At 55.4% G+C, this 234892-nt stretch overlaps 9 protein-coding genes and 1 long non-coding RNA gene across 37 annotated transcripts in view; 4 read left to right on the forward strand and 6 right to left on the reverse strand.

Moving 5' to 3' along the window:
* The window catches only part of ATP1A3 (ATPase Na+/K+ transporting subunit alpha 3), a 20636-nt gene extending 16092 nt beyond the window's left edge, over positions 1-4544 (reverse strand). The window contains exons 1-3 of one of the 2 annotated variants that reach the window (XM_059381672.1): positions 4427-4544; positions 249-338; positions 53-112 (exon numbers count right to left, since the gene is read on the reverse strand). In XM_059381672.1, coding sequence (XP_059237655.1) covers positions 53-112; positions 249-338; positions 4427-4432 — 156 coding nt within the window. In that variant the 5' untranslated portion in view covers positions 4433-4544. Of the gene's footprint in view, positions 1-52; positions 113-248; positions 378-4426 lie in introns of both variants that reach the window. The other variant, XM_059381671.1, reaches the window with a different exon arrangement.
* Positions 4545-8678: 4134 nt separating this feature from the next.
* Positions 8679-61412, reverse strand: GRIK5 (glutamate ionotropic receptor kainate type subunit 5). 3 transcript variants are annotated; one of them, XM_059382552.1, is made up of 20 exons: positions 60373-61412; positions 56829-56957; positions 56363-56527; positions 53995-54092; positions 53708-53873; positions 52436-52614; positions 51050-51103; positions 50788-50949; positions 49127-49279; positions 48639-48743; positions 48424-48531; positions 41605-41808; positions 27567-27683; positions 27244-27353; positions 26727-26900; positions 16213-16378; positions 15214-15439; positions 13292-13420; positions 13077-13198; positions 8679-9691 (listed from the first exon to the last, which is right to left on the reverse strand). In XM_059382552.1, the coding sequence occupies exons 2-20, from the start codon at positions 56905-56907 to the stop codon at positions 9263-9265; spliced, it is 2946 nt and encodes a 981-aa protein (XP_059238535.1). In that variant the 5' UTR covers positions 56908-56957; positions 60373-61412; the 3' UTR covers positions 8679-9262. The 3 variants fall into 3 exon arrangements, with proteins under 3 accessions (XP_059238535.1, XP_059238536.1, XP_059238537.1); XM_059382553.1 differs by having other exon boundaries at positions 27567-27680; positions 60373-61411; XM_059382554.1 differs by lacking the exon at positions 51050-51103.
* A 3504-nt stretch (positions 61413-64916) lies between these two features.
* Positions 64917-70627, forward strand: ZNF574 (zinc finger protein 574). Of its 2 annotated transcripts, none has more exons than XM_059382556.1 (2): positions 64917-65112; positions 67660-70627. In XM_059382556.1, exon 2 carries the CDS (start codon positions 67680-67682, stop codon positions 70368-70370), a length of 2691 nt encoding a protein of 896 aa, XP_059238539.1. In that variant the 5' UTR covers positions 64917-65112; positions 67660-67679; the 3' UTR covers positions 70371-70627. The 2 variants fall into 2 exon arrangements, with proteins under 2 accessions (XP_059238539.1, XP_059238538.1); XM_059382555.1 differs by lacking the exon at positions 64917-65112 and adding an exon at positions 65146-65272.
* A 7732-nt stretch (positions 70628-78359) lies between these two features.
* On the reverse strand, positions 78360-153753 carry POU2F2 (POU class 2 homeobox 2). Of its 16 annotated transcripts, XM_059383723.1 has the most exons (17): positions 153531-153753; positions 136962-137022; positions 104169-104234; positions 104032-104066; positions 103833-103889; positions 100832-101014; positions 100311-100595; positions 85836-85941; positions 85651-85742; positions 83854-84015; positions 83440-83581; positions 83203-83351; positions 82947-83123; positions 81619-81685; positions 80257-80458; positions 80045-80118; positions 78360-79791 (listed from the first exon to the last, which is right to left on the reverse strand). In XM_059383723.1, exons 3-17 carry the CDS (start codon positions 104224-104226, stop codon positions 79460-79462), a joined length of 2121 nt encoding a protein of 706 aa, XP_059239706.1. In that variant the 5' UTR covers positions 104227-104234; positions 136962-137022; positions 153531-153753; the 3' UTR covers positions 78360-79459. The 16 variants fall into 16 exon arrangements, with proteins under 16 accessions (XP_059239706.1, XP_059239709.1, XP_059239708.1 ...); XM_059383726.1 differs by lacking the exons at positions 136962-137022; positions 153531-153753 and adding an exon at positions 111633-111707 and having other exon boundaries at positions 100832-100948; XM_059383725.1 differs by lacking the exons at positions 136962-137022; positions 153531-153753 and adding an exon at positions 111633-111707 and having other exon boundaries at positions 83854-83967.
* Positions 153754-171380: 17627 nt separating this feature from the next.
* DEDD2 (death effector domain containing 2) lies at positions 171381-187471 on the reverse strand. 2 transcript variants are annotated; one of them, XM_059383872.1, is made up of 5 exons: positions 187318-187471; positions 186369-186734; positions 184409-184531; positions 180833-180973; positions 171381-172588 (listed from the first exon to the last, which is right to left on the reverse strand). In XM_059383872.1, the coding sequence occupies exons 2-5, from the start codon at positions 186694-186696 to the stop codon at positions 172197-172199; spliced, it is 984 nt and encodes a 327-aa protein (XP_059239855.1). In that variant the 5' UTR covers positions 186697-186734; positions 187318-187471; the 3' UTR covers positions 171381-172196. The 2 variants fall into 2 exon arrangements, with proteins under 2 accessions (XP_059239855.1, XP_059239854.1); XM_059383871.1 differs by having other exon boundaries at positions 187352-187470.
* A 1719-nt stretch (positions 187472-189190) lies between these two features.
* Positions 189191-194014, forward strand: ZNF526 (zinc finger protein 526). 3 transcript variants are annotated; one of them, XM_059381822.1, is made up of 3 exons: positions 189191-189278; positions 191124-191223; positions 191315-194014. In XM_059381822.1, the coding sequence occupies exon 3, from the start codon at positions 191332-191334 to the stop codon at positions 193387-193389; it is 2058 nt and encodes a 685-aa protein (XP_059237805.1). In that variant the 5' UTR covers positions 189191-189278; positions 191124-191223; positions 191315-191331; the 3' UTR covers positions 193390-194014. The 3 variants fall into 3 exon arrangements, with proteins under 3 accessions (XP_059237805.1, XP_059237807.1, XP_059237806.1); XM_059381824.1 differs by having other exon boundaries at positions 189203-189233; XM_059381823.1 differs by lacking the exon at positions 189191-189278 and adding an exon at positions 189380-189537.
* Positions 194015-196389: 2375 nt separating this feature from the next.
* On the reverse strand, positions 196390-205843 carry GSK3A (glycogen synthase kinase 3 alpha). Of its 2 annotated transcripts, XM_059381283.1 has the most exons (11): positions 205514-205840; positions 203438-203625; positions 201969-202052; positions 201703-201813; positions 200037-200167; positions 199835-199941; positions 198764-198861; positions 198590-198685; positions 198034-198220; positions 197640-197732; positions 196390-197081 (listed from the first exon to the last, which is right to left on the reverse strand). In XM_059381283.1, the coding sequence occupies exons 1-11, from the start codon at positions 205794-205796 to the stop codon at positions 197008-197010; spliced, it is 1452 nt and encodes a 483-aa protein (XP_059237266.1). In that variant the 5' UTR covers positions 205797-205840; the 3' UTR covers positions 196390-197007. The 2 variants fall into 2 exon arrangements, with proteins under 2 accessions (XP_059237266.1, XP_059237267.1); XM_059381284.1 differs by lacking the exon at positions 198590-198685 and having other exon boundaries at positions 205514-205843.
* An 89-nt stretch (positions 205844-205932) lies between these two features.
* On the forward strand, positions 205933-207687 carry LOC132004780 (uncharacterized). Its single transcript, XR_009400639.1, has 2 exons — positions 205933-207250; positions 207485-207687. It is a non-coding gene; the product is annotated as an uncharacterized LOC132004780 (long non-coding RNA).
* A 2270-nt stretch (positions 207688-209957) lies between these two features.
* Positions 209958-217469, reverse strand: ERF (ETS2 repressor factor). The gene is made up of 4 exons (XM_059381521.1): positions 217321-217469; positions 212683-212917; positions 212182-212297; positions 209958-212061 (listed from the first exon to the last, which is right to left on the reverse strand). The coding sequence occupies exons 1-4, from the start codon at positions 217340-217342 to the stop codon at positions 210761-210763; spliced, it is 1674 nt and encodes a 557-aa protein (XP_059237504.1). The 5' UTR covers positions 217343-217469; the 3' UTR covers positions 209958-210760.
* Positions 217470-226665: 9196 nt separating this feature from the next.
* The window catches only part of CIC (capicua transcriptional repressor), a 27335-nt gene continuing 19108 nt past the window's right edge, over positions 226666-234892 (forward strand). For 3 of the 5 annotated variants that reach the window (XM_059382839.1, XM_059382842.1, XM_059382841.1), the window contains exons 1-2: positions 227413-227535; positions 229942-232755. In XM_059382839.1, the coding sequence (XP_059238822.1) occupies positions 229953-232755 (2803 nt within the window). In that variant the 5' untranslated portion in view covers positions 227413-227535; positions 229942-229952. Of the gene's footprint in view, positions 226750-227410; positions 227536-229941; positions 232756-234892 lie in introns of those variants that run through there. The other 2 variants (XM_059382840.1, XM_059382843.1) reach the window with 2 other exon arrangements.

The following is a 234892-nucleotide window of genomic DNA, read 5'->3' on the forward strand; positions in this document are numbered from 1 at the left end:
CCAGGCCCCAGCCCCCCTCCCAGATGTCCTCCTCCTTCAGGCCCAGCCGCACCTGCACACAGTCTGTGTTGTATTTCCGGCAGACCTCTTCCACTGACATCTTGTGCTCTGTCTGAGGAACAAGAGTTGGGGGGAGGCAGTGAGAGCCAAGGCCTTTGGGGGCCTGGGGCAGGACCTGAGAGCATGAGGCCCATCCCCAGCCATATCTTGGCTCTGGGAGGCTTGCGGGTACAAAGCGTGGGGCTTACCATAGCCACCTCCTTCTTGAGGTCATCCAGGTCCCTGCGCTCTTTGGTGCCCTTGCTCTTCTTGGGCGAGACCTTGTCATCTTTCTTGTCCTGCGAGGTGGCGACACGATAGCTGTCAGAGCCACCAGACTGCGGGCGAGAAGGGGTTACAAGGGGGACACCTGCCCTCCCTGCGGGCCCACCTTCACCCTGGCCTGCTTCTGTGTGCCTTGGGCAGGGCTGGCTCTGGGGGTCACAGTCTGTCAGGCTCGTCTGCACCCCCCGTCTCTACCCCGTGTCTCTGGGTGGTTGTCTCTCAGAATGTGTAGGTCTCGCCTCTGGTGCCATGTTATCTCTGGGTCTCTGTCCCCGGGGTCTCTGTTGGGTCTGTCTGCGCTTCTGTCTCTCTGTTTCTGTGCCGATCTCTGTGGCTCTCTCTCCTTCAGTCACTTGGTGTCTCTTTATCTCTGTGTCTCGTTCTTCCCCTCCCTGGGCCTGTCCCAGATCCTAGAGTGTCCTCCCCTTGCTATGTCTGTCTTTCTCTGTCTCTGGATCTGTCTCTCCAGGTCTCTGTTCCCTTCTCTTACTGTTCTATTTTGTCTCTCTGTCTCCTACCTCTGTATCTTTCCATCTCTGTCTCTCTGTGGCTATTTCTCTCCCTGCTCTGTCTCCATCTCTTTATGTCATCTGTCTGTCTATCTGAGCCTCTCAGCATGGGTCTCTGTATAATTCTGTCCGTCTGTCTGATCTCCAGCTCTGTATGTCTCTCTGTCTCATACAATGTCTGTCTGCATCTCCCGAACGATCTCTCCCCATGACTGGCTGAGTCTCTCTCCGGATTCTCTCTGGGTTCGTGTCTCTCTCCAAGTTGCCATGTTGTGGGATCTCAGATCCTGAGGATCCCCTCGGTGTCTTTCCCTGTCCTTCTCTCCGCCTCTCTCTGCCACGAGTCTCTGTCTTTAACTTTCGAGCTATGTCTTCCCTGGAATGCTTGGTGTGTCTGTCCCTCTCCACCTCTCTGTTTCAATCACCTTGTCCATCTCTGGCTGTCTCACTCTGCGACCTTCCTGTCCATCCGTCTGTCTGTCTCTCTCGGGTCTATCTCGGCATCTCTGTCCTTCTAGCTCCAGGTCTCCCTGCCTCTGTCACTCTCCCTGTCTTCCAGTCTTCTCTACCCAACACTTTTCCTGGGCCCCGTCCTCAACCCCATGGGTGTCTCAGTCTCTGTCTCTCGGAGGACCCAGCTAATCCTGGGAGGCCCCACAGGCCCGGTGGGGATGGAGGAGAGGGTACCGCAGCAGTTGGTCACAGCTGGGACAAGAGCCTGGGAGCCAGCCTCCTATGTGCATGGTGACACAGCCAGACCTGGGGACCCTGACTGACGAGCTGTGGGCCTCTGCCTTGGGGGTTGGCGGCAGCCATGGACAGCTTTGAACAAGGGATGGGCAAGGTCAGGTCTCTGGAGGACAGACTAGGAGCTGGCTGGGATTTGGGGTACAGAAGCCCCAGGCCTGGCTTGCCCTGGATGCAGTATGAGGGGTGGGAGGGAGGTGCCAGTCTGGGGGGCTTGGGCAGCTGGGGAAGACAGTGTCCCTGGAGGCTGGCAGGAGGGGTGGGGTGAGGCCAGGTGCTGGGAGAGGGCTGCTGACAGATCCTGTGGGCCCAGAGCCAAGCTGGGATCCCGGGCTCAGGCAGCTCAGGGCTAATCCCCTCATGACCTTGTAGAGGCCTGAGCTGCCTGCGGTCTGCCCCCAGACCCCGAGGCTGAGCCTGGGGGTTACCACAGCCTGGAGGCCCAGCAGTCTCTATGAAGGTGTCAGAGGGTGGGGGGTTGGCTTGGCCCCGGACCAGCCCTGCGGCAGCACTGCGTCTGACTCCAAAGCACGGAGGCCTGGGGGACAGGCACGACACGTCTCCACTGCCTGGGCCAGGAGGGCCCTTACCTCCCCACAGGGGTGGCCCCCCGGATGGAGAGATGTGGAGATAGAAGGTCATGGGGTCAAGGTAGAGAAATGAGGGACAAAGCAGGAGAGAGAGAGATGGGGGCCTGGCAGGAGTTGGGAAGGAAACCAGCAGCCCCCGCCCCCCAGGAACCTTAGGGAAGGTTGGGAGCTGATGCTTGGAGGGAGGAGGAGCTGGGATCCTTGGACTCCTGGTCTGAAAAAGGAGGGGGCTAGGGGCCTGGACTAGTGGGTCTGAGGGAGGAGGGACTGGGGGCCTGACTCTTGGGTATGAGGGAGGAGGGGGTTGGGGGTCTGGACTCCTAGGTCTGAGGGAGGAGGGGCTGGTGGCCTGGATTTCTGAGTCTGAGGGAGGAGGGGCTGGGGGCCTGGACCCCTGGGTCTGAGGGAGGAGGGGACCGGGACACCCCAGTCCCTGGCAGGCAAGCCTTGGCTCCTGCTTGCCCTTGCTATGACCAGACTCCCTTGGGGGCGGGCTTCCATCTGTTGGAGGGGGAGCCGAGGCTTTCCCAGTCAAGGCGGGAGGCCCAGATGGACGCACTGTGGGGCGGGAGCACCTCTGAGGGTGGGGGACACGCCTGTCTCGCTGCAGCCAGTCTCTGCGTCTCCTCACCATTTTCGACTATCCGCCTCCCCCTGACATCCGCCAGCTCGCGCAGCTTCTGCACCTTGGCCAGCCTCTCCCTCCCCCTCTGAGAGTGTCTGGGGCCTTCTCTGAGCATCTCTCTCTCTCCACCTCCCCTTTTGCTCTCTGCCTCCTCCTCCCACCCTTCAGGCTGACTTTGGTGGTTTCTGGATAGGAAATGTCTGTCCTTGGGTCTCCTAATCTCAGACTCCGCTTCTCTCTTTGTTTCTGTATGTCTCTCCATGTCTTTGTCTCACCCACGTCTCTGCATATCTCTCTGACCGTGTGTCTTTGTCTCTGCATCAATGTCCCTTTCTCTCTTTCTCTTTCAGAACATCTCTGTCTGGCCCTGCCGATTTCCTTTGCTCTTTCCATAGGGTTCTGTCTCTCTGTCTGCCACCCATGTCTAAAAGGCCTCTCTTCTCCTGTCCCCTCTTCTTTTCCTTATGCTCCCCTTCCTTCCCTGCAGGGTACGGTCTCAGTCTCCTCCAATGTGCCCACACCTCCCTCCATTCCACTTACCTGGAAGCCATCACTAACTTTCATCTCCCCCCACTTCTCTCTCCGGGTCCTCTCCCACCCATTTCTTCTCCCCATCCCCCCTCACCCACCCCAAGCCAAAGATCTGCAGCCCCATCCCCCATCTCCATCCCTGGGCCTATCAGTGTTCATCCGCCATCTTTCTCCCCATCCCTCATATTCCCTCTCCATTAGCCTTTCCCATCCGGACTCTGTCTTCCTCCTGCCCAGCCCCCCACCTCCTTCTCCCACTCTCCCCCTATGGCCCCGCCCCAGACACGCAGGGAGGAATCCAGAGCTGCAGAGGGGATCAGGTGGTCAGCCAGGGAAGGAGGCGGCATCTGCTGGAGAGACTCACAGACAGACAAGGACACACGGACACAGAGGCAAGGGCATAGCCAGACATGCATGATACACTCCCTCCACCCCCTACCCCCCACATGTGCACACATGCGCCCTCAGCCAGGCACGAAATCCCCCCGCCCCCGCCCCCCCCCCTCCCCCCGCCCCCCCCCCCCCCCATCAGCTTCCTCAGATTAGGGGCTGGACACACACACATCCCCAGGCCACCTGCCGCACTGCGGAGCCCCCCCATCCAGGCCTGGAAGGAGAAAGAGAGGTCATTTGGTGTTCACTCCATAGCCCAGACCTGTCCCCACCCGGCCGGGGAAGCAGAGGGGTTTCAACACCCCCAAACACAAACACCAGCTCTCAGACACACCCAGACACAACCTGGGCCACACGATCGCTGGCAGACGGTGCTGGCAGGACCGGACAGAGCCAGGAGCTCACGCGCGCACACATGCACACGCACACATACGGTGGAGCGTGCAACCGCACCAGGTCAGGCAGGGCTGGTCGGTGCCCCACGAACCCCGCACACAAAGACACGCCAACATACGCCACAGACCCCGCGGCCCCAGGCGGCCCCGCGCACACGCTCAACCAGCGGCACAACCAAACCGACGGGCCGGGACCCGCGGACCTGTCCCCGGAGCGCAGGGGTCCCGGAGCCCCCGCCCCCCCGCAGATACCCAATGTCACTGGACCCACATGTCGCACACACGCACGGCCCGGCCGGCCCCAGCACCTACCCCCATCTTGGCGGCTCCGGGGGAGAGGGGTGGGCGGGCAGGACGGGAGCCGGGGTAGAGGCCTCAGGGCGGGCTCAGGCGCGGGCTCGGGCGGGGGGGGGGGGGCTCTGCAGCGCCCGCGCCTCGGTCGGCGGGTCCGTCCAGCCGGCAGCCCTCCCGCACAGAGTCTGCGGCTGCTGCCGCCTCCTCCTCCTCATATGCCCGCGCCCGCGGGGGGGGCCGGCGCCGGCCAATCAGGGGCGCCGCCGCCCTGACGGATGGTCCGCGGCCCCGCCCCCGGTACTGCAGCTGTCCTCCCCGCCCCCCAGCCTCCGCAAAGTGTTGGCACCTCCCAGAAGGGGGAGCGCCGCAGAAAGGGGGATCCCGGAGACCCCGCAATGAAGAACGTGGAGACCCCCGCAATGGGGCGCTGAGGAAGATAGGGCCCCGAAAATTCCCTCACTGTGGGGGTGTTGCCACAGCGAGAGAAGGGTGCGCTGGGGGAGGTGGACACCGGTTTGGGGGGAACTCCTTTAAACCACCACAGTAAGGCCAGGGACACAGTGGACTGGAAGGGGGGCTGGAGACCTTGTGGAGGTGTTGTTCAGGAGGGGGAGCTGCAGGGCGCCTACGAGGCAAGGAAGACCCTACAGTGAGGAGGGTTGCTCCAGAAGGGAAATGAGCTTTGAGGCCCTCTCAGTAGTGTGCCCCCCCACACACACAATGGCAGAATTCTGCAGGGAGAACCATCGCAGCCAGAAGACCCCATCAAGCCTCACACTCACGCCCAAGCATCACCCAGATAGCCCAGATGGGGAGGACACACACGTTCAGCACCAACACCGGCACAGTTTCACCATCACATTCCAAAACACACCAGCGCAGATGCTCACACACATACCACAACACCCCATCACACAACCCCAGAGATTCACCAACATGTGGAAATAAAATGCACCCCCCTCACATCACAGTGGAATTACAACCATGGTCATAAATGGCCGTGTAGACTGACTCACACCCTGCGAACACTACTTCACAGACGTGCACATCACACACTCCACCACCACACCTGGCCTCGAATCATTTCACACAGAGACCCACAACCATGTAGCCCATCAACCACAGACCCACACGTACCCACACTCGGTACCATCACCCGCTTATAGGCCTCGCACCCCCCCATGCACCCCAGGAGCCTTTGTGGTCCCTGCTGCAGTCACACAACAGCACACACATAACCACCCACACTCCTCTCCAGGGGGCAGAAGTCCACAGGGCACAATTGCCAAAGTGTCGCTGATTGTGAATGACAGACGAAAAGGTGCACACAGACTCACACACAGGACAGTAATTCCCAGAGACAGATCTCATGACACCGTCCCCACTTCCCACACTGCACAGACACCTTTGCTGCACTTACAAACACTCCCCCCAGTGCCCCCACCCACACGCCACACATGTCCCAGCTCAGCGTGCGTATGCACACACACACCCAGGCCTGCCACATACACACAACACCCCATCAGCCACTCGTCATAGCCCCAGCAGTCACAGCCTCTCACCCCCACTCTTTGCTCTCTGAGGAACACCTCAGACTTGCCCTGGGGATTATAGAAGGGGCAGAGAGCAAGTGAAAGTCTGTCCCTGTAGCTTCCTCAGAATGTGGGTATTCTCCCCACCTGTGGGAGTGGAGGCATGGGGGACACAGGCAAGGGGCACAGAGTAGGCCTGATGTGTGTGTGGGGGGGTGAAGGTTAAGGGTCTGATCAGGGAAATATGTGAAAGGCTAAAAACCAGAATGAGGCACAAAAAAAGATAAAGAGAAACAGAGAGACAGATTTGAGGCTGAAGAGAGACAGACACGGACAAGGAGACAGGGCCTGGGAGTAAAGGGGGACAGGAAGTCAGCTTCCCTGGCTTTCCCCAGCACCCAGAGCCTCGGCCCAATCCTGTACTCTGACCCATCCCCATCCCTCCCTGCTGTCCCTTGTTGCCATGGTAATAGGGAGGCTGAATATGCAGCAAAGAAGGCTGGGCCTGCAGACCTGGCCCGTCTCCATGGAGACTGGGGAAGGGGGGGAGCCATATCTTCTAGCCCAGGTGATTGGCCCCCAGGTCCCCTCTGCAATTCTGCCCCCTTCCTGGGAGTGTGTGTGGTGGGGGGAGGATCTGTCAACATATTGTCTCTCCCTACCCCCCACTTACACCTTGTCTGTTTCTGGCAGGGATGGGCCTGGACCACAGGCAAGGGAGTTGGGGGGACAGAGATGCCTAAAGATGTTTGGATCCCAGGAGATTCTAGGTTCTCTCTCTCCCTGTTCTCCAGTTCGGCTGAGGGAGACCTCGGTCCCACCATGCGACACCCCAGATACAGGCTTGTGTCCGCCTTTATGCACTCCCACCTCAGACACAAGCCTGGTGAGACTGATGACTGTGCACCGTGCTCCCAGCGCGAGGCTCTGCGGAAGTTGGGGTGGGGAGGAGGGAAGACTTAGGAAGGTCACAGGGATGGACAGGGACAGGGGAGCTTGGTGAGGGAGACATAAGGAGAGACTTAAGAGGAGAAATGGACACCGTTCAGAACCAGGTAGAAGCAGATACAGATGGACAAAGGCAGGGAGACTGGCAAAGACAGATTAAAAAAACAAACGGAGGGAAATAAGAGCAATAGAATTACTCCGTGAAGGTGACAGAGAGCCACAGGGACATGGAGAGCCAGGAAGAGACACATTTGGCAAACTGGGGAGACTCAGAGATAAAGACCAGTGAGATACATGGAGCAGAAACAGGGAGGGGTGGGGAGACTCGGAAATGGGGAGAGACCTCATAGATCAGCTGCATGGTATGGGGACAGAAAGCTAGAGAGACCAAAAACGTCTGCAATCATATTCTAGTCACCTCAACAGACTGAGCGTCTATCCCAAGGGCAGAGACATTGATTAAAGTCTGACCAATAGATGTGGGGCCAAAGAGTCCCTGAGACAAGCTCGCCCCCACACCTGTCCCCAAGGGGCACACACAGCAAGGGCCGGAGACGCAGAAGGGGCTGAGTGGAGACTGGGGGTGCTATGTACCAGATGAGGAGGTCTCCTGGATGTGGCCTGCCTAAGCCCCGCAAGGGAGACGGCAGTGTGCACCAGTCCCCACCATGCCGGTGCTGAACGGACAGTTCCCTATTCCGGCAGCCTGCCCGAGAGGAGGGCTCAGCCTCTCCACTCCCAGCCCAGTCTCACTCCCTCTGGCTTTGCTCACCGCTCCGGCCCCCTCCCCTCTCCATCTAGTCTTCGGCTTCCCATCGCTAGCCAGCTTCTGCCTCACCTCAAGCTCTGCTTCTCTCAGCACCAGTTCCCTGGGGTCTAACTTCCTTGCTTCATCTATCTCCCTGCCTGTCTCAGTCTCTTGTCCCCTTCTCCATTCTATCTCACCTAATCACGGTGTCTCCCTCTGCCTCTCCCCCTCCCTCTTGGCCCCCTCCTAGTCTCTCCCCATCTCTCTCTCCCCCACCCCTGCCCCATCTCTTCCTCGCTCTCCACCTCTCCACCTCTCCCCCTTCTACTCGGCCTCGTTATGGCTCTTGCTGTGTGACCTTCACTCGTCCTCTCTCAGCTGCAGTTTCCAGTGGAAACCTCCAGCAGAGCACGGGGGTGGGGGGGTAGAGGGGGAAGGAAGGAGGGAAGGCGGGGACAGAAAGCAGACCCACCCCCTCCCTGCCCCTCTCCCTGCGCAACCAGCCCTTCAGCCACCCCCCACCCCTATCACTGGGATTTCTCACTTCCTCTCTTGGGGGTTGGGAAGGCACACTTTCAGCAGAAACACGGGGTCACAGCCATAGACAGTTGAAGACGGCCTCACGGGCGTACATACACACACATGTTCACAATTTAAAAGTCACCAGATCACCCTGGCCCCAGCACACACTTGTCACCGTGTGGTCACACCAGGCACCGCCACACTAAGCAGTTCTCTAACCCTCCCCACCCCCCAACCCCATCTGGTTTCTTTCTGTGTCTCTGTTCCCTGGTGTCTCCGCCTCTCCAGATCCCTGCATCTTTTTCCATCTGTCTCAGGGTCTCTGTCACAGCCTCCTTCTGTCCTGAGAGAAGGTCAGTGGAGAGGGGCCAGCTGCCAGGACCTAGGCTGACCTGCTGCCTGAGGGCAGGGCCCAAGGGTGAAGAGAGTCCAGGAGTGACCATCCAGTGTGTAGTTCTCAGCAGACTCCCTGGAGAGCCCAAGCCTTTAATGACCTCACATCCCCAGGAAATGAGACCCAGGTATCCCCAGTTTTGGGGTTTTGTTCTTTTTTTTATTCCAACAGGGACCGGGTGTGTGGCAGGGGGAGGGATGGGGGCCCAACTGACCTCCTCCCTGGGGGGTGTCTCATAGAAATTCCGAGGTTTCTCCCCAAAAAAAAGAGAGAAAGAGAAGAGTTGAGGGGCGCCAGGGGACACCCATCTGCCCAGAAGCCCTCCCTTCCTCCAGAAGTAGGGAGGGCTGTGTCAAGTCTTGGGGAGCCTGAGCAGTCCCAGGATGGGGCTCTCCTCGCGGACTGCTTTCCGCTTCTGGAATGGCCCCGCAGTCCCCGGCCCCTGAAGTCCTCGGTTTCTGCGCTCCTGTCCGCAGTCGGGGGCGGAATGCAGGGTCCGCGGCACCCTCCGGCGAGTCCACTAGGGGGCGCAGGCAGGCTCCGGAGGCGGGCCTTGGACTTCACCGCGAGCCGAAGGCAAAATCGCGGCGTACGGAGTACCGGGGGCACAAGTCCCGTCCCTTGTCCACTGGGGAAACGGGGGCGGCCCGGGCCTAGGGCGGGCCCCGTCCCTGCAATCAGTCCGGCCGCCAGCCCGGCTCCGCCCGTGGTCACTCGTGCTCAGCCAGCTCTCGGGGGCCGGTGGGGCCTGGCCGCGGCCGGGGCGGGCTGGTGGCTTCGGCGGGGGCACCTAGGCCACGCGGGGGCGCGCCGGCCCCAGACGCCCGCAGCGCCTGGATGCGCCGACACTCCTGGCAGACGCGCACATGGGTGCAGGGCGTGGGGGCTAGGGGCCGGGCCCCGCCAGGCGGCCCCGGGTCGTCCAGGAGGCGCTGGGGGCCGCCGTGCGCGCCGCCCCCATCCCCGCCCGCGCCGGCCGAGTAGAGCTTGCCGTTGCTGAGGCGCATCTCGCGGACCGCTCGCAGCGACAGCAGGGCCCGGCTCGGGCCGCTCGGGCGCCGGCGCCGGCGGGAACGCGAAGTCTTGCGGCAAGACACCGCGTGCCGCAGCTCCTGCAGCATCTCCTGGCACACCGACACCTGTGGGCGGCGCAGGGCGGGGCGCGTGGGTCACCGTCCGACCGCCACTCCTGGTCCGACCGCCACTCCTGGACCGGCCTCCTCGTCTTCTCTCCCCCCCCCCCCCCCCCAGCTCCATTCCTCTTCACCGTTCCCCTCACCTCTCCCTCTCCGCCTCTCCACCCTGTCTCTCCGCTTCCCTAGCCCCTTCTATTCTCAGGGAGTCCGCCCTCGCCTCCTATCTCGGCTCCTCTCTTTCCCTTTCTTATCACTGCTGAGTCTCTGACCACCTCCTGCTTGTTTTCCATCTTCTGCCTCTCATTCATGCTACCATTACTGCAAGACATTTACTGAGCCCCAGCTGTATGCAGAGAAAAGAAAAAACAAAACAAAACAGATGGAAGTCCCTGCCCTCCTGGAAGGTGATTTCCAGCATGCAGAGACCAAAAAACCCAACCAAACAAAAGACCCAAAACCAAAAAAATAAAACAAAACAACCCCCCCCCAACAACAACAAAGCTGTAAATCGAGGTAGCAGGTTAGGTGGTGATGAGTGCTTTGGGGAACAATAAGAGAGGGAAGAGAGGTGGGAGGTCATGCCATATCTGGAGTAGGGACGTTCAGGAACACTCATGGCAAAGAGGAGCTTCAGTGAGACTGAAAGGCAGTGTGGAGTGAGCCCTGGAGCCTGGGAGGAGGGCAAGCAGGTACCTCAGCAAGGACAGAGGTGCTGGGAGGTGGAGGAGAACCACCAGGGTGGCTGGACTGGGGACGCAGGGGGACAGAGGGAGAAGAGGAGGTCAGAAGAGCAATGGGGCCCCTGGGCTGCTGTGAGGGTTTGGCTTTTTCCCAGTGAGGTGGGAGGCACTGGGGAGCTTTGAGGACTGTGGTACTTTCACTATGTTGAGAACAGACTAGGAAGGCCAAGGGCAAGCCAAGGGGCAGTGGCCAAGGAGGTGAGAAGGGGCTGGATTCTGGGTATATTTTTGAGGGTGGAGCCAACAGAACTGGCTGAGATCAAGAGGAGGCTGAAGGGTAATCACACTGCGGCCTGAGCAGGCGGAATGTCGGCGGTGTCTGGTGCGTGGGCAGGAGCCCTGCACTGGCCACGTGACGCTCTGTGGGCTCTCTGTCAGACATCCACAGGGAGATGTGGAGTATGGGGCCGAGTGCACAAAGCCTGGGTCCAGGGATAGGCCCCCCCCCGGGGGGGGCACATGGGGGGTTTAAGGCAGGTAGCTTCTAGAGTCCTGTCCCCCAGTGTTCCCACCCTCCGGAATCCCCTCTGCCTTTGGATTAGGGTTGCTGTGTGACCAGCAGACTACAGCTGGTCAGCTGACTAGTCAGCTGACATTTTGGCCTCTGCTGGGTTCGCCCTTGGATCACTCGCTCTGGGGGAAGTCTGCTGCCACGGTGTGAGGACACCCCAGCAGCCCTACAGAGAGGTCCCCGTGGGAGGGACTGAGGCCTCCTGCCCCTGCCAGGGGAGTGTGTGTTCCTCCTGTTCGTTGCTCTGTCTCAGAATGTTCTGACATCTTAAAAACCTTGCTGGCCAGGGAGACTGGCTAGACAATTCTTAGGGCAAAGGGCTGGGAGCCCACCTTTTATATGCAAACCAAGCAATCCCAATACCTCTGCAGCCCCCACCCCAGCCCCCCACCCACTTAACCTAATTCTCATACCCAGCTGCCCTAAATCACCCAGGACCAGGTACACACCACTAGAGACCACCCCTCTAGCCCAGAGCCTACTGACATTATCAACATCAGCCAGTTCTAAGCTGCTTTCCCTGCCGGCCTTGCCTTTTGTGCAGAAACCCCAGTGAAGCCTGTGGCCCAGGCTGTCCCCCAGCTCCAGCCCCTGACCAAACCAGCTCCAGCCCCTGACCTACCCCTGTGGCCCAGTGGGGTATGGCATGACCCCTCCTGGGAAATATAAGTAAATAAGAATCTTCTTTCAATGGCATTGGCCTCTCTGTGTCATCACTTAGTCACCTCCCTAAATCAAAATCCTGCAAGTGCATCGGGAGACAGTAGGCCACCTTGGAAGTGCACCCTCTGGCTCCAGGCAAGCCTTTGGCCAACAGCATGACCATGACCTCACTAGAGACCCTGGCAGCTAGAATCACTCAGCCAACCTGCTCCCAGACTTCTGACCCATAGAAACTGTAAACTGATGTTAAGCGTGCTTCTCAAAGCTGCTATGTCTTAGTGTGAGCTATGGTAATAAGTAACTAATACATGTCATCAGCGCAGCGGTGGCCTCACAAACCATTTTGCTGGGTGGGATCACCAAGGGGCAGGAGAAAGCCAGAGAAGAGTCCAGGAAGGAGCCCTAGGGGCCCTGACAAAGGACTGGTCACAGAAGAAGGAGAAAAGTGAGGCATGAGCCCAGAGGAGAGGGTTTTAGGACTGCGATCAGCTATGCTGAAGCCTATCACTACTTCACGTATGGTGAGGCCTGAAACTCCGGCAGTGGATCCCAGTCGTGGGATGACGAGTGGTGATGAGTGGCTTCAGTGCGGAGGTGGGGACAACAGCTGGATGGGAGCATGTTCAAGAGAGAATGCAGGAGGGGGACTGAAGTAGCAGACAGATGCACTCTTTCAAGGTTGTAAGGTTAGGAGGTTAGGGGAGAAGTGGGGTGGTGTCTGGGAGGGGAAGTGGGGTCAAGAGAAATTTCTGGAACATGGGAGAGAAGACAGCATGTTTGTATGCAGGTAGCCTTGATCCAACAGAAAGGAGGAAACTGACGATGGGGGGAGGGTGCAGAGAACCACAGAGGAATGTCCTTGGCGAGAGAGGAGATGGGGGCCCAGGGGAGGGCGACTTAGTGGGAGTATGCACATTGCCTGGGAGTAACTAACCAGGTCGTGGGGAAAGCAGGCAGGTGACCAGATGTGAAGTCTGCATGCTTTCCTTGGGCTCCTTCCGCATTTCTCAGAGAAATGGAAGCGAGGTCAGCCCAGGTGAGGAGGGGGAGGGGCTGGGAGGGGAGGTGGAAGGCCACAGGAGCATGCAGGGCCAGGGGCAGGGGCAGGAGATGGAGTGTCACTGGGCAGCAGCTGAAACCAGCCTGCCATCTTCTGGCCCCACCCACCTCTCCTTTCTCCTGGCTTCACGCCCTGCCCCTCTCCACACCCTTCTCCCTCCTTCCCCCCTCATCCTCAGCTCTGTCCCTGCAGCTTTCCCGTCTCTGGCCTTCCTCCACCTGGCTCCCCTCTCCCTTCTGTCTGCCCCCACCTCTTTTGAACCCCCTCTGCCCCAGGGGTCTCTCAGGTCATGTCCCCCACCCCCCTCCCAGTCCCTTACTGCCTCTGACATTCCTCCAGGAAGGCCACAATCTCCACGCCCCTCCACCCCGGGCACACCCCCCCGCCCCCGACCCTCTTTGCCAATCCCCTCACCTCTTCAGACTCTGCTGACCTCCTTGTGGACCATATGAATTCCATGACCGCCACGAAGACAGCAATGATGAGACCACAGATGAGCACAACAAAAATGCCACCAATGTTCTCCATGCCCAGACCTGGGGGTGGAGGGGGAAAGCCACGGAGTCGGGGCTGTGCGGGAACGGGGGCCACAGGGCTTGGGGAATGGCACGGTATGTGGGGCCGCTGACCTTTAGCTCGATGATCCTCCTCCTTGGGGCACCGGCCCCCCTCCCACCACTTGCGCTTCAGGATCTCCAGCCGGTTGTTCTCCTGAAGCTGCAGGATGGCCAAGGTGATCTCATCCCGGAATGGGGAGCCTGGACCAGACACACAAGGGGGTGACTGGCCATTGGGGCCCTGAAATGCTGCCTACCCAAATCCCTATCATGCCCTTAGCATGGCCCTTCCTCCTGCCTCCACCACACCCCCGGGTCCTCTGTCCACCTTTGAGTCTGACCACTGCTTGCCTTGACCTCCCCTGCAACCACCCTGGGCCATGCCCCCAATACACCGCATGTCACATTTGTGACGGTCCCCTCCCTGCAGCTCTCCTCACCTCCCACCCAGGCTCTTCCTAACACAGCAGCCAGAGGGACAACTTTGGAAACTGAGTCCTAGAACTTGCCTTTCTGGTGCTCAAAATTCTCCAGTGGTCCCGATGCAGAGAGAACCCGGTCCTCCCCTCAGCCTAGAGATCCTGCGTTTACTCACCCTGCCCCCGCCCCCATCCTCTGGGCTTGCAACTCTGGCCACACCAGCCTCCAGGCTGTTCCTTGAGTCCTTCAGACACAATCCCACCTTAGCACTTCTGCCTGGAATGTTCCTTCCTTCACGTCACCCAGGGCTCTACTCACATGGTACCTCAAGAGATCTCTGGTCAACTTCCAAGCACATCCCTCCCCATCAGTTGTGACCACCCGATATGGCTTTATAAAGCCAGGTGTTTACTATCTGCCTGCTGTCTGCGCACCCCCAGCAGGAGGTGGGGGGCTCGGCAGCTCCCTGGTCTGGGATCCCAGCATGCAGCGCATGCCCAGCACACAGCAGGGCATCCAACAGTCCGCTCGTGAATGATTCTCTGCTGCATGGCTTCAGCCCCAGACCCCTTCTCTCCTCCCTACCCTCAGAGCCTCGCCTTAAGCCACTTTTAGGTCCCAAACACCTGACACATTTCCTACCCTGGACTCATTTCTTCATTTGCTACGGCAATTCTCAAGCCCCTGCCAGGGGCCAGGAACAAGGGCCGTGGGTGAGTGGAGGGATTACTATTTATCAGGCACCCTCTACAAGCCGGATCCTCGGTTTAGAGGCATTAATTTGAAGCCCTCCTGATCCTGGTTATTATCAGGTGTTATCACCCCTTCTTCTGGATGGGGCACGTGACATTCTTGCCCAAGGTCACGCACAGAGTCAGGGAGGGAGGTGGGATTTGAATCCAGGTCAGTGTGACTCCAGAGCCTGCCCCCCAAAGCACTGGGCTAGCCTGCTTCCCTGGCCCAGCACTTCAAGAAGCACAGAGCAGCTAAGATTTGAGGTCATTGGTTATACAGCAATAGAGAACTAATGGCAGTCAGTGGCAGAGAGATGGATTTAAAAGCCAAGATGTCAAAGTTTGCTGACAAAATTGGTGGGTTTCCAGCACTGGGCCCTGGAAAAGCAGGTTCAGGTTTCTCTGGCAGATCCACCCATCCCTCCCTCAGACACCCCCACTTCCTCCCCCACCTTCCCTCCCTCCCTCCCTCCTCCATCCATCGTCTGTATTCTCAGTACCCCGTGAGCCAGGCTGTCGGTTCCAGGCAGAGAACATGGCCCATAAAACCAGGTCTTCACCCTCAAGGAGTCCTCAGGCCACAAGGGAAGGTGGCAGGTGTCACGGCCCATAAGCACTGGGGCTGCACCCAGTCTCACTGGGCTCTCCCAGAGGCCATGCAAGGCTGGAACTGACTATTGCTAGACCCGTGTTTGCAGCCCAAGTGTGGAGGTTCGGGATGGTGGCACAGCCAGGAGGCCATGCAAGACATGCACGATGCACCCAGACCGCTGCAGGGAGGGCATGGCCCCGGACGCCCCCCGCCCCGCCCCCCGCTCGTCCGGCCCTCCGGCTCCCTACCCAGCGGCATGCCGATGCCGTAGCCCTTGGTGTCGAGGAGGCCCCCGATCTGGGTGAGGTTGCAGTTGAGCCGCCGGTGGTACTCGTTCATGGTGGACTCGAGCAGGAAGGCGTAGCGGGAGTTGAGGACACGGGCAATGCCTTCCTCTGTGCTCTTGACGAACACACTGGGCTGCTTGGACTGCATGTAGTTCCACATGCGCTGGTACGTCTGGTACCGTGAGTTCTGGCCAGAGGGGGCACAAGGGGATGTCAGGGGTGGGTCTGTCCCCTCAGCCCTGCCCCATGCCCTCTAGGAGGCTTCTCTCAACCAGAGAGTGAGCGAGGAGACCAGAGGGAGCAGAAAGAGCCAAAGGGAGAGCAGAGTGATGAGACCGTTCAAGGCCAGGTCCAAGTTATCCACACACCCACCAGCCCAGTGAGGACCTGAGGACCTAAGGCTTGGGAAGAAGGGGCCACAGTCTGTTCTCCAGCCTGTCTTCTCTCTTCCACTCCTGGGTCTGGCTTGGCCTGACACCCAGCCCTGTCTTCTCAGCATTCCCAGGCCTTACATGCAGAAGCTCAATTCCAAATTTACCCACGGCCCAGCCTGAGTCGGGAAGACCTGTGTCCCTGCCAAATAGGACAGTTTACTTCCTTCAGGCCCTGCAGGAACCTTCTGGGAAATGTCTCACCCTGCCCCAGTTACAGCCCCAAAGCTTCACAAGCCTGGGGTGGGGGGCATGCAGAGGCCAGGCTGGGGATGCCCACCCCTGCCACGACTCCCGACACCTGTCCTCCTTCTTTGATCTGAGGTCCAGACACTGCTCTACCTTTGTGCCCCACAGGCTCTCCCCAGGGCTCAGCAATTTCCCAGACCTACTTCTCTGGTCTCGCAGCTGCTCCCCAGCCTCCCAAACTGTAGCGAACGTACGTCTGACCCAGGAGGCCCTGCCCAGCCCCACCCCGGGTGGCTATGCGTGGCAGGGGCAGCAAGCCCGGGTGTCTCAAAGGCCCTACCTGAAAGAAGGTCATGGTGGACCCAGCATGGATCGTGCCGTACTCAATGTTGGTCTGATCGGCCAGGTCATCGGCTGACTCCACCGGCACCTCCATGCGCTGCACGGTGAGGAAGGCGGCCAGGTTGGCCGTGTAGGAGGAGATGATGATCAAGGTGAAAGCCCACCTGAGGGGTAGAGTGAGCCAGTCTGGAGCCGTGCCTGCCACCCTCCCACTGTGGCCATGTGCCCTGTCAGCAGAGCCCCTCAGTGACCTTGGCATCTAGAAGGCTCCGCAACTGCTGACTCGTGGGAAGGCTGGGAGAACAGATGCTGGGGCCTGACTCTCTGGGTTTAATGTTGCTTCCAGAGAGTTCCATTTCCAGAAATAAGAGAATAAGGTACCCAGAAAAAACCCTTCCACTGTGAGTAACTAGAAAACTGGACAGACTATAGAGAACTATTTAAAGACCTAGGACAATAGGCATCACAAGACTGTAATCCCTGAGGAAAAAAAAGAAAACAATGAAGTGAGACGTATCATCGCCCAGGCTGTCTGGCTGAATTTGATTTACAGGCTGCGGTGCCAGGAAGGGAAACCCAGTCTGGCAATCTCACTGAGTTGCAGACTGGAGATCAGAGAGACCAACATGGCTAGAATTTGTGGGACAGAGAATCCAAGAAGAGGGAGATGCACAGGGAGAGAAGGTTCCAGAAATCTGCTCAGAGTCCCCTTGAATCTTTGGCTGATTACCAATCTGTGTACACTTAGGGTAAAACTCCAAGAACCAGAGAAATGCTTTCAAAGACAACAATCAGGCACGCCCGGGTGGCTCAGTCGGTTAAGTGTCTGCCTTCAGTTCAGGTCATGATCTCCAAGTCTTGGGATGGAGACCCACGTAGGGCTCCCTGCTCAGTGGTGAGCCTGCTTCTCCCTCTTCCACTCACCCTGCTTGTGCTCTCACTCTCTTTCTCTCTCTGCCAAATAAATTCTTTAAAAAAAAAAAAAAGAAAGAAAAAAGACAGACAACAATTCCCAGGGTTCACACAGGGCTGGGAATCCTTTGAGCTCTCTCTAGTCAGAGTAATGAGATCTCACTGAATACATGAGACATTCAGCAAAGACCCCAAAGGACAACACATTACAAACAGAGTTAAGTCAGCCCGAGAATATAAAGGCCATGCCAGAACTGCCCTCAAAGAACTGAAAAATAGGCCTGGAAAGGATCAAAATTATCCACAAGGAACTTAACTGCCTGCCAGAGAAAGTTGGAGACTCTCTAAAGTAATATATTCAACAATGTAAACAATGTAAAATTCACAATGTCTGTCATTCAGTAAAAAAATTATCAGATATTGGGGCGCCTGGGTGGCTCAGTGGGTTAAGCCGCTGCCTTCGGCTCAGGTCATGATCTCAGGGTCCTGGGATCAAGTCCCGCATCGGGCTCTCTGCTCAGCAGGGAGCCTGCTTCCTCCTCTCTCTCTGCCTGCCTCTCTGCCTGCTTGTCATCTCTCTCTGTCAAATAAATAAATAAAATCTTTAAAAAAAAAAAAAATTATCAGATATGTAAATGTGCAGGGAAGGGTGCCCCTGGGTGGTGCAGTGGGTTAAGCATCTGACTCTCGGTTTCACTTCAGGTCTGAGCTCAGGGTTGTCAGATCAAGGCTCACATCGGGCTCTGGGCTCACCTTGGAGTCTACTAAAGTGTCTCTCTCCCTCTCCCTTTGGCCCTCCTCCCTCGCTCTCAAATAAATAAATAAATCTTTAAAAAAAGGAAACAAACAAAGGTGCAGGAAACAGTGAGAGACAAGTCACTCAATTGAAACAGAACCAGAACTGGCAGAATGATGGAATTAGCAGATGAGGGTATTAAAAAGCTATTATGGGTATATTCAGAATTCTCAAGGATATAAAGAAAAACTGGAATGTAACTAGAGAGAAATATTTAGAAAAGGAGCAAATGGAATGTCCAGGGATTAAATATATGACATCTGAGTGGGAAATGTTACTGGAAGGGATTACACAGATCAGACACTGCACAGAAAAGAACAGAGAATTAGAAGACAGCAATAGAATCTATTCAAATTGAAGTCAGAGAGGGGGAAAAGTGACTGACAATGAGCACGAAGCTTGAGTGGCCTGTTGAATAGTACCAAGTGGTCTTTACCTATGTGATTGGAATCCCATAAGGAGAGAAAAGGAAGAGGATAAGAGGAAAAAGTATTTGAAGAAGTACTGGTCGAAGCTTTTTCAAATCTGATAAAAATTATAAACTGGCAGACACAAGAAACTCAATGAAACCAAAGTAGGATAAACACACATACACATAAAACCCATCGAATCACGTTACAATCAATCACTGAAAACCAGTGATAAGGAGAATATACATTTTTTCTTTTTTAGAGAGAGAATATGTGCCAGGGGCTGGGGTGGGCTGAGGGAGAGAGAGAATATTAAGCAGGCTCTATGCTCAGCGCGGAGACTGACGCAGGGCAGTCTTACAACCCTGAGATCCTGACCTAAGTCAAAATCAAGAGTCAGATGCTTAACCAACTGAGCCACTCAGGATTCCCTAAAGAATATCTTAAAAGCAGCCAGAACTCTCTTTCTCTCTCTAACACAGAAATCTTTAAAAAAAAAAAAAAAAAAAAAAGTATATAGTGGGCGCCTGGGTGGCTCAGTCTTGTGAGCATCTGATTTGATTGTGGCTCACGTTGTGATCTCAGGGTCATGAGATCGAGCCCGTCAGGCTTCCTCAGTGCAGACTCTACTTAGTATTCTCTTCTTCTGCCCCTCCCTCCTGTGCTCTCTTGTTCTCTCTCTCAAATAAATAAATCTTTAAAAAAAAAAAAGGTTTTAGGGGTGCCTGGGTGTCTCAATGGTTTAAAGCCTCTGCCTTTGGCTCAGGTCATGACCCCAGGATCCTGGGATTGAACCCCGTATCGGGCTCTCTGCTTAGTGGGGAGCCTGCTTCCTCCTCTCTCTCTGCCTGCCTCTCTGCCTACTTGCGATCTCTGTCTGTCAAATAAATAAATAAATAATCTTTTAAAAAAATAAAATGTTTTAAAAAGGTTTTAGTTATTTATTTAACACAGAGAGAGACAGCGAGAGAGGGAATTAAAGCAGGGGAAGTGGGAGAGAGAGAAGCAGGCTTCCCACTGAGCCGGGAGCCTGATGCGGGGCTCCATCCCAGGGCCCTGAGATCATGACCTGAGCTAAAGGCAGACGGTTAATGACTGAGCCACCCAGGTGCCCCTCAAATAAAGAAATCTTTAAGAAAAGAAGTGGGGTGCCTGAGTGGCTGTCAGTTAAGCATCTACCTTCGGCTCAGGTCATAACCCAAGTTTCTGGGATCGAGCTCCGCATCAGACTCTCTGCTCAGAAGGGACTCTGCTTCTCCCTCTCCCTCTGCCTGCCTCTCTGCCTACTTGTGCCTCTATCTGTCAAATAAATAAATAAAATCTTATAAAGAAAATATATATATATTTTTAAAAAGCAGCCAGAAGGGATGAAAGCATACATGAAGAATCAAAAATTAGAGTGACAACACACTTCTTATCAGAATCAGGAGACCATGCAACAATGTGCTGAAAGGGAAAAACAACCTGTCAATCTTATATTCTGTATCAGTCAAAAAGATCCTTCAAAGAAGGAAACACACTAGCTAATTTTTCATACAAACAAAAACTGGGAGAATTAATATATTTTTAAAGATTTTATTTATTTATTTGACAGAGAGAGATGGAGAGTGGGAACATAAGCAGGGGGAGTAGGAGAGGAGAGGCAGGCTCTCAGCTGAACAGGGAACTGATGTGGGGCTCGATCCCAGGATCCTGGGATCACGACCTGAACCGAAGGCAGAGGTTATAGCCTCACACTGGATGTAGAAATTACTTAAAAATAAAATCTCTTTCGGGTTCCTGGGTGACTCAGTCGGTTAAGTGTCTGCCTTTGGCTCAGGTGACGATCCCAGGGTCCTAGGATCAAATCCTGCATTGGGCTCCCTGTTCTGTGGTGAGCCTGTTTCTCCCTCTCCTACCCAGCAACCCCCAACTCATGCTCTGTCTCTCTCAAATAAATAAATAAAATGTTTCCAAAAATAAAAATAAAAAACATTTACTGTTTAAACACACACACACACCTCATATGTTGTAAGGTTCATAAGATAAACAGAAGTAATACAAATGGGAATGCTGCCGTAAGGATCTCCATCTTATGTGAAGTAGGGGAATGTTACTTGAAATTATTTTGTAATCAATTAAAAAGGCATATTGTAAACCCAAAGCAAGCAACTACTGAGGAAAAAATTTGTAAAAATATGCTTCATACGGCTGCCTGGGTGGTTCAGTTGTTAAGCAGCTGCCTTTGGCTCAGGTCACAATCCCAGGGTCCTGGAATCGAACCCCGTATTGGGCTCCCTGCTCAGCGGGGAGCTTGCTTCTCCCTCTCCCACTCCCCCTGCTTGTGTTCCCTCTCTCACTGTCTCTCTCTCTGTCAAACAAATAAAATCTTAAAAAAAAAAAAAAGTATGCTTAATAAAGTCAATAGTGGACATGAAACAGAATCCTAAAAATCTCAAATCCAAAGGAAGACAGGAAAAGAGGGAAAAGGGAGCCCAAAGAGATGGGACATATTAAAAACAAGTAGCAAGGTGACAGATTTAAGCCCAGCTGTAACAGCAATTGCATTTAACATAAGTGATCTCAACCAGGGGTTGGCAAAGGATGGCCCACGGGCCAAATCTGTCTTGCTCTTTTTGCACAACCCCCAGGCTAAGAATGGCTTTCACATTTTTAAATGTCTCAAAAGAGAATGAAAGAAGAGGCATACACTTCATGACATATGACATAGAAAAGTCAAATTTCGGTGTCAGTGTCCATAAAGTTTTATTGGAACACAGCCACACTCATTCACCAGTGTGTCCTCTCTGGCCCCTCTCACAGTACAGGGCAGAGCAGAATAGCTGTGACAGAGACCGGATGGCCAGCATAGCCTAAAATGTTTGCTATCTGGCCCAATATTGAAAAAGTTTGCCAACCCCTGCTCCAAGGCCTATCTATGCTGCCTATAAGAAACCCACTTTGGGGGCGCCTGGGTGATTCAGTGGGTTAAAGCCTCTGCCTTTGGCTCGGGTCATGATCCCAGGGTCCTGGGATGGAGCCGTGCATCGGGCTCTCTGCTCAGCAGGGAGCCTGCTTCCCTTCCTCTCTCTCTGCCTGCCTGTGATCTGTCTGTCAAATGAATAAATAAAATCTTTAAAAAAAAAAAAAGAAAGAAAGAAACCCCCTTAGCTTTTTCTTTTTCTTTCTTTTTTTTTTTTTTTAAAGATTTATTTATTTGACAGACAGAGATCACAGTAGGCAGAGAGGCAGGCAGAGAGAGAAAAGAGGGAGCAGTTTCCCTGATGAGCAGAGATCCCGACGTGGGGCTCGATCCCATGATCGTGAGATCATGACCTGAGCCAAAGGCAGAGGCTTAACCCACTGAGCCACCCAGGCACCCCAAGAAGCCCACTTTAAAGATAATGGTCCAGGTAGGTCAGAAGCAGAGGGGTAAGAAAAGATATGCTATACCGACAGTAAGCATGAGAAGGCTAGGGTGGTTAGGAGACCTTGGTGGCTCCGTTGGTTAAGTGTCTGGCTTCCACTGGGCTCATGATCTCAGGGTCCTGGGATCAAGTCCCGAGTCGGGCTCTGCATTCAGTGTGGGCTCTGCTTGAGATTCTCTCTCTGCCCCTATCCTGACTCACATTCTTCCCCTCTCCTCTCTCCAGTACATAAATACATCTTAAAAAGGAAAGAAAGAAAGCTGGAGTAGCTATATTAATATCAAATAAAGGTAACTTCAGAGCAGACATGTTACCAGGAATAAAGAGAGGCATTATATAATGACGAAGGGATCAATTCATCAAGACAACATAAAAACTCTAAACATTTATGCCCCTAATTACAGAGCTTCAAAATTCATGAAGCAAAAACTTCATGTTAGAACTGAAAAGATTCCTGCACAATTACAGGTGGCTATTTCAACGCCCCTCTCTCAATAACTGACAGAGCGAGTAGACAGAAGATCGGTGGGGAGAGAGAAGCCTAAAGTAACACTAGCAGCCTCCAGGCCCTAATTGCTGTTTATAGCCCATGGCAACCACCCACGTCACAGACAGCGGTTACCAGGACAGACCCTACGCTGAGCTACAGAACAAGTCTCCATGTATTTCAAAGGAAGAAAATCCTACAGAGAACGTTCTGACCACAGTGGAACTAAACAAGAAATCAATAATACAAAGATCTCTGGAAAATCCCCAAATCCTGGCTCTCTCACTGGCTCGTCATGTGACCTTGGACTCCTCTGCCGAGCAAGGACAAGAGCAGGCTGCCCCTAACAGGGCTGTTGTCAGAGGATGGGCCGCTTGGGGCACGGCAGGGAGCCGTGGGAGGGGAGAAGAGGCACCTGCTGACCTCACCACGGAGCCCACTTGTCCTACCCTGAACCTGTCTGTTCTCCTGCCTGGCAGGTGAGAATGGCCAGGCTGCCTGAGACGGTACAGATCTGTGGGGCAGGAAGACAGGGGCGAAGCTGGGAGGGCCTCCCAGACCAGCCCCTCCCCCAGCATTTACTCATGAAGACGGCAGCTACCCTTCGCTGAGCTCACAAGCACGGTGCCGAGTTAGGCCCTGGGACGGCGGTGGAGTGGAGGACAGAGGGATGTCGAACACAGCCCCCCAGTGAACCCGACTCACAAAGACGCAGGGTCTGACACAGCTCTCTGGAAACCAAGTCTCTTCAAAGCTACCCCAAGTGCTGATCTCACTGAGTCAAGACAAAACTACTCAGTGCCGGGTCCATAGCAGGGACCACCTTGACCCCAAGGGTACAAGGTGGCTGACTGGTGGTGGTGACTGTGGGGGTGGGGTGAGGACACTCACAGGGACAGAGCAAGGGGACACAGATGGGGGCCACCCTGGTAGCTCCTGGTGTTGGTGGGTGGGGGCAGGTGTCTGGCGATGCAGCCCAGTCTAAATAACAGGGAAAATCCAGTCCATCACTCCCTGAGCCTATCTCCTTGGCACATACAAGCCAACCATGGTTTTGCATGGTTCTAACAGAAACCAAAGTTTCTAGAAATGCATCTGTTGTTCAGACTGAGGAACAACTGGATGTTGTGTTTGAAACTTTGCCAAGAACCCTTCACCGTTCGGAACTCGGGTCTCTGGCAGCGGCCAGCTCACGGTTTCTGCAGCACCAAACCAAGACTCTTGGAGAAGCTGGACTGGGAAATCACCATGCTCAGGGTGGTTTGTATTAGTACAAACATACTCACTGACCAACTACTTTAAAGTGTCAAGTCTCAGGTGTTGATACAACTCTATTAAACGGTCTCACTTCTCCTCATTCCTAAGGTACCCGTTGGAAGTCGGTGTTGCCGCCTGACTCCTGCTTTCTCCCTGGAGAGGCCCCGCCGGAACACTGATGCACTGCTGTCGTGCTATCCTACCACAGATCACGTCCCTCTCTCTTCCTTGTATTGCAGTCAGGACGAGTTATGGATTTGTTTTATATCATGTGTAGGGGCACCTGGGTGGCTCAGTGGGTAAAGCCTCTGCCTTTGGCTCAGGTCATGATCTCAGGGTCCTGGGATCAAGCCCCACATTGGGCTCTCTGCTCAGCAGGGCGCCTGCTTCCCCCTCTCTCTGCCTGCCTCTCTGCATACTTGTGATCTCTGTCTGTCAAATAAATAAAATCTTTAAAAAAAAAAAACAAACCGTGTAGACAGGTGCGTAAGTACATATATTACCCTCGAATTTCATCAGGGTGGGAAAGCAGATGTTAGAAAATATTTGTCATAAAATGAAGGCACTGGGTCTGCAGGTGCTGCCACATCACCAGTGTGGAGGGAGGAGCTCGCATGAGTGAGGGCAAAGGGCAGTAGCCCCCTGGTGCAATGAAACAAAGGGTCCATAAGGCCACAAGAGCCTGGAGGTGAGGAGTTTCTAGAAGGCGGGTAGCTAATCGCGTATACTGGACGCATCCATAAAAGGGTCCTGTGTGGCCCTGGTGGAACCGGGGGTAAGGAGCCAGGCTGTGGACCAAATCTGAGGTTGCTGGGAGGGCTCGGAGGACAGGACGCCCTGAGGAGAAGTTGAGGACAATGATCAAAGTGTGGTGGCCTAGGAACCTACCTGAGGTGGACGGACCAGAGGGCAGGCAGGGCTCACAGAGCAGAAAAGAGGGAGGTGCAAGGACCATGTCGCAAGAATGGGGGGCGGGGGGGCGCCCAGGGAGGGTGGGGCTGCGGCCGGTCAGGCAGAACCTCAGAGGCACTGACTTGGAGCTTGGAAAGGGGCCATCCCGAATGAAGCGGCCGGCTGTAGGAGGTTGTGGCCCCAACGGACCCCGAAGATGGAGGGCCCGGGAGGCGGGTTAGCGGCCCACTGGCCGCCAAGTCCCCTAGGCATTGGACTGCCGCATCATGGTGCTGGGGTCCCAGTCAGAGATTAAGAAACATCTGTTGAGACATCCGCTGACCCAGTGACTGAGCGTATGTGTGGAAGGACTGGGAGTGAAGACGGGAGTGAGCTCCGGGTCCAGGTCTCCATTACTTGTTAATGGTGATGGTACAGGCAGAGAACACCTGGCTGGGGAAGGGGCCCCTGAACGAGGGGCAGAAGGAACGTCCTGCAGAGAGGAGGTCACCGGTCGGCCACTGACCCCAGGCCTCGGCCAGATTTGTCCCAGCTGCCGTGCGCCTCCTCTAGCCTGTCTACAATGCTCATCCCTCTCTCCTGGGCAAGGATGCCTCTGTTTTCACCTTTAGGACTCAGCCGAGATGGGACCTCCTCAAGGAGGCTTCCCTGAGCACCCACATACCCTACTGTTGTTGCATGTGCCCTTTGCTTTAACAGCAAGGTCTGTGTGCATCTGACACATCGTTATACTTGACGACCTCAGTAAGCTGCAGCCATGGTAGGTGGTTGGCAGAAGGAGGACCCCCACCCCCAGAGATGTGTCCATCCAAAGCCCTGCAACTTGTGAGTATGTCCCGCCAAAGGGCCTTTGCAGATATGATGAAGTTAGGGAATTTGAGATGGGGCGATTATCCCGGATTATTCGGGTGGGCCCAGTGGTATCTCAGGCCTCCTTATGTATGCAAGGAGGAGGTGAGAGCCAGAGAAAGTGGCTACAAACCGAGGAATGCAGGTGGCTTCTGGATGCTAGAAGAGTCAGGCAAACAGAACCTCCCCTAGAGCCTCCAGGAGGAGCGAGGGCTGCCCACACCTGGACTCGAGCCTAGTGAGATTTCTGCTTTCTGACCTCCAGACCCATAAGAAAATACATTTATATGGCTTTACGCCACTAAACCTGTCTTACTTGTTGCAGCAGCAATAGGAAACTAGCACAGGGTCCATGACGCTTGGAAGGATGCCAGTCCCAAGTTGTTAAAAAAAAAATGTCATCGAGACTCCAAAGGTGCAAAGCCAGTGGGCCAAGCGACCTGCCAATGGCTTGCTCTATGGCAGTAAGTCCTAGTGGGGTAGGAGGTTGAACAGCCTGGCACTCACTCAACGTTAGCCTTGAGTGAGCTTTGAATGAGATGCTGTCTCAGGGCTTTGTTTAGTCCTGGGGTCAAACAGGACGTTCCTGGGTTTATTTGTTTAACTCCTTCTTCTCTGCTCCTCTGCCTCTGAGGCCGGATTCCTCACCTGAGTGCTTGGCACCAGGAGGGCCTCTTGAAGCATCTGCTGCCTGGCTGTCAAGGCATGAATTCTTGGGGATGGGGAGGAGATGAGGAAGAAATGTTCAGCAAGAAGGGGCCTGGGGAGCAGGGCAAGGCGTGGGTGGCGCTGGAGCGAGTGGCCCTGGGGAGTGCCTGGTCTCAGGGCTCAGATGCATGAACCCGGGAGAATGCCGCCTCATCTAGCACGACCACAGCCCCTGAATTTTCAACAAGAGGGAGAAATCTGGATTCCTGAGTGAATCTGCCCCATTTTTAAATGCTAATTCAAATATTTAAAAAGTGGTGGGCCACACTGACATGAGTTGACCATGTCTGCTCTCCAACATGTGGCTTCTTGGAGCTCATCACAGGGATAAAGTAAGCTCTGTTCACATTACTGGAGTCCCCAAGGGACTTTGAGGGCACAGGCACCCCTGGATAGTGAAGGCTGCCCCAGGTCTCCGTGACCACCAGGGCACGGGGGTGAGCCAGCAACAGTTGGGCCAGCGACAGCCAGGCTTATGTGGTTCCAATTATAATCCTCATGTCGGAAGAAGCACTTCTGTGTAGCATCCCAGCTGAGTCCTTACAACCTGACATGTGGGCATTTCTATCCCCATTTTTCAGATGAGGACACTGAGGCGTGGAGAGGGGATGTGACCTCACATCCCAAGGTCACACAGCTAGCGGGGGCAGAGCTGGGACTCAGCTCTCCCCACCCCATTCCCTGTCACACAGCTGGTGGAGGGGTACCGGAATCCACCCAGGCCTCAGAAGGGACCCTCCCCACCCAGGGCAGGACAGACAGAAGGCTGCTCACCAGACTCCACTGACACAGCGTGTGGACAGCGCCCGAGGCATGATCTCCGAGCCCTGCTGCATGAAGCCCCCCACGGGGAACCAGAGGCTGTTGCCCAGTGTGTACTGGTTCTCCAGGATGTGAGGACGCGCCCGCAGGCACGGGTGGGGGTTATACCACTCGTAGGGACTCAGCCTGTGGAGAGACATGGGAGTGAGGGATGGATGGAGCCAAGGTAGAAAGGAAATACACACAGAGAAGTAGAAAGAAACACAGAGGCACACAGACACACAGAAGAGGCAGCAAGAGATGCACAGAGAGATGCAGAGAGAAACAGAGAAGAAAGAGAGAGAATGGGAAGGGGATAGGCCCAGAGAGAGAACAGCAGAACAAAATCAGAGCCACAAGGTGGGACAGGGCACGCAGACAGAGAGGGAGAAAGGAGGGGCCAGGAGTCTGAGGCCCGGCACGGAATATCCGGGTCAGTCACAGACACCCCAGCCCAGGGCTCTTCCTAGGTAGTAGGCGGTGGACTCACCGGGCGGCCAGGAACAGGACGCAGCTGACCGCCAGGTAGGCAAGAAGCATGAAGAGCCACACAGCAGGGGAGAAGGGGTCCAGGAAGGAGAAATAGCCAGGCTTGCGGCCCTGCAGGGAGAGGGCATGAGGCCCAGAGCTTCCCCGACCCGCGTGCGTCCCCTGTCCCAGCCCTGCCAGGTGTCCATGAGCCCAAGTGGCCCCTCAGGGTCCAGCCCTCAGCCTCTGCTTCCCTTGGGGGCACAGGCGTCGGCCCCACCGCCAGCCCCCTGCCCCATTGCCAGCCCCCTGTCCCACAGCCTCCACCTGTCCGGGGAGCCGTACCATGTGCACTCGGTAGAGGATGCTGATCCCCAGGGTCATGAAGGGTTTGGAGAAGTCGATGACCTTCTCCCGCTCCGCTGTGATGGTGAATGCAGCCACAGCCAGGTCCGCCTTCTGCTGGAGGGGAAGCAAGGCGGGGGCAGAGGGGTGGGCCAGGGAGACAGACAGGCAGTTAGGGAGATATGCACAGAGAGAGTTCCCGAGAGGCCAGCAAAGAGAAAGGAGAGGGACCGAAGGGGCCAGGAGCACGCACTCGCTCCAGAACGGCATCTGGGGCCCAGAATTGGACCCCTGTTATCTCACGTCTCTGGGACAGGCTCTTGCGGCCCCTTCCCTGCCCAGCCGCTCCTCTTCATCCTGTCAAGTTCACTGTGAAGGCCCTGCCTTAAAAAACCACCATAGAGGGGCGCCTGGGTGGCTCCGTGGGTTAAGCCGCTGCCTTCGGCTCGGGTCATTATCTCAGGATCCTGGGATCGAGCCCCGCGTCGGGCTCTCTGCTCAGCAGGGAGCCTGCTTCCTTCTCTCTCTCTCTGCCTGCTTCTCTGCCTGCTTGTGATCTCTGTCTGTCAAATAAATAAATAAAATCTTTAAAAAAAAAAAAAAAAAAAAACCACCATAGACCCTCTTAGCTCCCACATCCCCATCACCAGGTCCTGGGGAGAATGTGACATGGGCACTGAGATCCCAGGACACTGACCCACTCAGGTTTCTCTTCAGGCCTTGGTTTCCTCTTCTGTCTCTACGGCTCATGACATGGAACATTCACTACGCGCTGACTTTGCGCCAGGGTCCATGCTAGGTAACACTTTCTTTTTTTTTTTTTTTTTTTTGACAGAGAGAAATCACAAGTAGATGGAGAGGCAGGCAGAGAGAGGGGGGGAAGCAGGCTCCCTGCTGAGCAGAGAGCCCGATGCGGGACTCGATCCCAGGACCCTGAGATCATGACCTGAGCTGAAGGCAGCGGCTTAACCCACTGAGCCACCCAGGCGCCCCTAGGTAACACTTTCTATGGATTACCTTGAGTCCTCCTTCCAACATCTCCGGGAAGGCCACTATTAGCCCCGTTTTACAGATGGAGAAACTGAATCTCAGAGAGGCAAAGACACTGGTCAGCAAAGGCAGCAGCTGGGGGCCCTTAACACAGAGATGGGACCTCGACTCTCCCGCCATCGGCTAGCACAGGTGACCTACATGTGTGCATCAAGGCACCCCCAAGACCGGACCGGCGCCCAGCTCAACCAACAGAATGACCTCAGGGGGAGCTGCAAATGGTCTCAAGGCGGAGAGGAGTGCCTGGGGTCCAGGTCTGAGGTGGCAAGGGTGGGGAGCCGGAGGGGTGGAACAGAGAGAATGGCTCACATTAGTGTCTGGTGGACATACCCAGAATCCCTTATCCTGAAGGATCATTTCACTCTAGCTCAAGGGGACTTAGCCGGCCTTTAGCTGTGGGCTGGACAGAAGACTGGGAAAAAGCCAGCACTTCGCACACCCTTCCCACTGCACTCGGCACACGTGAGCAGCGTCGGGTCGCGCATATGCCACGACTGATGTGTGCACACCACGCCACATCCACACACACGGGCTGAGATATAGGCTGGCCCAGTGATATACTAGCAGCATGGGCAGAGGCAGAGTTGTGCCCTCGACACAGCGTAGGGAGCAGTGGAGACACACAGGGGAGGGGTGTTCCCTCAAGGCACACATGGCCCTCAATGTGTACATACATGACAAAGCGGGCAGGGCACTAGAAAGGGCCCGGTGTGGGAATGAGGAGCCCCGGCTCTGCCCTGGGTTCTCTAGGTGACCTCGGGCAGGGACTTCCATGTCTCTGGGCCTCAGTTTGCTCATCTGCAAAATGGGGACCGGGTTGGGTGAGATGTCTCACACAGCACTTCCCCGGCGTTGGGACCCGGCTCCCAGGACACCCCTTCCAGGCATATAGACTATCCCCCACACCTCCACTGGACCCCAGAATTGACTCCAAATTCAAGCAGAGACCCATAGGGCTGAAATAAGAATAGAGGGCCCAGCTCACCAGCCCAGGGGGGACACACACTCACAGAAGCGGCTGACACACAGAGCATACGAGGTAACATGGGTGTGGACGCAAGTGGGGCCCAGGTCAAACAGCTACCATGGGGTGAGGGACATGGCTCCAGTCCCAGGGCAGAATGCAGAGGTGGCAAACTGTGTCAGGGGCCCAAAACACAGCTGGATCAGGGTGGGGGAGGCACACCCTTTGGAATTCCTGGAGAGTGAGAATAAGGAGCTTCTTGCCTCTTACACACTCACCACTCTTATGACTAATATGTGAACTGCCAGGAATGATGTCAGCTAATACATGACTTTGTATTGATGCACTATGACTTTGATGCACCCACAGGAGGTGCACCCCGGGAAGGCCCTTCCTAGGGGCCCGAGTCTCCCCTTCAGAAAACAGGAGGCAGCAGCTTTGCAGATGGGGGTCAGGAGGGGGCTGTTTGTCCCTAGGTCAGGCTCCAGGGGCCCTCTTCCTCCCCAAAGCGCTCCCAGTACCCTTCTTCTCCATCTCTTGCTCTGCTCCCTGGCCTCCTCACCCACTCTGGGCAGCTCGTCTCAGGCCAATATCTAGGCCAAACCCACTTCTTCCCTTTCCCAAATTCTCTACCTCTCCTCCAGCAGCAAGAGCAGAGACTCTACTGCTAAAATGCACCTCAGATCTGTCCACTCCTGTCCATCCCCCCACCCCGTCCAGGCCCTGACCATCAGAGTTGCTCTCCTCACAACCACACCAGCTACCTCACCAGCCCCCCAACCATCACTCAGAACCCCATAGTCCAAATGGAAGGTCCCCTGCTTGAAAGCCCTGGGTGGCTTTGCACTACCACCTGCAACAAATCCCTTTCATGGCCAAGAGGCCCTGGTGATCTGAGACCCACCACCTGCTGGCCTCGCCTCATGCCTTTCCCCTCACCCACTCGGCTCCAGCCACAGTGGCTGCCTTTTGTTCTTTGATACAGAAGGCTCATTCCTTACCTCAGGGCCTTTGCATGTGCTCCTCCAGAGCTCTGCCTCACCATTCAAGATATAGCTCACATTTCCCTCCTTCAGCCCTCTCCACAGCAGCCTCCAGACCCCACTTACAGGGTCCTCTCTCTCATATGACCCATTACCCCATTTTATATCCTGCTTTGCACTACTGGAGATGACCCTGCCAGTTTGCTTATTCATGGACTAGCTTTCCTACTAAACTACCAGTTCCTTGTCCATCTGGTTAGAGGTGCACCCCAGAACCTACACAGGGGTTCCCAACAAACACTGCTGGATTTTGACCAAGCCTGGCCTCTCTGAGCAGCTCCCAGGGCTGCCACCATTCCCCACCATACTCCTGAGCCTCTCACCCCGTCTCACTCAGCTGCTTTCCACCCTCCACCTCAGTGAACACTGCCTTTGCATGGAGCCCCCCACTCTGCACAGAACTGGATCCCACCCACCCCGACAGGGTCCCCTGAACCCTCCCTCCTCTGTGGCACCTTCTCTAGACCTTCCCAGGCTCAATGCCCTTGGATCTACCACAGCCTTTAGCTCAGTTTGGAAAACATCTGTTTGCATCTCTGCCTCCACAGTGGAACCCGCAGAAGCAGGGCAGGCTGGAGGCACCGTGTCTGCCCCAGGGAATGAGGAACGTGCCCCCCTCCTCCAGGGGCCTCCAGAGTGACCCAGACAGACAACGCTCTCCTTCCCCATGCTTCATGGAAACGCCTGGGCCCAGAGGCTCACCCTCACACAGCACGCACCCTGTGGCCACTGTTTCAGGGCTCCCTCCACCCAGAGTAGCTCACGTTGTCCCCAGAGCAGCCCTGTCAGGGAACCATTCTTCCCATTTCGCACGTGAAGAAACGGAAGCAGAGTGGAGATAAGCTCCTGGCTTATAGCTGACCCTGTGGTTCAGAACTGGTCCCCCTCTCAGGGTTTCACCAGTCCACTGTCCCTACCCAGGCCAGCGGCAACGGCATTGGAGGACAGGGTCCAGGTCCCAGGTGCTTTGCATGTGACTAGAGGGAACAATGGGTCCTTGAAATTCTCATCAACATACAGCCAGGAAACTCAGCCCCCACCCTGTCCCCGGGCTCATCGCAGGCAGAAGCCCCCACCCTGTCCCCGGGCTCATCGGGCTCATCGCAGGCAGAAACCCCCCCTCCCCCCAATATCGTCCTTGACATCTCTCCACCCCTCACCGCTTCTATCCGCGCGCTCTCCTGATTCTTCCCCCAAACACTTCTGGAATCCATCGCTTCCTCCAACTTCACAGCCCTGCTCCTGCCCCTATCACCATGTCTCAGGACTGGAAAGCTCAGCCAGCCACCCAAGGGGCCCCAGAAACTACAGCCTGGGTCACAGCAGCCCTGCTTAAAGCTGGCAACAACGCCCACTCTCCTTCCGCTGTCCCCGTACTCCTCTCCCAGCCCCTTGAGGCCCATGCCGCCCAGCGTCCACCGCCTGCCACATCACGAACGTGTCTGCTCCCCCAATGTGATGGTGTTAGGAGGCCGGCCTTGGGAGGTGAGAAGGAGGTCATGAGGACATAAGCTCATGAACGGATTTAGTGCGCTTGTCCCATTCCATCCAGAAAGCAGAACCATCCTCCACCACATTCAGCACAGCAAGACGGCTGTCTGTGAACCAGGAAGAGGCCCCTCACCAGACACCAAATCTGCCGGCACCTTGATCTTGGACGTCCTCCGTCTCCAGAACAGTGAGAAATAGATTTCTGTGGTTCAGCAGGCCCCCCACCCAGTCTGCGGCATTCTGTTACAGAAGCACGAACAGGCTAAAACACCCACCACCTTGCCCTGCATCCCCTCCTACTTAACAAATACTTGGGAATACCGACCCCCGACCAAGCACGGTTCTAGCTTTGGATCCAGCAGTGAAGATGAACATGAAATGGTGGGTGGCAACAAGCGCTATGAAGAAAAATAAAGCAGGGCAAAGGACTCGAGATTGCTGGAAGACGCTAGTTTGGACACACTCCCTGCTGCAGGGAGGTCTGGGGGACAAACGTGAAGGAAGGGAAGGCGGCTGGGTTCTACTCCCAGGACAACACAGGACACCACATCGCAAGGTGTGAGCAGGGGGTGAGATGATCTGGCCACCATGAGAACACACCACAGGGGCAAGAGTGAAAGCAGGGGTCTTGGGGACCAAATGAAGTCCATGGAAGTACTTGGGAGGGGGGGCAGCTGGGTAATGGTGAAAAGAAGTGGTCAGATTTGGACTTTGTTCCGAAGAGGACAAACACATCCTTAAACCCTGCAAACTCTGGTAAGGTCCTCTTAGAGCCTTTGGAACTCTCCTTCCACCTCCCCCTCCACACCCTAAATTTCCTAATGGAGTCCCCTATTTCTTACAGAAGATTTCCCTCCACAAGGGGACGCTGACATCTAATCTCTGGAATGAAATCAGGAAAAATCCAAATGCTGAGCCATCTGTAGAAAAGATGGGGTGGAGGGGCACCTGGGTGGCTCAGTGGGTTAAAGCCTCTGCTTTGGGCACAGGTCATGTTTCCAGGGTCCTGGGATCGAGCCCTGCATCGGGCTCTCTGCTCCGTGGGAGCCGGCTTCCTCCTCTCTCTGCCTGCCTCTGCCTACTTGTGATCTCTGTCAAATAAATAAATAAAATCTTTAAAAAAACAAACAAACAGAAACGAGGGGGCGGGGAGGCTGTCTCAATCCCGAAAAGTCAGCCAACGTGCTCGCGAGTCTCCCCTGGCCCCAAACTCTACCCCAGCTTTGTGCAAACCCTGGTTCTGCTTTGCCACGAGCTCCCTGTCAGATTCTGCCAGTAGGGGGTGCCAGCGGGTCGCTGCAAGGCGGCAGGAAGGTGAAGGCTTGCCCTGCTGCAGCCTTTGTCCTGGGGCAGCAGATGAATCCAGTTTGTGGCTTCCCTGCACTTGCAGAACCGGCCTCACCGAGTCCGAGTCCCACCCCCACCCCACCCAGGGAAACCCGTGCCCCCCAGCTTCCAGAAGCCAGTTTCCAGTGGTTTCTGCTCCTCTCTCTGCTCCTTTAGAACTAGGGAAGCCCCCAGTTCAGTTCCTGCCTTGCCACCTCCGTGAGAGCTGGGAGTGAGAGTGTGGAAACTACGACCCTCGGGCCAAGTCCAGTGCCCGATTTTGTGAATAAAGTTTTATTGGAACACACTCTTGGCTTCTTGTTTAGGTATCGCCTACGACTGTTCTCCATCCAACAACAAAGTTGCAGCGTGGTGACAGTATGGCCCAAAGGTCGAAAATAACATCAGGCCCTTTCCAGAAAAAGTTCGCTGATCCCTGCGTTGGAGTTCAACTTTTACCCTCTTCGTTACCATGGTAATGGTAACAGCTCTTCATTCAAACATACTGCATGCCTTGTCTCCCGACAGGACCCTGACTCACACAGAGAGGACAACAGCCAGGCTGCAGGAGCGCTCAGGCCACAGCGGCCCTCACTGCTCAGTCTCCGGGAGGACCCGGCAATGAGCATTTTCTCAGGAAAACAGTGAGCCTCAGAAGACCGCACCATCTGCTCTCAAACCCCAGAGGTCTGTGCCGTGAGTCACCCCCCGGGTGCCTCTGTCTCTGTTTGCCACCTGCACTCTGTGTATCCCAGGATCTGCTGGGTCATCGGGCCCAGGAGGCAGATCGGCTGTGATCTGTCACAGCGCCTTGGTGTGCTCCGGGCCTCCCTCAGAGTGAAAAGCCATGTGGGGAGTTTGGTAAGTGGCCTGAAGCAGGCACACAACTTACTTCCAAATCCCTGAGCCCCACCACACGTCTCCGGTACCACACACGCAGCGGCCCCTCCTCAGACGCCTGAGTTTCAGCTCCGTGAGGCCTCTTGTCTGGGTTTCTGAGTTTTCACCTTTCCAGCTCTTTCCCCGTCCCAAGGCCTCAGGAAGGTGGCTGTTTCCTGCACCCCTTACTCCAGGGTCCCTTCCTTTGCTTTCTGCGCTTTCAGTCCTGTATTTAACCACTCGACCTCTAGGTAACAGTTCTTTGTATCAAATGCGCTCTGTCCAAGTAGCTGATGTGATTCCGTTCTGGTAGCTGGTGTTGTTTTCATGTCCACTTGGACCCTGACCGGCGGAAAGTGGGCGGCTTTATTGCCAAACCCCTTAAATGTGACTTCCTGCTCACAAGATCCGATCAGTGACACTGTCCAGATCAAGCCCTCCACAGCCTAGAGGACGACGGAAGGCGAGGAAATGGAAGTCACCCCGAGGCAAGACGGAAGGCTTCTGGTAGACCTCAGAAAGCAGGCTGGAGAGAACCACGTCTGCCAGGTCAACAGCTCATGCCAGCTGCCAAGGTTGTGTTGACGTGCTCCAGGAGAGACACTTCATTTGGGCCAGCAACTGCAGTTGGAGTCACCGCCTGGACTCCGTTGACAATAATCCCCAGTCATCGGCCAAAATCCATCTGCCTTCTGCACGGGCCGAACCGGCCAGCTGACTAGGGATGAAGTCATTACCTCTGCTTCCTTCAAGCCGTGCATGACAGCACCGATCTCTGTGATTCCCCCAAAGGATGTAGAACTGCTTTGGGGTTCCTATCCTGAGAAAGAGGGGCAATTCTAGGAGCTTCCGCTTGGTTCTTTGACCATAAGGGCCCTGATTTGTGGGCCATGAAGGTCTCTTCCAAGTATACAAGTGGGACATGGGAAAACTCAGGGTGGGTCTGTGGACCTGTCAGGGCCATTCCAAGCTGAACTCGGACTCAGACTCTGTCCATCACCTGACCAGGCCCACTGTGGTCCACTAGGCAGAACAGAAAAAATCAAAGTGCTCTGCCATCTGTAAAAATGACTGGGGGGCGGGGGACAGGTATCTCAATTTCTAAAAGCTAACCAAGGGGTGCCTGGGTGGCTCAGTGGGTTAAGCCTCTGCCTTTGGCTTGGGTCATGGTGTCAGGGTCCTGGGATGGAGCCCCACATCAGGCTCTCTGCTCAGCAGGGAGCCTGCTTCCTCCTCTCTCTCTGCCTGCCTCTCTGCCTACTTGTGATCTCTCTCTCTGTCAAATAAACAAATAAAATTTTTAAAAATTTAAAAAAATAAATAAAAGCCAACCAAAAACCTTCTGTGTGAGAAGGAGCCTGCACAGGACCCACTGCAAGTTTTCTGGAAAGTTGTTTGAGGCCGTATAACAAAAGTCATAGAGGGTCCTCCTCCTTGACCTCGTTACTCTATCTGCAGAATCGGTCCAATCAGCTACAGCGCAGGCAAAGCTTTAGTGCACAAAGATGTCTGCTTATGGTTGTTTATAACGGCACAAACAAATAAAAAATGCCTGGAAACAACAAAGTACAAAACCATGCGTCCGTGAATAACAGTCTGACTGCTCGGGGATGAGTATCCGCAGCCAGGTAACAGTTCTATTTAGGTGGGAACGATAAGCTCTTATTTTTGGCCTTTGGGCAGAGGTGTTTTTTTGTTTGTTTGTTTGTTTGTTTGTTTAAAGATTGATAATACCTCTTGTTGGCAAGAGTGTGGGAAATGTGACATTCTCGTGCACTTTTGGTGGGAATATAAATTGGCGGAACCTTTCTGAGCGTCCATGTGGCAGTCTCTCTCTGCTTAAAAAACATTCACGTTCTCTGACCCGGGGCTTTTGCGGTTAGGAGTTTCTCCTTCGGGAACATGCCCGCCAATCCACAGGCCCAGGGCACGGTGACCGTGTCTACACTGGCAAACACAGGAAACCACCCAGATAGGGGATGTGTTAAATAATTCATCCTCGGGGCACCTGGGTGGCTCAGTGGGTTAAAGCCTCTGCCTTCCGCTCAGGTCATGATCCCAGGGTCCCCCTCTCTGCCCGCCTCTCTGCCTACTTGTGATCTCTGTATGTCAAATAAATAAAAAAATATTTAAAAAATAATAATAATTCATCCTCAGCTGCACGATGAAATCCATATTTCTCCTCTGGAGTTTTGGATCATCACCTCAAGCAATCCCTGCCCAGAGACAACCCCTCTTTCCCCAAGCCCCCCAAAGTGCACCTCCCACGTCCTCCCCAGGGCGGGAGCTGGCCTTGCCACCCACCCAGCTGCTCAGGCCACACACCGCAGTCACCCCTGATTCCTATCTCCCTCTTGAGCACCTCTGACACAGCCACCGCCAGAGTATCAGCCCCTGTCTTCTGTCTCCTGGACCTTCCGACAGACTTCTAAACGGAGAATCCTGTTTCTGCTTTTGCCTCACTACGGTGATTTCTCAAGAGAGCAGCCAGAGTAATCACTTTTAAATGAATTAAAAATTAATCAAGGTCATACTTCCATACCGTGGAACATTATTCAGCCCTAGAAAAGGTGGTAACTGATCCACGCTTCCACATGGACATGTGATGCCAAGTGAAAGCAGCCACACGTAGACAGCCACATAGCAGGTGATGCCATTTATAAGAAATACCTAGAATAAGTAAATCCATGGAGATGGAGAGACTGGTGGTGGCAGATAGGAGTCTGGTGGTTGCCAGGGGCCGGGGTATAGGGGAATGGGAGCTGACTACTGCACGGGTATGGGGATTTCTCTGGGGCTCACGAAAATGTTTTTAGCATGAGGTAGAGGTGACCATGAATAGGCTGCCTGACCCTGAGATATACACTTTAAAATGATTCGTTTTATGTTATATGAACTTGACCTCAATTAAAAAAGAGAGAAAGCCAATTAGCTCATGGCACATTCCCTGCCTAAACCCTCCCACTGGCTTCACACACAGTGAAAACAACATCCCAGGGGCGCCTGGGTGGCTCAGTGGGTTAAAGCCTCTGCCTTCAGCTCAGGTCATGATCTCAGGGTCCTGGGAACGAGCCCCGCATCGGGCTCTCTGCTCAGCAGAGCGCCTGCTTCCTCCTCTCTCTCTGCCTGCCTCTTTGCCTACTTGTGATCTCTGTCAAATAAATAAATAAAGTCGTAACAAAAAAGAAAATAAAAGAAAAGAATATCCCAGCTCTTTACCCCGCAAGGTCCCCTGTGAAACAGGCTCCACTCTAGGACCTCGTACTCTCCCTCACCTACCCCTCGCCCCAAAGCTCTGTGATGGAGGTAATATCATCTCCACTTCAAGAGGGGACCCCCAGTCCAGAGAGGGGACCTGGTCTGTGGGGACCACATGGTAATGCAGGCAGCTGAAGCCAGCCCTGCCTGATCCCGAATGAGCTAGTGACTATCAGACCATGGCACAGGCCGCTTAGACTCTCCCTCGGGATCCGGCACTGATGGCCCCGGCTGCCGAGCGTGCTGGTGGCTCAGGGCCCTCAGCTCTCAGCTCGGTGGGCAGAAGAGCCTCCCTAAGGACGCCCCCCACCAATCACAGGTTGGGGGGCGTATAAAGTCCTGCCCCCCCCCCCAACCTCAGCCCCAGAGATGCCTGGGGGATAGCTGAGGCTCAATCAGAGCTACATAGCAACACTGCTCCTTCCTCTGCCCGGCCCACTTCTTCCTGCCCTCCCAGGGCTGGTTTCCAAGGAGGCCTCCTGCCTGCTAATCTGCACTCAGAGTCTGCTTCCCCAGAACACCCCAAGACAGCTGCTTTGTCCTTGAGGGCAGGGCCGGAGGGCACAGATTTTTATCCTGGGGGCGGGGAGGTGAGGGGTGGAGGGGAGGCACTCTGGCGACAGCCCATGAATGACAGGTCAGACTTGCAATGTAGAGGATCCTACTGGAGGACCCAGCATAATGGAGAAAGTCGTGAGGCCAAGAGGCCAGTGAGGAGGCTGGGAGAGGGGCGGGAGCCTGAAGTCACACAGACAGGACAGAGAGCAGGCCAATTCCTGCAGCGGCCACTGGGTGGACTAAATGGATGATGATTAGAGACTGGCCTGGGAACTGGTGGGGTGACTGGGGAGACTCTGGCGCCCTGGGCTGGCTTCCATCTGGAGTCACTCGTCAGCTCTGGACCAGCCTGATGGGGCCGGCCCTGGCTCTGCTGGTCGCTAGCAGTGTGGCCTGGACATGATGCCTTGGTGTCTCACTCACCATTAGAGAAAACTGGGCTAAAACCAGGCCCTCTTTGTGGGGCGGCGTTCACATGGTTCAAAACGCTTGGGCACGGCCCTGGCATGGGGTGAACGCATCCTCCTGTCTACCCCAGGCTCCCTGAGTCCCTGCTGGGGGTCTGGGAAAGGCCCTGGGTCAGACCCCCTGGCTGCAGACCCATGGTGAGGGGGGCAAGTCCCTCTGCCTCTGAGCCCCAGGGCAGCAGTGGGAGGTCCTTTAAGTAACACTTGAAAAGCCTCTGGCATGGGGGGTGGTGATGACAAAGGCAGCTGCTGCTGCAGCCACCCAGGAGGTCACAGCCAGGACCTGCAGAAAGCTCCGTGTCCATGGCCATCCCTCGGCAGGCAGCAGCTGAGCCTCTGCAGGGCCAAGCCCCACCCATCCTTCGCGCTCCCAGATCACTCCTCCTCCAGTGTTCTCTCCCTAAATGTCATCGCCATCAGCCAGCTGCCCGAGCAACGGAGAGGCTCTGTCCTTTCTCTAGAGTTCCCCACCCCAGGCCGTCACCAAGACCTGGCACTCTCAGCCTCCCCCGTCTCCATCCTTGTCATCCCCCTACCTCCCTGCAGGTCACCCCCACCCCCACCCCCACCCCGAGTGATTGTTTCCTCACAAGCCAGCTTGAGACCTTTGGCGGCTAGCCATGAGCCCCCTGCTGACAGCCAGGCTCATTTAGAGCAAGGCCAGGCCTGGCTATTGTATCTCCCAGGGAGTAGCACAGCGCCTAGTATACAGTAGGCCCTCAGTGAATGCTAGCATGCTAGCCGGCTGGAGAACACACAGAACCACGAATGTATGCGGGTGCTGGCCGAGCCAGTCAAAATAACATTAATAAGAACGTGAGTGGAGTACATGCTTGCAGCTCCCACAACCCGCCAGGCACCTGTTCTAAGCCCTGGGAAGAACTCGTTTCACGCTCAAGACCGTGGTGTGTACTAGTTACCATTATCTCTCCAATTTTACTGTTGAAGAAACATCGAAGAGAGGTTAAGGAACACGCCGAAGGTCACACAGCTAGTAGGCAGCAGAGCCAAGATACCAACAGGGCTCAGGATCACAAGGACAAGCCCGCGCATCCGGAAAGCTCAGGGCCTCTGTGCTGTTCTAGCCCCAGACACCACCCTCAGACACCACTTGGAATCTTCCAAATCTCCCGCCCCTACTGCAGGGCAGGCCTGAGGCGCTTCCCCAAGGTCATGCAGCTGCAAAGAGGACTATTACCTACTTATTTGTTGATGAAGAAACTACAGGGACTCGGGCTGGGGGCTACTCTCCTGCCGCCTGCCTATTTCTGGGGACCCTGAAGAACGCTCTGAGCCCACATGGCTGAGGACCAGGATGTAGAAATGGAAGTCGGGGGGTGGGGGTGCTGGGCCGCCAGCTCTGCATGCTGTCTGCCTTCTTGGATTCTGGCTGCGGGCCCTTCGAGAACCCACCCGGGACAAAAGCTTCCAAACAGGCCAGCAGCGGCAAGGCAGTGCCTCGGGCCTGCTCGGGGGGGTGGGGTGGGAGAGGGCCTAGCCACCAGGACCCCAGGGACACCCTCCCAGCCCTGCCCCCACCACAGCTATTCTGCTTTGTCCCGGCTTCTGAGGGTGCCTTCAACTGGGGGGGGGGGGGGTGGTTCTGCAGTCAAAATAGCTCTTGAAAATCAGTGCCCTAAGGAATAAATGCCCTTGTCACGTAAAGTGGCCTTCTCAAGTCTACCCCAGTGACATTTAAGGACTTGGATGCACTGAATTCTGGGTTGGAAGAGACATGAGGGTGAAGATCCCTCTTGCCCTCAGCCAAGTCCAATGTCCAGGCTTCCCTGACTGTTCATGGCCATCCGTCCCTACTCTGCACACCTTCCCTGGCTGGCTGGGGCCGGCATGTCTCCCCGGCACAGCCCTGGCTCCAGGCCCTCACCCACATGGTTTCTCCTGCCTGGAATAAAAAGAGGGATTACACATTGAGATCTCCTGCCTCTGACAAGCAGCATGGGTGGTGCTGTCCTCATTCCCTGAAACCCTCAGGACAGACCTGAGAGGCATCATTATCCCCATCCCAGGGAGGGAAAAAGACAAGTGAAGGAAAGAGAAACAACTCACCTGAGCATTCAAACCCAGACTGGTCTGATTCCAAAATACGTTTTCCACACCACCCTCACCTCCCACCTCCCACACCCCTGCCTCTCTCCCTCCTCCCCTTCATCCAAATCCCACCCACACTCAGGGCCCTTCCAGGGCACCCCACTCTGTCTCACCCTGACTCCCCTTCTATAAATGCCATTTCCTCTGCTCTGAACACATTCCCCTGCTCCCATACCCCATTCACTTTGCTGACTCCTTCATACCCTTTGGGAATCTGTTTGGGGTGTCCTCTCCTGGGAAGTCCTCCCTGGACCAGCTGGGTCAGGAGCCGCCTCTGGGTCCCCCCTCGCAGTCTCCCCCATCACAGCCCTGAGGGTTATCTCGTGGTCATTTGCTCTCCGGCTTCCTAAAGACACCCTAACCTTTCGAGAGCACGGTCCGGATCCCCTGTGCTCACCACTCTATCCTAGGCCCAGCATGGTGCAAGGCACACAGACAGTGCTCAATAAACACTTTCTGAGTGAGTGGACTTGTGAGTACAACAGGCAGCCTCGATGCATCTGCAACAGGCCAGGTCCAAGTGGCGGGCACCAGCCATAGGGCGCCGTCCCTATCTTCCCCATCCAGGCCTCCCTCCGGCAAGAAGCCTCTTTCCACCTCTACAGTCTCTGTCTGATTCTAACTCCGTGTCTTTTTCGTTCACCCAGACAATGCCTGAGCACCAGTGGAGCCAAGGGATGCTAGGGGAGCATGTGGCAAAGCAGGACCCAGGAGATGAGGCCTCTCCACCCTCTGCCTGGCCATGCTGGCCCCGTGGCATTCACCAGGCAGAGGAACACAGAGTACCTGCTGTCCTAGGCCCGGCTGGTGGATTCGCCACTGGCTGCTTGCCGGCCGGCCTCCCCACACCCACCCAGGCCACAGCCCCTTGCCCAGACCTGGCCCAGCCGTACCCGGTTGATGAGCTCGCCAACCATGCCTGTCCAGGAGCCGTTGGGCTCAGGCGCCCCGTACAGCCCATCCTCCACCAGCCGCAGGCGGTAACGGAAGCGCAGGAGCTCAGCTAGCTCACGCAGCATGTCCACACAGAAGCCCTCGAAACGCTCATTCCCAGACAGGGCCTGGAAGTTCGGCCGGCGCATGACGTATGGGTTCTCCTGAGAAGCAGCAGAGAAGAGAGGTCAGAGACTGAGCAGCTAGGGACTGCTTAAAGAGCCTGGAGCCCTGGCCGGGGCCGCCATATCAGGAATCTGCCTCCGAGAGGGACAGAGTCAGGGCACCTGTTCCTGGCCTGAAGATGCTCAAAGCGGGGTTAGGCCTGGAAGCTGCCGGCTGTTGTCTCGGGACGCCGCCCCCTCCCTGCAGATCACAGGGAGCGGTGTTCAGCTCTGCCGGCCAACTTGATGCTCAAATGCTTACCAGGGAGGCGAGTAACCTAAGAGTGAATCACACTGGAAGGAGATTATGCCAAACTGGAAGAGGGGCTTTCAAATTTCTGACCATGATCATAGTAAGAGATACATTTTACTTTGCAACGCAAGTCCTACGCACGCATATGTGTATTTAAATAGACTTTGTTCCTCAAAAGAGCCCTTACCCTTAGGGACCAAAAGGCAGCAGACCCTGATTATTTTCCCTTCTGCTCCACTTCACTTTTCTTTTTTTTTCTTTTTTAAGATATCAATATACCCAACACGGGGCTTGAACTCACAACCCCGGGATCAAGAGTCACATATTCTACTGACCGAGCCAGCCAGGTGCCCCTCTTGTCCACACGATCAGTACCGACCCCCTGAACTAACTTGATGAACTAGCAAGGGATCACAGGGTCTGCCCCACCAGGATCAAGAGCCAGCCGACATCACTGTGAGGGAAGCAGGCCCGAGATGCCAGATGGCCTGACGTCAAGAATTCTGGAATCCTCGGCTGTTTTGCAAAATGTCCTGATTATAAAGGTTAACAGCAATTCACATTCTAATACCGATTCTGGCAATGCTTTGCAAGCTAACCAAACACCTCAGACTTTGCACAGGTTTGCTACCCTGAAGCTTATTTCTGAGGGGTTCCAGTAAACTTTACTGACCACCCCCCCATGCACCAAATGAGCATAAAAGTAGAGAAAATGTGCCAAAGGCTAGTAAGATGAGGCATTAAGAAGATGATGTCGACCAAAGGGAATCTTAATCTTTTTTTTTTTTTTTTAAAGATTTTATTTATTTATTTGACAGAGAGAAATCACAAGTAGACAGAGAGGCAGGCAGAGAGAGAGAGAGGGAAGCAGGCTCCCCGCTGAGCAGAGAGCCCGATGTGGGACTCGATCCCAGGACCCTGAGATCATGACCTGAGCCGAAGGCAGCGGCTTAACCCACTGAGCCACCCAGGCGCCCAGGGAATCTTAATCTTGACACAGTTATGTCTGAAAGGGTATGTGTATAGTGTCTCTCTGGACAGAGGAACAAAGGAAGTTAGGGCTTTGGACACAGCGGGGAGGGCTCTGGCAAGAATATCCAGGATGGTGGCCGCATACCGAGTACCAGCTAAGTGCCAGTCCCCCACCCCCAGCCTCGAACAGATCCCTTTAACTCCTGGCAGTGACCTTACACCAGAGGCATTATCAGACTCAATTTACACATGTGGAAAACTGAGGCTCACGGAGGTCAAGCGAGGGGATTTGTTCCCCAGCTACCGGCACAATGAGGCCGAATCTCAGTATAGACTCTGGGTTCTCGGACCACTCCAAGCCCCACAGCTGAGGGGTAGTGGGATGGAGGGAAGTCAGCGCTGCTCTCTTTCCACCACGCCGCCTTTCCAAGACCCAAACTGTGGAACGGGGAATAGGAATGTGAGATGCTGCTAATAATAGCATCAGTAGCTAGAATTTCTTGTAGGCTTGCTGTGTGACAGCTACTCCGTCAGCGTGGGAGGTCGGTATTAATACCCCCGTTTCAGAGATGAGGACACCAAGGTCCCGAGAAGTGGAGCTGTAAGTGGCTGAAATGGACAAGCCAGGCTGACTCCAAAACTCAGCTCTGAGGCCTCTGAGGCCCTGTGCTAGACGGAAGCCAAGTGGACAGAATCCGAGGGGGACGTGGGAGAAGCCAGGTAGACCCGGGACGTGGTCCCAGTGTCAAAGCTAGAGAATCAGAAATCAAGACTTCTCTAGGCAGGCACCAGCACTGGAGCTGGAAGGCTTCCTCCGTCCCCCAAGCTCTCTGGACATATGGAGCAGGGAACTGAAGCTCAGGGAGGCCCAGCGTCTCAACTGAGGCCACAGAGCAGAAGCAGGGCAGTGGGGAGGGGAGATGGGACAAAGCTGGGCCTCCAAACCCAGTTGCTTTGCACTGTGAAGTCCTCGGTCCTTCCGCCAAGGCCCAGCTGATCTCCAGACCCAAGGCTGAGACACCTGTGTTGTGGGTTTGGGATCAAGGCCTCAGCATTGGGGTCTGAACTTATAAAGGCAGAAATAGGGACTGGGGCCTATGAACAGAACTTGAGATTAGAGACCACTGATGTGGGACTCAACACAGAGCCCCAGACCACCAGAACCAAGGGTCTGACGGAGCCTCTCACGCAGGGTTTTCTGACTCCTTCAGTTTTCTGCAGAAGCGCCGCAGACAGACAGTGGGCTGGTGCTAAGTCTGATTCTGAGAATCCATCCCACAAATGGCTGTGCATCTGTACACAAAATGTACGCCCAACGGCAGCATGGCAGCACTGCTCCCAGTGGGAACAAAGACTGAAACTGCCTAATTTGGGACAGGTTAAAAAGATTATTGATGTCATCGAAGACTCCTAGGCAACTCCTAAAATAACAAGTTCTATCGGATATATTAAGAGGAAAAGGAAAAAAAACCTAGCTACAGATTGTATGTGCGTTGACGTTTCTGGAAGGATGTGGTCTCCGAGGAAAAAAAGGGGGTGCGTGGAGCGGAAGGAGCCTAGCTTTCCACTCCTCACCCCATGTGCTCTTTGAAATCTGTTTTATGTAGGTTTGTATTAACTTCAGTGCCTCCTCCAATGTGATAAATTCTTTTAATTAAAAATTTTAATATTAATCATGAAAATATTTTTAAAATTTGAAGCAGGATATTTAAGTGTGTATAGAAATGTGGATGGTCAGGAAGAGTCAGAGCAATCCTGAAGAAGAAATTGGAGGACTGAGCCTCTGGGGTATTACTACTCAATTTAAAGCTACGGTATTTGAGACAATGTGGTGTTAGTGCAAGGACAGACAAACCGACAACAGAACAGAGCTTGGCGGGGGTTGGGGGAGCGCCTGGCTGGCTCAGTCGGAAGAGTCTGTGACTCTTGATCTCAGGGTCATAAATTCAAGTCCCACACTGGGCATAGAGATTATTAAAAATAAAATCTCAAACAAAACAAAAACCATGACATAAATGTGTCCTGTCCCCCTACCTCACATGGTACATCAGGAAGATGGTAGATCTCACTGTAAAAGGTAAAACGATTAAATTTTTCAAAAACAAATAGAAGTCTGTCTTTGCGACCTTGGGGTAGGCAAAGGATTCTTAAATTCTAAAAGCATTAATCAAAAAGGAAAAAAATCACAGATAAAATGGACTTTAGTAAAATTAGAAATCTTTTCATTGAAAGACTGAGGGTTCAGAAGCAAGGCACAAGGTATTTGCAGGACAAACATCCAGTGAGAAGTTAAATCCAGAATATATAAATAACTCATAAATCGGTAAAAAGATCCCATGTCCCAATTTTTGTTTAATTAAAAAAAAAAGTCTCAAACAGGGGATTTCCAAAAGAAGAGTATCAAATGGCCAATAATGTAGAAAAGGTGGTTGACGTCCTTGTTAGGGAAATACAAATGAGGACCACAATGTGGTTGGTCTGGGCGTCATCCGGGTACCAAGCTTGGGGGGGCCAGGAGGACCGGACGGCAGGAGCAGAGGGCCTGGCCGGGCACTGAGACGCCGGCCACAGTGGGTTCTGGTTTATCCGGGATGCGAGCTCGGGAAGGTATGCCTTTAGTGCTGGGAGGCCAGGTGGCTTTTCTACCTCATGTGATCCTCCCACAGCCCTTCGAGGTAGGATCAGGAGACCCATATTACAGGTGAAGGTTTAGGCCAGCTGAAGTGGCAGAGGGCAAAGTCAAAAGGAGAGCGACGTCCAACCAGCCACAGGTTCACCCAAGAGGAGGATGAGACATCCCAGCATGGGGAAAACAATCACAGGGACCACGGAGCGTTCTGAGAAACCTTTACAGGCAGGAGCAAGGCTGGAGGTTGAGGGAAGGCCCCACACAGCCTTACCTCCATGGGCCTTCTTGGACCTTAGCTTCCTTGTGGGGCCTCTGTCAATCTTGTGCCCAGCCACCCTTTCGGCTCCAGACCAGTGAGCTCTACCGCAGAGACAGCCTCACCCTTCCTCCATCTCGGGCCTCTCCCTGCATCCTCACTCCCAGCCTCTCTGCCAGCCTCAACACCCACATGAGCTTCCCCTCCCTCCTCCTACAACCCCAGCAAGCTCAGGCCTCACTTCCCGACCTGGAGCACCTCTCCGGAGCTCTTCTCACATCTAGAGAGGACCCTGCCCCTTCCAGCTCAACGCCCTCCAAGGGCTCAGGGAAAGGATAAGTATACCCTCCAGAGACCCCCTCCAACAGCCCCACAGCCGCCGGGCCACCCCCGTCACAGCACTTACCACTCTCTGTGCTTGCTAGGTGCCAGGCACTGTTCTAGGCCCCAGGGATAGAGCGGGGGGAAAAAGGCAGAGTCTGACCGGCTCTTGTCCCAGGCACCCAGTTAGTCTTACGCCAGAATCCCCCCATGTCCAACGCAGGCCCAGCCCAGTTTTCTGATGTCAGAAAACATCAGCGAACGAATGGGTATGTCCAGCTGTGCAGACAAAGCCACTGCTTCCACATCTGGTCTGACAAACATCTCCTAAGCCCCTGTTCTCAAAGCTCATGCTTCTCGGCATGTCCAGTCCTTCCTTCTCCATGCACCCAACTCCTACACAGCTTCTAAAAACCTGTCTAATGCTACCTCCTTTGCGAAGGCCTCTTCGAACTCTTCTAAAGCTGAGTCAGTCCCTCCTTTCTAGGTGGGGAGGGGTTCCCTCATTACCTGTGTTGGAATGGTTGTGTCCAGGTCGATCTCCTGCATCAGAATGGCATCCCCTCTCCCAGTGCCACTCAAGAATAAGGAAACCACAGAGTGTCTGACTATTCACGTACATCCAGCATTTATGTTAGGCCTGGTGCACAGCGGCTTCAGTAAATTTAGTGGAATGAATGAGTCCATCCATCCATCCATCCATCCATCCAAAGAGCAATGAATCTCAGGAAGAGAACCACACTGGCTTATGGGCTTTAGGGCAAAGGGGAGACAGGTATGAGGAGGGGATGAAGCCTCCAGGATCATGGCTCAACTCCCCTGACATCCTGTCCCTGACCTCTGTCCCTGCTTCCCACCAAGGACCTCAGCTCTCTTGGCCCCTGGAAGCTTCTGGGTCTGGCCATACTGCCACAGGCGCAGAGGCGTGACTTCTCCCAGCCAGCCCAGCCCGGCCCGCTGGGGAGGCTGTTATGAGGCGTCTGGCTTCCCGTCTGCAGGCCATCTGGGCCTCCCCAGCAGGCTCACTGGCCCTTCTCCAGAGGGACACGAGGTCCTCATTAGACTGGGAGTTCCCTGGGGACGGAGAGAACAGCTCCGCGCCACATGGCTTGAGGGGGCCGCTGGGATCCTGTGGCACCTGTGGCAACCCTCTTGAACTCAGCCCTGGCAGCTGGGAGCAGCTTACACACTCGCTGAGGGCCTTGCACAGACAGCGGAGGCCAGCATGCCAGGCACTTGGCTGCTCTACAGGGCACGGCTGCCTGGCACCCCAGCCTCCAGGCCCAGCAGCTCTGGGCTGCCTCCTGCTCACTGGGGCCTGTGTGTCACCCCTTGTCCTGACCTCCTGGTGGCCTGCTGTGTCTGGTGTGAGGTAGCAGTGTGCAGGGGGAGAGGCCACAGTCTCTGAGCACATCCCCTGATTCCAACCAGGATTCGCCTTGTGACCTGTTTCCTCACCTTCAAAATGAGGAAAGTAAGACAAGACTCTTGGAATGGCTGACAGGTCTGTAAAGCAGCGCCTGGCACAGGGGATGGTGCAGGGTGGGGCGCTCCATGCACACTCGCTGACCTACAAAGGCCCCTTGGTCTCTGGTCTGCTGACCACAGGAACAGCATGCACAGGGGTTCCTGGACCATGTCCCTAGTTGGTGCTCAAGTTCAAGTACAAAGGACTGCAGGTGCAGAGCACCACGGCTTCAGCTCAGGCTCTGGAGCCTCAGGGACATGACCCCTGCCCTGGTTCTGCCATGTCCTCGCTGTGGGACCGCTGGCAAGACACCTTGCCTCTTAGAGCCCTGCTTTCCACAACTTTAAGACGGACATGAAGTTGTTACATGTCAACTCCCTCACGCGGCCAGTGTGGCAAAATGACCATGCCAGCAATGGTGATTTTCGGGGGCCTACTCTGAGCCGGACACGGGGGGTGGCACCCAGCCGCACATTGTGTGGCCCCATGGACTCCCCATGACACCCACCATGTGACAGCCAGCTGCCAAAGCCTGTGCCCTCCCCTCTTGCAGGGGCCACAAAGCTGGGGACACCCTGGCCACAGTCAGGAGTTGCTGGGTGCATGGGTCACACTCCCTGCTGGTCCGCGTGCCGCCTGAGCCAAGGCATCCCCCTCACTGGGACTGGGTTGGGGCGTCACTCAGGAAAGGGCCGTCCCTGCCGAGGGCCACTCACCAGAATGGTTGTGACCACCAGCGTCTTGTTGGCCAGCGTCTGCGACAGGTTGATGTCCAGGGTGGTGGCGTTCATGGCCAGGGTCCGGTTAGAGTACCATACCCCAATCTGGGGCAGAGAAGCTGCCGTGAGCATGAGGCCGGCCTGAAGATGCCTCAGCCCCCTGGGCTGCCCCCACCCCACTGGGACTCCGGAGGTCCCCCTGGCCTGCTCACCTCGCGGTGGCCCTGCCGGGACTTCTCAAGGATGCGCAGGGTATAGTTGGTCCTCTGCCCTTTGCTGTTGAACTCGACCCGCCCAGTCAGCCCGTCATACTCTACCTAGCAGGGCGGGAGGCGGGCAGAGGGGGGTGGCAGGGGCCCGGAAGTACAAGCGGGAGAGGCCCAGAGGGGAGGAGATGGAGAAGGAAGAGACAGACAAGAGAGGGAGATGGACCAGGGAAGACCACAGTTAAAAGAGAAAGACGACTCCCAGCAAAAGAAAGAAGGTGGGACAAAGAAGCCGGGAGAGGGCGGCGCAGACGGGCAGAGGAAGGCCAGGAGGAGAGACCACAGAAAGGAGGAGGAAGAGGCCCAGAGAAAGCAGGCGGTGGGTGGGGTTGGTAGCAGGGGAGAGGGCAGAGGGGCCACAGGGTGGACACAGTGAGCGTCCCAGCCTGAGGCGGGCGGCCCTGCTCCCTCGGCCCTCCCCGCTCCCGGCTCACCATGCGCAGGTAGTTCATGAGGCTGGTCCCGTGGGGCCAAATGTTAGCCGACGTACAGGCCAGCGGCTTCACGCCTATCTCCTGGCTGCGGTTCAGCTCCCGGACGGCGCTCACCACCACATGCACGGCGTCAAACATCAGGGCTGCCGACAGCTGGAGGGAGGGCGGAGGGGGGGGCAGGATGGCAGAGAGGCAGCTCAGCCGGGCACCCCACAGCCTCAGACAAGGCCCGTCCCTCCAGGAATGTGGAACCAGGCAGGCAGGCAGTGAGGACGGGTCTCGGGGCGGTGGCGGGGGTGCCTTTCCCAGGGAATCAGATGGCTATGGGGAAAAAGTGCATGCTGCCCGCGTGTCTGGGGGAGTCATGCAGCCTCTCTCCCCGAGTCATGCAGCCACGCGTCTGTTTGGGGGAAGGGGAAGTCAAAGAGGGTTGGCCTAGATGGCCAGCCGGGTCACCTCCACAGGGAGATGTCCGCGGGCCTGAGGGCACGTCCTGCCATTTGTGTCCACATGGCTGATGCGGACACGGGAAGAGGGCCACAGCCTGATGCTCACACACGCAGGTAGGACACACACGCCTGTCTGTCCACACACAGCATGGCTGTGGCATCTAGGAGGCAGGCATGGGAGGGAGTCTGGGCCTGTGCAGCGGAAAGCTCTGAGCTGGGGGCCTGACTCTCCTATGTCCACCTCAGTCTCCTTCCCTGTAGAATGGGGATGATTGTCCTCTGCCTCCACCACGTTCTAGCATGGGGATCAAACAGGATAACGTGCACACGGGCTCAATACCGCCCGGCACCCAGTGAGTGATACCCACCAGACACCGCGCTGTGGCTGACGACCCGTGGTGTGTGCGTGTGTGTGTGCAAGAGAGTGCGTCTCTGCCGGGTCGGTGGGAGGGTCTGAACGGCTGTGTTGTGGAGACAGGTGTACACAAATGCACCTCTGCCCAGGTAGGTCCCTGATGTCCGATGGCCTGGCTCCGTGTGTGTATGTATATGTGTGTGTATGCAGGAACAGCGTCTCGGGGCCTTGGCGGGTAACTACGTGTCTGGGAACAAACACACATAGGTATGCGTCTTTGGTATGCTTGTATTTATTCAACATGTGTTATTGGATGCCTACCCTAAACCAGACTGATTTTGGTGCTGGGAATACAATGGTGAACAAAGAAGAAACCCCTGTCATCCTGGGACAATCTATTTACTTGCATCTATGCCTAAGCAAAATATAGAACAACCCCTGTGGTGATTAGATATGCAAGGACAGGAGCTAGGGAGAAAAATTCAGTAGGGAAGGGAGCTAAAACACTGGGCAGTTTTTTTTTTTTTTTTTCAGATTGGGGACCAAGGAAGGTCTTATAACTGAGGGAACGTTGGAGTGCTGACTTGGCAATGAGGGAAAGTCGCTAGTTCTCTGGGGAAGTACAAAGTAGCAGGAGGACCGAGTGCAAAGGCCCTGGGGTGGGTATGTGCTGGGGCCACACAGGCACCTGGAAGAGGCCAGTGTGGCTGGGAAGCATGAGAGATGGCATGGGAGGGCTCATAGCATGTACTCAGAAAGCGAGTGGGGGTGCCAGAGGGTTCTGAGCACCATCTGCTCGAGGTCTGAAGGGACCCACATAGATGTTTGTGTGCCTGGGGGGGAAGGCGAGTGCTCACCGCAGGACCCGGGTAGGTGCTGGCTTCACAGTTCTCCCTCCAGGACATGTTGAGGCTGCGCACAAACTCCGGGTAGAAGGGATGTGAGGTGTTGAACATGGAGAAGCCCAGGATGTTGGAGGTGTCCTCCACAATCCCGTCCAGGTGCAGGATGGGGAAGTCCTGGGACCCAGAGGAAGGCGTGAGGACTGGGGCCGGGCCTTGGGCAGGCCAGACACCACGGGAGGGGCGGGGGACCAGAGGAGCTCAATGGGGTACGCACCATGGTGGTGAGGATGTACTTGTAAAACGCTGAGGTCATTCCCAGCTCTGAGGCCTGGAGAACACAGGGCGGTGCGGACGCAGTGGGAGAAATGAAGAGCCATGGGCCGAGCAGAGGAGACGCCGAGAGAGGGAGAGAGATATAGAGACAGGCATAGCGAAGACACCCGTGGGAGACGCAGTAAGAGACACCCCGAGACAGAGACAGGGAGAAGAAGACGTGTGGGGGCAGAGGGAGATCTCGGTCCCTACTGTCGCACTGTGTGGACTGGTGCCCCAGGTGAGATGGAGGTCTCCGCAGAGGAGAAAAGGGCACCCTCGGATGCCCACACCTCTCTTTAGGGCACTTATAAGACTGCCTTCTGGAGACAGGCAGGCACAGGGATGCCTTAGAAACGGGGCAGGCTGGGAGGGTACCCTGAACCTTAGCCTTCTCCCCGCACTGCCCCAAAGTCGAGTGTGGGCTGCTCCCATGTGGGGCTCAGCCTGCTCACGGGCCAGGTAAGTCACCCCCCTTCTTCACAGTCCTCAAGAAGAACAAAATGAGAAGGCCTCTCCCTACCAGGGGTGTGGGAACCCTGTCCCTGCTATGGTCATTAGAACAGTAAACGGCATCAGCCTGCATTGCCGGAGTGGCAGGTACTGTCCTCCTGAGGGCTGGGGACGTGCAGGCTCGAGAGCAAAGTGACCACTGGTCACTCGGCTATGGGACCCCAGCCCAGGCCTGCCTGCCTCCCTCCGAAGCCTGAAATCCTTTCTCTAAGCCTTCCTGCCTCGAAGGCCCTATGGATTCTGTCCACACATCTTCCTGTGTGCTATGATCAGCAGTAACATATGGTTTTAATTAAAAAAAAAAAAAAAACTAGAGAAAAATAAATAATCCAGATTGGATTAGGAGAATGAATTAAGAGCAAGGAAGCAATGGGTGATGAATGAACATAGGTCACCACTGGCGGGCATGAGGCGGGCCTCTGGGGGCAGGTCCCAGCACTATACCCCGCCTGGGTACCCCTGAGCCAGCCCATTTCCTCCCCCCGCCCCAGAACCCCAGCTCCTTTGGCTACAAAATGATTATCACACCCACCCAGTAGGGTGGGTGGGAGCCAAATTCAAGGGCCCCTACGTGGCAGGACAAGCACTTAGTGAAGATCACAGGGAGCTTCCACAGCAGCCATCCACTGAGGCAGCCAGTGTGCAGAGAGGGGAGGTGACTCTCCAGGGCCCAAAGAGGGGTGCAACCAGGAAGCAGCAAGCTAATCATTTGTGTTTAGGAAGTGGGTCTCCACGCCCCATGGGATCACTGAGGCATGTGGGCATGGGGTGACTTGCTCTGTGATGCCACGTTTCTACCCCAACTCTGCAGGGAATCAGGGATGGGGGGACCCACCTTACGGAGGATGAGGTGGGAGATGGACGCGTTGGCATCAATGATGATGGTGGACACCTTGTCGTCGCGGATCTCCTTGAGCAGCGGTGTGGGGTCCCGGCTATCGTCCAGCATCCTCACCGACAGCGTCTCCTTGGAGATGAGGAAGCCACGCACCAGCTCCTCCAACCGCAACAGGCCTGGGGAAGCCAGAGGGCCCGGGTCAGAGTCCACGGCAAGTGCCCGGTGTAGGGGAGCCTGAAAGGGGACGAGGGCTTCACTGCCCAGAGCATGGTGGCTCTCTTGGGGGTACTGGGCCCCGGGACCCCGAGCTCAACCTCCAGGCGACGGTCTCCTGCCTCCTTTCTGCCTTCTGGGATGTGTGACAGGGATTTCACAGTTCGCTTGTGCAAGCCACATTCCACTCCTGTCATGCAAGCCACCACCAGCCTGCCTGGGGCTCAGACCTGAACCCTGATGGCAACCCAGCCTCCCTGCTTCCGCTATCTCCCACCCACACCCAACATGCCAGGCTCCACCTGCAGAACAAGGCAGAGCCCACCATGCAGGGGTGGAGGAAGGGGGCACCTGAACCACAGCCTTCTCTCAGCCCTTCCAACAGCCACACCTGCCCCCAAGGCTATCCCTGAAAGGGCAGCCACAAGCGAGTGAAGCCAAGGTGTGCCTCCTCCTGTGCAAACTACCCCGCCCCATGTGGGAACCTTCCAGACTGACACAAGGCCCCGCGTGATCGTGGCTCCTGTACGTGCTGCTTCATGGCTCCCACACACGGGCATGGGCTCACTGGGAGGTTTTTCGAGCCTCTCACAGGGGCCACACGCCCCTGGGCCCTTGGCCTCTGCCCGGCCACACACCCTACCTCTCCCTGACCCCCAACACCTCCCCAACCTTCATGTCCCACTCAGAGGCCCCTTTTTCCGTGACCCGGGCTCTGAGCCTTCTGGACCCAGGTGGGATTCCCTTCTCTGTGCTCCAACAGCACCCCACAGGACCACTGATGGTGCTCGGCTGCCATGGTCCCCTGCTGGCCCTGGAGTGATCTCAGGGACCACACCCAGTGTGCACCCACCAGGGCCTAGCAGGGGTCTTGCACGTGGGTGCCCATCAGTAGCTGAGGACCAGATGATCTCTTTAGGGTGATGGTGGGGCGTCTGGGTCGCTGAAGGGGAAGGATGGTAGGGGACTAGGGGAGCTTGTGCTGTGTGGGAAACCAGTGCTCTTGGGCAGGGGAACTGGGGGGAATAAAAAACAAAACATCCAGCTCTCCCTCACACTCGGCCTTGGCGCAGATGAGGCTGGCCGAGGGGTAGTTGAAGGACTTGAGGATGCGGGAGACCGCCAGGCTGACGTCCTCGTTACTGGGGTACAGGCTGACAGATGCGAAGCGCAGGTACTGTAGGCGGGGCGTCTCCTCAGGACCCACTTTGATGTGGGGGATCTGGACAAAGAAGGAGCCTTTGCTTCTGCCCTGTTGCCCCCTGCCTGTCCTGTTGCCCCCTGCCCCCGTCCAGCCTCGCCTCCCAGGGACCCACCCCTGCCCTGCCCCACGTTCGGCTTACCTCCTTCTCCCCACAGATATGGCTCACGGTGGAGGCAGATGCAGGGCTGGAGGAGGGCCCCAGGACAGACACGACTCCCTTGGGAAGGATCTGACACACTGCAAGGGGTGGGGAGAGACAGATGGCGATCAGGGGCCCTCCTCTCCGTCCTCACCTGGCCCAGAAGCACCTCTGATGCTTGGAGCAGCCCGATCCCCCTTGGCCACCCCAGACCCCGAGGCCCAATCCCTGACCCCACCCACTGCATTGAACAAATAGAGAGATGGGGAGAAATGACAAGAGCAGTGGGTCAGACCAAGAGAGAAACAACGGAAGGACAAAGAGAAAAGAGCAGGGGCCTCCTGGCAGCAAAGCTGGTGCCTGCTTCCCCAGCCTCTCTCTCACTCCCCCTTTCTAACCATGCTGCAACCTGGGGTATGTCCCACAGCCCCTCTACCCCAAACCCACAGCCAAGGCCCCTTCTCTGCCCCACATCCCAAACATGGTTCTTCTCTTGCATTCACTCACTTCTCTTTCTTCTGATTTCTTTCCCCTTAAATACATACACTTCTCAACACTAGGAAGTAGGAGTTGTTCCTTTTGTCTGCCTGGTGCCCCTTCCCATGGCAGAACCCTAATTTTCCTCAGGGAACCGTAGGTTTCCCAGGATTGGCCGGCACCCAGTCCAGTACCAGAACCATGCTGTCCTGGCCACAGTGATCAGTGCAGAGATAGGGACAGGCTCAAACCAGGCCATCAAGAGCCTTCCCCAGGTTTCTGCTACAATTATGACTAAGTGTGCTATCCTGGTAAGATAGAAGCTTTGAGCTATTTGGCCGGGATATTAGTGAAAGTGTTCCTGAAAATGAAACCAACTTAGAAGAAATTAGGGCCCACAAAGACACAGAGATTCCTGGGACATCATTAAAGTTCCTGGATCAAGCCATGCCTGAAACAACCCTGGGACATCATTGGAGTACCTGGATCTAATCATGCCTGAAACAATCCTGGGATATCATTTCAGTACCTAGATCAAGCCATGCCTGAAATTAGTCCCTAGGCCTTCTAGTGTCATGAGCTGATAAGTTCCCTTTTTCCCTTAAAGCAGCTCGAGTGGGGCTTCTGCCACATCCAACTAAAAGCCTCATAACTAAATCCCTTACCTTCTTCCAAACTTGATTCTTCTGTGCCTTCCATATTGGTAAGGCCACATATGCACAAAGCAAATACTTGGAACAATCCTTGCCTTCAATCCTTCTCTCAATAGGCAAATTAGTCAACAAATCTTGTCTCTTTTTTGTCCTCATATTTTCTTACATCTGTTTCCTTCTCTTTGACCCCCTCCTCCCCTGCCCTACTTTAGGGCTCTCATCTCACACATGCAACAGTCTCCTCACTAATCATCCAAATCTAGCCTCCAGATTCACCTTCCAGAAGCCCAGGTCCCTAGCCTAAACTCATCAATGGCTCTCATCTGCCTAGAGGTGAGGATGGCGCCTTTCAGCCTGTCACTGTAGGCCTCCTTGAACTGACCTGCCCAACAGCCCAACCTCACCTCCTATTGCTCCATTACACTTCAGCCCAAGAGTCTCTCACGATCCCTCCAAACATGTCCTAAGCCCAGGTAGTCGGGACGGGGCAACCCCACACCCTATTCCTTGGCTCCATATACCCACCTCCTCGGCTCCAGCTTCAGAGTATAGGCATATGCCTGGAACACCATCTGCTTCCTTACTCTCCATCCCAGCTTCTCCCAGTTTGTGTTCTGTGCCACACCAGTCGGGAAAAGTACAAGAAACACTGTACCCCATTCTTCCTCTCACTGATTTGAAACATGCATGAATATAACAAAGGCTCTGATAAGGCCTGTAAGAAATCAGCCACTCGAAAACACACTGAAGACAGCATCTCCTGAGGGTATACCAAGCCAGCATGTCTGTTCAAGAGATACCTATTAACATTCACTTGATCTGTTAGGATCCAGCAAATACTTATGCACCCCTACTATGTGGCTACAGGGCATACTTTGAGCAATCCCACTCCTTCTATATCCTGCTCAACTTTCAGAGCTCAGACCTTTTGCTGTCCCTGCCCCTGAGGTCCCCTGGCCTCGGTGGCCATGCCCATCCTTACTCAGCTCTAGGGCCTTTGTCCCTGGCCAGCTTATCTTTCAAATGAGGTCTTCAGCTCCTATAGGGTAGGGGTGGGGCTGGCGCTCTCCCCACCCCCTCATGCCCCGAAGCACCATCTCTGGGAAGGGGAAGGCAGAGCAGACAAGGAAGGAAGGAGCAGGTGGAGCTAGAAAGCAAGCAAGCAAGCAAGCTGAGAAACAGACTGAGGGCTACCAGCCTGCCCTGCCTCACCCCACGCCCCCTGTGGCCCTGCTCACTGGTGTCCGTGGTCTCGTACTGGCTGTCCCGCTGAAGCTCAAAGATGTCTACTTCCACCCGGGCCTTGGCTGGGACCTCGATGATCCCGTTGATCTGCTCCCGGGCCAGAGCCAGGGCCAGACGCTCACCGCGGCCACACACTGTCTGGTCGTCCAGGATTGCAGCTGAGGGGACACAGGGGTTGGGGACCAGACTCCTGGGTCCTGAGAAAGGAGAGGGTGGGGTCCTACACCCCTGGGCTCTGAGGTGGGGGTGGGGATGCAGACATAGGGGTCTAGGCTCCTGGATCTAGGGTTGGACAGAGCTGAGGTTCTGGACTGCTAGGTCCAGGAGGAAGAAGCTGGGGACTGCTGTTCCTTGTTGCTGAGGGAAGCTGAGACCTAAAGCCCAGATTCCTGGGTTCTGAGGGACTGGCCTGCTAGGGAGGGTCTCTGCGGGGGCGGGGCAGGGGCTGTAGGGCCTCACCCATGCGCAGTGATGAGAGCACCTGGCAGCTGGGGCTGGCGAAGGCAACAATCAGCAGCAGCAGCAGCTCAGCCGGCATCTTCCTCCCCTCCTCATGGGGACGCAGCTGCCGCGGCCCCCACTTGCCACCTGCAGGGAGCCCCCGCCCATGGGGAGACTGCTGACATGGGGGGCCTCAGAGCCCTTTGGAAGACTTCGAGACGGGGCGGTGACCACAGACCCCGGGACATTGTGGGTGAGCTCTGAAGGGCCCTGCCCTTGTCAGAAGCTGACAATACAGAGGGCATTGCTATGAAGGAAATTCAGGCTCTGAGAGCACTATCAGTGAAGAGCTCCCAGCGCTGAGTGGGACAGGCACTGCAGGACATTCACAGCTACCAAAATGGGAGGGATCTCAGGTAAGAGCAAATTCCAAGGACCAACCCCACTGCAAAAGAAAACCAGGAATTGCCACCCCCCCCCCCCACCCAGTTCCGCCCCTGTCTCTGGGCAGGCAGCTGTTACTAAGCAACAGAAACTGGCTGGAGAGGATGCTGTGGTTGCTAGGCAACCCCATCCCAGGCCTCACTTGCCACTTTCCTGACGTCCCTGGCTCCCACAATCCCACGGGGAGAGAGGCCTGGACATCCGGGGTCTGGAGGGGAGAGTATCCGGGAGTTAAGGAAACTTGGAAAGAGAGGGAATGATGGCGAAAAATGGAGACACACACAGAGGCACACAGATGGAGGCAGATGGATGGACCCAAGGCAGCCAAGGGCTAAAAAAAAAAAAAGTAGAGAGAGAAGGGAGAAACAGAGAGACAAAAATAGGAAAAGAGGCTGAGGCAGAGAAAATACAGAGACTCAGAAAAGGGGAAAGAGAAAAACAGGCAGAAATACAAGAACAAGAAGATCAGAAGACAGGAAAAGGGGGGATAGAGATGGAGAAGAGAGCGGAGTTTCTGGGAGGTAAGGACAGGCCTAGGGAAGAGGCAGGAAGGCAGGGAGCCATGGGGGTGGAGAAAGGGCAGAATGGGGAGAGGAACACAGGACAGGCAGCAGAGAGGGAAATCAAGGCAGCAGAGAGACACAGAATAGAACAGGAAGACAGAATGGAGAGAGAACACAACCCCACTTGAGATGCCACCAGAAGCAGCTGGAAGGGAAGAGTGAGGAAGACAGGTAGGAAGCTGTCTGATAAAGCAGGTGATGCGCTGCAACCCCCAAGCCAGCTCTGGGGAGTTGAGGAGGAGGGGGAGACACTGCATCTCTGCTCCCCATAACAGCTCCAACCCCATGCAGTTGGAGTCCCTAGGGAAGCCCCAGGCTTCTGAGGAGCACCTGCCCACCCCCACCCCCACCCAGGGAAGGGATGAGTTGGGCTAGATGCACAGCTTCTCCTGGCCAAGAGCCATACCCTGATGGAAGGAATATTGGGTATCCAGGGTAGAGGGTTACTGTGAGGCCCAGAGTGCTATGAGGTGAGCCGGGGGTGGGGGGGTGGGGAGGGAGGGGTCTTCTTGCACCCCTCCCCGATCCCCATAGAAGGGGGGCTTGAGCTGGTGAGAGAGCAGAAAGAAACCTGCCAGTGGAGTGTGGAGGCACAACAAGCAATGCTTCAGACCATCCCAGCAGCCAGGGAAACCTAGGCCAGGGAAGCAGGAGGCCGTCAGTCCCTGCTGTGCCCCGACTCCCACCTGACCTTGAGCAGGTCCCTCTCTCGGGGCCTCTGCAAAAGGCAGGCTGTGGGTGGAAGGGCATCTTGGACAGACTGGGGGCCGCAAATGGTCATCTGGATCTGAGGTGAAGGCTTCAAGGGTGGAGGAGCAAGGCAAGTTGGAGACCAGGAAAAAAAGTCTCCAGGGGAGGGCTGTAGAGGGTGGGGCTCAGAGAGAGACAGGAGCCCAAGGGGGTCATCCCGAGACACCAAGGGCTTCTGGGGGCAAATAGGGGAACAGACACTGGAGGGGAGGGAAGCCCGAGGGAGAGCCTGGGGCCAGGTGGGCAGGGTCCCACAGGTGGCAGACAGGGGCAGGGAGCAGAAAAAGTGCAGGGGAGCGGATGGACAAAGACCTAACGTGAAGGCACAGACAGAAAGACAGACCAAAAGGAAGTAAGAGAGAAGAACACACACATGTTACCTAGGAATGAGACACCAACAGAAACAGAGACAAGATGGCCTGCGTGAGGCAGGGAAGCAGACAGGCCTGAGCCCCACAGGCCCGGACACTCAGGCAAAGCCAAATAAAGGTGGAAGCATAGCAGCCAAGTGGGCAGAAGGAGCCGAGTGAGGGCCCCGCCAGGGGAGGGAGACAGACAAGCGGGCAAGCAGGAGACATGGCCAAGGTGAGAAGGGAAATCGGTGAGACAAATGGGGTGAGGAAGAGGGCAAAAAAAAAAAAAAAAAAAGCTAAACCAAACAACAGACCACAGGTGCAAAGGATTACAGGGAGGAGAAAAATCGCTAAACTCTGAAAAGGAAGAGGGCCAGGTGGAAAGAGGAAGGGACCAGGGGGACAGGCACAAACTAGAAGAGGGACAGTGAGGGCCAGGGAGGGAAATGAGGTGGGGAGGAAAAGCAAGTAACCTGGAGAGGCATAGGCAGGGACAGGGCAAGCGCCCACGGAAGGGAGCCTGGTTCACACTGAGGTGCATCCACCCAGGGGGTCTGGAAGAGGGGTGGTCAATCCTCAGAGCCCACAAACCCCAAGGCATGGGGAGGGATGAGGACCGAAGGCCAGCCCAGGACACAAAAATGAGCGGGGAAGGGGGTAGGACCACCAAGGAAAAGGCAAAGTGGACCCCAGAGTGGCTAAGGATAGAAGAGTGAATTTGGGGGAAGAGGGCGGAAAAGTGAACAGGAAGACAGCCTCCAAGTGCAAGGGCAGAGGAGGAGGACAGGGGAGCAAGGCCACAGGCAGAGCACAGAATGGACGGAGAGAAGTGGATAGAGAGCCACACCTGGTGGTGTGGGCACCACCAGAAGAGCCAGACAAGAGACAGGGGAGTTTTGAGAGAGAGAGCGAGAGATCAACAGAGAGACACCAAGAAAGAGTTAGGCTAACAGCAAAGAAGAGAGAAGTTGGACAGAGTCAGAGAGAAGCCCAAGAGAACACGAAATGGAGATTGTAAAACATAGACATTCCAGGAGACGGAGAGCGGATGGGATAGGGATAGGCCCATGGCAGGCGGAGAGGACGAGCCTTGGAGGAAAGAAGAGAGATGGAAAGAGAGAGAGAGCAGAGCCGGTCACCACGGGACCAGGGCTGGAGAAAGCAGGGGCGGAGACTGGCTGAGAGTCCCGGACAAGGAGTGCGCCCACAAGTAAGAGCCAGGCAGCCCCTCAGGACCCCAGAGGCTCGGGGCTGGGGGTGAGGCTGAGCTATGCACCCAGAAGAACGGTGAGAAGAGGCTGAGGGGAATGGCGGTTGGGAGATGGGGGACACGAGGCAGGCCCCTACTCAGGGAGGAGCAGGGGAAAGTGGGGGCCCCACCAGGCAGCCATGAGCCCAGCCTTCCAAGACCCAGGCTGGCCCCAGCCCAACCCCCGCCCCGCAGACACTCACGGATCCTGGTGGGACGGAGGGCTGGGCTCCCTCGAGGCCCGAGAAAGACAGCGGGGAGATGCTCTGGCGCTGGGTGGTGGTGTGGCTGGGGCGGGGGGAGAGGGCAGTCCACAGGGCCCCCTCCCCCGCCACCGAGAGTGGCCCCCAACTAGTCCAAAACGGGGCTCCCCGGGAGCAAGGAGGAAGGACAGGTGGAAGCAGAGAGGGCGGGCCGGGGCAGGGAGGAAGGGGAAAGGAGAAAATGGAGGAGAGAAGGGGAGAGAGGAGAGGGGGAAGGAGCAAATGGAGGGGAAGGAGGGAGGAAAGGAGGAGAGGAAGGTGAAAACGGAAGGGAGGGGGGCACAGGCAAAGCCGGGGGAGGGGGAAGCCGGCCCAGGAAAGGGCCCCCGCCCCCTCCCCTAGCCGGGCCGGCCTGGGGGGGCCACGGGGGGTGAGGACTGGCTGGAGACCAGGAAGCCGGCCATCAGGAGGAGTGGGGGAGGGGAGGACTGGATTGGGGGGAGGGGGCCACCCCTTCCCCCCTCCCCCCAAAGCCTTGGCCCTGCCCTGGATGAGGCGAGGGCCTGGAGTCCTCAAGCCCTCAGCCCCCAAGGGAAAAACATGCTAGGGGTGGGGAGAAGCAGAAGGGTGGAGGGGCTGGAGATGATGGGGTGCTGGAAGACCCAGAGCAGAGAGGGGGGCAGGAAAGGTGGAAGGGTAGGGAGGAGGGAGAGGAGGAAGGAGGGAAGGATGGAGAGGAGCAGGTGGAAGAGGAAGGCGGAGGAGGGTGGGGTGTCCCGGGGGCACCCGGTGCAGGGCCTCAGTGGGAGGGCCTGGCCACGGACTTCGGGTCCCCTGCGAGGCGCAGCCACCGGCTCTGGGTCCTCAGCTGGGCCTGCCTCCCTGCTGCTGGCCACCGCTGCCACCTCCACTGCCGCCACCGCCGCTGCTGCCAACACCACCACCACCACCACCACCACCACCACCACCTCCACTGCCGCCACCTCTCCTTCTCCCCTCCGAGGCCGCGCCTGCCTGCCCGCCCGCCTGCTGCCCGCCGCCCGCCCGCGCTGGGTCCTGGAGCGCGCGCGGGGGGGGGGGGGGGGGGGGGGGGGGGGGGGGGGGGGGGGGGGGGGGGCGGGGGGGGGGGGGGGGGGGGGGGGGGGGGGGGGGGGGGGGGGGGGGGGCGCCGGGGGCGGGGGGGGGGGGGGGGGGGGGGGGGGGGGGGGGGGGGGGGGGGGGGGGAGCTGAGGGAGGGAGGCAGGGAGGAGGGCGGGCAGGAGGAAGGGAGGGCAGCAGGCGGAGAAAGAGGAGGGAGGGGAGTCAGGGGGGAGGGGGAGCCTGTATTGGTCGGGGCTGGGGGGGCCCCCGCGAGGAGAATGCTGATGAGGGGAAGGCGCTGCATTGGACAGAGGGCCCACCCCTGGGCCACCCCCTCCACCACCATGCCACCGCCCTGCCCAGGAGCCCATGGAGATGAGAGCAGGGAGACCTGAGGAAAAGGCCATGGGGCTGGGGCTGGGGGTGGGGCAGGGTGCTACAGAGATAAAGAAAAATGGAAAGGAATAGCAAGACCATCAAAACTCACAGAGGTGAGCCAAGGTCCATAAACCTCACAAGGACAAGAGCAGGGAAAAGCCCGGAGAAAAGACAGAAAAGCCCATGGAAACATGGGAGCAGACCAGAGACAGCAAAGGACCTCAGAGACGAGGGCAGCTGGTGGACACAGAGAGCACCCCCAGGAAGATGGAGAGAGGTCCATGGGAACAGAAAGCACTCCTCGGATATGGGGAATGGTGCATGGGGATAGGAGAAAGACCACAGAAATGGGAACAAGGATGCATATCACAGAGACAGGGAGGTGGGCCAAGCAAAGTGGGAAAAGGTCACAGAAATGGGGATGGGGGAACAGATACCAGGAACCCATGAAAATAAGGATGTGTGGACACAAGAGGTCCACTAAGGCAGGAGCAACCAGCCCCTGGAGATAAGGGAGAAGCCCCCCGAAGGAGAAATAGCCCTGAGAGGAAGGGATGGGTGGGGAGTATGGGGATTGTCTATAATGCATAGAGAAATCCTTGGGCCCCACAGACATGAGCAGGTGGCTTGAGGAGGTCCTCCTTCTCAAGCCACTACCTGAGCAAAGAGGCAGTGGGAGAGGGCAGGAAGCTGGAGGGCAGAGCCTGCAGAAGTGGGAGACTCCCTCCCAGGGAGCCCACTGCAGCTTCTCAGAGGGAACTGAGCAGGACAGGGGGATGGAAGACAGCAGCAGTGACACAGATCTTGGAGTGGGGGTGGGTGAAATTTGGGGGGAAGGAACATGACAGTTGGCGCTGAAGGCTGAGCCCGTGACTCACCACCACCCCCAATGCTCGTGATGGGGAGGAGACAATGACACACTCACGTGCAGCCCCCCAGCCCACGTGACCATATGCCTTTCTCTCTCACACACACACACACACACACACACACACAGAGCACATGGCAACCCTTACACCAGCCTCGTACAGAAAGCCCTCATCCACATGGAGCATCCCTGACATATGTTTGACACATACAATGGACCCTGAAGGACCACCAGCTTTGCATATACCTCCTCACCCTACATGGGCAACACATCTACAGTCTCCTAACCCTCACCCTCACCTCACGCTAAGGCTGAAAGCCCAGACTCTTATCAGCCTCTAGGCCTTTGCTAATCCAGGGACCCCAGCAAAGAATGCCTATCCTTTCTAAAATAAACCTACCCCAGAAATCTAGCCCATGCCACCACCTCCACAAAGACTGATCCAGGCCTCAGCTTACTCCTGTATCATCAGAAGGGAAGGAACAGAGCTAAACTGGGAACTCCAAGCAGAAGGTCTGAGCAGAAAGGAGCCTGACATGCCATGCTGGACCCTTGGATTTTCAGGTGGAAAAGGGGGCTTCAGCAGGAGTGAGAACATGCCCAAGTGCATGGAGCCTATCAAAGGCTGCGTCTAGCTTCCAGGTCGTCTGGCTCCCGCCTCAGTTGATTCCACTGAGGGCAAACCCAGATTACCAGCTTTAGAGCTCATGCATTCCCACCAAGTTCTTTCCTCTACTTCTTGCATTCATCATTCAACACACCACGAGGGATAGGACATACACCAGTCAGGCAGCAGAGCCTGGGGGCCAAGAGCCTAGACCCTGGAGTCAACTCCTGGGTTGGAACCCTGGCTCTGTCTCCTCCTGAAGATGGGCAAGCTACTTAACTTCTCTGGGCCCCAGTCTCTTTGTAAAGTGAGAACAGTAGCTCCTCCCCTGTAGGGTTGTTGAGGTGATTCAACCGTTAAATCACATCGTACTAAGCACAATGCTTGGCACATCATAACACATTCAGCACATTCGCTGTTGTCACCAGGCTCCTTGAGGTCCTAATAAAAATAATTCCCAACAGCATTTGATCTGTGCCTTACAACCATGTCACGGGCTATTAATCCTCATTTCACAGATGAGGAAACCGAGGCACAGGGGAGTTAACTTGTTCAAGACGTTAGCTAGGAAGTGGCCAGGTCAGGATTTCAATCCAGACAGCCTAGTTCAATTACACTGGCTTGGTGTTAGGGATTTTTAAATAGTGGGAAGTTAGGACACCCACTGAGAAACCAATTGAAGGACACAGCAAAGCTGAGAACCAAAGAGTCAGGCCTAGGTCCTACTCTGTATTTGGGGTCCCTCAGCAGCTTTTAGCTTCAGGAAGGGAAATATTCACCTCCCCTGAGACTCAGTTTACTCATTTGAGAAATGGAGGGATGTGGGACGGCTAATTAGAACAAGGGAATCTCTGCATCTCCCCAGTCAGAGAGTAGCTCTGGAAAAGTAACCACCCTTGCCCACGTCCCGAACAGCAGATGAGTAAGGATGGGCAGGGCCCCGTGGACACCTACAAACTCTGCCGTCCGAGTCGCCCTGGGTCAGCTTAGAATGCAGGCACCTTGGAAGGCAGCAGAGCAGAATTCCATCTGCTACAGGGTCACCTCCTGAAGGTTCTCACCCTAGTTGTCCTTCAGGTCTTCTACCCCCCACACTCCCCGTTTCTTCCAGTGCATCTGTCCTTGCTTTTTCTTTATCCCCTCCATTTCCCATTTCCTCCTTTCTTTAGGTTTTCCTCGTTTGCGCGTTGCTTCCCCTTTGATATTTCTCCTTTCCCCTTCCTCAAGAGTCCCACGGTTCTTCTCCCCTTCCTTCTTGCTGCCTTCGTTCCTCTTTCTAATAAAAGGGGTCTGGAGCCTCAGTTTCCCTTTTTACTCCCTCCACGTTCTTGGTGCTGCTGTTTCCCCCTCCCCGCTTCGCGCTGACGGGAGCTTCACGTTCTCGCTTCGCTCCTCGGGGGTTCCTGCGCACCGTGCCCCCGCCCCCACCCTCTGGGTATCGTGTGCCTCAGTTTCTCCAACTTCCCCTCGAACCGACGCGACCGCCACCTTGCGTCCCCAAGATGGCGCCCGCAGCTTCGCTCCGCCGCCTGACGTCACTGCGCTGCCCCCAGGCGTCAGGCAGAGTCCAGGAGCAGCTGGAGGAGGAGCATCCTCCATTGGGCTTAAGGGGGCGGACACTATCAACCTGGGGGCTGGCAGGTGTGGGGACATCGCCGGAGGATTGGTTGGGCGCTGCGGCAGATCCCGACGCTCCACACTATTGGCCCAAGAGTCAGAGACGTGAACATTGATTGGTCGAACGGCCGGAGCCAGACGGACGCTGATTGGGCGCGTTAGGCCGTTCCCGGAGCGGCCGAGAAGGAAGGTAGGCGGGGCGTTGCTGAGGGCGATTGGGGGCGAGAGCGAGGCTGCGGAGCAGACGAGAAGCGACGGCGGGAGCTAGAGAGGGCGCAGCGCTAGGGTGGCCGCGCGGGGGGAGCGGCGGCCCGGGCCTGGGCCCGGGGCGTGCGAGACGGCCGAGGCGGGTGAGTGCGGGCGGGCGCGCTGCAGGCTGGCCCGGCTACCCCCCTCCCCCGCTCCCGGCCTCCCCACACCACCCCGCCTGCGCACTGAGGGCCGGAGGGGGCGCGCTCGGGGCGGGGAGGGCGGAGCGGCACTAACGGCCCGCGGGGCGCGCGGGCGGCCGGGCGGGGGTCTGGGCCGGGGCAGCGGGTGGGGAAGGGGGTAGAGTCGTGTGTGCTGGGCTGAGTGAGGAGGGGCGGGGCCCCGGGCTGGGGGCTGGGAGAGACCCGGTGGGAAGGGAGGCGTTAGAGCTGCCCCCGGGGAGAGGCTCCAAGGCTCCGGGGGGTATCGGGGCCAAAGCCTGGTGGTGGGGCCGTCTAGGACCGAAGCGGGGTGGACGGTTAGAGGGGGTTTGAGTGTCCGGGGAGGGGGGTTAGGGCGTGAGGAAAGAAGTAATTAAGTTAACGTAAAGATATAAACCTAGTTATGCCTGGGAGGAATTCGACCAGTGAGAGGGGCTTGGTGTGGAAAGATACTAGCAAATGAATGTCCCTGGAGGGAGGATTTGGGGCTGAACCCAGGTCGGGGCATTGAGAATGGAGTTACATTATGTGAAGAGTTCGCGGGGCGGGGGGCAGGTACCGTCGGAATGGGTTGAGAGGGGTGTCTGTGCAAAGGGTTATGTGAAAAGGGTGTCTGGGTGTCCCTAGGATAGGTTGGGGAGAGGTAATGTGTTTGAAAAGTATAGGGAATTAGGTCAAGGTGAGGAGTGGGAATTGGTGTCCCTGGAGGTTAGGGTCATGGAGAGGTCTCTGTGCTAAGTGGGGGATGGTCTTGGTATCGCTGGAATGAGAATGAACTGTTAGTCTGACCAGAAGTTGGGGGCTCTGGGTATCCCCCAGGGTAATAAACTGATGAGAGGGGTCTGGGTATCCTTTGTCTAGCTTGGGGGCAGGGTAGAGGGGTTCAGCTAAGAAGAAGGCAGGGTCTGGATATTACTAAAGGGAATTTGTGGGGTGGGGGTGGTATGTGTGAAACTTTAAGCCTTTGTGAAGGGTTGTCTGGATGTCCCTGGATTGGGTTGTAGCATGTGCTGGTATTTTTTTGCAATGGAGAGAGACTAAGTTATGAAGAGTGGGTCTGAGCATCCCTGGAATAGGTTAGAGCAGGGTTGGGTCTTTTTGCAAAGAAGAGAGGTTTATGATGATATGAAGAGGGGATCTGGGCATCCCAGAATGGGCCAGGGTGGGAAAGGGTCTTTTTGCAAAGAAGAAGAGCTTAGGTATTTTAATAATGTGAAAGGGGATCAGGATGTTTTTGGCATGGGTTAGGCACATGGATTTGTAAAGGAGGGGTTACGTATCTCGGCATCCCTGAAATGGGTTAGACTGAGTCATTTGTAAAGAAGAGTGGCTGAGGTTGATATGAAGAAGCACCTAGGGCATCCCTGTAGTGGTTGGGGTAGAAGAGGAGATCTGGGTACCCCGGGGGGTATTAGTATTGTAGGTGAGTTCTCGGTGTAAAGAAGTAATTAATGTGTAGAGGGTCTGAGACAGGAGTTTGGTTGATAGGTATCAAGAAAGGGTTAGGGTTTTGTGAAGTGGGGCTGGGTATTCTGGATGGGATAGTTAGGGCTGTGGGAGGGGGCTTTGATTTGTAGAGAGGTGTAAGTACTTTAAAGAGGGATCTGAGTATCATGGGGAAGTGGTCAAGGAGGGAAAAGTGTAGGTATAGCGATGGCTTAGGCCAACATGAGACAGACAAGTTGGTTGATGGAAGGGCGGGTTTGATGTTAGGGGTCTGGGGAGCAGAGGAAGAGGCAGTGTATAAACAGGCATACATAAAGGAGAGGGGTTGCACCATGTGAGGGTGCGCAAAGTGGCAGTTTGAGTTGTCAGGTGGAAAAGATGTCAGAAACCTGGGGGAGGGAGCAGAGGAGGAGCAAGGCTGGGAAGTAGCAGCGGTTAGGGCCCCTGAGGACTCCCCCAAGCACCGGGAAGCAGGAATGGGGTAGTGAGTTGGTAAGGAGAGGAATTCAGCGGAAGAAGCTCAAGTACAGAGGACATAGGTTCTTGTGTGATGGTCATGGCTGTGGACCCGCTGAGAGGCATGGGAGGTGAGGGGCGGGACAGGTTGTAAGGATCTGGTGGGTGGAGTTTGATGCACTTTGATTCAGAGGTGAGACTTGGGTAGATTCTGGGAAGGGACTGCTGGGAAGGTTCTGTGCTTGGTAGTCTTGTGTGTTCTGGAGAGGAAGAGAGGGGAGTGGGAAACGGAAGCAAGAAGTTAGAGGGTAAAAAATACAGACAAGGTCGTGGCGGGGAGTGCTAAAGGGAAAGAATTGTCCCTGAGAAGGACCGAGGAAATAGCAGATGAGCTGGGCTTTGTCCCCACCTCTTTCTTCTCCCAGCCCAGGGCCTTGCTGCCGCCATGACTGAGGAGTCCGAGGAGACAGTCCTGTACATCGAGCACCGCTATGTCTGCTCCGAGTGCAACCAGCTGTATGGGTCCCTGGAGGAGGTGCTCGTGCACCAGAACTCCCATGTGCCCCAGCAGCACTTTGAGCTGGTGGGTGTGGCTGACCCCGGAGTCACAGTGGCAGCGGAGGCAGCTTCAGGCACGGGCCTCTACCAGACCCTGGTGCAAGAGAGCCAGTACCAGTGCCTGGAGTGTGGGCAGCTGCTGATGTCCCCCAGCCAGCTCCTGGAGCACCAGGAGCTGCACCTGAAGATGATGGCTCCCCCAGAGGCAGTGCCGGCGGAGCCGCCGCCCAAGGGCCCCACGCTGAGCTCCAGTACCATCCACTATGAGTGTGTGGATTGCAAGGCTCTTTTTGCCAGCCAGGAGCTCTGGCTGAACCACCGGCAGACGCACCTCCGGGGCACTCCCACCAAGCCTCCAGCCCCAGTGGTCCTGGGGTCCCCGGTGGTCCTGGGGCCCCCTGTGGGCCAGGCCCGTGTGGCTGTGGAGCACTCCTACCGCAAGGCAGAGGAGGGTGGGGAAGGGGCAGCTGTCCCTTCTGCTGCCGCTGCCACCACTGAGGTGGTCACTGAGGTGGAGCTCCTCCTCTACAAGTGCTCAGAGTGCTCCCAGCTCTTCCAGCTTCCAGCCGACTTCCTGGAGCACCAGGCCACCCACTTCCCTGCCCCAGTCCCTGAGTCAGAGGAGCCTGCTGTGCATCCGGAGACCCTGACTCCGTCACCTGCAGAGGTGCCTGTGTCCCAGCCCGACACCCTGCCATCCTCTGACCACAGTTATGAGTTGCGCAACGGTGAAGCCATTGGGCGGGATCGCCGGGGGCGCAAGGCCCGGAGGAACAACAGCGGAGAGCCAGGCGGGACAGCCACCCAGGAGCTCCTCTGCTCCGCATGTGACCAGCTCTTTCTCTCTCCTCACCAACTACAGCAGCATCTGCGGAGTCACCGGGAGGGTGTCTTTAAATGCCCTCTGTGCAGTCGTGTCTTCCCCAGCCCTTCCAGTCTAGACCAGCACCTCGGAGACCACAGCAGTGAGTCTCACTTTCTGTGTGTGGACTGTGGCCTGGCCTTTGGCACAGAGGCCCTGCTCCTGGCCCACCGGCGAGCCCATACCCCGAATCCTCTGCATTCGTGTCCGTGTGGAAAGACCTTCGTCAACCTCACCAAGTTCCTGTATCACCGGCGTACACATGGGGCAGGGGGCGTCCCTTTGCCTACCACACCAGTCCCCCCAGAGGAGCCTGTCATTGGGTTCCCCGAGCCAGCCCCGGCAGAGACTGGAGAGTCCGAGGCGCCAGAGCCTCCCGCAACTGAAGAGAGCTCAGAAGGGCCGACTGCCCCAGGCACTTACCGCTGCCTCCTATGCAGCCGGGAGTTCGGCAAGGCCTTGCAGCTGACCCGGCACCAACGTTTCGTTCATCGGCTGGAGCGGCGCCACAAGTGTGGCATCTGTGGCAAGATGTTTAAGAAGAAGTCTCACGTGCGTAACCACCTGCGCACGCACACCGGTGAGCGGCCCTTCCCCTGTCCGGACTGCTCCAAGCCCTTCAACTCGCCTGCCAACCTGGCCCGCCACCGGCTCACGCACACAGGGGAGCGGCCCTACCGGTGCGGGGACTGTGGCAAGGCCTTCACGCAGAGTTCCACACTGCGGCAGCATCGCCTGGTGCACGCCCAGCACTTCCCCTACCGCTGCCAGGAATGCGGGGTGCGCTTTCATCGCCCCTACCGCCTGCTCATGCACCGCTACCACCACACGGGCGAGTACCCCTACAAGTGTCGCGAGTGCCCCCGCTCCTTCCTGCTGCGCCGGCTGCTGGAGGTGCACCAGCTCGTGGCCCATGCCGGGCGCCAGCCCCACCGCTGCCCATCCTGTGGGGCCGCCTTCCCTTCCTCCCTGCGGCTCCGTGAGCATCGCTGCGCCGCTGCTGCAGCCCAGGCCCCCCGGCGCTTCGAGTGCGGCACCTGTGGCAAGAAAGTGGGCTCGGCAGCCCGGTTGCAGGCGCATGAGGCGGCCCATGCAGCTGCTGGGCCGGGCGAGGTCCTGGCTAAGGAGCCCCCCGCCCCCCGGGTCCCCCGGGCCACTCGCACACCAGTCACCTCCCCGACCACCCTGGGGGGTGCGGCCCCCGCAGCTCCCACGGCCCCTGCCCGGCGCCGGGGCCTGGAGTGTAGTGAGTGTAAGAAGCTGTTCAGCACAGAGACCTCGCTGCAGGTGCACCGGCGCATCCACACAGGTGAGCGGCCATACCCGTGTCCGGACTGCGGCAAGGCCTTCCGCCAGAGTACCCACCTGAAGGACCACCGGCGCCTGCACACAGGTGAGCGGCCCTTTGCCTGCGAAGTGTGTGGCAAGGCCTTCGCCATCTCCATGCGCTTGGCAGAACATCGCCGCATTCACACGGGGGAGCGGCCTTACTCCTGCCCTGACTGTGGCAAGAGCTACCGCTCCTTCTCCAACCTCTGGAAGCACCGCAAGACCCACCAGCAGCAGCATCAGGCAGCTGTGCGGCAGCAGCTGGCTGAGGCCGAGGCCGCCGTTGGTCTGGCCGTCATGGAGACTGCCGTGGAGGCACTGCCCCTGGTGGAGGCCATTGAGATCTACCCTCTGGCTGAGGCTGAGGGGGTCCAGATCAGTGGCTGACCCTGCCCCCACTTCCCTCTTCAGCAGCACCAGGCCCTGTTGCCGAAGAACTTCTCCAGCATCCCTTTAAGTCTCTGTAGATACTGTGCCCCTTCCTCCACCTTTCCTAACCGCCGTGTAAGTTCTGTAACTGGATTCTCTTTTCCAAGGGGGTCGCTCTGGGGTCCTTCATATGCATAAAAGGTGCCCCATCCCACCCCCACCTTCCACCTGTTAGTGCTGGTGGCCCCAAGGTGAAAAATAAAGACTGAATTGGACATTTTATGTGTTTTTGTCTGGCCCAGCTGTGTGGGGGGAATTTGGGAGCTGCCTTAATGGCTTTGTCGACATCCAGAACTGTGTGGCTAGGAGGAGTAGTTCAGTAGACATTTACTGAATCCAAGAGGCCCAGAGAGATCTGGGACTTCACCCTGGGGCGGCATGGGAAGTAGTGTGGCTGTCTTGCCACTAGAGGTCCCCATAGCCCCATAGAAAAACCTGGAGCTGTTTCCGTTGGCTGCAAGAACAAGTTTGGGGAAACCTGTTTTTTTCTCACCGCTTCTGCCCGCAAATGTAGGTCTGGGAAAGGTGTGATCTCCAGGGCAGTAGAAGAGGGTAGCTCCTGGGAACAGACCCAATGGTGTGGTTAGAAAAGATTCTGGGGGGAGGCAGCCTCATAAGGAGAGCTACCTTGACACCCGCCTGGAACTGAATTGACTTAGCCAACAGACTGGGAGAGGGCAGGTTGGAGTGGTATTTGCCTAGTTTGTCTCAAGAACTTTCCTAGGTTTTTATAACAGTTGTCAGAGTCCTCTGTGAAGAGAACATCCTGCAGGACAGGAGTCTGAAGAGGGAAGTCTGCTGCCTTCTACATATGAGGGGGAGGGCAGTCGAGAAGATGGCGACTGGAGGGAACGCTCAGTTGCTCTGCTTGCGTTGTCTCTAAGGGCCTCAGCCCCAGAAAAAGTCCTCACTAAGGTTACTCCCCACTCCAATCTTTCTGCTGGAGAAAATTCATATTTGGAACCCTGATAATTGAGAGGTGGAGAGAAGCTGTTTGTATTAAAACCAGGGAAAGGGAGGCCTGAGAGCTGCCCACTCAGACTCTCTTACTCTCGGCCCTGTCGCTAGTCCTGGGGTCTTGGGGCCCCAGACTCGGAGACATACACTGGTTTCTCCTTATGTCAGGTGAAAAGTGAGGGCTCAAAAGAGGAGAGATTTACCCAGGCCACAGACTATAAAAGCCAAGTCTTCTAACCTGTAACAGAAACTTTACTAAGCCTTATTATTAAAGAAAACAAGTCACCTGTTTGATAACCTGACTACACTCTGGGGCGCCTGGGTGACTCCGTGGGTTAAGCCTCTGCCTTTGGCTCAGGTCATGATCTCAGGGTTCTGGGATAACCTGATTGCCCTCATGAAGAGCAGTTACCTGTTGAGCAGTTGTTCTCCAGCAGAGTGTGTGGAGCATGGACGCCAGCTTTCAACGACCTCATACCCTGCAGAAAGGCCTCAGGCCACCTCAGCCCTGCATGCCGGATCCCCTTTGGTCCCCAGGCAGAGTCATTCTCAAACTGCCTGTTCCCAAGAAGAGCAGCAATGTCCTAAAAGTCCTATCAAGTAAGTGCTTAGAACAATTGGAGGGTCTGTCCCTGCCAAACCAGACAGGTTGAATAAAGAAAAGGGATGAGGATAGGGGAAGGGGGAACGCTGAGGGTGCTGGTTGACTCCCAGATTCAGAAGAGAAGAACGGCTCTCTTCCTCAGCTGTTCAAAAAGAGGTTCCTTTTTAGAGCCTCTAATGAAAACTTCAGACTTACCCTGAGAAAAGCTGACGTGTGCAAACACTGCTGAACAAGACTCATTGTTCACCATCACCCCGCTGAAACTTGATGGTCCTCAGTTGAACCACTGTCCTAAAAAAAGAGATGGCACAAATCAAGCCCTTATTGGATGCTGGGGTTTGGACAGCAAAAGGCTCTTGAACTTTTTTTTTTTTTTTTTTAAAGATTTTACTTATTTATTTGACACAGAGAGAGAGATCATAAACCGGCAGAAAGGCAGGCAGAGAGGGGGAAGCAGGCTCCCTGCCAAGCAGAGCAGAGAGCTGGATGTGGGGCTCCATCCCAGGACCCTGAGACCATGACCTGAGCTGAAGGCAGAGGCTTAACCCCCTGAGCCACCCAGGTGCCCCTGAACTTTAATGTTTGTTAGGCTGATTCCCCCAGAGAGTCAGATCCAGCAAACGTGTCCAGATGAGATCCAGAAATCTCCATTCTTTTTTTTTTTTTTAAGATTTTATTTATTTATTTGAAGGAGATCACAAGTAGGCAGAGAGGCAGGCAGAGAGAGAGGAGGAAGCAGGCTCCCCACTGAGCAGAGACCCCGATGTGGGGCTTGATCCCAGGACTCTGGGATCATGACCTGAGCCGAAGGCAGAGGCTTTAACCCCCTGAGCCACCCAGGCACCCCCTTTTTTTTTTTAAGAGTGAGAATCCCAAGCAGGTTCCATACCCAGTGCAGAGCCTGACTTGAGGCTCAGTCCCACGACCCTGAGATCATGACCTGAGCAGAAATCAAGAGTTGGATGCTTAACTAACTTGAGCCACCCAGGTGCCCCTAGAAATCTGCATTTAAACACCAATTCTGGGGCACCGGCTGTTTTCAGTCAGTAGAGTGTGCAACTCTTGATCTTGGCATTGTGAGTTTAAGCCCCATGTCAGGTGTAGAGATTACTTAAAAATAAAACATTTAAAAATAAATAGGGAAGGCTGGGGTCATGGGATTGAGCCCCAGGTCAAGTTCCAGGCTGGGGGTGGAATCTGCTTAAGATTGTCTCTGCCTCTCTCCCCACCCCACCCCACCTCCAATCAATAAACAAACACCATTTCTGATGCAGGTGACTTGCTGATCCCTCTAAGGAGCCTTGCAGTGCCTATTTTTAGTTGGATATGGGAGCTGCATAAGGAGAAGAAAAGGTGCTTTTTTTCTTTCAATCTTGCCAAAATGATGCAATGCCACTACTTCGTACCTCAGTGATCCAACCCCTCTTCTGTTCTTTTCCTTTCTCCTATCTCTCCCACCCCCTCCTGTTGAATTTGCAGAATCCCAGCATCTGTGTGCCAAGCATACATCAGAGGGGTGGAACAGTGACAAGGAGACATGATGCCAGTGAGAAAACCTAGTTGTTGACAGCATTTCTGATTTTCAGTAGTGAGGTCATGGGGATCAGCCCATAGCCTGGCCTGTAAAGCGACTGTTCTTGCCAAATGACCTAGTCAAGCTGGGCACAAAAATTTGAATGAGTGTTCATGTCACTCTGAGAAAGAGTGTACCTTGTACCACCAGACAACTTCAAAGTCAACTGTTTTTCAAGAGTCTTGTTAGTCCTCTGGGCATGGAAGTGGGGAAGGATTCACTGGCTTCCCAGCTTTCCCATAGTTCTCATTTACCGAAGGCAGTGTTGCTAGAGATCTGTTCTAAGCACTTACCTCGTCATCTCCTTTAATTCTTCAACCCGGTAGGTTTGGTATCGCCCATATGTTACGGATGAGGACATTGAAGGTCAGCTATCAAAAGTCACACAGCTATAAAATGGCAGAACTGAGATGTGAATTCAGAACTTTGAATTCATCCTAAATTCTGAGACTTGGTTCTGATGGGTGAAAATATGGCTCAGGCCTCATTTCTGAACATATACTGTTTGAACAGAAGCAAAGCCAACCCCCTCCACAGCACACACGTACCCACCACCCTTGCCAGAACAGAGAGAACACAGGAGAGCAGGCAGCATTTCTCTCTGTACAGTTTTTACTTTTTTATTTTTTGATGTTGTTCAGATGAATGACACACTCAAGTTACAAAAATGGGGCCTTAAAAGAAGCACATTGTACAATGAACAAGCAGATTGGAGTTAAGAACACTGAAACGCTAACCCGCTACCACGAGAAGAGACAGGGAGGGGTACAGGATGGGCAGGGAGGGGCTACCAACACAGGGGTCAGACAGAACTGAAAGTGGGGCTAACTTCTGAGAACAGATGAAAGGCAGGTCTCCTCCAGGCCTACTCAATTTCCAGACACCATTTCATGGTCTCCCTTGCCCTCTACTTGCCACCTCCTCCCTCCCCATTCCAACCTGATCATCTAAATGAATGGGTGGGAGACACCCACCCCAGAAAGGGCTGAGCCACTAAGATCTTTACAAGGTGGGTGCTCATCTTGCCCTAGCACAAGCTTGGATTTGGGAGGTGACAGTGGCAGCAGGAAGGACAGGAGGCCAGAAAGGAGCTAGCAGAGAGGAGTTGATCCAAGATCAGGCCCCTGCTTTTCCCCCAGACTCCTTGCCCCTTTCCCACCCCACCAGGATCCAAAGGCCCTCTCTACACGTGCAGAGAAGCCCGTCCCCCTGCAGATATGCAAATAAACAAATACTGAGCCCCTGGACTTGGAGGACAGGCTGGGGGAGGGGCAGCAGGGATAGAGGAGAGGAAAGGGAGGCAGAAGGGAGGGGTCACAGACATAGCAAATAGTTGTCTCCATCCCAGCAACACTTCTCTCTAGATTTTTCTCTCCTTTTTGTGTTTGTTTAACAAGGAGCTAACATTTCAAGGACAAATACTTAAAAATATACATTATTTTTTTTCTTCTTTTTCGCCTTTGTCATCGTCATCTTGCTTTGGAGACTGCTGAGGTCAAAGTTCAAACCGCATGAAGGAACTGCGGCTTGGAGTTTTTGTGTATTTTTTTAAATTTTTCTTTTTTAATTTTTTTCACTTTTTTTTCCAACGTATAAAAAGGTAGCGGAGTTGTCTGTGGGTTTTTCTTTTTAATGGTTAAATCTTTGGTTTGTTTTTTTTTTTTTTCTCTTGGAGGCCTTTATCTCTCTCACTTGCCTTTCCCACTTGGAGGCCAGTGGGGGCCCGCGTGTCTCAGTCTTGCTCAGTCGGTCTCACTCTCTCTCTCACTCAGTTCCCCCTACCCTGGGCTAAAGGGAGAGAGAGGCACCCTGGGATTTGGGTGGGCAAGGAAATTAGTCAGGTCATCACCTAAGAGGCTAATCCCTTAGCCTGTCTGCCCAGGGTTCGGGGCTTGGAGACCCTCTCTTGGGCTTCCCCAGGGCAGAGATGTGCTGGGGGCGGGAAGGGGGTTGGGGGAACAGAACAAGACTCATATCCTTCCCTCCCCTCCTGATCATAGCCCCAACTCTTATAGGGCTTGGGTTCCCCATCTCCACCCAACCCTACTTATACCCCCACCCCCTCCCTCCCAATTCCAGCCCCCACCCTCCCAGAAGAGAACAGAGAGATGTTTCAGTTACTGGCATTTTTTTTTTTTTTTTTTTTTTTTTGGCACAAAAGGCCCACCATTAGGGTAGACCCATTCTCTGTCCCTCCCTCAAATAGGAGGTCAGGGTTGGGGAGAAGAGAATTTCAGAAGGTTCCCCCTTCCTCCAATCCACTCATCTTCCTCTCTTTCCAGCCCAGGCCGCTGGCCCCCCACTTCAGACATCTCACCTAGCCCAGAGCCTAGCTTGGGGTCTCCCTCCCCATCTCCCACATAAAGTCCCCCAGCCCCCCAACTCTCTCGCTCACACACAGACACACGGACACAGGCTCTGTACAGACCACAAAATAAAAACGATGAGATAGTTTTGTTTCCCGGAGTCGAGACAGGGGGTACTGGAGTGGAAGGGGCAGAGCGGGGTGGGGGGCATGAATTCCCCCATCACCTTCCCAACCCTGGCTCCCCCCAAGCCCCCCAGCCCCTTGCCCTGGCTGGCCCCCAGCCAACGATATTTGGTTTCCTTTTTATAACATTAAAGTTCTATGAGGTATTTGGTGCCTTATCTAGAGTCCTCTGGGGAGGGGGGCCCAGGGAGGAGACCTGGGGCACACTTGCCCCTCCCTCCCTCCCACCCCCTTCCCAATATTTGGTTTCACAGCTGTAGTTAAAGCTTGGGATTTGGTTATTTTTCCCCTCCCAGGAATTTTCTTTTTTTTTCTTGTTTTTCTTTTCCCAGTTATGGGGGTTGGATGGGGAGGGTACCCCCCGCCCCCCGCTGCACGGGGGTCCCTCCACCAATGTCAGGGCATTGGCCCCATCCCTGCCCCTGCTTCCTCCTCTCCTCTCTGCCCCGCTCCCCCCACACTGGGGGGTACGGGGTGTGGGAGAGGTCCCGTGTGGCCGGACTTGATGGGGAGGAAGCAGGATGAAGTGGGTGGTGGTGAGTCCTGGACTTTCTTTCCTTTTTTTCTTCTTTTTTCCTTTTTTTTTTTTTGTTTTTTTTTTTTTTTTTTGTTTTTTTTTTTTCTTTTTCTTGTTTTTTTGTGGGGTTTTTTGGTGGTTTTTTTTGTTTGTTTGTTTTTTGGGTTTTTTGTGTTTTTTTTTGTTTTGTTTTGTTTTTTGTTTTTTGTTTTTTTTTTGGTCTAGAATCATAGTTTTTGAGTCATCTCCACCATGCCTTCCATGCTGCCTGTCTTCTCGGAGGGGTATTTGGTCGTAATTCCTTTCATTTTGCTCTGCTCAAATGTCCTTCCTATCTGTTCAGGAGCCCTTGGCCCCCTCTCCACCCTTGGGCTGGGGCCCAGGCCCTCTCGCCAGTCCCTTCTCTTCAGGAAATAAACATGGACAAACTCAGAGGTAGGGTAAGGGCAGGGAGTCGGTTCAGCGGAGATGCTTACATTCCGGCAAGGATGGTTCAACGGCATGCCAGGCCCCATCAGTGCCAGGGCGGGAGGGGCAGCCGTTCCACTGCTGCCCAGACAAGGCACCCCGAGACCCCCAAAACAGCCGAGTCTCTGCTGTCTCCGTGGCCCAGCCCAACAGTTTCGTTTCCCGGGTGGGAGAAAGGAGACAAGAAAGAAAGGACGCTGAGGACTTGGGGGACCCAGGGCAGCGGCCGCCTCTCCTTGGAGTGTCCAGTGGCACTGCTGGGGGCTCGGGGCTCTGGGCTCCCCGCTGCTCTGCCCAGCGGGGTCCAGGCCTCTGATTTCAATGGCTCGCGTCCTTCACAGCAACACTTTGGTTTGAGGAGAGACACAGAAAGAGGAGACTGAGAGGGGCGAGAGAAGAGTGAAGGATGAGGGAGAGAGAGAAGCAGAGAGAGAACGGACTAAAGAGAACAGAGAAAGAAATCAGAGGAGGAATCAAACCACCCGAAAGTTTGTTCGTTTTCCTTTGTCCATTCTTTTTGCTTGCTTATTCCTTGTTTCTTTTCTTTTTTTTTTTTTTTTAAAGCTTTTTCAATGGATTGGGGGGCAGGGAGCTTGGGGCTCTTGACCCCTGTCCCTGAGCCCCCCTCCCAGCCCTGCCCGCCCGCTTCCATCTGCCCTGGCTGAGGGACAGGCCCAGCCCCAGCCTCCCCCTCCGGCTTTCCCGAAGACGACGGTCCATGAGGTATTTGTGAAGAGAAAGAAGCGTCTGTCCTTCCATCCGCCTTGGGGACCAAGGGCCTGGACCACTGGTGCAGGGGCTTGGCTCCACCTCGCGGCTCCTTCTTATTCTTGAAAAGTCCTCGTCTTCTTTCCCTTAAATATATATATATCTATAAATTCTTTTTTTTTCTAGTTTTAATTTATTGTTTGTTTGTTTTTTTTGTTTTTTTGTGTGTGTGTTTTGTTTTTGGTTCAAAACTTTGTTGGCCTCCACATAGCAGGAGGGCAAAGTGGCTCCCAGCGGCGTCTCTCCTCTGTCCGTTGAGACGGGTCCGGGGCTGGGTAAACATGGGGTCCAGCCAAGACTTGAGGGAGGTCTCGTGGGAGTGGTGGCCACCACAGCGCCCTCTTGGATGGGGACCACAGGTCATGGCACTGTCCCCGCCACATGGACCCTGATGGGGATGCCACCTTGAGGAACCCCACCACTGGGGTGCGTGCGTGTATACATGTGTGGGGGGGGAGGAAGAGGCATCTGCCAGTATCAGAGGGGCACAGGGTGGGAAGAGTGAGGTGAGTTCTCTTTTTGGTTTCTGGTCAATGTCAAAGAACGTGAAGGATCCCACGGATAGGCACTGGAATATGAATTTTTTTTTTTTTTTTCAGGGAAACTGACAGACAAGGATGGGAAAAGAGACAACTCAAATGCCCTCACCTCATCCCTCTTGCCCGAAACGTCCACCTTCCCTTGGGCCGGGGCGGTGGGTGGATTCCAGAGCAGAGGACAGTGATGGGGTTGAGGGGGCACATGTGAGAGCTAGAACTTCACAAAACAGCCTAGCCCACCCTTCAAAGGGAAAAGGGGGAGGTATGAGGGGTGAAAAATCATCCCAGGCCTGCCCCTGCGCTCTCCCCTGGCTGGGGGAGGGAGGAGGTTAAAGCGAGACCCCCTGCCCAGGTGGGGAGAGCTGGGGACCAAGGGAGAGGGGGACACATGGTAGGGACACATTCTGTTGAGCGCAACGCTAAAAATTCTGTACATCCTTTGGATGAAGCTACTGAATATTTGGTGTAAGGTTGTTTAGGCCCCTTCTCTTTCACCTTCTGGAAAAGAACATTTGGCAGGTGGTTCTGAGCCCAACCCGTCAGCCCCAGGCTGTGCCCTGTCTTCACTGGCCCAGGGCTGGGGGCTGGGGCTGGAGGCTGGCACATTCTCTTTTGCCTTCTCTGGCCCCCACCAAGGGAGGCAAGATTGGGGGTTGGCCCCCCAGCCAGGGGCTCGGCGAGAGGTCCACCCTGCCGAGGCTTCTCTGCCCCTGGCTGGGGTTCTTATTTGGTGTCGTAGCGGTGAGGGTGAGCACACTGAGGTCTGGCTCGCAACTGGTTTTTGGTTTGGTTTTGTGGGGCATTTTTTTTTGTTTTTAGTTTTGGTTTGTTTTTCACCTCTGGTTCCTTTGGGGCAGCTGGTTTCTGTTGAGATTATTTTTGGTTTCTTTTTGTTGGTTGGTTTCTTTCATTTTCTTTCTTTCCTTCTTTCTTCCTTTTGTTTTGTTTTGTTTTTTTGGTTAGTTGGGTTTTTTTTGTTTTTTGTTTTTTGTTTTCTTTTGGTCTTTCCTCCCTTGTCACTCCAGCTCCAAGGACCCTCTGCGCCACCACCGCTGACCTCCTTGCCCTCTTCCCAGGCGGGGGGAATGAGGTGGGGATCAGAGGAGTAGGAGGGGAGGCAAGGTGGATCCTCACTCGGGCTTGGACCCTGCCTCGGGCCCCCCAGGGCCTCCAGGGGTCTGTGCTGCCGCCTCACTGCAAGTGGAGGACGAGGATGAGGATGAGGAGGAGGATGAGGAGAGGCCCGGAGACTTGCTGGAGATGGAGGCCGCCACGGCCGCAGCGGCTGCCGAGACCAGGCCCACGCCAGGCGAGGCGCTGAGCAGGGGCAGCCCAGCGTGGTTCAAGAAGAGCGGCGAGGTCACCAGGCCGGGGCTCCCCGGGGCCGCGCCAGCCGCCCCCAGCACCAGGTTCCCGCTGCCGTCAAGGCTGGTAAGGGGCAGGGTTCCACCAGAGGCCAGGGCTGGTGGGGAGAGAGAGAGGCTGGGCTGGGGCGCCTTCCAACATCCTTCCCATGGTGCCCCCTGTCTTCCCATCTGCCCCACTGACCCCCATCAGCACCCCTCACACCTTCCCCAAAGGTGAGATGGGTATGAAGAGGCGAGCGATGCAGTGAGCAGGGACAGGATGGCATGGCTGGAGCAGCAATGGGGGGAGGCTCGAGGCCCCAAGGGGCCAGGCTGGTGGTGATGGGAGTGACATGAGGCAGAACGCACCTTGGATAGTGGCCAAAGGGTTGTTGCTCATGAGGGCTGGACTCAGCCCGGAGCTCAACCCCACCATTGTGCTTCTGCAAGAGGCAAAGCAGAGGCGTTAGCAGGGGCAGGGACCCGCCGGCGGCAGAACTGGGGCGCAGCTCCCACCCCGGGAAGCAGCAGCCAGCCAGCTTCTCTCCCCACAGCCTCCCAAACCGCAGCTGTCCACTTACCCCGTGCTGGGGTTCAGGCCCGACAAGCCGATAGCCGAGTGGCTGCCTTGAGGGCTGGGATTTGTGCTGTTGGTGGTGGCCGGGGGTGGGGGAGTGACAGAGGGGATGGAATTGAGGGGGGGCGCGGCCCCGCCCCCGCCCCCACCCCCTCCGGCTGTCCGGCTGGGGTGAAGCGTCCCCACAGCTGAGGATAAGGTAGTAACTGCCAGAGAGAGACAGAGAGACGGAGGCTTCAGCTTCCACTCGTCCTCCACCGGGGAGCTCGGGGTCCACCCCCGCTCGCCTTCCCGCCCGGCGCGCGCCCTGCAGCCTCTCCCCCGGAGGAACAGATTTAGGCCTCCCGCCCGCTCTTCCCACAGCCGCGGTGACAGCGATCGCAATAATCGCAGTGTGAGCCGCCACCCACCGAGCCGAGCCCGGTGCCCGGGAGCGCTCAGCCAGCGCGAACCCTTCCCAGAGCCTCGGCGTCGGGAACCCAGAGGACTACGCCCTGGGGCTCCCTCTAGGGGCCAGGCCCGCAGTTGCAGCTGTGCGCCCCACGGTGGACCGGGCTCGGAGCCGGCTGGGGCCACATCGCCAGACAGCCAAGGGCAGCAATTTCCAAGCTTTCCGTCCCATCTGTATCCTTGGGAGAATGCCTTCACCTCTCTGGCCTTCAGTTCCCTAACTTGGAAAATGGGGTTAATAACAGGACCGACTTCATAAAATGGGTGTGAGGATGATTTTTTTTTTCTTTGTTTAGCTTATTTATTTAAGTAATCTCCACGCTCAGTGTAGTGCTCGAACTCACAACGCTAAGATCCGGAGCCGCATACTCCACGGACTGAGCCAGCCAGGCTCCAGTTTTATTATTCTTATATATATATTCTTATAAATCCTTACATATATTATTCTCATATACACAAGCCCTGTCCCAGGAAGGGAGCAAGGAGGGCTTTGGGTACAAAAGAGTATATATGTGTGTGTATGTGGGTCTGTACGCAGACACACACTCTTATATGTACATATTCATGTATAAAGCTTCTGTATGTAGTATACATTCACAATAGTTTTATAAAACCCGAGGCTCAGAGAGGTAAAGTCACTTCTGGAGCTCACAGTTTATAAAAGGCAGGAACAGACCTGAGGACATCAACTTTTAGCAATGCCCGTGCTTTTCTCATAGGAAATCACAGAGCAGAGGAGAGCCGAGCTGCTCTGGCAGGGAGGGGTGAGGCTGCCCTCTCCCGTCCGTGCCCCATGCCTTCCTCATCCCCAGGCTCAACCTTGAGGCCCAGAGACACCCAGAGCCACTAGAGAACCCCAGGCCTGCACTGGGTCCTCCCAATGCCCCCTCACCGGGGGGCTCTTGCCTGCCCTGACCTGTTGTGCTCAGACTGCTGGAAGCTTGGGACAATGGCAAGGTCCCGGCGCCCCCCTGGGGTGTGACCTGGGGAGAGACGAAAGAAGGCATGGTGAGGCCACTGTTTCCCAGCAGCCCCCATGATGCTCCCTGTGGGGAAAACCCCCATTCATCTGACCTCAGGCTGAGGGGAGAAGGGGCTCTGGGCACAATGCTATGCTTATATTATGCTAGGTTCTTTCCATCTTATCTAACTTAACATTTACCCAATATGATCCTGAGCCACAGGTGGGAAGAAAGCATTCCCAGTTAAGAGTGTTCCCCCACTGACACCATCAGTGTTTCCTCTGACACCATCCAGCTGCAAGTCTAAAGCGTGTGTGTGTGTGGGGGGGGGCGACTGTTATGATCATAAGGGGTGTCTCTGCATCAAAGTGTTGGGGTGTCCTACTGCTTGATTTTCTGGGACCACCCACCAGCCTCCTTGGCCTCCCTGCCTCCAGTCTTGTCCTTCTATCATCTCCAATAGCCTCATTCTTAATGTGACCCTGTCCCTTCCCAGCTCAAAAGTCCACATTAGCTCCTCACTGCCCGTGTTCACATTCAAGCTCCTCAGCATGTTACTTGAGAGTCTGGCCCCTGCCCAGCCCCTACCCTCACACTCATTCATATACATTCCTGCTCCAACCACATTAAATTGCGCTGGAGTTCCTCCAGTTGTGGTCAGCACACTCTGGCTTCTAGGCCTCTGTGCACAGCAGTCTTCAAATGGCTGGCAACCTCCCCCTCATCCTTTAGAACTCAGCTCAGGTGGTCTCTTCTTCCTCCATACCTGGGGGGCAGGGGGCTCCTCTCTGTCACGTCACAGCCCCTTTCCACATAAGATGCAATAAAAAGGTGTCCCAGTGTGTCTGATCCTGAGTGGGTCTGTGTGCAGCGGTGAGCCTGAATGTACACCCAGGGACAAAATGCTGTCCCTGCCTGTGGCTGTGTGTGTGGCTGTGTCCCTGCCTGTGTCTGTGTGTGTGGAGGGAGGGGTACCTCCATCCCTTACCTGGGATCCCTCCCCGTGTGGCCATGCCCTGTGAGAACTGGGCCCTGTTTTTTGGCTCTGATGGTGTGTGTCTATGGGTGCTTGTATGCCCCACATAAGACCACAGTTTCCTGGAAACTGTACCTGGGTGACTGTGCTCTACCCATGTGACAGCCTGTCCCTAAAAGTCAGTCTCCCTGCCCCTGTGCCAGGCACTGAGAACAAGCAGGTAGACTGTGCTTCACAGATGCGCCTGCCCAGGGGCGGGGTGTTGCCAGAGCTCTATGCCCCCCACCCCCCGGGGGCTCCTTGTACCAGATGGGGGCTGTAGCTGGCCGGTTTCCCCGGGCTGGGCAACATGGGGGCTGCACTGCAGGGGTTGATGCGTTTTTCCTTCTGGCGCCGGTTGCAGAACCAGACGCGGATCACTTCCTTCTCCATGTGCAGCTGCTCTGCGATCAGCAGGATCTCCTCTGAGGTAGGCTTCTGGTTCTGCGGGCAGAGGGCTGGTGAACCCCAGGTCCACCCCGACCCCCCACCCCAACCCTCAGGGCCGCACAGAAGGCCTCACCGCTAGAAAACTCTTCTCTAAGGCGAAGCGGACGTTTGTCTCGATGCTGGTCCTCTTCTTGCGTCTCCGGCCGGGTAGCCCGTCAAAGCCCAGGCTGGGGCTGCTCAGCTGGTTGGGGCTGGGCAGGCTTGAGTCCACAGACATAGTCTCTGTGCCCGGGCGGAAACGGGGGCATGAGAGGGCGCCTCCTGGGCCCAGCACCCGCCGTGTGCCCTGGGAGCCCCAACCCAGTCCCACCTGCGTCGTTGAGCCACTTTTCCAGAAGGGGCTTGAGTTTGCACATGTTCTTGAAGCTCAGGTTGAGGGCCTCGAAACGGGAGATGGTGGTCTGGCTAAAGTCGTTGCCGTAGAGCTTGCCCATGGCCAGGCCCACATCACCCTGGCCGAGTGAGATGGGAAATGGGCAGTGGTCAGGGCCTGGCCTGCGGGTTAGGGCTCACCGCGGCACAAGCTGGCCACACCCCTGCCCCGCCCACCAGCCTGCTGCGGCATCGCCCCGCCCTACTACCTGACCACACCTACTGCCCAAGTGTCAGGGAGAGCGAGCCCGCCTCCCGCCCACCACCTGGCCAGGCCGCTTCAGCCTCACGCCCACCGCACCTCCCCCCACAAACCCCCCCCCCCCCGCCCCGCTGCCGGGTGGCCCCAGACCTGTGTGAAGCCCAGTTTGATGCGGCGTTGCTTGAAGGTGCGGGCGAACTGCTCCAGCTCCTCCAGGTCACTGGGCTCCTCGGGGTGGGATGGTGGCTCCAAGCATTTGGGGGGCTGCGGGTGTGAGAGGTGCGGGTCGGGCAGCGTGGGGCGGGTCACGGCCTGGTAGGGTGGGCAGGGGTGGGTGGGGTGCAGGACCGAGGACCAGGATGGGGCTCAGCGATGGCTGCACAGTTCCCCCTCCCTCCTTCCCTCCCTGCCCTCCCGCCTCTTCCTGCAGGCTCTCTTCCACTGGTCCCCAGGAGGCTGGTGCGCTCTCACTGTCAGTCCCCGCCGAGGAGACACTCTGCGGCTCTGTAGGGACCTCTCGCTGCCCCAACGCTCTCTCAGCACATTCCCTCCCAGCATGCAAACTCCCAAAAGGAGTAGCCAGCTCCTTTCAACCAACTGCTTCTTCCCTGGAGCTGGGGCCCATGGTTTTATCCTTCTCTCAGGCAGGGAATCAACAACTGGCTCTGTTACCGGATTTCTGAATCTCCCTGGGCCTCTGTACAATGGAAACAATCATGGCTGCTCTGCGACCCCGTGGGGTTGAGGGATGGGGGAACCCCCTTTAAGATGGCAAATAAAGTGAAAATGTTTTAAAAAGTAGATGGGGAGGGTGACTGGGGGATTTACAAAGAAGCAACAACTCTCTCTGGATTGCTTCATTTCCCTAAAAATATCTGAAACAGGCGTTAAGTGCAACCACGTTGGTCACACAAGTCCTCCATCCATTATCCAAACGCTGGAGCCAGATATGTTTTGTAACCCAGAAATTTTACAGATTTTAGAAAGCCTACACAGGCACATATAAATAATGTGGCCCCCCTCCCCATCAGGGTCAAGGCATTGCCCCATCACTGAACACATTAACAGCTCTTAGCAAAGCACAAATATCACACAGGAGGGAGAAAAGGAAATCAGACTCCCTGCCATAGGTCAAGGTGGGTTTTGCAGCCAGATGACTTCTGGTCTCACATTACAAAAACAACTTGGTTTTCCAAGCATTTTGGGTTTCAGAATTCAGCCCAGCCCTGTATTAGTCTCTAAACTTTTGGGGTTTTCTGAAATAGTTCATATTTTTTGAAAGGGCTGTTTAAAAAAAAAAAGTGGTTGGGGCGCCTGGGTGGCTCAGTGGGTTAAGCCACTGCCTTCGGCTCAGGTCATGATCTCGGGGTCCTGGGATCGAGTCCCACATTGGGCTCTCTGCTTAGCGGGGAGCCTGCTTTCTCCCCTCTCTCTCTCTGCCTGCCTCTCTGCCTACTTGTGATCTCTCTCTGTCAAATGAATAAATAAAATCTTAAAAAAAAAAAAATGGCTAGGAGGTAACACTAAAATCCATAAAGAATCATGAAAGATTATTAAAGCCTAGAACCCAGTCAGCACACTGAAAGAAAGGCCATGCCACAATCTATAGTTTTTGTTGTTGTTGTTGTTTTGTGCTTATGCACGTGTGCATTTTGGGACAGTGGGGGTCAGATCAAAATGTTTCATCAGATTCTCAAAGAAGTCCATGTGTCTGAAAGGGTTAAGAGCTGCTGGCATGGCTGATTCCCCTCCTTCTACAGAGGAAGAAGCTGACCCAGACACGGAGCACGGCCTGTCTAAGGTCCCACAGCAAATCAGTGGCAGAGCAAGGCTGGTCCCCAGGTCTTCTGACTCCTGACCTGGCTTCTGTGGTCATGAGAAGGGTCAAAGGGAGAGGAGACCCTCACCCTCCCACCCCCATTCACCCAGCCTGGCACACATTCTCACCTGTGTGGGCAGCCCGGCCCGGGGCTGGGAGGTCAGAAGAGCTCCCTGGGTTTGCTGAGGTAGCTGGAAGAGATTTGGCGTCGGTAGCAGGCCTGGGGAGACAAGGGGATTGCACGGGGTGAGGGGGGGGGGAGAGTTCTGTGGAAGCATCCTGGGGAGGGGAGGCCTTTGGGGTGGGACCTTACCTGGCTGACTCTGCTGGGCCTGTGGCAGCAGGAACTGAGCAGGTGGCTGGAGGTGGTGGCCGGGGACAAGCACCAGCTGCTGAAGCTGGAGGAGCTGCTGTATGTCCTGGCAGGAATGGGGACAGATAGAAAGACAGCCTGAGTCCTGGCCCAGCTCCCTCTGCATTGCTTGAGCCTTGAGGGACTCCACAGGGTGGGCAGGGAGGGACAGAGCACTGGCTCTGAATGGTGTCCCATATGTCCCGGAGCGAAGCACCCCCAGGAGGTTTCTCCCAACCCTGGCTACCAGAGCATCCTATCTGGGCCATCCCAGGAGGGCTCACTCTTGATTTACCTGCTCTTTCTTAAAGAAATATTTGCCTTGTCTTACATTCCCGCAGAACAAATAGGATCGTTTAAAAATGTCAATCAGACCAAGTCTTCCTTTCTCTTAAAACACTCGAGGCAAATGATACCAAATCTGGAATTAGCTTTAAAATACTCCAGCACAGTAAATTGGTTCAACCACTTTGGAAAACTCTTTGGCATTGTTATGGTTTAAACTGTGTCCAGCCCTCAAAAAATATGTAGGAATCCTCACCGCCCCCACCCGAACCCCAGAGGGTGACCTTATTTGGAGACGGGGTCCCAATCCAATATGATGGGTGCCCATTTAGTAAGGGGGAATTTGGACACAGAGGCAGAAATGTACAGAGGGGAGGCGCTGTGAAGAGAAAGCAGAGAGAAGATACCCAACCCTGCCAACACCCTGGCTTTGGACGGAGAGCCTCCAGAACTGTGAAAGAAGACATTTCTGTTGTTTGAGACAGCCACTGGTGGCTGCTTATTACAGCAGCCCTAGAAAACAAGTAGAAGCACTACTTACTAAAGCTGAATGTATGCCTGCTTCACCACCCAGCAGTTCCACGCCTGGGGGTAAGCCACTGTCAGTGCGTTTTTGTGTTCACCAAGAGACACGTACCCGAATGTTCACGGCAGAACCATTTGTAATAGCCCAAACCCAAAGATAGCCCAGGTACCCATCAAGCATAGAAATGGGTGAGTAAACTGATTCAGTGGGCTACTACAGCAATGAGAAGGGGCAGTCTACAACCTATAATGACGCACAGCAAAATAAACTTCCCAGACATGATACATAGAAGGAGCTAGACATGGTAGAGAGTGTCCTCTCTGGTTCCATTCGCATGTGGGGAGGGAGAGGCAAGAAGGCATCACAGGGCACCTGGGGAGCTGGCCATATTCACTTCTGGATCTGGCTGCCAGTTACAGGGGTACGCTCAATTTGCAAGGGTCGTTGGTCTGTATATTTATGATTGGTGCACTTTTCAGTATTTGTTACAACTTCAATGAAAAGATCTTTTAAAAAAATATTTATTTATTTGACAGAGAGAGACAGCAAGGGAAGGAACACAAACAGGGGGAGTTGGAGAGGGAGAAGTGGGTTCCCTGCTCAGCAGGGATGTGGGGCTCAATCCCAGAACCCTGGGACCTTAGCCAAAGGCAGATGCTTAATGAATGAGCCACCCAGGTGCCCTGAAAGATTTTTTTTTTTTTTAAGAAAATGAGGCAGGGACAGAGGGAGAGAAAAAAAGAACAATCTAGCCTCTCTACCAAAAAATGAGGGATATAAAGGAAACAGGATTGGCAAAAGGTTGGAATCTGTTGAACTGGGTGAAGGCACGTATGGTTCCTTATATCATACTCTCCACTTTTAGCTTTGAACATTTCCAAAAGAAAAAGTAAAACATACACACACACACACACACACACACACACACTCCAGTGGCTTCTTGTGGTCACAATAATACAATCAAAACTCCTCACCTGGTCTCTAATGTCCTTTATACCAAAGCCCGTGCTAGTCTTCCTGACCTCAACTCCTACCTCAGGGCCTTTGCACATGCTGTTCCCTCAGCCAAACCAGTTCTAGTTCTTATACTCCTGCTTAATCCCTTCTTATCACTCAGGTCTTCACATAAAATCACCTCTTTAGGGGCCCCTGGGTGGCTCAGTCAGTTAAGTGTCTCTCTTTTTTTTTTTAATTTTTAAAATTTTTATTTATTTGACAGAGAGACACAGCGAGAGAGGGAACAAAAGTACTGGGAGTGGGAGAAGCAGGCTTCCCACTGAGCAGGGAACCAGATGTGGGGCTTGATCCCAGTACCTGAGCCAAAGGCAGACACCCAACAACTGAGACATATAGGCACCCCAAGTGTCCAACTCTTGATTTCAGTTCAAGTCATGATCTCAGAGTCATGAAATTGAGACCTGCGTCAGGCTAGGCATGGAACCTGCTTAAGATTCTCTCCCTCTCCTGTGCCTTCCACTTGTGCTCTCACTCTCTCTCTCTCTAAAATAAATGAATAGGAGTGCATGGGTGGCTCAGCCAGTTAAGCATCTGCTTTCAGCTCAGGTCACAATCTCAAGGTCCTGAGATCGAGCTCCACATCGGCTTCCCTGCTCCGTGGGGAGTCTGCTTCTCTCTCTCCCTCTTTCTCTCTGTGTTCTCTCTCTCTCTCTTTCTCTCAAATAAATAAGTAAAACATTTTTTAAAAATAGAGAATAAATAAATAATAAATAAATCCTTTAAAAAAGATTCTCTCTCTCTCTCTCTATCCCCACTCCTCAGGGACTCACGCTCTCTCTCGGGAAAAAAAAAATCACCTCTTCAGAGATGCTCTCCTTGACCATCTAATCTAAAGCAGCCACTACCACCCCTCCTTTTGTTTTTTAAAATATTATTTTTAAAATTTATTTGACAGAGAGGGAGAGGGACAGCAAGAGAGGGAACGAAAGCAGGGGGAGTGGGAAAGGGAGAAGCAGGCTTCTCGCCGGGCAGGGAGCCCGATGTGGGGCTCGATCCCAGGACCTTGGGATCATGACCTGAGCTGAAGGCAGATGCTCAACAACTGAGCCACCCAGTCACCCCTACCCCTCCCTTTGTTATTTTCCCTTCACCTTCTCTTTAAGACTTATTGCTATCTCAAGGTGTCTCTCATTCTGTTTAGCCTTTCACAGTGCATCTCCCTCACTGGTATGTCAGCTCCACAAGTATGCAGTCTTGATGGTTCTGGTCATTATTATAATCCCAGCATCTAGAATAGGATCTGGTACCCAGTAAGTGCTCCACATATATTTGTTGAATGGACCCACATGGATACTTGATGATTTTTACCCAGCAACTTTTATGTATACAGTTGAAAGTTATGTTACTTAGAGTAACATTCTTTTTCCTTCTGGGAAGTTGAGGGGGATGACACATGCCCCTCAATTCTTCCCAATGCTATCATTATCCCAAAGACCAATTTGATGTCCTAGGACGTGAACAAGCTGAGGGGAAACAAGCAAGTTGAAACAAAGTGTTCATTTCTTTAACATATAAAGAGTCATTACAGATCAATAAGAGAAAAACGAACAATCCAGTAGTAATCTGGCCAACACAGGTCTGGTGACTGCCCAGCAAAGGAAATACAAACAGCTCTGAATGAAAAAACATTCAGACTCATTCACAGTAAGATAAACACAGCCACAACTGCACAGAGATACTATTTTTACCTATCTGATGGGCAGATAACAGCAGTACAGAACACGCTGTGTTGGGGCATATCGGGAAACATACACTCTTGCACATCACTGGGGAGAAGATAATTTGGCAACATCTGTCAGAAGCAGGGCAGAAGACAAGAACACACATTTCTCCAAAGAAGATGTATAAATGGACAACAGACACATGAAATGCTGCTCAGTATCACTTGGCATCAGGGAAACACAAAACAAAACCACAATGAGATACCACCTCACACCAGTGAGAATGACTAAAATTAACAAGTCAGGAAACAACAAATGTTGGCGAGGATGCGGAGGAAGGGGAACCCTCCTACACTGTTGGTGGGGATGCAAGCTGGTGCAGCCACTCCAGAAAACAGCATGGAGGTTCCTCAAAAAATCTGAAAATAGGGGCACCTAGGTGTCTCAGTGGGTTAGAGCCTCTGCCTATGGCTCAGGTCATGGTCTCAGGGTCCTGGGATTGAGCCCCACATTGGGCTCTCTGCTCGGCAGGGAACCTATTTCCCCTGCTCTTGCTGCCCGCCTCTCTGCCTACTTGTGATCTCTGTCAAATAAATAGAATCTTTAAAAAAAATTTGAAAATAGAGCTACCCTACAACCCAGCAATTGCACTACTGGGTATTTACCCCAAAGATACAAATGTAGTGATCTGAAGGGGCACAGCACTCCAATATTTATAGCAGCAATGCCCAAGACAGCCAAACTATGGAATGAGCCCACATGTCCACCGAGAGATGAATAGATAAAGAAGATGTGGTGTATAGATATAGATATAGATATAGATATAGATATAGATATAGATATAGATAGATATAGTGCAGTCATCAAAGCTGAAATATTGGGGCACCTGGGTGGCTCAGTGGGTTAAGCCCCTGCCTTTGGCTCAGGTCCTGGGATGGAGCTGCATATCAGGTTCTCTGCTCAGCAGGGGGCCTGCTTCCCCCCCACCCTGCCTGCCTCTCTGCCTACTTGTGATCTCTCTCTGTCACATAAGTAAATAAAATCTCTTAAAAAAAATGAAATCTTGCCATTTGCAATGACGTGGATGGAACCAGAGAGTATTATGCTAGGGCTATGTCGATCAGAGAAAGACGATTATCATATGGTCTCATATGTGGAATTTAAGAAACAAAACAGAGGATCATAGGGGAAAAGAGGAAAAAATAAAACAAGATGAAATCAGAGAGGGAGACAAAGCATAACAGACTCTTCATCATAGGAAACTGAGAGTTGCTAGAGGGGAGGAGGGAGGAGGATGGGGTAATAACTGGTAGACATTAAGGAGGGCACATGATGTAATGAGAACTGGGTACCACATAAGACTGATGAATCACTGACCTCTACCTCTGAAACCAGTAATACATTATATGTTAATTGACTGAATTTAAATAAAATAAAAAAATTTTTTTTTAAGATTTTATTTATCCATCCGACATACAGAGTTGACAAGTAGGCAGAGAGGCAGGCAGAGAGAAGGAAGCAGGCTCCCTGCCGAGCAGAGAGTCCGACATGGGGCTTGATCCCAGGACCCTGGGACCGTGACCCAAGCCAAAGTCAGAGGCTTAACCCCCTGAGCCACCCAGGCACCCCATAAAATAAAATTTTTAAAACAAAAAATGAATGACAAAGGCCTATACCCTTTGACTCAGCCATTTCGTTTCTAGGAATTTGTCTTAGAGATACGTTCACACTTGTGCAAAACGCCCTCCCTAGAAGGGCATTCCTAGCAGCGCGCAGTGTTCCGCAAGAGGGGAAGTAAGCTGACCACACAGCAGGGGAGCAGGTAAATGAGGGAGAGTGGATCTTTCTGGTGGAATACTATACATTCGTCAAAAAGAGCAAGGACACTCTTCGTGTCCTGATATGGAACAATCGCCAAGATGTCCTGGTGAGTGAAGAGCTCAAGAGACACAACAGTGGGTATGAGGTGCTTCTGTTTGTGGCGCTTGTTTTTGTTTTTGCTTTTTTAAGTATATCTATGTATTTCCTGGGTATGCATAGACTATACCTGGAAGACTATTCCAGAAACTAGCAGTGCTGTAAGTCTTCCCATATCTCTTGAGTTTTGAACATTTACCTAACCCGAATAAAGAAATAAAGATGTACCACCCCACCCTACCCAACCGAACACTCGCTTCTGCCCGACATCCCTGTTTCCCAATTGCTTATTTTCTGTCCACGGTAAAGGCTTCTGCTTCCTCTCTGTGCCTCAGAAAGTGGACGGAGTCCCCAGCTGCTCCTGACTTCTCACTTCTTCCTTCTAGCTGCTCATCTAAAACAAAGCTTAAGGGGTTTGAAGTCCCAACACTCCATTCTGCCTTGTCTTCTGAGTCTCTCCTCCTGGTCACTCACGGGGTGGCATCCCTTCCATGTGAGGCCTAGTCTGATATGAGTGAAGCCTGGAATTGAGGACCCCCACCCCATTACAAGAGACCCTTCCAGGTCCCCAAACCTAATTTTGGTCTCATAATTTTGTCTTCCTTTTCTCTAAAAGGATCTGTACATTGTATAAAGATGAGGCCCCACAAAACTGAACCCACCCTCCTCTACAATGCATTTCTCACAATGCAACGCATTTGTTTATATACAGTTTTCCTCTGCTCTACTGTAACTCTAGAAGGCAGAGGCCAGGTTTTACTCTTCTTATATCCCTACCTCTCAACACAGTCTGGTCAGCCCCCATTAAATGCCCCCTGAGCTGAATCAAAGAATAAAGCCAGAAATAAAGACTTATCACCAGTGTTTTCCTGACTAGTTTGCTGATTAAAATATCTGTTAACTACTGTCTCTACCCTAGTGTGACTCTCAGTGAAAACTCACCTTTCTCCCCAGAAGCCTAAAAGAGGAGTGTCCACAGATTTCTTTCTGAATCAGCAGGGAGAGGAAAAGGATGGGGAAAATGCATCCCAGTTTGCAGGGGGCCTCATAGGGAGAAGTCCAAATGAAAAACCCAACCCCACTCCATGCACGGCCACTCAGACCAGAAACTTAGAGGTCAGTCCTGATACCCTCCATCCCTTCCTCTCCCCCATCCAACACATCTGCAAGTCCTAACAAAAAAAGTTTTAAATTTTTTTCTGGGCTCAGAATTACTCCATGTCTGACAAGACTTACTGCCCCCTTCTCAGAGTTTAAAAAAAATGTATAGGGATGCCTGGGTGGCTCAGTAGGTTAAAGCCTCTGCCTTTGGCTCGGTCTCCCTTCTCTCTCTCTGCCTCGTTGTGATCTCTGTCTGTCAAATAAATAAATAAAATCTTTTAAAAAATATATAGTTAAAAATGTATAAAGTAAAATGTGCAGGATTTCATATGAAATCAACTATATATGAAAAAAAGCATCCAACATCTTGAATTATGAGTAATAATCTATGGGTTTCTTTATTAGCCTGTTATATAATAAGATCAAATAATACATCTGAAGACTACTGTAATTTCAAAGCAATGATGAGTAAAAATACTTTGAGGTCTGTGTGTATCATATAGAATTATCTGTGATTCCATTGGTAACAGAGTCCCACTAATGCTAATGTTCCCTATATTCATAATAGAAGGAAATGCAACATTTTCAGTTAGAGGATAGTAAAAGTTGAGACATAATTTTTTCCCATCCAAGTTCATGGACCCCCCTGAATTCTATCCACAGACCCCTCCAGAGGGTTCCTGTTTTGAAATGTTAATCTAACCATAAAGCCTCCACTGGTTTTCATCACACTTGTAAGACAATTCAGCTCCTTGCCATGGCCCTGGCTGACCTGGCCTTCCTCATCAACAAGGACTCTCATTCCCTGACTCAGAGCCAGTCACACTGGTCTCCTTCCTATTACTGAACCCAGAAAGGTCCCCACCTCAGGGCCTTTGCAAATGCTGTTGCCCTCCCTCTTCTTGATCTGTACACAACTGGACCCATCCCATCATGCAAGTCTCTCTAAAATGCACCCCTCCCCCCAAAGAGGCCTCCCTTGGCTACCCACTCTGATCAGGAGTCTTCCTTTCCTCAATCTCTCTCTATTACATTATACTCTTTTACTTTCTTCATGGCAGTTTTCTGCTATGGGGAGATGCCAGCTCTGGGAGGGCACAGATTTGTCTGCCTTATTCCAGCGAAAGGTGCTGGGGCATGCTGGATGTTCACTAAATGACTAAAGAAATTACAGCATGAGAAAAAGAAGATTCTGGGTGCTGTGCTGGCTCAGGACTGGGGTTAACCAGTAGGAGGCCCCATTTCTCCATAATCTACAGGCCATGAGCAATTTGAAGCCACTTGGGGGCGTGTTAAGACCAAGTCAAGATGGTGGGGAAGTTAGAGGAAGTGGAGACACTGGGGAAGGTCCCCTGGCCAGGATATTTAGTGGATCATCTGCTCTGTTCCTGACCTGTGAGAAATATGAGCACAGAGGGCTTAGCACACCCCACTTAAGACCATAAGCTCTCAAGGGAAGGTGAGAAGAGAAGAGACCGGTTCTCAGGTTCTCATTCATGGCTGTATTCTGATCACCCCCACCCCAGAGTGGGCACCCAGCAGGCATCAATGAATTTCCAATGAATGAGTAAAACCTAGGACTGACTGGTGGTGTTTCAGGCTGTCCTTTGCCACAACTGGGATCTTGGCCACAGCTGGGCAGAAAGACTGACGCTCAATTTACATGACACACGGGTGAATCGGAGTATAAATGTCCATTTTCCCATCTGGGCTTGGCTCCACCTGGGGGTGGGGGGTGGGGTGGAAAAAAGGCCTTTAAAAGGAACTAAAGGAGGCCTGGCCCCTGCTGCGGCCGCTCGGGGGCCAGGTGCAGCGCCTCACTCCAGCGCACAGAGCAGACACCACCCCCCCCAAACTGCAGGCCCCCACACACGCTCCGGCAGCCACACAGACTGAGCTGGTGTCTGCGTAACACTCACCGGCCAACCCTGATACGGCAATCTCTAGCCAGTTCTGGACACCCCATTCCAAGATATGGACAGTTTAGAATTAAGTCCAGAGCAAGAAGGGCAGGACCATGTAAACGACACTGTCATCAGTTGTGTTCAGAATGAGGATGGGCTTCCTGACCCTCTGAGCCATGTCAGGTCACCCTGTTGGTGGAGAAGGCTGCCCAGGAAGGCAGGGAGCACCTGTCCTGAGAGCCACCTGGGAGAAGCGGCACCCGGACTTGCCCAGAACTGTGTGGAGGGAGATAGGTGGGAGGGCAGTCGGAGGAGCGCAAGGGTCCCTGCCTGCTGGGAGCCTTGGGGGTCTGAGCCCAGTCGGAGGAGTGCAAGGGTCCCTGCCTGCTGGAGCCTTGGGAGTCTGAGCCCAGGCTCTGTTGCTTGCCTCTTCCTGTGTGACTCCGGGGAAGCCAGCTCGCTTCTGGGCCTTGGCCTCCCCAGCTCTATAGGGTGACAGTGCACGGTGTCCTGGAGACGGCCAGACACCCGGCTGTCCTCCCCACAGTGGGGGAATGTGGGCATCCCTTACCCCATTTACACCTCCATTTCTTCCAGTGATGCCACAATAATTCTTACCTCCTGGGGCTAGGACAGGAATTAAATGGAACAACACATGTAGCATGTTTAGTCTGGTCTCTGTTCACTCGAGTGGTCCTGCATAAATGGTAGTCATTACCACTGAGTCATAGCTCTCTCGGGGCCTTGGTGTTCTCATCTACAAAATGGGAATAAGAATGTCTGACTCTTTACTGGATTGTACTGAGGCCTGAGTAATATTAGTATCTGCAAGGTGTTTGGGAAATCACAACAGACTCCCCTAGCACAAGCATCTGCTACCTCTGTACCCCCTGTCACTCCCCTGCTGTCACCCCCCTCGACCATAAGCTCTCAAGGGCAGGAGCCCTGTCCTCTGCCTGACAACTCATAACTGTCAGTCCCCTCCCCCCTCTCAGCCTCTCCACTGAGCTCCAGCCTCAAATGCCCGTCTGCCTCTTTGATGTCTCCACTTGGATGATGAATACACTCTTTATCCCCTGCCATGTCTAAAGGGAAACTCCTGGTTCCCTACTCCTGCCCTCCAAAATACCCTGTGCCCACTCCCTGTCTTCCCCAACTCAGGAAATCACCTCACTACCCTCCAGTTGCTGAAGCCAAAATTCTAGGAGTCATCCTTGATCTACCCTATCTACACAAAATTGCACCCCAGACCCCCACCATTACACTCACCTCCCACCTGGATGCCTGCCAGCATTTCTCACTGGGCCCCTTACTTCTACTCTGGGCCCCCACAGTCCATTCTCCCCATGGCAACTAGAGGGAGCTTTGTAAAGAGTCAGTTGGCTCATGCCACTTGCCTGTTTGAGCTGGGTTCTACAGCTTCCCTCACACCTGGCAGACGTTCCAAACCCACTTATCTGGCCTAGAAGATCCCTCACCTCTTACTTGTGTCCCACTCACTTGCTCAACTTCAGACATAACCACTCTCCTCCATGCCCTGATGTCAAGCTGCCTTCCACCTCAGGACCTTTGCACTTGCTGTTACTTTTTCCTCACTTCTTCGTGACTGACTCATTCAGGCCTCAGCATTCAAAGGCCACCTCCTCAGTGAAACTTCTCCTGTCCACCACCCTCAAAGACACCAGCCTGTTTCATTTTCTTCAGGACACCCACTCTAAAACATTCTTGTTTTGTTCATTTGTTTACTTGTTTACTGTCTGTCTCCCCACTAGACCATAATGCCCTCAAGGGCAGCCACCTCCGCCTCGTTCATAGCTGTTCCCTCAGGGCCATGAATGAGCACCTGGCATGTACAAGGTGCTCTGAAGTCCTGGATAAATGAATAAGCAACTATTTATTCTAGTCACTTCACTAGAAGAAGCCCTGAAGTTTGGGGGGGGGTGGCGAAGGTGTGGGCAGAGGTGGCCCACACCTCTGAGAGAGGTGTGGCTCTATAGAGCAAGGACTCTTCTCTGTGCTCCCTCCCCCAGAGGTGGCCCTGCCGCACAGAGCCCAGGACGACCCAGTGATTGGGGCAGAACACAGCCAAGCTGCAACCCACCCAACAGGGAGCAAAAACGCCTTCTGCACATTCTGTGTTATACCCCCTGCTACTCCCTCGTGTAAAAATGCCAGGATAGGTGAGTAACAGCAGACCCCAACCCCGCAGCTGTGGGGTGACTGATACACCCTGGCCTGGCTCCTGGACTCGAAGGTACACTGACCCCATGTATCCAGGTCTGGATGACCCAGCACCCACTGCCCCTTCCCTGAGCAACAGGATCCATCTCTTCCTCTTGGGGACTTGCCCTCCCCCATTCTCAGGTCACACAGTCCAGGTGGGCTGACCCTACTGCCACAGGGGTTGAGGACACTAATTCAACCCTGGCTGGCTCTTTTATCTCTCTAGGCACTGAGGCTGCAAGTCGAAATGGGCAGGCGCCCATTTTGCCTGGCTCGGAATGAAAACAGAGGCAGACCCCTGGGGCCAGGCCCCATGTTGCAGGCTGGGCCTCTTCAGTGATCTGAGCCAAATATCCCCTTTCCTTCTTCAGCCACCTGGCATGGTGTTTCGTCCCACGGCCACCCCTGCTCGCCCATCCTGCGCAGTCTTCCACTGCTGGCCCCCGACCCCCCACTCCCAAAGCACACTGCACTCTCTTACATTACACTCCAGGCCTGGAACAGCTTTCTCCCCTTCATATACCTGGTAAACTCCTACTTGTCCCTGCTCAGGCGAGATTCCACCTCCTCCAGGAAGCCGCCTCTGATTCCCTCAGACACAGTTCACCTGTCTTCTCTCACACTCCCACCACATCCAATGGGTTTCTCTGGGAAACCTGTACTCACTAGGTCCTGCCCGCCTAAAAGATTTTGTTAAGCTTTATTTGCCACAGTCATGTTATGAAAATAGGGATTTTTTTCCTTCTCCAAATACAAGATAATGTTTTAACGGTTAATGTAAATTTTCAATCAATGCCTACCCCTACCCCAGACATTCTGAATTACCCCCCTGGAGAGATGTCTTCCCTACCCTTGATTGAAAAGTTGCAGCAAAACATCCCTCATTGATTCAGTAAACATCCACGTGTCCCCCTTGGTGGAAAGCATTGTGCTGAGAGCTGGACACACAAATTATAGAAGTGTGTTATAATCGTCCCTTTCTCTGTATGAGCTGGGAAAATGCAGGGAAGGTTCCTGCCAAACGGCTGAATTGACATTACTCTGGAAGCTGGCATTTGGGGGACAGACGGGGGACTTTCCCTTAGCACTTCATGTAATTTTAAAATGATAGGGCTAAGGGTGTTTTTTACTTTCTTAGTATTGTTCAAGTAAAACATTTCTTAGTGGTTCGCTGGTGGGTCTGTTTCCCTAGAAGACTGGGAGCCCTGAGGGGGCAAGGAAGGGTCTGAGTCATTCCTAAGCCTTTAGCTTCCCGCCTGGGCCTGACACACTGGAGGCCGGGAAGTGTCTGTGAAATGACCACAGGACAGAGCGGAGCGGGCACAGGAAGCAGAATGGGCAGGCATGGGACACAGGCTGAGGAAAAGTGGTCAAGCCCAGCGGCAAGACAACAGGGGGGCGGGGGCTGCAGGGGACAGCTAAGGGGGGAGGACTGTGGTACCCACTGCAACTGGTTGGCACGGTGCCTAGAGCCCTTGTTGTTATGGGATAAACATTTGTCTGTTATGGAAATGAGGTCACAGGGTGACAGAACTCCCAGGAAAGAAACTTGGCCCAGCTTCATAGTTGCAGAAGGCCGACCTAAGCAGATCAGGCAGACCCCAGCAGATCGGGGCTGGGGAGAGAGGAGCAAGAGGAAGGGGTTGGAGGAGGCCAGACAGTAGGTGGCAGGGAGCTTGGAGGAGGTGGTTTTAGGAGTGTATGCACAGAAGGAATGCCTGCCGCTCCCAAGGGAGGATGCCTGGCTGACCTGCACGGGGCTGCTCCGTCCCTCTTCCCCCACTGGAGTCTTTGTCCCTTCCACAGATGCTTCCTTGGGCATATTCAGACCCAGTACTGGTGATTAGAGCCAGAAGCAAAGGAAAGGAGCTGGGGGCCTCTGGAGGAAGCAGGAGGCAGGAAATCAAAGCAGCTGGAGGGAGTGAAGTCTTGGAAGACTTCCTGGAGGTGTGGACTCCCAAGATGAAGTTTAAAGGCTAAAGAGAAGCCGTCCAGGTAAAGGGAGGGAGCCGACTTCCAGGCAGACAGGAGAACGGGAGCCAGGGCACAGACACTTGAGGCCTGGGGGAGGGAGGAGCCCTGAGTATTGGGGATGCTCTGTGAAGAGCTGAGTGTGCTAAGAGGAACCCCCCCTCACCAGCTTCTGAGATCTCTGGTGTGGGGAGGGGGAGATGGAAAGGATGGCTACAGGCAGCAGCCCCAGATCATGTGGTTTGAGCCCTGGACTCCCAGGCTGCTCTGTTCCTTGGGGTGCCCTTGCCGGGGATGAGGATTTGTGGATTCAAGGAGGTCACAGTTAGCACAGTACCTGCTACCAAGGCAGCACTTGCCAGACTCCAGTTACAGTTGCCGTGGCAAGCCAGGCACCATGGGGCTGAGTCTGGAAGAGCTGCCACAGGGCAGTGACACAGATTGCTCTATGAGTCTCTGCAGAACGAGGCCCAGAGGCACGAAGCTCTAAGGAGGCAGAAACCAGCTCAGCATTAAAGACTGTCTCAATGAAAGTGCTGGTCAGTGGTGGAATGGGCCCATCAGAAGCTGAACTCTGTCAAGGGACAACCTTGTGGGCACCGGACACCTTCTCTGTGTAGACAGTGTCTGGCCCCCAGGGTTCCACGAAAGGCAGTGGATAGAAAGAAAAGCGATCCAAAGAACAGTCATCTTGAGAAACTCGGGGCGAAGGGAAGTTAAACAAGGCTCCTTGCTACAGGACTTCTCAGGACCTTCACTGCCCTGGAACACAGGCCACAGATTGAAATGCTTAGAGAACCCCCGCAGATAGCACCAATGGGTAATAGGTGTGGATGGAGGTAATAAGTGTGGATGGAGAGAGCAGCCCATCAGGACGGGAGGCTTTGTTCTACCTACTCGGTTCCACCACCTATCCTCACAGGAAATTTGTGGGCCACTATCTTGGGTTGAATTGGGTCTCCCAAAAAGATTTGTTGGAAGTCTTAACCCCTGGTGCCTATAAATATGACTGTATTTGGAAACATGGTCTTTGCAGATGTAATCAAGTTAAATGAGGTCATTAGGGTAGGCCCTAATGCAATGACTGGTGTCCTTAACTAAGAAGGGGAAAGGTGAATGCAGAGACAGACACGCACAGAGAGAAGATTGCTTTATGACCAAAGAGGCAGAGATTGGAGCGATCCAACTACAAGAATGCCAAGGATTTCCGGCACTACCAGAAGCTAGAAGAAGCTAGAGGAAGCAGAGAGAGATTCTCCCTAGAGCTACCCAGTTTGCGGGGCTGTGTCACGGCAGCCCTGGGAAACGAATACAGTTACTGACTCATGATTCAGTGTAGCTGGAAGTGTCCAGAATGGCCAGAGCAGCTGCGGCATTCCCTGACCCAGCGGCCACAGGCCTCTTTTCTGAAAGAGCATCTCTCACTGGATATGCCTCAGCACACATTATAGGGCGCTGGCTCAGAGCCTCGGCCTTTCCTTCTGAGCCCACATGGGCACCATTCCACGGAGGTGACTCCTCATTTCCTCAGCCATAAACTGAGAATAATGGGCCAACCTCCCAGGTGTCTGGGAGACCTCGGTGAGATACACAGAAAGCGCTCAGCCGGGGGTACCACCACATGGAGGAGGCCCTACCCCCGAGCCTCGCTGTACCCCACTGAGACATGGGGGTGGGGGGCGGCTTCCCCAAAGGCTTCCTTGGGTTGCTGGGAGCTGCCTGGCATGTGACCAGCGGTCAGAAGCGTCCACATGGACCGGTCAGCCGCCTACACACCCGGCTTCAGCGGGCCCTCCACTGGAGGGCGCCTGCCCCCCAGGGCTGCCCTTACCTGTGCTGTGAGTTGGATGGGCTGGGAGAGGGTGAGCTGCGGGGTCCCAGGGGGCTGGCTGGCAGGCTGTGGTGGTGGCAGGTCGCCCCCCCCAGAGGAGGCTGGGGGCTGTGAGGTCGAGGAAGAGGCAGAGGAGGAGGAGGAGGAGGAAGAGGAGGAGGAGGTGGAGGAGGCAGCAGCGGCGGCGGCGGCGGCGGCACTGGATTGCTGCACGGCGGCGGCCAGGAGCTGGGCCTGGGCTTGCTGCAGGAGGAGCTGCTGCTGAGTTGGCATCAGCGCCGTGAGCTGTGGGGCACGGGTGGCAGGGCCAAAGGAGGGGTGAAGGGGGGGCGGGAGGAGCAGAGAAGGCAGAGAGGGGTTAGTGCCTGAGCCAAGCAGGTTAGGGGGCAAGTCTTCCAGGAGGCCTGAGGAGGGCGGGAGGCAGGCATGAGAGCGTGGCCGCGGCCTGGTAGGACACCCCCTGCCACGGGTCCTGTAACAGATGGGTGGCCCACGTTCCCCATCCTTCCCCAAGTACTTACCCCGGCTAGCTGGCTGCCCGTCAACATGAGTTGGGCCTGGGGCAGATGTGGCTGAGCCGCCGGGGGGGGCGGGGGTGCTGCTGGGGCTGAGTCGCCACTGGGGTCTTCAGCCTTGATCTGGAGGGGAGAGAGGCAGGGTCCGGGACCCCAGAATGTTAAGTGGAGGCCAGAGAGAATGCCCACCTGTGAACCAAAGAGAGGGCATGTGTGTGGTAACAGCAGCCTCGGGCTGGTAAAGGAGGGGTGTATTGAGGCATGGAGGCAGGGCCCTGTGCTGACTGGCCGGTGATCTCAGGCCACCCCTCTGGCCTCAGGCTGCTCATCATTCAGTAGGGCTAGCACACCCCCCTGCACCAAACAGGAGGGGGCACCTTTGGAGAGCAGTTTTCCTCTCTGGGGGGTGGGGGTCGGTTTCTCCATCTATAAAATGGGGAATGTGCCAGCAGGGGGCTCGGGGCATCAAAGAGTAGAGTTCCAGTCACCAAGCCCTCATAGGCTTTAGCCAGAGATGCATCTCCCATTAATGAAGTGAGACTTCATTGGAAGAATGAAAAAAAAAAAAAAATCACCCCCTTGGAACACGGATCTGGAATTCGAGTAAGTATGGAGAGAGGCAGACAGTGTGAACGGATGGCACGGGCAGGTGAGGAGGGGTGGGCCGGTGGTGCAGGTGGGCCTCCTGGGGGGAGCTTACTCGGCCCCCCTGCTCTCACCAACCACTCATTTCAAAATCTAAAGCAAAACCCAGAAGCAACCTAAAAAAAAAAAAAAAAAAAAAACAAAAAACAAACAAACAAACAAAAAAATCCACTGGCAGGACCAGCCAAACACATACATAGGCAAGATGTGGCCCAGCTGCTGCCCACTTTTCGCCCCCCCGCCTTGTCTCTTGGCACACTATGTAGCCACGTCTTGCATCAAACGCATAGGACAGACTGGCATAGAGCAGTCATGGTCTTCCTCCTCTCCTAGACAGAAAGGCCAGGCCACGGTAGGCTTGCCTGAGAGGTCAGCGGGTAAAGGACATGTGTGGGTGGGGTGGGCAAGGCTTGGAGAATCACGCTCTCGAGCCCAGAGGGGACGCTGGGCTGAAGAACGATCCCTAATCCCTCAGCCCAATGTCCCAGCTCTGTTTTACAAGAGGGGTTCCAGAGAGGGCAAACAACTTGTACAAGGTGACCCAGCAGATCCCAGAGCATGAGTGGCATGCCCCAGGGGATGGAGACAAATGTCAGGAAGTCTGAAGGGTCCAGGGATGCCGCATCCCCTGGTGGGAAATCGGAGGCCTCCGGAAGTCTGGCCGTATTCTGCCTCTTAACCTGGTGCAGGCAACATAGGTGTTCAGTTTGTGAAAATCTACTGAGGATCTCTGTACTGTCACATTTCAATTAAAAGTTAAAAAAAAAACAAAAACAAAATAAAAACAACCAACATGGTGAGTCTTTCGGATTTCTCTCCTTCTTTCTGGTTCTCAGGCTTAGACCCATCAGCAGGCAGGAGTCTCTGGGTACATTTTAATAATCATTGTGTGGAGGCTGCCTGGCTGGTACAGCACTGACACTTGATATCAGGGTCACGAGATCGAGCCCCACGTGGAGCGTGGAGATTACTTAAAAAAAAAAAAAAAAAAATCATTGCATTTATTTCCACGGTAAGAGATTCTGGTTTTCCATTCATGAAATTTCCATTTAAAAAACATTTATTTGAGCTGTTGAAAAAGCAAGCCAGTTCATAAGCTGAGAATTGCTGTAGCTGACTGATGGGTACCTGGGGGCTTACTTTCATGAGACTCTTTTTTTCTCCTTTTGTACCAGCTTCACATTTTCCATAATAAAATGTTTTTAAAATTGAAGCCAATTAACACGATTGTAATGTACATAGTTGTACACGGCAGTGTGTGGATGTATCTGAAATCATGATGGGAGCACATGAATCACTGTAGTTGGGGAAAACAGAGGCAAACAGGACGAGGTGTGGACAGAGGCCCAGAGTCAGAGGTCAATGCCCTCTCTGCCTTGGTCTGCCTCGGGCTTTCCCGAGGAACCAGGGTCCAGGCAAGGGAAGGGCAGCGAGAACCCTTCTTTCCCAGGGTCCCCTGGTTTCCCCACACAGAAGCAAGGCTGCTGTGGGGCTGGGAGAGGCTGCAAAGATAGAGCTGAGGAGGGAGAGGGTCAGGGCAATGCGTATGCGCTCCGCTCCAAGGGCTAAGGCCAGAACTGCGCCTGAGATGAGAGAGAAGGAGGCCAGAGCCAGAGCCCTTCTCCCCTGGGCCCCAGCCAACTCACTCAGCACAAGATACCCACCCGCTAAAATGCTTCAGGGTACCTCAGAGGCCATGGGATCTGACAGCCCCCCCTGTTAGAGAAGAGGAAACTGAGCAGCCCAGCAGCAGTAGGGGGCGGGGCGGGACCGTGATTTTCCCAAGGTCACAGAGTAGTTCCTGGCTCCCAACCCCATGCCTTGCTAAGGACCCCTCTGTCCCTGCCGCCCATGCTGCCTTCAACCTCGACAGACTGGAGCGTGGAGGCCTGGGTCCCATCTGGATTAGGGATTTGTTCTGTCTGGCCACTTCCAGCTTCCCCATCAACCTCAGACATCCTTACTGGGTCTGCCCCCAATCCTTATCCCCCTCTATTGGCTGGCCCCTGAGTGTGTGTGTTGGGGGGCTGGGGGGTAGGGCAGGCCTCTGTCAGGGAAGTTGGGATGGGGGCGGGGCCCTCAGCTTCCTGTTGTTCATCGCCCTGGGGCTCTGGGGGGGATTTCCCTGGCCACCCCCACCCCCCAGGGAAGGGGAAGGAGCCTGGGTGAGTCACAGGCCTGGGGCGGGAGCCCAAGTGTGAGAAGGGGCGGGAGGAGCCTTGTCATCAAGGTATCAGGGCTCCATGTCGTCCCCCGTCAGGCCCTGGGCCCACAGAGGTGTGCGGGACCCTCTCCCAGACACCAACCCATCACAGGACACCCTCCTCTTTCCTCTGCTGTGGCTGTTCGGATAGCTGCTTACCTTGGTGCTGGGGCCGGTTGGGGACACGGAGAACGGGGAGGTTTTATTCTGGGGGTTCTAGGAAGAAAAAATTGGGGTGGGGAATCGGAAGAGTGAGGTGAAGCAGCTCAGCTCTGACACCCTGCCCCTCCCCCACAGGGGCCCCCTCTGTTCCTTTCTCCCCCTTCCCACTCCTCCAGCTCATCTACTCCCTCCTGACCTGATGGTTAGTGTCTGGTCCATTTCTTTCAGTGTCTGCAACGAGAGGGAAAGTGAGTTGTCACCTGTGCCCCCCACAGCCCTGCAGCTCCCCCCCCCCACAGGCACCCTGCCTTCCCTGCTCCCCTCCCCACCCACCTGTGTGCTCTGACGGGGAGTCCAGACCTTGCTTCTCGGCCTCCAGGGGCTTAGACATTCTTATTTCTGGGGACAGAAGAGGGATATAAGTGTGGTGAGGGAAGCCAGGGGCACCCTCACCGGCCTCTCTCCAAACCTCCCGCACCCCTTGCCACCTTGCAGATTCCTCTTTCCAGGAGACATGCCCTCCTTACTGGGCCTCTGCCCTCCTCTGTCAGGACAAGAACGGGATCCTTTTCACCCCTGCAGAAGGTGGCACAGGGAGGGCCAGCTCCCGTGAGGCCCTGGGACAGGGTGGGAGGCGGCTGGTGGTCGCAGGAAGGCTTTGGTGCCCGGGAGAATGTGGGTGATGTTCCACAGGAGCGAGTCAGCCTTGGGCCTCCTCCCAAGGCACACCCGTCCTGCCTCACCAGGTTTCGGGTGAGACATGTTTTCCACTCTGAGTGGGGCCTGGGGGTGTGAAGGGCTGTAGCATCCCCAAAGGAGTGAGTCTTCTGAACTCTGCGTGGGATTCGGCGCCCTCTGCCCCTCCCTCAGCCCACAATGTTCCTGTCCACACCTGACCCCCACCTGGCCTCCTGGCCTCCCTTCTCACGTTCAGCACACAGGCCCGGCAGCCCCACGGGACCTCGGAACCCCGACTCCAACACTATCCAGCTCTGCCCCTGACCAGGTCCTCAGCCTTACTCCTAGGCTTCCCCAGGACTCCAGCCTTGAATCCTGACTGCATCCCAGATCCAACCCGGGTACCCCAGCATACAAACGCAGTGCCACACAATCGTCCCGTAAACCCAGGACACGAGGGGAGGGAGCAAACAGCCAGCTGGCACGGGGGACACAAAGCAATGCTCTGCCCTCACAACACTCCGATGCTGAGAATGGGAAGGCAAGCGATTACCAGTGCTGAGCACAGCATTAAGTACGATTCAGAGCTCACAGTAGCAGTTGGTGCTAATATGACCCCCATTTTACAGAGGAGGAAACTGAGGGCCCGAGAGCATAGTAGAGATATGACAGTAGAGGTGCCCCAATTGGACACCAGTCTTCATGACTCCAGAGTTCCCACTTTTAATCAGGACTGCTATGGTCTAGTGGACCCCTGCTGTGATTTCTGCCGGCCTCATTTCCAGCTGTCACCCCTACTGGAGTGTACCCTGACTGATGCCATCTCAAATCCAACCCTTTCTCGTCCTAGACCCCACACAAACCTAGGCTTCTGCCCTACCCATTCTCAGTCCCCTTACCCACCCTGAATCCCAACTCCCATCCAGGTGGTACAAGCCCTTCATCTGACCTTGACTCCCAGTGTGGCCCCAGACCTCACTCGTGACCCTGACTCTGACCCAAAGGTCTCCCCCACCACTCACTCTACATCCCTGCCTAAACCATGATGCCCTATCAAAGGGGGTGTCCGATCCAAGAGTGTTCCGTGCCCAAGATATTTAAAGAAGGTCCACTAACGAGAGCTAGGACATTCTCAGCAACTGGGGGGAAAAAAATGTCCAGGAATTTTGCAACTGAGGGTTACTTGACATGAAACGCTGCTCGGGTTTAAAATTACTGATTAAAAAGCCAGGTCACATACTGCTCGTGGGAGTGTAAATCGATACAAACACAATTCAGGAAAACTGAAGAGGTGCCCCCTCCCTAAGACCCCGCACATCCACTCCCGGGCAACCTCCTGAGACAGAGAAACACCCGGCCCCCTGAGCCCGCAGGCACACAGCAGCCCCTTCCAAATGGCCCCAAACCGGAAACAAGTCAAGGGCCTCTCAGCAGATGGATACAATGTGGTTTGTCCATGGAGTGAAATGCCCCACTACAGGAAAAGGACCAAACTCCTGCATCACATGCACCCCTGAGTCTGGCAGGCCCGACACCGAGGGAAAGACAGCAGACACAAAAGCGGACAGACAGTAGGATTCCAATTACAGGAAGCTCACAGACAGGCAAGATGATACCAGATGGCCAAGGTCAGACTCTGGGTACCATTTGGGGCTTGCTGATGGGGAATGGGCATGAGGAGGCCTGCAGGGGGTTGGGAATGTTCCGTACCGTCATCTGTTGGGTGGTTATGTAGTTCCATACATAGGGAAAATGCATCAAGCTGCACCTTAAAATTCAAGCACTTTACTATAAGTACGTTTTCACCAAAAAAAGAAGAAAATTAAAAGCTAAAAGAAGGGCGCCTGGGTGGCTCAGTGGGTTAAGCCTCTGCCTTCGGCTCAGGTCATGATCCCCGGGTCCTGGGATCAAGCCCCGCATCGGGCTCTCTGCTCAGCAGGGAGCCTGCTTCCCTCTCTCTCTCTGCCTGCCTCTCTGCCTACTTGTGATCTCTCTCTGCCACATAAATAAATAAATATCTTTATTTTTAAAAAAAGAAAAGAAAAGATACACAGCACTACTAAGGCAGAGGCTGGTGAGGGCAGTGTGGGTGCCCAGGATGCTACGGGAGCTCAGGCCCTGCTTCTAGGTCGTGGGTGGTGGTGAGTGGCTCATGAGCTTGAGAGACACAGAGGAGGCCCCAGGTGCTGGTCCCAGGTGAGAGACCCCACCCTAATCCTGCCTCTACACGTCCCAGAACTTGGTCCAGCTTGCAGTGATGGCTGGTGCTACTGTGGCCCTACATCCCAGACTTCCTAGTATCTCTGCGACTCCTGCTCCAACCTCCTCCCTGGCCCCTCCTCCCAGCCAGTGTCCATCAGGCCCCAGGGAGGATCTCCCCACAACCTGGCTGTGAACCTTTCCACAGCTCCCTGTCTCCCCAAGAAAAACCCAGATAGGGTTTTCAAAGAGGTAATCAAGTTAAATGAGACCATTACGGTGGGCCTTAATCCAATATGACTAGTGTCCTCATAAGAGGAGGAAATTGGGACACAGACACACGGAAAGAAGCCAGCATGAAGGCTCAGGGAGAAGTCGGTCCTCCCAAGCCAAGGAGAGAGGCCTCGGAAGGAACCAACCCACTGCCACCTTGACCTTGGACTTCTAGCTTCCAGATTTTGGGGAAGTTAATTTCTGTTGTTTAAGCCACCCAGCATACAGCACTTCAAGATGACAGCCCTGGGAAAATAATACAGCCTCCCACGGCAGTGCCCTCCCACTGTCCTAGCCCTGAGCCCACAGGCCCGATGGCCTGTGGCCTTCTGTGTCCCCATCCTCTCCCACCAGACCTGCTCTGACTCACTGTTGGCTCCCCAGCACCCCCAGGGCATAAGAGTAGGTGCTAAGTGTTGGCTCTCTCTACCTGTTCCTGCCTCTGTCCTGCTGTCTCTCTGCCATTTAACACATGTTTCCTGAGGCCTCGGTATGGGCTACTCCCCCCACCAGGAAGGCTGCCCCCACTCTGTCCACCTGGCGAGCTCCTACTCATCCTTCAGGCCCCAGCACAGGCTCTGTCCCTTATGGTGGTAGCTCCCTCCACCTCCTCCCCTGGTGACTGTCCTAGAGGCTGCACCCATCTGGGCCCCAGTCCATCTCCCCTGTCAGACCAGGATCCCCTTAAGGGCAGGTCTGACTCATCTTGGGGTCCACAACACTGCCCAGCCCAGGACATCTGGGCCGAGTGCACACGGGTGCCCCCGAGGCCCTGATCTTTCTCTTCCCCTAGCTGGTGACCTTTTCTTCCCTACTAGCAAACTCCAGCTCCTCTTTAAGGTCCCAGCTCACACATCACCTCCTCTGTGAGGTCCTCCCTGACTCCTCAAGTGGTTAGTGTCTTTCTTATCTGGAAACCCCCTGCCTCCCCCTCCCTAACACACTCTGACCCGCTGGGCAATGGCCTCCCCTTGCCCCAGACTATGATCTCCTAAGAGCCCAGCAGTCTTGGCTGGGACTGAGTCTTTGGAATGAATGAATGCGTGCAAGAATCTCTGACAGATCAGGACCCAATCTTGTCCCAGACAAGCCTCTCTCCCTCCCGCCACCTGCCACCTTGACCTTGAGCCCCAATCTCCAAGCAACTCCAACCTAAACCTTTGAAGTAACCTCTGCAGGGATAGTGGCCATGGAGGCAAAGGTGGCATGAGAGGAAATCTCCACCACTCCGTTTCCCTTGTTCTCCCTAATTCTTCCCCCACCCCGATTCCCATACAGCCCAGGCACCCTGCAGCATTTGGCTGGGCTGCCGGCAAAATGGCCAGTGTTGCCCTTTGCCCAAGCCCATCTTTCTTTTCTTCCTCCTTCCCACAATCCACGAAAAGGGACTCATCGAATCATCCTCACCAAGGATGAAGAGGAGACTCCGTTTCTACCACAGACCCAAAGCCAAATGATGCCTTAACACTGGAGGGCACTGACAATCCCCTTAAGAGGCATGCTGAGGCATGCGTCCTGCAGGCTGTCGGCCCAGGCCCTGGTCTCTTGACTCTAGAGAAACACTGACACCTATTCCCACCCAGACTCTCTGCTTTCATAGGGACAAGGGGAGACCTGGACATCTGGACTTTGAAAAATCCCCCACCCCCACCAGGCCATCGAATATGGTCCGGTTCCCTGGTGCCTTCCAAAGCTCATCTCAAGGCCTCGTTCACACAGAAAGGCTGCTTGGTCATGTGACTATAGTCATCCCTCCCTTCTCCCATCCCAGGCAGTATATAACTCTTTAGAGGGCCAGGCAGGAAAAAGCAATGCAGAATTCTGCCAGGCCCCTTCAATCCCACCATCCTGGAGTCAGACACACCCAGGGCTACTCACACCCTTGGGGTCACACTCGCTTGCCCCACTGCCTCAGGCCTGGGACTCTGGGTCCCCTCCGCCCTCCCCACCCCTCCTTAGCCCCTCCCTCCCCGGACTTTCACTTCTCCTCTGCATTTCCCCCAGCCGGTTTTAGCAGACTTCGGCCAGCTTCTCGTTAGCACTTACCGAAAATGGGGCTAAATATAGAGGGCCCAAGGGCTGCCCCTCACCCCTCCTGGCCCCTCTTGGCCTGTCCCCTGGGTCTCCTGCCTTCAGAGACGGCTTCAATCAAGGCTGTGGCTTGGGAGCCCCTGTGGGCAGGGTTCACGCTGCCAGGAACCTCTGTGGGCCCAGCTGGCCTGGTCCTTGCCTCCCTAGGAGCAGCACCTCACACCCCCACCACCCCACATCTGTCCCTGGGTGGCCTCAAGGGAGTGAACACTTCTGAGCTGTCAGGAGGGAGGGATGGCGAGAGAGGCAGCAGACACAACAAGAGAGGGTGGCCCCTGCAGCTGTGCCGACAAGAGGCTAGAGCTGCTACGTCGCACACACACCATAGCCTCAGCTGGGCAGGGCCCAGACGAGGACAGACCATGCAGACACACACAGGGACAGGTGCGCACAGAGCCCAGGCAGGAGAAGACACACACCCAGACAAAATGACATGGGTACATATGCAAAACACACACCTAGACATGTGCAAGCACACCTGCACTTACATACACACTCACACACCCAGGTCACTCAGACAGACAACACATACATATGCCCACATACACCGAATCGCACCCTGGAGTCACAAAGAGACATACAAACAGACATGCATGTGTACACACACACACACACACACACACAGAGGTCACTCAGACAAACACACACACTCACACCTGAGTCACTCACAGACAGACAGATAGACAGACGTGCATACACACATGCACTCTGGTTGCTCAGATAGACGCACACATATGCCCAGAGCCACACATACAGGTACACACGGAGACACGCACACGCATGTGTGCATACACACACACACAGTTACTTGGAAACACACAAATGTGCATACATACTCAGAGTCACTCACAGACAGACACACGGACTGACACAGACAGACAGACAGACACACACACACGAGTGCACACTCACACATCCAGAATCAGCTCATCTTGGGAGATGGCCAGGGTGGACCCCTGAACCCAGTTCACAGGTGTGGAGCTCAAGCCCAGGTGGGACAAGTGATCTGCCCAAGACCATGCAGTGTATTCATTCACGTCCAGGCAGGGAAGTCAGGTGGGCTTCCAGGGCAGGGCAGCTCTGTGAGAAATCCCCAGTCAGGGGTCTAAATAAATACTTCCAGCACATACGAGGCCCCCATTCAACCTCAGATGGGCATGAGTCTGGGGTGGAGCAGAGGGCATGCGTGTGCAATGCCCCGGATCTCTGGGTCTACACTGTATGTGTGCACACACATACATAGTTGCACAGTCACCTCAATAAATAACCATGTGCTATCCTGTAAGTACTCTTCCCTCCATCTCAACCCCCTCCTTCACCTCCTTTGTCTTGCTCATACCCACTCATCCTTCACATCTCAGCCCTCCTCCAGGAAGCCCTCTATGACACCCCACTGGCTCAACCAGGCCAGTCTTCTGGGCTCCCACGGCTCCCTGTGTCTCCAGCATCCCAGCCCTGACTCCTCTGCTGTCTAGCCAACAGGTCTGTGTGTCCCAACTGGGAACTCCGGGAGGACGGGCTCCAAGCTCCCTTTTTCAGTTATATTTCCATCACCCAGCATGGAACTGCTCAATAAATATATGTGGTTGAAGGATCCCAGGGATGCCTACACACACAGGTGCAGAGAGGATAGCACATGCCAAACCAGGACTCATCCTGCAGATGCTCGCAAATGGGACACACACCGACATGCACGCCTGTTCAGCCACAAACGAAACAATCGCGCAGTGCTGACGCTTGCTGTGTTCCAGGCACTGTGTTAAGCATCTACACACATTACCTCATTTAACTGTCCCATCAGCACTGCTGGGAGATGACTATCATCATGCAGAGAGAGACACATTTTATCAAATGAGCCAACAAATACAAATCATGTTGTATGGTGCCTGGCACCCAACATCCACTTGGTCCGATGACATATAATAAATTTCCAGGTGGTGATAAATGCCATAAAGGAAAGACAAAGCAGGGGCAAGGGGACTGAGAATGGTTGGACTGGTTGCCCACCTCCTGCCCACCTCCTTGAGACAAGGAGGTCAGGGAAGGCCTCCCTGAGGAGGTGACATTGGAGACAAATGAAGTGAGGCAGTGAGCCAAGAGATCATTGCCAAGGCGAGCCCACAATGCCACACACAAGAGCCCCGCACGCACAGACACTACAGGCATACAAGGAGGACTCAGAACTACCAGTCACCTACACACACACAGAAGCTCACACGCACTGAAAAGTCCTGCAACTTAGTGTTCCCACTCCTTAGCAACCCCCCAACCAAGAAGCCCACTCACTGATCCTCCATATAAGAGCCTGCTACCAACACGGGGCTCCATCGTCCGCCCCCCCCCCCCACAGCCCTCAGAACATGGTAGCACAGATGAGGAGGGAGATCAGAAGCCCCCAGGTGTTTGGAGTGGAAGGGAAGAGGAAAGAGGAGCTGAGGGTGGGGACCCAGGGTGGGAAAGGGGGAGCTGGTGAGGTACAGAGCAAAAGAAAACAAGAGGAGACAGCTAAGGAGGAAGGGCAGGGCAGGCAGTGGGCGCTGGCCCCAGGCCCCTTACCTGGAGCCCCCATGCTGGAGTGAACCATGCTGCCCGCCCCCGCAGGGCTGGGGGAACAACTGTGTCATCTCCCCGCCCTCTCTGGGGGCCAAGCCCTCTCAGCCGGAAGTCACCCAGGGAGGAAACCACAGGGTCCGCCCCCTTCAAAAGGGAAAATACTCTGGCCCAAAGGCCCACCTCAGGAGGCTGCGGACCCCAAATTATGTGTGTGTTGGGGAAGTGGGGGCGCAGGGTCCCCAGGCTGGAGAGGCTGAGTCCTCCAACTGAGTGTCTGGGACACTCCTGCCCCAGCTGTCCCAGCCCTCCCTCCAGCTGCCTCCACAAAGGCTGACACATCTGGAACAGGGCATGTGGGCCTGGGAAAGAGGGTGGGCCTCTAACAACAGCAACAACAACACTAAACACTGGCTGGAAGTTTTGGGGGGGGCTTTCCCAACGCCAGGCTTGACAGGCACCATCTCTTATACTGATCACTATTTGTGCCATTTTACAGACCAAAAGACTGAGGGCCAATAGAGTTGAGGTGCCTTCCCGAGGGCCCAGAGCCAAGAAGCGATGAAGCCAAGAAGCACAGCGCAGGGAGACGTTTGCGCTGGGTGTCCTGCAAGGCAGTGAGGGGGGAGGTACCCAGCCGCGCACCTGTCTGCAGGTGTGGCATCCATCCATTAAGAGGAATCGGTGCCCGTGGGCGGTGGCAGTGAGGGCGACGGGGCAGGGCCTTGACCCACAATGGCAAGACGTCTGCCGGGGGCAAATGCGGGCGGCGGAGCCGGTTCGGGAGAGGGGAGCCCCGCGTCCCCAGTCTGCCTGCCGGCCATTCTCAGAACTGCGCTCCCGGCCTAGCATTTCCCACCGTGCCCGCCAGAGGGCGGCAGCGCTCAGCCAATAAGCCGGAGGGCGGGGCCGGCTGCGGAGGAGGAAGCCCCTCCCTCCGCTCCCCCCCCCCCCCCCCCCCCCCGCCCCCGCGCGCACACCTGCGAGGGTCACACAAAGGCGCAGGACTCCCAGTGCACCGCGGTGTAGACAAAGGCGCGGCGGAATCCTCTGCCTTCTTCCTCCTGCCCGCGCTCGGTCGAGGCTGCAAGGCCACCTGGCGCGTCCACACAGCCTGCCCGCCCGCACTAGGTCCCGCAGGACTCGCCGCGCCCACAATGAGGGACACCCAAACCACACGCGCGCACACAGACTCCTGGACTCACCCAGACAGACACATACACTCAAGCATTTACACACATGGGCCCCAGCACTTCACACACACGTGTGCACACGCAGACACAAGAGAACCCTCGTCTAGGAGCCCAGGGTCCAATGCCAGCCTTCTCCACCCACCATCTGAGACTCCTGTGTACAGAAACCCCTCTGCTCCCTCACGTGGGCACAAGGGCACATCTACACGTGTGTGCCCAGGCACACCTCCTGGCCATGCATGTGTGCCCACCCGTGCACACTCGGGCAGGACAGAACACACAGGCATGAAGTGAGGCCTCTGCTCACTTCATGAGTGTCCTTCCTTCTGGACCCAGTGCACCCAGACACACCCAGGCAGGCAGGCCAGCCCACCCACTCACTGGGGATGGCCAAGGGCTTTTACATCTGCACACAGAGGGGACAGTTCCCAGCCACCTACACTCCACAGCACCCCATATCCCAACAGCTATTTCACCCAGGAGATCCAGAGACCACACAGCATCAAGCCACCCACCACAGCTTCAACTCAGACCTCCCCCCTCCTGGCCCAACCCCATCTCTCTTTCAGATGCAGGGTTTCTGTACATGAGGGCCTTCCAAATGGCAGTCTGGCTGGTGGCCGTGAGTACTGGAGTCTTGTCCTGATGCTGTAGGCTCTGTTCTGATTTAGGATTTACATCTTGAGGGGCATGGAAATGAGGGTCATAAGGACATCACGGGGGGCCAGAACCCTACCAAGCCACCATCGTGATCCACCATGGACATAGTCAATGTCAACCATGTCAGGTTCCTGCTTTTGGACATGACTGGGTGTCAGTCCCTTAGGATGAGAACGAAGGGAAGTGCCACCCATTTCTGGCACTGCCCTCCCAGGTCTGTAGCTGAGTGAGGGGAGCCAGGCAGGGAAGGCCTCAAGTGCTCCCCCAAGGGATAAAATCACCCCGTACCTCTTGCTTCCCAGGGCTGACGGAGTCCCTGAGCTGGAGTCAGGGAGCGGAAGAAGAATGGGTCTGAGGTGTCTGCCTGCTGGGAAAGAACAGAGGGCCAGACTTTGGGGCCTCTGGGTGGGGAAGGCCTGGCAGCAAGGAATGGAAGGCCCAGGCAGGGCAGATAGTGCCCTCTCAGCCAGAGAAGAGGCCTCAAGCCATGTTGAGCAAGGCAGGTAGGACATGGGAGCTGGGGAGCAGTGGGGGGCCTCTCAGGTGTGGGGAGCCTGGGAGGGAGGCAGTACAGGGGAGGCCAGGCTGGGCTCAGGGCTGAGCGGTAATTAAAGGAGACGTAGGGGGCTCCCCAGGGCCAGCGGGGCTGGTAACTGACACGCGGGCCCCATTGCTCTGCTCATATTTCTCACCGGATCGATACGTTTGACTCCCGACAAGACAATAATCGCTTGTACGCGGCCGGCGAGTCGATCAAATACATTATTAGAGCGAGGTCCCCCGGGGGCCCGGCGGGGAGTGGTGGGGGGGAGCAGCCAGCCCACCGGGGACAGCAGAGCGGGATGCTTCACCCCTCAGGGCCCCCAGCCATGGCCTCTTCCTCTCTGTTGCCCCTGGGGACCCTCTCTGTGGCTTGGTTCCCTGACTTCTTTCGGGATTCCCGCTGTCTCTGGCAACCTCTCCATTCAGCCCCTCCAACATGTCCCTGCTCTGCGTGGGGACTCAAGGGGTCTTTCTCCGCAAGTGCTTCCTCATCTGTAGAGCTGTGTGTGTGCAAGCTCAGAGAGGCCCCTCAACCCCCAGCTTGACTGGAGACAGGGATACAGGCCACACTGAGTCAACAGGCGGCCCAGTAGGAGAACTGGTGATTCACCGATACCAACCTTCCTCTTCCTCTCAACTTGTGGGCCTTTAGAAGAGAACAGACTGAGAAGGCTCTGGAGGGGAGAGGGGGTCAGGGAAACTGGCTAAGGGACCCAAACATATTGGAAAACAGAATGAGGAGTGGCAGACAGACACAGAGACAGAGAGGGGTCTGGCTAGTCCTACTGCAAGGCGATCCTCCTGTGGGCCTTAGATACTCTCAAACCAAACCTAGCCTCGGCCTGCCCTGGGGACTGCTTGCCCACCTTTTCCCTCACCTGCCCAGTTTCTGGGCTTGAGCCTTCACTTCCTGTTTACACACCTGCTTCACCCTCTGCCCTGCCCTCAAAACGCTTCTCCAGTGGCCCTAAGTCAAGGTCAAACTGCAACCACCCCATGATCTGCTTCGGAGCACCCAGCATCCAGGGACTTAAAAATATATTTCTTCTTCACCATCATCATCACCACCACCAACACCACACAGTCTGCTCCGTGTTAGTTGAGCCAATACAGTATTTCTAGTTCTCACGACAATCTGAGAAAGCAAGGTCTATGATCATCCCCCATTTTACTGATGAATTGGAGCTCAGAGAGGTGAAGTCACTTGCCCCATGTCACACAGCATGTGAATGGTAGAGTCAGGAATCAAACCCAGACGTGTCCTCTGCATAGCTTGCTCTCTCTCTCCCACACCATGGGCCTCCTTCGAGCTTTAGAATGTTCCCCATCCTCCAGTGGACAGCAGGAAGCCCACCCAGGAACACCAAATCCCTTCACGGCCCGCAACCCCACTCCCACAGCCCTTAGTCCTGATTTTCAACAATGCAGTCGACTCCCTCTGACTCATCAGCTCCTGGCTAAAGGTAGGTCAACCCTTCCATGTCCTTCAATTCAAGTGTTTCCTGTGAGTCCCTTGGTGCCAAACCCTGGGCTGGAGGCTGAGGACCTAGAGATGAGCTGGGCTGAAACATGCCTGAGAATCTGATGGAAGACAGAGGCTGGTGTGGTACAGAAGGCTTGTGAAGAGGTGGCATTTACAAGAGGCAGAGAATGTGGGGGAGCCCACTGCCAACAACAGGAATGGAAGAGGTGGGAAGGGAAGCACGTATGGCTTGGTACAGGGCAGTCAAGGCAGATAGAGGAGACAAGGTGGAGAAGCCGAGCCAGGCCCCAGGGTCTTGCAGGCTGGCAAGCATTTTGGATTTTACTGCAAGCACAGTGGGATGCCACCCAGAGGGTCTTCAGCAGAGAAGTGACATGTTTCTGTGGATGACTCAGGCTGCTGTGGGAGGCTAGACTGAAGGGCCAGAGTGTGATGGAGGTCAGCCGGGAGGAAATGGGTGGTGTCCATGTGAGATGGAGGGGATGATGGCTGGGACCAGCATGCTGGCAGTGGTGGTGTCGCAAACAGGTGTCCCTAGAAGCAATTTCCAGAGTAGACCCAATAGGATTGTGTGATTTGCTGGAGGTGGGGTGGGAGTTGGGGGACGAATCAAGAATGAAGCCAGGAAGGCAGAAGTACCTTTTCCGCCTTTGAAAGGTTGAAGACCTCAGGCTGGAATGAGAAAGATCTGGGCAGGGTTGCCTTGAGGCTGGATTTGACATTGCAGGTAGAAGACTTTTGAGCTTGGACAGTACGTGTAAGAGAGATCCATGGTGTGAGGACAGGCTGGTGGGTGAAATCTGGAGGCAGGATGAGCACAGAGAAGACTGGGACAATGGCTGAGATGACAGGGAGGTTGGGGCCATGAGAGTCTGCCTTCACACCAGATTCTACAGGACTCTAGTGGGCCTGCAGGTGGATGACTGGGGCACATGGCTGGGTAAATACTGAGACCATTACCGATGGACAGTGGGAAGGAAAGCAGATGCCCAGGTCAGTGCTGGGGGCAAGATCAGGAAGAGGTGTATCAGAAGCAGCAAGCTCTATGGACCAGGAAGCCAGGAGATGCTTAATAAATTCACATGGACACAGCTTTCCTCGCTGTACCACCCTCAAGCCCGTGACACCATTTCCCCAAAACCTGCCAGAATTCCCAAGAGTTCACCTCAAGTAAGAAGAGATCAAGAAGCACTGTGATAGGACTTCGGGAAGACAAAAGTCACGAGACCAAGCAGATCCCCATTCTTGAACTCGCCATTTGGTGACCTAGGGCAGCCCCTTGCCTGCTCTGGGCCTCAGTTTCCCCATCTCTAGGAAGTTAGAGCTTCTTCCAGCTCTAACAGTATGTACTTGAATGAAACAAGAATGGGCAAGACAGTCTGAGGGATGGGACGCCTGGGTGGCTCAGTTGGTTGGACGACTGCCTTCGGCTCAGGTCATGATCCCGGAGTCCCGCGATCGAGTCCTGCATCGGGCTCCCAGCTCCACGGGGAGTCTGCTTCTCTCTCTGACCTCCTCGCTCATGTTCTCTCTCACTGTCTCTCTCTCAAATAAATAAATAAAATCTTAAAAAAAAAAAAAAAGACAGTCTGAGGGATCCACGAGCTATAGGATAAACACAGGGAGAGAGAGGCCTGTATTGCAGACCTACACTCAGGAGGACCTGACTGTGGGTACTCAGGGCTCCACTGACTCCTCACCTTTTATTAAGGACTTTTGTTATCCCCATTTTAAAGAAATGAGGGCGAGTGAGGGCCACGGTCATAGCTAGTCTGGGGCACACCCACAGGCTCTCTGACCCCAAAGCCTGTGCCCAAACTGCCATGCTGAGCTCACTGTTCCTCCTCCTGGCTTGTACGCGTCTCTCCCATTGTAGGTCCTCTGAGAATAGGGCCCTTGGCATCTATCAATCCACACCCACCAGGGCCTCCAAGGAAGCAAAAGCACCAGGTGCCTGGCTGTGGGCCTTCCCCTGACAAGGCACCGCCCTTGGCCAGGGAGTCCGCACCCAGTCCTTAGCTGTCCGCAACAATTCAGGCCAGAATTCCCACTCTTCCAGCAAGACTGTTGGCTCGAGGCTGCCTCCCACAAGCAGGTAGGGAGCTGTCCAAAGGCTGAAGCACAAGGGCCACCGTCCTTGGTTCAGAGGCTCTCCGGTAACCTTGATCGGCCTCTGGGACAAACTCAGTCCCTGCACCATCACAGCCTCCTGGGCCCTGCAGGGCTTCACCTTTCCCCACGGAGAGCACCACACACCAGCCACAATGGAGGAAGTCTGTCCTCACCGCGGGGCCTTTGACCTTGCTGAGCCCTCCCTCAGAATGCTGTTCCCATCTCTTCACATTCCTCTGGTCCTTGAGAACTCCTGTCAAAGGCTGCCTCCTCCAAGAGGCCCTCCCTTAGACTCTCCACGCCATCACCCGGTTTCATTTTCCTTGTAGTGCTCTCTGGAATTCAACTATTGGCAGCTTATCTGGTTCCCCCTCTGAAATGGAAGCTCTCTGAAAGCAGGTGTCTTTTTTTTTTTAATCTTGTCCACTGTGGTGTTCCCAGCCCCTAAAATAGTACCTGGCACACAGCAGGTGTTCCAGCCCTCTCTGCTGAATGAATAAACCCTTCTGGGCTCCCAGAGCCCACAGAATGAAGTCCAAGGCTGGCTGACTTCTAAACCAGTGCTCTTGGGGCGCCTGGGTGGCTCAGTGGTTTGGGCTGCTGCCTTCGGCTCGGGTCATGATCTCGGGGTCCTGGGATCGAGCCCCACATCGTGCTCTCTGCTCCGCAGGAAGCCTGCTTCCTCTCTCTCTCTCTCTCTCTCTCTGCCTGCCTCTCTGCCTACTAGTGATCTCTGTCTGTCAAATAAATAAATAAAATCTTTAAAAAAAATAAAAAAAAATAAACCAGTGCTCATCTACGCTGTACAGATAATTACGGTCTGCAGGGCGGGTGCCCTAATACAATGAAGTCCAAGTCCACAGGATCTCTGCCGACCTGTGCAGCCATTTTGCTCCCAGAGCTCCCCTGCTTCCTCTGGTCAACACTTTGGATTCCTCTATGTGCCTGACCTTCCTGCCTCCTTTGTCAGTCTCAGCTCAAATCTCCCCCCGCCCTACAACTCTTCCCTGACTCCTCCACCAGAGGTCCGATGAATAGTAAATGACCCGTCTTCCCATGCCCAGGCAGCATTCTGGGCTTTAGTACCAATAGCCCTGCATTGCAGTTGTTCCCCATTGAGGCCGCCACACAGAGCAGGGCTTGAGGGCAGGGCAGAGACCGATCCGATCTGTTACTGTGGCATCAGAGCCCAGCACTGGGCCTTCAGGCAGGCAGTCAGGGCTCCAGGAATGTTTGTTGTATTAGGGCACCCACCCTGCAGACTGTAATTATCTGTAGAGTGTAGATAAGCACTGGTTTAGGAGTCAGCCGTATGAGGATTTGCAAACTGGTTCCTCCATTCACTTGCTGTGTGACCCTGGGCAAGTGAATTCACCTCTCTGAGCCTCAGGCTCCACCTCTGTGAAATGGGGGCACTATCATGGGCTGACAGGAACATCATCAATCTTAAATGTAATACTAGCAACCATGCACGAGGACTTCAGCAAGTTCATAAAGTGTTCGTCACATCAAGGTTTGAAAGAGGAATATCAGCAACAACCCAGACGCCACCAGCAGGACAGAGGCTGAGTAAATTGTAGTATATTCCTCCTCGGCATGTGGTTGTGAAAGACAATGAGAAAGACCTAGATGTAGACCCGGAAAGTTCTCCAAGCCTCTGCTGAGTGAGAAAGCAAGCTGCAGAAGGACTTATACAATTTAATATCATTTACGTTAAACATCTACAAACATTGCCATACATTTTCTGTGGGTGCACAGGTAGCCACAAATGCAGAGAAAAAAGTCTGAGGGTCACTGACTACTGACAACTACCTTTGGTGAGGGGACCAGACTGGGGAAGCAGAGGGTTTTCAACCTTTTCTGTTATGGTTTTGGTCTTTATAATCTGACTATATTCATTTTTTTAATTAAAATCAGAATACATTAGGGGTGCCTGGGTCACTCAGTTAGTTAAATGGCTGCCTTTGGCTTGGGTCATAATCCCAGGGTCCTGGGTTCGAACCCCACATCGGGCTCCCTGCTCAGCGGAGATCCTGCTTCTCCCTCTCCCTCTGCCTGCCTCCCTGCCTACTTGTGCTCTCTCTGCAAGTCTGCCAAATAAATAAAATCTTTTTTAAAAATTAAGAATACATTAAATGAGACATGGTGGCTAACTACAAAGGAATAGTGAAGAAACTGTTATTCCCCAAATGAGGACAGTGGTTGCTTCTAGGAGAGGTGGGGGGTGTTGTTGGAGAAGGGCCACATAGAGGTGAAGGCTGCTGAAAGCTGGGGGCCCTCTTGATCCCGAACAAGTGGTGACTGCGCAGATATTCGGTTAATAAAGACTGATTAAGCTGTACATTTATGGCGCATCCACATGACCATGCTTCCTGTGGGCAGGGCCAGCTCATATAGATGTAGTATCATCTGCTCCCCACCCAGCCCTAATTCACTGCACAGAAGCAGACATTCACACAAGTCCTTGTTCAGTAGGGTGCGCCCCATACCTGCCAGTGCTCCCAGGGAAGAGCCGCTGTCCAGGGTACTAAGGGCCCAAGCCTGAGAGCTGACCAGATAACTAGGCCAGCTTCTAGACTCCTTATCCTAACCAGTTACTGTTCAACCCTGCCATGTGACCCAACCCTAGGCTGCCTCTACCACATCACCTCCCATCATGCCTCTGCCGTGCCTCCGGATCTTTGCCTGTGTTCTCCCCCTGCCTGGTGCCACCTTTCCCCAGATGTTCCCTGGTACCTTCCCTCACTCATTCCTGGATTCCACTTACATGTCCTCGACACAGAGAGGTCTTGGTCATCCCGCCTCATGTGAGCCTTTCCTCTCCTCCTTTCTATCCTCTCCAGCATGTCTCACTGCCTAACGTTCAAGTTTTCACAGGTTATGTGCTTGTTTACAATCTGCTTCCCCACACCAGAATGTCCATGTCAGGAGGACAGGGAGCCTGTCTGTCCTGCTCGGTTTTATCTTGCTTCTTAAAAGAGCCTCTGCTGCCCAAAATTGCATTAATCATAAACCTCAGTTCACTACATACTCCCATTGTTGCCTGGGCAAACCCCCTGCCATTATTTATTTGCTTTTTTTTTTTTTTTTAAAGATTTTATTTATTTATTTGACAGAGCGAAATCACAAGTAGATGGAGAGGCAGGCAGAGAGAGAGAGAGAGGGAAGCAGGCTCCCTGCTGAGCAGAGAGCCCGATGCGGGACTCGATCCCAGGACTCTGAGATCATGACCTGAGCCGAAGGCAGCGGCTTAACCCACTGAGCCACCCAGGCGCCCATTTATTTGCTTATTTTATTCATTTTAAATAATGTGTTCACGTGAACCTGCCACTCAACATTCAGATTGAAACCATGAAAATAATCGCTCTTACTCCTGCCTGACTTGTTCACGCTATATCCCCAGCGTCTGCTATGTAAGAGGCACTCGGAAGCTAATTACTTAGAATAAGCTAAGGGACACTGACCACCACACATGCAAAAGGGAGCTCATGGGAGTGCCTGGCTGGCCCCCCAAGGAAGCAGATGGGGGTGGAGAAGAAATCAAAGGCCAGGTCCTCCAATGATCTCCCCTGTCCTCCCTGGTGCCCCCAGGCTCTGCTCTGCCTGGCCCAAAGCCTCTTCTGTGCAATTCAACTCTACACCTTCACGGAGGGCCCACGGTGCCAGACCCTGTGCCAGGAGCTGAGGATACTGAGCACATCCTCAGTGGTTCTCAAAGCACCAGGCCCTGGGCCCCCTGGCTGTCCTCTGCTACCCTGAGCCATAAGAACAGCCAGCCAGCGCCTGCTCATGCAGGCATGTGCTCCGTGCTCTCCTTGCATCATTTCTTGGCATCTTCCCAGTAAGCCAATAAAGCAGGTGCTGTTCCTTTCCCCTCTTTCCAGAGGAGCAGGCTGAGATGGGCCACAGTGGGCAGGGACTTGCCCAGACCAGGAGAGGGCAGGGCAATTTGAGAGCCCAGCTTGCCTTACCCTGGGGCATGCCCCCTGCATTTCTGCCAAAGCAACTAGCATAGCGTAAAATGTGTCCACTTTGGAGTCACATAATAGATGGTAAGGTCAGGTCCCAGTGGCGGCGTTCAGTGAGGCATGGGCAGGGGTGTCCCTTGGCCCAGCAATACCAGTCACGAAGGGTCTCATTGAACAAGAACTCCCTTTTTTGACTTTACAGTTGGGTGCCCCTGCCAGACCACACCACCTGGGGGACACTAAGAGTCCTGTTTTACTAAATCAGATAGCTTAATACATGACCTGGCAAATGTTAGTTATTTGGCATTTTGTTGTTGTTGAGAGCACAAGCTGATAAGTCCATTTTGCTGTTCTTTTATTCTCAGCATACTGGGAAGCTCAAAAAGTAGAAGTGGTCCCAGGGTTTTCTCAGCTGCTATGAAGCTTGCTGAGTCCTTGCTTCCTTGCTGTGTGACTTCAAGCAAGCCACCCAACCTCTCTGAGCCTCTCCCAGAACTGTGTGGCCTCTGAACAGCAATCACAGAGGGCCCTGCCTGCAGGAGGTGCCCCATAGACATTTTTTTTTGGAGGCATTAAGCCTGATGGAATGAGGTTGGCCACCATCATATGGGACAGTCCCTGCCACAGTGGAAACAAACCGTAAGCTCTGGACACTTGAAGGAAAGTGAAGGATCAAGGGACATGTGTAGGGTTTTGGTGTGACAACCATTTACTGAGATGGGATGAGTTCCTAGAAGAGCTCAGGGACAAGGAATCCAGAGCTCTGCTTCAGACGATTAAAGGAGGCACCCTGCACCCACTGGTTAGAAACATTTTCCACGCATTTTCTCATTAAATATTCTTGCTGAGTGGTTCTATAAGACAACCATTATGAACAAGCCCATTTTACAGGTGATGAGACTGATGCTCTGCAAGGTCGAATCATTTGCCTGGGCTGACACAGATGGAACCAGGGTCGATGTCCAGGCAGCTGGACTCTTAAGTCCGTGTCGCCGTCCACCTGCTCTTCCTCTCCCCAGGATTCTCCCCCCAGGCCCTTGCCAACCTCTTCCCATTGGCTTGGGCCTGGGTATGACGTCTGAGACATCCACGTGCCTCTGTCCCTGTCCCGGCTATGGCCTCCTGCCAATAGGAGCCATTCACTAAGAGCTTCCATGTCAGTTGGCTCCCCGAGTCACAGCGACACTGGCGTGCACCCTGAACAGTGTCCAGGGGGCCCTGGTACATTCTCCAAGCTCACACAGCAAGGCCAGCTGTGAGGAGAGCACACACCTACAGACCGACTCGCCTCGTGCACCTGCTTGCTCAGAGCTCGCCTCTTCCGTGAAGTAGCCTAAGGAAGGCCTCTCGGTCACCTCCATGCAGGACCTCTGTCCAGCAGTGAACTTCTCCTCTGTGCCAAAAACAGCAGCCACTTTGAGGTTTGTGTAGAAAACATTATAAATATGCAACCCAGGGGACGCCTGGGTGGCTCAGTTGGTTAAGCAGCTGCCTTCGGCTCAGGTCATGATCCCAGCGTCCTGGGATCGAGTCCCACATCGGGCTCCTTGCTCAGCAGGGAGCCTGCTTCTCCCTCTGCCTCTGCCTGCCATTCTGTCTGCCTGTGTTCGCTCTCTCCCCCTCTCTCTCTCTGATAAATAAATAAAATCTTTAAAAAAAAAAAATATGCAACCCAGGATTTTACCTCCCAGAAGTTGCCCCTGGCCTCCTAGAGAAAAAGCAGCCTCTGTCCTGGTAAGAGGAAAGGCATGGGTGTGTGCAGGGCCAGACCCTCACTCTGCCTGACCAGCCGTGTGGCCTGGAATCACCGGCTCCGCTACTTGAAGCCTCGTTATGAGCGCCGTCCCCAAAGCACCCTTGGATTCCTCTATAAACACAGCCTGGCACCACTTCCAGCTTCCTCCCTGCAGGTCTTCCTGCTGCCATGCATGACTCCCATAGTCTCCTCTTGCCCTGGCACCCCCAGAGATTCTTTCTAAAACTTAATCAGGCCATCTCTCCCTTGCTTAAGACTTTAGAGACTTTCCTGCATTAGAACCCAAACCCCTTAACCCAGGCCACAAGGTCCTGTGTGATCTGGTTCCTGCCTACACCTCCCATCTCTTCCCCTACCACTCTCCCCTTTTCCCACCGCACTCCAAGTCACACTGCCTCCTTTTGTTCCTCAGACCAAACTTTTTGCACCCCAGGCCCTTTGCATGCGCTATTTATTCCCTCTGCCTGGAAGATCCTTTGTCTAGTTAAGTCCTATTCTTCTTTCAAGGCTCTGCTTAAATGTCTTGCCTGGTCTCTGCTGGCTCCCTATAATTGTCTCTTTTTTGGAGTAATTTATCACAATTTCTGATTTTGCATCTCATTGATATTTACGCTTAAAGATCCACATCCACTTTGGTTTGTCAGCTCCATGAAAGTAGACTGTGTCAGTTTTGTTCACTGCTTTATCTCCGGTGCCCAACACAGGGCCTAGCACATAGAAAGGGCTTGAGAGTCAGTCACATGGATCCTTTATGGGGACAAGCAGCTGAGTCTTGAGGACTTGAGTCTTCTGAGCCTCAGTTTCCAGTTCTATAAAATCCAGATCATAATTCCTCCCTTCTAGGGCAGTGGGGAGGCTCCAAACAGACAATGAATATTGACGGTGCTTTGGGGAAAAAAAAGATGTTCTTCAAATATAAAAGTTTGAAAGAGCTGGGACCTAGACTGGCCACATTCAGAGAAGAGCAAGAGAGAAGGGCACGGCCATTTGTCAAATAACCTTAACTGCCAGACATTTTACATTTCCTCGTTCACTGACTTCTATGAGATGGTGGTTATGGCCCAGAGGAGAAAAGAAGGGAAACCACCTGCCCATTCAGTAAGTCCGTGGAAGAGCTTGGATTTGAATCCAGCACACAGAGGCAGTCTCGTCTCCTGTGCATCTCCCGCAGAACTTGACCTCTTGCAGTGGGCTCTGCAGTGGAAAGGGCCAACCAGAGTCGCTTGGGCCTGAATGGCTGTCCCACCTGAGTTCTGCCACTCCCTGGCTGGTGACCTTGGACCCTTCCCTAAGCCTCACTATCCCATCTGCAAAGCAGGAATGATGAGTGTGCCCGCCACCAGAGCCTTAGCCCAAAGTAAGGAGCTATGAGCAGCTGTAGGACGCTATTCTTGGACACGAGGGAGCAACATGAGTGAAGTCTTGGAGGCAGGTTGGGGGAATGATGAGAAGGCCGTGGAAAGAGGCCCCATCAGAGAGGAACTCTCAAAGGAGGGGCCCCTGAAGCCAGAGAGATCGGGGACTCCCAGGTCTGCCCCCAGCCATTAAGGGGGGCATTGGAAAGCCTTGACACATCTTGTACTCTGAAGAGTGGCCCCTGTCCGGGGGTGGGGGGATCGGGGGATCGTCTCCAACCAGCTGGGGAGGGGGAGAGATAGCCACCAGTAAGGGATACTCCAAATCTGGCTCTTCTCTCCACCTCCCTGCTTCCACACCCCTCCCCTCCTTCCAGGTCTCCAGGGCCCCCACCAGAATCTCACACATCTCAATCGCCTGCCAACCTCCTCTCCATGCCAGGGTCCAGCCCAGCCCCAGCTCAGGCCACTCCCTGCCCCTGGCCACACACACACACACACAGCCCACAGGGGTCTTTTTCTTGCTCGGAGGGCCTTTTACTAATAGAAATTTATCATCTGAAGACCATACAAAACATTTCCCAACAGTGAAAAGTAAGGGATGTTTTAGGTGCAAGCTAGCATGGGACATGTGAGTCGGTATGTGTGTCTATGCACCACATTTCTAATACAAACTGCCTCTTCCCACCTGCCAGAGGGGTCACAGATACACAGCTTCTTCCCCCCTTCACAAGCCAGGGAGCATGAGGCCTGAGGGGGAGGAGTCGGGAATGCTGCACCAACATATGGATTTGTTGCCTGCGGGGTCACTGAGTCCCTAGAGGAAGGACGGCAGCTTGGAAAGAAGACTGGGTTTCATCCTGGAATCCTCCCTTTCTGAGGAGGATTCTTTTTTGGAGTAATTTATCACAATTTCTGATTTTGCATCTCTGTCTGTCAACTTCCCGTCAGTGCAACCTAGAGATGTCTGAATCCCTCTGCTTTTCCCAGCTCCATCACCAGCCCTGGCCCCAGCCCAGCTCCATCGCAGCCCCCCTCTTTCTCCTCCCACTCCCCACCCCCAGCCATTGCTCAGGTCCCTCCTCCCTTCCTTGGTTGCTTACCCACCCCACACATACCTCTTGAACCCCGTGCATACTGCAGACACTGAGCTCGGAACAAGGGACATGGTCCTCGGAGCTGACGATGGGAGTGGAATCTGGGGTCCCGAACCCATGCCCTGCACGGCTCCCTAAAGCACAACTCAGATTCGTTCACACAACCCAGAAGAGAAGTCTTGGCATCCTGGGCTTTTCTCCCGCTTCCCCTTCCCAGCTGCCAGGAGAAGGTGAGAGGGCAGGTCGGCTGCATGGATCAGGACATCTGGGTGGAGAAGTGACCATGCCTGTCGTCAGCGTGACCCTGCCCCGCAGCCTCCCCGGGAGTCCGTGAGAACTCCAGATTCTCAAGGCCCCAATCATGCCCATCCCCACAGGAGTGGAAAAGCTAAGGGGCAGGGCAGGCAATGACAGGAGCAAAGCCCCATGGCACATCTGTGGGACCCAACCCCTAGTTCTCCAGCTCTGTCTCTGCAGGTGCCAGCTCAGTCTAACTCCAGACCCTGACACCCCCAGGAGAAGAGAAGTGAGGTGTGAGATCTTCTCTCTGTACTTCCTGCTGACCTGACGTTCCAAGGGCCTGGGCCTCTGTTTATTTTCACTTTGAGGGAACAGAGAGGGTGGTGGGGACAAACCAAGGAAGATGGGTAGTGAGATGAGGGACGTGGGGCAGGCAGGGTAGGAGAGAGGGGAGGGAAATGCAGATGGTGGGGCCCAGAAACAGGGCACAGGGTAAGAACAACCAGGAACGCTGCAAGGAAAACGGACAAGGATATGGGGGTGCTGGCATGCCCGGAGACCGCCAGAGTCACACAGAGACAGAGAGAAGCAAAGAGAGACAAAGAGGAAGTGAGAACAGAAAGTGGGGAGCAAAAGCAAGTCAGGGTGGGGCTCTAGGGGCCATCTGTAAAATGCTTCCCCGACACCCGCGCATAATGGGGCTCGTGTGTGAGGGGTGTCCAAGCCCCTGTTCCCCACCCCAGGGGCCCAAGTGCTATGTGGGAGGGGTAGGCGCAGCCCCTGGAGGACTGCGCCCAGCCAGCACAGGGCTGGGGTCTGCCTTTCCCCACCTGTTCTTATCCCCTGCGCTGCTCTCCTGACTTCGGTCCACACCTCCCTCAACCTGTGGCCATCATCTCCCTGCCTGCCCACCCCTGACACTGTCCTGTCTGTCCCCGGGCCCCCCCCAGACAACTCATCCACAGCCCACCTTTCTGCTCCCCAGCAGGTTTGGGGTTCAGGCGGGGAGCCCAGCAGCCTAGATGGGGAGGGGGCCGGTGGATTATCCAGGATGTACTGGACTGCGGCTGACACAGATGAGGAGGAAGAGGAGGGGGTCTTGGTGATGGACGATGCTGGTTCTGCAGTGGGGGGCAGCGGGGAGGGGTGGAGAAGGGTTGGGGGAGGGGTGGTAAGGAAGCAGGTTGAGGGGGGAGCAGGACCAGGCTCACATTTGGCATTCAGGGCAGCTGACAATAAAAATGCTTTATTGCCAAGAAACTGGATCGATCGGGGCTGGAGGGGGCCGGCAGGGGGGACGCGGAGGGCTCGGCGCAGAGGCCGGCGGCCGGGCCTCCGCAGCGACCAGGGCCCGAGCTGCCCTCCCCCCTGCACCCCCCTCCCCGCCTCCTGCCCTTTCTCTCTCCTGCAGCCACCGCTTAGTTCTTATTATATTTTTTCTTATATATATTTTTCCCCCAGCTTCTCCTGCTCCTGTTATTTTTTTCTTTTAATTTTTTTAAAAACTCGCTGTACTCCCGATGCCGAAGGCCGAGTGGGGGCAGGGTGGGGTGTCTGCCCAGGCCAGGCCCCTACCCACAGGGCACCCAGAGCTGTTGGCTCTGAGCTGAGCCCCACTTTGCCTCCACATCCCCCAGTTCAATCAGTCTCCCCCCAGAGCCTGCCTCCGTGGGTGCCTATCTCCCCTGCCATTCATCTAAAGGGTCTCCCCTCCACCCATTGAAACACCCCTCCCTCTGGTGGGCGCAGGACCCTAGCTGGGCCTTCCTCCCCTCCCCCCTACCTGGCCCCCTGCTCACTCCCAGAGCCATTTGGCTGATGGTCAGAACTGTCCGTCAAGGGGGCTCTGAGCCCCTGGGGACCCAGATGGGAGGAGGGAAGGGGAGAGGTCGGGGGTCAGGCCACGTCCCCTCGGCTCAGCTCTCTCCCCTCCCCCTTCCTAACAAAGGGAACAGCGGCCGATGCTGGGTGGGGGCAGCCCGGTACTCAGGGAAGCAGGGAGGGGAAGGACTGTGGGGAGGGCCACGGGCGGGGGGGGGGGGGGGGGCTTCCCTGCCCCTCCTCTGCCCTCCCCCTCGGGTCAAGGCTAAGGTGATTCCTCAACCTCTGGGGGAGGCTGGGCTGGGCTGGGAGGGGAGGAGGATCTGGACAGACAAAGAACTGGAGCCCCGGGGAGTTGGGGGCTGGGGGGAAGCACCTGGGACCCAGGCAGCCCCGGTGAGGGAGGGGAGGCCCACACCCTTCTGGCCTTGGTCTCACCCTCCGCATGGCCCTGCCTCCCTTCTGTATGAATCCCTGCAGATGCCAGAGCCACCCTTGAGCTTGGGCAGGGTTAGATGGGGTGGGGGGGAGGGACGACTCAGGCCCAGAGAGGGGAGATCGAGGCAGGACAGGGATGGAGGATGGACACACAGCCCCAGGGCTCTCAGTGCTGTCTGGAGCCTCTCCATTTTCTCTGGTCCTACCTAGGGAGACTTCCCTCCCTTCACTGCCCAGCTCTGAGGAGATGTAGGTTGGGGGCAGGTCGTAGAAAGTTCTACCAAGAGGAAAGAAGAAAGAGGGAGAAGGGGAAGAGGCTGAGTTTTCTTCTGAGAAAGAAGGGGGGTGAGGAGAAAGAAATTTTAGGCATGGTGTGTTTCCAGCACTGGCCTGACACAACTCTGAGGTGGAACTTCAAGTCAGAAAGGGCAGGAAACCAACATGGATGGGGCCGTCCTGAGTGCCCAGCTATCAGTGGCTGGGGAAGAGGACATTCAGAGAGGTTCTTTCTCCTGCCCACCAACACACAGCAAAGGAGGTTGATTCAAATTCCTGTCCATCCCTGGCCCAACCCAACACTGCCTCAAAGCCTCCCAGCTGCCCAGCCCGAGTGTGGAGGGCAGAGGGATGCCAAGGCAGTGAACACCTCTGAGCACCCCCACCTACCCCTCCACTCCCCCAAAACCCCATGCCCACAAGAGAGGAAGAGCTGCCCCAGGCAGAAAGATTAGTGCTTAAATTCTTAGTGCTTAAATCCTTCTACCAAGGTGGTTCCCAGGGAGAGGGCCGCAGCCAAGGGGAGGTGCGGAAGGATACGGCAGGCCTCTTTTTGGGGGGGTGGGCTGGCTGGAACCTGGCTCCACAGCCTGCCAAGGAGGCCCCAGATGGGCCAAGGACTATAGGGGTCCCGCTGCCCTCCCCCAAACCTCCCCTCCCTTCTCTCCCTCTCTTTCTCGGCTGGCTATCGACCGGGGCTGTGACATGGTAGATCAATACGGCAGGGATATAAAGCCGGCTGGCTGGCTGCCTGCCTCTGCCTCTGCCTCTCCCTCTCTCCCTGCTTGCCTTCCTTCCCTTTCTCAGAGCCGCACCCAGGTCCCCCCCCCCCCCATGCCCCCCTTCCCCGGCCCTCTGAGGGGCCACCCCCCCCCACCCCACCGCCAACCTCCCCCCCCAGCAGGAGAGTTTAGGGAGGCTGAGAGCTTGGACAGCCAGGAGAGGGGGTGAGTATGGGAGTGGGCAGGGAAGCAGATGGGGATGGGGGTCACACTGATAAGGTAAGGGGGTAGGACAAACTGAGGGACAGTCCCCCTGGAAGAAAGCAGGCATCCCCTCAGTTGGGAGCAGCTCGGGGAGATGGGGCCCTTTGAGGGTATGAGAGGGATGAGCCTTTGGGAGGTGGACAGGGGTACCTGGAGGGGAGCGGGGGAAGGCCCAGGGATGTGCAGAGGAAGGTACGGTGAGTGGGTGCCCAGAGCACTGGGGCCACCCCAGGCAGCCTGCTGCCCAACCACAGAGCCCCTGGCTGCCCCATCCTTGGGTCTCTGTGGGCAGACACTGTCCTGGCCTCGCCCCAGGGCCTGGCCCGCACGTGTATGTGTGTCTGTGTGTGTGTAGCGGCGGTGGTGGGGGATGGTGTTGTAAAGCTTCCAGCAGGAGGCTCCAGGGACACGCTGCAGTGTCCGAGTTGCCGTATGCCTAGGGTGTGCGTGCATCTCCTATGAACCTGGGTGGCCTCGTGTCTTTGAGTCCTGAAGCTCTGCTGTGGAACTCCAGGACTGTGTGTTCCCGCGTGTCTCAGCTACTGAGACATGTCTGTGTGACCACGAGTATGTGGGTGTGTACCCGTGGACGCGGGGCTCTGTGAACATGTGTGTGCTTCCCCAACCCTGGGCATCCTCAAAGGTCGGAATGCGTGTACGCAAAACTGTCTAAACCCTCGGGAGGCTGTGCGTGTGTTCCCAGGAGCCCCTCAGTGACCTCCTGTGCCCACGGAACATGCTGGTTGTGTGTTCTGACGTTCCTGGAAATCTGCGTGTGTGAGCCACCGCCCGCGTGTGTCTGAGCGGGGATGTTTCTGTGAGAGTGGGGGGACCGTGGAGCGAGTCCCCAGGTGTCCACGTGTGTGTGGCTCCTGTGCCTGTGTCTGTGGGTGGTGGTAGGTGTGGTCACCTCCGCATGGGATGGGAGCCTCTTTCTTTCTGAGAGCCGGAGACCCGGTGTGCTTTCTGTGTGTCTACGTGATGCCACGTGTGCCCCTGTGCCGAGGGCCGGGTGTTTGTCCACGAGTGGGCTGGAGGCTCTGGTGTGTCCTGTGTGTGTCATGGTGACTCGGTGCATCTGACAGTGTTGGGGGTGGTCTCCAAGTGGAGGAGGGTGGCGAGGCAGCAGAGACGGCTGGCTGGCCCATCTATCGCTACAGCTACCTCGCCTCCAAATCCACATGTGAGGGCCAGCTGCCTCCCCTTCCCTGCTGGAGGCCCTCGATCCCTGCCAGGACAGGCCCAGGGCCCCCGCCCCCCCCCCCCCTGGGCATTGGACCCCTGCTCCTCAGCAACCCCTGCTCTGGTGGATGCCACCTCGACTCCACCAAGCGACCTCCGTCCCTCCCACCCCCCCCAGCGCCACGCGCTCCCCCCGCCTTCCCCCCACCACAAGTCCAGTCCAACCCAGACAAAAGCAATTACTCCTGAGGTAGGATGTGAGTGTGGGTGTTAGAAACAGAAAAAAGGGGGGAGGGAGGGGGAGTGAGAGACACACACACAGAGGCAGGGATGGACAGCCAGAGACCCAGAGAGACGGGGACGGGAGAGACGGAGGATGAAAGAGACTGGAAGAGACCCAGACACAGGAGGCAACAGAGGAGAAAAGGAGCAGAGGAAGGGCGGATGGGGCGGTGGGGAGACACACAGACACGGGGACCAGACAGACAGAGAGAGCACGGGCAAGGCACAGATGGAACCGTGCTGTTTAAGCAAGGATGGGGGCCAGAGACGCAGAGGACTGAAGGGCTGGGGGGACAGGAGCGATGCACAGAGGGACACAGAAAGATTGCCATAGGAGAGAGGAACAGACAGGGAGAGTGAGACAGAAAAGGCAGAGACAGCTGCCCAGAGAGGAGAGACCGAGAGCCGGGCAGCTGGAGGTGGAGGCAAGTTGGGAACACGGGAGACACTGAGGCCGTGACGCTAAACAGGAGCTAAGGGAGGCCTAGTGCAAACTGGTTTCTCCTTTTGCGTGCGTGTGTGCTCTCTCTCTCTCACACACACACACACACACACACACACTCACACATGCACACACACACTCTCTCTCTCTTGCAGCTTTCTTCCCGGGCTCTGCGCACCACCCCACCCCGGCCCGGACCCATCAGGGGTGCCCAAGCCCTAGGGGCCCACGGTCCTCCAAGCCCCTGTGAGCCAAGGCAGGGGGCTGGATGGACAGATAGGGAGTGGTAGGAGCAGACTAGGCTCCTGGTCAGAAGGTGGGGCGGGAAGGGGGTGGTCAGTGGTGGTGCTGAAGTACCTCCCTCCTACAGTCCCTGCAGTCTCTCCTTCCACCTACAAGACATGCACACCAGGGGCCACCAGGGACCCTGGCCAAGTGCAAGTTGCTTATACTCTGTCCCATCTCGGCCTGGTGAGAGGTGGGGCCCCAGGCACCAGGTGTAGGATGTGCCTCCCACTATCCCCCTGATGTGCCCCCAGGCCAGGGGCCCTCACCCCTGGCAGCTCACTTTTGCGCCCTCATCTGCACATTCTTTCTGACTGTCTCTGAGCCCCTTGCTCTGCTCTCCCAGCTGACTTTTTGCTATTTCCTGGTCTCTTGGTCTGCTCTTCTCAGCTGCTCCCCTCTCCAGGCATGTCTCTGTTGCAGGGTGCTCCCTGAGACTCCCGGTCTCTCTCTCCCTTTCTCAGGTGACCCCTCTGGCCCTCCTGTCCACACATGCCCCCAGAGGTGGGCAGATGGCCATATGCCAGTTCTCAGAAGCTGTCCTGGGGTGTGAGGCTGGGCAAGAGGGGGGCACCTCCTTTCTTGTTTTTTCCTCAAGCACTGTTTTTCCTTCTCTCTTCCTCACCGCCCACCCTGCCCCTGCCATCCCCGCCAGGTCTACATCTCTGTGTGGCTCTCTCTGGAGACAAAAAGCTAGATGTGGACTTGTACAAACCCTACTCGCAAGACTGGAAAGAGACCCAAGCTCAGAATAAGGAGGGAGCGGGGCACCATGGAGAAGCAGATACCCGGATGAAATCAAGCAAAGGAAAAAAGAAGGGGACAGGGTGGAGCGCCAGGATGAGGAAGACGAGAGGAAGGAAGCCAGAAGCTGGACAATGCCAGGGGGTGACTTGCAAGGAACTTTGCTAAAGCCACATAGGGTCAGACTGTGGACCGCCCTCTGTCTACCAGCCCCCTATGTGGAGTTAGAGCCGAGTGCCTGCCCTCGGCCCCTGGGGCTCCAAGCCAGCCAGAACAGTGGGGACTTGGGCCTTCACTTGCTCGGGGCCTGGGATGCCTGGGACCCAGCAGTCCCTGAAGCTGCCTCCAGTCAATGGCCATTTGCATCTCCTCCACAACCATTCGCCCCGCCCCGAGGCTGACAGACACTCCCAGTCCTGGGTGGGTGACAGGTCTCTCCACCCACCTAGTGACAGCAAAGGCAGCCAAAGGGATTAAGTGATTTTGTAACACCTAGGAGCATGCTACCAGTACGCACTCGCACTCGTACAAGCACACAGGCCGAAGCCTATGGCATACACCCGCTGAGGAGCTCACTGCTGCCCTCAGGACCACGAGCCCCGCCCCCACCGTGGGGCCGGCCCATGTCCAGGGAACCGCCCCCATACTGCACTTCCTTCCTGCCCACCGAGCACCCACCCAATTCTTGCAACTGGCAAGGCCCCTCCACAGCGGAACAGTGGCTAACTGGGCCTGGGGCATCAAGGAAACCCCCGACCCCACCTACTGACTTCTTGGTTCTGGTCTGCAGAACACCTGCAATGCCACCCAGGCCTGCATTTCGGATCCTGGGGCATCCTGCTGCCGTACTCATAATGTCACCCCCAGGAGGAGGCAACCACCTTGTGGCTCCATGTCCCCGCCTCTTAAGCAGCCCTGGGTTCTCTCAAGACCCCTCACTAGACCCGGCAAGAGAAGCCTGTCACCCCCAGCTGAGCTGGTGTGTCTGAGGTAATCCAGACTCCCCCTTAGGGTGTGCGGGGGGGGAGGGGCCCAGGCACCCCTGAGTGCTGGTGTCTGAGCCACCTGTGAGACTCCAAGGCCTCATCCACACCCAAAACCACCATGTCGTTTTGTGGAAGGATGGAAGGAGACAAGGTGCGGATACACCTGCTTCCTGCCCAGCACTGGGAGGGCCTCAGATGCCCAATGGACAGTAGCTGGCCAGGCCAGAATCCACGGTCCCCAATACTGATCCATCCACTGGAACAGTAACTTACACCTCAGCTTCTCCTAACCCTTCAGGAGCCCACTCACCGCCTCCTCCTCTCAAAGACTGCCTGAGGCCCCGGAGCAGGTCAGTCACATGATGCTCTCTCCCGACCCAGCGCCTGGCAGACCTGTGGGTTTGGGGTAGTAGTGTTTATTCCAACTGCCCACCAGCCTGGGGCCCCTCAGAGGCTAGAGGGGTCTGCCCCCTGCCCCGAGTCACAAGGCCTGGCACAATAGAAACCTCCAAAAAATGTTGGCTGCAGGAATAAATGGATGGATGTGGGTTTATGTGTCCGTGTGCTCACTTATTTATTCTTTCAGCAAATCCTTATTGAGCATTTGCACTATGCCAGGGACTGGGTGTCCACAGCCTATGGCCAGGGGAGGGGGGAGTTACACACACAATATATGATCAGATATGGTAACAGAGGTAACAGCACTCAGGGGCAGGAATGGGGGCCAATGAAGGCTTGTGGTGGGGAGGGGGTGGTCAGGGAGCCTTAGATGGAGAACTGAGGGAGGCAGAGGGGAGGGGAAGGAGCCCCGTGGGCGCAGGGGATGACCAGCACCTCCAGGACTGGAGGAGGTCCCTGCACTGAGGACGCCTCCAGGCACCCATGCAGAAACACTCATCTTCCAAGTGCGGCTCTAAGGGAAGGACAGTGGGGGTGGGGCCAATGTTTGTTGTAGTTGTTTTGTGACAAAATTATATACCTAAGAGAGCGTGGCCTCCTACAAACATGTCTCCCTGGGGGGAGGGGCGGCACGAACTTTCATGTGAACCCCACAGATATTTTGGTGGCAGCCTTCAGGGCCCACTCACAGACTCCCATCAGCCAAACATCTCCTGTTATTACATCTGTCTCTAGGTTCTATCAAAAAAAAAACACAGGTAGCCCCAGTGTTATCAGAGCTGGTACCTAGTAAGATTTCAGGGGTTATTCCCAAAGCATGTCCCTCCCCACCTGCCCAACCAAGCAACAAGGATCCCAGAAATGGCCACCCTGAGGAGATTCCAATCACTGTGGTGGGTTCTGTGAGGTCAAAGAGGGCTCGCAGGTCAGGCAGACCTGAACGCAAAATCTACCTCTACCGCTCACTTGCCTGAGGCCACTTGGCCGCTGCCCCTCTCTGTGCCTCAGTTTCCTTTTCTGGCAACAGGGGGCTACCATTCGCCTCACAGGTTTGCACTGAGGATTAATGCCAAATGCCCAGACTAGGTAAGCCCTGGCATGGAGGTGGCCCAGTAAGTCTCAGTTTCCCTATGAGGATGCAACAGCTCTTGGCACCTGTCACCAATTCTGTCAGGCATGTGTCCATGAGACCTTGGATACTTAACAAATATCTGTTTGAACAAAGAGCTAATACCAGAGGCTTGACTGCAATCTCCACCAACTCTGAAACGTAATTCCTTTAACAGCCTCTTATTTTAACCGGACTTTCGGGCGTTCCTCAAAGTCAGCCTCTAGCCCCCAAACAAATTCTGCAACCAGGAAGCTCCTTGACCCTCTTGTTTTTATTTTCATTTTATTCTAAGTAGGCTCCATGGCCAATGTGGGGCTTGTACTCATGACCCTGAGATTAAGGGTCACGTGTTCTACCGACTCAGCCCCTCCTTGACCCTCTTTTCAATGTCAAGAGCATCATGGGACGCGAGTGTTCCTGGGAAAGCTGCAATTCTGGCTCCCCAGAGAAGGCACAGAGCTTGTATTCAGACCCTTCCATTTCGTTCCATTCAGAACCAGGTCCATGGATGGGCAGCAGGAGTCCGTGGAGATCCGGAGTAGCAATACAACTGGGGAGATGTAGGGATGTGTTTTCCCGGGAGGAAGTCTATACTAATTCCTGCACGTCTAGAAATCTGTGAGCCAAAGATTACTCGAAACTCTGTGATTTGGACCACAAGGACATTTTTGAAATTTTGTTAAGTAGCCGAAGTTTAAAGATTGGGAGATTTCACACGAAATTCTGGCTTTCTGGTTTCTTTCGGAAAACTGGAAAAACCTGGCAAGGGGCGTCTGCATCTCTGCAGGAGACAGTGAGCCGAAAAGCAGGCTTCTACCCCAAAGCACTGTGTAGCCCACCTTGGTCCCCACTGCAGCAGGCCGTAAAGCCTGAGCTACGACTTCCATCTGTGTCTTAAAGTGCGTCAGGGACCCCTGCTACAGCGAGGATACCCAGGCGGGATGCCTATGAGGGCAGCCAGAGGCCTCCGCAGACTCCCTGACACCCATCTGGGGCTGCTGTTCTAACTCATGAGGAATGGAGGGATCTGAGTACAGGAAGTATGCCTTCTCCGGGGAGCCAGAACTGTCCTGAACTAGAACAGTCCTGAGGCCTGTGGGTTAAGCTGCTCTGGGAGGACCAGAGGTGGCATCACAGAGTGGGGGTGGGGGCCCCGCCCCAGAGCAGCCCTTTTCAGAGCCTCACTGCCAGGGGCTCAGCGAGCTGAGTGCAGCAAACACCGGAGCCCATGCCCGGAGCCCCTGTTTCCTTCTGAGCTGAGCAGCTGGAGAACTCCTGCTTCCGTTCAGGAGTCTCAGTGGCCTCCGAGGAGGGGGCTCACCAATCCTCACTGGCTCAGGGGAGTCTTCCAGCTGTCTGTGAAGCTCCTGCTTCCGGAGGCACATGCTGCCGTGGAGCACCTTCTTTCATCCTCCCATCCTGTGTGGTGGGCGCTGTTATCACCCTCCTTTGATAGGTGGGGAAACTGAGGATCACACCCCTGGCACACGGCAGGGCTCGTGCCATCTGGCTCTGGAGCTGTTACCAACTGCCTCCCTAGCCTTCCAGCCTCGGGATGGTGCTTAGGCAGGTTCTGTCATTGTTCCCGTCATGGAGGAGGAAAACAGAGGCTCCAACTCTCCCAAGTCACTCAGAGCGAAGAAGGGAAAGGAAAACGGTTCAGACACAGGTGTGTCTGCCCCCGGCCCGTGATCTGAGCCACCAAGTCACCCGCCTCTCTCCAACTGAGCATGACCTTGTCTGTAGAAACCCTCACGGTCACCCGCACCCAGAACCACCAGTGTGGCCAGAGGGCACAGGGCACACAGAGGCTGAAGAGGCAAAGCCGACTAACCTTGTGGAGGACAGAGTAGAGCAAGGGAGGGCAGCTCTCCTGGGGTGCGGCCCCGGGAAGAGGATGGAAAAGCAGGGTTTTTGGAGAGGGAACAGGACCCAGAGCGCAGTAGTAAGCAGAGCTCTGAGACTGTGGCCCTTACCTCTTGGGCAAACGCAGCGAAGCTAATACATTCAGGCCACCAACCGGGTCCAGTTGAGAACCTGGAAAGAGAGGAGAAGAGAGTCAGCCTCCCAGGGGATCTGCGAAGCATATCTACTCGGGCAGGATGAGTCAGTCTTCCAGAAGAGGGTCTCTGCTCCTGTCACACCATCAGGAGGCACAGATCAGCAAATGTGGACTCAGTACGTGCCAGCCGCTTGTTGCCCTCAGTGGTCATTTCTGGGCTCTGAGCCTCAGTGTACCCATCTCATAAATGGGCATCCTGCCGCCTGCCTTGTTGAACATCTGTTTCTCCAATCAGGTGGAGGGCAGGGACTGTGTCTCACAGTGTCTTCTTGAAGGGCAGGGACTATCTCTTACAGCATTAGCCCTTGGCAGAGGGCCCTGCAAAACGCAGGGAGCTCCAAAGTCAATGATGGGTGAGTGAAGGGGTGGATGGATGGAGGGATTAACTAACTCACAAACTCTGTATCTCAAGAGACGTCTGGGAGGAGCAGATGAGAAAGACATCTGAAAGAGTTACTCATTATTGGGTACCTGTGTGCTGCAAGGAGATAAAGATAAATGTCCAGAAAAGATGATATTTTTTCTGACTTGTATATTTGTTCATTTGTTTATTTGCTGGGTTAATCAGCAGATACTGAAGTGTGTCTGACCTGAGCTCTGGACCAAGTGTGGGGGTACAGAGGTACATTGGACAAGGCCCCTGCCCTGTCTGCCCAAGGACAGATTTGTGGGGGGAAGCAAAATAAAGAACCCAACATCAACACATTGAGGTGAGCAGAGGGTGCTGCAGAACTCTCAGAGGAGGTCAGAAGACCTAAGGAGGGTGCCACCCCCAAGCCAAGCCCAGCAGACAAATAAACTTTAGTCAGGCAGAGGGTAGAAAGGAAGAGCATGTCAGGCCTCCGCCTGCCCAGGGAACAAGGAGGAAGTGGGAAAGACGAGACAGCAGGGACCATAGCCCACAGGCCCTGGGCCAAGCAGCTAGGCGGAGGGACACACTCCACTTCGTCTTTAGGGAGCTCCCTCTGGGTGCTGTGCAGAAGATGGAGAGGACAGGGAGGACATGGGGACACCTGTTCCCAGAGAGTCCCTCCCCGTGCAGGGTGGCAGAGTGACAGCTGGTATCAGCCCCACTTTATAGATGCGGCAGACGAGGCTCAGAGGAGATCTAACTTCCCTGGGGTCCTGTGGAGCTGGTTAGAGTTAAGACTGTATGCCTCCTCCTGAAACCTGGCTTCCTGACTTCTGGGAATATGGTCTTCCTGGAAAAGGATCCCACACAGAGATCACCTTTGCCCCTGTTTGTTGGGCTCTCAGAGAAGGAGCAGGGACGGTAGGCTAGGGAGAGACGTCCCAGAGGAGACAGGATGTCAGGGAGACCCTCACACCAGGAAGGTACTGATAAGTTCACAGTGACAAGCACCCCTGTGAAAGGAGCTAACGAAGCTGGGGAGGCCACAGCTGTCTCACACCTTGGGTGCACTGTGGGTGGTCTCCCAAGAGGGGAGACCACAGGGCGACAGGCAGGATGGCCAGAGACCTAGAAGTTTGGCACATGACTTTCCTATCTAGTGGCAAATATGTTGGCACAGATGAGGAGACTGAGGCCCAGGACCAGCCAAGGACACAAAGAATTAGTGGAGGCTGGATAGGAGTTGAGAAGGACAGAAGAGAAAGAGAAAAAGATGGACTGAGACAGTAGACAGATTATGGACGGATAGACAGACAGAGAGATGGACAGGAAAGAGAAGAGAACAAATGGGGAGACATAGACAGACAGCGAGGTGTGGAGGGAGTCACAGGCAGAGACCAGAGAAAAGCCCAAAGGAGGAATAAAAAAAGGGGTCCTTCCCACTACACCCCCTCACTCCTCTTCACTCTACCGGGGCCTCCATCTTCAGGGTTGGGAGGGGACCAGTAGTACCCCTGTTCCCTGCTGGGGTGGGGGGAGGAGCTGGAGTTTCTCCCCATTCAAGAGCTGCTCCCCCCACACCCCCCCCCCCCCCCACCCCTGCCCAGAGCTAATCAGCGGCTGTCATCTCCACGGTGAGGTCTTGGTTAAGGAGATTTAGGGCCGGGATCAATAGGAAATTTAAAAATCGATGCAGCGCGCAGGGCAAAATCAATGGCGTTTAATCGCCTTGCCGATTCCCAGTCAAAACAATTAGCCGCGCTGAGTGTTGAACACGGTGGCGACACGGCATTAACCGTCAATATTGGTGTAAGTGATGGCGGGCGGGAGGGGGAATCCCTGGGCCTCTGAGGAGCCCCGAGTCAGACAGTGCCTGAGGGCTGGGGTCTTCCCCAGGGCAGCGCCCCACGCCGGCTCTCCCCGCCACACACTGCCACCCTCGGCAGCAATCCCCAAGGCTTGTGGGGAGCACTAGCCCTGGCCCATCCTCATCTCATCTCCCAGCCCCCATGCCCCCATATGTCCTCTGACAGACCTCTCTCCCCAGTCAATATCATCTCCCCTATGCAGCAGGCGGATGGCTCTGTGGGAGCTGGCAGCCACCTGCCCAGCAGTGCCTGGGGACTGGAGGACGGCAGAAGCCCTTTAAAGGATGCCTTCTCCCCATTTCACAGATGGGGACTCTGAGGGGCAGGAGGGGAAGCAGCTGGCCTGCCTTGCGGATGAACTGGGCCTTGAATCCCGAATTCTCTGACTCCTGTATTGCTTGCAGCTAGCCAGGCCACAGAGAAGGGGAGGGTTCTGCTATTGGCCCAGAGAAGGAGAGAAGGTGCCCAGCTCTCCTCAAAAACAGTATCAAAGTTTGTGTGTCCTGGTGCCAAGCTGGGCTGCCACAGCTCTGGAAGCCGTGAGCTCTGGAAGGGTAGGCTTGGGCCTGGCTCCTCGGGGCTCCCCAGCATCACCCAGTACAGGGTGTGGCCCACACACACACACACTGCCCTACCTACACTCCCACCAAGGGACTGACGGGCAGGGTCACTGGCCCCCACAAACACAGCAGCTGCATGGGCTCAGCTGGGTGGCCCTCAGGGAGGACGGCTGGTGTTCCCAGAGTGCTAGCTACAGGCCAGCCCGCCGGGCATGCTTAGCTGCTCTGTGGACGTGATCTCACAGAATCCTCACAACCCGTTGGGTGATGATCATCTCCAAGATAACACACGAGGAGGTGGAGGTTCAGAGAGGTGAAGTGCCTTGCCCAAGGTCACACAGCCAGGAAGGAGCAGCTCCATCTGCCTGGACTCTGAGAGACACGGGGCACAAAGCAAACAAGATCTCGCGATGGCTGACAAAAGAATTTGATGTAAGGAGAGGGTGCAGGAGCCAAGCACTGAGACCGAGGACCTGGAGGGGCCCCCACGGGGTGGGAGAAGCAAGGCAGAGGCAGAACCGGAGATGGCACTCTGGGCTCTGGTCCTGGCAGGACCACAATGGGAGGTGGCAAGGCCAAGGCTGGCTCTCACCTTCTCTGAACTTGCAAAAGGGCTCCCGGTCCTGGGGCGCTGCGTAGGGGAGGGCAGAAGCTTCTGCCGCCACCTGCTCCCTGGCGTGGAGGAACAGGGCGGGGGCATGTGGGCAGGGGAGGAGGCCCATGAGATGAGCCAGGGATTGATCTGACAAGGTCCTAATCAAATGGTCAATATCACTGACCTGACCACTTAACCTATTGATAAGCTGGCAAAGATGGAGCAGACAGCAAGTGGGCTGAGGGTGGGAGGCAGTGCGAGGGCTGGGGGGAGCCCGAGAGGGCAGGGCTCAGACCTGCAGCGTGCTGGGTCTAGGGGCTTGGAAGAGGGTGGTCTCCTCCCCAACTGCCCCCACCACCTCCCCTCTGACGGCTCCCATGTCTTCTGTCTGGGGGCTTCCATCGGAGTGTCTTCCTCCACTCAGGGCCCCTCAGCCCCACCCAGAGTGAGGCTGAAAACCATCCCCAGCACCCAGGCCACCCTCAGCTCTGCTTGGATGGTGCCTTAGCTTTTCATCCATGGGAGGGATTTCTCCAAGCCTCGATGTCCCCACCTGTTAACGGGATAATTATAATAGGGAATGCCAGGAAACAACCCAGACGTCCTGTGATTGGGGACTGGAACAATAAACCCCAATACAGCTGCCACAGGGCAGAGGACCCCAGGCTTGTAGAAAACATGCTCAAAATAAATCCACTGATAAGGGATTGAGGCTCATAGCCCATTGTTAGGAAGAGAAAGGCAAGTTATAAACTGGTATGTCGCCTGCGATCTCATTTGTATGAAACAAATACACATACGCTCTCCCCCTCCCCCAAAGTAAAAGGTTTAGAAGTCAGAATTCTGAGTTTGAGCCCAGGCACCTGAATTTTAATAAGTTCTTTGGGTAAACTCATAGGGATACCCCTGTTTGAGGAAAAAGCAATCCAGAAAGACAGGCACTGAGAAGTTAATTTTTTCTCTTATGACTTGATTATCATGGTGGATTTTCCCCTCCACTCTCTGAATAACTGCATTTTCTCTTTTTTCTACAATGAGCATGTATCACACCAGTTAACATCTATAATTGCAAAAAGTGGGGTTGGGTGCCTGGGTGGCTCAGTCGGTTAAGTGTCTGCCTTCAGCTCAGGTCGTGGTCCCAGGGTCCTAAGATAGAGCCCGGCATCAGTCTCCCTGCTCAGCGGGGAGCCTGCTTCTCCCTCTCCCACTCCCCCTGCTTGTGATCGTTCCCTCTCTCGATATCTCTCTCTCTCTCAAATAAATAAATTAAATTAAATCTTTAAAGAAAAAAAAGAAAAAGATTTATTTTTTTAAATGTGGGGGTGGGTGGTGCCTGGGTGGCTCAGTGGGTTAAAGCCTCTGCCTTCGGCTCAGGTCATAATCCCAGGGTCCTGGGATCGAGGCCCGCATAAGGCACTCTGCTGAGAGAGCCTGCTTTCCTCTCTTTCTCTCTGCCTACTTGTGATCTTGGTCTGTCAAATAAATAAAATCTTAAAAAAAAAAAAAAAAAAAGTGGGGCTAATGAACCCTGCATTGGCAGGACTGAAGCCCGGTGCTTGATGTGTTCATAGTGAGCGCTGTTTCTCTGGCCTTCTTCCTTCTCCTGGCCAGGTGTTCTTATGTCCCCACTGTGTCCAGGCCCAACGGAGTCCAGCATCCCCCGAAAGGTGAATGAATCTAAAGCCTCCTGAGCACAGAAGCACTTGTTCCTCTAACTTTCTCCTCTATCAGAGAAGGCAGGGTAGGCCCAAGCCAAATTCTGTGCCCTGTGCCCTCTTCAGGAAACTAGTCGAGGACTTATAGACAGGAGGGCGAGCTGGAGGCGAAGCTGCAGCCCAGAGTGGGGAAAGAACTTTCCCAAAGTCACGGAGCTGGAACCAAAGAGCAAATGTTCAGGCAGACCAGAGGGCTCTCAAGAGACCATTGTCTTCTATGCGGCAGAAGAGCTCGGGCCCTGCCTCGCTTTGTGACCCTGGGCAAGTCACTTCACCTCTCTGAGCCTTGGTTCCCTCCAACAATAACAGTAATAATGACATCTGTCTCACGATGTTGGTGTGAGAAGTCAAGACCAGGCTTATATCCAACTCAGCAGGGGGCAAGGGAGTGGTGGAAATGACACTGGTCACCAGCCACAATTGACATGTGCAGAGCGGGGTGCAGGGGGTGGAAGGGGATGGGAGGGAGGAGGGGAAGGGAAAAGGTGTGTCCTGGCACCGTCTCTTGGGGTGAGAAAATTCAGTGAAGGCACCTGCCTAAATACGTTCCTTTGTTCATTCACTCATTCATTCAGTAAGCATTTCTCGTGGCCAGTTCCAGGCCAGACCCCATGCGAGGCCCTGCAGTCCAGATCGGAACAATGGGAGCTCCCACTAGGTTAGGAAAGGGGAATTAGGGATGGCTGGGGCTGGAGAAGAGAGAAGAGAGCTTCTGAGACTTGCTGCCTCAGTGGCCTCCGGATTATCCATGGGGGGGCTTCTGCTTCGAGAGGCCCGAGTTCCAGGAGCACAAGCCCCCACTGCCTGACCAGTGTGGCACTTCGGGCATGTGTGTGTGTTGGGGGGGGTGTGCACACTGGGTTCTGTTCACCTTTGTGAATCCCAGCACAGTGCACGGGGCCTGACACTCTGGGGACACACCACGCTCAGGGTTTTTTTTTTCCCCTCCGTTTTTTCTAATGAAAAAAAAGTTCAAAGCACCTAGCACAATGCCTAACACCTGGCAGGTACTCGATAAATAGCAGCTATTATTAGTACCATCATCACACGCGCTCACTCACTCTTCATCCCTACAAAAACCTTATTTTGCCGAGGAGGAAAGTCGAGGCTTAAAAAGTGTGATGTGATTTGCCCTCGGCCTGGCCCAGCCGGGATGGGGCTAGAAGCAGGGTGTGTGGACACCCACCCCCAGTCTGGAGTCCCCTCCCCCATGGCTATGAGGTGGGGCCCCTGGGTGAGTGCTGGGTTGAGAGGAAGAAGGGAAGCAGCTGGGGGGTGGGGGTGAGCAGATGAGGATGAGTTGGCTGGGGTGTGCAGAACATGGGGAGGGAGAGAGAGTTGAGAGTACAGGCCCTGGGGAGGGGGGCAGGTCTAGAGCCTGGCTGCTTTGGGGTTCAGGCAGGCAGGGGCAGTACCTACCCCACCCCCGCCCCAGGAAGGTGAGCCCCTTTCACCCTCCCCAGCACAGCAGACGTCCACCTCTACCATGCATAATACGGGGTGACTAGGATGACAGGGGACTTGCTCCTTCTCTTCCGACAAGCATCCACTGAGCTAGGCACCATTCTAGGACTGGGGATACACTTTCGAACAAGACAAAGTCCCGCCCTCACAGCACTGACCTTCTAGTGGGGGGGAAGACACAATAGACAAGAATTCATCCCTAAGAGCTAAAAAGGAAAATAAAGCAGGTGAAGGCGCAGATTACAAGAGAATGCTTCTGTGGACTGAGAGGTCAAGAAAGGCCTGGGCAGGAAGGCAGGTTTTGAGTAACCGCCCAGATAAAGTGTGGAATCGGAGCTCTCCTGGCAAGGGAAATAGCAGGTGCAAAGGCCTTGAGGCAGGACCAGTGTTGGTATGTTTGAGGAACACCAAGAAGGCCAGAGTGGCCTGAGCTCCCTGAGGCAAGAAGAAAGGAGTAGATGGGCGCCTGGATGGCTCAGTCAGTTAAACACCTGCCTTCAGCTCAGGTCATGATCTCAGGGTCCTGGGATTAAGCCCTGTGTCAGGCTCCCTGCTCACCTCTTCCTTTGCCCCTGTCCCCCGCTTGTGCTCTCTCTTCCTCTCTCACTCTTGCTTTCTCAAATAAATGAGCAAATAAAGAAAAAGAATGATTATAATGTGGGGGGTAAAAAGAAAAAAGAAAGGAGTGGAAATTGAATAGGCAGGTGGGCACCAGCTCGCATGGGACTTCTAGGCTAGGAACATCTAGGAAGATGTTCCAAGTGGGGAGAGGGGACACCAAGCTTTCTCGATGTGGCAGGTGAGGGTTGGTCTCATTTTCAAAGACCAAGCTCCATCCTCACCCTTTGGCCATACCCTTTGGGGCCTTCTAACCCATTCACTCTATAAGAACAAGCTCAAGAAGCATTCAGTAAACCTGTGGTCTCCTGACAGGGCTCTGTCAGGGGACTGGGGACTCCCCTGGAGCAGGGAAAGGTCTGGCTCAGCCACGTGTCCTGGCATGCAGCTCAGGCCTGGCCACAGGAAGCCTCAGAAAACAGCAGCCTCCGGGCAGTCACTAAAGGGGAATGCAACCCCTGACCTCCAACCCCCAGCCGATCTCTGATCTCCATGTGGGAGAAGTTGTAGGCCATTCAACTCTGCCCTGAGGTCAAAAGATGGGGCTGGGAGCAAGGGGAAGATGTCTGTGTCCCTTCCCTGGCCAGTCCTTGTCTAGGGATCCCAGAGTGGTTAGGAAGGGCCGGAGGTCCCTCCCTCCAGGTCTTGTTATCCTTCTCCCACCCCTCCCCCACAGCAGGGGCTCCTCCAAGGGATCCCTGACTTAGTTCCCATCTCACATCCTGTAGTCTTTCCTACAGACCTTCCTAGTGATATCAAGCCTCGTCACCGCCCCCCTCCTGCACACCCCTGCTAATCCAGCCACTCCCCACGCTGGCTCACGCCTCTGTGTTAGTGCCAGGGAATGCCTCCATTTGGAAAGCCCTCTGCCTCCCCTTTTCCTCTAGACCCTACCCACCCTTCACCATGTCACCTCTTCCTGCAAAGCCTCTGGACGCTCCCAGACAGCTTGGCCTCCCACTCAGCATGGCCCCAGCACGTTCTCTGTACCTCTCTCTGAGCCCAGACATCTGGGGCCCTAACCACTAGGGCAGAGCCCATTTCCCACCAGAGAAGTTTTCTAGAGGAGGAATGAGGCATAGTGGAGTGTGTGTGGGGACGTGGGGCAGGATCTGTGTCCTGCATTGTTTATCGCTGCATGGTCTTGGAGAGTTTCAGAAGGGATGCGTGGGTACATTTAGAATCTGTGTGTTGTGTCCAAAGCTCAGCTTAAATGTCACTTCCTCAGAGGTGTTCCCCCTGACCCACCAATCTAAACCAGGCTCTCCCATGACCCCTCCCATAGCCTCTTGTTTCTTTCCTTCCCAGATGTCATCACCATTTATAACTAACTATACACTGAGGTCCGATCAGTGCCCATCCTGTTGGCTTAGAGCTCTTGAAGAGCAAGGCCCACGTCTGTCTTGTAAATCATTGTTTCCCAGCTCCTAAGACAGGGACTGGCTCATGGAGGGCTCAGTTCCTACGTGATGAGTGGATCCCCTCCATGAATATTTTTGGACCTTAGCCTCTACCCATTTTCATTTAGCTCGAAGGGGATGAGCCTAAAGTGGGGGATGTTTATTCCTAGAACTCAGAAGAACACGACCCTTCCACTCACCGTGACTGTTTTCCCCGTGGCACTTCTGAACATGGCCTACAGGCACCCATGGGCATGAGGGCTGGGATGTTCTGGTATTCATGTTGGAAAAAAAAAACAAACCCTCTCTAGGGGAGGTACCCTGGTGTTTGGGTATGTCTCGCCCTGTGGTGTCTTGGTACATACGTGCCTGCATGGACGTCTGGGCTCTCCTACCTGCATGTGTGTGCCTCCCCTTTTCCAATCAAGCGTGTCCATTTCAGTGTCTCCAGAGAAAGACGCAGAGATGTCTGCGTGGATCTGCAGGCTTTAGTACCTATGTGTTTTCTAAGAGAATCTCTGGCCAAGGGTCTCCACACCTGGAGTCTTGGGACCCACAGGTGTACATGGCCAGCACGTGTCTGAGGATCTCTGCATGTGCCGTCTCAGCACCACCGCCTCTGTCTGCATGTGCAGCGACTTCAAAATTTGCGTGTGTGTCCATTCAAGACTTCTGTAGCCTCTGTGGTTTGGAGAGAGAATGTGTGTGTATGCGTGTTGTGTGTGTGTGTGTGTGTGTGTCGGGGTTGACATGGACGTTTGAATACCTGTGTGTTTCTCTTCCCCTGGCAGCTGCTGCCTCTATCTCTCTCCCTCACACCCATCCACGCTCATGTGTGCTGTGTGGATGGGGAGGGGGCCGGGGTGTTGGAGAGCTCCTGTGTCACAAGGTTAATTTCTCCGCAGCCAGGCAGGCTGGGCCCTGAGGGGAGTGGTGGGGGAGGGGCTGGTCCCCACAGCCCCTCTGATAAATATGTATTTGGGGCTGCTGTGCTCAAAGGTCATGGGGGGAGAGGGAGGAGGAGGGGTGGTCCGCACTGTGCCGTGCTGCTGGGTCCCAGTCCAGGCCCAGGGTGGGTCGTGTGTGATCACCTCCAGAGGGAGGATGAGATTCAGGGAGATGCCCCCCTCACCCTGATCTGGCCCACCCCACCCACAGCCATGCTCAATGGGAGACGCTGTCATGGACACAGATATTCCAACTCTGAAGCAGGCAAGCACACAAGCCCACGCCCGCCCAGACCCAGAGAGAGGCTCAAACGGATGCACAAAGACGGCCTCGTGAGCCACCAGATGCACAGATAGCTGGAAGCCCAGAGCCAGACCCACAGCCTTTCTTCCTCACCTATCCTTCACCCCAAAGCCAAAAAATACAAGCCCACAAGACTGCAGAGCATCGCACAATGAGAGGTCCCGACACACTCAACCAACGCACGCGCCCTTGAACACAAAGGCGCACAGGGTCCAACAAGAAAGGGGCCTGGACACTTTGCAGGTGCGCACGTACACGTGCGAGTGGGTGTACACACAGAGGCGCACACACAGGCGCACACCATGAGTCCCGGAGATGCAAAGTCCCACGGAGGTAGACGCGCCCTGACCGTCGCAGATAAACGCGCGTGTACAGACACACATCCACGAGCCAGCAAGTGAGCACACATGTACAAAGACCCCAAAACCCACACGCCAGGCAGGACGCAAGGCGAAGTCAGGCTGGGAAAGCCACCCTGCTGCGGCACAGCCCGCCCTGGCCCTTTCCCCACCGAGGCGAGAATGGCTGCCTGGTCTCTGGCCCCCTCGCCAGCTCCAGCCAAATGTGCCGTCATTTGTCCAGCCCCGACCACATCAATTGTCGAGCCTCCCCTCCTCGCTGACCAGCCATCGCGGCCATCAGCGGCCTCGGCCATTAGCTGACTCCCGCCTCTGGCCTGAATTTGTTGAATCTCCCTTACCTGGCAGAACCGTCCAGACCAATGGAGCCCTTCCAGGGTGGTCTCCCTGACCCTCTCCTCAAGAGAGCCTGAGGTCCCTGTTGTGTGACCCACAGCCCATGCCTCGGCGCGACCCCCCCCTCGGCACACGGCTCATGCTGTCATTCTTCAATGACCGCTGGCCACGGTGGTTCTGGTGGATCGGGAGGCTGTGTGTTGGAGTGTGTGTGTGTGAGCCCGCTTGCAGGCATGTGCATGGGTGATGGGATAGCTACAGCTGTGCTTTAAGTCAAAAGGAGTGTGTGTGCGTGCATGCGTGCGTGTGTGTGTGTGAGTGTGTGAGTGAGGGGTTAGGATCTCAGCAGCTGGGCTTAAAGTCAAGGAGTATCTGAGTGTGGTTTGCATATGGGGCGTTGGGATATCGGGGGCCGGGCTTCACATGTATGTACACGCGTGTGTGCACGGGTATATGTGCTTTAATGCAGGGAGCGACTCGGTGTATAGGGCTAGTCTTGGCCTGGGGGGCCAGGAGCAGCCGTCCTGGACACGGGGAGCAGCACAGCACAGGGGTCTGGTTCTCAAGCGCCTGGGAGCAAGTGGAGTAGGTCTCTCCCAGACCCCGTCACTGTGTTTGTGAAAGTGACAGATGCTGCTCCCTAGCCTCACTGCGGCGGATTAAGTCCGTGAATGCCACATGAGTCCGCACCCCAGTGGGGGAGGGTCCCGGCCTGCTCTTCCGTGCAAAATGTGTGGCCACAGCCCTGGATAGTATAAGATCCTAAGGACAGGGGCTAAAGTTGGTTCCCTCCCCTGCCAGGGAGGCTGTGTCTGGATGGATGCCAGGGCAAAGGGCTCTGCATGTGTGCACAGATGCCACACTCATGCTCACATACTAGTCCACGTTGTCCGAGGCACACTGTCGCAAGACACACGTGTGCACGTGACCTCATTAGTGCTAGCTCCTCATGGCCGGCCAGATTACATCCAAGCTTCCCGAAGCCTCCACACAGGGCCCTGCGCCATTCGGGCAAACCTCTGCTCTTCGGGCCACACCCCCAACTTGGGCTGTGTCCTCCCCAGGTCCCTTCCGCCAGCGTTCTGCCCTCCTGGCTCTCCTACTTCCTTCGTGCCTGAGCATCCTCAGAGACCAAACTCCCAGTTTAAACCCACACCTCCCTCCTTGTCCAGATTCCCAGTGACCTGGAAACTCCCTCGGGCTCACATGCCAGGCACTAGAATTTTGTCTAAGGTTGGGACGGGATCCACTCCAGAGTCTGTGGTTGGTGTCCAATAATTGTTTGCCGGGAAGGAGTGACCACCTGAATACCCCAGGGAACTGTACTTCATTTTCTCAGTGACTCACTCTGCTCAATAAATACCCATCGAATGAGGGCACCTAGTATGTGGGGGCAACACCTCCAGGCTCCTTCTGACCGTCGTTGCTGGAAAAGCTGCCTGCTCCGAGCCTTTGCTGAAAGCGAGGCTGTAGGCAAGTGACGGAAGTGCGTCTGCCTTGTGAGGCCACCATGTGTGTCGGGAAGGCTGCTGTACACAGCCTGAGGCTCACCAGCAGGTGTTGGGGGGGGCAGGTAAGCTCATCTGTACCCCTGTCTTTGAGCAGGCTCAGCCCCAAACTGCCACCAACAGAATGGGTCTTAACCTCACTCCGTTGCCAACTTTCCCTTCGAGATACAAAGCGAGACCCAGGTCCTTGAAGCCCTCACTGAGTCACGGAAGTCATCCATCCACCTGGCAGGTCCTGGGAGACAGGTTTGTAGATGGACGTCTCAGAGGGCAGGGAGTAAGCAGGGAAGGAGCCAAGCCTGAGAAAGGACATGGTGCTGGAACACTAAAGGGAAGGGGACAGACCTCTAAGGATAGACCAAGCTTGGTAGCAGGAGTCCAAAGGCCTCAGTGCTATCATGACTCAATAGCTTAGAGACCAGGAGGATGGTATGGACCTCAAACTCTCACCTGTGAAAGGGGCACCACCAGGGCTGCTCTCTAGAGCTAGGTGGGTGTAAGATGCTTATCATCATCATCATTATTATTAGCTCAGGAGGTATTGGGCCCAAGGGGAAAATGATGAATGATACATATTTAGAAGAAAGAACAGAGCCCAGGCTGAAGAGACCCGACACTCACTTTCTCCTCGAACAATATCCAGGTTTCTCAAGCATTTCAATGCTGAAAACAAATCCTGGAAATTAACCAGCTCACATCAAACATGGAAACTGCTCCCTTTCCCCCATCAGCGTCCAAGCAGCCCCTGGTGTGGCCATCTGTGCCCCAGGACTGCATCACGCCCCCCACATTAGGATTATGAGCCAGAGATCTGACAAGCCCTACCCAGTGGGGGGCTGAGATTGAGGCCCCTTGCTGTCACACTAGTGGGAGAAGGGATTCTGGCCTGTCACCCCTACATATAAAGAGCTAGTGTGTACGAGCCCAGAAGGAGGTGGCCTGAGGTGGCCACTGATGGATCTGCTGGAAAAAAAGATCTGTCCAGCATGCTGTCTAGGATATATAGGCTAATCTCTATGACACACACAGTATGGGTGTGGGCATGCACACACACACACACACAGTGGCCAAGTTCTTTCCCTACAACGGTCCCTATCTCAGACACCCTCCATTTTCCCCGCAAAGACTGACAGAGGGGGAAGTAAGGGTAACCAGGGCCCCCAAGAACAACACTGCAACTCACCAGAGGGTTGGTCAGTAGCTTAAGGGAAATGGGGATGGGGATCTGGACCTCTCAATGGGCACAAATGGGCCTCTGTCCAGCATCACCCAGAAATCAGGAAGTAGACACAAAACTGCGTTAGCAGCGACTAGAGATGCAGACTGCAGCCCTGATCTGCTTCCCTCCTGCCCGGCCTGCCACCCCCCTGACATGGGACGCTTTGTTACCAGGGAAGAGCCAGGAAAGGTTTCTGTGGCCTGGCTGACTCAGGGAGGGGGCATCTTTTCTTGTTTTGTTTTCTTGAACCCAGATTCAAGGTTGCTGTGCAAACGTGCCAAGCCCACCAGTACGCCGATGACCTCTGTGTGCAGTCTTCCATCACTGCACCCAGACCCTGCTCCATAAACCCACCCTCGCCCTGACCCAGGGCCCACCAAGACCTTAACAAAAACAACAGTAATAACAACAATAATAATAGCTCTGTGCGGCAACAGTGCTTTCACATGTGACTTTATTTAACACAAATCCTCATGTGCCCGCACCACGTTTGGACCTAGTACACAAACGCAGAACCTCTACTCCAACCACGCTGCACGTTCGCCCTGACGAACCCACTGCCGATGCCAGGCTTGGCACACAGAGCTGCACACGCGTGGATGGCTGCCACGCACAGACCGAGCGAGAGCCTCCCAAGTGCACACTTAGCGAGGGGCTCCTGAACGTCCAGACAAGGGAAGAACCAGGATAAATGCGTGTACTTCCCACAATGGGGCCCCCAGTACCCAGCCCCCTGCAGAACACACATGTGATTCCACACCTTTGGCTCCTCGCTCTGCCCAGGCTCCTGAGCCCTGCACACAGTCAGTCCATCCTGAACACCTCTTGCAAAACACATGGGCCACACGGGCCTATACACACACACACACACACACATCCGCATGGTCTGAGTCTGGACACCAGCCCCCCCACCCTGCGCAATGACGCTATATTCTCATAGCCTGGGGGAGGAGGGCAAAGTCACCAAATTCACCAGAAGAGACAGCAAGAGACTAAAATCTACAGAGTTAGGCAGCTCATTGGGTCTTTCTCTACATCCAGGACCTGCTCCCCAACTCTGCAGGCCCCAGGAGCTAGGGAGAAAGCAGGGAGTGGTCAGCAGGCCAGAGGCTTTCTCTTAGGACCTTTTACCTGGGACTCAGAAGCTCTAAGGACCCTCTCGGATGGACCCCCCCCCCCATCTTCTCCCCTTTTCACTTCCCACTAGCCATCCTTGTCATTTTCTTCTGTGTCCACACCCTTCTCTCTCAGTGGGGCTGAGTCCACAGCCTTGAACCCTCACTTAAGGCATTCCCTTCCCCCTCTGATGGCCCCAGTGAGCATCTGGTGGGACTTCTCTAGGAAGCCAGAGGAAATAGGGGGTGGCGCTAGAACCCCAGGGCAGACCCAGGCCCCCAGCAGGGAAAAAAGACTGTAGAAATACTTGGGGGTATGGAATAGGGGTTAGGTGGGAACTCGGGGGATTTTGTCTGTGCAAAGAGCCCCTCTCCCTGGCACCCTGCTCAAGGCCAATGCTACCAAAGTGATGAATAAATGAAAGTGAGGGAGGGGATAGAAAGGACAGGGAAACAGGGAAAATGAGTGGCCAGGAGGACGAATGAAAGAAAAGGGGAAGGGGGGAGGGAAAAAAGAGGAAAAAGAAAGGAAGGGGTGGAGAGGAAGAAGATAGGGGAAAAAAAAAGAAAAACTGAGTGGGGAGGAGAAAGCTTTTATTGAGAGGAGGAAGAGACAAACTGGAAAACAGGGAGAGAGAGAACCAGCAAGGGGATGGAGGGAAAGCAGGCGAGAGAGGACAGGAAAGGAAGAAAAGATAAGGGAGCATAGAGGCAGGAGGAGGCCACCAGAGGGGTTCCCCAAGTTACAGAGTTTGCCCAGAGAGCTGAGGGGTGCACCCTAGCTCCCCAACATCACTCCCCGGCCTTGGAGCTCCGCTCCCACCTCTCCTCCTACCAGAAATGCCACCGCCTCTCTGCGCCCCATCCCAACTGCTCCCTCTCCCACCTCCCACCCTGCCGGCAGTCCCGAGCACCCCGTGTCTTTCTCTCGCCCCTCATTTCCATCCGCACCCCGTTCTGGTCCCCCATGCCCTCTTACCTCTCCCCCCCATGCACCCTGCTTGCTCCGGGAGCTTCAGACAGCATCAGCAGCCAACATCCTCACCATCATCACACTAAACCGGCCCCCACACCCCCAGGAAAGGGGGGAAAAAAAAGCAGGCGGCACCACCACCAGCCCTGACCCCCCTCTCGCCTCATTTTCTCCACAGTCGCCCCTTCCCCAAATGCAGGGTCACAAACGGGGATCCCGCCCAGGCCGGGGAGCCTCTCCCAGGCGCCGGAGCCAGCCGGGAGCGGATGCCGCCTCTCCTCTCTTCTCTGCGCTCGCTCCTTTTTGTGTACGACGGCCCCGGCTGCGAGGTGTTTTTATTTTCACCGGCTTTTTATTGGTATTATTGTTTTTCTCTTTCTCTTTATTTTTTGCCTGGGGGCGGCCGCGACGAAGCGCCCACCGCCTGGCCTCTCGGTCCCCGGCTCCCGGCCGTCGGCTCTTTCTCTCCGCGCGGCTCTCGCCTCCCTCCTTTCTCTCGGCTGCCTCTGCGGCTCCGTCCTCTCGGCTCCGTCCTCAGCCACCGCGCTCTGTCCTCTCCGCGGCCTCCCGCCCCACGCCTCTCCTTCCCCGTCCCGCTTGCCCCTTCTCCCCTTTTTCTCTCCCGCTGCACCCCCTCTCCGTCCCCATGTCTTCCCGTCCCTCCCCCACCGCCACCGACCGCGCACATCTCCTTCGGTTCCCTCGCCGCCACCGACAGCAAGCCACCCCCCTTTCGCCCCCAAATAATAAAAATATCCGGCCAGGGGCAAAGCCCCGACGCCGGGCGCCAGGAGGGAGGCGAGAGGGCCGGGGCCGCGGCGGCGGCGGCAGCCCGAGCGCGGCGCGGAGCGCGCGGCGGCCGCCCGGCTCCCGCCCGGAGAGCTCTCTGCAATAGGCCGAGCCGGCTGCATTAAGCTTCTTGCAATCAATAAAGCGCGGGTCAGATTATGCAAAGCGCAGATATTAATATGCAAAGTTTTAAAGATTTTTAAATGGAAGGGCGAGCGCGGCGCGGGCGGGCGGGCAGGGGCTGCGAGGGGAGAGGGAGGAAGGGAGGGCGGGCGGGCGGGCGGGCGCGCAGGCGAGCTGGGGAGAGGAGGAGGCTGCCCGCCGCCCGCCCGCCCGGCTGCGCCGCGCCGCCTTGCCTTACCGCTGCTCCCATCGGTAGGCGCCGCTGTCTTCGCCATGCGCGTCAGCTGCACGGCTCCGAGGGGATGGCCGAGGAGGAGCCGCCGCCGACAACGCTCCCCCCGCTCCCGCTCCCGCTCCCGCGCCCGCTCGCTGCCTGCTGCTGGCGCTGCTCTGGCCGCTGCTCCTCGCCTGAGCTGCCGGCGCGAGCCCAGGCGCGCGCCATCCCCGGCTCCCACCTTGTCCCCATGGCAACCCCGGGCCCAAGGATGCGCAGAGAGAGAGCGCGAGCGAGAGAGCGAGGGGGGAGAGAGGGAGAGGGAGAGGGCGGGGAGCGCAGGGGACACGGAGGCAGGGAGAGGCCCGAGACCCACAGAGACACAGAGACACGCAGAGATGGAGCGAGTCAGAGATATGCAGAGATAGGCTGAAACAGAGACGCAGTGACAGAGAGAGGGGAGAGGGGCGGGGAGTAGAGGGGGACACTGAGACAAGGAGAAGCCCAGAGATGCACCGAGATACACAGAGACACAAAGAGACACAGAGACACAGAAAGAGACAGAGGGGAAAGGGAGAGGGTGGGGATGGGGGGGGGGACTCAAAGGCAGAGAGAGACCCTGAGGGACAGAGACACCCACAAACAGAGAGACGTGCAGAGACAGGGAGAAAAGAGGGAAGGGAGAGGGACAGGAGCACAGAGGACACAGAGGCAGGGAAAAACTCATAGAGACAAAGAGATGTCCAGAGACAGAGACCCAGAGATACACACAGAGATAAACAGAAACATACAGACCCAGGGACAGAAAGAGAGGGTTGGGGAGCAGGGAGAGACTCAAGGCAGGGAGAGGCCTCAAAGAGACACTAGAGACACCGAGACAGGGAGGAAAGGGAGAAAGGAGAGACAGCGGTATGGAAGCAGGGAGACTAAGAGACAGAGAGATATCAGAGATACACGGAAACATAAACACAGGCTCAGTGCAGGGAGTGATAAAGGGAGGTGGAGAATGGCTAACAGAGGCACTAAAGCAGAGAGGCACTAAGAATCACAGAGACACTCAGAGACAAAGAGATAAGGAGAGGAGGTCCATGCACAGAGAAAAGAGATGAAGGACCAGAAAGACAGCCACAGAGCAGACACACAGACAGGAAATAGAGTTTTATGTCTGTATCTATAGATACAGATACAGACAGAGAGAGAGAGAGACTCAAAGAGACATGCAGAGATAAGAGACATAGATATACAAGAATCAGAGATAGGAGAAAGAGCTACACTCAGACAGAGTGGGAGAGATACAGAGACAGGAAGACAGAGACAGAGAGACAGGCACAGAGAGATAGATGCGGAGATAAAAGAGACATGCAGAATCAGGGAGTATGAAGAAAGAGCCATTGTTGGTGGGGCGGGAGCAAAGCCAGAAAGACACAGTCAGAGACCAAAAGATATGGAGACAGAGGCAGGGAAGAAGGCACAGAGAGAGAGACAGAGAGACAGAGGCAGACAAGGAGACAGATGAGTGAGAGGTAGACAGAAACACAGAGAAACAGGAATTCTGAAAGACAACTTAAAAAACAGAAAGAAGAAAGAAAGAAATGTGCAAAGAGAGACACAGAGGCCAAGATAAACAGAGAGTGAGAGACAGCAAAAACAGATTTTGAGAGTCAAAGTGCTGAGCAGAGAAACCCGAGTGACAGGGACAGAGACTGCAGGAGACAGGGTAGAAGACACTGAAAGAGACAGAGAGATGGTGAGATGGAGACACCAGAAGAGGCTTTCTGGTGGACAGAGATCCATGGGGAGATACAAGACGGAGACAGCAAGAGACAAATGAAGAATCAGAAATTGAAACTAAGAAGAGGAAGGGGGACAAAGAGAGCCTAGGGAAGGTAGACCGAGGCAGCCTGGGGGGAGAGCAGAGACCAGGAGAGTGACAAGTGGGTCTAGGGGAGCACCAGTGGGAGAGAGCAGCTGGGGAAAATGAGAACAGTGGAGTTGAGAAGGGGAAGGGAGGGAAGAAGGCAGTGTCCGCTCAGTGAGCACTTCCCCTGTACCAGGCAGAGTAAAGCTGAGAGGGAGAGGAAGGAAAGAGGGACTGAGGGGGAAGGTGGGCTCGGGTCTGGGGAGGGCAAGTGGCTCCTGCCCCAAGTCAGAAGGGAAGCTCCGGGAGCTGAGTTGCACTGCAGGGAGGAGGCTGGGGCTGTGAGTGGTACCCAGACCTGACTGGATTTGGGGGAAGGAGGAGGAGGAGCATCGTGGAGTCTCAGCTCAGTGGGCCGAGCGGCTGCCCAACGACGCTTTGTTACCCACCCAGCTGCTGCCCCGTGCAGACTGTGTGGGCACACACGGGACCCTGGTGACATGTGTGTGAGAGAAACACGAGAATCACCGACTGCCCACATGTACAGAGAAGGCTCCAGGGACCTACGCTGCAAGCGCGGAACAGAAATAAATAGAGGAAACACCTACCCCGCGGGCGTACAAAGTAAGTACACGGGACATGTGCGGTGCGTAACAAACTCGCAACTACCTCCTAACCCCTGTATTCGGCAGCCTCTTGGGACCCACACTGTGTGCACAACACAGGTCAATGCAAGAAAGACCTATCCTGTGTGCATACCAAGTAGGTACGGGGGACTGAGGCAGCACATGATGATGGAGCGGTGGAGCCCCTTAGTAACATCCGCCCCCTGCATAGAGCAGGGCCCCGCACTCCCTTTTGTACAACGCAAATCAGGATGGGAAACGCCTGCACACAAACCAGGCACACAGGACCTAGAGGGCATAACATTAGGGACATGGAGCCACATGACAAGCAGCTGCCCGGGACCCATACTGCGCTCACCATGTAAATAAACACAGGAAGTACCCTTATGCCTCGTGCCTCTAAAGTAGGCACACCCGTAATATGAGGACCTCCCTGGTGGGCATGTGACAGACACCCATGAGCAGGTTCTGGAGCCCCAGAGAGCACATAGTACACAAGTAAATATACCCAGTACCCATGCTGTTTGCCTACAGAGGCACAGGATCCCGCTAATAAGGAGGGGACTCAAAAAAGGTGTGTGTCATGACAACATTGGAACCTGGAAGGACTCTGGAAGGACCAAGAAGGAACAGGGAGCAGGTGGTGAGTGTACCCAACAGAGTCTGGAGCAGCCCACTGCTTGTGCACACGCACCCCGAAGCCTGTTAGAAGGGAAGCTCCGGGCCAGGACCAGGGCCAAGGAGATCCCGTTCTCTAGCTCACCCCCAGCAGCACTCAAAGAACCCGCACATGGTGGGAGCATGAAGGAGCAAATAGGCAATAATTACATATATGGTGGGGCTCCTGGGTGGCTCAGTGGGTTAAGCCTCTGCCTTCAGCTCAGGTCATGATCTCAGGGTCCTAGGATCGACCTGCATCAGGTTCTCTGCTCAGCAGGGATCCTGCTCTCCCTCCCCTCTCTCTGCCTGCCTCTCTGCCTATTTGTGATCTCTCTCTTTGTCAAATAAATCAAATCTTTTTTAAAAATTTCATATATGGTGAGTTCACACTGAACACGCAGGTACCAATGTTCACAATCCCAAACTATTACCAGGTACATGCCAAGTCCTCCTCAGACACACACTGGACAGTATGTAGAGTGGGGGTGCTCCGCGGCCAGTGTATGAAAGGCGCCGTTTAATTACCCAGGACACCCCGAGGAAGACTTCACACACCACGGGCAGATCCAGAAGGAGCCTTGAGCAAGCTGTGGGGACAGGGGCCCTAACTGCTCTCAAGGGCTCCATGCACAGCCCTGAGTCCAGAGCTCACAAGGCTTGAGGCAGCCACCAAGCACACACACAGATGTACACGCACACGGCCCACAACACGGGGAGAACGTGCATGCCCCCGCTTCTGAAGCAGCCCCGATTTCCGCAGTATTGGATTCCTGTGGGAAGTGTTTGGGCGCGCAGTCCGAGTGAGGTGGTGTCTGGGGCTGGCTGTGCAGCGCCCATGCCAGGGACCTGCACGCTTAGCTCTTGCTCCCTCCTCCTTCTACCCATTCGCATTCCGGAAACGTGTGTATGAATAACAGTAGCTGGTATATACTAAGTGCAGTATATTGTAAGCTATCAGGGGGCCTGGGGGGGCTCAGTTGGTAAAGCCTCTGCCTTTGGCTCAGGTCATGATCCCGGGGTCCTGGGATCGAGCCCCATGCGGAGCAGGGAGTCTGCTTCTCCCTCTCCCTCTGCCCCTCCCCATGCACCTTCTTTCTCTCTTTCTCTCCTCACTTTCTCTCAAATAAATAAAATATATTTTTTAAAGATTTTATTTATTTGACAAAGAGAGAAATCACAAGTAGGCAGAGAGGCAGGCAGAGAAAGAGAGAGGAGGAAGCAGGATCCCCGCTGAGAAGAGAGCCCGATGTGGGGCTCGATCCCAGGACCCTGAGATGATCCTGAGCCCAGGGCAGAGGCTTAACCCACTGAGCCACCCAGGTGCCTCTCAGATAAATAAAATCTTAAAAAATAGATTGTAAGTTATGGCTACTCTTAATCGCGTGTGTACATCTGAATGCACGTCTGGATGGACACACACGTTTCCTTATGCCATGTTTCTGTCTGTCCATCTGTGGCCACCTCTCTATGTGAGTGTGCATGTGAGGACATCTTTGTGTTTGTGTCCCCAGTCTTGCATCTCCCTTACAACCTGAGGATAAAGGGGGTAAGGTAAGGGAAACTGAGGCCCACAGAGGGGGAGGAGCTCACTGGGGAAAGGAGGAGGGAAGTGGACAGGAAGAGGAAAAGACACAGCACTGGAATGGGGCCTAGGGCAGGAGGAAAGGGGATCTAAGGACGGAAGCAGTGGGAAAGGGTAGGTGAGGAAGGAGGAGAATGGGTTGGGAGACAGAGGAGGCTTGCAGAAGGAGAACGGGAGGTGAGTGGGTCCCGCTGGAGAAAGAAGAATACGGAGGAAGGTGTGTCCAGGGAGGCAAGGGAAAGAAATAAGAGAAAGGGAGGTTTTTCTGGTCCATACAAAATTTAGAGATTCCCCCAAGGGCCTCCCTTGGGATGGGGTCTGAGTGGAGTATGAAGGGGAATGGCAGGAAACAGAGAAGAAAAGGGGAGAGAAACCATAATGTGGCTCCCCAGAATGGGACAGCCTGCTGCCACCAGCATCCAAAAAGAAGCTCAGGAGAGAGGGGCCCCTGAGTCCCAGAGAAAAAAGTCCACAGAACACGCCAGGCCTCAGCATAGAGGCATCTGAAGGAGGTGGGTCCTGCAGGAGGTGGGAGGAGAGCTGAGGGACTGGCAGATTCAGGGAGACCAGGGCTCAATGGTGGAGACTTACTAAGGCCAGAAGAAAGCTGGGCTGAGCAGGAGAGGGGGACAGAGGACCAGGTAGAGGCATGAAGCTTAGCAAGGGGGCAGAGGAGTGAGGACTTCTAGACTAGAAATGGCCAGGGCAAGTGGAAGAGGAGCTGGAGGGCAACGTGAAGGCCACGGGCACCTGGCAGATGAGCCCTGCCTTACGTACATCCAAGGTCCAGAGGCTCTCCCAGGTGGTCTCTCCCAGAACATCTGATTCAGTTCCATTTAAGAAAACATCTACCAGGGGCACCTGGGTGGCTCAGTGCATTAAGGCCTCTGTCTTCGGCTCAGGTCATGATCCTGGGGTCCTGGGGTCAAGCCCGGCATCGGGCTCTCTGTTCAGTGGGGAGCCTGCTTCCCCCTCTCTCTGACTGCTGCTCTGCCTACTTGTGATCTCTCTGTCAAATAAATAAATAAAATCTTAAAAAAAAGAAAGAAAGAAAACATCTACCAAGTGCTAGTGTGTGCCAATACTATGCTGTGAGCTTAAGACACAAAGGGGACTGAGGCACAACTCTGCCCTCACAGAGACCTGGTCTGGGGGGAGACAGACAATACATGTGCAGTTACTGAGGGAAAGCAACACAGAGGAACCCCAGAGCAAAGGGAGAGAAGCTGGACACAGAAGACTACATACTTTAGGATCCCATTTACATGAAATTCTATGCAAAGCAAAACTATAGCAACCAGAGGGGCACCTGGGTGGCTCAGTGGGTTAAAGCCTCTGCCTTCGGCTCGGGTCATGGTCCCGGGGTCCTAGGATCGAGCCCCGCATCGGGCTCTCTGCTCAGCGGGGAGCCTGCTTCCTCCTCTCTCTCTCTCTGCCTGCCTCTCTGCCTACTTGTGATCTCTGTCTGTCAAATATATAAATAAAATCTTTAAAAAAAAAAACCAAAACTATAGCAACCAGAAAGCAGATCAGTGGTTGGAAGTGCTGCGAGCAGGAGGGGACTTATGGGGTAATGGGCATGTTTTGCATCATGATTGTGGTGGTGGTTACACAACTGTGTGTATGTGTGTTGGGTGGGAAGGGGGGGACTTATACAATCAGAACTGGTGAATGCTATACTTAAATTATATTGCAATAAAGCTGACCAAAAATAAGTAAATAAACAAGCAACCATAAGGCAGAATGTTAAGGCTCAAGATAGGGAACACTCAGTAAACACTCAGTACTCTGCAGGACCCAAGAGAAGGGAGAGGGGGCAGTGAGAGAGGGCTTCCAGGAGGAGGTGATGCCTGAGATAAGACCTGAAGGACAGCAGTGAAAGTTGAGACATTTCCTTGGGGGAGGGACTTTCACATGGAAGCATGTGAAAACTAGAAAAAGTTCAGTATGGTTTTTTTTTTTTTTTAAGATTTTATTTTTAAGTAATCTCTGTACCCAAGGTGGGGCTTGAACTCAGGTTTGGCAATCAAGCGTCACATGCTTCACTGACTGAGCCATCCAGGCACCCCAAAATTTCATTATGTCTTGAGGCCAGTATGCAAAATGGAACTAATGAGAGTAGAGAAAAGCGAGGTCCATAATACAAACCCCACGATTGCTGGGAGTACCTTGTTGAATAAGTCCCCCCACCCTGCAGCCCCTCAGGCCCACAAGAGGGAAACTGCAACACAGAACTGGGGATTGTGAATCTGCCCCTGTCTGCCTCACAAAAAGGACTTCCTTCCTCTGCCCTTCCAGAACTTCTTCCCTACTCCTTTCACATCAGGACATCCCTCCCCCTAGGAAATAGCCTCTACAAGGGACAACCCCCTAATCCCTGCCACAGCCCACATCAACCCCCACCAGTTTGCTGGTCACAGTAAATCCCTCTAACCTGGATTCCGTGTGGCCACTGCCCCCTGGTGGCTAGAGCCATGCATTACTAAGAATAAAGGGACAGTCCCAAAGCCAGGCCTAGTCTCTGCTCCTCCAGGGCCCATGAAGGCCGCTCCCATCACTGTCCCCTTCCTGCTTCTTGCTAAATCCAACAGGTGCTTCTCGGCCTTATGTGACTTGTCTTGGTCTTATGTGACTTGTCTTGTCGACCGCACAGGGGCCCAACCGTCTTTTAAAAATCCTCTTTGCATCTGAGAAAGCTCACTCTCTTGGTTCTCCTGCTCTGTCTCAGCTGCTGTCTCAGAGTGAAATTTTCCCTCCCACAACTGCCTTCTCTAAGCTGATATACCCAAATATTTCTCCATCTTATCCCTCTCGCCTAAGCTTCAGACCCAGATATCCAGCCACCTCCTAGAAGTCTCAGAGGCATCTCCAAATCAAAATGTTCAACCTGAACACACTGTCTTCCCCACTATGCCCCACCCCCACACCGACGTGGGTTTCCTCTTCCCATACTGGCACTTCCATCCGATCCAGCAATCAAGTCAGAAAAATGGCCCCCAGCCTTAACAGCCTCACATTCACCTCCAAGTCAGACTCAAAGTCCCATCCAGTTCATTTACTTTCTTAATATTAAGATGGGCCATATAAAAATGGCCAAGAGTCAACACGGGCTTTTTCTTACAAAACAGCAATTTCATAGGTTTCAACCTATTTCTCAAATCTGTCCCCTCTTCTCTTCCAGTGACGCCCCACCTCCAGGTCCTCATTCAGACCTCCATGCCTCCTGCTCAGCCTGATGTACAGGCCTCCCATCCAGCCTCCTAACCTCCAGTCCTGCCCTTTCTAGTCCATCCTCCACAACTGGCCACTGGGGCGAGCTTTCTACAACATGGCTTTGATGAAATCATTCCCTGCTTCAAACTCTTTCAGGGCTCCCTGTTGCCAACAGGATGAAAGCCAAAACCTTCCTTAGTCAGTTTTTCAGGCCCTTCCCAGTATCTGGCTCCCCTCCGGCTCAAGTCAGCACCGACTACGCATTGTATACTCCAACCAAACCAGACCAGCCCCACTTCCTTGAGCTGGCTTCCTCCAACTTCCTCCTAGTTACACATCCAATTCTCTGTAACTGGAATATCCTTTCCCCTTTCTTCTCCCTGGCTAATTTCCATTCGACTTCAAGAACCATTTCTTTTTTCTTTGTTTTTTTTTTTTTTTTTTTTAAAGATTTTATTTATTTATTTGACAGAGAGAAATCACAAGTAGATGGAGAGGCAGGCAGAGAGAGAGAGAGAGGGAAGCAGGCTCCCTGCTGAGCAGAGAGCCCGATGCGGGACTCGATCCCAGGACCCTGAGATCATGACCTGAGCCGAAGGCAGCGGCTTAACCCACTGAGCCACCCAGGCGCCCCTTCAAGAACCATTTCATAGCGGGAGCCTGGCTGGCTCAGTCATTAGAGTATGTTGACTCTTGAGTTTGGAGTTCAAGTCTCACATTGGGTGTACAGATTACTTAAAAAAAAAAAAAAGGCGTTTCATATATCCTAGGCTATCAGAAATCTCCTATTTATACATCCATGCATTTAATTCACACAGCTGGAGTAGCCATAAAAGTGTGACCTCCATGGAAAGTGCTAGGGATGCCAAGAGGGAGAGAATACAGTTCCCGTACTCAAGAGCTCATGGTCCAGTAGGACAGACAAGCACATCGAGAAACCAAAACAATGTTGTGTGCTGGGACATAACACCAGCCTGAGATATAACTTCTCCTGACGTTGGAGGAACACTGAAATCAGAGAGGACAGGGGCGCCTGGGTGGCTCAGTGGGTTAAGCCTCTGCCTTCAGCTCAGGTCATGATCTCAGGGTCCTGGGAGCCCCACATCGGGCTCTCTGCTCAGCAGGGAGCCTGCTTCCCCCTCTCTCTGCCTGCCTCTCTGCCTACTTGTGATCTCTGCCAAATAAATAAACAAAACCTTAAAAAAATAAAAGAAAAGAAAATCAGAGAGGACAGAATAAACAAAAGCATGCATGTGAGGAAGAGCAGGTTGTAGGCCGGCGGGCAGTGGAGTTGTTAACATATAAACTGTGATGGAAAGATACTGCTGGAAGGGCCTGATGGGGCCCTATCATTAAGTATCTTTTGATTTCAGAGGCCACAAGGGTTTTCATCAAGGGAAACTCTATGTTTCTGAGAGGGCAACAGTAGGGGCCAGATAAAACAGGAAGCTGTTGCAATAACCCAAGCAAGACAAGCTATAGGCTGATATTGTGACATTATTATTAGCAATGCAGAGCAGGTGCCTAGTTTGAAAAACCTTGAGGTAAACCAAGTCAGCAAGGCTTTATGTTTGGATGTGAGGGGGAGGGAGAGGGTGGCATCAAGGGTGATGGCCATGTTTCTCCCCTGGATGACCAGGTGGATGGAGGTGCCATTCACTGAGACAAAGAAAATACGAGGAGGCCCAGAGCTTCTCCCAAGATGTTCTTTTCAAAACCTCCGATGTCTGAGGTGCCCATGGGACATGCACTGGATCCAGCAGTCTATACTGGTTCTGAAGTCAGTATTAGGGTATATTTACATGCAGTATCATGGAGAGACTCTGGGTTGAAGGTCTGGACACCAGACCTTTTAGCTATACTGGTGATAGCTAAAATCACATGGGTGAACAACGTCTCCCAGGAAGACCATGCAGAATGAGAAGCACTATAGGCTGAGAGAGGAGCCTGGGGAAGACCCACATTTCAAAGCTATGCAGAGGAGTCCCTGTGTGGACCAGAGAAGAAGCGGTCAGGGAGGAAGAAGAACCATGAATGCGCTAGGTCATGGGAGCTGTGGCAGGCAGCCTCTAAGAGGCACCCAGGGACCCTGTCTTGTGTGATCCCCTCCCCATAAGTGTGGGCTGGGCCTAGTGACTCGCTTCTCATGGACAGACTATGGCACAGGTAATGGGGTGTAACTTCCAAGATTAGGTTATAAAAAGACCACAAATTCTGTTCATTCCTGCAGTCTTTTTCCCTTCTCTCTTTCTCTCTCTCCTTCCCTTCCCTGATCCCTCTGTTGGATCACCCACCTTGGGGAAACTATGGCATGCTATATCCCCCATACAACCCGAGCTTCATACGAGATCACAACCCCCACTAAGCCACTCATGGATTCCGGGCTTGCAGAAATTATGAGATAATAAACGTATGTCGTTCTGAAATGCTAAGTTTTTTGTTTTTTTAAGACTTTATTTATTTATTTGACAGACAGAGATCACAAGGAGGCAGAGAGGCAGGCAGAGAGAGAGGAGGAAGCAGGCTCCCGGCTGAGCAGAGAGCCTGATACGGGGCTCGATCCCAGGACCCTGGGATCATGACCTGAGCCGAAGGCAGAGGCATTAACCCACTGAGCCACCCAGGCGCCCCTGAAATGCTAAGTTTTGCAGATTGATCTGTTACCCAGAAGCCAAGGGAGGAAAGATTTTCAAGAGAGAGTACTGGTCAATGGAGTCAAAAACTGCAGGTAAAGACTGGAAAATGTCCTTGGATTTGGCAAGAGAAAGTCACCCACAAGCTCAGTGCAAGTGGTTTCAGTGAGTTGAGGCTCAGTTGAGAGAGGAGAGCTGGGGTTGGTGAGCAGGAGTGCTCTGCGTTGCAGACATCCATTGTTTCTGCCTGTCCAGCAGCCATTTCACCCTCGTCTGTGACAGCTCTCTGATTTTTCTCTGAGTAACCACCTTGGCCTACCAGATACGACTCCGTAAGACTGTCCGTCAGGATGCCCAGCTGTCCACAGGCCAAGGGGAGGCCATGTGACTCAAGCCGCACCAATTAGAGGCTCTCCCTGGAATTTGAATCGTGAGCTTACGTGACCTGCCGCTGGAACCTGTTTAGAGCTGATTCATGCGGCCAGCCAGGGCCCTGAGGAAACGGTTATTCCTTCCTGCTCTCTCCATCCCTGCCACTGCCCTGGTTCAATTTTTTTTAGAAGTGGGGCTCTTCAGTCTCTCCCTCCATTTTGTGTGCCACCGTCATTTCCTTCTAATCAATTTTCTCTTGCTTATGCTTGCAATTCAGTCTCTGTTGCTTACAGCCAAAGAACCCTAACTCATACATATTCTTTCAAGAATTTTGGATGGAATGAGGAGGAGAAAAAGGACAAGCACTAGAGGTAGAAGGAGGTAGAGGCTCTTTGTTAGTTTTTAAGGCAGTAGAAACTTGGACATATTTCTAGGCTAAGAGGGAAGAGAGAGAAGAAAGGACTGTCAAAAAGGGAAGAATGATAGAGTGATGCTCTGGGAGTCATGATGGGCTGGGGGACGCATGGGAGGAGAGGCTGGCCTGGAACACAGCCTGGAGAGGTGAAGTAAATCCGGGTGTGGATACTCACAGGTTTGAATAGGAAGCTGAAGGAAATCACAACTGATTCACCATAACTGTATTTGTTGAACATGAAAGAGTAGTGTTGGGGGAAACTTGTGGGAGAGCGGCGGCAGAGAGAAGCTGGCCAAGAAGTAGAACTACTTTGCCACCATCCTTCTCTGAACCGGTCACAAGCACCTGGACCGAGGCTAGGGATATGCTGAGAGATGAGGCAGAAGGTCTCCACGTAAAGCAATCAAGAGTGTGCTGGTCATTTTCCCTTTGCTCTTCCAGGTCTACTCTCCACCCTTCTCTACCCAGGTGGACAACATCCCCTGGGCTCCTTTGCCCTCTGACATCTAGCTGGGACCTCCACAAAGGCGCCAGCAGGATATTAGAGCGGGAGAAGAAAGTACCATCCTAGATATTTCTTCTCTTAATCCCAGCTCTGTGTCAGTGGTTCTGACCATGGCTGTATCTTTCACAACTTCAGCGCCTCTCAGGCATGTCCCATGGCTCTCACTGAGCTCCAGTGGTACCATTTCCTTTCCCCACCCCTGCAGACCAAAGAGTGGTCACAGCTTCCTGCTGCTTTCACCTCCCTTGTTGGTTCCCTCAACCCTGCCCACACCTCTGCAAATAATTCCTTCATTAAATTATCTTCAAAATCCCAGTTGTGATGCCCTCTGTTTCCTGCTGGGACCCTGACTATTAGAGAGCTAGCGAGAAACATCATATAGTCTAATATGAGGCTCTGGCTGGGCAGAGAAGAGAGAGAAGCCAGGAGGAGTCTGACCAACTAGCCCTAAACAGAGGGACCAGGGGAGTGGAGCTCTCTGTAAATTAATCTACAGGTGTGATGGCAGTGGGGGCCTGAGGGCCTGGAAAGCAGGTGCTGGGATCAGAGCACAAGATGCTGGATTTCAAGCACACAAAACAGTAATAGGTTATAATTAAAACCAGGGCTGTTTTTGTTTTGTTTTAAATATTTTATTTGTTTTTAAGTAATCTCCACACCCAATGTGGGGCTTGAACTTACAAACTCAAGATCAAGAGTCACGTATTCAACCAACTGAGCAAGCCAGGTGCCCCTATTCTGAGTTAGCATTCTAGCTCTGCCACTTTACTATGCGTCAGCCAGGGAAGTGACTTCACCTTCCTTAGTGTGCATGCTCACTTTAAAATGAGGCTACTAATACCAACCTTGCAGGTTTTGTGAGGGGTAAACACATGTAAACCACTTGGCACCAGGCCTGACATGTGGTATGAGTGCTCAGCAAATGTTCGCTATGTGCACTGCACTTCCAAGCAATGACTAAATCCAAGGTGTGGTCACGGGAATGAATGGTTACAGCGGGATGAAGGTCAGCAGAGATGAGGTGGAAAGAGACCAAGAGGCTAGATAATTGGAGGGTTGAGTCAACAATCTCCCTCCAACCAGGGAGGTTAAGTATTCCAGCAGGATCGTGGCATGGGGTAGAGATACAGTCTGTGAGGAGGTTCTAGAGTCCTCAGGAATGAGGAGGGCAAGTGACCAGAGTCAACAGATGTCAATAAGGAAGTGACAAAGAGGGTGGGAGAACCTGAAGACATAAGCCTCTAGGAAGCCCGAGGTCCATGAAGCCAAAAATAGAGTCAGTGTGCCTCTTCTGAGCCTCCACAGCTCCTTGCATGTCCCTTTGAGATGCCCCCAGTGACCATGTCCCCCACTAAGCCAGAGCTTGTCAAAGGAGGGACTGGATCTGACCCATCCTGTAGTAGCTAGAACAGAAATATCCTTTGGCAAATGATTGTTGAATGACTTGGGGGGTCAGGAAAGGAGCACAGTTCTGGGTGACATTTAGTAAAGTGGCAGGGCCAGCATGCTAGTGCAGGACTCTGAGGCCCAAACTTAAAATCCCTGGTTTTAACCACAACCTATTACTGTTTTGCATGCTAGAAATGTGCTGTCTCATGCTCTGATCCCAGCACCTGCCTTCCAGGCCCCTAGGACCCCACAGCCATCACACCTGTAGATTAACTCATGGAGAGCTCCACTCCCCTGGTCCCTCTGTTCGGAGCTGGTTGGCCAGACCCCTCCTGGCTTCTCTCCCTTCCCTGCCCAGCCAGAGCCTCATATTGGACCATCTTATTTAAGTTTCACTTTGTCCCACCTCTCTCTCTCTGCATTCTCTCTCTTTTTAAAAAATATTTCATTTAGGGGCGCCTGGGTGGCTCAGTTGGTTAAGCAGCTGCCTTCAGCTCAGGTCATGATTCCAGGGTCCTGGGATCGAGCCCCGCATCAGGCTCCCTGCTTACCAGAGAGCCTGCTTCTCTCTCTCCCTCTGCCTGCTGCTCTGCTTACTTGTGCTCTCTCTCTCTCAAATAAATAAATAAAATGTTTTTAAATATATATTTTATTTATTTATTTGAGAGAGAGAATGAGAGACAGAGAAAGAGATGATGAGAAGGGGGAGGGTCAGAGGGAGAAGCAGACTCCCTGCCGAGCAGGGAGGCTGATTCGGGACTTGATCCTGGGACTCCACGATCATGACCTGAGCCAAAGGGAGTCGCTCAACTAAGCTACCCAGGTCCCCCTGCCTTCTCTTTTAATAACCTAGTGCCTTAAAAAAGATCTCTTATTCAATTCAAAACAAATGTTCCCTGAGGGGCACCTGGGTGGCTCAGTCGGTTGAGCCGACTCTTGATTTCAGCTCAAGTCCTCATCTCAGGGTGGCGGGATCAAGCCCTACATCAGGCTCCACACTGGGCATGCTCTCCTTTCCCTTTGCCCCGACTCCTCACTCACTTTCTCTTAAAAAAAAAAAAAGACAAATGTTCCCTGAGATCTCATGGAATACATTCTATTCCACCTATCTGGAATATCCTTGTCCATTTTATCCACCCAAAGACTTCCTACTCTGCATTCAAGAATGAGCAGAAATTAATCAGGGAGAAGAAAAATAAACCACAAGGACACCGCATGTTCATTGGACTGGTAAAATTAAAGTGTCCGACAATCCCAAGCTGATGACAGTATGTAAAGAGAAGATGAAAAGAGAACTCTCATCAGGGTGGGAAGGAGAGTAACCTGGTACAAACACTTTAGAAAAGTTGTTTGGCAATGTGGTAGGCTGCAAAATGTCCCCCAAAAGGTGTCTATGGCTTAATTCCTGGAATCTGTGAAGGAAGGTAACCACGGATGGCAAAAGGACAGCAGATGTGGTTAAAGTATGGATTTTGAGATGAGACTGTCCTGATTATTCAGTTGGTCCCTAAGTGCCATCCCATGTGTCCTCATAACAGGGAGGTTGAGGGAGATGTGACATAGAGAGAAGAAGAGGCAATGTGATCACAGAAGCAGAGACTGGAGGGATGTGGCCACAAGCCAAGGGATGTTAGCAGCCACCAAAAGTTGGAAGAGGCAAAAAGCAAATTCTTCCCTAGAGCCTCTGGAAGGAGTATGGGTCTGCTGACATCTTGATTCTGGCCCAGTGAAAATTTTAGACTTCTCACTTCCAGAACTACAGAGAATACATTTCTGTTGTATTAAGCATCAAATTTGTGCTAATTTATTACACCAGCCATAGGAAACTAACACAGGCAGTATCTACCAGACCTGAACATACCCAGGTCCAGCAGTTCCACTTGCGGGTATATCCCAACAGAAATGTAAGCATTTGTTCACCAAAAACCATGCACTACAATGTTCGCAGCAACACTATTCGTAACGGTCCCACACTGGAAACAACCTCAATGTCCATCAACAGTGCCATGCATGAAGTACTTGTGGGATGTTTATAACAGTGAGTCAGCTACTGAGGGACATGTGGAAGAAACGTACAAACAACACTGAGCAAAAGAAAACAGACACAACGGGAGACTTATTGTATGGTTCCATTTATATCAAGTGCAAGATGAGAGAAGATTATCTACATCATTGCGGGGCAAAAAAAATAAAAAGAGGAATTATTACGTAAAAGGCAAGGTAGTGTTCCCAGCTAGGAGAAATGGCGAGGGGGTAGGGATGTTCAGGAGGGAGCACATGACAGGCTGGGGGGTGAGGGGCTTCTGGGGTGTGGTAAGGTGTTTCTTAATGTGGGAGGCACATGTGTTTTACAACGTACTAACACCATATATCCGTTGTCCCTACTTTTCAGAATGTTCTAGTTCACAGTTGAAACGTAGGGTGGTGGTGTTGATTTTGAACAGAATGAATGGGGGTCCGATCCACGAGGCCTTCCTGGGACCCTCCAATCAGTGTCCCCTGGGCTCCCCCGGCCTCTGCGGCTTATTCAGTCACTACCCACCCTGGGCTGTGGCCCGCGGTGGCCCGGCGTGGCTCGCCCACCAGCACAGGGCCTGCGGAGCCAGCGGCGCCCCAGCCAGAGCATTGCCGGAGCCCCAGCGGAGGCCCCGGGACAGGCGCACAGCCGGGACCCCCACACGTGGGGCCTCGTGAGCCCACCTCACACTACCACCTTCTAGCGCAACCGTGCTGTGGCTGTCGTCATGGCCAGCCCGTGGGAGCACATGGCCACTGTGCAGACGAGGGCTGACTAGGCGCCGCCACTTACCTCTGACTCTGCTGATCTGTCCCTCTCCCTGCACCCGGTTTGGGCACCTTTCCTAAGACCTTCCCCAGTCTGCCCTCTCTGCTGTAAGGCCGCTCTCCGTCATTCTGTTGAACTCCTACTCATCCCTCAAGAGCCAGCTCCGGGCTCCTCTCCTCTGTGAAGCCTTCCTCTGGGCTCTCACAGGCCCCTAGTTCGCCTGCCCGCGGTCTGCCCAGGCCATGCCCCACGGACTTTCTTGACTCCTGAAGCTCTTTGATCTCCCCAGCTTGTCCTCACGGCCTTCTGTGACCCACTTCTTGGCCTCGGTGGTGTGTCGGTCACTCCCTGGGGTACCGCGCGGTCTCTGGCAAGTCCAGGCCAGCTCCACCGCAGACGCGCTCAACGGCGCTCTGGAGGCGACCCACATCTCCATGTTCCCGCCACCGCCGGCACCTGCCCCGCACTGCGCCTGCGCGGGCTCCTGTGGCCTCGCAGCTAGGCGTCTCCACGTCTAGCACGCGCTGACCAGCGAGGTAGGAGAACGCCGGGCTGGAGAGGGTGGGGCGGGCGGGGCTTCGGAGAACGGGGAGGGGTGGGCCATAGGTGGGGCCCACACCCCGGAACTGATGGGTGGGCAGCGCCTGACTCTCTCCCCACAAGGGGGCAGGGACCCTCGTGCAGAAGCGGAAAGACCCCCCTCAAAGCCGGGTGAGGAGGCCGGCTCCGCAATGCTGGCCAGCAGAGCCACAACCAGCAGCAGTTCCCGCCCCCAAGTACAAAAATCCCCCAAACCTTGAGAAGGAAACCTACTCCCGCCCAGACCAAAGGCAGTTCCCACAACTGGAGGGAAGAAGGGGCGTGGAAACCCCCCCACCCGCCTCCCCAACCTGCATCCACTCGGGGAGAGAGGCTCTTGAGCTCAGGGCTTCTCTATCCCCCAGGCAAGCCACCTCCCCTCTCTGAAACCCATTTCCTGTCAAATATGGGGGCAGAATCCCTACTTCGCACAAGCTAAGCATTAAATAAATCTTGAGGTGCCCAGCAGACCCTAGCTCCTGCCCAGAAAGGGTATGGTGCTAGACCAGGTCTTCATTCCAGGACAGGTCTCAACCCTTAGACTTGCCACAATGTTCCTCCCCACCAACACAGGCCAGCGGTCCAGGTTCCCAAGTGTGGGCAGAAGTACCTCTTCCCCCAGGAAAGGCCAGCAGTCCCTGCCTACCTCCTCCCACCCACCCCCATTCCCCAGCCTGATTCCCTTCCCCCACAGGAAGGAAAACCTTGGTTATTGTGTAAGAAACCTGAGTTCCTAAGCCCTTAAACAAGGGGCGGGGAAAGAGGCCACAACCTCCAGTAGCCACACGGCAGCAGAAAGCAGTGCTGGGCCCCAGGAGGAAGAATGCAGGTCCAGATTTAAGAGGTGACTGTCCAGAAGGCATGAGGAGCCATCTGGGGAGGGATTCCAGCCAGCGAACTGTGGCTTGTGACCCGTTTGGTTTCCAAAGCTTGGGGCTATAGTGCTGGGCTAGATAGCTGGCACCTCAGTGAATAAAGTAAAAACACTAGTATTTCCAAGAACCTAACAAGAGCAAAGCATGTGCCAATGGGGTTGGGACAGGTTATGACTCCCAAAGCAGTTAATTCCTTTGACAGATGAGGAAACTGAGGCCGAGAGGAGAGCAGGCCTGGGGTAGCAGCAGCTGATGACGCTCCAGCATCCTGCCCTTCCTCTAGCCAGATAACTGGGCCAGGAACCCCAGGGCTGGAACTGGGCCCAGGTCCTCATTAGCTCCTTCCTCCAGCCCATAAAGAAAGAGTCCTAGAGAGCCTTGATGACCACCCTAAGCCCCAATCTAGGGCAGTTTTATTGGCGCCATTTGTAAAAGGCCTTTCCCATCAGCCCCAAGCCTTTGCCTTCCCTTTTGGAGAAGGAAGTTGGTTTCTGATCCTGGCCCCATGGGCAACGACACACTTGGTCTGATGCTACTGCAATGCACGTGTGACACTCCGGGTGCAGGTCCTTGTTCAAGTCTGCATCCAACTGTGGGGAGCAGGAGAATGTGGAGATCCAGGTCTGTGTCTGGAAGTCAGGCTGAGCCCCAGCTGGCTAGAGAGATGTCTGGGCAAGAGGAGCAGGCCCCGTGTGCACCCTAGCCCCAGTGCCCAGCGCGGCTGAGGTCCAGGCTTGGGGACAGTAAAATCAGATATCCTGAGAGAGAAGCCCTTAGGCCAAAGACATGTGTGGAGCAGGCCAGGGCAGGAGCCCAGGGAAGATTCCAGAGGGAGCAGTGTGCATGTGCACACACAGTTCACTGAAGTCAAGGACACGGTGTGCAGGGGGCCTTTGGTGAATGTGTAGCTATGCCTCCTGCCCGTTCTGATCTGCATGCCTGAGTCCCTGGCCTCCTGAAGCTGAGGGAACACACCAGAGGGTAGGGTTGGGAGGAGGCTGGGAAGGAAACTCAGGTGGAAGTGGTTTAGGCCTCAGAGCCCACATCCTGTGGGAGAGTCTGCCAAGGGGCCAGGCCATCTGTCCCAGTCCTCGGGGCTGCTGAAGTTGACAGTCCTCTAGGGGCAGAGATGGATGTCCTCCAGGGAAGAGAGTGGCCCGGAGGCTAGGAGGTGGGTTCAGTCCTGCCATGTCCAGAATCAGGAGGCCTCAGTCGGGCGCCGTCCTCCCTCCTCCTCCATCAGCAGCAGGCGGCGCCGGCCAGCCTCATAGTCGGCCTCGTCCACACTGACCAGCAGGCGGACAGCCTCCCGGCCTACGGCCTCGCGAAGGGCCTCAGTCAGGAACACGCCCCGAAGGGCCTGCAGCAGGGCGCCACTCAGGTAGTCGCCCCAGAAGGCGTCCAGATAGGAGAGCTCAGAGAACTTGATGTCACACACCACGGAGCCCAGGTCCCGGGAGCGCAGCACGGCTGTGGCCTGCGCAAACACGTCCAGCTGCCGGGCCAGTGCCTGCGGCCGCCGGGAGGCCACACCCTGCTCCAAGGCGGGCCCGTGCTCACAGTACTCTGCTCGTACCCTGAGCCGGATGTCTGTGGAGAAGGAGGGACTGGTCAGGGAGGGGCCAACACAACAGACAGACAGACAGACACACACACACACACACACACGCAAATGCACATGCACGCGCACGCACACCACAGTGGGACCAGGAGCCCACAACCCCTTCCTCCTGCCCCAGCCTCCTCCCACAGGCTCCTCCCACTGCCCTATGGGTTGCACGGCCCCTGCCCACATCCTTCCCCCTTCTGGTAACCACACCCAAGTATGGAGACGCCCTCCCATGGCTTCTCTCCTGCTGCCTGGCCTCTGTTACCTCCTGACCCGGCGCTGTCCTCTCTCCACTCCAGCCGCAGCACCCTGCTGCACCCCCACCCACTAGGCAGGCTCTACCCAGCCCTGCCTCTCCTCCCGCTGGGGATGCTCTGGCCGGCCCAGTATCACTTGCTCCCTCAATTCCTTCAAATGCCACCTTCCCAATGACATCTCCCCTAAGCTCCCCATTTAAAACTTCACCACCACCAGGGACCCCAGCCCCCGACCCTCCCAGTCCCCCAGATCCTGCTCCCTTTCTTCCCAAGGCACTTACCACCTAACCTCGGAGGTTTCCCTTATGCTGTCAGGTTTTTCACCTGTCACCCCTGGCTGGGCCCCCTGTGAGCCCCCCCGGAAGGAAGAAACTGTCTATTTTATTCACGGGTGTAGCCCTGTGGCACCCAGCAGACACTCGATAGATACTTGTGAAAGAACCAATGCGCAGGCTGAAAGACCTGCCTTGCAGTAACGGGCCTCGCCCTATCCTGCACTCAGTGAGACTCCTGTGGGGCCACCATACCCAACAGGAAAGCGCCACACAGGGGTCTCAAGGCTGGGACGGGGATGGCTTTGCTGGTAGCAGGTACCCTCTTTCCTCAGAGGCTGGTAAGATGGTGGGCCCAAAGCCTGGAGCTGCCGGGGGCACTTGGCCACCAGGAGGAAAGAGCATGATTCTCTGCTACGATCCATTCCCTTTTTGCTCAGGCCAGTCAGAGCTTAGTTTCTGTTCTTTACGACCCTGACCCCATCTGCCCAAATGAGGGGGCAGCTCTGCGCAGGGCACAGCACCCAAGATTTCCTAGACTGTCCCTATAAATGTGACCTCTAGCAGATCACCTCCCTGTGGGATTACTAAAGCCCCCCTTGTGGGTTAAGCCTCTGCCTTTGGCTCAGGTCATGATCTCGGGATCCTGGGATCGAGCCCCGCATTGGGCTCTCTGCTCAGCGGGGAGCCTGCTTCCCCCTCTCTCTCTGCCTGCCTCTCTGCCTACTTGTGATCTCTGCCTGTCAAATGAATAAATAAAAATATTTTTTTAAAAATAATAAAACCCCACTTGTAACTCAGGCTACTAACAGAACCTCCTCTCCACACAACCCCAGCTGTGAGAGAGTCAGGTATGAGCTGGAAATGACAACAGGCACCACCCACACAGGAACTCATTTAATCCACGAACACCCCCATGAGACAGGCTCTATAATCACCCCAATTTACAGGTGAGCAAACCGAGGCAAAGAGAAGAGAAGGGATTTGCCCAAGGTCACGCAGCCAGGGTGTGGCAGTGCTCCACAGAGGTCACTGGGCTGCTCATGCCCCAGAGGGCAGCTTCGGGTCCGTGAAGATGAGTACAACCCAGAGCCTTTAGATGCCGCTGTGTAACCTGGCACAAGTCAGCACCTCTCTGAGCCCAGGCTCTTGACGAACCCGGGAATTCCAACTCAAAAAGACCGTTGAAAGGACTAGAAAGAAAACAGTGGATGGAAAAGAAGTGACTAGCACTGCCAACAGTGCCCAAAGGGTGCTCCAAGCACGGCGCCGCCGACAGCTCTGATGTGCCAAACGCTTCACCCTCAGCCTTCCGCCGGACCAGCCCCACGGGGTACGGGCCACATGCCACCCATCTGATGGATGAGGAAACTGAAGCTCTGGAAGGGGAACTACCATGTGCCCAACTCCCTGCGCCTTCCACACATGGTGTCAGCTGCAGGGCACAAGGTGGAAGGCAGGTCTCTGCTCCCCCAGATGACTTCTCAGCACCACCCACTTCCTCCTCCCACCCCTACCCTTCCTCCTTCTGTGAGGGAACCTCATCCTCTCCGCTCAAAGCCCAGGGAACCGCACCTGGCCTTGGCGCCTAGGACTTCCCACGGCCCTCAGGCCCAATTCCCTCCATCTTAAGAACCACATGAGACTGCCAGGCCTATAGCCTAGACTCCCCCGAGTGCCTGACCACACCCTCAGTTGGTGTGGGCCGGGGAGCAGGGGACTGGGAGAAGCAGCACCTGTCCAAGGCCACACGGGGCAGCTTAGTGGCAGAGGCACAAAGCCAGGTGGCGGAGTCCGACAGACCTTGAGGCGAGTCCCGGCTCTGCCACTCTCTAGCTTTGGGGCCTTGGGCATGTGACCTCACCTCTCTGAGCCTCAGTTTCCCCATCTGAAAAACATAAACAGACAAACAAGAGGTCCCTGCTGCATGGTGCAGTCACGAGGATTCAAAAAAGCAACTCATGAAGCAGTTGCCCCGGGTCCTACAACATAAGAGGCCCCCAAAAACAGGAACTGTGATTTCGACACCCACCTCTCTACCCCACGGCCCCTGCCCAGGCCTGGTCCTCTCTCGCTTGGGCCCAAGTGAACCTCCCCCTTACCTTCTCCTTCAGTTCCAGCTGCGTTCTCCCCTGCCCTACCTAGTCACAAGGCCAGGGCCCCCATCACAAGCCTTACTCACTCGCATGATCACTGGTCCACCTCCTCTGCGCAGAACAGACCCACTCACCCACCAAGGCCCAGGTCACAGGACCACACATCCCAAGCCAGTGAAGCCCTCCCACATCACCCTTCTCCTCAGCACAGCTCCGTACTCAACCTGTGGCAGAAACTGTTCAAATCCTGCCCCCAACACGGGGGGGTGGAAAGAAAGCAAAACCAGGATGGACTACTGTGTGTCCCATCTGTTCTTTTATCCCATGAATCAATTTACAAAGCCCCAGGAATGTGGGGTGACACACATGCCCCACCACCAGTGGGCTGGCAAGATACAGAACCCCAGTTAGGGAACGCCTCCCATGGGCCAGGCCCTCCCCAAGGGCGTTCCCGATCTCTGGCTCTGAATCCTCACAGCATTTTCCTTATCCCCACTGACAAATGAAATCCCTCCCCAGACCAGAGGCCAACATCAGGTCTGGAACACAACAGTGTGGCACTCAGAGAAAGGGGCCAAGGAGACTCCACAAAGGCAAAGGAGAAGACCTGTTTTACCACCCCTGGCCAAGGATCAGGGGCACCAAGCGCCATCACCCCTTTAGTCCTCGCCCAAATGACCAAAAGGGCAACAGGTGACACGCACAGAGGATTTACTGCAGACTGGCACACAGGTCACTTACTGACCCTTTGATTCTCCCTGTAACCTTCAAAAGCAGTGCTATTACCTCCTTTTTGCAAATGGGGAAACTGAGGCACAGAGGATGAGTCACCTGCCCCAGGGCAGAGAGGCAGGAAATGGCAGAGCTGGAATTCCAGCCTGGCAGAGCCTGGCCCCACAGCCCAAGCTCTGAACTACCCTGTCCTGTTGCGGCCTCTCGCACAATGATACACGGTAAGCTATCATTAAAAGACATCCCGAGGGCCACAAGAGAAAATGAGAGAGAGCGAGGTGTAATTTAGATTTCAACAATCAGATGGAACCTCTCTAGGAAATGACACTGGAAGTAAAATGTAAAGAACAAGTAGGTCAAGAGAGAAAAACGCGGAGAAGGAAGAGCAGCATTCCCAGGAGAGAGAACGGCCCCCATCGAAGTCCAGAAGCAAAAAATGAACTACGCGTTCAGAGGCTGGGGCCAGGGTGGATGGACCATGCAGAGGAGAAGGGCACCAGGGGATGACTGGAGGGACAGGACCCAACCCGGAGGGGCAGGGAGTCCAGGGCCTCGCGAGGCAAACACACACCTCAGCAGCTCAGGGGCCTCCTTGGTAAAGCCTCACCCCTGCACTGGCTCTCGTGGGGTCGCTTTGGGGATTACACAGCTGGCTGTGAGTACAGAGCAGAGGCCAGTGCCTGGTACACAACGAGCCCTCCGAGGGCCTAGGGAAGGACATGAACTTACACCGAGACGACTTGGGCCGCACTGCAGAGGCAGCGAGGCGGCAGGAACAGAGCCAGGGTAGGGGCCGGGGAAGGCCAAAGGGCCAGGACAGATGCAGCAGACACGGACAGAAGTGGACAGGTTGGTCCAGGGTGTCTGTGAGGAGCAAGGCGCAAAGAGCTTCTGGCCCCTGTGTGACCTGGGCTTGGAGCCGGCTGAATTGCTTCCTCCGGCCAAGAACGCCAAACATTTAGCAATGGTCCCTCTCCCCTTGGGCAGCTGTGCAGCAAGGCTCCCTGTCCCCAGGGCAGAGGGGGTGGTGCTACCTTCCTACTGAGGAAAGCTGCTCTTGCTCCTGCACTCAGGTGGGCCCCAGCATCCTCTTGTCCCCCAACCCCAAACCTCATCCCTCTCTCCTCGAGCGCAGAATAAGATGCGGAGGGAAATGGGCAGGGATGCCCAGGGGCTGCTCAGGAAAGGACAGGGACAGACACAAGGGGGAGAAGGGCAGCCAGAGTGCTCGAATGGAAAGACCCCTACCCCTCCACTGCCACTCCAGGGCCCGCACCCCCCCTCCTCTGGACAATACTGGTGCCCAACCTTGCTTTAGTCTTCCCCCGGGGACACCGTGTCATATCAAATGTAAGGTTTTCAGGAACGAGCAGATCAAAGCAACGAGGAGACGCTGCCACTAACGTCAGAGAAAGATAAGCAGCCACTCACTCCCCACTTCCCGATGGAAGGCCACAGCACCACCTGGGAAGTGAGCTTGAGAACAAAACATCGCACCAGAGTCTGATCAAGTCTCTCCAGGCCAACCACCGATTTCCAGGAAACACAGACAACAGGGGACCCTATCGATCTACTCCACTGCAGGATGCAGTTGGCAAAATCCAGTCTTCAGGAAACAGGACAACTACCTCCAACAAACACAGAGCTCAGGGGATGGGGGAGAGAGAACGGACATGGTAGGTGGATCTCCGCAATCAGAAGAGACTTCCGAAAGCCAGCATGAGGGCGCCTGAGCGGCTCAGTCGGTTGAGTGCCAGACTTGCGCTCACATCATGATCCCAGGGTCCTGGACTGAGCCCCACATCGGGCTCCCTGCTCAGTGGAGGGTCTGCGTGTTCCTCTGCCCCCTAAACCCCGCACGCACATGCTCGCACTCTCTCTCAAATAAATTAAATTAAAAAAAACAGAACCAGCACTTCTGAGACAACTGGACATCAGAGGACTGACTGGACATCTGACAGAAACTTGACATTTTCGGGGCAGTAATTTTTCGAGAATTCTGATCTTTTAGAAGTACACAGTAGAAAATCCACAGAGCAAATAACAAAACTCCTGAAAACGACTGCAAAACACTGTGGATGGTCCAAGAGGACTGCCCACGAGCCGACAAGGGCTGAGGGCAGTGAAGGGGGGATGCGGTCATCATGCTGGTGTGCCTGCCTCTGTACCTTCTCCACAGAAAACAGGGAAAAGAGCAAAGCTCCTCCTGTCATTCAAATCCTCTGGCTGCTTTCTGTCACATAAGGCAGTGAAAGCCCCGGCCCCCGGCCCTGCAGGACGGGCTCCCCCACCTAACCTGTACTTACCTCCCAGCAGCCCCCTTGTTCCCCGGGCTCCAGCCTGGCCAGCTTCCTTACCAGCCCTTCACCACCACAGGCTCAGTCCTACTTGGACCTTGGCACCTGCAATCCTCAGATCCAGAACATTCTTCCCCAGGCATCCACACACTCGCTCTGTCTCTTCCAAGGGGTCTTCTGAGACCACCCTATCTTGAAAATACACCTGAAATGGCATTTTCCATCACTCCCTACCCCCCTGCCCTGCCCTCTCTTCTCAGGCGCCATCTGGTTTCTTTTGGCTTTCTCCTCCTATCAAAACCAATGGGAGGACAAGCGCCGCCCCCCTGCTGTGCCCAGCACATAGTGAGTGCTCTGAGAATACGCGTGGAGTATGAGCATACGCGTGGAGTATGATCGGAGCCTGCCACTCTGCAGATGGGGGCTGTCACCCCTACCTCAGGGCTGTCTTGAAAACTCAGGGCCGAGCGAACAGCACGCCCAGCACAGTGCCCAGTGGATGGCCCTGAAAAGGGATGTGGAAACTCAGAGCCCCTGTGTCCAAACCCCGGCTACTCCAGACACCCTTCCCCTTAAGAAACCCGGAGTTTGGTCCAGTTCCGGCCCTCTCAGGAGGGCAGTTGACTAGGGGTTAAGCCCCACAGCTGTCACACACACATGGGGGCAAGGAAGTCGGGTCACTCTAGTCTGAAGGAGCCTCTTTCCACCCCTGGTCTTGAGCCTCATTAAAGGTGAAGCATCCTAGCTTCCAGAGGGAACCATCAGCAGCCTACAAGGGAGGGCCTCCCTCCAGCCCCACCCTGCCCAGTGAGTCAGCAGCCAGACCTGCTCACAGTCCTCACCGCAAGACCCAGCCACACCCTGGGTTAACAACATCCCCACCAAGGCCCGCCATGGCCCAGCCCACCTGAAGAGACCTGGAGCCTCTGGGGCAACAAGTCCCCTCCCCACCTTGGCTCAGCAGGCCCCCTGCTGCCCAGCCAGGTCAGTATTTCTGCTCAGGACCGCCTGCCTCAGGAGAGAGTCACCCCGGGGCAGCCACCGAATCCAGCAGAGGGTTGTCAGAGGACACTGTCCAGCTGAGGGTTGTCAGAGGACACCAGTGTCTGTTCCTCCTGGCAGCACCCAGCACAGGTCTCCGCAGCCTCATCGGAGGAGTGGATGGGACACTCGGAAGAGAGGGAACCAGAGACGTGTGGGCTGATGAGCCCACGCCCAACCATGCCCCTCAGGGCCACAGTTCTCAAAGGCAAGGCCCAAGCACAAATCTCTACAGCAGAGCCCACAAGACACCTAGCCTAACACACCTGCAGGCCCAGGCAGCCCTATTGGCACCCTCCCCTCCCCAACAGAACGTCTCTGGGCCAGACCTTCCACCTCTCCCGCTTGGGCTGTCCAGCCTCTTCCCTCCATTCCCTGCTTCCTTTTTGTTTAATTTACTTCAACAAGTACCTGTCACGGCACATGCTATACCTATCTGTACCTGGCCCGCTTCTAAGCACTTTATACGTCATCATTCACTAACTGATTTTCCAGATGGAGTCAGAGTTCCATCGAAAACAGGTATCAGGGGCACCTGGGTGGCTCAGTGGGTTAAAGCCTCTGCCTTCCGCTCAGGTCATGATCCCAGGGTCCTGGGATCAAGCTCCGCATGGGGCTCTCTGCTCAGCCGGGAGCCTGCTTCCTCCTCTTTCTCTCCTCTGCCTGCTTCTCTGCCTACTTGTGATCTCTGTCTGTCAAATAAATAAATAAAATCTTTAAAAACAAAACAAAACAAAAACAAAAAAAGAAAACAGGCATCAGATCACCTCACTCCCTGCTGAAAATCCACTGTAACACTTGCTGTATGGAATAAAACCCACACTCCAAGGTCTGCCAGGCCCAGTGGCTTGGCTCCTGCCAGGATCCTCCACCCACTCCCCACCCTCTGCTCACAGCACTATCTAAAGCCAATTGCAGTTTCACTGATCTGTCACCCTATGAGAAGGTCGCCTCCCCAACCAAAGGGCCCTCACTGCTATTCCTGTCCCAAGCACACTGCACAGTGACAGCAAGACACACAAACCGGTACAGAGCACATGGCGTGGGCCCCCGGCCAGGCACTGGGGGAATATTTTACCGGGTTAATTCATCTTCTCTCTCAACGAGCCCAGTTGGGGAGCACCCTATCAGCCTCATTTTACACAGAAGGGTTCGGTCACCCGCCCAAGGTCAGACAACCTAGCTAAACGCCAAGGCTAAGTGACCCTAGCAGCCGGCTCCAGGATCCTCATTTCTCACACGCGCATTGTTCTACTGCAGACTAAGTAAACCTATAAAAATGGTTACTGAAAAAAACATATAAAATTGAGAGCAAGAGGTCGTGAGGAAAAGCTTCCTGGAGGAGGTCACACATGTGAGCCTTCCACAATAGGCAGGATGGAGACATGCAAGAGGAAAAGGACAAACAGAAGCCACCACCTCCCCACTGGTGGGCCACACTCTGCACAGGCGCCTGCCTCTGCCAGCCCTGGGATCAGCAGCCGGCCACAAGCACCGGCCATGCATTCACCACGGCCCACAGACACCTACCACAGGTCACTTTGCCTTCTGAGGCAGGTCTGGATGTCTCCTGTGGCTGCTGGGGGGCGGCGGCAGTCCCTCTCCGCCGCCGCCTGGCACCACCACTGGGCCTGCCCCGACTCCGCCGCTGCCGCTTGGTTGGTGGGGAGCCTGAGGAGAGAAAGATGGGGCACACTGAGGATCAGGATAACAGGTAGAGCATGGTGGCAAGGGCCTGCACAAGGGCTCAAGGCTGGTCTCCGTGCTGTGAGACCCTGGGTGAGCCCCTCTGCTTCCTGGGCCTCAGTGGCTGGGTCCATAAGACGAGCAGTAAGTAGAACCTAGCTTCACCCAGAAGAGCACACCCCACCATCCAGCAGCCCCACTTCCAGGTCTGACCCTGAAGAAAGCCCTGCACAACCTCGTCAGCAAACAGGCATGACAACAGACAGACCACTGCGGCATTGTTCCTGTCTCAATGCAAACACAATGTAAACATATGGTGAGCAGTACACTAGGTTAATTACCAGGGTGCTGACTCCTCAGTAAAGTAAAAGCGAGGTACAGAACAAGTGTCTACAACTTACTACATCTTGCCTTAAAAGAAAAAGAAAATAAGCATACAAACTTGCTATTTTTCCAAGACAAAACACTGTATAGGCAAACAGAAAATGAATGAAATTAGTTACCTACTCACTAGGGGTTGGGGGCCAGTAGAAACAATCCTCCTGAGAACATCCTTCTCCCGATTCTATTAGTTTTGACTTCTGAGTCTTTTTTCTTTTTTTAAAAGATTTTTATTTATTTGATAGACAGAAAAAGATCATAAGTAGGCAGAGAGGCAGGCAGAGAGAGAGGGAGAAGCATGCTCCCCGCTGAGTAGAGAGCCCGATGCGGGGCTCGATCCCAGACCCTGAGATCATGACCTGAGCCGAAGGCAGAGGCTTTAACCCACTGAGCCACCCAGGCGCCCCTGACTTCTGAGTCATTAAAGTGGTTTACATACTCAAAAAATTAGACAGACAAAAACACCAACCATAAAATTAACAGAAACAAACCTAGCTGCATATGTAACTGGTAACACCAACTGAAGAATTATTTCAAGTAACTTGGAAGAATGTTCTGACTGTAAACTCTTGGTGGGACACACTCCTAGGGCAGGAAGAACCACAAGTAACTAACTGGTCTGCTTCATTCAGGAGAGGCAGTCAGCAGCGGCACTGATGTACTTTCAAAGCTATGATTGTCATAAAATGAACCAAATAGATTTTCTATCTCAAAGCTATTAATAACCAGAATTTTTAGTGTACAAGAAACAAATATTTATAACGTTAATTTCAAAAACGATAAGACAAATTTTTTTTGTTTGGGGGTGGGGATAGAGTGTGTATGCAGGCAAGAGCCAAGAAGGGGAGAGGGAGAGACAGCATCCCAAGTAGGCACCCCGTCCAGCACAGAGATGGATCTGGGGCTTGATCTGAGGTCATGAAATGAGAAAGATGGGACACACTGAGATCATGACCTGAGCCGAAATCAAGAGTTGGACACTAAACCGACCGAGCCACCCAGGTGCCCCAAAATACTAATATGAATTTTCTTAAAGTAATTTCTAGCTCTGTTCACTAAAAGAGGCCAGAAACAATACACACACTCAGCACCCAGGTCTAGGTCTCTAAATGACAGTCCCTCTAGAAGAAATGAGGCTTCTTCTGGTAACAGCTGATTCCAGGGCTAGGGAAGAAAAAAGACAGGTGAGTCCAAAAATCTTGCAGTCCCCCAGAGCAGGAAGCCCAAAGAATGATGGAGCCCCATCAAAAAGACAGTAGGAGCTAATCAATTTGAACCTCAGGAAAAATGACTAATGGATTTTAACACAGTAAATAAACAATTATACAGGAATCCACAGCACTGCTCCCCCTCCTCCCAAGAAAAAAGAGAGAAAAAAGGAAAAGTCTCAAAAGAGTGCCAGCTAACAGACCACTGGAAAAGAGTAAGAAAACCACCATTTTATTAACACCAGTGTCAGCACTGGTTTGAGCAGAGATCATCGATGCCTACTAAACCCACCAGGGATGCTTCTGGTATCAGGATGTGCCAAGGTGTCCCCCCACAGACTGTAAGTCAAAGGGGGAAATGTCCCTTTACAAAGGACAAACATGGCAGACCCCACCTTAACCAAGTGCTCAAACCTGCCAACTCACAGCAAGAAAACCAGAATGTCAGCCTCCTGATGGGCTCCAACGTAAAGCCCACAGCATCAACTAAGGAACAGTCCTGCCAAAACATGTAACCTGAATCTCATCGAGCCTCCTGACCCACTTTTTACTGCACCTTACTTTACTTCACTCGATTCTCCGTCCTGAAAACCACTCTCTACTACTCTGACCACACATTTACAGGGTTTTCGAGTTTCAAGTCATGAACCAGAAACAACGCCCAGTGGCTGCTGCCGTGCTTATCTCCTGGGGTGAGGGTGATGGGGCTCCCCACTTCACAGGAGCTATACCAGCTCCAGCACCCCACGAGGAAATGATAGGACACTTTAAAACAATTGTGACATTCTACAAAACAAGCAGACAGAGTCAGTAAGTCAAAGTCATAGCAAGAAAAGAAACAAATCTGGGGCAGGGAAGGAGTCTGGTTTCTCAAGTAAGAGATTAAGAAGACAAAATAAATTAATGCAGGGGCGCCTGGGTAACTCACTGGGGTAGGCGTCTGCCTTTGGCTCAGGTTATGACCCCAGGGTCCTGGGATGGAGCCTGGCATCGGGAATCCCTGCTCAGCGGGGAGCCTGCTTCTCCCTCTCCCTTTGCCTGCTGCTTCCCCTGCTTGTGCTCTTTCTCTAATCAATAAATAAAATCTTAAAACAAACACACACACACACAGACACACACACAGAAACTCAACTATGAGTGGGTCCCGAGAGTAGAGACCATCGGTGGGAGACATGAAAATGAAACATTAGAATATCGGAGGATCAATATTTATTTTCTTAGACATAATAATGGTCTGGAAATGACCTAGGAGAATCTCCTCATTGTCAGAAAATGCCTGCTGATTTAGGGATAAAGTATCCTGATGGCTGCAACTCATTCTAAAGCATTCAACCACAAATCCACCTTACACACAAACACACACATAAGGCAAAAGTGGCAAAATGTTAAAATTACTGAATGGAGATGAAAAATAGGAACAAGCTCACTGCACTCATTTTTCAGCTTCTCTGTATGTTTCAAATTATGTTTGAATAATTTAAGAACTAGGAAAGAGGAGACGCCCTAAATGAATTGGCAGGGCAATTAAAACAAACGAATTAAAGATCCCTGACATGAATAAATCTCGAACATGTGTCCAGCAAAGCCAGCCACGTGAAGACTGCCCACCATGTGATGTCATTCAGATGCCCTATAAAACTACCACAAACAATTCCATACATTGCTTCCGGACACATGCTTTTGTAGGATAAACACCACACACAATGCAATGTGGACACAGAATGACCCCTTGAGTCCCTTCCTTGGCGGGCTGGGATGGAGAGGTTCATCAGGGTTCAGGAGGAAAAAGGCACGCTGCCATCATGCCCACCCCACCAGGTGAGAGGCTCACCTGTCTCCCACTGACCCTGCTGGGCGTCTGAAGTACCGCTTGATTGGCGATGGCGTCGGCGGCTGCCTTCGGTCCTTTTGGAAGAAGAGCTGGAGGTGCCATAGTTGTAGCGTTCCGGAGACACTTCACAAAATGAAAAACAAAGTATTCAGGGCCTCTAGCCCCTCCCCAGCCCAGCCTCCAATTCCCACCTGGAGATGGACTCCTGCCCCACTAGGTGCTGAGCTCCCCAGAGCTTGGAACCCAGACAGCAGCTCCCTCCCAAACGCTTCTTGCCCAGTGGTCACTATATGCCTACAGAAGGGGCTCAGGAACTCCTGGGGCTGTCCAACTCGTGTCTACAGCAGCTCCAATGGCCAAGGCTGGATTCTGTAAACTGAGTCATGGTCAGTATCCCTGCAATGTCGCCCCCCACCCCCGCCACCTCGAACTGCCCCCAACACTCCTTGAGGCCCCAAGGAGTAGCAGGCTCTCCAAATCCTCTCTTCCACAGCCTAACCTCCACGTATCTTTTTTCCAAAAACACGGTCAGTTCTTCTCTAGTAGTGCCCTTCTCCTGGTTACCCAATGCCCATGGGCTTCCTCTGGCCAAGGAAGTTCGTGATCCCCCTCCGTGACTCACCACCTCACCTCTAATGACCCAGCTGAGGGCTCAATAGCTCCAGGCCTATGCACAACAGGACTCCTGACCCTTAAACCCTTGGGTTCCTCACCTTCTCAGAACTGCTCCTCCAGGAGTACTTCCCTCACAGGATGCAGGGCATCATCTCAGAGCCGAGCCAGTCAGGTATGAATCCTGACTCCCACACTTTCTACCTGTGTCACCTGCAAGCCCCTATGTGAAGTGGCTTCCTCCCTCCCTCTCTGCTCTTGCTCTGTCAGTACCCCCTGCTCCTACCACACTGGTCTCTGACGGTACCAAACTCAGTACTGACTCAGGGCTTGAAAGCTTCCCTTTCCCTCTGCCTGGCATTTTCTCCTCCACACAGCAGGGGTAGAGCCGCCACCTAAACATTGCTTTCTCCAGGGCGCCTGGGTGGCTCAGTGGGTTAAGCCTCTGCCTTCGGCTCAGGTCATGATCTCAGGGTCCTGGGACTGAGTCCCTGCTGAGCAGAGAGCCTGCTCCCCACTCTCCCTCTGCTGCTCCCCCTGCTTGTGCTTTCTCTCCTTCTCTCACTCTCTGTCAAGTAAGTAAATTCTTTTTGGGGGGCTCCTGGGTGGCTCAGTTGTTTGGTGTCTGCCTTCGGCCCAGGTCATGGTCCCAGGGTCCTGGGATGGAGCCCTGCATAGGGCTCCCTGCTCAGCAGGGAGCCTGCTTCCCTCTCTCTCTCTGCCTGCCTCTCTGCCTACTTGTGATCTTTTAAAAATAATAATAAATAAACATCCCTTTCTCAGAGAAGTTTTAAGTGGTTACCCAATCTGGGGGGGCAGGAGGGGACTCCCTTCACTGTGAAACACTCCCTATTCTCTGCATTCTCTTAACTTTGTGTTTCTATAACCATGTCTAAAAATAAGCTATCTGCCTTAATGGCTGCGTCCCCCCACCAAACATAAGCTTCATGGAACAAACACTTTGTCAGTCCCAACACCTTGTACTTCCTGTGCTCAAGCACACAGGATTCAGTTCTTACATGTGGGCAAGCTGCTTAACTTCTCTTAACCCTGTTCTTTCTCCTGTAAGATAGGGACACGAACAGGACTTCCTCATGGGATTACTGGGAGGATATAAGGCGACAGAAAGGGCTTACCACTGTGCTTAGCAAGAAATAAGCCCTCTATAAACAGTGGCCACAAACGTCATTGCTGTGGCCAAATTCCACAAGCTCACCTCTCCCAAACCCATGCCTCCTCCCTGCCTGTGTTCCTCATTGATAGTCTGAGCAAAGGGTAGGAGCGAGTACCCTGGAGGCGCAGCCAGGGCACACCACCGGAAGTCTGTCACCCTGCCATTCAACCATACCTGGACGGCGCCTCTTGCGCGCCAGGTGTGGCAGCAGGTCGTGGCGAGCCAGCACGCGCAGGAGTTGCCCCAACAGCCGAAGGTTGCTCTCGTCGCACTGCCCGCGGCGCTCCAGCTCCAACAGCAGCTCCAGGCCGCTTCGGGCGCGGGCCAGACCGCCGGCTGCGCCGGGGGCCTCATCGAGCAGGAAGGCCAGCAGCTCCAGCTCGCACTCGGTCAGCTGTCCGCCCACCACCTCGAACATACGGTGAAGCGACAGCATCCCGTAGTAGTCCAGGCATTCGTCCTCCTCCCAGCTCGGAGCCGGGGTCAACCCGGACAGCGCCATACCCGGGGGAGGGGGCAGCACAAGCTCTGAACCAGGGCCTAGAACCCACACAGCGGGGGAGGGGACAATGGTCAGCGACGCAAGGACCCGGACCCCGTCCCCGCCGGCACGTCTCTCCCGCCCCGTCCTGCCCTGCAGGGCCACCTTCGCACCCCAGTCTTCTTTGCCGCTCCCCTTCCCCCAGAAAGGAATGGTATCGCCCGACGTCCCCTAGTAACAGGTCGAGACGCCAGACCCCGGTCGTCCTCCCACCAGTCGGGCCTGCCCAGCCCGAACGCTCCTCCCCAGGTGGTATGTCCCGAACCAACCTCCGGACCCGACCAAGTGGACTGGGTCCGAACAAGCGTGGGGCCCCATCCCAGAGAACCCTGCCAACTGCTCTCTGACTCTGGGCAGCACTGTCCGGACGTGCCCCTTGGCTTCGTCCAGTGGTACTGTCCGATCAGCGCCGCGGCTCCAACCCAATGGTAGCGTCCGAAAGTAACCCTCTGCTCCCCACAAGTGGAACCGACCAAAGCAGCCCATCGCCCCGCACAGGTGGAGCTGTCCGATCCCGACCCCCTTGCCCTGTTAGGGCGGTACCGCTCTCCCCCCAACACCCAAGAGGTTCCGTCTACCCACCACCAGCCGCCCTCAGGCCTCTCTGGATCCTCACCGGACTCTGGCGTCTGACGACTCCCGGGCGACGGCCACAGCCACTTGTTTTGGATCTTTCTGGCACCTTCTCTATTATTACGCCTGCGTCACCTCGCCCCTCCTCCTTCCCCCAACTCGCGCAGGTGCGACCGCCACGCCCCTTAGGCGCAAGCGCAGAGTGAAGCTTCCAAGCCCCACCCCTCAGGGCCCGCCTCCAACCGTAGCGTCCTGCCCGGCAGTGTCGCGCTTGCGCAAAGCGAGATTGGTTTCCGCGTTTGAGTTGGATCTGACTCCTGGTTGCAGGGTTGTTCCTGTCCGCAAGTGACTTACGCCGCTGGGTGTTTGTTGCCCCACGTCAAGCCCTGTTGGAACTATTCATCTCATGGACTACAGTCCCATCCTAAACACGATCTAGACGCACACATTACCACTGCTCCCGGCTGCCCATGGCAAAGGACCACAATAGCGACCGTCCTGGCTTCAAATAGCTCCCGGACCCCTTATGATCTGGACTTGGCCGCTCCATCAGACTGCCCCTTACTCCTAATGACGACCAGGAACCTACGTCACAACTGTGACATCTCATGACCCCAACTGGAATCTCCTTTCATCCAACAGAAGCCCCCATCTCCGATGTTATTCCCCTGATAAAGACCAGAAATCTCCTCCATCTCATATTAGGAACCAGTACCTTCCTCCCGATTGCAATAGTCCCCTCCATCCTGACTGTTCACTTCTTGATGGCATCCATCACGGACTGGTCCCCTATTACAGTCAGACACCCTCTTCCTGTCTCAAGCCCAACCCTCCTCTTGCCCCCCCCCCCCCCCCCCCCCGCCCACAACAACCCTTTCCAATCTCTGACTTCCAAGGTTAGGGGCTTCCTAATACCCTGTCTCTAACCTGCACCTACAAGTTGCACTTTGGCGAGGGTAGATCCCTATCAAGAGAAGAGTCCAGGTTGCCTGTCTGAGCAGCTACCCTGAGGTGAGGCCTTGGGCACTATAGCCAGCCCCCACCCCCCACCCCCCACATACACTTAGGTGACTCTAAGTCAAGGCTCACATGTACCTTGAAACAAGTCCCCTCCCCGGAGTGGTTCCCACCCCTGGAATTATCTCCCCTTGAAAGGGAAGGGACCTACGCCCTGCTTGGCACTGGCTCAGCACTGGCTCTGCTTAGGCCGCAGCAGTGACCTTGAAAGAGTCCCTCTCCCTAATGGCAATTGTCACCTATTGAGGCCTAGTCCTGGGCCGGACACACAGTAGGGGACGGTTAAGTGAATATCGTTAAATTAACTGAAGAGTGGGAGGGAAGGGAAAGCGGTTTTACAAACTGGGAAGGACTCCGTCCATGTTAGATGGGTTATAGTGAGCGTCTGCGGTGTATCGGGCCCTGCGCTGAGCGCTTTCACGTGTTTGATTTCATTCAATCCCCTCAACAGCCTTTGAGGTGTATGTGATTCAAGCCCATTTTACAGAGAAGTAAGAGTGAGGCCCTGAGAGAGGTACCCCAAGTGTGTCTGGCATCAAATCTATGCTCTCAGGGATGCTCAGCCTCTTCGGCTACGAAATATCACCTCTGTCAAGGTCTCCCGAGATCCAGTTCATTCCATACGCCCTCGCTTTCCAATGATGCCCACTTCTCACCACTTATGATTTTTGGCAAACTAGCCCAAGAGAACTGCGCAGGCGCTTTTCTGAGCCGCTCCCCCCCCCAACTCCGCCCACAGGGCACAGTTGTGTGCGTGGAGAAACTCGGCGAGCCCCGCCTGAACGTCACCACGCAGGCGCAAGGGCGCGTGCCCTTCGCTGCCGCCTCTAATTGGCTACTACGGGTAAGGGCACCGCCCAATGGGAGGCGTGGATAGTGAGGGGTCCCGCACGCCTGGAGCAGAGAGGGTCTGTGTCAAGAGCGGCGGGGGTTGCAGGAGGCTGGCTAGACGGGTGAGGGCGCCGCGGGGCGGGCGGGGGACGGGAGCGCTGGGCGTCCGGAGAGGGCGGAGGGAGAACGAAGGGGACACCGGGGGAGGGGGAGGGGACGAAGAGCCTCGGGGCCTGCGCTAGGGCGGGAGCGGCGTGGAGTGGAAGGAGAGTGCTCCTTCCTGTGTGCCCTAGAGCATTGAGTTCGCCTTGCGGCGTGCAGGACCCTACCCTGGGGCCCAAGACCCCCACCCCTGCAGGGTACTCTCCCGCAGCGGAGCTGGTAAGTCTGGTCGATGGACAGGGACGTGTAGCGGAAAAGTTGAACTTCCAGGCTTCCGGTGGGTTCTTTCCTGGAAGAACTTACTGATCTCCTGTGCGAAAAGCCCCTATCTCCTCCCCACCAACACTACACTGTCCAGCAATTGAGAAAGGAGGAATGTAGACTAAAAGTCCCAGTTTTAGATTGCTCGGGCCTCCTTCCAGAGGGACATTTACTGGGTGCCTACTTTGTGTAAGCCTTACAGCAGGCTTTGGGCCTCACCCCATGGGAGTTGTGTTTGGAGTGTGGCTGTAAACAAGGAAAAACTGAACTCTAGGGCTCCGGGCTGACTCCTTCCCGGAAGATTCTTTATTGGGTGGCTGTTGTGTGCAGGACCCTGGCAACTCAAATACTGGTGAGGGAGTTGGAGTAGGTAGTTAACAAAAAGTGACTCCGGGGCTTTTAGTGAATCATTTATTCGACGAGCCCTTATTGGGCATCTGCTAAAAAAACAGGGTCATGTGCTGGGCTGTGTCACCGTGGGAGTACACGTCCATTGGGAGCATTGGTCTGTTGCCAGACGTGGAATGGGCACCGGGAGAATTAGACTCTCATGCCTCACTTCCTGGAGCGAGTACCATTCATTCACAGAGTATCTACTGAGTACCTGTTGTGGGCTAATCACTGTTCCTGGTGCTGGAAGTACATCAGTTATGAAGACACTAACTTCCCTACTCTCTGGGACCTTAATATGAGGAACTTTGCCTAACCTCTGGCACTAACAGATGAGTTAAACAAGAGATGGAGACAGTGGAGGTTGGATTCAGAAACTCAGCTGTGAGGGGTGCTGCCACTTGCTGAAGCTCAGAGGCCAGGGTTGTGTTGACCCCACACATGTAGAAAGGGAGATGGGGGCATGGAGAGCGAAGTTCAGAAGTTAAAAATGCCCATCCCAGGTCCATGGGTTTTTTGGTGACATCAGCCCCTACAGTGAATCAGCCCTGCTGTGCCTACATGCTCAGTCTGGAGAGAAGCACAGACTGTATCCCAGGCGGGTGACATTGGCTTTTATAGAGGTGGCACAGATTACCATAGGAACACCAAGGAGGCAGGAGTGGACATCCCTCTGAGGATATAGAGAGATTGTCAGAAAAGGCTTCACAAAGGAAATGCTGGGTAGGGTTTTGCTAGACCAGAAAAAGAGAGAATTTTCTTGGCAGAAGGAATAGCAACAGGGAAGACTTCGGGTTCAGGAACATTTCTAGAGAACTATGAGTCATGATTCTGTCTGACCTTTTTCAGGTGCCAGGGTCTTCCTGGTCATCCTTGGTGACAAAATAGCATCAGAGAGAGGAAGTAAGAGCTGGAACTCAGATTCAAGTCAAGGGCAATCTGGTCCAGAAGCCTGTGCTCTTGAACTCTTTGTTGTATCTCTGTGTGTCCTTACAGTAGGAGGAAAGGGGGTGCCCAATGAGGAAACCAACCAGGCAAAGGTCAAGAGGCATAATGAGACATGTGTTCTTAGAAAGGGTGCAAGTGGCACTCTGGGAAAGGAGAGATAATAACATCAGAGGCCAAACTGAAGGGGACCTTTCACTCTTTTACAGGTGTCTGGCACCATGGGGCCTGTGTGCACTTCTGAGTCTCATGTTCATTGAAAACTAAGGCACCAGCACTGGATCCAGGCTTGCTGAGTGATAAAGGCTGGTGAGTGAGGGGACGAGCCGGGAAGATCCTGAGCCGCGCCCCCATCCTCCTTGGTTCCTGACATCTCACCAGCTCTGCCATCTTTCTCCAGGCACTGTCCTCCCCAGCATGGCGGAGGTGGCAGCCAAGGTGGCTGAGGTTGCTGAGCTACCCACACAGATGTCTCCAGGGGCAGTGGAGATGTCAACACCGATGTTCGGGGAGATGACGGAGATGTCAGGGATGTCAGCAGAGGTGACTGAGATGACACCAGGGGAGGCCCTGGCCTCATCCCTTTTCTTCCAACATCACCAGTTCATGTGCTCTGAGTGTGGCAGCCTCTACAACACGCTAGAGGAAGTCCTCTCACACCAGGAGCAGCACGTGCCCACCATTGCTGAAGATGAGGCCTTGGCCACCCAGGATCCTGGCCTTGATCCGGAGCTCATGGCAGGGACCGAGGATGGGCCTTTCCAGTGTGGAGAATGCAGCCAGCTCATCATGTCCCCCAGCGAACTCCTGGCCCACCAGGAAGCCCACCTCCGGGAGTCTGCAAGCCAGATCCAGTACCAGTGTGGGGACTGCCAGGAGCTCTTCCCCTCACCTGAGCTGTGGGTGGCCCATCGCAAGGCCCAGCACCTTTCTTCTGCGGCTGGTGAGCTGCCAGGGCCGCCCCCGCTGTCCCCACCAACACCACCCCCTCCACCCCCAGCTCCACCCGAAGTTAAGATGGAGCCCTACGAGTGTCCCGAGTGCTCTACCCTCTGTGCCACTCCTGAGGAGTTCTTGGAGCATCAGGGCACCCACTTTGACTCCCTAGAGAAGGAAGAGCGTAATGGGCTAGAGGAAGAGGAAGATGACGAGGAAGATGACGAGGAAGACACTGAGGAGGAAGAGGAGGTGGTGGCAGAGGTCAGTGATGATGCTGTGGGAGGTGACAGGTCCCCAGCTTGCCAGGCCCAGGGCTGTGGGGATTGTCCCCAACGCTGGGCCTCCGCTGAGGTGCGCCGGCGACATCGGCGGGCCTCCCGAGGCCCGGGACCGGGGACTCAGCCCTTCCACTGCGGCCAGTGCCAGCGCAGCTTCAGCTCGGCCAACCGGCTGCTGGCTCATGGGCGGGCCCACGTCGGGGGCACGCACGAGTGTACCACCTGCTCCAAGGTCTTTAAGAAAGCTGCCTCCCTGGAGCAGCACCTGCGACTGCACCGCGGTGAAGCACGCTACCTCTGCGTGGACTGCGGCCGCGGCTTTGGCACAGAGCTCACGCTGGTGGCACACCGGCGGGCCCACACCGCCAACCCCTTGCATCGCTGCCGCTGTGGCAAGACGTTCAGCAACATGACCAAGTTCCTCTACCATCGGCGCACGCATGCAGGCAAGAGCGGGGCGCCCCCATCCGCAGCAGCAGCGGCAGCCACAGCAGCAGCCTCCCCCGCACCCACCGAGCCCGCGCCTCCCCCCCTGCCACCTGCGCCGCCCGCCCAGCTGCCCTGCCCACAATGCTCCAAGTCCTTCGCCTCGGCCTCCCGGCTCTCCCGGCACCGGCGCGCTGTGCACGGGCCACCCGAGCGGCGGCACCGCTGCGGTGTCTGCGGCAAGGGCTTCAAGAAGCTGGTCCATGTGCGCAACCACCTGCGGACACACACGGGCGAGAGGCCCTTCCAGTGCCATTCATGCGGCAAGACCTTTGCCTCCCTGGCCAACCTAAGCCGCCACCAGCTGACCCACACGGGTGTGCGGCCCTACCAGTGCCTGGACTGCGGCAAGCGCTTCACACAGAGCTCCAACCTGCAGCAGCACCGGCGGCTGCACCTGCGGCCTGTGGCCTTTGCCCGCGCACCCCGACTGCCCATCACTGGCCTGTACAACAAGAGCCCCTACTACTGCGGCACCTGCGGCCGCTGGTTCCATGCCCTGGCCGGCCTGCGGCTGCACCAGCGTGTCCACGCCCGCGCCAGGCCTGGCCCCCCTCTGCCGCCACCGCCAGCCCCACCGCCCACCCCGCCCCCACCCCCTGAGCCTCAGCAGACTATCATGTGCACCGAGCTCGGGGAGACCATCGCCATCATCGAGACATCCCAGCCGCTGGCGCTTGAGGACACACTGCAGCTGTGCCAGGCCGCTCTGGGGGCCGGGGAGGCCAGCGGGCTCTTGCAGCTGGACACGGCCTTTGTGGGCCGCAGCTGAGGAGCCACAGGGAAAAAGCTGGGTTGCCACAGCAGTTGTGGGCCTCTCTGGGGAGCACGGAGACACCCCCTCCCTACAAGGGTGCCAGCATCCACCCTGGCCTCTTAGCCACTGACTCCTCATAAGAGCCCTGCCCAGGTGTATCTTGCCACTTTTCTCTGCCTATGGGGAAACTGAAGTTCTGAGGCCTGAAGTGATCCGGCTCAGGGCACCCCACCCGCAACCCATCACGGGGCTTGCCAGGGCTCTGCGCTCTGCTTCCCTCACCCTGGTGCCCAGCTACATCAGGTTACCTTTCCTGAGCCCCGAGTACGTGCCACTTCGGTGTTGGGCACTGTCATATACCTCTTCAGGCCCTCGCTTGTCCCCAAGCCCTCCCCTCCCCTCCCCTGGACCCTGGGCTCCCGGGTCTTGGCTCTGCCTGGTGGAGAAAGGTACTTGGCTTCTTTGGGCTTCCTTAAGCTCACTTTTGACAGTGTGGCAGGAAATCTCTAGTTACCCAGGTACTCTGCTACGGGCCAGGTGATGCTGGAGCCCCAGCAATGACTTGGAGCCAGGCTCTACCCCAGGTGGTGCACAGTGGGGTAGGAGGAACACCCAAGTACAGACGGCCTTGCTCTCTTGAGTGTGTCTCATTGATTCATTCAGCCTGGGAGTCCTCAGGCCTCCCTCGCATGTGCTGGGCAAGGCTAGGGTGGTAGAGGAGTTAGGCCTCTGCCCTGCCCCTGGGGAGCAGGCAGATCTCAGCTCTGGGATCCTCAGGGCTGTGATGGGAATGTGCAGGGAGGATGGGATCCCAGAGCAGGGAAGACTGCCCCCACCTCCCCCACCCTCCCCACCCCCCCACCCCCTCCAAGAGGAAGTAGTCCTTGAGGAAAAATTAGGAATCTGCTAACAAAAGAGGAAGAGAATGTAGCAGAAAGACAGCACTGCAAAGAGGGTGAGTTCTTGGTATACTTGGAGACTGTCCAGTTATTCACAGCTACAGTGACAGCAAACATGACTGCCTAGCCGTGGCAGGCACTGCAGCTAGCCCTGTACGAGGATTATGACCCAGAGGGCCCGTGAGGTGATCTCTGCACTAGCCCCGTTGTACGAGAAAATGGGCAGAGACTGGCCCAAGGTCTCACATGAGGCAGCAGTATCACGGAGATTTGAATCCAGGGGGATTGTTCAGCCCATCTCTGTAACCAGTACCATTGAGGGAGTTTGACCTGAGACAGATAGGGGCAGCGAGGGGTGGGGGGAGGTTCAGAGCAGTACTCAGAGGAGGATTTGCTACACCTGGAGGAAAAGTGAGCCGGTGTCACAGAGCAGGTGGTTTATTGGGGCCTCGGAAGATCAAAGGTCTTAGGAACAGGAAGGGATCCCCAGCCTTTTCAGAGGTTCCCTAAGGTGGCACTCCTTTCTTTAAATGGAAGTAGAGGAGTTAAAGCAGGTCCCGTTGGTGAGTTCCCGCCAGCCTCTGTAGACTGAGGCGTTCAGGCAGTGGGGGGCTGTGGCTGAAGGTTGTCTGGGAGGCAGGCAGGCCCAGACCTGGGAAAGCCAGGAAGGCATGCCCCAGTAGGGTTGTGGGGGGTCAAAAGTGGGGCTTCTGCCTCCCCGGCATGAGGGTGGAGCAAGGGGGAGGTGGAAGTTGGTCTAAAAGGAAAAGGACAGGACCAGAGGAGTGGGAGGAGGGGAAGGGACCCCCTCAGTGACCTTGCGGCTGAACAGACATGAGCAGCAGGGAGGTGGGGGACCAGCCCTGCTCCCCTCTGGCCTGCTTGCTCTGCATATTCATCTTACAAACAAGGTGATACCCAAAGGGTGTTGAGCAGGGATTGTTCTGGGCAGTATACAGATGCCCCTGGGGCTGGCCTAAGCAGACTGGAGTCCAGATGCCACAGCAACAGTCCCTGACCTCTTGGGACATGTTCAAATTTCTCTTTCTGGGCCCCTGGCTGGCTCAGTCAGTAGAGCATGCAACTCTTATCTCAGAATCTTGAGTTCAAGCCACTGCACCCCCACAGGACAGAGTTTACTTAAAGCAACAAACTCCTTGTCCAGTGGAGGACATACCAGTTGCTCCTCCTCAGGCCCCCCCCTCACTTGTGGGGCCTCCTGCCCTCACATCCTCCATTGGCACCACATGAAGGAGCTGCCATTGCCCTCTGCCTGTGACCCCCTGTCTGGCCCATCATGTTTTTGAAGCAAGTGGAAGCAGCCAGGTTCTCTGCATCAACCTTCCCAGGCTTGTCACTTCCAGCATACCCAGATGGGGGCCAGATGTGTGCCCTGTTTGAAAGCTAGCTCAGTGGGTTAAGCTGCTGCCTTCGGCTCAGGTCATGATCTTGGGGTCCTGGGATCGAGTCCCGCGTCGGGCTCTCTGCTCAGCAGGGAGCCTGCTTCCTTCTCTCTCTCTCTGCCTGCCTCTCCATCTACTTGTGATTTCTCTCTGTCAAATAAATACATAAAATCTTAAAAAAAAAAAAGAAAGAAAGCTAGCAGAGCTGTTAGCTCTGGGGGACCGCATCTCTGCCCCGTCAGTGCCCACTAAGAGTCTACATCCAGGCTGTTTTGGCCTGAGTGACCATGCATACGGTGTCCTGTGAAGCAGCAGGTAGTTCGGGCTGTGGGACACAGCCATCTGTCAAGTCTGAACTCTCCCACCTCTACCCTGTGGCCTTGACCCTGGATCCCCCATTCTCTCAGTTATCACCTGGGGAGGACAGTGCCTGCCTCCCTCCCTCCTGAGGCAGAAGAGGACAATGGTGGGGTCCATGAGGCTGGCTTTCCCGCGACCTCTACAGTAGGTGAACCAGACTGGTCATCCCCACACGTGTGAAGGAGAGCTGAGGCCAAGGGAGGCTGGGCACGTGAGCCCAGGCCGGGACTCAGGCCTCTGGCAGCCCAGCCTGGCTTCAGTCTCCGCAGGTCCCTGCCTGAGAGGTCCTGTCTCAGCACAGTTCCTCAGGCACCTCCCTCACCTCTGTGGAAACAAGGTAGCCAGACAGGAAGCAGGTTTTCATGCCAATAATTTATTGAACGGAGGTCTGTACACAGGCAAACCTTACTGTGGAAACTAAGACATCAAGAGCTCCCCAACCCCCACCCCCTCGGCCCTCCAGGGTGGGGAGAGGAGGGAGGAGACCTTAGGGGCAGAGGACAGGAAGGGGAACACAGCTGTAGAAGGAGGATGGGCCAGGTTGGACGGTGTGAATCGACGTTTTCTTTAAGAAAAAAATTATAACAATCTATTTACACCCAGGGGGACCAGGGAAGGGAAGAGGAATAGACGGGCTCGTCTGGTTCTATTTACAAGGGACACAGGAAGGGAGGAGGGATTGGAGGAGTGTAGGCCTGGGAGGAGGGGAGGGGGCCAAGGGGGTAGGAGGTCCTCATGCCTCCAACCCCCTGTCCTTCCTTCTCTGCCCTCCCCACAACCAGTTAAAATCCTCTTAAAAAGCCCACCACAGGGTGAGGCTGGTGAGGGAGGGACTGGAGGTAGGGACAGGGACTCATTTACCTCTGCCCTCTAGTCTAGGGGCCCAGCCAGGTCAGGAGCTTGATGGGCTATGGCCCTCCTTCCCAGCCCCACTGGGGGCTCCCCGATGGAAGGGTAGTTTGGTGGGGCCCTCAGGAAGAGTTGGTGAGGGGAGCTGTGGCGTCGGGTGTCTGCCAGTCCGAGCCGGTCTGAGCCTCACTTAAAGCTGAGGGGGAGGAAAAAGACAGTTACCCTTGGCCTCTCAGATCTCCCACCCAAGAGCAGGACCCTGGTGGGAGAAGCTACATCAGAAACACACAGCTGCCGCTTTAGGTCCAGCTCCACATACTCAAATGCCCAAGGGCCAGGCTGGTCACTGAGTGACTCACCAGAGAGCTGGGCCTCACAGAAAAGAGGGCACTTAGAACTTGGCCCCGACTCACAGCACTGCCCTGAGGAAAGGTAGGCCCACTACTGCCCAGTTGGATTTTCTTTCCCAAAAGACACAAGAAATCTGAGTTTGTACATGCAATGGCCTCAATTTTTAAATGTGGACAACAAATTTAACTTTTTGTTTGTGCAAACCAAACATACATTTTTGGTTTTCCAGTTAGCACTTCAACACAAATACGGGCAATCTGGCCCCAAAAAGGTGGCTGTATGCACATGCGCACTCAAACATCAACAATTCCCATACCCATGCAGGGAACTCAGGGGCTGTGGCAACACACCAGCCTCCCAGGCTGAGGAAGGCCTTCATCTGCAAAGAGGGCCTCCGACTTACCTTGTGAGGATGGAGTGAGGGTGGCAGTGCCCGCTGGGGACCTCAAGTGAGGAGGGATGAGAATGGCATTGAGAGATGGTTGGATGGAGAGTTCTAGAAACAGGAATGGACATGCCCAATCAGGACGCAGGGTGCTGGGAGACCAGGCCGAGGCTGAAAAGGGCCACCCCAGGTAGGGACCCAGCTCTTGGCAAGGACAACGGACGTGTAACCACTGAACACTCAGTGACAGACTGGAAGGGGCCCAGCACGGGTGAAGCCACTTCAGGTCTGTATTGGGGGCATCTCCCGAGCACCCCCAACCCCAGCATCCCACTCCTATCTTAAACACCAAGCCCCCTTCCACAACCTTTGCCTGCCTTCTGGTTCCCCGCATCCCAAGCTGTGCCCTCACCTCCAGGACTAAAGTTGAAGAGGGGGGGAAGCGGGCGGTTGTTGGGGAGCTGGGTTCCATGACATCGCAGTTCATCAAAGAAGCTGTGGGCGCAGGCTTCCAGAGGGGAGAGCCTTGAGGACGGTGTGTACTCCAGCAGGCTAGAGCAGAGTGCAATGGCCTCCGGCGGCGTTCGAGATTTGAACACCTTAAGGGGAGGGGACGGTGGTCAGGAGGGTGAGCCGCCCAGGCCCTGTGGACTCCTGCACCCCCACTTTCCAAACAAGGCAGAGCTACTGAGGGGAAGCCACATTCCTTCGGGTGAGCAGCTCACATGGGTCCCATCATTGGACAGGCCCTGCAGAGAGCCTGTTTCACCAGCAGAGAAATGGCACTCTCAAACTCACCGTGGACCCTCAACTTCCGGAGGATGGAAGATGCCGTGAACTTTGAAATCTGATGAGTTACGGACCCACTCCCAAGCCCTACAGCCAAGACTCTACAGCCAGGTCCCCAGACCAGCTGGCCTCCAAAGGGGACCTTGGCCATGCTGCCTGAGCCCCCAGCCCTGCCCCACCTTTGTCCAAGGATGAGCTTTAATCTGGGGAAATTTGAACTCCGTGTAGTTGGGGTTCATCTCTCGTATCTGTTCCCGGGTTGGTGTTCCCAGCACCTGGAGAGGGAGGGAGGGCTCTGAGCCAAAGCCCCTATCCCTCAGCCCCAATCCCTGCCCACCCCACTGCACCCTCACCTTGATGATCTCCACCAGCTGGTCTACCCCACTGTCCCCAGGGAAGATGGGCTGGCCCAGGAGGAGCTCGGCCAGAACGCAGCCAGCTGACCACACATCTGGAGGGGAATGCAGGGAGGGTCAGGGCTGCCCACCCAGCCCCTCACAAAGGCTTATCTCCCCCACAGTCATCCTGAGTGCCAGGAGGGAGCCCCATTTTCTTGGCCCCGAGAGGAAGCACCCTGCTCAAGGTCCTACACAGTTTAGGGACACGGGAGCCTGCTGCTGAACCTCCAGGTCCACCTGGCCACGCCACACTGTGCAGCCTGTGCTTGCCACCTTCATTGCCTCTCTCCCCGCAGGAACCCCAGGAAGTCCCTGCTGTGCCTCTAGCCTCCAGGTAGCCCAACGTACCTCTAACAGGCTTCTGTGTTCTTGGGGCCTCGAGAAGCTCAAGGCTCAAGTCCTAGGCCTAGACTCCATCCTGCCCGCGAGAACAGCTATAGGCAGGCAGTCTTGCCCCCTCCCTGGTATGTACCTTGGCCCCCAAGGCACAAGTTCACCCCTAAGGACCACACAGTTTCTTCACATTGCTGAGGGATGTTCTCCCCCAACCCTTTCACTCGCTCTCCTCAAGCCTGGAAAGGTAGCACTGTCATCCCCACTAATGGGGAAGGTCCTGGAGGCCCCCGGTGGGCAAGTCACACCCTCCAGCTGAAACGCCTGGCCTCCAAGGTCACAGGTAGCTCCTCCCCCCACCAGACCCTCCCCGCTAGGCCAAGAAGGGAAGGCTGACTGAGAGGCTCTGGAGCCGGAGTGGACTCTGGAGTCAGGTCAACTTTCAAAGCCCAGCCCTGCCCAGCTGTGCCCAACCCCAGCAGTGCGAATGCAGGCAGGTGGCCTCCCCGCTCTCAGCCTCAGACTGCTCATCTGTGCCACGAGCAGACACCAACACCGCCCTCCAAAGTTTGTGAGGACTGGATAAAAGAACACAGGTTAAGCTTGTATCACAGAGGGCGGCAGACAGCCCACAGAAAGAAGGAAAGCTGCCAGGCTGGCCACTCCCTGCCCCCCCAACCCCGCAAAGCTGACCAATGGACGAGGTGTAATCGGTGGCTCCGAAGATCAGCTCCGGGGCCCGGTAGTAGCGAGAGCAGATGTAGGAGACGTTGGGCTCCCCCCGCACCAACTGCTTTGCACTGTGGAAACAGAGGGCCAGGAGTAAACAGAAGGTGAGGGTTGGCGTCCCCCCATCGCCCCTTCAGCCACTCAGAGCACCCCAGGTCAGGCCCACCTGCCAAAATCGCAGAGCTTGAGGACAGCAGTGTCGGGGTCCACCAGCAGGTTCTGGGGCTTGATGTCACGGTGACACACCCCCTGGGAGTGGATGTAGGCCAAGCTCCGGAAGAGCTGGTACATGTACACCTGGCAGGGGGCAGGGGACAGGGCAGCTGCAGCCGAGCCACACACACACACACACATACCCCGTCCCATGCGTGCTACCCCTGGGTCTTCAAGCGTTAGTATGAATCACTCAGTGGACTTTTTTAAACAGGGACCCCTGAGTCCCGCTCCCAGAGTGTCTGATTCTGAAAGTTCAGGGTGTGGCATTTAAGACAGGCCCTCCCAGGTTGCTGCTGCTCCCCACTTTGAGAATACTGCCTCAGCCACACACCTCAGAAACCTGATAGAGACTCGGATGGCGGGAAGGCCTTGTGGGAGCCAGTCTCTCAGCTCCACAACCACTGGCTATAGGAAGGGCTCAGCGTCCTCTGCCTGCCAGTCAAACCACCCACAGGCTAGCCTCTCTCCAGCTGGATTTTCCTGCCACTCTGCCTCCCACTGATTAGAACATAAGTGCCAAGAGAGCAGGGATCTTGGGGTGTTCGTCACCGCCGCGTCTCCCAGGGCCTAGACCAGTGCCTGGCATGGAGTAACTGCGCAGGCCAGCTTCCTGGGCCCCCCTCCTCCTGTTCCCACTGCCCTTGGCTACAGATGCCGGCTCTTCACCCTACCCCTCATGGGCTCCCAGAAGCCTTCCTTGATCCTTCTTACCCCCAAAGCAGGCAGGCCTGGGGGCCTGTTTCCAGAATTCCCTGTGCTCCTTCTAGTACGGCAGTAGCTAGTCATCTATAGTTCTTTGTGACAACAGCTGTCCACTCGGGCTAAACTGAGAGCTCTTCCGGAGCAAAGCCTGGGTCTCCGTCAACTGGCCTTCTGAAATTGCTCAGTGCTGGATCCAGCACACAGGCAGCCACAGCACAGACTCACCAAACCAGAGGGGTCCCCTCCCAGGAGGCACGGTCTCCCAACACCACAACCAGTAGGGCTCTGTGGCCCATATGGGGTCAAGGTTCTTAAGGCCGGCAGGAGGAACAACCTTCATCAAACTTGAACCCACCGCTTCCTCCCGGTGCAGAAGGCTGCTGCAGCCTCTGCTCTCCACATCAGCCCTCAGCTCACTGATTCACTCATCCATTCATTCAAACACCTGCTGAGGGATTGTAACATGCAGGACCCAGCACCAGGCCCTGGGGAATGAGCCTGCACAGCGATGAAGACACAGGCTTTCCTCCAGCCCTGCCTCCTTCTCACACCCCCTCTGCCAAGGGTCCAAAGGCCAGGACTTGACCTCTCTCTCTTTGCATTATCAGGCTCTGCGCTAACTCCACCAACACCCCTAGTGCCCCTGGGCTCCCAGCGGGGACCCAACCAGGTACCCTGCAGTCACACCAGACCCCAATCAGCCTGCCTCCCTGATGTGGTCAGGCCCTGGGGGGGCCTGCCCCGCCTTGGGCAAGCTCTATGACAGTTATGGAGACAAGGATAGGGAACTCAAGGGCTCCAGAAAGCAACATCAATTTGGAGGAAAAGGGAAGCCACAGAAGACAGGAGGATCCAGGGCCCCTGGCTCTGTAAGCCCCGGTCCCAAAAGCCAGCTGGCCTGCCTGCCTACCCACCTTGACATAGATGATAGGGATGGTCAACTTGGCCTTGGTGAAATGGCGGGCCACCCGGTATACTGTCTCGGGCACGTATTCCAGCACCAGATTTAGATAAAGCTCATCTTTCTGCAGAGAGCAAAGGAGAGGTGTGAGGCACTGCAAGGAACAGGCGGGGAAGGGGAGGGAAGGCTCAGGGGGGATAACGGGGGAAGGACTGACAGTCGCAGGAAAGGCAGACAGGAACAGGGGTGGAGGATGCCCCCGCACAGCCAAGGTCTCACCTTCTCCCCACTGGAGTAGAAGAAGTATCTCAGCCTCACGATATTGCAGTGGTCCAGCTTACGCATAATTTGCAGCTCTCGGTTCTTGGGGGCAAAGGGAAAGTGTCTCAGACAACAGCCAACTCTCCCTGCCTCCCCACTTCTGGCACCCCTCACCACAGCCCTGTTCCTCCACCCCTGCCAACAGAGCCACGCACCGACTCCTTGCATCCCAGCTCCAGGGCCCCTCTGGGGCACCCCCTAATTCCTCACCCCAACCCATTCTCCCCACACGCAGGCTGGAGGCCTATGGGCTAAACCCAACCTACACGTGAGTTTTTTTCAGCCCACCATCCAAAAATCTCCAATTTATTGCTGACCTTTGAAAATCAAATGGCTTCACCTATAAATTCAGTTTTCCAGCTTATCTTGAATAAATAATCAAATGTTGTGGCCACACAAGACCCAAGTGACAAAAGATGAGTACTCCCCACCCAATTCACCCCAGTCTCCAGTCCTCTCTACTGCTTTCCCTAGAGACATCCAGGTCCTTAAACCCTGACTTGGATCCTGAGTCCCAGGCTCCAGACTTTCATCTTCCAAAAGGGGGTCTGGTCTCAGCCTCTTCTCCGAGATAGAGTCTTGGTCTCTTCGCTGTTCTCCATTCCCCTGAGCTCTGCCCCTGGAACTCCTGCCCTCAGATCCCTCTCACTTCCAGGCCTCAACACTAATCAAATTCTGAGCCACATTCTAGAGATCCTCCTGCCCAAGGGTTCTCACTGCTAACACCAGGCCCTGACCTGGTTCCCTCCAGGTTAGGCTCAGGTCCTTTATGTCCAGAATGACCTCAGCTCCAAAACACCAGTCCTTGCAATGCCAAGTGGCCCTCAACTTCTACCTCTTCCATCTGCTCCCTGTTCCCTGGACCTCCACTAGGTTACAGGGCACAGCTGTATGAGGAGGAAAGGGCACCCCTTCCTCAGGGGGACAGAGCCCCACACCCAGCCACATGGTCTGGCTGGCTGGATTTCACCCCACACTTGCCAGACACCTGGGTCAGAGCATGACCTTCACAAACACACTCATCACCTCTACCAGCTTCCTTCCCCTCTGTGCAGAAGGGTAACTTAATGAGTAAGGTTGGAGGCTTTAGAATCAGACAAGCCAGAGTTTCGTCTTGCCGCAAGTCAATTCTCTTATCCGATTCTCAGCCTTAATAACACACCAATACCTACCCTCCAAGAATCTTCACGTGAATTAAACAAGAACTTGCCTACAAAGCAATTCACACCAACCCAGAGCCCAATAAACATCAGTTCTGGGCTCTCTCTAAACCCACACTCCCATCTTCCACACAATTCATGCCCTTCTGCTTCCCTTCTCTGGCCCATGTTCAGATCCCGTGGAAACCCAAGTTTAGCACTCTCACTAGGGCCCTCTCGCCCATCATGCCTGGTCACACTTCCTTGTCCCCATTTGCCCCAAGCTACCTTGAACCTCTTGTCCTGGAGAACCTTCTTGATGGCCACCAGTTCTCTGGTCTCAGCCAGCCGTGCCTGGTACACGACCCCAAACGAGCCATTGCCAATCACTTTGATGTCTGTGTAAGCCACCTCCTGGGAGCGCTCCGGGCCTTGGCCTAGAGTGGCTACCACTGTGGTCACCTTCCCGCTGTCACCTGGGGAACAAAGGGGATACACGATCCACTGACCTTCCCTTTCTTGCCACCACCCAATCACAGGGCTGTGGGAGGGAGGGGACATCACTATAGGATGCTTACTGGGGGCCTCCTTGTCCCTTCCTTGTCTTTGGGCAAAGGTGGGTGTTGGATGCCTCTAGGCGCCCTTTCTCCTCTTCCCTTCAGGGAACCCTAAATCCTGCCTCTTCTCATGTGGGAGGCCATGGACAACTAAACCTCTTGCTCTTCAAGTGTTGATAAATGGTAATTTCTACCACTAGTAAGCAGTAAATCACTGGTTCATTTTGGTTTGAGGGCACCCTCAAATGTCTACAGGTTGACTCTGTCCGCTCTGAGCTTACTGCCTGCTGGGGCCCCTCCTGACTGGGGAAAGCCTGACCCAACCTCTTCCACTTACCAGAGCAGTAACCCTGAGGTACTTTTGCTTTAGGAAAGCACTAGCCTTCTGACAGCTTGGGGATAGTGACGTCTAAGTACTCCTTGGTAGAACCAGTAACTGCCACTGGGTTTTGGTGGCAGAAAGGACCCCTTCAGGTAGGAGTGCCAGTGCCAGGACTCTCACTTTTTGAGGAGTTAGCCCTTCCCCAAATATTTCAGCTAGAAAAGGTGCTAACCTGACCTCTTCATCTGGTTTTCATCTGTGTCCAGAGCCCTAGAACCCTTCATGTATTTGGGTGGTCCCCAACGGACAAGTACTAAGTGATGGGAATGGTGAACCTGACCTCTGTTAAGAAGGGGCTATCCAGGTCTCAAGTCCTCCGAAGGAACGTTGCAATTCCCAGTTCCATTCTCTAGACAGCAGCAAACTTTTATGGCATTCTTAGGGAAGAGTGATCCCTTTTCTTTGGGGACACTTTCATCAGTTCGTTTGAAATCAAATTCGATTTGAGGGGCCAATGACACCTTCTTTTGGAAGGAGATTTCCTACATAGCTATTCATCCAGAACCAATGACACCATACCTCAGAATAACGAAAGGGGTTTAACCTCAGATCCACAGTCTATGGGGAACTACGATCCTCCCTGACTCTGTTCCATTTTTGTGGAAAAAGACCCACCATGACAAGTTTTTTCGGTTTTTTTGGTTGGTTTGTTTGTTTTTAATAAATTCTACCCCTAACATGGGCCTTGAACTCATGATCCCAAGATCAAGAGTTGTATACTCTACCGACTGGACTGGCCAGGCACCCCAAGCCAAGCATTTGGAAAAGTGACTATGGACTTGATCTGCAAGATGCCCTGATTCCCAGTTTGTCCTTTTTTGTAAGAAACAGCAACCATTAATTTCTACCATTGGGGAATACAGTTCTACCTGTTACAGATGGGTGATGGTAACAGGTCTTGTGCTTTAAAATCAAAGACTACCTGGGTACCAGGTTTGGGAAGCCTTGACCCTATCTTTCGGAGGAAGCCCAAATCCGTTTCTGTGTGATATTCACTCCAAATCCCCATCTCCTAAGGGGGAGCAAATTCGGATCCCCCTCTTTTGGGGTGATGGTGATCTTATTCTTTTTGGGAACAATAACTCTCTAGCCCCATTTGCAAGCGACGACGACTCCTGATGCGGTTGTCTAATGGATGGCAACATCAGATTCCTGTTTTTGAGGTTCAAGGATCCAAGACCTCGGTAATGGAAGAACAGGAACCTGTGACCCCTGTTTTTTTGAGGATTACTAATTCTAATCCTAAACTCCCAATTGATGGAAACCCCTCAAATCCCTTTCTCTGGGCGGGGGAGAGCTCAGATCCCATCTTCGGTAAGCACAGTGAACTGGAGCTTCTTTCTGGGCATATGGAAGAACCAGATCGACGTCTGAAGGGCTTCAGGAACCCTGATCTCCACCCCCACGGACACCGCGAATACTCACGGCCCAGCTTCACTCCGGGCGGCGGGAAGCTAGTGCCCGCACCGGGGCCGCCGCTGCCTCCTCCGCCGCTGCCGCTGGGGCCACCCCCGGAGCTCGAGGCCCCTACGCCCCCACCCATAGCTCCGACTGACGCCTTCCCACCGCCGCTGCCGCCCGGGCCGGAGGCCGAGCCCCCGGGGCCGCCACCGCCGCCGCCGCCTCCGCCGCCTGGCTCCGCGAACGAGCTGGTCCGCGCCCGGCCCGAGCCCCCAGGGCCGCCCCCTGAAGGCGCGCCGCCGCTCATGGCGCCGAGCGCAGGCCCAGGCCGCGGGGCTCGGGCTGCCCGGGCTGCCCCCGCCGCCGCCGCCGCCGCTGCCGCTGCCGCCGCCTCCCCCGGGCTCTGGCCTCTTCCAGGCCGCGCCGCTCGGGCTCCGGCTCCGGCCCAGCGCCCGCCGCGGGGCACGCCGGGAGATGCAGTCCGCCTGCCCTACGCGCCGCGGGCGCCGCCCTCGGTCTGCACAGAGAACCGCGTGGCACGCCGGGAAATGGAGTCTGCAGAGGCCGCGGAGTCGACCGCGGGGTATGACGGATCGCGTTGCACGTCAGGAAATAGAGTCCCCGGAAAGTGTCGACGGCGGACTCTGAAGCACTTTGGGAAGTGGAGTCCGAGGCACACACTCACTCCACTCCAGCAGCTGCGAGCCCTAGGTGTGTTTCAGAAAGGTAGTCGCTGCCACTCTTTCGGTGAGCTTTGTAGACCTGATGCATGCCGGGAAACAGAGTCCAGACGCTCATTTAGTCTGTTGGTTGTGTATGCCGATCGGGGCTAGGGGCACTGCGGGAAATTGAGTCGGCGCCCGTGCATTCGCAGCTATCGGGCCGTGAGGCAAGTCGGGAAACGGAGTCGTCGCCACGCCCTCACCGCATTGCAGGTGTAACGCGCTTCCAAAGCATGCCGGGAAATGGAGTCCCATGTGCTCCCCAAGCCCCAAGAGGACATTGCAATTACGGATTTAGGCTAAGAAATAGAATAGGAAGGTACGGCGTTCCTCCGCCCTCCTATGCTAGGCCGCAGTCCCTGCTGGGAAATGTAGTCAACGCCAAGGCTTCAGAGTAGTTGCTGCAGCGAGCCTTTGTGTCTTCTGGGAAATGGAGTTCAAGGCAGCCTCTCCATTTGACGGGGAGGAAATCTACCAGGAGCCTGAGCATGTTGGGTAATAGTCCCCCCGCATGCTGACCCTTTCTTTCTGAGACGCGGCTGCAGAGGCTTGCTGGGAAGTGAAGTTCAATCGGTGCTTTTGGGAAAGCGTGAGCCAGCGGTGAAAGACATCAGTCCCGTGGGGGAGACTGCAGAGTGTTCAACGCCTCCTTCCCCTCCCCAGGCCCCAAGAAAAAGCTAAAATTGATCAGGAGCCGCAAGAAAATGGTGTCCAAACATTCCAAGTTCCAAGTTTCCAAAATTAGGAAGGAAATGTCTCCCACAAACAATTTGGGGAACAAAGTTCCCGGTGGTCTCACAGAACAATATGCTTCAAATACATTCCAGCTTTTTCTGCCAACGTGGGCTGCACCAAGAAGCTGAGACGGGTATTAAAAGGGTGAGGACAGAATTTGTTTTGAATCCCCTTTCAGCCTTTTGCGTCCTCCGCTTCCTAAGTTTACAGGATCCAGGAGGCCCCAAACAAGGAAGCCCGCTGTTGAGAGTAGCCTCGGGTTTTGTGCGCGGACTAGGTCGCCCTATTTATCGATTAATACCGGGTAAGACACTATCCCCAAAGGACGCTGGGAAACGGAGTTCGTGTGTGTGTGTGTGTCTGTCTGTCTGTCTGTCTGTCTCTCTCCCTCTCTCTCTCTCTCTCCCGGAAATCCTTAGAACTAGAATGAAATCATCTTCAGCCCACCCCCGCCTTGTAGAATAATGGGAAATGGAGTCTCTAGACTTAATTTTAATCTGAATCTCTGTTCATACTAACTGTCCTGCCCTTTCTGAAGCCTGAAGAAAGTCTCGTCCACTGGGACTGACTGCAATTCCCAGCGGACCCACAAGACACCCTCCCCCTCCCCCGCCCCCGCTGGGTCCTGCAGACAGTCTCGCCTGGAAGGCCAAAGCTTTCTCGGACTACGTTAACCAAAAGGCAAAGCGCGGACATACTTCCGCTCCCTTTTCAATAAATGCGGGTGCATTCGGAACAGTCGAGAGCGGGTGTTTCTGGGAGTTGTAGTTTTTCAGCCAAATGGTGGTTGCTGCCCTCTGACGGCAGCTCAGAGATGAAAAGCAAAAATCTGAGTCAATCCTCAAGCCTGGGAAATCATACCCGGGACCAACAAGGCCCAAAAGGGCAGCAGAGCGGGGGGCGGGATGGGGCGGTTACTTAACGGACAAAACTCACCGGATGCGCGCAGTGTACAGCTCGTGGGCAACCGCCACGAGGGGACTGGGGTCGGTGGGAGTCTGAGGGCAACCGCCTGAGAGAATCTTACCAGGATGTTTGCAGGCGTGAGAACATTTGTTGAGGGGTGCTAGGGCAGATTGTAAGTGTCTATGAGGGGTCTGTGGGGGTCTGGAGGTGTTCAGGGGAGTCCGTGGAGAGGTCAAGGGATCTTCCTGGGGACCAGTGGAGAAGTCACAGGGGATTTGGAGCGTTTTTAAAAGGTCTGTGGGATCTCTGAGGGACCCAAAGGGGTAAGCGATGTTTAAGAACCATCAGGAAGGAGCTTCAGGGGACTGGGGGGCTGGAGGAGGGCAATGCTGGGGATTATAGGCATGAAGAGAGTCTCTGAAAGGTTGAATTAATTGATGGAGTGTCGTGAGCTCTATAAAGGGCTCCCTATTTGGAATCAGCGATCCTGGAGTGTAGAAGGGAGCAAGGGTGTGGTCTTGCAGAAACCGAATAGGCTTAGGTGAGTCATTAAAGATTGGAGGACAGCTGGAGTTTTCAAAACGGGATGCCACCTGTGACATCGCACTGGATCAGAATGGGGCAACAAGCCTGGCTCTGCTCTGGTCTGACCTGGAAAGCAGTTCTGGAGCTGAGCAGTTTTTAATCCATACTAGACCTGGTTGGAGGTGCTCTGAAGGCACTGGAATCAGCCTAAGACTACTAGTCCGGGTCCTCCCTCCTTCCCCCAGTGATAACATCCCCCTTTCTCCATCACACCACCACCACCAACTCCGTTGCTTCTCTGTTGCCAGGAGACATGCCTCATCCCAACTTCCAGAAATAGCCCAGTGGCCCCCACCCCAGGGAGTGACTTACATCACCCAGGAGAGGGAGCAGTTGCCCACAGGCTGCCAAGGGAGCCTCGGTTTCCTGCCAGTACCCCAGCCCTGGATCCTCTTTACTGCCAATCAACATCATCTGGGACCACCCACCCTTGGCTGGCAGGAAAGGAGGGTGAAGCCTGCGCAGATAGGAGCTGCCAGTTCCTTCTCCCTCAGGGCTGCGCAGGGTGGAGTTTCTCCGTGAAGCCAGTTCAACAGACCTGAGTCCTCAATTCCCACTCCATTTCTTAGCTGTGTGGCCTTAGGGAAACTCATTCCCCTCTCTGGGCCTCCTGCACCTCAAGTGCACTTGAAGGAGTTGGGCTGTTCCTAATGACAGCTTTCAGCTAGAATTCCTCCCAATTCTTTCATCCCTGAATCAAGCTCTCCAGTTTGAGCTGCTGACTTTACAAGCTCAACTTTCAGAGCCTATGATCTGGAGACCATATCTAGAGCCAGCCATCCTGGCCTTAGGAGTCAAAGGTGTTGTCAAAAGAACATGGACTTCAGAAATGGACCTCATTTCGTGTCCTGCCTGGGCTTAGGGCTTTGAGCAAGTCCTTTGACTGAGCCACCGGCCCCCACCTTGCTGGTTGTAGGAGATACGGCGCTGCAGCCAACCTGGCATCAGGTACTGGGTCCCCAGCAAGCCAACCAGGAGCAACCAGAATTAAGCCTGTCTCTTCTCAACTTGCTGGTGGAGGACAGTTCCCTAGGTTTGACAGAAGGACCAATAAGGAACTCTGGAAGGCCTACATTTCAAGTGACCCTGCAGGGCTGTTGCCAAAGTTCCAGGTTACGAGAACACGGACTGAACACAAATCAGCAGAAAGGCAAAGCAGTTCTGATGATCCAAAGAGCAGGGGCAATAGCATGGTTCCAAGGACTGGCGGATCCCCACGGGAACAGGGGAGCTATCACAGGGCCAGCAGATGCCTCAGACCTTTACCATCAGGCCCTGGGGATTATCATCCCCCTGAGGGTCCGATCACTTCCCAGGCCTGGATTGGACCTATTCGGATGGGGATTAGATCCTTTGGCCATAAAGCCACTGGAGCAGCAGTCTAGGCGCCTGTCTTTTTGCAATCAATGACTGCGACCTCCTGGTGGTTTTCCCAGCACCCAGGACAAATCACCACATCCAAAGGCCCAAAGTTTTATTGTTTTGAATACATTCTCCAGCAGCACCCCAACTTCCCTCCCCCCCATCCCCAATACAGAATAAGGCTTGACCACAGACCCCCACCCCAGGGGCCCCAGCTAGGAGGCAGAGGGGGCTTCCAGTTTGGTTTCAGGGCACCCCCTTCCACCCCCCCCCCACCCGCCTGCCTATGGGCTAGTCCTAGGAGCAGCTGGGGGTGAAGGGGTTGGACCAGTGCTGGGGTAGGGAGTGGGAGAGGGATAGCAGGCACTTGTAGATTTGTGGCCTATGGGCGACACCCCTCCCCTTCCTCTGCCCCCCACCCAACATGGAATTTTTGGTTCATCATAAAAATGTCCCTCCCTCCCCTGCTGCAACCCTGTGGGGTATGAGAAACCCAGGCACTCAGGGCCCCTGGAGGGGCAGGGAAGGCAGGATCGGGGCTGAAGATGGCGGGGAGTGGAAAGGGACAGGGACAGGAGGCAGAGAATAGGAAGGGAGACAAGGCTTTTACTTCCTAAGCGATTGTAATAAAAACCGTTCCTGGGCATTGAGGCCAGCGCCTCAGTTCAAATATAAATTCCCCAGTATGGAGGTGGCCCCCTCAACTCCCCTCCCCCCCACCCCCACTTTGCCTGGAGCTTAGAAACCCACAGATAGGGGAAGCCCCCAGCCTGGGAACCCACCCACCCTCACCATTAAAAAAAAAAAGAAATTAAAAGTTTTATACAAAACATGGGGCAGGAAAAGGGAGGAAACAGGGAAGACACCAGAGAGCCGTCCTCACCTCCAGGACTTGGTGGGGGGTTAAGGCAGCAAAAGAAGCATGGGAGGTGGGGGGACCGGGGCCCCCTGCCCACAGCCCTCAGGAATCTCGATGCTCCAGAGAGAGCTGGGCTGTAGCATGCTGGAGGTCAGAGCTCACGCGCCTTGGGGTGAGGGGTCCCCCGGCCTCCCCGGGCCCCTCCCCACGCACCTTCTTGTCCTCACCCTCATCCTCCAGACCCCCAGCGGGGCCCCCACCCCCCTCCAAGCGACAGTCTTCACTCCAGCGTCGCTTAAAGCGCAGCTTGAGAGGCATGCACTGGGCTGCCCCGGGTGCTTCGCCAGGCTCCGGCTTGGGGGGTGCAGGTGGGGCACGAGGGGTCTTGAACACCTCCCCGTCTTCCTCATCCTCATCGCTGATATCAGTCACCTCCACTTCCTCCGACTCGCCTTCCGAGATGGGCTCCACCTTGATCTGAGGTGGCAGAGGCGGCGGGGGTGGGGCCAGTGCCCCGGCGCCCTCCGCCAGCCCACCTGCGCTGCTGACCCCGCCAATGCCAATGCCACTGCTCTTGTCAGCACCCGCCGGAGCCTTCTCCCCAGCAGCCCGCTGCCGGCGTCCCAGCGGGGGCGGCTGGAGCTTAAACTTGAATGGGGAGGAAGAGGAGGAAGAGGAGGACGAGGCCGAGGAGGGGACCGGTGGGGTCTCGGGCGCCATGGGCGGTAGCGGGCACTTGTCAGGGCGCTGGGGCTGGGGCACCACCAGCCCAGGGTAGTGCAGGAAGGCGCGGGGACTGAGGTGGTAGTTGTAGACGCTTTGGGTGTGGGCCTGCAGGTACCGTTTCATGTCCTCAGGGCTAAAGGAGAAGTGGGAGCCTCCCCCTGAGCCGCTGGGGCCCCCGCCACCACTGGGGTACATCGGGCTCAGCGTGGGTGAGGGAGTGTAGGCCAGGTGAGTGGGTGTCATCGGCAGAGCCGGCGAGAGCTGAGGGGGTAGAAGGGAGCCAGGCCCGGCCAGAGGCGACACAGGAAAGGGGCTCAGGGGTTCAGGGCCACCCCGGGGCCGGGGGTAGACGCGAAAGACGCCAGGGTCATGGGGCAGGCGTGCCAATGGGGGCCCGCGGAAAGCCCCCAGCTCTGGAGGGCCTGGCGGTCGGGCCCGGGGGTCCTCTCCCAGCGGCTCTTCCAGCTCTGATGTGCCATCACTACAGTCACTGACTGAGCCTCGACCCAGGCGTCGGGCCACCACAGCAGAGAAGAGGGAGGATGAGGATGAAGAACAGGCCGGTGGTGAGCGGGGGTCCTCGGTGGGGGACAGCACCTCGGAGGGCGTTGAGGGAGGGAAGCGGAAGTGGCTGCCACCTGACGGCACTGGCGGGGCACTCTGGGGCACTGCACCCCCTGCAGAAGAGGGAAGATGTTTGTCAATGCCCATGCCAAGCCCCCTGGCCCAGGAGGAACCCAGAGACAGATTCCCGCCTTCCTCTATCTGAGGCCCCGCCGCCAGCCACAGTAACTCACCAGCCAACCCCACATCGATGAAAGGGTAATTAACCAGCACCAGTTTGTTGAAGTTGAACTTGTAGGTGAACCGTTTCCCCTTGGTCTTGTGCAGTATGCGTTTGTTGTAATAATAGCTGTGGGCGCAGAACACATGGGATCATTGGTGACACAGGACCCCAGTCTAGACCCTGTTCCTTGACCGGGGAGTCCAGTGCAGTTCACCAAGAGGGACTAAGAACCCTGGTCCACCTGAGAGAAACCAAGCAGCAGGAGGAATGGAACTAGCTCTCCCCTCAGGTCTAGGGCCAGACTAGAGGTCACACCCAGGACTGCAATCTCTCCCCTTAGGACACCTCTATGGGACAGAGGTGTTCAGTGCAGGCTTGGGACTTGCCCATCCGTGGTCACACAGCTACAATTTGGCAGAGGATCAAACCCAAAGCCTATTCCCATGGGCTACAGGCTCCCCAAACAGTGGGGGCTAGCCAAATCTGCCCAGGGGCTTCTGCCTCTCCTCACCGCAGGGCCCGGCTCAGCTTGTCATAATTCATCTGAGGTTTGCACTTGCGGACGCCCCAGAGCCGAGCCACTTCGTCGGGGTCCTTGATGACGAATTCCCCGTAGTCCCCCTGCCAGGCGATGACCCCCTGATACTCCTCCTTCCGCAGCAGCTCCAGGATAAAGTGCCACAGCTGGATCTGCCGCGAACCAGGGGACGACTCCGGCTTGTAGGCCCAGTCCGGGAAGGCAAACCCTGGGGACGGGAGGCAGGGGAGTGGCCCCGGGTCAGGACGCCAAGTCCAAGGCTCTGGGTCCCCTCCCAGGGTCCACCCTCCTACCCCACCCTCCACTTGGGGAAATCCATCTCCCCTCCGCCAAGTCAGGACCCGAGTTAGAGGGAGACAGTATGTGTCTGTGTGTGAGGGGGCTAGACGGGAGCTTGGGGGGGTAGAGTGGGGAGGGAAGCTGGAGCCTGCTCCAGCGACACCGGGAGAAACAGGAAACCGTCGGCGGCGGGTCCCGGGGCCAGTGCCAGGGGGCCAGGCACCAAGCCAGGCCAGCGGGCAGGGCTGCCAGTGGGGGGAGGGGCAGGAAGGGGCACACGTGGCCAGCGGGTTGGAGAGAGCCCCCCCCAACCCCAACTCCCATTCAGGGACAGTTATACCCCTCCCCCAACTCACCCCACAGCTCCAGTCCCCTCCTGAGAACATAACACTGTCTCCCTCCCAAAACCTGCCAGAGCCTTACTCCCACCCCAGGACTCGATGATTTTTTTTTTTTTCTTAAAAGGACCAGGAGGGGTTGGGTGGCTGGTTGACGATGAGGTCAGCGCTTGCACACACAGAGGCTTCTGTCTTCCCTGGAGAGTGAAACCCAGACTGTCTGAGAGAGGCCCCCCCCACAAGCCCCAGCCCCTCTGTGTTGCACTGCACTCCCGGGACCCAGGCACATGGACACAACCTGGCTGGAAGGCCCCAGCCCAGGCTGGGAGGCTGAGCAGGCAATGCTGCAGCCAGTTCCCCCTTCTGCCTTCTCATCCTCAGCTTCTTCCCTGCCCACCTGCCTACCCGCCCCCAGCATTAACCTTGGGTAGAGGTTGGTGGTGGGCTGGCTGGTCCCTGGAGGGGGTGGGCAGCCTGGGGGGGTGTGGGGGGGCTGCGGTTGTCATTTCCCAAACCCCCGGGTAATCAGGGGCCATCAATAATTCAGCACTAGGCAGCCGGTAATGGAGGGGTGGGAGGAGGAAAGGGGAGGAAGAGAAGGAGGGGGAGGCAAGGCAGGGGCTCTGGTGCCACCAGAGGGAGAAGACCAAGGTATAGACAGCTAAGGATGGGCGGGGTCCCAAGTCTCAGGCTGCCCGGTGAGCCTCTGGCCCCTGGGCCCCGGATCAAGCCCCAGCTCAAGCAGGTACCAACCGGGCCTGAGCCAATGGTGAACCCCCCTCAGACTCCACCGCAGTCTGGACTCCAACAGGGGATCCTTCCCCTTGGGGACATGGAGGCTCAACAGTTGCTCCCACAGGGACCACCCCTTCTTATTCCAGAACTGACTCTGTTCCCTACAGTGACCCAGCTTCCTAAGCCCTGGCCTTGGGGAGAATGGGATGGCCAGCATTCCCCAGGCAGTCCCTACCCCATTCAGAAATCCTGGCCTCAAACCAGCCCCTCAGGGCTCCAAGGATACGACCTCCAGCCCTCCAGCTGGTCACAGACCCAGAGTCCTACACCAGCAGCCCTGCTCCATTTAGAAGTGACAGACCCGGACAATGCCTTCCATAGAACCCAGCATCCATAACCCCATCACTCTCATAGGAATCCAGGTGTTCACCCCATTATTCTCACCCCGTTTGAGAATCCAGGTCCCCAAGGCCCTTGGGAACCCAAGTTACCAAGTCACTAGCTCCTCGTACCCTCTGAGTCCTCTCAAAAGCTCCTACACCTCCTCCCCGACTCAGGGCACCAAGCTCTGTGCTTCTCCCACCTAAGCCTCAATCTGGCTCTCACACCCAGGAGTGTGTGTGTTGAGGGGGGAGGGGGGAAGCCCCTGAGACAGCAGTCGGGAATTGGGGGGGTATACTGACTTCCATCCTCCCCCCCCAAAAAATTAAAGCCACCCTTCCCAGCCCACCAGCCCCAGCCTCCTTGTCCCGGTAACCAGGCAACGTGTGTGCAGCGACAGTCCTGGGAGCGGGGGAGCAGGAGGCTAAAAATAAACTTTGCAGAAGAGAAGGAGTGAGAGAGAGACTACATGCAACACAAAGGGAACTCGGAAGGGAGGTGGGGGGCTCTGGAAAGGCCTCAAGCTGCATTCCGGCCACCTTCTTAACCGCCCCCCCCCTTCCCTGACCAAGCCCCCCTCTGTGGCTAGAACGCTGGATCCCACTCCAGGCAGGGACCCTCCCCATTCCCAGGTCCACCCCAACCCGGCTTTCCTCATTGGACATAGCATACATGAGGGCCTGTTCCTGGCTTTGCGGGGCGAAGAAGAGCAGGGGTGACGTCAGGGTGTCTCAATGGGGCTCTGTTCCCCAGGCCTTGGAGCCAGGAGCCAGGCACGGGCAAGGGGAGCATGTGTGAGTGTGTGTTGTGTATGGGTCCACGTGCTTCAACAGGGAACCACCGGGCCTGCACGGAGCAGGACCTCTGGAGCATGGGGGCTGCTGCAACAGGGAGCAAGCAGCTGACACTGAGAGAGGTGCTCAGGACATTTTGAGACAGGGTGGAGAGGTGGCAGTAGACCGACAGGAAGGGTTGGGATGGCAGGGTCCCAGAAGGCACACCTGGGTCCCACAGAGGCGGGGTAGGGATTCTCCCAGACAGACTGGAAACCAAGGGCGGGGGGGGGGGGGGCGAGCTCCTGGGCACCCCCCAAATTCACGTAACTGGCCAAACTTTTTTTTAAAGGGACTATAGGGGTCGGAAGGGAGGGGTGGTGGTAGAGGAAGAACACGCCGACCTTCTGGGGGGCCCTACCACCTCCCCCACTCCAGGCAGCCCTCGGTGGCGCCAGAGCCGGGAAGAAAACAGGAAGTGGGAAAGAGCCGCGGCAGAAAGAAGAGGGGCCGGGATGGAGGATCGGATAGAGGGGTGTGCATACGGACAGACGCACCGATGGACCGATGGGGAAGCCGTTCCAGGCCCCCGCCCCTTCCCCCAGCCGGAGAATCCACACGCGGCTCGGCCCCAAGACAGAGTTAGGGGAGCGGCCCAGCCAGTCCCACCAGGAGAAGGCCCGAAGCAGGGAGGGAAGACGAGGCGGGGATGTCTGGGCGCCTAGGCCCCCTCCTCGGGCGAGGAGGCTCCTGCTGCCCCCAAGGCCCAGCGGCCCTACAGCCTGTGGGAGCCAGGGAGTATGTGGGACGCACGTGACTGACCCTACAGCACTCCGTACCCCTGCCCCACCCCCCTGCCCCCCTCCTCGTCTCCAATCCCCAGGCGCTGGAGCACTGTTCGGAGCCCTTTAAGAGCCGACCCCACCCGCCATGCGAGGGGGGGGGCGGGGTGGGTGGGCCGGTCGGGGCACACACCCGCACGCAGGAGCCCTAGCCGCGGCCGCCGCCGGGGGAAGGAAACAAGTTTGAACAGCGGCGCCCGGCCCCCTTCCCCCTCCCCCGTCCCCGCCCCAGGCCGGATTCCGACGGGGTAGACGGGTAGGGGGCGGCTGGGACCCCTCCCCCCAGCGCGCTCGGGCGCAAAGTCCAGCCGGCGCGAGCCCGGGGGCGGCGGGGGAGGGGAGGGGGGAAAGTCCGAGTGGGAGGGGGGTTAATCCCCCTGCCCCCCGCCCGCCAACGGAGGGGGTTGGGGAACCTTGGCCCCTTAAGGAGGAGCAAGTTGGCGGGGAAGAGGGGGGCGGAGGGAAAAGACGGCCGGTTGAAAGAGAAGCGCTGGATGGGGGGGGCGAGGGGGGAGCCTCCGCGGCTCCCCCCACCTTCCCCACCCTCCTCTACCCCGGGGCCCGGCGACGCGGGAGGAGGGTACCCAGGTCTCCCCGGAGCCACCTTAAAGCCGCGCGTTCTAAGGTCGGAAACAAAAAGTTCCTTTTTCGAACGTTCGGGCTGCGCTTTGGAACTTTGCGACTCCGCGCGGGAGGGGGAGCGAGAAGCCGGAGGAGCCGGAGGAGACGGGCGGGGGAGGGGCGGCGCAGCCCGGACCCCGAGCCTTGGGCTCCCCAATCACGCCCTCCTCCTAGAAACCATCCCGTATGCCCCGCTAAGCCGGTGCGGGGCACGCGCCGCGGTGAAGGTCATGGGCCGGACCACGCAGCGCGGAACCGGGTATAGCGGGCCCCGTGGACAGCCCCCCCCCCGCGCCCCGCACACGTCCCGGCCCCCAGAGTGCAACGTGACAGAGCGGCGGGGAGGGACCCCGCCACCCCCGTGATCCCGAGAGTGGGCGAGAACCCAGCTTTCGGGGTCCAGCAGGGAGAGGACCAGGACTCGCAGCACCCACACTACTCCGCCCGGACCCAGAAATTGGGGGGTCCCATGCAGCACCCCTCGCTTGTGCCACAAGAAGCAACAGGTCTCGAGTGCTCGGGGGTCCCTCCAGAACTAGGGATCACTCGGGCTACCCCGGAACCCTCCAGCCCCCCCAAAGTTTCTCCGCCAGGTTTCCCGGGGCAACAAGTCTCCCCCACACGTGCTGCCCCCGCCCCCACCTGTGTCCGCCGGGGTCTTCATGCTGGGGGGCCCGGGGCTAGGCGCCCCGACTCCGAGCCGCAGCTCCCGGCGCCCGCGCTGCCCCGTCCCGTCCCGCGCCCGTCGGGCCGCCCTCGGCGATTCACCCGGCCTCGCCTCTCAGAGCCTCTCCCCTCCCCGCCGCCGCCTCCCGGGTTAATATCGCACTCCGGGGCCGGGACGCCCACGCCCCCCCGGCCGGCGACGTCACCGCCGCGTCGCCATGGAGACACTGCGCCCGCCCCCTCCCCGCGCACTCACACACACACTCGCCGGCGCGCAGCCACTGAGGACCCGCCGGCTCTGGGCTTAAAGGGGCCGCGCGGCGGGGGAGGAAGGAAGGAGGGGGCGGGGGTGGGATGGGGTCCTGGGGGTCAAGACTCTTTTCCGAGGCTCCAAGTCTGCAGATAACTTAAGTCCCCGGCACTCGCGACTTGCCGCCCCTCCTCCTCTCCTGCCTGCTGCAGAATCCAGAGTTTGTTTAGGGAGCTTGTAAGAGGGCGGGGGAGGGGGGTGGGGGGGAGGTGGTCATCGAGGGGGGGGTCAGAAACTTTTGAAAGGCCTGGACCTTTCGGGAGGGGCCAGAATCTTCACTGCAGGGGGCGGGGTCAAGACCTTGGAGGGTGATCCAGACCACATTTCCCACCCTGGCTTTACCCTTCTTCCCCCACCTCCCCCCAGCCCTGACCCTGAATGGGGGCAGCTGTCCAGGGGTGGGGTGGAATGGGTGGGAGGCATTTCCCAGCATCGGAAATGGGGAGGCGGCTGTGCTCTCCGCTCCTCCGGGGATGGGGTCTTCCAGATATCCCCAACCCCAGCTGGGAAGGAAGTGACCAGAGAGAACGCATTCTGGAGCATCCCCCCGACTCTGTCCCCAGGCTGCAGCTGTCCTGAGGAATACGCTGGTGTCTGAAGTACCCCCCACCTCCACCACCAGCGCGGGGGTTCCGGAGGTGGGGCCAGGATGCGAGGGGGCGACCAAAGTCTGAACAAATGTGCTCCCAGGGGGCACTGGGGGATCGCCAGGAGAGAGGAAGGTAGGGTTTAAAGATGAAGGCCAGTGCGTAGGGCAGTGTTAAGTCTGTTCTCCGTAGCAGGGAGGGATGAATGGAGCCTGAGGCTTCAGGAAACAGGAAATCAGCGCGATCAGATGGCTAGTTGGAGCCGGCAGCAGGGTAGGAAGAGGGCAAATAGAAGCAAGTAATACCCACAGACAGAGCCTGGAGTGAGTTTCAAAGAAGACTGGGAGGTACCAAAGGAGGGGAATAATGCAGGGGCTGGGGGGTGATGCTCAGAGAAATTGAAACTGAGAAGATGGGCAGGGAAAAACGAGTCAGGAGGGTCAGACTCTGACTCCTTAGGTCTTCAACCCACATTGCGTTCCTAGATGCATTAGAGCCGTCTGTCACCATCGCCAAAGAAGTCTCTAGCCTCTTCCTCCGTAGAGACCAAAGCCTCCAGGGAAGCATCACCTCCTTGGGGAATTATGTAACCTTGCCTACGGCCAGTGCAACTCCCCCATGGATATTGTAACCCTCTGGGAGCTGTGTGGTCCAGCAATAATAATTGCCATCATTGTTATTATAACAGCTCCCGAATTCCTGGTGCTCATGATGTGCCAGGCACTGGGCCAAGCATTGTCTGGGGCATCTTGTCATTTGATGCTCACAAAATCCCAAAGAGGGAAGTTACTATTGTTATCCCCATTTACAGATTAAGAAGGTGAGGCTCAGAGGGGAAATCAGTCTGCCAAATTCCTACCGCCAGAAAGTGTTAGGAGTCAGGACTTGAACCCAACCTATCCCATTCGAAAACACCACCCTTCACCACTCAGCTTTAGGAATGCATTTACTGTCCATCCCCCCCATCCCCGCCAGAAAAAGACCATGAAGAGTTTCAAAGCTAATAGGTCTGTAACAACTTCAGGGATGCCACGCTCCCATCAACAAGAGAGACCTGGGTTGCAACCCTAACTTTGCTATTTCCTGTCTGTGACATAGACCAAGGAAGTTTGCCTCTTTAAGCCTCAACTTCCTCATCTGTAAAATGGGGATATTATTAGATCCTACGTGACCAGGTTGTGTTAAGAAATCGGAGATGTGAAGTGGGCATGCAGAAAAGACTGGGAATAATTAGTAGCAGAACGAACTATATACCCCGTAGATAATGTAGGCACCCCTCACGGTATAGACCCCCAATCACAGACAACAAACACAGTGTACTGACCGTGTGAAAAGGCCTCTTGATGGCATAAGTCCCACCATGACCCAGTCAGGTAATTCAATCTTTCTGTTTCTATGACATACAGTCATGGAGGGTGGCACGCCTCGTGATAGAGTCTGGGCCATCACAGAGAATGGGCATTCCTGGTGAAAATGTCCCTTGGGTAGTTGACCTCTGGTGGTTTGTGAAAACCTATCCACCGATATTGTAACCCCTCAGGGATTGATGCGACTGTACCATAGAAGTGTGGACCTTTTTGGATAGTTCACTTGCCTCATGAACGCTGAGAGCCATCCTCAAGGAAAGTGGACCCATCACCTCGGGTCATTCCTTAAAGACATGCCATCCAATCAAGGCCATATCAATTCCACTGAACAAGGGGACCCTCTTCCTCCGGGGACCCCCGCCCCCTTAGAAGAACCTCCACAAATGCCTCCTGGGGCTTGTGAAAAGTGCAGCCTCTCACTAAGACCTAAGACACGCTCCGGGGAGAAAAGAACTCTGTCTAGACAGTGAAGGTGCCCTCGGCTCCCACGGACCTAGCACTCCCTGTTCCAGTTTACTATCCTGACACAGATAACATTTATCCTGTTGCTGTCAGGCTAAGGCAAGGACAGAACTTGTCCTCAAAGAAGTCCCAACACTCCACGGACCTCACTCCTGGAAAGGAAACTGTATGGATGATGAAAATCATAGTCCCATCACCTGTAATGAGCGAGAGTGAGCCGGTACTACAGTGTGAACATTGTAGCTCCCTTAGAAATAACACGAATCACCCCAGAGAGAGAATGCAGCCATCTCAACAGGGTGAACGCCCTCAAACACAAAATGTGATCCCATTAGAGAGTATCAAAGTGCTGAAGGGCCCCTGGGCTCAGACCTGGGTCCTCTTCTCTCCTCCAACTGTTGCTCGTTCCTTTGGTGATCTCCACCAGCGCCATGTTTTCACACGCCCTCTCGATGCTGGTTCCACCCGAATTTCTCTCTCCAGCATAGGACTCACCCCTGGTCTCCAGTCTCACACACCCAACTGCCTCACTGGTGTCTCCCTTTGGATTTCTCAAGCTCGCCAAGTCAAAATGGCTTCCATCCGCTCCCCCCAAACTTCCCCATCTTGGGCACCTGCTGTGCCATTTTGCAAACTGCTCAGGCCTAATTCAAATTCTTGGAGTCCTCTTGACTCTCTCTCCTCCCTCATCCGATTGGAAAGGAACTCCCATGGGGTGAACTTTCAGCTGCTTGAGAATATAGCTCCTAGTCACCACCGCCACCACCACACCCCTGGTCTGGGGACTCCTCGCGCTCTCCTGGTTGCCACCAGCCCCTAGAGTTTGCGTGCACCCACAGCCAGAGGGGTTCTAGTAAATCACTTGACTTCCCTGTGCTGTCCCCAATCCTCTGTTCCCTTGGAGTAAAAGCCAGCTCCCAGTATTGACCAGCAGGACTCTTCCTCCCTGACTTTGCCTCCCACCTTTCCCCTCCATTTCTGTGCCAGCTGCACTCCCAGCCTCTTTGAGATTCCTTGAACAGGCCGGGCAGATGCCTGCCTCGGGGATTTTGCCAGTGTTGTTCCATTTGCTTGTAAGTCTCCCTGCAGCCCCCCAAGCCACCAGAAGTCTACATAGCTCTGCCCTTCATCTCCTTCAGGCTTTTTACTCAGAAAGCACCTTCCCAATAAAGACCCTACCTGATCACGCCATTTTATTTTATTTTAAGATTTTATTTATTTATTTATTTGACAGACAGAGATCACAAGTAGGCAGAGAAGCAGGTAGAGAGAAAGGAGGAAGCAAGCTCCCTGCTGAGCAGAGATCCCGATGCGGGGCTTGATCCCAGGGATCATGACTTGAGCCGAAGGCAGAGGCTTTAACCCATGGAGCCACCCAGGTGCCCATGATCACGCCATTTTAAATTGGAGCCCCCGTACTAGGCCCCTGCGTTTTCTCCATGGCACTTTTCTCAAGTGACATATATTTCTATGTCATTGTAGTTCCCTTAGAAACTACAGTGTTTCTAACATTGTTAGAATATTAGAATTCTAACTCGTCATCTGAATCCCTCCTCTAGCCTTGCTCTATCACTGGCGCCTATACCGGTGGTGGCGGGTGGGTATCGTAGAACAGTCTGGTAATACATACCTGCTGAAATGAACTGAGTCCGTGTACAGAAGGCATAACCCCACTGTGGGAACCCACCATACAGACAGAACAAAGCCCAAAACGGATTCAAACTCCCATTTGCGGGGTGGCTCTCGTATGGACGGTGGAAACCCAAATAGTACAATGCTCAGAAATGGCGTGAACCCCAGGACAGGCAGCACGACCCCCGTAAACCTCATGCAAGTAGGGTAACCCTCATAAGTGATATGAGCCCCATTCAAACAGCATGGCCTTCATAAACTTTGTGAGCCTCGTAAAAAAGGGCAACCCACATAAATGGTGTAAACCTCACATTGCCAGCATAAAGCTCATGAACAGTGCGAGCCCCATATACATGGTGGGACAGCAAATAAACCGTGCGGGTCCCCCTAAAACAGCTCTCATTACTGTGCTCTGCCAAAGAGGCAGCGTGGCTTGTTGAACTCTGTGTGAATTCCTCTAGCCACAGGGTCAACTAGTACAACCTAGGTAAACCCACATGAGCAGTGAAGACAAGCGTGTAAGTAGGGTCATTTCTGTAACTGGTGGGCCTTTTTTTTTTTTTTTTTTTTAAGATTTTATTTATTTATTTGACAGACAGAGATCACAAGTAGGCAGAGGCAGAGAGAGAGAGGAAGGGAAAGCAGGCTCCCCACTGAGCAGAGAGCCAGACATGGGGCTTGATCCCAGGACCCTGGGATCACGAACTGAGCCGAAGGCAGAGGCCCCGACCCACTGAGCCACCCAGGCACCCCACTGGTGGGACTTTTCATGTGAATAGTATAGCTCCATAGTCCTACAGCCTCATGCAATATAACCCATGGACGCTGTACCCTTGCGTTGACAGTGCCATCTCTCTCAGTGGACCATTCGGTGTATAGCATAGATTTCACAACGATTACAATAGGGGTCCCTGGGGGGTTCAGTCAGTTAAGGGTATGACTTCAGGTGAGGTCATGATCTCAGGATCCTGGGGTCAAGCCCCACATCAGGGTCTGTGCTCAGTGGGGAATATGCTTCTCCCTTTCTCTCTCTGCCCCTCCCCCTGCTTCTGTGGGGTCTCTTTCTCTTTCTCTGTCAAATAAACAAAATCTTTTAAAACATGCAATGGTTGGGGCACCGAGGTGGCTCAGTGGGTTGGGCCTCTGCCTTCGGCTCAGGTCATGATCTCAGGGTCCTGGGATCAAGCCCCTCATCGGGCTCTCTGCTCAGTGGGGAGCCTACTTCCTCCACCCCTGCCTCCACCCCCTGCATGCCTACTTGTGACCCCTCTCTCTCTGTCAAATAAATAAATAATATCTTTTTTTTTTTAAGATTATTTATTTATTTATTTGACTGACAGAGATCACAAAGAAGCAGGAAGAGAGAGAGGAGGAAGCAGGCTCTGTGCTGAGCAGAGAGCCCTATGCGGGGCTGGATCCCAGGACCCTGGGATCATGACCTGAGCCGAAACCAGAGGCTTTAACCCACTGAGCCAGCCAGGAGCCCCAATAAATAAAATCTTTAAAAAAAAAAATCCATTGGTTGCAATAAACCTCAATGTCACTACGTCAGTTTTAATAAGTCATTGATAATGTAGCCCTTTTCCATAAACAAGGAAAAACCCCATGTTCCATTTAAGCCTCTTGGGCCTTTGTAACCTTCATAGATTATATTATCCACCCTCCCTCCCCAAATTCTAATTCTCCCATTAAAATTTACCCAAATGCCCCTCAACACAGATGTATTAAGACAGTAGGACTCCCTGAAGGATGGTGTAACCTGTCACAGACAATGAGACCCCAAGGAAAGACCACAAAATGGTGAATTTGTGAATGTCAGGGATTTCCCAGGTCCCAACACAGGACAGGGCACATAAAAAGCACCACTTCTATTTACTGAGCATGTACGACATGCAAGGCCCTGGTTTCAATATCTGCTTTGTTTCTTTCTTTTTTTTTTTTTAAATGTTTTTTTTTTTTTTTACGATTTTATTTATTTATTTATTTCACAGACAGAGATCACAAGTAGGCAGAGAGGCAGGCAGAAAGAGAGGGGGAAGCAGGCTTCCTGTGGAGCAGAGAGCCTGATGCGGGGCTCAATCCAGGACCCTGGAAATCATGACCTGAGCCAAAGGCAGAGGCTTTAACCCACTGAGCCACCCAGGCGCCCCTCAACATCTGCTTTCACTGTCATTTCAGCTTTTATCAGGCAGGGACTCCAATGATACCCATTTTTCAGATGAGGAGAGTGAGACTTAGGTTTCAAGCCCAAGACAACATAGCTAAACATGGTGACAGCTGGGGCATCAAGTACGGGATAGGAATGCCTCCCGATAGATTGGCAAGTACCCCAAAGCTATGCTGAACCCTGAACTCCTTCCCTGAAGCCCTGCCACCAACACCACCAGCAGCACACAGACAAAGTGTGAGGACAAGGTGACCAGTGAGACTGAAACAGCGTAAACTCTTCAGGCAGTAATAACCTCCTGAATATTGATAATCACACTAATAGCTAACATTTTTTTAGGATCTGCTCTGCTGGAGACAATATCCTAAATGCTTTGCACGTGTTAACTCATTACAACATGCAAAGATGTTGTTTTTTGTTTTTTGTTTGTTTTAAAGATTTTTTTGTTGTTGTTTTAAAGATTTTATTTATTTATTTGAGAGAGAGAGATCACAAGTAGGCAGAGAGGCAGGCAGAGCGAAAGAGAGAGGAGGAAGCAGGCTCCCCGCCTAGCAGAGAGCCGGATTTGGTACTGGATCTCAGGACCCTGAGATCATGACCCAAGCCAAAGGCAGAGGCCCAACCCACTGAGCCACCCAGGTGCCCCTGTTTTTTTGTTTTTATAATTATCCCTGTATGGATGTAGAAATGGAGGCACAGAGGTCTGAAATGACTCTCCCATAGTCACACAGCTAGGAAAGAAGCCCAGCTGGATTTGACCCCAGCAGCCTGGCTAAGCCCGAATTATCCTGCTTCCTGTAACATCACCCTCGCCTTCGCAGGACAATGTAATTGCAGTGAACTGTAGAGCTAAGTTAACTACAGTTTATGTAATTCTCCCAGGGGCATGGGTACAACTCACTGTGCACACCTTTCCCCAGTGACAGGGAAAATAGGCCTTAGGCAGCATGAATTCCTGTGGACAGGTCTCTCTCCTTCGTGCATGCTTATTAACTCCAGTAAGCACTGATGATTCCTCTGTGGACGCTGGCTTTTGTTTTTGTTTTGTTTGTGTGTTAGATTTTATTTATTTATGAGAGAGAAAGGGAGAGAGGAGCAGAGGGAGAGGGACAAGCAGGCTCCATCTGCACAGAGCATGGAGCCTGATGTGGGGTTCAATGCTATGACCCTGTGATTGTGACCTGAACCAAGGGTAGAACGCTTAATCGACTGAGCCACCTGGGTGCCCCTCCTTTGTGGACATTGTAAACTCGCCACAGCCAAGACAATCCTGAATGGGACAGCAGAGGCCCCTTTCACCACAGCCGACTACTTCCTGGGCAGGATGAGTTCCTTCGTGGACAGGACAGACATCCCCACGGACAGTGGGATTCTCGCTCGCACCTGATGTGAACTGACTGTGGACCGTGAAACACCATCCCCATCAATGGAAGTCTCCCTCTAACCCAGCAGTCTCCCATGGGCAATGTGAACTCCCACCCAGGGCGTGTCTCCCTGCGGACAGTATGAAGTCACCTACCCACAACACAGTGAAGAACAGGGAACATTGCCATGTACTATGAGCCCCTTTTGTGCCAGGGTGAACCGTTCTCCAAGGTAGATCTACAAAAAGTAGGCAATGGGAACCCTCTGATGAGTATAAACTTCCCTCAGACCCAGCACGGACCCAGTCTCAACTGCCCTGTAAAAGTTCCCACAAAGCCTGCGCCATGTTTAAGTGCACACTCTTCTAGAATGTTACTTAAATAGTATAAAATACCACCGTTATAAAATAGTAGATGCAAGTCATAATAGAAAACAGCGTAAGAGGTTGTGTAAGAATCCTTCTCGGTGTGAACTTGCAGACAGTGGAATTTCCCCTCTCTCAAAGCAGATCTCCTGGCGAATCTCCCTTAAACTCAAGGAACCCCCTGGACCCCTGATATTTCTTCCCAGCCCCGCGGAGAACTGGCCACATGTCACCGGCCGCGGGAATGTTGCACAGCATGGCCCCTGCAGGCGGCTGGGTGGGTTTCCTTCACAGCCGGTGTGAATCCCGTGCGCATACTGGGAACCAATCACGGGTGGCCGAAGCCTCGGCTGAGGCCCGCGGTCACGGCTCCCCATTACCCTCTGTCCTGGCAAATGCTGCGGAGAGTCTGCGCGCACTGCAGACCGCTTCACACCTGGGGTAAACCCTGTGTCTGGGCGGCGGGAATCTACAACCGACGGGGCATATCCCTCTCCTCCCGACCTCGTGTGAACGTGCCCCCCCACCCTTAGTAAAGAGACCTTATAAAAGTCTCGCTCCGCCAAGTGCGAACACCCACAAAGCAGCTCTCCACAGAAAGTAGTGTGAGGGGAATCTGGTGTGAAGCCTCACGAAGCGCCGTATTTTCCCATCTCGTGGCCCGAGCTGCCAGAAAACTGCACCGCTCTAATTGCCAAAGTCTTGGAAGACAAGACTTGTCCCCCCGGGTCCCCAAGCCCCGGGCCCCGCGCGTTCACTACTCCACGGCAGCGCGCGCCTCCCCACACGCGCACGTTCTCTCCCCTCCCGGTGGCAACAGGGCTTTCTGCGGGGCCGCGCCGGACTTTCGGAGGCTGTTGATTGGTCATAGTCCCGGCCACCCTACAGCCAATCAAGAGGGGGAAAGGTGACATCACTCGTTCTCCTCCCCTCCCCCCCGCAAACTTCCCTACTCCCGGCTCCCGACAGCAACAACCACGTGGGGGAGGGGTAACAGAGTAGAACTCGGTGAGGTCATTGCACCGCCCCGGCCGCCGCTGATTGGCTGCGGGGCTTGCGGGTGGCGGTTGGCTGCTACTCGCACCTCCCCCTCGTGCCGCTACCGCCGCCACTGAGAGGAGCCACTAGCGACGCCAGAGCCGGGAATCCGGGTGAGTCGGGGCCCTGGGTCTAAGATGCTCCCGGTGTGCAGGGAGACTTAGAGGAACTGCCCTGTCCGACTTTTTCTCCTCGCCCGGGTTCTTTGGTGCTACAGCACTCTGTCACATGGGAGTTGTAGTCTGCTTTGTACTATTGACTATGGGCCGGAGACGTAAGAAGACTACCATTCCCAGCAAGAATTGCGACTAGCCGGTCAACAAACGCCCAGGCCACGCCTCCTCAGCCTGCTTATTGGACAGCCTATCCCTTAGCCCTTCCTTCTTGCACTTCATTGGTTACTGTCCCTCACAGAGGCTGGGTTCCGGCCTAGACTGCAGGGCGACTGGCTACTGTATTCGTCATTCTGCACTAAGACGGCTTGCGATTGGTCTTGGCTGATGCCCATCACGTATTGTGGGGCAGGGCCCTAGGCAGATCAGGCGGTCGTAGGCTCAGGTTGGTGTCGGTCCCGGAGGGAGGCCGGTCTTGGACTTTGTCCCCGCCTCCTGGCGCTGCCGGGTGGGCAGAATTGGTCATGGCGAATGTCGCTCGTCGTGGAGAGGCGGAGCCGACCAGGCTGCAGATATCTATTGGTCTAGGACGGCGCCGGTCAGCGGGGTTGTGGCCGGTGATTGGCTGGCTGCTCCAGCTGTTGCAGGTCCATTCACCATTTTGTGTGTTGGAGTAAAAAAAAAAAGGGAGAATCGAGAGGGAGAGCCGGAGGGGGGGCGGGGAGGGACCGGACCGGACCGAGCCGGGGCCAAGGCCCCCCGCCCCGAAACCCTGCCGAGCCCGAGGTGAGGGGCGGGGCCAGGGCTGACACGGGCAGGGGGGATTTGGGGTGCTGGGGGCCGAGGGGGGGCAGGGGGGCGGGGGGGGGGGGGGGGTACAGGGGAAAAGGGGGGGGTTGGATGGTGGGAAAGGAGGATAGAGTGGATGAAGTGGTGGGGAGGAACAGTGACAGAAAAGGGGTGACGGAGAGGGGATAGTGGGCAGAGAATGGGTAACAGGAATTGAGGGGTGACAGGACTAGATCAGGGTGACAGGGAGAGGGAGGGGACAGAGTTGGAGGGGTGACAAGGAGAGGTGATGGAGAGAAAAGGTGATAGGTCCAGAGATGGCTGACAGGAGAGTGACTTGGAGGAAGGGGTGACAGAGATAGATGAGGGTGACAAGGATGGGGTGGCTGAGGAGGGGGGAGCCTAGGGCCTGTGAGGAGAGAGGCAGAGGTAGAGGTGGTGACAGGACGGGAGAGAGAGTGCCAGAGAAGCTGGTGCCAGGAGGGCTTATGGGAGCAGAGAGGATGAGACCCTGAAGAACCAGGGCCTGGGCTGGCCTGGGCTTCGGGAGTTCCTGCTTAGATTCTGAAGGAGGTGAGGAACCACAGGGCCTTGGGTGGGAGTTATCCAAAGTGGGGTGGACAGGAAGAGAGTAGGCCCAGGGGAAAAAAAAAAAAAGGCTTGGCTTTTGGGGTGAAGAGGCAGGACTAGGTGACAGGGTCCAGGGGTGCCAGGCAATATGGTTGTAGGCCCTGGGAGGGGTTATGCAAAGGTTTGTGTTTGGGCAGGACTGGGGCCGGATCTCGGTCCCCAGGACAGTGGCCCAGCGGGTCAGTGGGGAGAAGGTGGTGGCAGCTGCCCAACTCCTGGACACTTGGATCCCTGCCCCAGTGTGAGAAGCCCCGGGCCCTACAGCTCTGCCTGTGAGGACCCCAGGATTGGCCCAGAGAAGGAGCAGCCTTGGATTGTATGGTCCTCAGGAGGAGCAGGCCTCGAGTTGGAGAACACAAGATCAGGGGTCCTGGGGGAGCCGGCAGACTGAGTCAGGGGTATCTCTGATTGTGTTTGGGTTAGGGCCCTGGGTACCCCCACCCTCCCATAGGCCCCCTTTTGGCCTCTCAGCTTCTCTTAGTCACTTCAGAGTAAAGTTTTTTCCCTTTTCTTTTCTCAGGGCAGCTTGAAAGGGGGCGGGCAGTAATGACTGTTCAGGAAGTGGGTGAGGTTGGCCTGCTGGGCTGGGCTTGCCCTGCTTTCTTTGACCTTCTCCCACTTACCCCCACTTGGAGTCAGAAGTTATATTTGGGGGCCCCCTGGCCCCAGCCAGCTCAGCCACCCTGTCAGAGGCAGCCCAGTGGTGGTGGTGGTGGGGGGGGATTCATGCAGGCCAGAAGGGGGGCTGGGCTTGCTGGTCTCACGCTGGGTGCTGTGGAGGGGAGGGGCAGGCTCCCATCCAGTGGGACAGCAAAACCCTGGGGTGTAGCTCTGTGTCCCACTGTGTGATGACGTGTGTGTGCCTCTGTGTGTGTTTTTGTGCGCGTGCGTGTGCTCATGCATGGCCCCGTGGCGGCACGGGTATAAGCTCTTGCCCCAGACGTGCCCCTGCCTGCTCCCTGCCAGGATCTGGGGAGATGGCTATACCTGGCAGGCCTGGGTGCAGAGAAGAGTGGGCAGCCATCCCTCAGGACTTTCAGCTGCCCACTCCTTCCCACGATGGCTGGCCATGCCAGGCAGCCCAGAGGGGTGGGGGTGGGGGTGGAGAGAGGCTCACATCACAGCCCAGTCACCTTTTTTGTGACTGTGTTCCTGTGCATGTGTGTGTATGTGTATGAGTGTGTGTGCTGTCTGGACAGTGACAGTGCAAGGAAGCGTGTCCCCTGGATCATGTGACAGGCGGCACACTGAAATGGTTAGGAGCACAGACTTCTGAAGCAGCCAGATTGCCTGGGTTCAGACCCTAGCTCTGCCATTTCCTGGCTGGATGAATTTGAACAAGTTGCTTGTGTTCTCTGTGCCTCAGTTTCCTCAAGTAGGGCTGTCGGTCATACCTGCCTCTCAGGAATATTGTCAGGAGGAAATGGGTTAATAAAATCAAATTCGGCCCACGGCTTGGCACAAAGGCATGAACCATTACTACCTTTTTGTGCCCCGTCGGGCAGTTGCACATACCTGCTGTGGCCTGTGTAGAGGGAACAGATATATGTCAGTGTCCCCAACGAGCCAGAGTACATAACTCAGGGGACATGGGTGCCAGTCTGTGTCCAGGTGCCAGTCAGGGGCCCCCATGAGTGGAAGACAGCCAAGAGAAGGGCTTCAGGTATCAGGGACCTAACTAGGGCCTCAGCAAGTGGGAAGTCTTGGGGGACACTGGCTCTGGGAGGTTCCTGAGTTGCTCCCCATGATCCCTGTCTGCCCTCCCACCTGCAGGTGGACAAAAGATGAAGCCAATGAAGAAGGCATGTGTCGGCCTCCCAGGTTCTGGCAGTGGCGGCAAGTCCCCACCGGCCACCCGGGCCAAGGCCCTGAGACGGCGAGGGGCTGGGGAGGGCGAAAAGCCAGAGGAGGAAGATGAAGAGGTACAGCAGCAGCAGCCCCAGCAGCCTCCGGGGCCAGAAGAGGTTGAGGAGGGTGAGGAGGAGGAGTCCGAGCGGGGCTCTGGGGCTGAGGGGCTGACCCCGGAGCCACACCCCGATGACCCGGCGGCCCCAGGCCCTGCTGAGGACCCTAAGGTAGAGGGGGAGGCAAGTCGCTGGGAACCCTCCCTCAGCCGTAAGACGGCCACATTCAAGTCTCGAGCGCCCAAGAAGAAGTATGTGGAGGAGCATGGAGCCGGCAGTGGTAACGGTGGGCCGGCCGGGGCCCCTGAGGAGCGGGCACGAACCCCTGAGGAGGCCGGCGCCCTGGGGGTCCCTCCACGGCCACCCACCTCCACCCGTTCCTCTTCCACCGACACAGCCAGCGAGCACTCAGCTGACCTGGAGGATGAGCCCGCCGAAGCCTGTGGGCCAGGCCCCTGGCCCCCAAGTGGCACCAGTGGCGGATACGACCTGCGGCAGCTGAGGTCCCAGCGGGTGCTGGCTCGGCGTGGAGACGGCCTCTTCTTGCCGGCCGTGGTGCGCCAGGTGCGCCGAAGCCAGGACCTGGGCGTGCAGTTCCCTGGGGACCGGGCACTGACATTCTATGAGGGGGCGCCTGGCAGTGGTGTTCATGTGGTTTTGGATGCTACGCCGCCGCCAGCTGCCCTTGCGGTGGGCACAGCTGTTTGTACCTGCGTAGAGCCTGGCGTGGCTGCCTACCGTGAGGGTGTGGTGGTGGAGGTGGCCACCAAGCCTGCTGCCTACAAGGTCCGCCTCAGTCCTGGCCCCAGCTCCCAGCCTGGTCCGGCCGCTGTCCCACAGCCCCCACAGCTGCCACACCATGAACCTGAGGAGGCCGTGTGGGTGGCCCGTTCCAGCTTGCGCCTGCTGCGGCCCCCCTGGGAGCCTGAGGCCCTGCCAAGGAAGCACCCCGCAGGCCCTGAGGAGGAGCAGGCTGAGGCAGGGGGTGCCCTGGCCCCCTGCCCTGCTGCCCTGGACCCCAAGCAGCCTGAGGATGCCGAGGTGTCTAAGATCAGCTTTGGTGGCAACCTGGGGACTTGCGAGGAGGGTGAGGAAAAGCACCCGCCGGCCCTGGGCACCCCAGCCCTGCTCCCGCTGCCTCCGCCCCAGCTCCTGTCACCGCCACCAAAGTCCCCAGCTTTTGTGGGCCCGGGCCGCCCTGGGGAGCAGCCATCACCCTGCCAGGAGGGGAGCCAGGGCGGCAGCCGGAGCAGCAGTGTGGCCTCCCTGGAGAAGGGGGCAGCGCCAGCCGCCCGAGCACGCACACCACTGACAGCCGCACAGCAGAAGTATAAGAAGGGTGATGTGGTCTGCACACCCAACGGGATCCGCAAGAAGTTCAATGGCAAGCAGTGGCGCCGGCTGTGCTCCCGAGATGGCTGCATGAAGGAGTCGCAGCGGCGGGGCTACTGCTCGCGCCACCTGTCCATGCGAACCAAGGAGATGGAGGGCCTGGCGGACAGTGGCCCAGCTGGGGCTGGGCGGCCAGCAGGCGTGGCGGCACGGGAGGGCAGCACCGAGTTTGACTGGGGTGACGAAACATCGCGGGACAGCGAGGCCAGCAGCGTGGCAGCCCGCGGGGACTCGCGCCCACGCCTGGTGGCTCCTGCTGACCTGTCCCGCTTTGAGTTTGATGAGTGTGAGGCGGCCGTGATGCTGGTGTCGCTGGGCAGCTCTCGCTCTGGCACACCCTCCTTCTCTCCTGTGTCTACGCAGTCACCCTTCTCACCTGCCCCATCGCCCTCCCCGTCGCCGCTCTTTGGCTTCCGCCCAGCCAACTTCAGCCCCATCAACGCCTCACCAGTCATCCAGCGCACTGCCGTCCGCAGCCGCCACCTGAGCGCCAGCACCCCGAAGGGAGGCGTGCTGACCCCACCAGACCTGGGTCCCCACCCGCCGCCACCTGCCCCCAGAGAGCGCCATTCTTCTGGCATCCTACCCACCTTCCAGACCAACCTGACCTTCACCGTGCCCATCAGTCCCGGGCGGAGGAAGACAGAGCTGCTCCCCCATCCGGGGGCTCTGGGGGCCCCTGGCGCAGGGGGTGGAGGAGCCACCCCGGATTTCCCCAAGAGTGACAGCCTAGACTCTGGTGTGGACTCGGTGTCCCACACACCTACACCCTCCACGCCGGCTGGCTTCCGGGCCGTGTCGCCTGCCGTGCCCTTCTCCCGTTCCCGCCAGCCCTCGCCGTTGCTGCTGTTGCCCCCACCTGCTGGCCTGACCTCGGATCCCGGGCCCTCTGTGCGCAGGGTTCCTGCTGTGCAGCGGGACTCCCCCGTCATTGTTCGCAACCCTGATGTGCCGTTGCCCTCCAAATTCCCTGGGGAGGTGAGCACTGCTGGCGAGGCGCGGGTAGCAGGACCTGGGCGGGGCTGCCGAGAGACCCCAGTGCCCCCTGGGGTGGCCAGTGGGAAGCCTGGCCTGCCCCCACCTCTGCCAGCCCCTGTGCCCATCACCGTGCCTCCAGCCGCGCCGACTGCTGTGGCCCAGCCGATGCCCACCTTCGGCCTGGCTTCTTCACCCTTCCAGCCGGTGGCCTTCCACCCCTCACCTGCTGCCCTATTGCCTGTCCTGGTCCCTAGCAGCTACACCAGCCATCCTGCCCCCAAAAAGGAAGTCATCATGGGCCGACCTGGGACAGGTAAGAGATGCCAGTGCAATGGCTGGGTGAGGGCTCAATGGGGACGGGGCTACTCGAAAACTGGCTCCCCACCTGGGGAAGAGCTCAAGGGGAGATTAGCCTCCTCTCTGCAGAGTAACTGCAGGAATTCACATCCAGGCAAGGGACTGGGCTTGGAAGGCTCAGGGCACGGTTTCTGGAGGCCTTCTGTTCGGAATGCACTCCCAAGGGCTTGAGCAGTCAGCAAACCTTTCCAGAGCTTTTGGGAGCCAGGCCCCCACAATCCTCATTGGATAACAGAGTTGATAATCGCGATGACAGCTGTCATGTCTGGAGGACTGGTGGGGACATCATCATAATAAGCATTGCCTGTGAGTTATCTGGCGAACCCTCAGACACACCCCGTACTGTACCTGGGATTGTTTTCAGCCCTTTGGAAATACTCGCTCATTTTGTCTTCACGAGCCTAACAGGCAGTGGGGGTGGGGGAAGTAGGATTAGGCTCATTTAGAGGCATCTGAGGCCAGGTTATTTCCTTGCCCTGGATCCCACAGTTAGTGAGTCCTGGGCCCAGCCTGCACAGCCAGGCAGGCCAGCTGGCTGGTCCCCACTGGGCCACAGTGCCGGGTTATAGATGGGAAGATGGAGGTTCCAAGGTGCCTTCTGCCTCGGGGTAGCAGGATCAGGACCGGAGTGCTCGCCTCATACCTGTGCCCTGGAAATATCACAGGTGCAGTCAGTGCATGAGTGGAGCTGGGGGTGTGCTAGGCAGGCCTCCAGGTGTGAAATCCAGTCTTCTGCCCTCAGGAGAGGGCATGTAAGCCAAGAGTTGAAGGATGAGTTGGAACCAGCAACCGTGGGCTGGAAGAGCCTCCTAGGAGACCAGAAGGAGCACAGGGGAGCAAAGCCACTGTGGCCAGAGCGCTGAGGCCAGAGCCCGGGAGAGCCAGTGGCCAGGCTAGATTGGGCCTTGTCAGAGCAACCGTCAGGGAGGGTGACCAGTCACCAGCCCTTTCCCGAGCATCTTTTTTTAATTTATTTCTTAATCCACTGTTGACTGGAGTGGCCTGGTCGTGTGGTAGTTGGTACTGAGGACACAGCCCTGCTCTTACAGGGCACACAGTCCTGGAACAGACAGATCTGTCACCGGACAGTGAGCAGCCAGAGGGGTCAGAGCTGGGATGGGGGAAGCCCAGGAGGCCGTGGGAAGTCAGGAGGGCTTCTTGGAGAAGGGGCCAGGGTGTCTAAAGTGAGATATGCAGGGTGTGCAGAAGCGAGTCTGGCAAGGCCGGCAGGAGGACCATGAGGCAGAGGGAAGAGTTTAGGCAAAGGCCTCGAGGCCAAAGTAAGTATTTAAAGGAAGTGGAATCTGCAAAACCAAAGGCTCTAAGGGATGGTGAATGCGGGAATGCATGGCTCTGTCCAGGAGCAAGGGTCAGATCCCCGAGGGCCCTCAGGAGACTTGGGAGCTTTATCTTGGTGGCATTAGGGAGCCAAGATAGGCTTTGAGCTGATCTTCTGACCACACCTGTACCGTGGAGGGTGAGTTCCAGGGCCTGAGAGCAGAGACAAGGAGAGCAGGGAGGAAGGGGGCTGTGGTGGGATCTGGGTGGGAGCTGGGACTGGGGCAGAGAGGCTGATGTGGCTGGGATCCCAGGCCCTAACCTCACGGAGCTCCAGCCCAGACCCAGAGCACAGGGACACAGGTGCTGTGCTTGCCCCTCAGACTTATATGCTGAGGTTGCGAGTTGTGTTTTTTCGCCCTGCCCCCAGCATTTTTTACATTTGTTAGTGTAGTTGATAGGAGCCCATTGCCACAGAAACGGGCACAACGGGGATTTCTGTCTTTAGCCAGATGAAGAAAGTGAAGCAGAAGGACTCTATCTAGAACTATCCTCTTCTCCCCCCTACCCCACATGCCCACAGCCCCCAACATTGCCTTCATAGCATTGTATCACGTGACCCTCACTGCTGGCATTTGGAGGGGGATGGCACTGATGCAGGGCACCCGAGGCCCACCAGGGCAGACCCAACAGGGGTACCTGTCACCATTTTCCAGATGAGGAAAAGCAGCAGAAGAAGAGTCTTTTTTTTTTTTTTTTAAGATTTTATTTATTGATTTGACAGAGGAAGATCAAAAATAGGCAAGAGAGGCGGG

Source organism: Mustela nigripes, chromosome 17, assembly GCF_022355385.1.
Source record: "Mustela nigripes isolate SB6536 chromosome 17, MUSNIG.SB6536, whole genome shotgun sequence".
Classification (NCBI taxonomy): Eukaryota; Metazoa; Chordata; class Mammalia; order Carnivora; family Mustelidae; genus Mustela; species Mustela nigripes.

What these genes read in the sequence shown, in the direction of transcription:
- GRIK5 (XM_059382552.1), bottom strand. Translation starts at nt 56,907, where the DNA reads ATGCCGGCTGAGCTGCTGCTGCTGCTGATTGTTGCCTTCGCCAGCCCC. An exon ending in GTACGAGACCACGGACACCA is followed by an intron (nt 54,093 to 56,362) that starts GTGAGCAGGGCC and finishes CACCCCTTGCAG; the next exon opens with TGTGTCAGATCCTTCCCAAG. An exon ending in AGTACATCCTCACCACCATG is followed by an intron (nt 50,950 to 51,049) that starts GTGCGTACCCCA and finishes TCTGGGTCCCAG; the next exon opens with GACTTCCCCATCCTGCACCT.
- ZNF574 (XM_059382556.1), top strand. Translation starts at nt 67,680, where the DNA reads ATGACTGAGGAGTCCGAGGAGACAGTCCTGTACATCGAGCACCGCTAT.
- POU2F2 (XM_059383721.1), bottom strand. Translation starts at nt 111,660, where the DNA reads ATGGTTCACTCCAGCATGGGGGCTCCAG. An exon ending in GACCAGACACTAACCATCAG is followed by an intron (nt 103,890 to 104,031) that starts GTCAGGAGGGAG and finishes TTTTCTTCCTAG; the next exon opens with AACCCCCAGAATAAAACCTC. An exon ending in CCCTTTGGCCACTATCCAAG is followed by an intron (nt 79,792 to 80,044) that starts GTGCGTTCTGCC and finishes TCTCCCCACCAG; the next exon opens with CCCTGGCCTCTGGTGGAACC.
- DEDD2 (XM_059383872.1), bottom strand. Translation starts at nt 186,696, where the DNA reads ATGGCGCTGTCCGGGTTGACCCCGGCTCCGAGCTGGGAGGAGGACGAA. An exon ending in GCAGGGTCAGTGGGAGACAG is followed by an intron (nt 180,974 to 184,408) that starts GTGAGCCTCTCA and finishes TTCTCTCCTCAG; the next exon opens with GCTCCCCACCAACCAAGCGG. An exon ending in AGAAGGCAAAGTGACCTGTG is followed by an intron (nt 172,589 to 180,832) that starts GTAGGTGTCTGT and finishes CCTTCTCCACAG; the next exon opens with ACATCCGGCTCAGGGTACGA.
- ZNF526 (XM_059381822.1), top strand. Translation starts at nt 191,332, where the DNA reads ATGGCGGAGGTGGCAGCCAAGGTGGCTGAGGTTGCTGAGCTACCCACA.
- GSK3A (XM_059381283.1), bottom strand. Translation starts at nt 205,796, where the DNA reads ATGAGCGGCGGCGCGCCTTCAGGGGGCGGCCCTGGGGGCTCGGGCCGG. An exon ending in TCCCTATCATCTATGTCAAG is followed by an intron (nt 200,168 to 201,702) that starts GTGGGTAGGCAG and finishes GCCCCCTGCCAG; the next exon opens with GTGTACATGTACCAGCTCTT. An exon ending in AAGCTCTGCGATTTTGGCAG is followed by an intron (nt 199,942 to 200,036) that starts GTGGGCCTGACC and finishes CTGTTTCCACAG; the next exon opens with TGCAAAGCAGTTGGTGCGGG.
- ERF (XM_059381521.1), bottom strand. Translation starts at nt 217,342, where the DNA reads ATGAAGACCCCGGCGGACACAG. An exon ending in GAAGACCCCGGCGGACACAG is followed by an intron (nt 212,918 to 217,320) that starts GTGGGGGCGGGG and finishes TCCCGTCCCCAG; the next exon opens with GGTTTGCCTTCCCGGACTGG. An exon ending in CATCGATGTGGGGTTGGCTG is followed by an intron (nt 212,062 to 212,181) that starts GTGAGTTACTGT and finishes CCTCTTCTGCAG; the next exon opens with GGGGTGCAGTGCCCCAGAGT.